This window comes from Musca domestica, unplaced genomic scaffold (genome assembly GCF_030504385.1).
Source record: "Musca domestica strain aabys unplaced genomic scaffold, Musca_domestica.polishedcontigs.V.1.1 21, whole genome shotgun sequence".
NCBI lineage: Eukaryota > Metazoa > Arthropoda > Insecta > Diptera > Muscidae > Musca > Musca domestica.
In genome coordinates this window covers 11,573,842-11,819,979 of record NW_026712258.1, presented here as the reverse complement: position 1 = coordinate 11,819,979, position 246,138 = coordinate 11,573,842, and the positions used below count along the sequence as shown (strand labels likewise).

The following is a 246,138-nucleotide window of genomic DNA, read 5'->3' as shown; positions in this document are numbered from 1 at the left end:
TTACAAATAAAAATATTTTTTTTTCAGTTAATGCTCCAGCCGACCACACAAAATGAATGAACCGGATAAGAATGATTGTTATTTTATGTGGAGAAAAAATGTTGCCAAGTTTATACTTCAAGGATTGCCATGTATCAAATCTTCCTAAATACCAATTATGAACTACAAATACTTCTTTTAGGCAATTCCGTAGAAGAATGTGACAAAAATAATCAAAATACCGAATATCGGGAGGTATCGTTGAACGGGAGCTATATTAAAGCACATACCTACATATATCGGGAAGTACCGTTATATGGGTCCCATACCAAAACGTGGCCTATATATATTATGTCCCACCACCGGAGCTAGAACCTATTATGACCTAAAACTACCAATTTTTTGATAAATCCGTGAACAAACGCGGCGAAAGTCTTCAAATTACCGATTATCCGGAGATACCGTTGTATGGCGTCTATTCCAAAACGTAGATATATCTTTTTAATTTGTTTCAAAAAACCGCTAAATCCGTTTTTTAAATGTTTGTCTCAAAGATAACGTAAAGTGTTAATTAAGTAGTCCTTGAAAAATGTAGCATATAAATAAGTGTACGTGGAATGCGGGCACTTATAATTAAAGAGGTTGGACGTTTAGTCAATAAATATGTTACATTTATTTTTATTCAAGCATTTGACCCTTTATAGAAGAGCTTCGAAAGGGTCGTTCAATATCTGTCCAAAAAGTCTGATATAAATATTACAAGGTCCTAGATTTGGCCTACATCGATTTTATGTACTTCATATGAGATATGTAATAATTTTTATAAAGTGTTCAAATGTGTGCAATGTACCGGACCCAGTGGATCAAGTATTCCACTTCATCTGATATCTGATGTTAGTCAAAAGTTTAACCAGATGGAGTGGACCGAGTTAGAAAAAAACCAAGTTAGAAAAAATCGCAGACTTGTTTCGCTTGTTATGAGAGGCATAATTATTCATATTCCATATACACCAGATATTGTGTTAGTGGAAATATCGGAATGTGTGAAGTTTAGAAAGAATCGGATGGATATTGCGCATTCTATTAGAGTTATTCTAAATTGTTATGTATATTACACTTTCACACCATATATTGTTTTAGTAGAAATATTGGTATATGAAAAATTTAAAAAGAATAGATTCTCGAATGATCCAAAGAGACCTCGAATCTAAAGCCGTATCATAAAACACAAAATTAACATCGGATTACATTCAAAATTTGCACATCTTAATATTTCTATCAACACCAGATCTGTTTTAAATTTATTTTATGTGTAAATATTTGTTGAAACCATGGTAAAATTAAGAAGGTAAAGTCATTTCAAATAAGATATCCATCTCTGCATTTTGTGTAATTTACTCTGTCAAATTTCCCTGCCTAGAAAGCAGATTCCCATCTCTGATTTATATGTACAATGGATTTATAAATATACATTTTGACAATAAGATGTTGTCAAATGCATAATTTTGAAAAAAAAAAACAAGTAAAAAAGCCGGGCCAAACTTTGAATGCCCTCCACCATTTAATACAAATTTGGCAATTTTCAAAAAATTAAAATCCATTAAAAATTCGGTTAAAATCTTAAAAATACCGAATGTAGCCGAATGTATGTGTAATGGGGGTTATGCGAAGACGTGGACCTGCACAGACAATTTTCTGTCATAGGCTGTAGTATTCATTACGAACTTCAAATACTAAATTTGAAATAGTTCCGGTAAATAATGTCGCTAAAATCATCAAAATACCGCTATCGGGAGGTACCGTTAAATTTTCCTTTGTCCTTGTTAACATTAATTTACTTTTTTTTTTAAATGAATTTATTTTATTTTCCTAAAAATCACAATGATTGTCAATTACAATAGGAGCACCCGCAGCTCCCAGCCGCCAAAGCAAGACATGACTTAAAATAAAACTCCGAAACTAGTGGGAAATTAATCGCTAAAGTCAACTATATTTAGTCATATAACGAACACTTTATTTTATTTTTTGACTTGGTTCGCTTTAGCTGTGAAACCTTGAAATTTTATTCAGAGTAATAATGAACCAAAGTAGATTTTTTTGTTTTTGAATATTTTTTTAGTAATATATTTAAATTATTTTTATTTTAACTTAATATCATTAGTTAATTTTGAATATAGACTTTTACATTTTCTTTTGGTAGACTACAATATTCCCTCCAGAAATTAATGGCAGTGCATTTACTTTACCTCTAAATATCTTCGAATTATGTTTTTATGACTTGGTTCGGTATAGCTGTGAGCCCTTCATATATATCTGTGAACACCTTCTTGACCTCACTCACAATTTTTATCTGTCATAACTTGCGAAACAAGTCAGCGATTCTTTACAACTTGCTATAACTAAATATATCTCTCTTTGCCAGAAACCTGAGATTAATATGGAATTTATGATTTTCCATAAATTGGATATAAATGTTCGATTTTCTTGTAATATTGCCCATACCAATATTTTTATACCCTCCACCTTGGAAAGGAGAGTATATTAACATTGTCATTCCGTTTGTAACATCCCTAAATATTCATCGTTGACCCCATAAAGTATACATATTCATAATCATTCATTATCTAAGTCGATTTAACGATGCCCGTCCGCCTGTCTCTGTCCACCTGTCGGTCTGTCTGTTGAAATCACGATACAGCCCACATTATTTGACATAGAGCGTCAAAATTTAGCAGAACAATTTGTATTGTGCCTAGTATTGAAAATGAGAAATATCGGTCTACGTTTTGGTATAGTCCCCATATAACGGTACCTCCCGATATTCGTTATTTTGCTGATTTTTTCCACATATTCCCACTAATTTGTCTAAAAATTAAAATTTGTTGGCCATGATGGGTTCTAGCTCCGGGGGCGAAACATTGAATATTTAGGTCCACGTTTTCCTATAGCGCACATAAACCGTCACATTTACCCATGAAATTGTTATAATTTTGGTATTTTAGAAGATTTGATAGATGTATAAAATTGTCTGTATAGGTCCCCGTTTTGGTATGGCCCCATATAATGGCCTCACTCACTTTATGGTTTTTTGAAAAGTTTAACTGCATTATGCGAAAGGTCTTACTGATATTTGTAGTTTAAAGTGGAGCACGCTTTAATTCAGATACTTTTATATAAAAATGTTTCCTTTACCCTAAGGTGGAGGGTATTAAAAGTTCGGCCCGGCCGAACTTAATGTTTTAACTTGTAATATATATTAGATGAAGCATGAAAATGGAATACTTCGGTCGACTATACTTGGCAACTCGTACACATGTTAACATTTTTTAAAATTTATCATATATGTCATGTAAAGTGAAGGAAGTTACCGAAATAATCCAAACCTGGCACGTCGCAATATTTATATAATATTTATTTAGGTTCGATACGAAATGGCCAATATTGGCCCATTCCTTCGGAACCTACTCCATAAGGGGTTAAACATTTGAATAATTATAATAGTATACAAAATAATTTTTAAATAATCGTACATTGGCTGATGGTAAACATTTGTCGGCAAAAAAACGACAGATATTTTTTAACTTGTTTTTATCGTCGTCGATACCATCTAGGGTCTGTAGTAGTAAGTCATATGAACAAGTGAACTTAATTGGGTGAAGAAGCTACATGAACCACCTAATTCCTAACACGATTTTTCTATCAACTTTTCATTAAATGCCTAGATTACTATTTAAAAAATTCCATCACAATATTAAATGCATCAAATGTGTCGAATTTATTCACAATTTCCTTTATGCACTCGGTAATATTTAGACAGGTATCCAGTGAATATTTGTGTCAAAACGGCGCCAACAATAATAACCTTAGGTGACGACGATACCTTTGACTGTCATCTGTTGTTGCATCGAATTAAGCCAAGAATCTCCGAGACATGCCAGTACTACATGCATATTTGAAATTACTTCCTTGAAAAGAAAAAGAGCTTACCTTGACAGCAGAATGTCTGGCATATTTGAATATTCACACTGCAACAACAACAACAATAACAATAATGAAAATAATTATGACATACGGAGTCAGACAATAACAATGCAAAAGTCATGCTGCGTTACGAAAACCTTGAAGCTTTAGAATTATTATTTTTTTTCATTGTGTCTGAGTCTTCAGACACTCACACACATATACACCTAATAACGGTAACTTTGCTTAATAATTAGGTCAAACTGGATGAGATTTTTTTGCTCTTTTCTTAAGTCTCTCTCCCTCGCTTTGCAGACATTTCAGAGTGCTTCGTTGAGTTTCGTTGATTAATTAGATCACAATAAAGTCAAATAACCAGGGAATTAGTTGATTACCGCATGCAAACATATTTGTGGACTCCCATTAATGAGATGGGATGGAATGGAGTGGTCTGGAGTTCAGTTGAGTGACCACCATCTCACTCGTGTAAATGATACACATTCGTATTTGCCGGAGGCAGCGCGGGGGCATCTGCTATTCAATGTTGACTGCTGAATGTCGACCGGTTGTTTGGAGATTTGGTCTTTCGCCTGGTGAATTCAATTAACCACATTTCAATCAAGTGTAAATGTCGGAAATGTCAACTATTCGTTGCGCCTTATACATGTGCTCACTCGTCTGCTCGCTCGCTCCCTCGTTCGTCATCATCCAGCATAAAGTGACCAAATGCCACAGATTGAAGATATGGGCAGAACGTTGATATCCATGCATGGATGGGTACGGGTAAAATCCTCTTTCCCCTTCATCCTTCATATTTTTCGGAGTGTGTGTGATTATTCTTGATGTTCTTGATCTTCGACTGCGGTTCTAGACGGCTTTGATGCGTTTCTGATTTAAATATTAAGCGGAGAAAAGCCGAAGGCAGCTTTGAGGCGCTTATGCGTTGCGCACACAAAAATAGCGGCAAATGTTATGCCATTACATGACGTAGCAAAAAGACTTGACAGATGTTTTGATTTGGCGCTTTTATTTCTTGGCACATGCGTTCTTATTCATTACGATCATGAAACGCACAGTCCGTCAGCCAGCCAGTCAGTCAGTCATTTGGTGGTAAGGTTATTTTTTGAATTGAAAAGAAAAAAATTCAAACAGAATTAAATTTCAAAGTGGCCAGTTAACCAGCAACAAATATTACAGAAATAATTGAATGTTTGATTGAAGTATGAAGTTTGCATTTAAGACACCAGCAGATTCGGTCAGAGGAATGACTGATATTTTCTCCACAAAACAGTTTAATCAGGGGGGAGGGGGTAAGTCGTAAGCTGGTGGTGTACACCAGACATGCTGTCTCCTTAAGCAAGTATGTTAAGGAAATGAAATGTTTTTGTACTCTTAGCTTTATGGTAAATGAGGGAATATTGAATTCGAGTTAAAAATAAAAGTAACAAGTAAGCAAAGACTACAGTCGAGCGGGGCCGACCGTTGAATACCCTACAACACTATAATAAACCATACTGTTTATATAGGCGAAATACTCGACAGAATTCCACAATATATTGTGACAAATAATAAAAGAAAACCATCAGGTTTCGTTCTCTAATTTTCGAATAATAGCAACTTAGACTAATTTGTTCATTTCCAATTTATTGGTAGATGTTGCACGTAAATGGTCTTCCTAGATCTGGAACCAATATTTCCCAAAGACCCATAATCTCTCAGAAGTGGCAAAAAGATTAACATTTATAATTGGTTTTTGACTAAAACGCATCTATATGAGATACAGACATTTGACTATATTCTTCAACGAAATCAGCGTTAACGAAATAGTCAGAAGTGCGTCTTTCCTGTATTTGTGAATTCTCCAAAAAGTCCCTGGAATGGACATTTTCGTATGTTGTCTACAAAAGTTGGAAAACTCCTTCCCACATTGAATATTTTTGGATGGCCATCCAAAACTGCTTGGCTTTTACAATGTCCGGTAACCCCCATTCAAATGTGCGTGAGGATCGGGCGATAATTACGACCTGCTGACAATTTTGCTGTTTTTGGTCCATTTCAACCCCTAAATATATGGCGATCATCTCCAAAAAGAGTAGGCTTCTATTCTGACCCTCATCTTATCTCCATGCAAAATTTCGTAAGGATCGGGCCATAAATGCGATCTGTATATGATATCCTGATATCCTAACTACTTAGTTTTGCTAGCTGTAGAAATATTACCAAATGTTTAATTCAAAATGAAAATATGCCAAAAATATGACAAAATGGAGAAAATATGAGAAAATATTACAAAATCAATATTTTCATCTTTAGAGAGATATTTTTATGCGATTTTTTAAACGTTGTTTCTTTCCTGTCAAGAGGCCATTCTGAATTAATGAGAACTGTCGAAATCAGTTCAGCCGTTCTCGACATATAAGAGATCTTTCAAGCATATCTTCTTTGATAGACATATATGTCGCACATATTTTGCTATATATCCGATTTGTTGGATATTAACATTAACGTAAAGGTCAGAAGTAACCTTATCATGGCTTCGTGATTTCGCCGGGACTTAAAATATTCGCGGTTTAATGAAAAATATTGAATTTTTTTAACACAAAAGATATTGTCTATTTTACCCGCTAAATATTATCCGATGATCACCCTAATTGGTAGGCTTCTTCCCCGTCCTAAACTCTAGCTACTGCAAAATCCGATATTTTTTCAGTATTTGGTCCATTTCAACCCCTAAACATTTGGCGATCATCTCCAAAAGAAATAGGGTTCTATTCTGACCCTAACCCCACCTCCATTTTAAATTTCGTGAAGATCGGACCATAATTGCGACCTGTAGAGTGATTACAAATTAACATGGACAGACGGACAGACGGACGGACATACATAGCTCGATCGACTCAGCTCGGCGAGCTAGGAAGATCCATATATACTTTCCTATATGGGAAACCAATATTTCGAGGTGTTACATAAATTCTGGTCCAATCAAACTTATAATACCCCCAACACATAGTGTTGTAGGGTATAAAAAGGCAAAATTTTAAAAACTACAACTTAAAAGAAAGCCGTTATGTGGGGATTATATGAAGACATTTACCTGCATACGAAATGTTTTGTCATAGGCTGTATTACATATTGCGTACTTAAAAAACGAAATTTGTTAAAATAACGTGAATAATGTCGCAAAAATCATGAAAATACAGAGTATCGGGAGGTAACGTTATATGGGGCCTATACGAAAACGTGGACCGGCATGGCCCATTTACGAACATAACCTGCCTACAGGTAAACTATGCATGTATGCAAAATGTTAGCCTTCTATTTCAATTCGGTCGAATAATAGCGTGATTACAAGACGGACAGGCAGACATAAGGACGTCGCTTGATCGTCTTAGAATTTTATGCCGATTCAGAATATATATACTATGTAGGGTCTATTATGAATATTTCGAGCAGTTACAAACGGAATGACTAATATGCCATAGCAATGAAGGGTATAACAAGTAAACAAGAAGCTAAGTTCGGCTGGGCTTTTTATACCCTCCACCATTTGGAAGAAAAATTTTCAAAAAAAAAATCCGTCGGAAAATATCGCTTATATGAGTAACTATTCCGAACTTTATATACGAAATGTGAAATAATTCTGGTTAATAATGTCGCAAAAAATCATGAAAATACGGAATACCTGGGGTACCGTTATATGGGAGCTATACTAAAACATGGAACTAATTAGATAATTCTCTTCTAGGGGGTAAAGTACTCAGAAGGAACCCCTTCTGTGAATTTTCAGACAATTCCGTTGAAAAAATACAAATACCGAAAAGTAAAGTACTCCAAATAGCTCCTTGTGTAGAATTCACATAATGCCATTAAAAAATGTGGCTAAAATCATCAAAATACCGAATATCGGAGGGTACCGTTATATAGGGGCTATACGAAATCGTGAACCGATATAACCCATCTTCGAACTTGACCTGCCTGCAGACTAAAGACAGATATGTGTAAAATTTTGTTCCCTATCTTAATTCGTTTTGACTGTAGCGATATTACAACAGACGGATCGTCTTAGACTAAATTGTCTTAGAATTTTCGCTGATAAAGAATTCATACACTTTGTTGGGTCTAAAATTATTATTTGATGAGTTACAAAGCTCGTCTATAGAGACTCCCTGGCCCACCAGCTCGTCTATAGAGACTCCCTGGCCCACCAGCCTCCAGATCGTCTATAAGACTCCCTGGCATCCAGCTCGTCTACAAAGACACCTTGGCCTCCAGCTCGTCTATAGAGACTCCCTGGCCTCCAGCTCGTCTATTAAGACTCCCTGGCTTCCACCTCGTCTATAAAGACTACTTAGATCTTTTATAAAGACACCCTTTGCCTTGTCAATAAAAGCTATCTCCTCCTCGACTGCAAAGACTCTCGTCTCCTCGTCTATGTCTCCCTTTAGCTGGTATATGAAGACTTTCTTCAGCTCGCCTACACCGAAAATTTTCATTTCACAATTTCATAGCCAACGAATTGACCTAACAGGTCTTCATATAAATTTTTTTAAAATTTTTCCAAAAAAATAAACAGTTCTTTGTAAAGTAAAAACAATAATTAGGTCCATAATTAAAAAACCCAAAATAAAGTTATTAAAGAAGTAAATATTTTTTAAATCTTGACATTCGTAAAAATTCAAATAAAATTTTTTCATTATTTTTAACACCATTTTAATATTAAATTTAATTTTTTTAATGACATAATTTTTAAATTCTTGATTTTCCCTCGTTTTTTTTTTAAACAATGTCACATCCAAGTTACTCCCATGGAGTTAAGTATACCAGAGATTGGAAAGAAAAATATCTTATCACGAAAAAAATATCATCTGCCAAAAAAAAAAAAAAAAAAAACCGAAATAAAAAAAAAACATATGTTTTTAGTTCCGATTTATTTATATATGTTATCAATATATAATTATTATGAAATTAGTTTATTATATTTGTATGTAACGTTTAGCATATCGTATCTAGTTAATAATTTATTACATGTTTTAACGCAAAACAAAAACAACAACCAAATAAAATCGGAAATGAAAATAAATAAATAAAAGTGAAATACCAAATATTAAAAAATTAGAAAAAAACCAGTAAAGAAAGTCTTAAAGTCGGGCGGGGCCGACTTTATGATACCCTACACCACTTTGCTAATTAAGTAGAGCTCCACATAACAATTAAAAGTTTTTATGGAAGAATTCAATCATACACGCTATGATTATAATTATAATTTAAAGTTCAAAGGACCAAATATGCCGAAGCATTTGTATGTTTTAAATTCGGACTTGTATTGCCCATTTGGTGCACAATTAAATTGAAATCGGATAAAGATATATATGGGAGCTATACCAAATCTGAACCGATCTCGATAAAATTTGGCAAAGATATTTCTGAGCAGTATTTGATATATTTCCCTGAATATCGTTGTTACGGAGTGCATATTACGGTTGTGGGTAACAAATATAACAAATCGGATGAATAATATATATGGAGGCTATAGCTATATCTGAACCGATCTTCACCAAATTTGACATACTAGCTTCTAGACTCAGTTCGGTCTTAAGTGCCAAATTCCATCCCATTTGAACAAATATTAGACGTTTGGTGCACAATAAAAGGTAAATCGGACGAAGTTATATATGGGAGCTATATCCAAATCTGAACCGATCTTGATAAAATTTAGCAAATGTATTTGTGAGCTGTATATGATATATTTCCCCAAATATTGTTGTTGCATAGTGCATATTACGGCGGCGGTGGACAAAAATAACAAATCGGATGAACAATATATATGGGAGCTATAGCTATATCTGAACCGATTTCGATCAAATTTTCAGGCCTAATTTGGGTGTATATGCAAAATTCCATACAATTCGGGCTGATATTACACGTTTGGTGCACAATAAAAAGCAAATCGGACAAAGATATATATGGGAGCTATATCTAAATTTTGACCGATTATCTCCAATTTCAATAGGGTTCGTCCTTGGGCCAAACAAACGATCTTTGCAAAATTTCATCTGGATAGGGCAATAAATGTGACCTGTACTTTGTTTACAAAAATACATGGACAGACGGACGGACGGACGGACGGACAGACGGACGGACGGACACGCATAAATCGACTCAGAATGTGATTCTATGCAGATCATCAAAAGGAACTATGGGTCTATCTCGTTTCCTTCTGCCTGTTACAAACAAATGCACAAAGACATAATACCCTGACCACCTTGTGGTGTAGGGTATAAAAAACGGAATATCGAACTTAATATACCCTTCTTACTATGTTTGGTGGAGGGTATACAAATTAACAAAGGGAGCTAGTGCTATTTGCAATCGTCAACTAACACAAAAAAGCAATCAGATATTGCAAAAAAATTAGACCTAACATCGAAATAGCTCACCACCAAAATAGCAGCACGACAGCTACTGCTTAGCAAGGTTTTTAGCCAAAAAAAAAAAAAAAAAAAAAAAAAAAAAAAAACAAATATAAGAGCTATTATCTGTTTTGTGTGCTGAATTTTTATACCCTCAGGCTATAGAGGGTATATATCGTTTGATACGGCCAAAATGTGCCTCATGAAAATAACGGTTTTGGACCCTAGGTCTCTTTCAACCAAATCTGTTTCAGGACATTTGAAGCCGGTCTAGTGATGTCTGTCCGTCTGTCTTTATTATATATATATTTCACTGCCAATAGAGGGAAGGATACTCTGATTTTGCTCCAACTGTGCAAATACTAAAATTTGCATCAGTGCTAGGTCCGGTGCAAAAATGGACAATATCAATCCACACCATCAAGTACCTCCCTCACAAAGGGTCAAAATTTTTAATATTCATGAAGCTCACACAGCGCGAGATTAACATTCGATTTCATTCCACAAGATCTGTTATAAAGATGATGAAGATCCGACAATTTTTTCTGGTACCTTCCTCACATAGAGTTCAAGATTTTGAAAAACCAAACGCTTAAAGAAAGCGATGTAAACATCAAACAAACCCAAATATTTTTTGTAATCGTCAAAATCGCGAACGAATGGAAAAATAACTTATCACTAATGTATACACCTCCGATGAATGTTATGTGTTGCAAATTTTATATTGAAAAACAAGTAAAAAACATAAATTTCGGCCGGGCCGAACTTTTAATACCGTCCACCTTAGGGTAAAGAAAACATTAGAACAAATTATGACCCACAAATATCAATTTTTAGAGATATACGTGGTAAAATGTGGCAAAAATCATCAAAATACCGAATACCGGGAGGTACCACTATATGGGAATATACAAAAACGTGGACCTATACATACAATGTTACGCCACAAGAACTAGGACCCATTATGACCAACAAATACCAATTCTCAGACAATCCGTGAAAAAATGGGGCAAAAATCATCATCATCAACCGAATATGGGGAGGTACCGTTATATGGGGGCTATTACAAAACGTGGACCTATACATGCAATGTTTCGCCACTGTGGATAGAACCCATTATGACCAACAAATTTTAGAAAAATCTATGAGAAAATGGGGCAAAATCATCAAATACCGAATATCGGGAGGTACCGTTGGGGACTATACCAAAAGTGGACAGATATATCTCATTTTCAAATTGTTCTGCCAAATTTTGACGCTCTACGTCAAATAATTTGCCCTGTATCGTGATTTCAATAGTCAGACGGTCAGCAACGGAGAAAGATGACAGTACATAGATTTGCATGTTCTTATATAATTTTTGGATTTGAACTACCTTATGATGGGCGTTAGGTCTGCCTGTTTATCCACACGGATCCTGTGATTTCAGTTCACAACAATTTAAATATTTTTTATTAATTAATAAAAAAGGAAATCAATTTCGATATCAGTATAGCAAAGGAGCTGGGGGTTTCACTTGAAAGTTTGGAGTTTCATGACCTGATCTAAAGTTATGTCCAAATGTAGTGAATTTAAATTGAAATCCAAAAATATTTGATTCAAATCGATATTAATGGAAGCATCTCATGTACATTAATATAATGCTAACACACATTAGCGCAGACGACAAACTGTTCATTTCTTCAATCTGTAGAGACCACCGCTTGCACTTAGAGCTTGCCACACACACTCATGAACTTCCACAAGAATCCAATCCATTCAGTGAATTGAAATTTTGGCATTCCATCGATGCCATCGTATGTTCATCTCAAATACTCTCTAACATCTTCAGATTACTTTTTTAACCGTTCATTTTAAAGTGATGTTCAGAGTCATTCTACTCGTCCCGGCACTGGTATGGCTTTTAAGATTTTGCAAATTGGACGAAATTACTTTCCTTACAAATGAAATGCCATAGATACTTATATTTATTTGTCAAAGTATTGAAAAAGATTTTATTATTTAAATGTTCAGAGATGTATTTGTCTATGCCACTTCAATGTTTCGGGGCCCTGTTCAATAATAATGAATAATATTGTAAAGACTCCACCAGACTAAAACTAACAGTACAACGTCCAAAATTGTTGATTTTTATATAAAACCATTATAAATAAAAGCTGTAAATAAACTGTAAGTTCGGCAGGGCCGAACTTTGAATACCCTTCACCATTTGGAACGAATTTGGCAATTTTCAAAAAAATAAAATCTGTTAAGAATTTTGCCAAATCTTAAAAATACCAAATGTAGCTGACGTGGACCTGCATAAGCAACTTTTTTCATAAGCCATTACAATATTCAAATGCGAAACTTGAAAAAAGTCGGTGAATAATGTAGCTAAAATCATCAATATAGGGAGGTACTATTATATGGGGGCTATACCAAAATATGGACCTGCACAAACAATTTTCTGCCTTAGGGTGCAATTTTGTGCCTTAATGTCGCTAAAATCATGATAATACCGAATATCGGGAGATGTCGTTATATGGGGGCTATACAAAGACGTGGACCTGCACAGACAATTTTCTGTCTTAGGCTGTAGTATCCATTTCGAACTTCACCGATTTCGTTCAGAAGCTAGAGTGATTTCCACAGACGGACGAACATCGCTAAATCGACATAGAATTTTATGCTGATCAAGAATATATATACTTTGTGGGACTAAAATGTATATTTCGAGCTGTTACAAAGGGAATGACAAAGTTAATATACCCTCCATACTATGTTGGAGGGTATAAAAATCATAAGTCACAGACAGACTGCAGCTAATATTCAGAATAGTCAAGATCGATCTTTGAAGTTAAGCGCAGATATTGAGAAAGTGAAAAGGCTGCGTTTTTGGAAATTCGTACTAAAAGGGTACGAAAAGTACTTGGAATGAGACCAACCGATGGAGTGCGGGATAGATGTACCAAAGCGTTTACGTAAATTTGAACTTAAGGTTACAAAAAGTTTTACAATGGTACTAAACTTCTAAAATTGTACCATTTGGTATTAGGTGAAGGGATAGAGCTAAAACGAATTGGAATTCGGTATTACCAAGTTTGACACATGAAGGTGGTTTTGGAAAGGTACATTAGGTGTGCGAACTATACTAAAAGGTACTAAATTTGTAACAGTAAGGCTTAGTGTGAACGGAATAAGCTGGAATTTCGAAGTTTGGATATTGGAGTCCCTGTTGATGGTAGGTTTGAGAATTATAGTTGTTTTTGGAAATGTGACGAAAATGACTACATGGTACTAATTTTGGTACAATTTGCTATTGGATGAACGGATAGTGCTAGACTGTATTAATTTTGATCTCGGTTGAAGGAATATAGCTGACACCATGAAATTTTATACTGTTATAACTGTTGATGCCTAAGATTGAGATATGGAACGCTTTTGTAAATGAGTACTAAAATTGTACGAAAAGTACTAAATGTTACTAAGTTTGGTATTAAGCGAATACATAGAGCTGGATTTCAGAAAATTGATATTGAGGTCTCTGTTAGTATCTGATGTTGAGATCTTGTGGTGGTTTTGCAAATGCGTATTATAATTGTTCAAAAAGTATTAAATGGTACAAATTTTTATTTGTATCATTTTTATTGTCTAGGATGGATAGATGTAAAATGTTTCGGATATAAGTTATAGAAGCTACTAAATTGGTTATTGGGTGAAGGGATAGAACTGAAATTCTGAAATTTGATATTGCTAACAGTGTAGGTTCCTAGGGGTGTTGGAATAATTTTGTACAGCCATTGAGCTTTTACTAATATCTTCCTTCAAAATGAACGATTTTGAAGACTTTTTGGTGTATAAAGTAAACAATTTCCTATTTTTCGTTCCGGAAATGAAAAAAAAGCTTTAATAAAATAATAAGCCTTGAAAATCTGAAAGTCTTAGTACGATGTATGAAATATTAATTTAAAAATGTTGCCAAACTTAACAAATTTTGCACGATAAGATAATCTTTAACGGTTAGTGGTATATCACTGGTTTCTAGTTATTTTTTATACCCTACATCACATAGTGGTATTATGTATTTGTGCATTTGTTTGTAACATGGAGAAGGAAACGAGATAGATCCATAGTTCCTTTTGGTGATCAGCATAGAATCACATTTTGAGTCGATTTATGCATGGCCGTCCGTCTGTCTGTCCATGTATTTTTATAAAAAATGCAGGTCGCATTTATTATTCGATTGAAATAAAATTTTGCACAAATCATTTGTTTGGCCCAAGGACGGACCCTATTGAAATTGGAGATAATCGGTCAAAAATTTATATATAGCCTCCATATATATGTATTCGTCCGATTTGCCTTTTATTGTGCACCAAACGTGTAATATCAGCCCGAATAGTATGGAATTTTGCATATACAACCAAATTAGGCCTGAAAATAACTATGCCTAATTTGATCAAAATCAGTTCAGATATAGATATAGCTCCCATATATATTGTTCATCCGATTTGTTATTTTTGTCCTCCGCAGCCGTAATATGCACTCTGTAACAACAATACTTGGGGAAATATATCAAATACAGTCCAGAAATAACTTTGCTAAATTTTGTCCAGATCGGGACAGATTTGGATATAGCTCCCATATATAACTTCGTCCGATTTGCCTTTTATTGTACACCAAACGTGTAACATTAGACCAAATTGTAGAAGCTAGTACGTCAAATTTCATGAAGATCGGTTCAGATATAGCTATAGCTCCCATATATATTTTTCATCCGATTTGTTGTATTTGTTCCCAACAGCCGTAATATGCACTCCGTAACAACGATATTCAGGGACATATATCAAATACAGCTCAGAAATATCTATGCCAAATTTTATCGAGATCGGATATAGCTCCCATATATATCATTTCCCGATTTCAAGTTAATTGTGCCCCAAATGGGCAATACAAACCCCAATTAAATAAGATATAAATTCTTCGGCATATTTAGTCCTTTGAACTTTAAATTATAATTATAATCATAGCATGTATGATTGAATTCTCCCATAACAACTTTTAGTTGTTATGTGGAGCTCAACTAAATTAGCAAAGTGGTGTAGGGTATCATAAAGTCGGCCCTGCCCGACTTTAAGACTTTCTTTACTGGTTTTTACACTCTCCAATTTGGGGGCGGATACCTTTGATTAATCGCCCACCCACCCCCTCTTTTAGTTTGATCCTATGCTGAAATAGGATTTTTTGCCTTTAAAAAGGCCCTATACCGCTACCGGAATACCGTTATTCAACTCCTACTCCACGCTGACTAAGAGGATTTAACTTCAAATGCAAGCTTATCCCTCAGACAGAGAGGGAAGGAAGGCATCCACAATTCCATAGCCAGCAATGATGGCATTTTCTAATAACTTTTTTCCTCGATTCTGGAAGAGTTTATGCGTTTTATGGCCACCATAAATATGTGTTGCAACAAGCCATATTATTAGCCAGCCAGTTGGTGTGATGCTACTAAGATCATGTGCTACACTTGCTGTTCCCCTCGAGAAACATGCTTAACATTCTCGCCATTCGCCGCTCTCAAATTGCGTTGCATTGCCATTTTAATACGCATTAGAATTGGCGAATTTCTTGTTTCGTGTTGCAATTCAATTTGTTGTAAATGTTTTACAACTACTGGTGTTGTTGTTGTCGTTGTTGCTGCTGTTGCATGAATCCTGAACCAGTGGCAAGTGTGAAAATTATTTTTGCAGCCCACAAACAGCCGCTGCATTCGCCATAAAACGTCATTTGAGAAGCAACAGAACAGCAACAATAACAACAAAATTGTGAGACATATAATTTACAAATGTTCTCATTATTTTTCTGTGTTCGAATCAGTTGTTGTTGTGTTCTTTTAATTCTCAGATGAATATTTATAATTTTGATGTTATTGGTTTTGTTATTAAACTGGAGCACATAAAGTTCCACGGATCGTTTGCAACATTTTTTTTATTATCGGTACCTAATTTCGAAGTAGCCTTATTAGGTTCTTAAAATCCTTCAGTTTTTACTACGAAACCGAAATAATGGAATTTTCCTTAAAAAGTGCAAAGCAAACAATCATATTTTCCTCATTACCAAGTAATGTGTAACGTTGGCACAGAGTGTAAATGTCCGGCTGTGAGTTCAAGACTCGACGTCGGCAAACGGAGAATAAAGAATTAAATACATTATGTTTTTGATGTAGATGTTAGACATTAAACCACCTTTTATGATCGGATAGGTGGCACTAATTTAATCAATTCGTTATTGGCTCCCCTATTCTAAAGGAGACCTTTCTTTTGACAAATTTGAAACCATATGTTTGGTTTTTGTTTTATTGGGCAAGGCGAAATCGCTGAGGCCAAACACAAAGAGAGAACCTTCTTTATGTCTCCCATTTAGAATACTTTCAATTTCTTGACATATATTCTGAAAGCCACATTTGGTCGCCATCTACAAAAAGGTAAGATACTTCTCAGAAGCCTCCTTGGGCATAGACTAATGTGTGTCCAAAACCACCCCCTCTTCTCCGCGCTATACACTAACAGTGACCTCGATACCGAATTTCATCTCTATCATAAAACAACCAACGCCACATTTTGTGACATTTTTCACATTCTGTATGTTCGTAGTACGAATTTTCAAAAAAACCTCCTTCCCTCAACTACAGACAACAACATCTATGTCAAATTTCGGAATTTCTCTTCACTTTTAACCAAAATAGTTCTTTTAGTACAATTAAAGTACGCATCTTCAAACCAATCTCTCCATATCCCAATTCCAGATACCAACACAGACCCACCCAATAATCAATTTAATACTATATATAGTAATTTTCGTACAAATATGGGACGCATTTCCAAACCATCGCTAAATCTCTAAGATACCATCAATAATCTACACTCAGGCTTTTACACTGAAAGAAAAAGCTTCATACCATAAATGAAATCCTACGTTCCGTCAACGAAATTTGTTATTGATTTTGAACCAACGTAGAGGTTCATTGAATAAATGAAAAAAGTTTCATAGAGTTTCATTAATGTAAAATTAACGAAATTATTCATTAATATAATGAAAATTCTTTCTTGATTCAGTGAAATTTGTCGTTGTGTATTTGTTTGTAACAAGTAGGAATACGCGAGATAAACCCTACTTTTTGGATGTTCTTTATAAAATCACGTTCTGAGTCGGTTTATGCAAGTTAGCCCATGTATTTTTATGAACAAAATGCAGATCGCCTTTATTTCCCAATTGATATAATTTTCCATGTATCATCTGTTTGGTCTAAGAACTAACTCCATAACGTAACGTTTCATCCATTTCATGAAACCGCTTCATAAAATTTGAGCACAAATTTAAATATAACAATTATCACAATTTTCCCACTAATTGTAAATACTTTGGTTGCGTATTTGTTTGTATAAGACAGCGCTGTTATGTAAAATTTCTATATTCACATTTTTTACTGAATTTTGTAAAAGTAAGTAGTTTTGTATATTTCGTTTCATATATTCAATGAAACCAAAAATCATTGAATTTAAACAACGTAAGTTTCATTGCATGAACAAAAAATTTATTATATTAATGTAGCTTTTAATTGCATCAATGAAAAAAAAATTAACTAAACCGGTTCATTGATACAACTAAGCTTTTTTCTTTCAGTGTATCTCTATCCCTTCACTCAATATTAAATATAGTACCATTTAGTACTTTTCATACAATTATAGTATAAATTTCCGAGATCACCTCGATATATCCAGCCCAAACATGACCCTTGGTGACCCTTGCGAGTAAGATAACAGAATGGGTTCACAGATATATATGATTATCAAAAATGTTTGTATGTGTGAAATTTGAAGAGTGTTGAATGCTTATTTCGCTTTCTTTGATCGTTTTGTTTTTCATAATCTTGAACCCTATGGGCAGATAATAAAAGAAATGGTCCGATCTCTACCATCTTTATAACAGATCTTGTGTTGATGGAAATATTGAGATATACCAAGTCATGAACGGAATCGGATGTTAATTTCGTTTTTTATGAGCTTCATGGATACTTATAATTTTTAGACTTTGTGAGGGAGGTACCAGAAGGAGTGGACCGACATATCCCATCTTCACAAAAGATCTTTTGTTAGTGGAAATGATGGGATGTGTGAAATATAAAGAGAATCTGATGCTTATTTTGGATTTTATAAATATTTTGGTTATTCATAACTTCGACCCTTTGTGGGGAAGGTATCAGAAGAAATGATCCGATCTCCACCGTTTACTGTGTTGATAGAATTATAAAGATGTGCCAAGTTTAAATGGAATCGGATATTAATTTCGCGTTTTAAGAGCTCAATGAATATTCAATATTTCGACCTTTTGTGGGGGAGGTACCAGAAGGAGTTGACCGATATATTATATTTTAACACCAGATCTTAGTGTTTTAAAAATATTCTGATGTTTGAAGTCTTAAGACAATCGGATTCTTACATTACACTTTTTAAGAGTTATAATTATTCAAAATGTTTACCCTTTGTGGGGGGAGGCACATGATGGAGTGGACCGATATTATTAATTTTTGCACCTGACCTCGAACTGATGCAGATATTAGTATTTGTAAAGTTGGAACAAAATCGGATTATTGATTTTTTTCTGTACAAAAAATGTTTTTCTTGAAAATTTCGAATTTTTGTGGGGTAGGTACCAGAAGGAGTGGACCGATTTATTCCATCTTGGCACAAGACTTTGGGTTAATAACATTATTGGGATGTGTGAATTTTGAAGACAATCGGACTCTTACATCACATTTTATAAGAGTTGTAATGTTGACCCTTTGTGGGGGAGGTACTTGATGGAGTGGACCGATATTGTCCATTTTTGCACCTGACCGAGCACTGATGAAAATATTAGGATTCGAAAGTTAGAGCAAAATCGGATTACCCTTTCTCTTTCTGCGCAATAAATTTTGACATTTTGTGTGGGAGGTAACAGAAGGAGTGGACCAATACTGCCCATCTCCGAACTCGATCTAAGTTTGACAATAATATCACTATGTACCATCTTTGGATCAAATCGGATACTCCCTTCGAGAGTTATCGTGCGCACCAGCCAGCACAGACAGACGGACGGACGGACATCGCTAGATCGACTCCAAATATCCTGAAGCGGTTTTGGTTCAGACCTAAGGTCTAAAACCGTTATTTCGACTAGGCACGTTTTGGTAGTAGTACAGTACCAAACACACCTCTGTATCATAAACAAATCACCAACAGTGACCCCAATACCAAAATTTTGAATATATAGCTGTTTCCGGTTATCCCAAGGTATTTGTACCAAATAGTACAATTTACTACAGTTCTTACACTTAGTACACATTTTCACATTTCCATATGGCTACGGAGGGTATATATCATTTTATACGGCCAAAACGTGCTTTATCGAAATAACGGTTCTATTCGTTCACATAATGCCAAATGGTACCATTTTAGAATTTTTGTACCATTTTTTAACTTTTCATAACCTTAAAATTCGAATTTTCGAAAACCTTTTGATTTTTTACACTCCATCTGTGACTCACGTTCCAAATTCTCAGGAAGATCTATTTTTGTTTGGAATTTTTTTTGAATAAATCCGGATTATGTTTTTGACCCTCATTATGAGAATTTCAAATATATTTACCATAGAAAAATAGATCTTCCCAAGTATTTTCGTGAAGATGTTGTTTACACTTTGCCTTCCAACTCCAACCAAAAATACAAAAGGAAAATTATTTATATGTTAAGCCTTATATTTTTTATTTAATATCTTCAACTTATTTAAATATGTTACTAGTTCTGTAGTGTAGGGCATGCAAATGTCACCTTTGCCAAATCAAAGTCTCAACTTCAATGCGTTTCTAAGAAATCGTTCGCCGGCCATTTCATCTCATCAATTCCTACTTCTTCTTCTTCTGCGGTGCATATAAACGCTAATAAAATCTTTGATTTTGTTACTAGAACAGTTTAGTTAAGCATCTCTCGAATCCATGTTGCTACCGTTGCCAGTTGCCACTTGCCATTGCGATTCGGTATCAAGTGTCCGGTTACAGCACCGACCACAATCAGTTCATAATTTATGCATCTGATATCGACAATTGAATCTTTTGAATTTCTGTCAGTGAGGTGTTGATTATATCATCGCAATGTAGTCGCATAAATTATTTGCCATTCTGTTTAAGAATTTATTAACAAAGTTCGGTCGAAGCGACTAGCAGGGAAAGTGTTAATCATAATACATTTTAATTGCTGATATACATATGTATGCTGATATGTGAATGGAGATTATGTGATTATAGTATAAGCAGGCGAAATGATATTGTTTTAGAGTACTATACACAATCTGCGCAAATATTTTGACGGAATGGGTTCATGAAAAGAGAGAAAAAATTTGGATATTTCGATTATTAACCTTGTACTTAATGTATATGTTATGACCACTGGATACATACACCCAACACACACATCCGTTTGGGATGGCGAAACACTATATTTGAATAATTCAAAGTGTAATAATAAGGTGTTACACTAGATCAGACGAAAAGTCAAAATTTTTTTAAGATTCAATTTATTTTGCATACCGAACAGTGTTGGCTTGTTTGTTCGGGATACCATAGTATTTTGTTGTTGCAAAGTGGTCAGGCTTAATCCCTTTATTTTCGTTTTTATAAAAACAACGTTTGTTTATTAGTGGAGAACGATGGTAATGTTAACCAGGGGTAAGGCAGGGAATACCTAGGTTTCGGAAAGGTCCACCTTTCCTCATTGTTCCCTTGAGAGGGAATGTATCATTTGATAGGTCAAAACGTGTCTCAACGCAAAAACGGTTTTATATCCTAGGTCTCTTTGAACAAAATCCCTTACAGAACATTTTGAGTCCATCCAGAGTTGTTCAATAACTCTCGGAGGGAGAATCCGCTTTGGACCAGACTTGATACTTTGTAATATTATTATCAAACTTCGAGTTCAGAGATAGCCAATATCAGTCAACTCCTACTGGTACCTCCCCCACAAACGGTAGAAAATTGTCAAGAATATATTGTACAGCACAGAAATAGAACATATAATCCGATTTTGTTGCAATTTTGCAAATCCTAATATTTGCATCAGTGCTAGGTTAGGTACGAAAATGGACAATATCGGTCCACTCCATCAAATACCTCCCCCACAAAGTGTAAAAATTTTGAATAATATTATCTCTTGTAAAATGTGATATAAGAGTCGACAGACTTCAAATTTCACACATCACAAAATCATGTGTAAAGATATATATCGGCCCACTCCTCGTGGAACCACCCCCCCATAAACGGTTCAAATTTTGAATATCCAAGAAAACCCATAAAACTCGAAATTAATATCCGATTCCATTCAAACTTGACATATTTCAATATTTCTATCACCACAGGGACTGTTATAAAGATGGGAGTGATCGGACCTTTCCTTTTCGTGCCGCCCCACCAAGGGACCAAATTTGGAATAACCAAAACGAGCATAAAGTCCGAAATAAGCATCCGGTTCTCTCCAAATTTCAGATAATCCATTATTTCTACTAACACAAGATCTGCTGTGAAAATATAATGTATGAGCGCACTCCTTCTGGTACCCCCCACAAAGTTTCAAAATTTTGAATGAAGCTCATAAAACACGAAATTAACATCCGATTCCATTCAGACTTGGTATATCTCAATATTCCCATTGACACAAAATCTGTTATAAAAATGGTAGAGATCGAATCATTTCTTCTGGTACATCCCCCACATAGCGTTCAAGATTTTGAAAAACAAAACGCTCAAAGAAAGAGAAATAAGCATCCAACCCTAACAAAAAGCTAACACAAGATCTGTTGTGAAGATGATATATATCTGCGAGTCCCCTTCTGGTACATCACCCACAAGGCTCAAAATTTTCAATACTTGTATCTGTCATAATTTTTCTCTCAACTAGAAACCTAATATGAATATGGAATTTATCGGAATTTATGATTTCGCATAAAATTGTATATAAAGGTTCATTGTTGTCATAAGCCATTAGCAATTTCAAATTCGAAACTTGAATAAACGGTGAATAATGTAGCTGAAATTATCAAAAAACCGTACATAGGGAGATACCGTTACATCGGAGATATACGAAGACCTGGACTTGCATAGACAATTTTCTGTTATAGCCTGTAGCATCCATTACGAACTTCAAATACGACATCTCCAACAATTTCGGTGAGTATTGTACCTAAAATCGTCAAAATACCGAACATAGGGAGGCAGTTATATGTGGGGCCCATACAAAGACCTGGACCTGTATAGACAACTTTCTGTCATAGGCTGAAGTATCCACTACGAACTTCAAATACCAAATTTGAAACAATTCCGGTGATTAATGTCGCTAAAATCATCAAAATACCGAATATCGGCACCGCTGTATGGGGGTTATATGAACAAGTGAACCTTCGGAATTTTAATGATTTTTGCCACATTTTTTCACGGATTTGTCTGAAATTTGGTATTTGTAGGTCATAGTGGGTCCTAGTTCGTGTGGCGAGACATTGCATGTATAGGTCCACGCTTTGGTATTTCCTCCACATAACGGTATCTCACGATATTCGGTATTTTGATGATTTTTGCCACATTTTTTCATGGATTTGTATAGCCCTATATAGCGGCACCTCCCGATATTCGGTATTTTGATGATTTTTGCCACATTGCTGATGCTCCAACATAAATTGAGCCAATACCTCTAACTGCTTTACATTGACTTTTGAAGCTGCTACTGAGCATTCAATTCTTTGATCCGTTTTTCTAAATGCAAGCAATATTATATTTTCTTAAATATATTTTGCCAAAAAAGAATACTTACACCTTCTTACTTTTACCAACTTATTTATCGTCTTTGTTTACCTCTTTTTGCTTGCTAAAATCACTACATACTTTGTTTTCGATAACATACTACCTATCGGGTACAACTTCGAGTAGAAACAATTCGATAACTACATTACGATGCCGTAGTACTCGATTTCGACTGCGGTAATTTGACCTATTTATTGTGCCTTGATACAAGTCATTAGCTTGGTTAAACCTGAAAAAATCGAAAGCGGCTCTTGGCTGTCTAACGTTTACTCTTTTGAGCACCATATACCTCTCCGCACTCATACAAATAAAAACATCAGTTTTTGTCTCGCCGAGCCACTGCGCATTTGAATTATTTTGAGAGTTAATGAAAATTATTTCTTAGCAACCACCCACAAAATATGCCAAACCTCCCGCACCTTTCACACTTTCGCACATTCTCCCGACAGCATTTCATCGCCAAACACAAAAATATGCTAGCGCAAAAAAGCACGGAAAGTTCAATGCCCCAGCACTATCAACAAATGCTTAATTTAGATAATTTGTTCCTGTTTATAAATAAATAAAATAAAATGAAATGCGAGATAAATCAGTTGGAATAACAGGAACGGGGAGGTGGATGACGAAATTCAAACAATGAATTTAAACTATTTCATGGCAAATAGAAAACACTGGATGTCTAGAAATCGGTGAGGAATCAAGGGAACTGGAGCGAGGCAATGTCGTAGACTATTCTCTCGAAATGTCAGCGATAAATTGGCCTCAAGTACCTACCTACCTATTGAGGCATTCTTTTGTCATTCATCGACAAATTAGTGACAGTCTGTCGGGGGCTGTTATTGGAATTGCAAAGATTACGTAGGGGTATTTTATAATTCTTAATTATTATTTCACCACTTTATATTGGCATTACTAAAGGCTATTTGAAGAATGGGCTACGTGCAAGCGTTCACCAACAAATTGCAAGCATTCAAGTGACGGTGTAACATCTCTGTTGGAAAGCAGGGTTTTTGTGTCGCATGTCAGCATTTTCTCTACTATTTATGAGACATTGTCAACAAGCTTTATTTTTCTCCCAATAAGAAGAAGCATAAACAACGGCAGCCGATATACTCTGCTTCTTCTTTTCCCCTCTTTTAGTTAATTTTTTATAAAGAATATAATTTTGGTGGCTGAAAATAGTGTTTAGTGAAAATGAAATAAACGAATAATTAATTAAAGCGAACAAAAGTTAGAATTGTTAAATAAAAGTTCGAGTAATCGAAATTATAAAAAACAGTCAATTTTATATTACAATAGAAATCGTGGGGCGGCAGAAAACATTTGTGGCGCAAGTCAAGATTTTAATTTTGTTGAGCACAAAAAACATATTGATGATCTTGGGTACAAATCTAAACTTATTTTAAAAGTTGATGCTATTTCCGATATTTTTTGTTTTCATTCAATAAAATTTAAAAAAATTATGGCGTTTGACTTTGTCGCCGTTTTTTATCTCACCTTGTATGTGATATTTTTTTGAAAATTTTTGAAATATGCGTAAGGTACCAGATATGTTGGACTAAAGCATTCATCTAATGCAGATAAAAATATATGGACATGTAAAATTTGAAGAAAATCAGACATCTATAACCAATACGTATTACCAACCGTGAAACTTTGTGGGAGAGGTACCAGAATGGGTTGGCCGATATCAATCATTTTTACACCGAAACTTGCTTTAATAAAAATAGTGGGATACATGAAATTTGAAGAGAGAGCGATGCTTATTTCGTATTTTATGAGGAATATAATATTTGAAAATTTTGGCCTGTTGTGGGGAGATACCAGAAGGATTGGTCCGATACATTCCATCTTCGCACCTGGTTTAGTGTTGATAGAAGTAATGGGATATAAGAAATTTGAGAAGAATCATTATATTGGGGTCTATACGACATGGACCTACATATGCATTGTTTGTCATAAGTCATTACCATATTGAAATTCGAAACTTGAAATAACTGGTGAATAATGTAGCTAAAATCATCAAAATATCGTATATAGGGAGCTACCGTTATTTCGGAGCTGTGCGAAGACCTGGACCAGCATAGACAATTTTCTGTCACAGGCTATGGCATCCATTACGAACGTCACATACGACATCTCAAAAAATTTCGGTGGGTACTGTGCTTACCGAATATAGGGAGATATGGGCCTGTACCTGCATAAGGACCTGTACCTGCATAAACAATTTTCTGTCACAGACTGTAGTTTCCATTACGAACTCTAAATACGTAATTTGAAACAATTCCGTTGAATAATGACCCTAAAATCATCAAAATATCGAATTTTGGGAGGTACCGTTATATGGGGCTATACGAAGACGTGATCCTGCACAGACAATTTTCTGTCTTGGCTGTAGTAACCATTTCGAACTTCAAATACCAAATTTGAAACAATTCCGATGAATAATGTCGCTAAAATCATCAAAATACCGAATATCGGGAGGTACCGTTATATGGGGGCTATACGAAGACGTGGACCTGAACCAACAAATTTTTGCCTTATGCTGTAGTATTCATTACGAACATCAAATACCAAATTTAAAAAAAAAATCCGGTGAATAATGTCGCTAAAATCATCACAATACCGAAATCGGGAGGTACCATTATATGGGGGCTATATGAAAACGTAGACCTACATGGGCCATTTACGAACTTAACTTGCCTACTGGAAAAATAAACACGTGTGCAAAATTTAAGCCTTCTATCTCAATTTGTTCGAAAGATAGCGTGATTACAACAGACAGACAGACGGACATGGCTAAATCGACTTAGAATTTTACGCTGATCAAGAATATATATACTTTGTTGGGTCTGACATGAGTACTTCGAGGAGTTACAAACGGAATGACAAAGTTAATATATAGTGGAGGGTATAAAAAGAAAAGAAGCATCCGAGCTTTCAAACTCAATAAACAACGAAACAAACTTACTAGTACGGGCAGCAGCACATCGGCTCGCAAACAATGAAACGTGGACATGGCTGCAGTTCTAAAAGAATGTTTATTAAGCCCAACCAGGCCCTCAAAAATAAGAAATATATGTGCTGAAACCAATACAAAATATACATCCATACACAAAACATTTTTTTCGTTTTGAAAAATTATAGTACTTTTCTCATTACTTACTCAAGATGGTGATTATGTGACTAACTTTAAGGTGGAGGGGGAGATGACTGCTGGTATTTTAAAATGTAGTTGTGGTAGAAAAAATCGGTTAATAACTTGTGTCAAAAATCAAACTGATTGTAAAATGTCTTTTAATACCACACGAGCAACTACATTTTTCACTATGACTATTTAAAATATTTGGCGGAAAAGTCTCGTTTATGAATGTTAAGTCATGTATTTTTTGTTAAATTTACTGATTTTACACTTTCTTTAATGCTTGCCTCCATTTTAGTTTGAAATAGTACAATATTTTAGTTGCAATTAATTTCGCACAGAAAAAGTGGTCGTTTGACCTAGTGTGCGATGGTACGAAACACAAAACATTTATTTATTTACATTTAAATGTCGGAGTGCTCTACCGATAGCCACTTATGGTTTTCCAGCCAAATATAAAGAAATCACACTATCACGCTTGAATTCCATCACGAATTACTTTTTGTTGTGGAAAATTCTCACCAAAATGTTTTTGTACGCTTGTAAACAATGTAATGAGCTTTCACTGGAATAATTTTAATAGCTGTCGGATGAGTGGCTTTAAAAATGACAGCATTCTGAAGTTGGTTGCAGTGTTTTCATCTCACCCTGCAGTTTTAATAATGGATGTGGACATGAACTTATTTATTTTTAAGAGATCTCCGAAATCCCATCGTCACAACTTATCCCAAGCATGTCCGGCGAAGCTATATTTAGCGTTAATTCAAATTCTAATGTCTTTATTTCGAATAAGAAGAGCATCTTACAAACCATAGTGTTTTTATGATATAATCTTTTTAGGATAATATGTGTGATTTTTTTTCTGAAAACGACGCTATGTTCCAAAATAGCCTTCGCATATCTATGCTGTTAGCTACTTTTCCGACGCTAACTAACTTTCTTATTCATCAATCATAAGCTTACAGAGTTACTTAAATAATTTGCAATATGTGTGCAATAAAATTCCCAAACTTAATCAACGGTATCTCATAACAATTTTCCAAACATTGGCATGACGGTGGTACCTGACACCTGGTCTAATGGCAAAATATTCTTTACGTTCAATACGCAGTAAATACTTTAAAAATAACGAAAATATTTCATAATTTTCCGCCGACGTGCCCTCAATTTCTACCATTCCCCCAAAGCACTCGTGATGTTTTTAAGCTTCGTCAATTTAACAGCGGCGAGCAAAAGTTATGACGAAATAAACATATAAAAATGTATGTACATATATGTATTGATATTGAACGTATACGTTCAATCTTATATGTGTGTACACACGTATGTGTGAGTGTACAATTGTCTTTTTTTGTGTTGTTTTCGCCAAAGATACGCACATAATATTTTGCGAATTCAAAAGGGGGCTGGGTTGTTTTTGCTGGCAAATTTATTAATAGATCGGTGGGAGAAGGGGACGAGGCGCCCGCCGAATACCAGCGATAACTTTTTCAAGTGACTTTGAACTTGAAATCACATGTTCGCTGTGATCTCCCCATGTTTATGTGTTGCCAGCCAACAGCCTGTGAGTCTATTGTCATGGAACCATAACAAATATTGAAATTGGGACAGTGCAATGATCTGATAAACGGAATGAATGGGGAAAGTATAATAATGGGCGCAAACTGTTATGCCCATGTAATTTGTCAAATGAAATGTAATGATTGAACGTCACTATTTTGTTCTAAGACGGCGTTTTAAATATTTGCCAGGAGTAAAAACTTTAAGGCTGCGTTCATACAGAATTCGGAATATTTTCATAACTGAGATAAAAAAACTGCAATAAAGTCAAACGCCTTAATTTTTAATTTTTTTTTTTTTAAATGTTATTGAATGAAAGCAAAAATTGTCGGAAGTAGCATCAAATTTTAGAATAAGTTTAGATTTGTTCGAATTGGACACCTTTGGCACGAATTATGGCCTTCAAACGGCCAATGAAACGATCACACGCTGCCCGAATGTTGCTCTGCGGTATTTTGGCCCATTCCCGGCGAAGCGCTTGCTTGAGGTGATCGACACTTTGGTATTTTTTGGTGCCAACCCTGCTTTTCAAAATACTCAGACACAATAGTCCAATGGATTGGTATCCGGAGATTTTGGTGGCAATTGTGCGCTGGAAATGAAGCAAAGAACCTCATTTTGTAACCATTCTTGGGTGGCGCGTGCTGAGTACGATGCTGCTAAGTCCTGTTGGAATGTCCAAGGTCTGCGGCCAAAATTTTTGCATGCCCAAGGCTTTAATACACCCTCCAGAATATTTTCGCAATAATATTCGGCATTTATTCTGAAACTGCGGTCGATTAATACAAGCGGAGACCGACCATCGGCTGTTATGGCGGCCCACACCATCACCATGTCCGGCGCTTGAGTTCTGGTGGCCAACCGAACGTGCACATTTTCAGCTGACATCTTTGGCAAGTAAACGCGATCATTTTATGTGTTTACAAACTGCTGAACAACGAATGTTTTCTCATCGGAGAAAACCAAATTCGGCAGTTCACCAATTTCAGCCAAGCGAAGCAACTCTTTAGCTCTTTTGAGTCTATTTTCTTGTTGTTGCTGTTTAAATTTTTTTCACTTTTTGGAATTTCAATGGCTTTACCCCTAGCTCATTTTTCAATATTTGCCGAATGGAATATTGCGATATGTTCAGCTCACGAGTCATTTTTCGGCCACTGCGAGGCGAGTTTCGATCAAGTCGCTTCTTTACTTTTCGAACCATTTCTGCTGATGTTGCTGTTTTATGCCATTCACCTCCTTCACGTCGGGCTACGCTACTAGCATCACGGTAACGAGCGATGGTACGAGTCACAAAAGATTTATTCACATTTAAATGCTGGAGTGCTCTAACGATAGCTACTTGTGGTTTTCCAGCCAAATATAAAGAAATCACACTATCACGCTTCAATTCCATCACGAATAACTGTTTTTCTGGAAAATTCTCACCAAAATGATTTGGTACGCTTGTAAACAATATAATGAATATAATGATCACTGGAATAATGTCAACAGCTGTCGGACGAGTGGCTTAGAAATGGCGACAGTCTGAAATTGGTTGCAGCTTTTTCATCTCACCCTGCACACCTGTCGGCAAAACCGACAAATTCGTCTATGTCATTACATGTTAATATGTAAATCAGAACTTCATAAGACTTTCCACCGACAACTCTAATTTGCCTTCCGCTTATCTCATAAAAATAACTACGAATTCGGTCCGACTTCGGTTTAAAAGTCCTCTAAAAATTTAGAACCGTTGGTCCGACAAAACGTCAACCACTTCATATAACTATCGGTCAGAAGTCGGAATATACAATATCTTTGGCAAGTATCGGCATCTAGAACGGGAATTGTAATGGTTCTCATTCGGATAGATTTCGGGTCGACTCCTTTCTCAAACGCTGTAAATTTCCATATGAAATTGGTCGGGCAAAAGCAGATGGTGCTCGATGTAACGACCGCAAGCGGCTTCACCGGTTCATATCCAACTTGATCTCCAATGGCTTTTGGCAACTCATTGTACTCGTTTCACTCTCGGTTCTTTCGAGCGTTTTTTCCAAACTCGCTCCCCTTTGTAGTAGATATACAGTTACCAACTTTGTCTACAGGGTTGAGGTTACTTCCTTGACTCTCGATCCCCTGGGCGGTCGTTGGTGACGTTTGCGATTCCTTTATTGACTTTGAATAACTCACATAGGAATTTTTTCCATAACAAAAATTGGCCATCAACAAGAGTAACCTCAATATCAAGTTCTGTCAGTTCCCTCAACAGCAAATTTAGTACAAATACAAGCAGATACAAACAGTAATCTTAATATCAGAATTTCATAATTTTATCTCTATCCCTTCAACCATGACCAAATATAGTACCATTTAGTACTTTTTGTACAATTATAATACACACTTCCAAAATTACCACCATATCTCAATCTCAGATACCAATAGAGATACCAAAATCACCTCTTTACCTGAAACCTACCACCAACGGGTACCCCAATACAAAGTTCAGCTTTATCTGTTCATCTAAAACCAAACTGTTCCAAATTTAGTGTCATTTTAGTGGTCACTGATGGCTGATGGATGGAATTCTAGCTCATTCCGTTTGTCCAATACATGGTATTCAATTGTACTACATTTTAGTACTTTTCAAACTCGGCCTATTGCAACTCCATCCCTAGAGGAAGTGCAAACATGACATTAACTGACAGTTGCACAACAAACGCTCCAAAAGACATCCCTGGGTCTCAATTCTTAGAACGGATCTCCAGAATCTGTCAGCTAGAAAAATTCCTTCTATCCTGCAAGCTTATTGGTTGAACCCAAATCGGTGCAGTTATTCAACAATCCCTAATTCCACACGGTTTAGAAGGATCAAGATTTTCAGACGAAATGTCTTCAATTAAACACGAATGGAAAAAAATATGAAACGACATTCTACAACTTATCAAATTACAAAGACTATATTGGACGATTCATGATATGAAGGCGGATGAGGTTGCTCTAAGTAAAAAGGTGTCTTTATATGCCCAATTGAAGAAGAAAGCTACGAAAGTCCCAAATTATTATACCACCCTCTAATATCACAAAAAAGCCATAAAGCAAACATTTTACTCTTCACAGATAAGAATGAAGTATTGCAAAACATTCGGATGTTGATGGAAAAATGTCTTCCGGCAAATCCAAAGAGAAAACATTCCATGATATTCTAATCTATTTATGTGTAATTATTCAAATGAACAAGTGACTAATTTTCAGCGGAAAAAAGCACATCTGCCATTTTCCCTATGCGCAACAAAAACATGTTCGTACATCTGTAGGGATGTACACACTTCAATATTCGATTCATTTTATCCATGAGGAAATGAATAATTCTATAATTTACCATTTAATAGTCGTGGGGAAGTTTGGTATAGCAAGAATTTGATGGTTCCTAGAAAATGAAAACTTTTCAAATATTTGTGTCAAGACATTCGATGATTTAATACGTGTTAAACGCATTTGTTGTCAGAAATGATCTCAGTTCCTGGCGGTTAATAACTTTCAATTTATTACTTGACATCATACAAGACAGTTGTATAATAAAGAAAAAACACCTGAAAACTGGCAGAGAAAATAGGGTTCTGAGCAAAATTTTAGTCGCCTAGGTCGAGTCCTTCAAAAGTTAGAGCGATTACCACAGATGGAAATGTTACGTTAACATAAAATATATATATTGTGGAGACTTACATCTTTATTTCGACGAGTTACACTAGCAATAATGAACTTAATATACCCTAAAAAAGATCTCATATATATATTTTCGTACGTGTAATATCAGCCCAAATAGTATAGAATGTTGCATATACGACCAAATTAGGCCTGAACAAGTTAAGAAGCAGTAAGTTCGGCCAGGCCTTCAAAAACGACATCTCAAACAATTTCGGTGAGTATTGTACCTAAAATCGTCAAAATACCGAATATAGGGAGGTACTGATATATGAGGCCTATACGAAGACCTGGACATGCATAGACAAATTTCTGTCACAGACTGTAGTTCCCATCACGAACTCCGGTGAATAATGACGCTAAGATAATCAAAATACCGAATATTGGAAGGTACCGTTATATGGGGGCTATATGAAGACCTGAACCTGCACTTACAATTTTCCGTCATAGGCTGTAGTATCCATTACGAACTTCAAATACCAAATTTCAAACAATTCCGGTAAAAAATACCAAATATCGGGAGGGCTATATGCTATCTTTGTCCTCCGCAGCCTTAATATGCACTCTGTAACAACGATATTCGGGGACATATATCAAATATAGCTCAGAAATACCTTTGGCAAATTTTATTGAGATCGGTTCAGATTTGGATATAGCTCCCACATACAGGATGAGATGAAAAAAACTGCAACCAAATTCAGACTGGTGTCATTTCTAAGCCACTCGTCCGACAGCTGTTAAAATTATTCCAGTGACAGCTCATTATATTGTTTATAAGCGTACAAAAGCATTTTAGTGAGAATTTTCCAAAAAAAAAGTTATTCGTGATGGAATTGAAGCGTGATAGTGTGATTTCTTTATATTTGGCTGGAAAACCACAAGTAGCTATCGTTAGAGCACTCCAGCATTTAAATGTGAATAAATCTTTTGTATCTCGTACCATCGCTCGTTACCGTGATACTGGTAGCGTAGCCTGACGTCAAGGAAGTGGACGGTTGGGAAGAAAACAGCAACATTAGCAACATCGAAAAGTAAAAAAGCTACTTGATCGAAACCCGCGTCAAAGTGACTGAAAAAAACGGCTCGTGAGCTGAACATATAGCAATATTCCATTCGGCAAATATTGAAAAATGAGCTCGGGGTAAAGCCATTGAAATACCAAAAAGTGCAAGAACTACCCCAACAGAAAGAAAATAGACCAAAAGTGGTGAAGTGCCGATTTTTTTTCTGATGAGAAACCATTCGTTGACCAGCACGGCGATGGTGTGGGCCGTCATAAGAGCCGGGTCGCTCTCCTCTCGACCGTGGCATCAGAATAATAATCGAGTTTTTAACTACAATGATAGCTGATTCGAACCCTATCCTGGCCAATTCGTCTGCAGTCTTGTTTTCTGGAAATTGTAATGACCAGGACCCCAACAGAGCTTGATGGACAACTCCGTGTTTTCTAAGGATCACCTGCATTCCAAAACAGCCCTAGACTTAATGGTGAAGGAGTTTAAAGCTCTCAGTGCCGCTTAGCTATCGACGCATGTTGTCACCGGACCGCTAAACTCGTTATTCCTCGTGACCAATAGGTCAATGGTTTTTTTGACCGTAAAGATTTCCGCCTGGAGCACGCTACAGCCGATTTTAAGTTTGTAGATTTCAAGAACACTAAGAGTGTCACAGAAGACTCCAGCTCCCGTTCCGCATTCCATCTTTAAACCGTTAGTATACACAGTGTATACACTTGTGTTGGATTCCATTCCCACATTCCTTACACACCCTAAGATCGCAAAATGTCCAAAGGATTCACTACGCCATTGGTTTAGTTCTCTGAGTCGAAAAGCACACTTAATTGCCCGTTTCTCTACGTGTATGCTTAGTGGGCTTAATCACAGTAGGGTGTCCAGCGCATCCTGAGGAGTGCTCTTGATGGCACCTGTTATTAGTAGTGATGTGGTTCTTTGAACTTTGTACAACAATACAGCGTAAATAGGATGACTTTTTCAAGGAATCTCACGAGACTAGAGCTCCATGGGGTGGGGCGAACAATTGAATCATACACCCATTTAATTATTCTTGCAAGAATAGAGTGCAATCGAGCCTCTCTTTGCTTGTTTCTCAGTGTTCCTCTTCCAACTTAGTTGGCGGTGGAGGTTAGTGCCGAGGTATTTGATTTCAGAGGAGAGGTTTAGCGTGACATTTACATTTCCTCGTAAAGAGAACAAGCTCTGTCTTTGATGGGTTCACGTCCAGTCCATTGCGACGTGCCCACCTTGATAAGGTGAAAAGAGCTCCCTGTATCAGATTTGAGATTGTTTGCAGGAATTTCCTAACAATCAATACGACAACATTATCAGCGTAAGCGACTACCTTTGTACAATTTTGCTACAGATCTATGAGTATGTTGTTGATAACCAGAAGCCAGAGCAATGGTGATAGAAAACCACCTTGTGCCGTGCCCCTGGTGACCAATTTTCTTAGGGATATTGGTATCAATCCAATGAGGCTTAATAGCAACTCATTTTTGTTTAGATACAAAGCTTATGCTTCAAAGTTTCAACATTTTTATACCCTCCACCTTGAAAAGGAGGTATATTAAGTTTGCCGTGGGTAATGGGTCCTAGTTCGTGTGGCGAAACATTGTATGTATTGGTTCATATAACGGTACCTTTCGATATTCGGTATCTTGATGATTTTTGCCACATTTTTTCTCGGATTTGTCTAAAAATTGGTATTTGTTTTACATAACGGGTTCTAGCTCAGCTGGCGAAACTTTGCATGTATAAAAAAAAAACATTTGAACATTTTGACAGATTAATGTTCCCAAGCGTTGATGCATCTACCTGTATTCTTCTACCACGGTTATATCATTGCACTTTAACCCTTTTTCAATTATTATAACCTAATTTATTAATACTTTCAGTTACCAGCGGTCAGTTTTAAAAAGTGAACAGCAAAAAAAACGATACGTCACCTTTGGCTTATCTTATACGGCGTGTGCTATTTTAATTGACTCAAGTCCATAACGCCAGATGTCGAGTCCCATTGTATCATACATTTGTTTTTGTTAAAATCCAGACATTCCAAGAGTCGAAACTCAAATATCAAAAGGGTTATCAAAAATTTATGAAATTTCCCCTATGATTCTCCCACATAAAGTCAAATAGTAGTACGAACATTTACGGCCGAAGAATATTCTCTGATAAGTAATGCCATAACGATCATTCAATTAAGCAATTGGATCGTTTCGACTACCGTTCTCACCTTGCTGGAGCAGAGAACAAACCAAGCTATTAGCCAACAACAATTATTGCCCCTGAACTTCAAAAGCGAAATTCATTGACATAATTTACCCAGTTTTCTTTTCTTTCTGACTTCCTTCACTCAAGATAAGCTATCAGTTTGAGATCACGCGGCCACACAGCAAGATCAACCTTAGCTTTATCAGTAGTAATGAGTCTATGTTTTTTTTTTTTTTTTTTTTTTTTTTTTTGATAATGGAAACAAATAGCCCTGTGGACAGCCAGACATGCTGCCAAAAATATGCTACATATGTATGTACACTTTACAATTATTCCAGATGGCGTATAGTATACGCCGTATACAATTATTCACAAAAGCGTCGCGTCTCTCTCTGTGTTGTTTGTTTAGCAAAAACAGAGCTGACAAATCTATTTTTATTTCGAGTAGAATTTATATTTTATATAATTTTTACATACATCTGATGTATGTGTCGCACGACTTTCCTTGAGAGATTAGGTGCTGGAACTGTGATATGATTAAAATGGTAATTGTACATATGTTTGAGACTTCATACTATGAGGTGCATTTTGAGATAGCGAAAGGGTCCATTGTAGTTAGAGCTTAAAACTTGTAAATTGGTGCGAAAATAACGCCACGTGTTAGAATACCGGATTTTGAAAATTTAAAGTAGGTTCACACACAAATCTTTATCCGGTTAACGGTGATAATCAATTATCAGTGTTAACCCGAATAAAGATATGTATGCGAATTTACTTTAATATCTTAACCGGCAGTTATAGCATGGACGAATGAACATATTGACGAACGAAAGCTCTCATCGCTTATCATCGAAAAAATTCGAATCCACAGATATCGTCTATATCGTTTCTGGGGTATGAGCGAAAATATTGAACTTGCCCAATTCTAAAATATTAAAAATATCAGGAGCTGTAGAATATTTGCCAGTTAAAAATTGTTTAAAAACGATTAAATGTGTTTTCGAGGTCAAGTTGGTCGATTGCGTAAATCAGCATGTTGACTATGCAAAAGCATGCTAAAAGCCACCTGCATAAAAAACAAGTAAAATACCCTCCGCCATTTGGAAGGGACTTGAAAATTTAATAAAAAAACTACCACTTAAATGAAAACCGTTATATGGAGACTATACGAAGACGTGGACGAAATTTGTTGTCATAGTCCGTAGTACACATTACAAACTTCAAATACCAATTTTGAAACAATTCCGGTGAATAACGTCGCTAAAATCATCAAAATACCGAATTTCGAGAGGTACCGTTATATGGGGGATATACGAAAACGTTGTCATAGGCTGTAGTAAAGATTACGAACTTTAATAACGAAATCTGTTACAATTCCGGTGAATAATGTCGCACAAATCATAAAAATACCAAGTATGGGGTAGTACCGTCCAATGGGGGCAATACTAAGACGTGGACCTGCATACAAATATTTTTTGTCATAGGCTGTAGCACCAATTACGAACTTCATATACGAAATTTGAAATAATTTCGGTAAATAATGTCGCTAAGATCATGAAAATACCGAATATTGGGAGGTACCATTATATAGGGGCTATTTAAAGTTCGTAATGGGTACTACAGCCCATGACAAAAATTTATGTATGCAGGTCCAGGTCTTCGTATAGCCCCCATATAACGGTACATCCCGATATTCGGCATTTTGATGATTTCAGCGTCATTATTTAACGGAATTATTTCGAATTACGTATTTAGAGTTCGTAATGGAAACTACAGTCTGTGACAGAAACCTGTCTATGCAGGTATAGGTCTTCGTATAGGCCCCATATATCAGTACCTCCCTATATTCGGTAGGTACAATACCCACCGAAATTTTTTCAGATGTCGTATTTGACGTTCGTAACAGATGCAATAACCTGTGACAGAAATTTGTCTCTGCTGGTCTAGGTCTTTGCACAGCTCCGATATAACGCTACCTCCCTATATACGATATTTTGATGATTTTAGCTACATTATTCACCGTTTATTTCAAGTTTCGAATTTGAATATGGTCCACGTCGTATAGACCCCAATATAACGGCTAAAGTCGGTGTTTTTAAAATTTTAACAGAATTTTTTAAGGCTTTTATTTTTTGAAAATTTTCAAATTCGTTCTGAATGGTGGAGGGTATTCAAAGTTCAGCCCGGCCGAAATTACTGCATTTTAACTTTTTTTTTTTTTTTTTTTTTTTTTTGAAAATTATTAAATGGTGGAGGGAATTCACAGTTCGGCCCGTCGAACTTAAAGCTTTTTTACTTGTTTCTATCAGACCCACCACTTTGCAACCAATCTAAAGACACGAAAAACCTTTTGTTGTATCGGTGATTTTATAGACCATCCATTTATGTTTTTAGGAGATTTTCCAAATTTAATGAATATACTTAAAATAGAACTGGAGCAGCCTAATTGGAGACTCTCAGGTCTTGACTGATTATTTTCATATTTTTACAAACCCTGAAACCTTAAAAAAACAAACGTCATAAGGTGGGAATATATAAAGCGCTTATCTGGCTGGCTTAAGTCATCGGCTGGCTTCTTCGGAAACTAATAAAGGAGCCTAGGGCCAAAATCGAACTAAGTCAACCTAACTCCCCCTTCTTCATCTATGAAGAAGCCAGCCGATGACTTAAGCCAGTCAGATAAACCAAATATGCGCTTTAGGTATTTCCACCCTTATGTCTTCCTCTTTTAACCCTTTTACAAAACAAATTTATATTCCAAATAAAAAATTATTTTGAAAAATATCGTTAAAAAATAGGTTAACAATCAATCAACCCTCACGCGATTATTATTCCAGCACAAGTTAGCACGTGGATGTGCGAAATTAATAACTGACCACTTAAAAGCGTCTATAATTTTTTGCAAATTCCGCTAAACATAGATACCGACATATATACGAGTATTTATTTACACTTTCATTGCTCGTTCGTACGTAAGTACGGTAGTGCAAAAAGGTTGTTGTTCCCAGATGTACCCACATACAAACATACATACCATTAATACAAACATGCATAATATCGTATCTATCAAGCAGACATTTTTTCCGAGTTCGTCAAACGAAACGAATAAAATACAACTACTGTTATAGTAGCTCGCAAAAATTTTGGGTGAATGGGGAGGGGGTGTGAGGGTGAATTGGGGTGTCGATTTACTAGGGGTGCCGAGATCTGTGTAGTTTGTGACTTCAGTCACGTATGCATAAAATTCGTACGAGAGCATAACGAAACTTTTACTCATTCATAGGTAATTGGATAGGGAAGTATATTAAGGTGGGTTATAGGAAAAGAGAAAAGAAAGCGAAATCTGCAAGTGATATAAAAATACTCTCTCCAGTAGTGCCTATTGTCATTATCATGCTTAAACTTGCTAGTTGACCAAATACAATAATTCTCTGTTTCAGAACTGACCCTTTTTCTGACCCGATTTTCCCTTTATGATATCTTAAAAAAAAATTGCAAAACTAATAGATTTTTGCAGGTTCTGGTTCTGCACAGACAAATTTTTGTTTTTGGCTGTAGTATCCTTTACAAACATAAAATACCAAATTTGAAGCCATTCAGGTGATTAATGTCACTAAAATCATCAATATACAGAATATCGGGAGGTACCGTTATATGGGGGATATACGAAGACGTTTTCTGTCATAGGCTGCAGTATCCATTAAGAACTTCAAGTACCAAATTTGACACAATTCCGGTGAATAATATCGCTAAAATCATCAAAATACCGAATATAGGGAGGTACCGTTATATGGGGGCTATACGAAGATTTGGACCTGCACAGACAATTTTCTGTCTCAGCCTGAAGTATCTACTAGGAACTTCAAATACCAAATTTAAAACAATTCCGGTGAATAATGTCGCTGAAATCATCAAAATGCCGAATATCGGGATATACCATTATTTGGGGGCTATACGAAGTCGTGGGCCTGCACCGACAATTTTCTGTCTTAGGCTGTAGTATCCACTACGTACTTTAAATGCCAAATTTGAAACAATTCAGGTGACTAATGTCGCTAAAATCACCAAAATACCGATTATCGGGAGGTACCGTTATATGGGGGCTATACGAAGACGTGGACCTGCACAGACAATTTTCTGTCAAAGGCTTTAATATCCACTACGAACTTCAAATGCCAAATTTGAAACAATTCCGGTGATTAATGTCGTGAAAGTCATAAAAATGACGAATATAGGGAGGTACCGTTATATGGGGGCTGTACGAAGACGTGAATCTACACAGACAATTTTCTGTCGTAGGCTGTGTTTAATGTCGCTAAAATTATAAAAATACCGAATATCGAGAGGTACCGGTATATGGGGGCTATACGAAGAAATGGACCTGCGTGGACCTACATGACCCTTTTTCAACACCAAAAGTCCTGCAGACATAATACACATTTGAGTAAAATATTATCAACCTACTTCATTTCGTTATATCGACATAAAATTTTATGCTGATCAAGAATATATATACTTTGTGTGTTCTAAAATGTATATTTCGAGCTGTTACAAACGGAATGAAAAACTTAATATACCCTTCATACTATGGTGGAGGGTATAAAAATTGTAAACGTGTGACTGTATGATATTACCTTGGTAATCGTACAATGTAAATGGCCGATGTGGATCTCTTTTTCTTAAAACCAAATAAAATATTTTAACAGACGTCAGAAGCACTGTCAGCAACTGTTCAGCCCGGGCACAAGCCTTTTTACACGAAGTTACATGCTTTGTATGAGTTATTTTGTATTATTTAAATAATCTCCCTGCTATTTCAATGAATATTCTTCCATGCATTTGTCCTCACCCACTCTAATGTTTCGACAAAACCCCTTTAGAATTTATGTTTAAAACAAATCTACACGATCGAAAATACAAAAAAAAAAAAACATAAGTAAAAAATACATCCATATCAAAATCGACAAAAACAATAGAAATGGCGCGTGAGTGTTTTCCGACTTTATCTGCTAATGACCTCTTTTTTTGGCACAAACAAAACTAACCTTTGGTTCGTCAGTGTTTTGATGTGTTATTACCTTTAAAGGTAGGAAATAATTTAATTATTTTCGAATGGAATGTCAATGGGTATACCCCCATGGATGTTAATTGAGTCATAAAAATATTTTTGGGCGATTCACTCTTTGCTTCACCAGAAAAACGTTGAGGGAATTTGGAGAATTTGGAATTTGGAGCATTTATGGATTTTTTGGCGCGAAGATTAAAGGGCAACTGGTGTTGTTCGATAGTCGGAGTCCAGAGATGGAAACTTCAAGTTATTAAAACCTCAGGAACACAATTCAATGTAAGCTTACGAGGAGTTACCTCCAAATGTTAGAATATGCTCCCGTATTTGTCACAGAAAATATATATTGAAATGAATGGGAAAGGGGAAGCTTATATTCACAAACTCAAAATTACAGAGAACAATTTAAAACAAGTAAAAAAGCAGCTAAACTCGGCCGGGCCGAACTTTTTTACCACCACCACTTGGAAGGTACATGAAAATTTTCAAAAAAAAAAAAAAAAAAAAAAAAACAGTCCTCAGCCCTCAATGAAAACCTTTAATGGGGCCTATACAAAGACGAGGTGCTGGATAAGTAATTTTTGTCATGGGCTGTAGTAATGATTCTGAACTTCAAATACGAAATTTGACGCAATTCAGGTGAATAATGTTGCGAAAATCCTGGAAATACCGAATATCTCAGGGTAGCGTTATATGGGTGCTATACTAAAAGGTAGACCTATACACGGTGAGATATAAACAAGTAAAAAGCATTAAGTTCGTCTAGGTCAAACATTCGAGCCCATTATGACCCACATATACCAATTTTTAGACATATTCATGGGAAAATGTGCCAAAAATCATCAAAATACCGAATATCGGGAAATACGGCTATATGGGGCTATACACAAACGTGGACCTATACATGCAGTGTTTCGCCAAAAGATCTAGAAGCCATTAACACCAACAGACAAATCCGCGAAGAAATGTGGCAAAAAAAACATTAAAATTGCGAATATCGGGTGGTACCGTTATATAATTACAATGATTCGCCACACGAACTGAAAGCCATTATGACCTACAACTACCAATTTTCAGAGAAATTCGTGAAAAAATGTGTCAAAAATCATCCGTGAAAAATTATGGCAAAAATCATCAAAATACCGAATACCGGGAGGTACCTTTATATAGGGAGGCTATACCAAAGCGTGGACCTATACATGCAATGTTTTGCAAGACAAACTGTGACCCATTATGAACTACAAATGCCAATTTTCAGACAAATCCGTGGAAAAATGTGGCATAAATCATCAAAATACCGAATATCAGAAGGTACCGTTATATGGGGACTATACCAAAACGTGGACCGATTTTCAATACCAACCATCCTAGATACAATACAAATTGCTCTGCTAAATTTTGGCGCTCTACGTAAATTATTTGGGGCTGTATCGTGATTTCAATAGACAGACATACGGACATCGTTAAATCGACTTAGAATTTTATGCTGATTATGAATATATATACGTTATGGGGTCTGCGACGAATATTTAAGGATGTTACAAACAACAACAAAGTCAAACGCCTTAATTTTTGCATTTTTTTTTAATTTTATTGAATGAAAGCAAAAAATGCCGGAAATAGCGTCAAAGTTTAGAATAAGTATAGATTTGTTCGAATTAGTCACCTTTGGTACGAATTAACGACCTTCAAACGCCAATGAAACCGTCACACGCTGCCCGAATGTTGCTCTGCGGTATTTTGGTCCATTCCCGGTGAAGCGCTTGCTTGAGGTGATCGACACTTTGGTATTTTTAGTGCCAACCTTGCTATCAAAATACTCCAGACACAATAGTCCAACAGATTGGTATCCGGAGATTTTGGTGGCCATTGTGCGCTGGAAATGAAGCGAGGAACCTTATTATGTAACCATTCATGGCTGGCAGGTGGTGAGTGCGATGGTGCTGAGTCCTATTGGAATGTCCAAGGTCTGCGGCCAAAATGTTTGCATGCCCAAGGCTTTAATATACCATCTAGAATATTATCCCGATAATATTCGGCATTTATTCTGATGCCCACACCCTCGCCATGGCCGGCGCTTGAGTTCTGGTGTCCAACGGAAGGTGCACATTTTCAGCTGACCTCTTTGTCAAGTAAACACGATAATTTTGTTTGTTTATAAATTGCAACAATTGTTTTCTCATCGGAGAAAACCAAAGTCGGCAGTTCACCACTTTCGGCTAAGCGAAGCAACTCATTAGCTCTTTCGAATCTATTTTCTTTCCGTTGTGGTGTAAGTTTTTGCACTTTTTGGATTTTCAGTGGCTTTACCCCGAGCTCATTTTCAATATTTGCCGAATTGAATATTGCGATATGTTCAGCTCACGAGCCATTTTCGCGGGTTTCGATCAAGTTGCTTCTTTACTTTTCGAACCATATCTGCTGATGTTGCTGTTTTCTTCCTTAACGTCGGGCTACGCTGCCTGTATCGCTGTAATGAGCGATGGTACGGGAAACAAAAGATTTATTCACATTTAAACGCTGAAGTGCTCTAACAGACAAATTTAAAGAAATCACACTATCACGCTTGAATTCCACCACGAATAACTTTTTTTCTGAAAAATTCTCACCATATTATTGAATTCTACATAGTCTATACTTATATTTTTAGACCCTTTTAATTAATTATATAATTTAGGATTTATCTAACTCTGTTTTCAATGGGAAACGCTGTTCTAAATGTGCGCTACACAGAATTGCTTTTTGGACAATATCTTCTTGATTTATATTGAGTACATGGGATTGACAAGTTGTTGGCTACACATAAAGTGATAGCTCTATATCGTTATTAGAGGTCCCTGATACACGTGCCGTCGATATTTGTTGCATTTCGTTGCTAACATGGTAGAAGAATAAAGGTAGTCGCATCGACACAGCTGCTGGGTAATGAATTGACAAATCAATTTTAAAACTAAAAATTTTGAATGAAAAACTATTAAAATCCGTTAAAATTGTTAAAAATGCATATCATAAGAACCTCCGATTGGCGTCGGTTAGGTAACATGTGTAAATCTATTTATTTTTGAAAAAAAAAATTAAATCGTTGATGCATCTGATGACAATTTACTATAAAAGTTTTTCTAAATCTATAAATGAGAGCAAATATAAAGCCGTTTTTGTAGGTCCCAAATATTGGTAAAAGCAAAAATTCAATCATGTCCATATCTACCTGAATTCAAGTTTTCATTATTACAAAAACTATATTTATTTTGCAAATTCCCCATCCCTGGCGCTAAAATTAATGACGTCGCTCGATCATTTGATAACTTCCAGCTGATAAGGGCGCACATGTAATACAGGTACGAAAAAATGAAAAACGTGCTTCGGGATCGTATACCCGGAGCAAGCATGCCATGCTGGCATACATTTCCTCAAATTCTCCAATGTTAAGCAGCACAACAGCACTGGCATTGCATTTCACAACCTGGATTTGCGTTTAGAATTAACGATACTGCGCTCACCCATTTCTCGTATTGTTTTTATTGTTATTGTTGTTGTTATTATTACTATTATTGTTGTGACGAGTAGTACTCGAGTTGGCAAAAACAAAAGCGCCATAAACAACGTGGTAAATTATTTGATTCACATTACAATCTAAATAAATTTGCCGCAAATGCATTTTCCCATTCGTCATTCGTTTGTTATTCAGAGAGAGGCCTACGTGATCCGAGTAATGCAGACGAATTGGGTGAACTATTTTCAGCTTTCGTCACAAGAGCTTAAAATACAAAGTAATATTATAGTTTCTATGGCAATAAGTAATTAATAATGAATGAGTGCTCTATATTAATTTAACAAATGTTGGATGGGATTGGGAGATCAAGCCATTGAAATATACCCTTGATACGTTTCAATTAGCTACTTTAAGTGGTGATTAATAGTGTGAGAAAAGCGTAGGTTATAATACTAAAACTTATAACATAGACAAATAAAGGTATAGACTAAAAAGTCTTAAAAACTTCCCTTCCGGCAGATGTCACTATTGTTGATCTTGAGCCAGTCAAGTCACTCAGGGCTAGTGAAGTCACTCGACTTCGAAAACAATTTAATAATTTCTCTTCTATTTTATTTTTATATTTCACGACATATTTGGATAATATAAAAGTAAGCAAAGTCGATGTTTCGTTTTTATTGATAAATAATAAAGAATCATAAAAATATTTAATATTTTGCATTTTGAGAGAATTGAGTGAGTCTACTGAACCTCTCTCACAGCATGAACGACATCTATTGAACCACTTTTTTCAGAGATAACAGATGGGACAACTTTTTAGTCTATACCTAATTTGTCTATGCTTATAATCGATAGTGTTAGGTACTGAGTTAACAACACTTTTAAACGAAAAGATTATATTTGCCCAAGAACAACTTTCGTATGCGTTCGACTTGTTTATAATCCATACGGAAGTTGTTCTTTTGATATAGTAACTTATCCCAATAACTTTTACACTAAATTGCTTATTCAATAATGAAACCTCAGCTAGGAAACTATTATTTGAAATTTGTGCAATTGTATCTTTGCAAGAATTTTAACTTAATTTGAAGTCACGTTAGGTTTCAAAACATGGAAAACAAATACTGGTTCGGGACTCTTGTTCTATGAAATGACTTAACTTATAACTTTCTTATATTTTCAGCTATATATACGGTTGGAGAGGGTATGTATCATTTGATACGGCCAAAACGTACCTCATCGAAATAATGGAGTAAGACCCCAGGTCTCTTCAGACCAAATCCGTTTCAGGACATTTGCACGTCCATCCGTCTGGCTGGCTGAAGTCGAAAAGGTCAAAGTTTGAATAATTGTAACACTTATTAAATGTGATGTAAGAGTCAGATTGTCTTCAAATTACACACATCACAATATTTTTACTAACCCATTTTCTGGTGCGAAAATGGAATAAATCATGAATCTCATAAAAGCGAAATTAATATCCGTTTTCCATTCAACCTTGCACATCTCAGTATTTCTATCAATACAAGATCTGTTATAAATATGGTGGAGATCGAACCATTCCTTCTGGCACCGCCCCCACAAAGGGTCAAAATTTTAAAAAGCCAAAACATGCATAAATCCGTAATAAGCATCCGGTTCTCTTCAAATTTCACACATCACAGAACACAAGATCTGCTGTGAAGATGGAATACATCGGACCATTCCTTCTTGCACCTCCACCACAAAGGGTCAAAATTTTGGATATCCATGAAGGTCATGAAACCCGAAATTAACATTCGATTCCATTCAGATTTTGTACATCCCAATATTTCCATCAACTCAATATATGTTATAAAGATGGTAGAGATCGGACAATTTTTTCTAGTACCACACCCACATAGGGTTCAAGATTCTGAAAACCACAACACTAAAAAACGAATTTACACATACAAATGTTTTTGCTAACACAAGATATGTTGTAAAGATGATATAAAGGGTGAGATGAAAAAACTGCAACCAATTTCAGACTGCTGTCATTTCTAAGCCACCCGTCCAACAGCTGTTAAAATTATTCCAGTGACAGCTCATTATATGGTTTACAAGCGTACAAAAGCATTTTGGTGAGAATTTTCCAGAAAAAAAGTTATTCGTGATGGAACTCAAGCGCGATAGTGTGATTTCTTTATATTTGGCTGGAAAACCACAAGTGGCTATCGTTAGAGAACTCCAGCATTTAAATGTGAATAAATCTTTTGTGTCTCGTATCATTGCTCGTTACCGTGATACTGGTAGCGTCAATGAAGTGGACTGAAGAAAACAGCAACATCAGCAGAAATGGTTCGAAATGTAAAGAAGCGACTTGATCGAAACCCGCGTTTCAGTGGCCGAAAAGCGGCTCCTGAGCTAAACATATCGCAATATTCCATTCCCCAAAATGGAAAATGAGATCGGGGTGAAGCCATTGATATTCCACAATGTGCAAAAACTTACACCGCAACAGAAAGAAAATAGACTTAAAAGAGCTAAAGAGAGCTAAGATTAAAGAGCCGAAAGTGGTGAACTGCCGAATTTGGTTTTCTCCGATGAGAAAACATTCGTTGTCCAGCAGTTTGTAAACAAACAAAACGACCGCGTTTATTTGCCAAAGAGGTCAGCTGAAAATGTGAACCTGCGGTTGGCCACCAGAACTCAAGCGCCAGCCATGGTGATGGTGTGGACCGCCATAACAGCCGATGGTCGCTCTTCGCTCGTATTAATCGACCGTGACATCAGAATAAATGCCGAATATTATCGCAAAAATATTCGGCACGCAAACATGTTGGCCGCGGACCTTAGACATGCCAACAGGACTCAGCACCATCGCACTCAGCACGCGCCACCCAAGAATGGTTACAAAATGAGGTTCCTCCCTTCCAGCACACAATAGCCACCAAAATCTCCGAATACCAATCCGTTGGACTATAGTGTCTGGAGTATTTTTGAAAGCAAAGTTGGCACTAAAAGATCCCAAAGTGTCTATCACCTCAAGCAAGCGCTTCGCCGGGAATGGACCAAAATACCGCAGACCAATTCGAGCAAATCTAAACTTATTCTAAAATTTGATGCTATTTCCCGCATTTTTTGCTTTCATTCAATAAACTATGTTGAAGTTTTTTTTATCTCACCCTCTAAATCTCTAAATGACTCGAATTTAAGACAAAGATTAGTGAGTTAAAAAAGACTCCTAAATGAATATATATATGAGTGATATATGACACTTAAAAGACTTATAAATTACTCACCAAGGACTCATAAATGATCAAAAAATGACTTAAAAAATTCCCGAAATAAATTCACAAATTAAGAGTATTAATGCCATATATGATTAGAAAATGATTCGAAACAGACTTGTAGAACGATCAGAATATGATTGAAAATATGACTCAAAAGACTCGAATATGATTAAAAATTTTGAAAAATGCTGACTGGATAGTCAAGATCTAAATGACAAGAATAATGACTATATCTCTATGCTACCTACCATGGTACAATAAGAAGGTAGAACCACTTCATAAAAATACAGAAATACAGCCCTGAGGCTATACCCACTTCCTGTCAAATTTACTTGCAACGAGTTGTTTTCAGTTAGTCGATTTTTTCCTCCTTTTTCAAATAAACCAAATAGCGCGTGAAATGAATAAAATGCCTGGATTTTGTTTCAAAATTAGGTTTAAACAATTTAAACTTTCAGTTCCAATGCAAAACTGGCTAATAGTTTTAAACCGCGTCTCGTAATGATTTTAAAAATATTTTGTTTTTGTTTTTCAAAACAATAAATACATACACAAAATTGGCAGAAGTCGGTCACACTTTGTATTGTAATCAGCTGGAAGCTTTGTCTTACCTTTTATACCCTCCACCATTCTATGGAGGGTATATTAACTTTGTCATTCCGTTTGTAACTCCTCGAAATACTCATGTCAGACCCAACAAAGTATATATATTCTTGATCAGCGTAAAATTCTAAGACGATTTAGCCATGTCCGTCTGTCTGTCTGTCTGTCCGTCTGTCTGTCCGTCTGTCTGTCTGTCTGTTGTAATCACGCTATCTTTCGAATGAATTGAGATAGATGGCTTAAATTTTGCACACATGTTTAGTTTTCCAGTAGGCAGGTTAAGTTCGTAAATGGGCCATGTAGTTCCACGTTTTCATATAGCCCCCATATAACGGTACCTCCCGATATTCGGTATTTTACTGATTTTAGCGACATTTTTCACCGGAATTGTTTTAAATTTGGTATTTAAAGTTCGAAATGGATACTACATCCTAAGACAGAAAATTGTCTGTGCAAGTCCACGTCTTCATATAGACTCCATATAACGGTACCTCCCGATATTCGGTATTTTAATGAATTTAGCGACATTATTCACCGGAATTGTTTCAAATTTGTTATTTGAAGTTTGTAATGGATACTAAATCCTAAGTCAAAAAATGAGCCATGTAGGTCCACGTCTTCGTATAGCCCCCATATAAGGGTACCCCCCGATTTTCGGTATTTTGATGATTTAAGCGACATTATTTATCGGGATTGTTTCAAAATTCGCATGTGAAGTTCGTAATGGATACTTCAGTCCATGCCAGAAAATTGTCTGTGCAGGTCCACGTTTTCGAATAGCCCCCATATAACGGTACCCCCCCCCCCCATTTTCGGTATTTTAATGATTTTAACTACATTATAAACAGATTTTTGTTCAAGTTTCACATTTAAATTATTGTAATAACTTATGACAAAATATGCCTATGGAAGCCCACGTCGTCGTATAAGCACTCGGTATTCTTAAGATTTTAACAGAATTTTTAACGGATTTTATTTTTTGGAAATTACCAAAATTTGTACCAAATGGTGGAGGGTATTAAAAGTTCGGCCCGGCCGAACTTACAGCTTTTTTACTTGTTTATTGTACCATGCTACCTACTTTCAATGAAGTCAAATTTGACATGGTAAATTGCAGAATATGCAGAGCTGGATATTATTATCATGATAAAAGTCCTTTTTATCAAACACTTACACTTTCTTGCACAAGCCACTATTCAAATCAAAGACAATGTAATTTATATTTTAATAATTTTTTTTATTTTAAATTCAGTCTTTAAATATAAGAACTAAAAAGCAATAATAATAACATAAAAAATAAATACATATATTAATGTAGTTCGTTATGTTTCTTGGCATTTTCCTAAATCTCTATACCATTGCAAAGTATATAGAGAGAGAAAATGTTAAGAAATATTTTAAATCGTTTGTACAGTATGTACAGTTCGGTTTTCTTCCTAGACGTTCTCGTAAAGTGATCGTATGTATGAGTACAAATATGTTGACTTTAAAATTTGTAATAATACTAGATATATACAAAATATAATAACATACATACAACATTTATAAGAATTTATAAAAAAAAAACACTAAAAGCAGGAACATTGCGTTACAATTTATAATAATAGTATGGCATTTCAATTATATATAGTAGCTATGAACTTAAGAATATGTGATTATAATACAATAATATTTTTTTTCTTTTTTAAAAACATTTCTCTTTAGAATATGCGATTATAAAACAATAATAATAAACATAATCATGAAAACCTAGGTACCCGTAGCACTTTAGCAGGACAAATTTACTATCAGCTGATTACTTGTAGACTCCAGACGAGTATCCATATGCCAGCTATCAATTCCCAAAGGCCAATGGGTAGGCTAAAAATATATCACACACAAGAGAGAGAGAGAAAAAAAGAGAGAGATAATGTTTAGACATACAATTTTGACAAAAGACAATAGACGAAGATAGCGAGAGGTAATTAAACAAAAAAAGCTCTATTTAAAATACAACTACTAAATCTTATAGGTGGTTCACACTTAGACAATAATATTCATGCAATTTACCAGGGCCTCAATTCTTGTTCTGTGAAAATTAAAAATGAAAACTTTTATAAAAGAAAGAAATGTCAAATGAAAATTTTGTTAAAGAAAATATTTTTCATTTCATATTTTCATAGAACGAGTATCCACTCCCAGGACAATACAAATTTACGAAGACAACAGAGAAAGCAACAGAAAATTAAATTAGGAAATATAAATAACATGCATTTCAGGTGAAAATAAAAATTAAATTTAAGTTCGAATCTGTCTATATTTTTTTAACGAAATATTAATTATGACAGAAACATTTGGACAATATTAAAATAAATCTAAAAGTTTGTGTGAGACATCTGCGGACAGCTAACAAATTAATAAATTAAGGACATTAATACATATTTGTAGGGCAGTAATAAATAAAACACAGTAATACATAATTAGGACATATTTGTAGGGTTTTATGTTTTATGCGGAGAATATCATGACACAACAATTTTTTTTATATATGTCAAATCAATACGTTACATTTGGTGTTGATAATTTCGTTTTATGTAAGCCGTGGACTAATTAATACAATGGCATATTCTTAATTTGCTGGAAGTTCTAATCGATCTGTTCGACTACGAAAGATATATTCTTCAATTCTCAAAAATTGCAATTATAATTTTTATTATTATGTTAGATATGTCAAAATAGAGCATTTTTATGTAAACCCATGGCAGAAGAATATAGGTAGATGCAACAACACTTGGGAATTCTAATATGTCAAAACTTTTAAAGTGTTTTGTCAAAAATAAGTGGATTTTTTGTAATGATATGTATTTTTCAAAAATGTTTCCAAATTTCAATAATTTTTTATTCAACATTTTCAATTCCAAAATTGGTTTGACAGTTCATTGTCCCAGCAGCTGTGTCGACGCGTCTACCTATATTCTTCTTCCATGCTCAAACCCTAAAAAGGCATACGCAGAGTTGTTTTTTCTGCATAACAAGGCTGTAAACATTTCGTATCATCTATCTTCATTAGTAAACCGTAAAAGCATATCAATTACTGGTAGATGTCGTTGCTAAAGTTAAAATTATAGAAAAATGCTGCCAAGTATCATTGAAGAATTAATTCAATCAGTGCGTTGTTGTTCGACATTAAATACGTTTACATGCAAAATCTCCACCCGTATTAACCCTGATAATTGACAAATCACAATAAATTTAACAATAAATAAATCACAATAATTTAAATGTATGTATTCTAAAGTAAAATTTATTGTGATTGACAAATTATCAATGTAAACTCGGGTAGAGATTTTGTGCTTTGAAGGTGCCAAGATAAAACACAGTAATATTGAGGATGAAGCACATAAAGACAAGCTAGTTAAATGTTTTTTTTTTTAGAGAAACAGTACAGGAGACAAAGGACAGGATCAATTTTATATTAACAATTAGACGACCAAAAAATGCGCAATATTTTATTGACAAAACTAAAAATCTACTTAATATGTAGTAGTTAATAATACATACAGACTATTTTATATAAACAGGAACGATTTCAAATTATTCTGTAAAAATGTAAGGAAGAAAAAATATTTATTTGGTCACACAATTTTCGTCTACGGATCAGAAAGTGACTATAAATTCAAAGTTCCGATTTCACACTGTTGGAGCGTAAACCCGTTGAACCCCCTCAAGAAGTAAAAATATATTCGATCACACATTTTTCGTCTATGGATCAGAAAGTGACTAAAATCCAATGCCCTGATTTCACTCTGTTGGAACGTAAACCTGTTGAATCAACTCAAATAAGTAATGGTCACTCTTAAAAGCTCTTTTTTACATTTGTAGTATCAAATTGTCCATATGTAGAAGTTATACACTCCGTGTGATACATGGACGACATTTCAGTTGTGAAATACATGAGTAAAGTACATACGTACTTTTTCGATGACAGTGAGCCCATTTTTCATCGGTAAAATATAATTTAATCAAAAGTGCGCTAAAAAATTATAGAAGAGAGCAGAGCTGGGAATGCTAATATGAAATGAGGTAACCTTTATTTCATTGTACCATGGAAAATACACTGTGATAACAAGAATTATAAGTCATATGTAAAATTACAATTTTGACATACATATGGAAATACACATGGATAAAAAATGACAGCACATATGTAAAACCCTTATCGCCTGATGATGTGAATTTAATTTTAGGCTACCGTTACATTACAGTATGTACGTATTACATTACGAATGTAAACATTGAATCACCTCAAATCAAATCCTGGTCACCGTAAATGGTTTATGTGGGAACGTGCTATTAGGGTCCGTTTACATTACAGTATTTAAGGATAATTTACAGACGCCTAAATTAAGCGGTTTTTATTAAAATTCGTCATTCATTTGAGGTAGTCCGATAATAAACTTTGTTTAGTGGTAGAATTAAGAAGGTTATCTTGCGCTATCATATGTTTACTTTTTTCAAAATTATAACCTTTGACAAAATCGTATTGTCAAAATGTATATTCAAAGGTCTCATGTTTATACACAGGTTAAATTTGACAAGTTAAACAGGTTAAATTTGACAAGTTAACAGGTTAAATTTGACAAGTTAAATTACAGAAAATGCAGAGCTGGATATTATAATTTTAAATGAGGACATTTTTGAAGTTAGTATATTTTATTCCTCATGTTTGCTTTGTATGCTTTATATTCCATTCCTTCATTTAAATCGCTTTTAAATAATAGAGTGGTCTCATTTAAAAAATCCATATTTTATATTTGAAATAAATTGAAAAATGCGTATTTTGAATAAAATGGCATATAACATTTGCCAAATCTTTGGCAAAATTGTATATGAATTTTTTTTTACACAAACATATACATGTCATCTCATATAAATAGCTATAGTTTAATCAGTATTTATGATCGATAAGCCCCCGAAATATGTTGACTATCACATCGAAATGTATTTTTGTTGTTCCTCTATATATTTATAGTTTATAGAGTTTAGCATTTTAAAAAAAATTATTAGGTATAAACGATTTTGTGCTTTTGGCACTGAAAACTTGTGCAAAAATATTTAAAAGAAGAAAACTTTTATTTGGAGTTTTAAAACTTGAGTATTTTATCAAAATTATAAAAAAAAGTGTTATCATATGTTTCAGTGAGATTACCTTTTATCATGGACATAAAAACAGAATGAGGAGTTGTTGCTTGACATCGAAACTGTCAAAATACAATTATGAAAATTAACCTTGGTAAAGATTTTTATAAACTAGCTATTATAGTTTAACAGTATGTTCACACGAAAGCTTTTAGCCTGGTTTAACCCTTTTATAATGATTTTTAATGCATATGCAATGGAATCCTCTAGGCTTACTAAATCCGATAAAATGTACATGTCATTCCCATGATAAAATAATACAGGTTGCCGCATCAAAAACAGCTGGTGCTACAATGAAGCGTCAAATCATTTTTGGACTTAATTTTTTTGAATGAAAAGAAATTAACAAAATCTGAACGTCATTGTATAAGAAAATCTACCTAATGGTAGAAGAATACAGGTAATTGCATCAGCGCTTGGGAACATTGATATTTCAACAATTTTAAAATGTTTATTAAAACAAAGTATATTTTATATACCACCAACCGGAGGTTGTTATGATATGCTTTTTTCAACAATTTTAACGAATTTGAATAATTTTTCATTCAAAATTTTCAATTTTAAAATTGATTTGACAGTTCATTGTCTCAACAGCTGTATCAATGGGGCTGTATTCTACTACCATGTTCACACCGTCACCTAAATTATCCATATTTCGAAAATAATAACTGAGTTATGTTTTCTCATGAAAAGCTGCATCTCATGTAGCTTTGAGCGTAAAAATACAAAAAGCCATTTGGAACATGTCAATATATAACTCATGACCTTAGAATCTACACCTAAACCTACCCTAATTCCATGTATCAATTAAAAAATGCTCTTCAGTTTATATTTTTTGTGAATATTTTTTTCAGCTTTTTATTACTTCATTCATTTTTTGTGTTGTTGTTGTTAATGATTTTCATAGTTATTCTTGCAAATTGACACAAAATATCAGAAAATCGTTCGTTTCATTTTTAAATATATATGGCTAAAGCATATATATAAATAAGTGTATGTATGTGTGGGTGTGTTTATGTGCATTGTGGCGAACTTAAATTAACATTTATAGGTAGTTCTTGAGCTGTCTACATTTCTAATATAAATTTACAAAATTTATATATAAAATAGGATTTTGTTTTTGTTTTGAGAAAACTTCATTACAAATGGATGTGAACTCATAACAAAATTTTATTTTTTTTTTTTCAAATCTTCTTTACGTTTAGATAATAAAAAAAATTATAATAACTAATATAACAGTTTACATTACATTATTGCATTGATGTTAGTAGAGTATAACTAAAAATATACAATTATTTCAGAAAATTGTTAAGTTTGTCTAAATGTTTGTCAATTTTTCGGTATTAGTTTTATGGATTTCTTGAATTACAAAAAAAAAAAAAAAATAATAGAAAAACTAAACAAAATAAAAAAACAAAGAAAAATAAAAGAGAAATAAAAATAATTTTAAAAGGCCTTCTTTTTATTGTAAAAATTTTATTTGTTTTATATAATTAATGGCGTGTTGTTGTTCAGGTTTATTCATTCATTATTTATTTTCGTATTAGAAATTACTGATATTCTTATTGAGAGGCAGCGAGGTTTCCATTTTGTTTTCGTTTATGTAGCTTTCTTTCGAAAAATAAATTGCATTGGACATCTTCTATTCGTTTTCTTTTAATTATTTGTTTATTTATTTGTTTTTATGATTTTTTTTAATGTTTAACATAATATTTACAAAATATGGCATTGAGTACATTTAATAATCTTAACTATTTTTTTTGATTTGTATTATTTGTTTCTAAGCAATTTTATAATTTTTCTTTGTTTATTTTGATTTTTTTAACAAATAAATACTTTGCAAGTTGTGTAGTAGGTGATGCTAAAACATGAACGTGTGTATTTTGTGCTAAGGAATATATTTACGTTTAAGGTTTGGACTTGGAAGGGAAAATTGTAGGTTAGGGAAAATCTGGAGGAGTTTATATAAGTATTATAAATTAATTTGCAAATTTCGAGCTCTAACAGATTCGAGTTTCAAAACAAATAACTTGAATTGTATATTTTTTTTAGGTTAGAAACAAAAGAAAAACCAATAATATTCCATATACATTTTTAGATGAGATATAGATTAAAGGCTGGATTTACATCAAATGAGTTTCGATAAAACTTTGCAATTTTATTGAATTTGTGTGAAAATGCTACGAGTTTTAGTAAAACCTATTTGATGTAAACGTGTCCTAATTTTTTTCTCTAAACTGCTGCCAATTCAATGAAAGTGTAGCATGTATTCTATTCAATTCCAATTTAGTTTTTTTTATTAAAAAACAACATTTATATACCAAAAAAGCTGCTATAACCTAAAATAATAAAATTCTTTATACGTTCCTATTGTTCTACCGATCGTTAGCTAAGCATTTCCTTGCATAACATCTCCAATTTTTTTTTCGGAAATTTGATAGCATAGACTTTGAACCTAAACCGGGTAAATAAATCCGCGTAATCTTAAACGAAAATTCGAATGTAAATGCGCTATGAAAACTACACATCAATAAAAGTGCTGCCAAATTCAAGATAAAAAAGATTATGCCAGTTTTTGTGTGTATCAATTTATTTATGAAAGTTTGCTGTATTTTATATTTATAATTTTGTTTTTTAAAAGTAAAGAAAGTATATTAAAAATAATACTTCTAATAACTGTATTTTTTGGAAATATTTATTTTAAAAATTATACATATATTTATTCTTGAATTGGCACCACTTTTATGTTGTAATCTCATGGTCATTGCCGTGGGGTTTCAAAAATCAAATTTAATCAAAATTCCAAGTGATTTAAGATAGATTTATAAGGTTTATTACTATGTTCACAAATCAAAATTGAACAAAATTTGGAGAGGATTAAATGTGAGACTACATAAGCAGCTTGAAGTCTTCGCCTGGCATATTTTGTGACACATTATAAAGGAATGCCAGAGCCGCATTTAAATTCTACCGTCGTTCTCCATTATAATTTGACATTAATATGCCTAGCCATGATGCCAAGCTGCTTATGTACTCTCACCCATGGTAGAAGAAAAAATCCACTTATTTTTCATAAAACATTTTAAAATTTTTGACATATCAATGTTCCCAAGCGTTGATGCTTCTACCTATATTCTTCTACCGTACCCTCAGCTTAAGATATAAATGTAAGATTTTATACTATGTTCACACGTTGAGTGATTTCCACTTTGTTTGTCAATTTTATGGAATCACTTTTATGTATCACTTGACACATACGCCAGGGAATTGAAAGTTGAAATCCTCTCGCTGTAATAAGTCTAAACGTACCTATAGTTTAGTTAAGCCACGCCTTAGCCTTATCCTGATTAATTTGACGTTTAAAAAATATATGTCAATTGGATCAAAATAGATCAAGTATAACCATAGACAAATAAAGGTATAGACTAAAAAGTTGTTTCATCTGTAATCTGTTGATGGTGTGAGAGAGCTCAAGTTATTTTTCTCAATTCTCTCAATGCATGAAATACCGACTATTTTTTTTAATCTCCAAATATTTATCAATTGAAAACAATTGACTTATAATACGTTTAGATTATCTAGATATGTCGTGACATCTGCTGAAAGGGGTTAATATTATAACTGTTTAATCTATAGCTTTATTTGTTTATGACATCTCCGTTGAGGGATCGGATGTAAACGTAGCGTCACACTAAAGGAAATATATGGTAGAAGAATAGAGATAGACGCATCGACGCATCTGCTGGGACAATGAACTGTCAAACTAATTTTGAAATTGGAAATTTTAAATAAAAAATTTATTAAATTTGTAAAAATTTTTGAAAAACGCGAATTATAATAACTTATATTATAGTTGAAAATACATTTATTAATATTTTATTTATTTATTTTTTTTTTTTTTGACACATCAATGCTCCCAAGCGTTGATGCATCAACCCGTATTCTTCTACCGTGGTCTATACCTTTATTTGTCTATGGCATCACCGTCGAGCGATTACATGTAAGTCGAGCGATTACACGTCACACTAGAGGAAATACATGGTAGAAGAATTGAGATAGTCGCACCGACACAAATGCTGGGACAATGAACTGTCAAAACAATATTTGAAATTGAAAGTTTTGAATGAAAAATTATTACATATCATTACAACCTCCGATTGTTGTCGTATAAGAAAACTTATAAAAATCTAATTTTTTAAAAAACAAAAACATTTTAAAACTTTTGACGTATAAATGTTCCCAAGTGTTGATGCATCTACCTCTATTATTGTACCATGAGGAAATACCATATTTTATACGTAACGTAAACGTAACCTTTTACTCCGGCATTCTTGGAAATTATGTTGGGGAGACTGCAGATTGCTATCGGCATCCAGGAAATTTCAGGTAAGTTTCCCATCCTCTCTCCAAGGTGAACAGCTTTCTGGACGTTTGGGGTCATAAAATCTTTTTTTACACACATAAAAACACATTGAGAGCACCTTGGATCAATTATTTCGCTAAGAGGGCTTACATGTAAACGTAGCAGATATTTTGAAAAACATGACAAAGGCAAGGCAATGCTATGAATATTGGCAAGCAGAATAGATGTAGATGTACACCTAGGTTATACCCGGTTGGCGGTGTTCTCATTGGACCGTGGACCATTAACCCGTTTAATTTGTGTGCTTTGGGATTCAGTTAGATGGGATAACGGATTGTGTGAATAGAGGAAACGAGCATGGATTATGATAATGGAGGGAAGGTGTAGTCGTTGTGTGCATGTGACATGGTATTAGTGTAGGTATGTATGTATGTATGTGAATGGAACATGTATGGCTTCTTCTTCTTGCAAAATGTACACAGATATATATGTTTTTTGTATATTTTGTTTCATTTGTTTTCGGTATATATATATTTTTTTTAAATGCCTTATTAACAATTATACACACAGTACAGAGAATATGTATTGCATCGTCTTAAACATACATACAATTCTTTTTTTGTTTTGATTCTTAAATTTCTATTTATATATTCAACTTTGTACACTCTCTTTTCTTATTTTTGAGAATATTTGATTGCATAAGATTAACAATTATTTACACAACAAATCAGTTTTGTTTTTTTTTCTCTTCCTTTCTCTTGCTTTTTGACAAATTCCTTAAAAACCTGGTTAAAAAAATCGAATTGAAAATGCAACTCTGATTTTGAAGAAAATAATAAATGGATTGGAAAATTAAAAACAAAAAATCTACAAAATAAACGAAAAATGCTAAAATTTTGACAAACCGTAAAAATGTTAACAATTAACGAAAAAAGAAAATTAGGAACGAACGATATTTTTTTAAAGCCAAATTCATACAAATTAAAAGTAGAAATGAAATCTAATTCAATTTTTTTGTGGTTGTTGTTTTTTTGTTTTAATTATAAAATAAATAAATTACTTTACGAATTAAGTATTAGATAAATATAAACAAAACGAAAAAATAAAATAAAAATAACTAAATAATATGAGGAAATTTTTATTATAAATTAATTGTGTATACATATGTATGTAGTAAGTAGGTGGTAATAATAATAAGGAGGAAGTTACACTCACACATCAAGGGTGTCGTAATACAGGAAATCATCAGCGCCCCCCGCTATGGGGGGATTTGCTATGTCTGCCTCAGCATGAGGCGTGAGACTGCTGCTGCTGCTCGAAACAAATGAATCATCTTCATAGCTGGCATCTTCCTCGCCATCACCAGTGTAGCCATCATCGTCGTCTTCGTTCTCATTGTCCTCAGCGGCCGCTGAGGTGTCTTCTGAGGACACTTCCATGGACTCCTCCATGGAATTGGAGTATCTTACGTTGCGTTGCTCACGATCGCCACGATCACTTGTACTCTCGGCATGTGGATCGTATGTGTCGAAGAGAGTCGATGACGGCATCAGGGATGAGGTTTCCCAAAAGCTTGACTCAAGCGTTGAGGTAGAGGGGCTTGTAGAGGTTCTTTCGGTTGTCGTTGTGGTAGTTTTTTGTTGCTTTTTATTTTTGCCATTGACACCGGTGCCGCCAGCCGTTCCTCCACCCCGTTTGGGATTCTTTTGTTTCTTCTTTTGGCCACCGGCGCCTGCACCACCAGCGCCATTGCCGCCATTACCACCATTTTGTTTGGCGGCCTGACGACCACCACCCGTTGCCGGCACAGCACCGCCACTGCCCAGGCCTCCACTTAGCTTTTTCCCTCTTCTGTTGTTGGGACCCAAGCCATCGGTGCCCAGGCCATTCTTGTTACGACCCTCGCCGGCAGGACGCTTGTTCTTGGCACCCTGTTTCTTGGGGCCCTTCTTTTTGCACATGGGCGGCAATACGATGTCTGTGATACCCTCCTGTTGTTGTTTCAGCATTAGTTCCCTGCACCGTTTCTGTTTGCCTTGCTTCTGCAATGCCTGTGGCCTACGCTGGCAATTGTGTTCCTCCTCATTTTCATGTGGACGACACTTGCGCAGCTTCTTCCCTCTGCCTTTCGAATTACTACCATTTGTTGTTGCTGTCGTCGTTGCTGTTGTTGTTTTGCTATTACTATTACTACTGCTATTGCTAATATGGCCATTATTTTGACTATTGCTAATACTACTGTGGCTATTGTTTTTACTACTGCTACTGCTATTACTACTACTGCTATTGCGCTGATTTGTTTCTGGTTTGTTGTTGCTGTTGTTGCTATTACTATTTCTACCACTTGAACTAGAGCTATTGCTTAATTTAGTTTTATCATTGGCAGCAGGAACGTTGTTCAATAATTGGCCACTATTGCTATTGCCTAGACTATGACTACTGCTATTTAAATTATGTTTACTATTTTTATTACTGCTAGCTGTGTTATGACTATTGTTATTGCTATTACTATTGCTATTGCTACTACTACTACTACTACTGTTTGGATTGCACTTCGGATGTGCTTTAAAGTTTTTACTATCGATCAGTTCGATCAATGGTTTGCCAGTATCACAGAGTTGACGTATGCCATGCTTGATGCGATTCGCCCCGAAATTCTTTGCAATCAGCTGTTCGACACGCTCTTGCGGCACCGCTTCGGTAATGGCATTCGTATAGGTCGCCAGTTTGCCCAGCGAACGGGTGGGTGGTATTTGCAGTTTTCTCGGTTCGCCATGGCGATTCAATGCCAAATAGTATTTTCGCCTTGAATTCGAGTTGTAGGTGGACGAATAGGTGTTGTAGTTGTGTTGTTCCATGTTTTCATTGAAGACACAGTCGTCGGTGAACTCTTTCTGTAACGAGAAACTATAGTAAGTTATTTGGTTATTTTTTAATTGTTTTTTTGTTTAGTGCTAAACAAAAAAATTAAAAAAAGAAAAGAAAATGGGACACAACAAAGGTTCTACTAAGCAAAAAATGAAGTGATGGGTGGATGGGTTAGTAATTTACTTAAAAATTAATATGAATATGTTTGAAAGTGACTAATAAAAAGGATCTAAAAGATATATTTGTAAATTACATGTTCAGTTTATATATATATATATATATATGCTTTCCCTTGAATTTTGACACCCGACACACCTCTATATTAATGGTTCTAATTGAGTGTTAAAATAACAGGGTGATTCACATGTTCTTTATATGATCTTATAGATCTGTTCCAAAACCTACAAGCATTTACTGGTTTTGCTAAATTTGAAAAATTTTGAGTTGGGTTCCAGAACCTGCAATGTAGCACTAAATTGAGCTATTTGAACCACTTTTTTATTAGGTCGCCGGCTCCATACATGAAGAACAACTAGTAAATCATGCTGACGAAATGAAGAGCAAGACATAAACATCTCGTTCTCTTTCATTAAATTTGGTCTTGTAAAATAGTAACAGGGTTGCCAACATGGCGTAATTAATAAGTACGGCATTTACCGCAGCTGATTATCTAGATTAGTTGTCAAAAACTTATTGTGAATGGAATCGCAATACGAATTATCATGGCCCAAATATAAGGTCCCCCTGCCAAATCTGCCGACTACCAAATGCTATGTCAAAATGTATTATTGTGATTGAAATCACAGAACAAAAAAAAAATAAACAAGAAGCCAAAAATTGTAAACCAAAAATTTGACATTTCATCTGGTTTTTTAAATTTACATGAACACCTTGTTATTGCGCCATGACGAAATATAAAGAAAATAAATGTTGATATTTAATCTGATTGGAGTAACACCTTAAGGGACTATAACACAATATGTTCTTCAAACATGGAAGTTGCATACATGGAAGACATTTAAGTTGTGAAATACATGAGTAAGGTATATACCATGGTAGAAGAATACAGGTAGATGCAACAACGCTTGGGAACACTGATATGTCACATTTTTTTTTTTTTCGAAAAATACCTATTTTGTTTCCAAGTTTTTTTATATGACACCAATCGGAGGTTGCTATGATATGCCTTTTTTTTCAAAAATGCTTTAAAAATTGAATAATTTATCGTTCAAAATTATAAATTTCCAAAATGTATCGATGTGGCTACCTGTATATTTCTACCATGGTACATACGTACTTTCTCGATCACAGCGAGCCCTATTTTCAGCGGAAAAATATAACTTAATCGAAGGTTTTGTTTGTGTGAATATATATATATAAAATTATATTTGTTTGAAAATGCAATATAATCGCAGTGTAAGCAAAAGAAATAAAAAGAACATATGTAAGTGTGTGATAGCAAAAATTATGAGTCATATGTAAAATGGAAATTTTGATATATACACGGAAATACAAATGGATACTAAAATTGATAGAACACATGTAAAACCCTTATCCACTGATAGCTGCTTTATTATGCCATTATAGTTGCCATCTGCTTATTGCCTTTTATATTGTCTTTGGATGGTTGCCACCTAGTTTTGACATATTGGCTACCCGTATTTCCGGAATAAAACAGTTCCCTTATAACAAATTGAACCACTATCTCTTTTTTCTGGAAGATTCATAGTAGAATTATAAAGGTAAAATCATATGTTTACATTTTTTTACCTTTACCATCTTAATTTTACCATCAGAACATTTAAGAGAAAACATAAAAAATATTTCCTCAAATGAGGATTTCTATACAAACTTATTTCTGAACAAATTCTGCCGAGTTCAAAATTTTAGCTGGCCTGCCAACTTGTTATTTGAAGATATGCTGCTTTTTAAGGATTGTCATATGGTTTTGACATTTTTACTAGTTTTCCATTCCCACACTTTCTAGGTTGTTGCATTTGTGTTTCTCTCAGAGAGTTTTACGTTTTTCTTTTTTACGTTTTTACCAACTGTAGAATTAAAAAAAGGTAAACTCATTTCAAGAACACATATAAAGCTCTGTATTTTCTATAATTCACTGTGTCAAATTTGTCTGCATAAAAACAGCGACGCTACTCGCAGGTTGTTATAATGGAATTTTTAAACAATTTTAAGAAATTTGAATAATTTTTCATTTAAAAATTTCAATTCCAAATGTGGTTTGAAAGTTGATTCGTAGTTCCAGCAGATGTGCCGATGCAACATCCTGTATTCTTCCAACATGGAATCTTTGAGGCAATCGAGATTAGCTTTCATTACAGGAAATGACAAGAATATTCTCTATACTCTGTATTCAATTAGGCGTGCGTCGCCGTTAAAGTCGGTTGTTGACAAAATCAAGGTTATAGCACGTTTACAGGCAAAATATTTACCCGGGTTAACCGTGATCATTGACCATTCACAATAAACATAGCATATGTTTTCCATGGACAAATTCATTGTGACTGGTCAATAATCAGGGTTAACCCAGACAAGGACTGGTATGTAAACGTGCTTTAACATTTTTCTAACTGTTTGACGGTAATTCTTCCTTCATTTAAAATGCAAACCAACTAAATCTTAAAAAAAATAATAAATTCACCTTAATTTCAAACTGAAGGAATGTTGAAATCGAAATATATTTTTAGAAACTCATTAGAGAGTATGTTGCGGTTGATGTCTTTTTTGCAATAACACCAAACACCAGCATAGACGACGACAAATAGGGGGAAGGAAGTAAATATAGATTGGTATTGTTTTGAATGAACCAATTCTGTCGTCGCATGTCACATCATTCGTTCACGAAAAAAATAAAAACAACAATCAAAGAGAATATATATATTTTGGCAAAATTTCACACTCCCTACCAAAACGCAGCAGGCGTCAAAGTAAACTAAACAAATAAATAAACAAAAAATCTATCGATTCTGTTAATTGACTAACCAATGCTGATGTGACAAAAATTTGAGTTAGATTATGCGAATGTTGCTTATATTGACAATATGACAGACTAAGAGATGAGAAATAATAAATTATTCTGGTTTATTTTAAAATTTGTCTGAAGAAATTGAAAATTTTTAATTTTCGAAACCAAAACACAAAAAGTAAAAGTTTACGCAGTTGGTAACTATTTGAGTGATTATCAGCTGATGTGTTGGCAACACTTTGCCCATGCGAACACCTGCTGTAAACATATTGTATTTTAATAGAACATCTTTCGTTTGATCTTAAAATAAATATCATACGACAAATCGATTAACCTTGCCAAATATTCCTGATGACATTGGCGAATATTGCGTACGTCGAAGACCACTCAATCGTGCAATGTTATTGGATTCGAATGTAAATTAAACCCTTAACAATGTAAATTTGGTTTATAAATGTTGTTGAACTATAAAATAGGCCTATCTAGTTACTTTTCCATAAGGCTAGACCATCCTTATGGAAAAGTAACCAGACTAGAACAATTCCATTTTGTAGATTAAGGTAGAGTATTTTCTTTTTTAAGAAAGCTGTAAAAAGTAAACAGACAGATCATCCCTGTAAAAATCTATAAGCATTTACCACATAACCTAAAACAGCTGATTAATTCTCACATTAAAAAAGAAGAAGAGTTGCCAATGATTTCACATAGAAATTTATCTGGATTTGAAAAGGATTGCCAAATGTTATTTCTTTATTGTCAAGCTTACTTTGTTTTTTCCAGATCCGGGATAACTCTAGAAAAATGTTAGTTTCCTTTTAAGCATATGCAGGAAATATCAACAAAACCCAATGGAATCTACTGGACAGCTTAAAGCCTCGCTTTTTTCTTCTTCCTCTTCAAGCAATCGTTGTCCAACTTCTTTTGAAAATTGACCCTTGGTCAGATAAAATAACATCTAAGTATGTCAATTGTTATATGCAAAACGGTTTTGTTTTCTTTTTCGAACAAATCATTTGAGCGATAGCATCTATTTTCGAATAATGTGATTTTGGCTTCTGGTTGTTGTGAGCGCAGCGAGGCAGCGAGTAAAAATCATACCACCATCATTCGAAAACAGCCAAACAAACTGCACTTCTCAATTGGCTAATTGCCCAATAATTTTGCTGCCTGCATTTTCCTAGTTTTAAGTACCAACTTTTGTTTTGTTGTTGCGCTTTTTTTCTATTCAATTTATTGTTTTTTTTTTCCTATTTGCATTTCAATGCAACAGATATTAAACATTAGCTAGATAATATTATCCGATAACTGTAATCGCCAGTTTTTGTTTTTGGCATAAACAAAATAAAGCTGTTTGTTTTGGTTTTTCCATTGAAAAAAAAAACAAATATTTGGTGTGGAGAAATATTACGATAAAATTTGACAAGAATCTCGTAAAATATGCCAAAAAGAGTCATATCTTAATGGGCTTACTCATTTATGTTTATGATAAAAAAAACAAAACAAAATAGTTTTTACGATCTGCTGAATGAAATGTGACACACATTTGTTATGTTGACCAAAACGGAAAAGAAAAACGGGAAGTCAGTGGAAAAATAAAATAATATTAAGTTGGTCTAAATTGCTAAAGCAAAGAAGTTTTTTTTTTTTTTGCAGCACAAGACACTGGAATACAGCCATGGACACATAAATGACTAAAATTTCGTTTTATTCATAGAATTCGTAGTTATTTCTCGAGGTCTCGAGCTCAATTTTATTAAACTCGTATTTGAAATAATTTTGAATAAAGATCGAATTAAATAACTAAAAATCAGAACATATCGTAATTATTTAGATTAATGACTTGTTTATTTCGATGGTGTACAAACTTTTTAATAATTCATTAATCGAAAGGGAAAAAATCTTCTTTTAAAGTTCTACACCCCCAAAAAGAACTGGCCACTTAAAAGGGCAAATTTAGAAATAGAACCGAAGTTCATGTTTTACATAGAAAATATATAGGTTTTGGAATGCAGACTTATTCTACCGTTAGTTTTTGGTGCCACGACCCTTATTTTTTATAACAGCTTTGCATCTGCGACTCATGCTTTCTACGAGTTTTTGCATATTACTATAGGTATGGCATACAAAATTTGCTGTGCTGCTGCCCAGAGGTCATTGACGTTTTTTTGACAATGTGCCACGGGTTCTCTATAAGATTTAAGTCGGATTTATTTTTTAATGGTTTGGAGTATTTTTTTTTTTTTCTGACAAGCCTGCTCGATATTTCCAAGTTGAAAGATTCATTGATTTGATGACATGAAAGGATCAGATTTTGCCATTTTGACGATAGCAACATCCGTACGCACATTGGTTTTTCGTAGTCGAAGCTTCCTTAGCATTCAAGTATTAATATATTGGGATCCCGATCACACGAAATAATTGCACTACAGGGTGAGATAAAAAACTGCAAACGCCACAATTTTTACATTTTTTTTAATTTTATTGAATGAAAGCAAAAACTGTCGGAAATATCATCAAATTTTAGAATAAGTTCAGATTTGTTCGAATTGATCACCTTTGGCACGAATTGTGGCCTTCAAACGGCCAATGAAACCGTCACACGCTGCCCGAATGTTGATCTGCGGTATTTTGGCCCATTCCCGGTGAAACGCTTGCTTGAGGTGATCGACACTTTGGTATTTTTTTAGTGCCAACCTTGCTTTCCAAAATACTTCAGACACAATAGTCCATCGGATTGGTATCCGGAGATTTTGGTGGCAATTGTGCGCTGAAAATGAAGCAAGGAACCTCATTTTAAAACCATTCTTGGATGGCGCGTGCTGTGTGCGATGGTGCTGAGTCCTGTTAGAATGTCCAAGATCTGGGGCCAAAATGTTTGCGTGCCCAAGGCCTTAATAATATTTTCGCGATAATATTCGGCATTTACGAGCGAAGAGCGATCATCGGCTGTTATGGCGGCCCACACCATCACCATGTCCGGCGCTCGAGTTCTGGTGGCCAACCGAAGGGGCACATTTTCAACTGACCTCTTTTTCAAGTAAACACGATCGTTTTTTTTTTGTTTACAAACTGCTTGACATTGGAGAAAACCAAATTCGGCAGTTCACCACTTTCGGCCAAGCGAAGCAACTCTTTAGCTCTTTTGAGTCTATTTTCTTTCTTTTGCGGTGTAAGTTCTTGCACTATTTGGAATTTCAATGGCTTTACCTCGAACTCATTTTTCAATATTTGCCGAATGGAATATTGCGATATGTTCAGTTCACGAGCCATTTTTTTCATCCACTAAGTCGCTTCTTTATTTTTGAACCATTTCTGCTGATGTTGCTGTTTTCTTCCGTCCACTTCCTTTATCGCGGTACCGAGCGATGGTACGAGACACAAAAGATTTATTCACATTTAAATGCAGGAGTGCCTTAACGATAGCCACTTGTGGTTTTCCAGCCAAATATAAAGAAATCGCACTATCACGCTTGAATTCCATCACGAATAACTTTTTTTCTGAAAAATTCTCACCAAAATAATGAGCTGTCACTGGAATAATTTTAACAGCTGTTGGGCAATTGGCTTAGAAATGACAGTAGTCTGAATTTGGTTGCAGTTTTTTTATGTTTCGTCCATGTACCACACTATATGTATGACTTCACAAATGTCCAATTTAATGTGAAAACGCCCCCCTTAAACAACTTTGACAATTTCACGAGGCAAACCATAACAAATTAAACAAATGTCAATAAAGAGGTTACGTTCCATATCTGTGCTAATTAAACATTTATCTGAAATTGCCAAAAAAAAACTTTCTCTCCGCCCCTCATTTCCCAGCTTTGCAGAGAATTCAAGTCAAATCTCTCCTCATCTGTCCGTCAACAACGTGCACACACATACTCACAAAATTCCGACAAATGACATCTGATGGAAATCATACTCCAGGGAACTATTTGAATTAAATTATCCTACGCATGGAAATACAAACTGAAGTTTTTATAGAGAAACCAATTTTTTAATTTAACGCTTGGCTGCCACAAAAATTAGTTGCAGTTTACAGCGCAAATTATGAAGGAATCCGAACAAGAACAACAAAAGTAATCAAGAACTTCTGCGTGGATGAAACGACCAAAACCACCAACACCACCCTGGAAAAACAAACTGGAAAATTATTTTCAATTTAAAAATAGACCGCGGAGACAAACTAGACTGGCATGACAGCCATGGTACTTAATGCGACACATTTAGGGTAAGATGTGACACTGTTACAAACCAAAAACACCGAAAAAAACAATGTAAGATTTGTTCTCCCTCTTTGCCATGGGTGGTACATATGGCAAGCAGCCTTCTGCATTCTTTGGGGAGTACAACGCCAAAGTTGAAGGCAATTCCAGTACGTGAAATATTTTGCTGACAGTTTTATATGTCAAATCAATGTTGACAACTTTATTGTTCATAAACTATGCAATGCGGCTGGAGAAAGAAACCAAAGCCAAATGCTAGGCAAATGGCCCAGAATCTCTAATCTAATCGCCCCGATGCTCTTCCCCAAACACTAAGCCAGCCTGCCAGCCAGCCAACAACTGACATTATATTTAGCAAAACTATTTTAATTTCCAAGAATGTAAATTTATGTGCAACTTTATTTTCTCTTCGTCGTTTCAGATTAGGTTGTTAATGTTCTCTACAAAATTGTTCTTCTGTCAGCCGTTCACTTCGAGTTTTTTTTTTTTTGGTTATGTTTAAAATGTGGCAAGGGACCATTATGACAGCTCGGCAAACTGAAATTTTTACACACATTTTAATGTGAAACCGAGCATTTCAAAATATGTTTGTGTTGTTGTATTGCAAGAATTACATGAATTTTTTTTTTTGAAATGAGTTTAATTAGATTTTCTGGTAATGTTGGAGCGCAATATTTCTTCCATAATACTTGAGTCATGACGCTGAAATTAGGAAAACCTATTTCTAGGTATAGCGCCCCTGCCTAAAAATGAGTTTTTATTTCTTTTTTTTGCAGGTTTGGTTTTTTATTGCTTTGAGGTGAAATAACTTTGTGGCAAATAGTGTCTGGCGACCGTTTGTTCTGCCGAGACGTAACAACAATTTTAATTGACTGTCAAAGAAATTGGTTCAATGTTGTTAATTGTTTGTGATTTTTTGAATTGCAATGAACTTGAAAGTTGGATCACAACAATAGAAACTGTAGACAGAGAAACAAAAAACAAAAATTGCATTTTGTGATGATTCAGGGTATTTCCGATGATACCCTTGAGGAAAAATACTCTGTGTGTTTAGTTCGGGAATATAAAATGGTCGAGGCGTGGAAGACGAAAAAAAAATGAATTCTGGGCTCTTTCGATTTAAACTTAAAACTGGATAAAAAGTTCAAAAACATCAGTAGGTATTGCCGCCAGATGTATACCCTCGGCCAATTTTCGATTATTTAAATATTTTTGGATTTTGGTATAATTATTCAAATTGTTACCCTCTATGGAATAGGTTTTGAAGAAATGGACCAATATAGTCCATTACGTATCGGACCTAAACAAATATGACATAGTTAGGACTTTATCGGCTACTTCCTACCTTTATAAGAGATATATGATTATTTTGAGAAAAAATTGAAATGTGAATAAGGTAATAGGTATAGTCGGCCGAGGTATTCCATTTTCACATTTCACAAGGTATAAATATTGGTGTGGGCAAAATTCCGCAAAAATCTAACATTTATATCCAATTTTATGCGAAATCGTAAATTCCATTTCGTCTCAGGTTTCTGGTTGAGAGAAATTTATGAAAGATAAAAGTATTGAAAATTGTCACCCTTTATGGGTGAGGTACCAGAAGGGGTTCACAGGTCTTCACTACATATCTTGTGTTGCCAAAAGTGTGTGTATGTGTGAAATTTGAAGAAAGTTTCTTTCTTTCTTTGAGACTTTTTTCAAAATCTGGAACCCTATGTGGGAGAGGTACCAGAAGAAATGGTCCAATCTCTACCATCTTTAGTAGAAGTAATGAGATGTGTGAAATTTGAAGAGAACCGGATCCTTTTTCCAGATTTTATAATCTCTTGGTTATTCAAAATTTTGATCCTTTGTGGTGGAGGTACCAGAAGGAATGGTTCGATCCATACCATCTACCTACAGATAAGATGTACCAAGTCGGAATGGGATCAGATGTTAATTTTGCGTTTTATGTGCTTCATGGATATTCCAAATTTTGACCCTTTTATGGGGGAGGTACCACAGGGAGTGGACCGATATATTCCATCTTCACAGCAGATCTTGTGCTAGAACAAATAATGAGATTTGTGAAATATGAAGAGAACCGGATGCTTATTTCGTATTTTATAATCGTTTTGGTTATTCAAAAATTTGACCCTTTGTAGGGGGAGATACCAGAAGCAATGGTCCGATCTCTATCATCTTTATAACAGATCTTGTGTTGATAGAAATATTTAGATATGTCAATTCTGAATGGAATCGGATATTAATTTCGCATTTTATGAGCTTCATGGATATTCAAAATTTTGACCCATTGTGAGAGAGGTACAAGAAGGAGTGGACCGATATATTCGATCTTAACACCAGGTCTTGGGTTAATAAAAATATTGTGATGTGTGTAATTTGGAAATAATCGGACGCTTATATGACATTTTAAAAGAGTTTATGGATATTAAAAACCTTTATCCTCTGTGGGGGAGGTACCACAAGGAGTGGAACCTATACTGTCCATTTTTGCACCTGACGTAGCACTGATGCAAATGTTAGGATTTGCAAAGTTGGAGCATAATCAGAATATCCTTCCTCATTCTGTGCAGTAAAATATTTTCTTTGAAAATGTCGAACCTTTTGTAGGGGAGGTACCAGAAGGAGTGAGCCGATATTGCCCATCTCCGAAGTCGATCTAAGTTTGATAATAATATTACGATGTACCAAGTTTGGACCAAATCGGATACTGCTTGCGCAACAGTAAGCCAGACAGACAGGCGGGCGAACATCGGTAGATCGACTCCAAATATCCTGAAACGGATTTAACCTAAAAGAGAAATAGGGTCTAAAACCGTTATTTAGATGAGACACGTTTTGGTCGTATCAAATGATATAAACCCTCTGTAGCCATATGGCCGAGGGTATAATTGCACATAATCGACGATTTCATTATTGTTTTTGCACTTTTCGGGACGCTTACGTCACATAGACAACTTTCAGGTATTTTGACAATTAAAACATGAACCCTACTATCCTGTCTTTTGTAAACCCCGCATAACATTATAAAAATCAGAAAAACACTTCACTCATTTTATTGTACCATGTCTATTGTGGAGCGGCGATTTGCTTTCATGTCTCTCAAGCTGACGGCATATTATCTTAACAGAAAATCTCTTTTAACACGACTGCTGCTTGTGCAACAATTGACATGGGCATTTCTTTCTACAATGGCAGTTTTGCCGCTCTCATTGTTTACGTCGATCTCTCACTGCCCTGTGTACACCTGTCACAAATGTCACATAAATAGTAGTTTATTGGCTGCTCACACCTATTTTGACATCATCGATGTTACCTCGATCATGCTGTTTTCGTTCGCTCAATTGTTTTGTTACACGATGGCGTCTTAGATATGAAAAGATTCTATGATAATGAGTCGGATTAGATTTTGTTTTTTTTTTATGAAGGATAAATGGCTACCATTTGAGAGGATCACACACATGCATAAAGGATATAGTGACAGAAATAGAGCAGAAGGAGGTAGAGATTCACGTAATGCTGTTAATAGATAATATCAGGAAAGAACATGGAAATACATGATAAAGGCCTCGTTAAAATCAGAGACTTCACCTCTGAAGAAGTCACCTACGAAGTAATGCTGCAAGCATTTTATAGACGAGAATTGTACAACAGCTTCTTTCTGATAGAGTAAGAAGTTTTTTTTCTTTTGTAAAAAAAACTCTAAAAAGTAAAAATGAGCTCGGAGTAAATTAATTGAAATTGCAAAAAGTGCAAGAATTTACACCGCAACAAAAAGAAAATAGACTAGAAATAGACCCCCGCTTCATTTCCTGAGCACAATGGCCACCAAAATCTTCGGATACCAATCCGTTGGACTATTGTGTCCGGAGTATTTTAGAGAGCAAAGTTGACACTAAAAAATACCAAAGTGTCGATCACCTCAAGTAAGCGCTCCGCCGGGAATAGGCCAAAATACCGCAGAGCAACATTCAGGCAGCGTGTGGCGGTTTCATTGGCCGTTTGAAGGCCATATTTCGTGCCAAAGGCGAACAATTCGAACAAAACTAAACTAATTCTAAAATTTGATGCTATTTCCGACATTTTTGCTTTCATTCAATAAAATTTACAAAGAAAAAAAAAAAATATGTAAAAATTATGGCGTTTGACTTTGTTGCAGTTTTTTTACTTCACCTTGTTTATGCAAAAAACCATATCGTCTGATAGAGCCTTTACTGAGTATTATTTTTGAATTGAAAAAGCTAACGCTAATTAATTTGAATTAACCACATATTTAACAACTCTACATCCCAAAGCAGCACAAGATTAGCCTGTGTAACCCTGATTCCACAATGAATAAAATATAGACCATTGTTATCCAAAAAAAAAAAAAATACTCGGCAGCTGCAATTTTCAATAAAAATGGTGTGAAAAAGACTCATTTGTTAAAAAAAACCGCAACATAAATAAGTGATCATATTTTACCGCCGCACTAAATCCTAAATAATATTAAATGGCTTATAAATAACATAATAAATATATAAAATATTCTTTTGTTCATAAACAGTGATTGAGGTTAACTTAGTATCTATTCCAAAAAAAGAAACAATTTTTTTAGGTAATCCAAAAAGTCATACCAAACGACATCCCAAAACAAAAGTGAAAGGCAATGGAACAAAAGACATTTTTGGGCAATAAATTGTCCATTTTCAAGTGAAAATATGATCATTTTACACGCGAGGTATAACCACCCTTAAGTGGTGTATTTGTTAAACAATAATTACACACACTAACTAAAGTATCCTTGAAACCCAAATGACCATTACAAAAATCAATGGTTTCGCTGTTTGCTACAAATGGTGTCCTTGTGAAAGATTTCCCTTTTGTTTTTGGAGTGGCTAGAAATTGCAGAGTGATGATAAGTAATGCCATTGATGTCGGCTTGGATTCAAAGGCCGTTTTACCCTTACCCATGTCAATTGCATGCCGAGCAAGGGGGGTTAGACGCCGCCGCCGCATTGTGTTTTAGGAAAAACAAATACTTTACATTGACAAAAATTGTCTCCTGTTGTGAGTGAGAGAGAGAGAGAAAGAGAGCAACCTAAGTGTTAAGTGTCCCTTGTGTTGCCGCTCTATAGAAAACCCCTTGTTACGATTACTTTACATTGACAAAAATTGTTTCACGTTATGAGCGAGAGAGAGAGAGTAACTTGAGAAACACTTGTTATGATTCCCCCCAAATATTGGCACACAACGAAATTGAAAAAATGCCAAAAAAGGCGCCAATTAATATTCTTCATCTTCAAGTGGGACTGTGTAAACCTTAATGTTTTCTGTTTTTAAACGATAAGGGTTTTATTGCTTTCCATTGATTTTGTTGTGTGTTGTTAATTAATATTGAACTAAAAGCCGCTGCAAGGTCTTCATAAATTTTCAACATGTGTCACAGCGCTATTATGAGGGATATTCTGAGAACCACATAAATGGCCACAATAGACCGCCCATGGTTTATCTTTACCCTTTCTCTTGTCGGGTGATGCCTTTCCAATACCTCACACAACGTTGCACAACCTACAACCATACATACATAAATATTTGGAACAATCTCAGCAATTACCATTGAAAATAAGAATACATAATTAATGTTATACCACCATGGCCGTCATTCACTCATTTAGTTCTGGTCGATAGGAACACAAACTAATTCAATAGTAGAACCCATGCCACCATCACTATCGCCATTATCCTGTCAAGGTGATAGGGCTTTTGCTTAAACGCTTAACCTTTGAATGGTGTGGTACATACATATTTTGAAAACAAAGACCAGACAGGCGTCAAAATTATTTCAAACCAATTGTGGTGTGACGTGTCTCTGTGGAGAGCCGGAGTCCCTAAATGCATTATGAAAATATTTGTCCATTTTGTGGTCATAGCTTTTAAAGGCCTGCCTGGTTATTCATAACCTTTCCCAAGCCCAAAATACACACACAATTGACGACGACAATCATATTCTGATTAAGACCTGTTCCTAAATTAATAAGAATTTTATTGTATTGTATCTGCCTGCCTGCCTGCCGATGGATGCAACAAAGTGGCCCAGTGGCGCCACACGGCGTTAGCCTTCATTTGTTCAGCGTGTTATCTAACGTGTTTCAATTTGTTTGCTCTCTTCCCAAAAAAATTCAAAACAAAACAATTTTTTGGTGGTCGCGATAAGATTTCGACCTCGTTTTCCTCATCCGGGCAATTGTTTTTTAATTAAGTTGTATGGTTAATCTCTAACAAATGTGTGTTGTTTTTCTTTTTTTAAAGAAATATTCAAAGATCTTAGCTTTAATAGGTTTTTGGATGCATTTGATTGACAATAGGAATTTTAAAAGGCTAATGAAGATGACAGTTTATTTCTGTTTCGAGATCTTTTTTTTCCAATATGCAATATGAGTGGGAATATTCGGTGCATCTGATGTGGCTTTTTAACATCAAAGGGAATTATGTGAACATTGTTTTTTTTTTTTGAGATATAAAACAAATTAAATCAAAATCTACAGTTATTTTTATTGGTTAAAATTAGTTTTGAACCAAATCAAATTAATTCTATCTAAATTATGGGATTTAATTTTATACATATTTATGTATATATATTTAAATAAAGACACTGTGTACTTACCGAGCCATACACAGCACCGCATGGATCCATGCATAAATACAGGCAAGTGGCAACGCCTTGAACTTTAATACGCCCCACATCCACAGTAGAACGTTGTAGTATTGCTGTAAGAAAAAGGGAGAAAAGTTGGGTTAGATTAAATTTCCAAAATACTAAATTAACAGTTCGAAAATGCAAAATTTAATGCGCTTTGGTCCTCAGCCGATGTAAAGAAGATATTCAATTCAGTGGTACTTCAAAATAGGGACTCTTCAGTGTGCTAAAACATATCAATCCAATAATGGCGCCCAATAGTTTAATATTTTATAATAGTTAATTGTCATTCGTTTTGCATTGAAAACTGGGACCTGAGAAATTTTTTAAGATTGAATGGCCAAAATACGAAGTTAACAGTTCGAAAATACAAAATAAGATGCGCTTTGGTCTCCAGTCGGTGGAACTTTAAAAAAGTTCTCTTCGGTGTGTTTAAAAATATCAATCAAATAATGCCGCCCAATAGTTAAATATTCGATTAAAGTTAAATGTCATTAGTTTTGCATTGAAAACTTGGACCTGAGAAATGTGGTTAGATTAAATTGCGAAAATACTAAATTGAAATATGAATATCTTCTTTATTAAAATTATAAAGAAGATATTCAGTTTAACCCATGGTAGAAATACCAGGTAGCAACATAGGCGAAAATTACAACAAAGCAACTTTTGTTCGAACTTGATATGTCAAAATTGTAAGCTAGGCGAATTTACTTGACATATAAAATTTGAGGCAAATTGTTCTGCACCAATCAGAACATTTAATTTTGAAACATTGAAAATTTTGGTTTATTTTTCAATTTCTATTAAATTTTGCAGGGAAATGTTATGTTGCTGTGACTCGTACAGTTTAGGCCGGCCCTCGATATAAGAGAACTCGATAAAAGCAAATGGTATATAAATATTGGGGTGAATACCGCGTGGAATGATAACCTCAGTTGGAACAAATTCAAAAAGAATTCGGAGAACTCAAAATAAGGCAAGAAATCATCAACCCATCAAAAATGTGGATTGTGGATTTGTATGAACTTTTTGTGCGATGTGAACAATAGCGGATATTTTCAAGACCCAACTCGAGAAATTTAAAAGAATCTAGAGTTCTTCACAATATCATAGCCTGGATTTTTAAATATTTGCAGTTCTTAAATTGTGGATTTTGAAATAGTTTCAGGGATTTAAAGAAAATGTCCGAGCCACATATCATGAATCTTAAAAAAAATCTTCCGGCGTTAAATCGTAGATTCTAAAGAATATTTCCGAGTCCGACATTGTTGAATTTTAAAGAACTATTTCATGAGAGTAATCATTAATTTCTCAAAATTATTGTTTTTCAAATGAATCGAATTGTTTATTTAATGTCTTTAAGAATTCAAGTCGGAAGAATTTTATGATATAAAAAATCTCTGACCGTCCATATGTCTTTAATTTAAGATTAGTTAAATAAACAATCTGAACATTGGCATCATAAAAATGCAGAATATTACACTCTTTGTTTCTATTTCAAATTGGATTTTATAAAAATGCTACGTTCGCCTTTGAAAATATGCAGAATCATTTGCGCTAAATTATTTCACGGGAATTTTCAAAATTATGCTTCCAGTTTTAAAGCAATTACCACATGAAAGCTCTGAAACTCCATCTTTTGTAACTTCTATATCTTCAAATGTGGCCTTAAATAATGAAAATACAAATAGACGGTCTGACGGACGTCGCCCAACCGACTCATCCAAAAGATCTAGAGTCAAAAACCTTTATTTCGATGAGGCACATTTTGACCGTATCAAAAGGTATATATCCGATGTAGTCATTTGGCTGAGAGTATTCTAAGTTTATTTATTGTTACTGTTTGAAGTGTGAATTTTGGTAATGTTTCTCTATGGCGAATTCAAATTACAACAATTTTTTTGACATATCAAATTGATACCAGCTGGCGTGAAAGGGTTACCTTGTAATTCTACCATGGTTTAACCCTTTTTCAAAAAGGAGCTTCAATTTGCAAAATGTGTATATCAAATAATGACGCCCAATATTCGATGGAAGTTAAATGTTATTGGTTTTAAATTGAAAACTGGGTCCTGAATGCTGATTCCACTAAAATATCAATTGCAACACATAAAACGAGGAATGCTACACTTTAACATCGCCGCGAAAATTAAAACAATCCTGGTCTGAGCTGATTGTGATTTGATTTAGATCGCCTATAGGGCATACTTCGGCCTATTTTCTAGATATACACTGAGCCTATATCAGCCACTTGCCCAACGTTTGTAAAAGACTGGGCCACAAGGTTGATGTATTAATTATTAAAATACCTAAATTTGTACCGAAAAATTTTAAAAGCAAATTCTGAGACCGACCTATGTTATTTTGGCAATAATTATCTTGAAATTTAAAATTGCTATAGAAGTCACAGAATTGACCGTGGTTTTGTGGAAAGTGGGATGAAATCTTGTATTTTTTATGTAAATAACCACCTTTGCTCTTGGGCTATACCTGTTATTTCCCTCCTGGATTTTTCCAATATTGGGTCTGTGTGATTATTTTTATACTCTTCACCATAGTATGGAGGGTATATATAAAATTCTATATCGATTTAGCGATGTCCGTCCGTCTATCCATATGTCCGTGTGTGGAAATTACTCTAGCTTCCGAACAAAATGAAGTAGACTGATAAAATTTTGCTCAAATACATATTATGTCTGCAGGACTTTTGATACTGAAATGGGCCATGTAAGTCCACGATTCGTAAAGCCCCCATATAACAGTACCTCCCGATATTCGGTATTTTGATGAGTTTAGCGACATTATTCATCGGAATTGTTTCAAATTTGGCATTTGAAGTTCGTAATAGATACCACAGCCAATGAAAGAAAATTGTTTTTGTAGGTCCTCGCCTTAGTATAGCCTCCAGATATTCGCTATTTTGATGATTTCAGCGACATTATTCACCGGAATTGTTTCAAATTTGGCATTTGAAGTTCGTAATAGATGCTACAGCGTAGTACCAATTGTTGCCTATGCAGCTCCCCGTCATCGTATAGACCCTAATATAACGACTTCATTGGGTATTTTTAATATTGTAATAGCATTGTTAACGGATTTTTTTTTTTTGAAAATTCTGAAATTCTTTTCAAATTGTGAAGCGTATTCAAAGTTCGACACGGCCGAACTTACAGCTTTTTTTCTTGTCCAAGAATTGTCCAGCAAGTATTTCTCAGAGAGTAAGGTAGTATTATTGTCTTTTGTTAGAGAACGTTAAAAAGGAAAAATGCATGATCACACAAGGCCTATTTAGTAATGTCACACAGAAGACGAATTCAGACCGTAGACTATTCTCGCTGTTAAAAGTATTTTAGCAATGAATTAATCTAAATAGAAGAAAGCTTTAACAACTGTTTAGCAAATTTTAAAATGTCACATTTGTCCAAACTTTATTTATTTATTCATTTATTATTATTATTATTATTATTATTATTATTATTATTATTATTATTATTATTATTATTGTTATTATTATTATTATTATTATTATTATTATTATTATTATTATTATTATTATTATTATTATTATTATTATTATTATTATTATTATTTACTATTACTATTATTATTACTATTACTATTATTATTATTATTATTATTATTATTATTATTATTATTATTATATTATTATTATTATTATTATTATTATTATTATTATTATTATTATTATTATTATTATTATTATTATTATTATTATTATTATTATTATTATTATTATTATTATTATTATTATTATTATTATTATTATTATTATTATTATTATTATTATATTATTATTATTATTATTATTATTATTATTATTATATTATTATTATTATTATTATTATTATTATTATTATTATTATTATTATTATTATTATTATTATTATTATTATTATTATTATTATTATTATTATTATTATTATTATTATTATTATTATTATTATTATTATTATTATTATTATTATTATTATTATTATTATTATTATTATTATTATTATTATTATTATTATTATTATTATTATTATTATTATTATTATTATTATTATTATTATCATTATTATTATTATTATTATTGTTATTATTATTATTATTATTATTATTATTATTATTATTATTATTATTATTATTATTATTATTATTATTATTATCATTATTATTATTATTATTATTATTATTATTATTATTATTATTATTATTATTATTATTATTATTATTATTATTATTATTATTATTATTATTATTATTTATCATTAATTTTCTTGTTAGCATTCAAAACAGGACATTTTATTCATTCCGTCCTTTCGTAATAAAGTTGATTGAGAATTTTCACATTAATCCCTTAATGTAAAATATTTCTAAACTTGAACTTGGCTGACCAATAACCAACCATTCTTTTTTGGAAACACCTGATATTAAATAACCAGATTTTCAGATTGAACAGCTGATGGAAAATCACCGTCACCACCACCACTTGCTCAATTTCAATACAACGAGACATATAAACCCATTTTAAAATATGCGGTCGTGCAGAAAAAAAATCAGCCATGTGAATATAAGTTTTATGATCTGCACTCAAATGACAAAGTCCAAAACAAACTATGAATATCGCGCAAAGTATGTGCGTGTGTGAATGTGTGCAACGCCGGCTGGTAGCGCGTTGTGTGTCGTGCGTCTTGTCTAACTGGAGACAGGGAGACAATAAACTCTGTTAACCGCATATTGCAGATTGTAATTGAACGTAACAATGATCGACATAACTACCGACCACCGATCGAGCGACCATTATTAAGAAATGGGCCTCAACTATATAAACGTATAAAACAAAAAAACACTAAAAACTAAGTTCAGACAAACCGGGCAACATTCACTGCCGAAATCATATCTTTTAAGAGTTGTATTTGCAATGTGTTTTATGTGTTGTATTCGGAGCGATTTTTTGTCGTTGAGGTTGGCCAAATGGCTGGCTACTAACCACGGCTGATGTTCAATTTAAATTGTGCACTACAAATGAAAAAATTTAAATTTTTTTCTCCTCAGGTTCGGTTGGTTGGTTGATGGCGGTGACCAATTTTTGGTTTGCATTTAACGTTTGTGGCTACAGTTGCATGGTGTCTAAACGGGTTTTCATGCCATGTTAACAACATGCTAAGGAAAACGATATGCGAAATATCCAAACCAAAAAAAATGGAGAAGAAAAAAATTAATATAAAAATATTTGAAAATCATGTCTGACATTATTAACAGTTATCAAAACATTGTTTTTTCTTTCTTTCTTGGGTTTTGTGAAGTGTTTTAAGCGCATTTTATGATATGAGTCTGGTTGGGAGTAACTTCAACAGATGTTGTTGATGCCAGAGCTTTATGGGTTTGGGGGTTTTGTTGTTGTCGGATGTCATTTGACTCCAGGTAAAATGCAATAGCCGCCGTATACCTAGTTGATCAAATGATGCCTGTAATCTGTAACGTTAACATCGTGTTTGCAAACACTCACTTCGATATGTTGTGATCATATTTTATTAACACAAAGCTGCAACAACAATAACAACAGCATGTATCCCAAAAAAACGCTAACCCCTCATCTGGAGCCTGATGCATTTTAACTTGTTTAGTGGCTGCACTTAGTAAAGCATTAACTTAGATTTCCAACGTTTGCTTGAAGACAAAAAATAAAAAAAAAACAAAACTTCCGCAGCACCAAATGCATTTCATTTTCAATATTTTTGTTTTTCGTTTTCTTTAAAAGCCGCTAGTTCAAAACAAACCGCCATGCTTAAATTAACATGTTAATCACTGTGTTAACCTTAAAATGCATTCATGCAACGTTCACACCTTGACCAACCAGCCAGCTAACCTACCAACATTAGGCGGGCAAAGTCTCTCATCATGTCATTCTTGGCAGACAGACGCAAATCTGCCATGGATTGGTATTTTGTTGGATTCTCACATTGTGTGTTTTGGCATAATTTGTGTTAAAGTGTGATTTGTAGTCTCTCAGAACCATGTTCTTCGTCTTCAGAGTCACAAAGATAATTCCTCATAAATGAAAGAAAAAAAACAGCAGCATCATTGCAAAACATGAGGCAGTTGTGTGCCATTCATTTTCTCTCACCTGACCCATTTACGTCAGATTTTCATATAATCATAATAAACCTATTGTGATGATATAATTAATGTGGTATTTTATGTTTTAGTGGTTATTGAATATGCGATCAATGTCAGGTATCAGTTTCATTGAAGACAAATAATTAATTGTTTTTTCTTTTTCTTCTTTTTAGCCGACAAACTTTGTTGATTGATTTTGGTGTGGTAGGAACAGAATGAGAATTTGTTGATTTGACTTCTTTGTGAAACATTAAATCTATAGGTTTGAGATTTCGGCTGGGCCGACAAATCGGTGAAAAAATGGAAAAAATCATCAAAATACTGAAACGGGGTTGTGCCGTATATGGGGGCTATACCAAAACGAGGACATATATATACAATGTTTCGCCACCGGAGCTATAACCAATTGTGACCAAAAAATACCAATTTTTAGACAAATCCATGGAAAATGAGACAAAAATATAGACAATATCCTTCCAGGGCGTAAAGTAAAGAAGGAACTCCTTGTGTGAAGTCCTTTTCCGAACTTGACCTGCCTGCAGACAAAAGACTGGTCTATATAAAATTTTAGCTTCCGATCTTCATTTCTTTTGACTATAGCGTGATTACAACAGACGGCCAGATCGTCTTAGGATTTTACGCTGATCAAGGATATATACACTTTGTTATGTCTAAAATTATTATTTCGATGAGCTAGAAACGGAATGACTAAATTAGTATACCCTACATACTATGTATGGTGAAGGGTATAAAAATGTAAATCGCCGGAAGGAGAAAAAGAAGAGTTGCCAGAAGAAATTTGCCCAGGAAGAATTTGCAAACTCTCAATAAAATAACTGTCAAATTGTCTCTCTCGAACTGTAGAACGTTTGTGTTGCCACACAATTTCCAGTAACAATTTGCAATACACCTAAGTCTGTTTTTACACGGTAGATTGGTTCCAGAAGAAGCCGTGTAAAAAAAAAAACCGTGTAAAAAAGACATTGATCTTATACAAAAATGGGTGATTTGTTCCTAATCTCTAAAACCTATTAAAATTAGTGAAAAAGAAGAATTTTTATTTTTTTTTCTTTACCAAACACGTCTTATTGCATTAACAGTTCACAAAATATTAACACGTTTCAATTGCTCTGACCAGTAAATTTTATTGTATGCACATAGTGCTATTCACATTTGCTTTGACCAGTAAAAATTGTTTGTACGCGCTAAAGGGGAATTCACTTAAATCTTTAAGCTAGTGTTCGCAAATTATCGATACTATCGATGGTTTAAGACTTTTTTCTTTCATAAATACTTGTTTGTGATATGAACATACTTCGCAAAAATTAAATTTGACAAAAAAAAATTTAAGTACATAAAATTTCAAATCGTGCTAAATGGAATAAAATCGTGTAAATAAATTAAAAATATTCAATTTTCAAACCGTGTTATATCAAAACCGTGTAGAAGAAGACCGTGTAAAAACAGACTTAGGTGTAATTGTTGCAAACTATAGGGTTACCAGACACACTTAATATTTACCCATGGCGAGTTGCATTTTTTTAAATATATAAAAAATTAAAATTACGGGATCACAATCTTCTACAAAACAAGGCACGATTGTCGATCTTCGCATTCCATAATCAAGTTTCAAATGACCTTATGACTTCACCCAATACCAAATTTAGTGTGATTTAGTAGCTTTCGTACAAATATAGGACCCATTTCCAATACACCTCTATATTTTAGCTGCTGACAACAGCAGGCACCTAAATAACAAATATCGGGATTCCAGCCCTTTCAAACCACTTCTATATTTTAACCACTAACAACATCAAAGGCCTAAATAACAAATTTCGGAATTCCAGCCTTATTCCTTCACCCAATACCAATTGTAGTGACATTTAGTAGTTTTTTTTACAAATATAGGACGCATCTCCAAAACCACCTCCATATCTTAACAACAGACACAAACAGAAATAAAGGTCAGGTAAAGGTAATTTTCGGAAATAAAAGTCATTTTCAAGTTATTTTAAGGAAGAACTACACAATATAAATTTTGTCGATGAAGGGAATTCAAATTAAAAATAAGACAAATTGAAACACTTAGTATTTTTCGTTCCCATAGCATTTTTCCACTTGAATTAAACAATTCTATCTTTTTCTAGTTTCTAGTAAAGTACGGAAACACAATAATACAAATATATTTACCTATAAATTTTCCAACCACAATAAAATTCTTACAATACTAATGTATTGTAATGTATCAATTATATCAGTTAAGTACTTTTATTCTGCTTATATTCCTAAGTTCATGGTAAAATTATTATTTAATAAAGAAAATATATTAAAAAAGTTTTTCAACTGTAGGCCCCGGCGAGATTCGAACTCACGATCTCCTGTTTACTAGACAGGCGCTTTAACCAACTAAGCCACGGCGCCCTTTGAATGGCGCAAACACAAAAAGTTATCTAAACGCAAGCACATGAAACGCACACAATACCAACTCATTGTGATAGGGGCCCTATACACTTTACTCATACTTCTAACCGTCTCACAACCTCAAACAACAACAACTACGTCGACGATGACGTTCTGTTTACACTCATGAAAAAATTAAAGTGATTCGTTTGCTTAAGAATGCCGATGTTATACGAATATTTCTTATTATTTATGCCATAACATATAACAAAAGATTTGATGCAAGAGATCTACGTCTTTCCACACATAGAGAGCAAATATGAACTCTTCCGCAATAACATGACAGACAGCCGCCATTCCATTGTTCTCTCTCGCTCTTCTTTCTCATCTTCCATAGGAAATAGGTATTTATTTATTTGTTTTTTTTTTTTAATTCACTTATTTTGAGTTCATATTTTTATTATTTTTTACAAGTAGATATGCGCTAGATTATAAACACCAATCTCTGCACCCAATGGAAATCTAAATAACAAATCACATTACATATTTCGATGATGACGCACAATAATGATGAATGATTAGCGGCATACGTATGTACGTACGCACATACATACCAATGCCAATACCAAAGAAGTACTTGAGAGAGCACACAACAATTAAATGTCGATATTAGGCAATGAATGACGGACGGGAATGGCAAGCGCCTATCCATTGATGTGTTGCACAGTCTTGTTTGCCACCCAGCAACCTATGAAGGTGTAACATTTTCAAAAAAAAAAGGGCATTTTATGATTATGACGAGTTATTCGAAATATGTACAGCAAATAAAGTGAAATTTAACACGAATAGAAAATGTGTTTTATTTCAATATTTGTTTTGAAATCTCAGCTAAGGAAGAAACCGCATCACAAACATGCATTCTTCGCACTGCTATCCCGAGTGTGGATGGAGTGAACCTGTGAAATGATATTGTCGGTTATTAACAACGTGTGAAATTGTTGACCTTTGACACTTGTTGTGTTATTGAAGAATTTGTGTTTTTTTTTTCGTTATTTCTATATTTACTTTATTTCCTTTGTTTTTTATTTGACTGTGAAGTGGATGTGGTTGTGTTATTTTGTGGAGCAAAATCGAAAAAGAAAGGTTAATGTCAACATAAATTCATACGTCAATAGTATTAATGGCCTATTTTGTAGGTATGCCTATAGAAAATATCATTTACACTGATTGCAACTATTTTCTAAAAAGTTTACCAAATTAAATAAAAAAACGCCCAGAAATAAGTTAACAAATGGAATATTTAAACATCGTATCAACGAAAAGATTTGGATTTTGAAGAAAATGTTGTGATTATTCGGGATGTGTCAAATGTTAATATTTACGATTTGTAGCAAACGAGTCGTTTATGACTACTCTTAATAATGCACCGATTTCCAATTCACATTTGTTATAGAATGTATTTATAATTTGTATATACATTTTCAGTAATCAGTAATTCATGTCAGAAAAAACGCCATCATTAATTTTGAGTTCCTACTGAAATAAGTTAAATGTAATCGTAGTAATAGTCATAAAAAACTGGACTTAAGTAGAGTATACAATATTATTTTTTTAATGACAGTGTTGCACATGTATCCATCGCTACGGTTTTGTTGTATTTTTTTAATTATTATTTTTATTAATTATTATTAATTATTATTTCGATAAATATGATCTCAGAGGATGAAAACTTCCTAATATTCACAGAATATCCTAATATTAAAAAAATATATATACAAAATTTCGCCAATTACCGACGTCGACCTTGTGTTGCTGTCATCTGATTTGTGACAAAACAGATGACAGCAACAGAAAGACCGCTTATGTATTTGAGAGAGCAGATACAGTCATATGGTAAAATAAGCGAATGACAGACTAAGTGCATATTTACGTTAATCTCCTTTATGAAGATTTTTTGAGGTATACACAATGGAGTTGACAATTTAAACTGACTGGTTTTCTAAATCATTTACAAACTAAACGTACTGTAAGAGCATATTTACATCTCAAAAAGGTCTCAGCAATGATAAATTTGAGGTAAAATATGTAAAACTGTCAAAGACACCACTACAGCCTCGGCAGAATGAACGCTCTTCGCGTTATCATGAAAGCTGAAATTATCCTCGCGGTTGCTGTTTTATCGACGACGCGTGACATAAAAATTCGGTGGCGGGTTTATTTTACTATGATCTTAATTATTTAATAAATACCATGGTAGAAGAATAATGAACTTTCAAACCAATTTTGAAATTGAAATTTTTGAAAGAAAATTTATTCAAATTTTTTAAGAAATAAATATTATAACAAACTCCGTTTGGAGTCGTGTAGGAAAACATATACAAATCTACTTATTTTTGAAGAAACATTTATACATTTTTGACATATCGATGTTCTCAAGGGTTGATGCACCTACCTGCATTCTTCTAACACGATAAATACTATAAATACATTAAAGATGAAAGTGAAGGTTCAAACGAACCGCATTCAATTGAAACTATTTGGAGAGAAGGGACTATGTTTAGGAACTAGTTCCTAATTTAGGAACTAGTTCCTTTTGAGAAAAGGGTTCATGAACTAAATACCCAACTCAACGCCTCACAGGAAAAAACGAGTAATGCGTTTATTCTAATTTCCATATTTTTGCTGTAGTTCTCTCAGATAAATGGACCAAAAAATGCAATTATTAGACACCTGGCATTAGATTTTATATCGAAACAGAATTTTGTTACTGATATCGTCCAAAATATATAAAATACCTCAAAAGAATTACGTTAACAGCTTTAATGTTGTAAGAACTGCCTAAAACATGTTTTTGTACCCTGCGAATATAGAATTAATGTTAATTAATAATAAAAACAGTGCCATCGTCACAAATGTAAATGACTTGTTGTGATGTTTTTAACACTTCGTGTTTATTAGAACCATAATTTGGTATTAAACGGAAAACAAATTAATTTTCACACTTTCTTCACAGACACAGTGAACACGTAGCAGTCATTCAAAATGCGATGGCAAATAAAACTTTGAAAAGTTCAAAATATTATTTTGATTTGATTTGTTTGTTTGTTTCGTGTCTGGATAGAGTTACTTTACAGTTCATTGAACACATTTTATTAGCCATAAAAACTGGATTGAATGGGAATTAGTGGTGTTACATTACATTTTTTTTTTGGTTCGATAATAATTTCCTCTTCGACTTGCTAAAAGCATTTCCATTTAAGCAATTATGAATCAAAATATTAAAACACACACAGATAACAAAAAAAAAAATAAACTTGTAAATTGGAAAACGTGTTAGATATGTAATCACATTGATTGGAATGTTTGTCCAAATATTTTCGGTGATATGTCGTTCAATTCCACGCCGCTTCTATGTACGTTTACATTTGTTTTTGCGCCATATTTTAATGTATTTTAAATTTGATTAATTTTGACATGTAAATTGAGCATTAAAGTGATTTATATTTTATGCTGTTTTGATTAGAAATGTCAACGATGAAGGAAATGATCAATGTATGTCAAAATAAAAAAATATTTGTGATTAGATTGCAACAGCATCGAAATGTGATCAAATTGTAAACATCATTAGCGGAGTAGTCAGTTATTGAAATATCCTTTTATTTCAGGCGGCAATTTCAATCTGCCAGTATAAGCTGCAATGTTGCATTTATTGTGATTCAGGAAAATCTAGTTAAATTGATGTTACGTAAAATACTTAAAATGTTTGGGACCATGGTAAGAATGGTAGTTTAGGTTACATATGCATTATGGTAGAAGAATACAGGTAGATGCATCAACGCTTGGGAATATTGATGTGTCAAAATATTTGTTTCTCCAAAAATAGGTATATTTCTATAAGTTTTCCTATACGATCCCAGTTGGAGGTTGTTATGATATGCATGTCTTTTTTTTAACAATTTTTACAATTTTGATCAATTTTTCATTAAAAAATTTAAATTTCAAAATTGGTATTATGCATTCTTCTACCATAATATGCGTTAACTATCATTGTCTAGAAATACTTTTATATAATGTTTTTCTTTTTTTTTTGTAAGCTTGTAGTTCTAGCAGTGTACGACAATGTTTGTAACAAGTCAGTTGTTCAATAAGCTGTCAAAGCCAGTCACCACTTGTAAGTCTTGAATCTGTCTTTAAAGATACTATCAGACGATAGGGGTTTTACATATGTGCTGTCACATTTATTATAAACGTATATTTTCATGTATTGGCAAAATAGCCAGTTTACATATGACTCAAAATTGTTGACATCACACACTTGCATATGTTTTTTATTTTATTTGGTTAAATTGTGATAATATTGTAGTTTCTAAAAAATTATAATAATTAATGGATGACTTTTTGTCGCAAATTTTATTTTATATATTTTCACTCAACAAAAATCACTTTTGATTAAATTCTATTTTTCCGATGAAAATAGGGCTCGCTGTGATCGAAAAAGCACATATGTACAATTGATGAATACAGATAGATGCATCAACGCTTGCGAACAATGATATGTCAAAAATATTTTAAATTATTCTTCAAAAATCAGTAGATTTTTATAAGTTCTCTTATGCGACTCCAATCGGTGGTTGTACTGAGGTACTCTTTACACGCTGATGCCCATAAAACGTCACCATAATATTATTACACTTTTTAGGTGAATACAAACTAATATTGCCCTCTCACCCACTGTTCTAACGACATTCTTATGCAAATGTAATAGAGTATCATAATTTCTAAACACATATAAATATTGATTTTCATAACTACGATACCCAGACAAAACTTTGATACCAAAATTGTAATTCATGCTGCTGGGTCACCTAATTTTGTCATTGTTTCGAATTTGGAAATGCAGTCAATGTCCCATAACTTAACAAAAAAAAAAAAAACACATGCTGTTAACATCCATAAATATTTATGGATGGGTGGTGTTCATTCACATGTGGAATTTTTCTAATTTTTTAAATAAATTTTCACCATCATACCGAGTTCAAACAAAGCTCGTGTCAATGGCTTTACATGACATCTTAATTTAGAGAAGAAGAAACACAAGTGTGGGAGTTCTAGTCTTGTGCGTTCTGTTATACTTGCTATGTAAGCTTTCAACACCTGTCTAGATAATTAGAAAAGAAAAGAATGGAGAAATGCTTGGGCTATGCGGAGGTCATCGCCGCAGCAAGGTGACCACGATAATTATGTTGAACATAATTTGTGGCCAAACAAAGAATAAACAATGGCTATAGGTCTTAATATTCTTTGTAATTATGAAGAATCGGTTGGGCAAAGAATCTTTCACCAGTTAATTTGACAGAATGCTGCTGCACCTTTTTATGCTGATTATTCGTTTTTCTTGAGATGGTGTGATGGGAATTTGTGTATTTTCTTTTTTGTGGGAGGGCGAAGTTTATCGTCAATGCTTTAGTTGCAGTGGGTGTTGTTGGTATTTATGCATCATCCAGTCATTTATCCAACTTCTAGCTATCCATCACTGCATCTCTTAGAACATTTCTTGGGAATTTTAACTTCATCGTGGGCAATACCGAAAATTTCTATGTTTGCTCTTTTCATTGTTAGGCTGAAGCTTGTATTGGTCGTAATGTTTGCATACGGAGATTACAAAGTCTATTCTCTTGAAGTTATTTGAAAAAATACTTTTTTTTTGGTAGGGGGAGTGGGTGGAGAATTGAATTCCGTTAGAATTTTTTGGTTCTTCATAGGAGCTCCAGAATTATTTCGTCACGTCTTTTCTGTGTATTCCGTCTGGTACTTGGAGTAGTTGACAAACATGAAATAAATTTCACATTTGTTTGCTGAAATAAAGTTACGAAACTTGTATTTATGTGTTCTGACCTAAAAAAGTGGAAAAGAATGAATTCAAACGGGTAAGAAACCATCAAAATTCTGAAAATCTGAGGTACTATCTTATGGTGTATGTACCCTGAAGTCTTTTATTATATCAAATTGCTCCATTTTGATTGGTTTGATGAAACTGCATCTAAGTTTAAACCTATATCAGACGATATGTTTATCACAGATGCAATGTCAAATTTCCCATATGTAAAAGTTTTACATATCGTTTGATACATGAACGACATTTCAGTTGTGAAATACATTAGCAAAGTACATATCATGGTAGAAGATACGGGTAATCGCATCGACACAGCTGCTGTGACAATGAAGTGTCAAACCAATTTTGAAATTGAGAATTTTGAATAAAAAATTATCCAAATTTGTAAAAATTGTTGAAAAATGCATATCATAACAACCTCCGATTGGCGTTGCTTTAGACAACATATAAAATCTACTTAATTTTGAAAACCATTTTAAAAATTTGGACATATCAGTGTTAACAAGCGTTGATGCATATACCTGCATTCGTTTACAGTACATGGCATCTGTCAACAAAAAACAGCTGTTCTACAAAATTATTTGTAGATTAAATTACCAACCCTGTGGTAAATTAAAATTATTTATTCCTTGTCGTTGCCAGATTAAAAATTATCCCTCAAGAAATTGGAAAGTCCCAACGAAATGTCGGGTAAATAAAAAATGAAATAAGTAATTTGTATTTATTCTTTATGATCATTAAAGCCCAATAAGAATCAGCCTTAAAAACACAAATAAAAGACATCCAAAGATCGAAAAAATTCCATAAAATAACATTTAAGGTATTTGGCTGGTGTAGTAAACAGTTGAAATGCGCGTTTACACTATAGAAGGTTAATCCTCTGGGGTAAATATATAAATGACGCTCAGCTGATGTTTGTTTACGTATACATACACAACCAAGAAAGTATACCGAAAATAGCAAAAATTATGTAGTGAAAAAGCTAATATTGAGAAAAAAATTAAAAATATGTATTCATTCACTTTGGTTGGTGCTATTAATAGATTTTTACGAATAATTTCCAATATATATATTTTTTTAAAAATTTAAAAATTTCGGGTCAACTACTTATTAGGTTTGCCAATTGAACTACTTTATATATCTTCCTATACCTCTGAAGAAAAGTGACTTAAAATTGCAAGTGTTACCCATTTTACGGCAATGCTACCACCCACTGGGTTTTAAGTTAATGCATCTCGTCTAAACACTGTATGAATATTATCACATAACGGTTATGCATTCATTGTTGCAATCTTTGAGCGTGGGGGTCGTCTTACTTGTTTTTTGACAACTTCAACCAAATGATCCATATTATAGCGATGGAATAAAATACAAGTGGCTGGTAACCAGGCTTTGTGAAAAAAAACCGTTTTGGGATTGCCAGGAAAAGAAAGTCGGGAGTGTGTGTGTGTGTGACATCTAATATGTCAAATTACATTGGTTTGACAGTTGAGTGCATTTCTAACACATCTAATCATTTATCACCCTTGGCGTACATGCACACTTCATATATGGACAAAAATAAAACCCATGGACAACAACAACAAGAAAAAAGAAGTTTGTGTAATACAGGAAAATGTAGGTTTGCCTGAACATCATTTCTCTTTTTTTAAGTGCATTTTATTTTCAATTTTTTTTTTTGTTTCTTTCTTTTCGAAAAGAAAATGAAAGTTGTTTTGGTAAATGTTAATGAAACGCATCCCATTCTAAATGCCCAAAAGAGGGGCAAATTTTAAATGTGTTGTTGCCATAGAATTTACATTTCATTTAAAAAGCAATTTGTTTCATTTAAGATACCGCAGCGTAACAGAGGCGGTAGGCCGAATGAAGCCCACCTTCTTAGTCCACAGCCGAAGATAAAGAATATTTAAATTAGATAATCCCGGGACATAGTTGAAATTGAAACAAATTGATTATGTTTTCATGGATTAACAAGAAGATGGAAAAACGACAACAAGTGGAAGAGACATTTGTCCATAATCCCCCTCTGACAACTTTTTAAGTGTCGCCAACAAATTTTAATGTTTGATGCATTCTTTTGTATAGAATATTAGAAAGTGCATCAATTTAGAAATTTCTCCCACTTCCAAATTTTGAAGAGTATAATTATGATGGATTAGCTAAGTCCATGGAAATTCATCACCCAGTGTCATATGCTGGGTTTTGGAAAATAATTGTCAATTTTTTTCCATATGGGGGAGATTTTTATGGACACAGAGGAAGTGAAAATACTTGTTAAATATTGATGGTAATACCTCAAACTTGTCTCATGTCTTGTAGATGTCATGGGTACAAAATTTAGAAAATGTATTAAAATAAAAGTTTCCTCAAAAGTTTTGTGTTCTTTACAAAAATGCAATTAATCGTAGCTTTTCATATTGTGTTGCCTTAATGCGGATTCCATGTTTATTTGTTTTTCTTTTTTTAATGGTAACACTAGATCGAGCTGTCAAGATCTGTACGAGGGAACTAGTTCATAAAGAATTGATATGAAAGATAAATAAAATTGCTAAACTATTTTCCAAATAAACACAGAAGTTGAAAAAATGGCGGAAATCCTGCTACTTTGTTTTATTTTCTTAGTGGCAGAATTTAGATTAAGGCTACGTTCACACTGAAGTCAGTTTCTTCATTTCATGTCAAAAATCTACACTTCTGTAAGATGCGTACTTTGAACTTTTAATGATATGAAAAATCTGCCTGTTTGTCAAACGGTGAATCGTAAGCTCAATAGAAGAGGAACCAAAGAATTACAATAAATTAAAATTCTTTTAGAATTTTTCAAAATAGAAAATTAGGTCTCCCTGGTTACTTTTCTTTCAATAATTGCCCAGCAATTTCTTTTTTTACTCTATTTCCTAAGAGAATTGAAAAAAATTGACAAACATTAACCCTGTATAAGCCTATAAGCAATCAGCTGATTTGTCAAAACAATGTATCCATCATAAGAAGAAGCAGAGTTCGCAAAAATGTGGAAGTTTTACTAAAATCGGAAGAATTTCCCATCTTAAGATTTTGTTTTCCAAGAAAACAGAATAATTAGTCTGCCGTTTTGAAACTGATCACAGAAAACTGATTGCATAAAAATAAATCGCTGGATAATCAAAAACAACTGATTACCTCAGGAAGAAGAGATTGCACGAAGCAATTTTTCTACCAAGTGTTCTCTCTCGAATCGTTCTCTCTGAAGAACTTTTGTGTTAACAGTCCAAATCTGGTAACAATTATTTAACCAGAGGGACCTATTGCATAGAAACCAAGCGACCTAGTTCAATCGAACTATTCACTATCAAGAGCAGGTGAACCACATTAAGCTATATTTATATTTTTAGTTAATTAAAGAGCATTCATATTAACTGAAATAAATAATAAAAAGACAATATTCAATGAAAGAGTGTCTCAGAGCGAAATGGGAGAATGTATTAAGAAATAAAAAACTCTGGGATTAATTGAATTAAAATTAGCAACATAAAGATTATTAACATTTACTGAGATTAAGTTTACCGAGCATTTCTGAAGAGTCAAATATGGGTAAGGTATTATTAGACGGAATCGGTTGTACATATGCGCTGACACCTTTATTATCCATCTGTATTTTCATAATTTTTGCATATGTTTTTTTTATTTCCTTTTCGATTATATTGCATTCATAAAAATTATAACACTTCATGGATGATTTTTCCCCAAATTTTAATTTTAGATATTTTCATGCAACAACACAAACATAATTTTTTATTAAATTATATTTTTCCGATAAAAATAGACCCTGCTGTGATCGAAAAAGCAGGTATGTACTTTACTCATCACTGGATCACACGATAGTGCAACTTCTACGTATGGAAATTTTGACATTACATATGTAAAAAGCATTTCATCTGATAGAGCCTTTAGTTCTCCAATCAGAAATTGCAATATTATTTAAAAGTTTTCTTCCTAATGTCTTTTCGGAGAACTGGTAGATTAAAGCCAAGTCCAATTTTATAAGTTTACACAGGAAGCCAGTTCCATGGTAGAATAATATAGGTAGACGCATCGACACAGCTGCTGGGACAATGAACTGCAAAACCAATTTAACAATTGAAAATGTTGAATGAAAGAATATTTAAATTTGTAAGAATTATTAAAAAAAGCGTATTATAATAACCCTCGAATGACGTCGTATAAGAAAACATATAAAAATCTACTTATATTTAAAAAGAAATTTAATTTTTTTGACATATCAATGTTCTCAAGCCTTGATGCATCTTAAACTTGAAGTACGTTTACATACATTATTTTTATCACTTTTAACTTTGAAAATTGATAAATCACACCTAATTTGCCTATAGAAAACATACATAATTATTATTGTGATTGGTCAATTATCAGGGGTAACCCGCGCAGATATTTTGCATGTAAACGTGTTATTAGCCTTCTTTTGATGTCACTTTTATTTGAGAGAGAGAGAGAAATAAGAATGCAATGAGAAATGTTATATAAATTCTCCATTTAAAACTTGTAAACGTAATTTTGTTAATAAACTTTTTCCAGTTATTGAAAATAACCGCGATTTATGTATGATTATTTTTTATTTTTTTGGTTAGTGCATTTTATTATATTTATCAATTCTATTTCCTAAAGAGTCACTTATATAACATGACTTTTTTATGTAAAGTATGGACCAACTTTAATATTGACGGAAGAAGCTGGCCACTGGCAAATATTATTCATTTGAAGGAAAAAAGCCTTTGAAAAATCATTACATTTTCTACGGAAATTCAATTCAAAATTAATTTTTCGCTAAATAAAATAAACGCTTTCTGATTGTTTTAGCCACGTGGCGCTTTCATGGAAATTACAACATTTTGTTGGTTTTTTTTTTTTATTGGAAATTTGTCATGGATTATTACACGGATATCCTGTTGCCAATCAAAAGGCGAGTGTTTGGCATTTCAGCATTACCCATAATAAATTAAAAGTGGTGTGAACACACACACACACGCGCGTATCAAGAGGAAAGGATAGGCAATCACTGAAATGTCAATTGTTGAAAATATGACAGTTTGCCTGCGAGTGTTTGTGTCGGAAGGATATGTGCACTTTAGATGAGTGTTGTGATAATTCAATGTTGTCGTTATGCGCTTTGTTCGTATGCCGATTATGATCATGGTGTAAACATGTCAACACCGTGCTATGTTTACAGCTCGCTGAGAACGAAAGGGAAACTTTGGTTGTTTACTTTCTGATTAAACGGGGCGGTATTGTATATAAATAACGATTTTCTATCCCTTTTCGGTAAATATTCTGTGTAATTTTTCTCTATTGTTTTTTGGATGATTTATTGGCTATGGGTGGACCATTTTTTGTCATTTGTGGAGGGGCGGCTTAGGAAAAGCCAATGCATTTAATTAACACTTAACAACATATTTTTTTCTTGGACTATAAATCTTTTGTGGAAAAGCACGAACTGTGCAACATCTAAACACAGATATCAAATCACAATAACATGGATCGTAAAACTTTCATTGAAATGGGTTTGGAGAAAGAAAACAATCGAAAAGATTGCTATAAATTCTTTCCAGCTGATACGGCAAAAACCCATGAGAGAAATGTTATTAACATTATTACAAGATAATAATTTGCATAATTATTCTCCTGCCTTATTAATTTGTATGGCGTACAAGTGTTTAACGAATTTTACATGTTTTATGTAAATCACCAAAATGTAGTCATAAATACATCATCTGCCCATGGTGGGGCCAGCACACCCCAGGCCTCCAGAGATGAGGCATTGCAAGAGAGCTTTGAAGAAATATCGTGTTCTATAAATTTACCATATGTTAATGAAATTTTTGACAAAAAAAAAACAAAAAGTTATGTTCTCTTTGGCCTTTTTGATACCAGAGTTGCCATATTTAATAGATGCACTGTGAAATTTCGCATCGATTGAGGTTAAAAATAAAATATTATTAATAAATTTCATTACGCATATGAATCAATGAACATTTTCGACTGTGGCCTCACACAAATCTGGAGGCACTTAAATTTCAATTCGACTTGGATGATGACTACAATTACATGGACTAATGCTGCCTCTTGACCCCCTGTTGTTGCAATGTGGAAATTGATTTATAGTTGTTTTCACACAAAAAGCAGAAAAACTCACTGAACAACAAAACACCAGCTAAAATCTTAGCAAAGTAATGCTGAGGAGATGACATAGCTAGTCATTCGACAAGGCAATCCACCATTACCATTTAAATGCTGAGCGAGTTCAATTTAGGCAACTTCATTTCCTATGCCGTTCATTGCTGCCGTTTTTCTTCTTCTGCTTCTTTTGACTAAAAATAAAACTAAGACAAATTGTTTGGATAATTTGTCTACAATTTGCCGAGACGGAGCCATGAAACTGAACCTGAACAACAACAGAAGAAGCAAAAAAGTCAAAAAAAAAAATGTTATGTGGTGTTGGAAGAAAATTCTTCGAATGATTTCAAAAGACAACATTTTAATTACTTAATAAAAACGAAAAAAAAAATTGCCGTAATGTTGCGTGTTTGTCTGCTGCTATTGCCTAAGTGTGGAAATTAGTCTACCGGCTAAATATCTGGGAAATTTGTGTGTGCGTGCGTGTCAGCAAAAAAAAATAGTTTCCCACTTAATATCTGTACCAAATTCGGTGATATATATTTATTAAAGTGTACAAAGTAAATCATGTTTGACATTTGTATGTCAACACCAATTACAGGTTTCTTAAGAGTACAACTTTTCAAGTCAAGGGAACATTTAATGAAGCCAAAAGTTTTCATGCCGTGACAAAAGAGAAAATTATGCTGAAATTTGAAAATAAATCATGCGGTGATTGAATGTTTTCATTTTCATGTGAGAAGAGAGAGAGATATTTTGTTATTGTCACATCACATATTAAATTTGAGAAAATTCGATGTATGACACGGACATTTATTAAATTTAGAGCAGATTCAGATTTTACCAATTTAACAAAAAAGACGACTTAATATTTTAGTAGATAAACAATGAGATTTAAATCTGGATTGCATTCTTAATGTTTCTGCAAAAAAAAATCAAAAAAATCGACCAAAAACAGGGTATGTGTTAGTTTGGAAATATGGTGCCCAACGTTTTAATCCTTGACATTTACTTCACTTAAACTTTTTTTTGAAAATCCACACATTTAACTGTTTTAACTCCGAAAATAGAACATTTACAGAGCGTTTTTTCAAATATCTCATTATTTTTATAAAAATCCCACTCTTGATATTTCCATGGCATTTTTACTTTTTAGATGTTTTGGAATGCCTGTAACGCCCGAGTATATGCATAGAACACGCTTGAAGCTGACTTCCCATGTTATGAACAAAGGCCGAACGACAAGTGATCATTGCGCCAAAATTTCCACACACACACACACACCACGAAAAACAAAATCAGTTCCCATAACATGCTAATTTGAAAGCATGGGAACTTTTATCGTTAAAATCCCGAACAAATACCCAGTAATTTACACCCCTGTTCATAGCTTTTGCTAATTGACTTTAATAATCGAAAACATGTTGTGAATACTAAAGTAACAAGAAGAAGCTTCTTCTTCACATACACACACACCTATCAACTGTTATAGTTGATTTATAAGTTTGGCTGGACATAGCCAACTAAGAATACCCCCATTGGCATTATCTGGCTGACAATTTTTTAACATTCCTGTCATATCTCCGCTTCATATATTATTTCGGGCACTGCCTTGTCAACACTTTGTAAATCAAGCCGTATCGTGTGTATTGATTTTTTAATTGTTCTCCCATAAATCGAAAAAAAATAAAGAAATCAAATTCAAACCCCATTTCAACATTCCACCACAAATTGCAGGCACATTAGCCATAATCATAAATTATTATTAATATTTTTCCTTATATTTTGTTCGTTTCGAATAATAGCTTTGGCATGATTTCTGTGATTTTGTCATTTTCGCTTCATGGCTTCATGCTAAAATCATAAATGTCTCAATAATTTCAATTGTTGATGATAATTGGGAAAAGGGACTTCTTGAAGAGTGATGTTTGAATTTTTTTTTCGAGTTTCACGAAAACCACATAAATTATGGCCGGGGTAAGGCAAGTTATTGTTACCATTGGCCGGCCTGTTAAATCGTATCCAATGGAAAATTTACATACGTACACACATACAGATTTAAGTTATTGTAAAAAAAACACATATCTGTCTGACCTCCAATCGTTTGTCTGGGCTGTTGTTGTTTTTGGTTTTCATTTTTTCTTGTGTGTCTGTCAATCATAATTCACGCATTGGCTCACGATTTCAAGACCACTGGCTGAGTGTAACTCCATCCATATACCTAACGTTTTCAGGTGGTACTTACCTAAAAAAAGAGCAAAAGAAGAAGGAGAAAAAGAAAAAGAGAAAGAAAACAATTAATAGAACACAATGTTTTTTTTTTTTTTTGTTGGTGGTTCAAAATAGTAGTTAATTCTATAGATAAGCTGCTGATAATACAGAAGTTGAGTTACAAACTTTTCCCAAAGTCGGTCAGTCATTTCTCAAATTTCAATCAAACTGAAATCTAAAGGCCCAAAACTTCGTGTGACCGTCTCATTAAAAAATCCAAAATACAAACGCATTCAAATGGTGAAAGTCCATATCACAACGCTAATGATGCAATTAATTTAAATAAATCTTTAACAAATTAATAAGCCTATAAAGGTGTATTCAACGGAATAATCGAAACATGCAAGCATCGGCCAGAGAGCAGGAAAATCAAGCGCAACTGTCAAAAAATTTAAACATTTCATTTTACCACTAAAATTTTAAAACACCAATTTTTTCTTTTATTAATTTTCAACACGCAAACAAATGTTTTTTTTTATTTAATTATTTAAACATTTCTTGGTTAACACCTTGCCGGAGGGGCAAAACAAAGACATACGCTCGTTCAGTTATGGCTATTAGAAATCACTTAGAGTTTTGCTGTCGGCCAAGCTTTTTCCCACCAAAAAACGGCACTGAGATCATCACCAGATTTAAAGGCGTTTCTGGATAATTTGAAAGCTGCAAGTGGCAAAAGTCCAGGTTTGCTCCAAACAATTTCATGGCAAAGGAAGTCAGTCTTTGGGGCACAAACATGTTTTTTTTTTTTTCTTCACTGAGCAGTGCCACTAAGTTTTCCTGATATGCAAATGAATATTCAATTAATTTTCCTGGTGATCAATGAAAAAGTTTGTCTATACCCAATACCTGTTTTCTACTGACAATGTCTCAAAACCTCATCATATGCCGTGGACATCGTTAAAAATGGCCATCATAAAAGAGGCGTTGATTCACTTAAAACACAATTTCTAAGCGAATATGAATTATGATCTCAAGAATTTAAGACTCCCAGTCATTTAAAGGAGGAAATTGTGTCTCTGCTGTCAATTCGTTCACTTTTCGTTTGGATATCTTAATTGTCCAATGCAGTCAGTCTATTGGTAATGGCAAAAGAATCGGTAATTTTGAAATCGTTAAATCGAAATTGAATTTTAATTAGAAATCTTTTTTGATTATTGAAATCCAATAAATCTGGTTTGTTGCCATTAGAAGGCAATTAATGAACGTGATATCGTATGGGATTTGAGATGATTATTGGGAGAATAAGACTTTAATTGATAGCGGAGATGGGATTTGGTGGTGTTTAATTCCAAGTTATAGCTCATAATGTGAGAGAACGAAGCTCAAAATGCAATACCTATGGCGCCCAATTTTTCTTTTAATTAAAAAGGTTTGTTTTGATTCCTTTTTCTATCGGCATATTTTCTCTATTTATTTATTTTTCTTTTTTTTTAATTTCTGTACTCCTCTAGTTTTCCGTTTTATATTAGGTCCTTTGAAACTGAAAAAATAAGTTACAAATTTAAAGCCTAAAACAGAATAAAATATTAGTCTTTTTGACACTGAAATCCAGGGCTGCTTAATTTGCGAGCGAAATAGTTCATTTAATAGGTTCACCGAAACCAGCTCATGAACTAGTTCACTATGTCATTGAGTATGTGGTTGGTAAAAGTTAACATTCCAACACACTGCAAAGGGTCACCATAAGGTCCATTGACCGAAATGTAATAATGTGATGCCGAAATCAATCTTAATGGCCAGAATGTACAAAGTTGGCGCCCAACATTAAATCCTGCTTTGGATTTAGAAAACAGAGTTTGGTTTTGGGTTAAATTTGTGCATTTAAATATTTAAGTTCACAGAAATTGAACTGGCTCGTGAACTAAGAGCTAGGTAAAGTTAATGGCTTAAGTGTGTATTTACGCCGGGTTAATCCTAATAATGGACTACTTACAATAAATTTGACTATAGAAAACATATGGCAACTTTGTTGTAAAAGGTGTAAATCACAGTTAATCGCTTCAAAAAAATTGAATGTAAACAGTATATTGGTTTGTTCCAGAACTGCCCTCCCTATGATAATATCGAAAAAAATTGCAATACTAGTAGATTTTTGCTGTCTCTGGAACAGAGCATATGATTTGCTTTGATAAGCAGCGCATAAGTTATATTGAAAGCAATTTAAACCATGTTCATATTGCAATTTCACATTGTTCGCTCTCAAAATTGTGTTCACGACTTAGATTATTTCTCCGAAAATTTTGGTATTTTTAATACAGCTTTTTTATATTAAAATTCAAATGGAGCAAATCACATGCCATGTGAACTGAGTATAAGTTCATAAAGACAATTTCCGTTTTTTTCCGAAAATTTTGGTTTTTTTAATACAGTTTTTCTATATTCAAATCACACTGTAGCGTTTGCATGCCATGTGTACTTAGTATAAGTTCATAAATACAATTTCTTATTCGCATTTATTTAATAATATCTAATATACATTAATTCGCCGTTGGTTCTTCACCATATATGCATGGTAGAAGAATACAGGTAGAAGCATCAATGCTTGGGAACATTGATATGTTAACATTTTTTTAACGATTTTTCAAATATAAGTAGATTTTATACGACGTTAATCGGAGGTCATTATAATACAATTTTATAAATTTGAATATTTTTTCAATTCCAAAAATGGTTTGAAAGTTCACTGTCCCAGCAGCTGTGTCTGCCGGTATTCTTCTAACATTGATATATGGCAACGCCAAAGCAACGTTGCATAAAATAGTATGATGTCATTGTGCGCCATTTAAAATAAACATGCTAGAAGAATACAGGTAGATGCATCAAAGCTTGGGAACATTGATATGTCAAAAAATTTTAAATGTCTTTTCAAATATAAGAAGATTTTTATAGGTTTTCTTATACGACATCATTTGAAGGTTATTACAATACGCGTTTTTCACCAATTTGTGCAAATTTAATTAATTTTTCAACATTTTCAATTCTAAAATTGGTTTAATATTTTATTGTCCCAACAGCTGTCTCGATGCATTTACCTATATTCTTTTACCATAAAAATAAATGAAGCTAATAGCGTGTTTATACAAAATGATCTTCAACGGAGCCTGAAAATGTCTGGAGCGATTTTCAATGAAAGCTTTCGCATGACTCATGAAAAGTTTAAATTTTTAATACCAACACCTTATTATACTTTTCCTTTGAAAATAGAAAAATAAATAAATTATTTAATTTAAAAAATAGTCAATCAGTTCCCGTCCATATTTTCTTTCTCCATTTTCCTGTAATTTTTATTTCATTTTGTTCTGCCCTTCGTTGTAAACAAACGCTTTGCTAAAACAGTTGATATTTTTAGTAGTACTTAACATGTGGTACTTTTTCAAGTTAAAAACACAGTTGCATATCATTAGTATGTGAATTTCGCTCCGGATTTAAAATAAATCCGGTGGAGAAAAGATCTTTTTTATATGGCAAATCTGATTGAATAAATCCTGATTATGTGGAATAATCCGAATAAATCCTGATTATGTGGAATAATCCGAATAAAATGGTTTATCTAAACACGATATTATTTTAGAAATGAAGCAGAAGTTTTATAGCGTGTTTACAGTATAAAAGGTTAATCAACTGTGTTTAAAAGATCTAGTATGTCAATCTTGTATGTTTATATTCCGCAGATTTAGTTACAGTTGAGGCCGGGAGCAAGCCTTATATACTTCATTAATTGTTTACATTTTGTGTAATGATTTCACAATTCGCATGTAGCATATTATACACTTTCATTGTACGTTAGAATAAGACAACAATAGTTCTAACAGTCTCAATTCATGTTAATCGTTCACTTTGTATTTAAATGTACCATCGAAAAGAAGAAGACTCAATAAAGTAACTTACTTACTTACTATATTCCGCAGATCTATTATTGTATGATAAATATAGTTGAATAAATCCTGATTAAGGAATGCATCCTAATAATATTTTTAATCCTGATAAAATGTTATATCTAAACTAGCTATTAGCAAATAAGTGACGCTACATCCCTAAATCCTGGCTGGTGTTAATTTACTTTATTGAAACGAGATTAGAAAAAAAATGAAAAGTCCAATGTTTTATAAAACTCCGTTCTTTTTAATAGCTCTATATTTATGGTAAACATTAATTAATAGTCGAATGTTTTATAAAACTCCGACTTGAGTTACCAATATGAAACTGCCTATAGCCTTGGCTGGCTGTTCTATTTAATAGCTCTATATTCATAGCTCATATAAAACGACAAATTTGATCAAACCAAAATTAATGCTATTTAGTAAACAACTAACCTCAACTAAATCGTTTTGACAATTAATTGATCTGCAAACAAACTAACCTCTTCAAATACAACAATTCAAAAGCCAGTTTGTTAGACATGACCAATAGAGTCAAGCCAAGGCAAAGAACACAAAGTAGAGTCAGCAATTAATGTAAACACAAGCTTTTCAATTTGTTACGCATTTGCTGACAACATTTTCCCGACATTTTTCATTTTGCATGCAACATTTTAAACAAACATACGTGCGTACGTACGTATCTACAATTTTTAGCATTTGCATAGATTTACAATTTGTTCGCTTGTCAAGGCGGTAGAGTAGATATTCAATTTTCTTTCTTTGTTGTGTTTACGTACGTACACTTGACGCTCAGCAAAATGACAGTTTTGACAAACGAAGGCCGGAATTACCCCCGTAGCTCAGATAAAAACAAGACAAGATCCCAAGGAAAGTCAACACCATATACCGTTATTATATACAAAGAGAGAGATAGAGAGAGAGAACGAGAGAGAATGACAACAAAAAGGCTAGACACTGGAAATCAGGTGAATTAGAAAGAAGAAAAAAAAAAACAACACAACCACGATGCGTTAATTAAAATCTGTGTCAGCCATGTTGTATTTGTTTTGCATATCTTTCGCCACTCTGGCTTTAGTGTGAAAATTCATACTTGTGTCATTTATGCTCCTCGTCATATCAGCAAACGGCATAAAAGTAATTTATTAGTGTCTGCCTCAGACATTAAATCATTTTTCCTATTCTTGTGGTCTATGGCCAATAATATTGATGGTTGATTTCTTTTTTTCTGCTTTCAGCTTTTTCTACAATAAATCATAAAATAATTTACTTTGTATCGGAAAAACTGTCAGTAGTGTTTTGAGGCTCAAACTCAATTGACACTGTGACGTATAGTTGTGGTACGCTATAGAACGGGTTTTGTTGGAATTTTTTGTTTCTTGATCGCTAAAAACATGGCTAGGATAAAATTGAAATTTAATTTGAAAATTTGTGACAGACGTTAATAAATATTACAGAAACCATTAATTATGCTTGTATTTTGTTCGAAATGATTAAAAGACGGTAAATTTTCAAAGAAAATAGTCAGATTAGTACATTACATACATGGTAGAATGAAATCAAGGTTTATTTTTTTTAAATTCTTTAAATTCAAATTGATATTTGAATTGAAAAGTTGTTTACCAAAAAAAAAAAAAAAAATAAATATATTGATGGGACAATGAACTGTCAAAACAATTTTGGAATTGAAAATTTCGAATGAAAAATTATTCAAATTTGTAAAAATTGTTAAAAAAACTCATATTATGATAACCTCCGATTGACGTCGTATAAGAAAACATAAAAATCGACTTATATTTGAAAAAAAAACATTTTTAATTTTTTGACATATCAATGATCTTAAGGGTTGATCCATCGTTAGTTAGTTTATCATTATGAAGGGTTAAATGTAAACATGATATGAGTTTTATAGCTCAAATTTCTAATAGCACGTTTAAACTATAAGAGCGTCAGATACTGGGTTTAATAAATCTAGTGAGTTAACCTTGTGCTTAAGTAGCTAAAAAGTATTTATTTAAATTGGTGACAGTCGCTCTACAAATCAAGTTGAAACAATCTGGATTCATATAATGTGGGTTATTTTGGATAATTTGCATTTTGTATCTAAACGTGCTATTAATGGAGGTGCCACTCTTTACGGATGACAACTGTCTACCGACGCCTTAAACTATGTTCACACAGTTTCATATCAATGTGATTAACTGTCAAAAATTTTGAATGTTTTATTCATGGCAGAAGAATACAGGTAGATGCATCAACGCTTGGGAACATTGATATGTCAAAAAATTTTAAATGTTTTTTCAAATATGAGTAGATTTTTAAATGTTTTCTTATACGACGTCATTCGGAGGTTATTATAATTCGAGATTTTTGACAATTTTTACAAATTTAAATAATTTTTCATTCAACATTTTCAATGCGATGCGTCTACCTATATTCTTCTACCATGGTTTTATTATGGGTACCATGCGTGATAGAAGAATACAAGTAGTCGCAGTCGTGATAGAAGAATACAAGTAGTCGACACAGCTGCTGGGACAATGAAATGTCAAACCAATTTAAAACTGAAAATTTTGAATGAAAAACTATTGAAATTTGTAAAAATTTTTGGAAAGTGCATTTCATAAGAACATCTGAACTTATTTTTGAAAAAAAAAAAACTCTTAATAAGTTTGACATATCTATGTTCTCAGACGTTGATGTATCTTCCTGTATTCTTCTACCATGGTAATACGTTATTGCCAAATCTAGACTAGTTTAATATGATGTAAAATGTCAGTCAGCTGGTATATATTTGGGCACATTTTTGTTAACTTAAGAATTTGCAAAAATAATTGTTTGAAAATTAAAAATGGAAAAATTGATGTTTTAAGTCTGAACGACATATAGAGAAGGTCAGAAGGATTGTCATAAACCATGGTAGAAGAGTACAGGTAGTCGCACCAACACCACTGCTGGGACAATGAACCGTCAAACCCATTTTGGAATTGAAATTTTTAAATGAAAAATTATTCAAATTTGAAAATTTTATTAACAACATCCGATTGGCGTCGTATGGGAAAACATTTACAAATCTACTTATATTTGAAGAAATATTTAACAAATTTTGACATATCAATGTTCCAAAGCGTTGATGCATCTACCTGTACTCTTCTACCATGTCAAAAACTACAATAAAACGTTGACACCTAGGTGGCAGCTCACAACATTTAAGCAAATTTTCAAAGAAGGTAACATTTTGAATACTCTCACGAGAATACTATCTGCAATTATTTCTCACAAAAAGCTCACATTACTCATTTTATTTATGAAATGACATATTTGCTAATGTCAGCTAGGAAACGCATACAGCTGATTAATTGTGACACGGTTTCAATGACAAAATAGGGCATTCATTCACTTCTCCATTGTTCCAATTTCGATGGGACTTTGTTCGATGAAGGACGCCCATACACAACCTATGTATACACCATTTAAAACATTTGCAACTTTATCCAGAATTCTTGAACTTTCACCCGAATGAAAATATTTTCTGTGTAAACATTATACGACGTATGAAAAATATACCTACTCCATTAATGGGTGGTCGACAACACTTGTACAGTGAACAGTGTTTGTTTTATGACAACACTAAAAGTGTCACATTTTCTTTTGCTAAAGGCAAATTTAATGCAACGCCAAGATAATAGACCATAAGTCCCATGATATTAATGGCAAGACGAACAGTGTCCGTTGGGGAATATTTGTTCAGGGGGATTGGATGGAATCCAAAGTGTGAAAAAAGGTTGTACAATTAACAAAAGTCTATTCAATTCACTTTTGCATTTCACGCTTGTCACAAATGAATTAATTTATGAATATCTAGATATGGATATTTCATTTATGGTTCGTGTTCTGTTTTTAGGTTTTTTTCTGAAGAAAGATCCCTTTCAAAAAGCAATTATTCCACAAACCACATAAATAATTATTTACATCCTGATTTTGCTTGCTATTTTTAGTTTCAATTTGAATATAAATAAAAAAGGAATTAAAAATAAATCCCCAAAAAATCAGCGGCATTACATAAAAGAAACAATTTAGCCTTGCCGCCATTCTGGGTTGTGGTGAAGGGCACAATGTAGGAATCTCCATAACATATGGCTGCCGTCGATGCATGGCTGGCTGTTCAAAGAGTCAATGAACAAATAGTATTGTGGAGCAACAGTTGTCAACACTGCAATATTTTCACTGGCTTATTGTTGTTGTTGTCGTTGTCATGTAATAACAAAACAAAAAGGCAAGCACAGACACAAGTCTATTAAACCACACAAAACGAAGTTAATGCGCTTGGCGCTTGTTTAGCACATTTTGAAGCGAGGCGTATGCAAGACGTTTTTTCGTCGTTTCGTGGCATTGCAGCGAATAAGGAAAAAATATTGTGAGCTGCCACCTAGGTGTCATGTCTAGTTTTGACATTAAACATTGTTAAATTGTTCATACGAAGGTAATTTTAACAAGTTTGACAAAAAGATGATAGAAAAAGTGTTCCTTGAGGAGAATTTTACAAGATTTGGCAAATTTCGAAATTTAAAGTATCAGACATTAGGGCTATAACTCTCTCTCTCTTCTTCTATACACAGAGTGCAAACATGACATTTCAACATTCCCCCACATTGACACAGCACACAATGCAACGTTCACATATCTTAAAGTTGATAATTAATGAGATGGTTTGGCAGGAGAAAGGGTGACGCCCGAATGGTGTCAAAAGATCACACATTAAAACGGAAAACGTTTGGTAAACTAAAAAAAAACATTTAAAGGGATTTTGGAGGGGATTTATTTTTAAAACATCACAATTAAAAAAAAGAAATGGGGAAGCCACATAAATGAAAGGGTACATTTCCAATATATTATTGACATTAAATGGGGGGAGGGAGTTCCATTTGTTCTCCCCACCACCAAACATTTTATATTAATTGCTGTGAGACAATACGTGAAGACACACCATAAATGGTAATGGCTTTCTGTTGCTGCTGCTGTTGCCGCGGCCGACGCAGCATGTCGGGCTCCTGCTATCTGTCTTTCTAGCGTTATTTACAGTGGCACGTGGATTTATTATTTAATCCCTTGATGCATGCCAGTCAACAATTCAACAACTATACCATCATCATTACCACCTACGTCTGGGGTGTATGCGTGTGTGTGCAACACTTTTGTGTGGCTCTTCCTCCTACAGGCAGAATTATTCAGTGTCGGTTCAAGTTCTTGTCTGTCAAATGAATCAGTATTTTGTCGTTGTCTTTTTTTCCTTGTGACGAGTTAGATGCCTTTATGACATTTGACCAGTCAAGAGAGTGTCATTTGAGCAGAGCTATGCATTTTGTGTTTGTCACTCATTACTTGGTTATGTAACAAAATTTAATTTGGGTGTGGAAATCACATTTAAGAATGTTGAGTACATATTTGAGAAAATTCATGGTAGAAGATTACAGGTAGATGCATCAACGCTTAGGAACATTAATAGGTATGAAATTGTAAGATGTTTTGTAAAAAATAAATCGATTTTTATATGGTTTCTTATACGCCATAAATCGGAGGTTTTTTTCCATAATTTTTAAAAATTTCAATAATTTTTCATTCAAAAATTTCAATTCCAAAATTGTTTTTGACAGTAGTTCATTGTCCCAGCAGATTATAAATCTCTAAAGAGAAAACTATGTTTATATCAACAAAAATAAAAAAAAAATAATTTGATTTGCCTAATGAAACACAACGCATAAATATTTTCCCTATCGCGCGATTCTAATTAGTTTAATGTGTTTCTATTTTTGGTGATGATCAGAGACTTTCTTAAGACTTGTTTGTATTTCCTAATCGCTGGTCAAATGTCATCTGCTTGGCTTTATATACGACCGGAAGTAGTATTTGCTAAACAATGTGTTGGGGTTGCCATATTGATAGGAAAAATAGTTTCTATGATTACATTAATCGTAGATTTAAAAAAAAATAATTAATTCTTATAAAACGAACTAAAACTTCAATATTTAGAGAAATGAATTTGAAACTTTTGTTAAAAGATTTTTTTGCTACAATTTTTCGAAAACTCAATTATTGTTTTAATACAAATTTTGAAAGACATAAACACATATATGCATCTGTGTATGACCATAATTAAGAAGCTATAAACAATAATAACAGTTCATACCACAATATTTCTGGGAAATCCACAAATGCAAGGGCGTTAATCTGCAAATGAATTGCAAAATCAAATGATACGGTAATAATTCCAATTTTCTCGTTCTCCCTCTCTGCGTGTCTCTGCCAACGTAATCACTACTCGTAAGCGGCACAATGAACGGCATATTGTCTTAGGTCAGTGGCTCATTGATCGTCACACATGCAAAAGTCAGACGGAACCGAACACATTTTCGTTTGCACATTTTGCTCAGACGGCTGACCAACAAGCCAGCCAGCCAGCCGGCTAGCAGTTGTGGTGTTTATTTAAACAAATGAATTTTTATTTAAACAAACTTTTTATGATTATTTTAAAGTAAAACTGGAGCAGAGATCGAGAGAGAATATGAATGTGAGGCATGACATGGGAAATTGACATGGCAAAGAGTGGAGTAGTCATCTTTATTTGAGTCTTCTTCTTTTCTCGGACAATGTCGGCATTCAATGTGAATGATTAACATATAATCTTAGAACTTTTATTTCCTTGTTCTAACTAAGAATAATTGTGTATAAATAAGCTATGTGCGAATGTGGGGTTAATATAAAACAAAATAGAGCAATGTAAAAGAGAATAAGACTTGCTAGCGGAGGTAGGCAATAGTTTTGTCGTTCCTGAATGATCAAATTTAAAGAATTGTTCTTAGGAAAGACAAACTAATAATATTTCCTCCTTTTCTATACACCCTCATTTTGGGATTGATTTCATGTCATAAACTTACAATATTAAACACAAGAGTTTGGTTACATTATAAAATTCTATTCAATGGACAAAGAATTTAAAAATATTAAAAAAAATCATAAACTTACAACTTAACCTCTAAAATGAGACCAAACAACAACAAGTGTCAATGTAAACCTTCGAGTTGATAGCATTATGGGAAAATGTATTAAGTGTTTTCTTCAAAAGCTATTAAACAGTGTTGTCAGCGTTTTATTTAATGTTTAATGCTACGCCATTTAATTTGAAACTTTTCAAACACTTTATAATCTCTGTGGGATATCTTTATTAGTTAATAACTGCTATTCACAACAAACACCGGTATGAGGCCCAACATTAATGAGGGGTGATAAAATATGCAATGCATTTATGAGTTGTATGAGTTTATGTGTTGTAAACAATATCGTACAACTAACTACTGGCCATCATTTGATTTCGGTTAATATGTTTTGTTTTTCTTGAAAATCATTTGTGTGAAACAAAAATTCCATTGGTTATTAATTAGTTGTGACTTTCACTGCAACGTTTTAATAAAATATTTAAAATAATTCTGTGTCACCTTTCGTTATGCCGTTTTTTTTCGAATGCAACGATGAATCGGATTTAATAAATAGCTGTCTATTTAATGAAAAAAAAAAAAAAAAAACAAAACTGGATTATTACTATTTTACCGGCAATGAACATAAATATCCATTAAGCGGAGCTTTGTCTTAAACTGCAGAGATGTCAATCTTTTTGTTCGAGTTCCGAAAACAAAATGCCAATCGACTTCATTTTTAAACAAAATCAAACAAGTTTACCGCATCTGCTTTTTCGGACCATCCAGTAATTCTGGTTATGGTTTAGGGAATTTTTTGTTGTTTTTTTTTTTTTTTTTTTTGTAAATATATTAATGCTTTTTTTAAACAGCATAACTTTGAAATAGGTATATTAGTCGGTATATTTTACATGATATGTGACATTCATTCATTGATTTTCAGTTTACCCGACATTTTGGGGAAGCTTTTTTTGATGAGATAGGGTCGCTGTTTTATCTCTATTTATTTTGTGTGACCTTACACGAAAAAGTTAACTTTATTTGTTTGTTTTTCGTATCGTGTTGATTTAAGAAAATACTATGACAGAGAAACAATAGCCCTTTTAGCATTTGTTTGGTGACACTGCCCAGTGGGTTGTCCGCAGTAAGCTAAACTATGTTTCAACACATAACTAAAATTCTCTAGATGTGTGTAAATAATATACATATGTGTAATAGTTTTACAATTTACATATATTTTACAGTTTGAATATTATATAATGAATATTCCGGAAGTCGCAATAATAAGGCGAAAAAATGTCAAATGAAATGTTTATTGTTTTCTTTACTATTTGTTTATCTTTTGCGATATGAATTCATTCACAATAATGTATTTTGACAGATAACTTGATAACAGCAATAAATCGAGTATAGTACACCTTTCCTATGTTACATCCTTATTTATATCGGTTTATTTAGATTGTCAATTTAAAAAAAAAATACCGTAAAAATCTGGTAATTTGACAGCTAACCTTACTATGAAAAGTGATAAATTGAGTATTTTAAACAATCGAATTCTACAGCTCAGCTGATTTCCAAACGATCTGTCAAATAAATTTGAATTCGCCGAATCCAATCAAACGTCAAAACATGATTTTTACTGTTATGCGAAGATATCTGTTTGGTCGTTTTAAATTTGTTGTAAAGAGAAAAAGAGAAACACTCAAACCTAAAGCATGCATTTTTACATTTCATCTCTTCTTCTCACATCCAAAAACTTGTTGAAACACTTGAAGTATTGTCGGCTCTTCGACTAGATGTTCAACGGCTTCACAACAATAAATCTTATGAAAAAAATATGCTAATTGCGGCATTGACTTTCAGCGTAGAGAAGAAGAAGAAAAAGAACATCTCACTTCCGAAAAGACTTGTGACACAATGAAGCTATTTTTCCACAAATTTCTTTAGAAAAATTCAAAATTACAATGCAACGATTGATCTTAGGTTTACATAACATGTTATGATTATGCAAAAATGTCAAGAAAACTGATAAATCTGTCACTTTGACATTTCTTGTCTATTTTTATGTGTTTCTATGGAATTGTCGCAAGAATTGATGAAGACATGATGTTTTGAGAAAACAAAAGACATTTCATTGCCCTTAAAGGCAAATGGGAAAGGGATGTAGCCCAGAGGAAAGTAAGTTGCTACAGTGAAGCTTGCAAACTTACAAAGGTGTTTTCTTTGAGTCAGAAACGAAAAAAACGCAATTTTGGGGAAGGAAGGTCGAATGGCGGTGAATAATGGTGCGTTTATATTCATTGTCTTAATCGGGTTTAACCGTGATAATTGACCAATGTTTTTCATAGAAAAACTTATCAACTTATTAGGGTTAACCAGATAAAGATTTGAATGTAAACGTGCCTTTACATTTACGTAGTTCAACTTTCTTCTTTCCATGGTAGAATTAAGAAAGTAAAGTCATGCAATCATATCTTAACATTTTTTCAAAACTTTTAATTTGACAACATCTCATTGTCAAAATGTTTATTTATAAATCCATTGTACATACACATATCAGAGATGGGAACATGTTTTCTATGCAGTGAAATTTGACAAGGTAAATTACAGAAAATGCATAGATGGGAATGCTTATTTGAAATGACTTTACCTTCTTAATTTTACCATACTTCTTTCTATAAACTCAACTTTCGATGCGATAATGTTTGTAAGTGTGTTGCAGAGTTGCTTTAAATATCAAACATTTAAAAATATTGCAAAAATAAATAGATTTTTGCGATGCAATTAATTTTTTTACAATTTTTACTTATTTAATTCTTTTTCATTAAAAAATGAAAATCTTTTGACAGTTCATTGTACCATCAGCTGTTTTGATGCGACTACCTGTAGTATTTATTTTCGTACTGGTAATTTCAATCACAATAATTCATTTTGACAGTTTTTCTGATGATCTGCTGACATAAATCACATACCTATTTAAAAAAAACTTTAAGAAGTCTATACGAAATAATATCACGTTTACATGCAAAATCATATATTAATTAACCAATCCCAAAAAATTATGTTTGGTGTAGTAATATTTATTGTGCGGGATCTGTAAACGTAATATGTCAACTTTGAGGCTATCAATTATTCCTTTGTCCAATATATATAATTTTTTAATCAGCCATGTAAATAAATGTCATTCTAAAATCGTTATTTTAACTTTATATCAAATCCCCCATGTTTTTATTTTTATTTTTATAAAAAAGCATTAAGTTTTAAATTTAATGATTCCCTCTCTTTCCCCTTTCCAAAAAGTCCCATATTTCCCTTTTCCCCCCGTTGCACAGCTGTCTGCTAGCAAAGGTCACTTCCACGTTGTGTAAACACGAAATCTCCACAAAAATAATGAACTCAACACTTCTGAAATGTCAATATTTAGACACTTCTCCAGAAAACACAACACACGCACACATACATGACAAAGTGCTTGATGTCAGTTCTTCTTTAGGTCAACTTAGACTAAAATAACTTACAAAATAAATAGAAGCTCCCCTTTTTTTAGTGGATCGTAAAAACATAAATATGCATTTAGCAAGCCAAACTATCTAGCTGTCAAAAATATGATGCCGAGGTATAAAAGAAGAGCAGTCAGGCTATGATGCACACAGCTTTTAAATGCATGTGCCACTACCAGATTAATAGACACTTCAGCACAGCCTAACAAAAATAAACAGAGTATGTGTATGTGTGTAAGCGAGAGAGTTCTATTCTTTGACAGCTTGTGTGGGAGTATACCTATTTTTTTCGAGTAACACCCAAATGACCCTCACGCTTAACACATTAGCAAATTTGAATGGCCACAACAAAATAAAAAGTTATTGCTGTTCTTTAATTTCAGCATCATTAAAATTTGAATAAACAAATCACCGCTCAGACAATAAGACAGCAACACAAAAATTATGTAATTTTCAACATGTTACAACTATAAAATTAAAACAAGTAAGCAAAGGCTACAGTCGAGCGGGGCCGACCGTTGAATACCCTACAACACTATAATAAACGATACAGTTTATATAGGCGAGATACTCGAAAGAATTCCACAAGATATTGTGACAAATAATAAAAGAAAACCATCAGGTTTCGTTCTCTAATTTTCGAATAATAATTTGCTCATTTCCAATTTATTGGTAGATGTTGCACGTAAATGGTCTTCCTAGATCTGGAACCAATATTTCCCAAAGACCTATAATCTCTCAGAAGTGGCAAAAGATTAACATTTATTATTGGTTTTTGACTGAAACGCATCTATATGAGATACAGACATTTGACTATATTCTTCAAAGAAATCAGCGTTAACGAAATAGTCAGAAGTGCGTCTTTCCTGTATTTGTGAATTCTCCAAAAAGACACTGGAATGGATATTTTCGTATTGTGTCTACAAAAGTTGGCAAACTATTTCACATATTGAATATTTTTGGATGGCCATCCAAAACTATTTGGCTTTTGCAATGTCCGGTAACCTCCATTCAAATGCGCGTGAGGATCGGGCGATAATTACGACTTGCTGACAATTTTGCAGTTTTTTTGTCCATTTCAACCTCTAAATATATGGCGATTATCTCCAAAAAGAGTAGGCTTCTATTCTGACCCTCATCTTATCCCCATGCAAAATTTCATAAGGATCGGGCCATAAATGCGATCTGTATATGATATCCTGATATCCTAACTACTTAGTTTTGTTAGCTGTAGAAATATTACAAAATGTTTAATTCAAAATGAAAATATGCCAAAAATATGACAAAATTGAAAAAATATGAGAAAATTTTACAAAATCAATATTTTCATCTTTAGAGAGATATTTTTATGCGATTTTTTTAGACGTTTTTACTTTCCTGCCAAGAGGCCATTCTGAATTAATGAGAACTGTGGAAATCAGTTCAGCCGTTCTCGACATATAACAGATTTTTCAAGCATATCTTCTTTGATAAACGTATATATCGCACATATTTTGCTATATATCCGTTTTGTTGGATGTTAACATCAATGTAAAGATCAGAAGTAACCTTTTCATGGCTTTGTGATTTCGCCGGGATTTAAAATGTTCGCGGTTTAATGAAAAATTTTGAATTTTTTCAACACAAAAAAATATGGTCTATTTTACCCGCTAAATATTATCCGATGACCACCCAAATTGGTAGGCTTCTTCCCCGCCCTAAACTCTAGCTACATGCGAAATTCCGCGTCGATTGGTCTATAATTGCGACCTGTATAGCTTCTGCAAAATCCGACATTTTTTCAGTATTTGGTCCATTTCAACCCCTAAACATTTGGCGATCATCTCCAAAAGAAATAGGGTTCTATTCTGACCCCAGACCCACCTCCATTCTAAATTTCGTGAAGATCGGGCCATAATTGCGACCTGTAGAGTGATTACAAATTAACATGGACAGACGGACAGACGGACAGACGGACAGACGGACGGACGGACATACATAGCTAGATCGACTCAGCTCGGCGAGCTAGGAAGATCCATATATACTTTCCTATGTGGGAAACCAATATTTCGAGGTGTTACATAATTTTTGGCCCAATCAAACTTATAATACCCCCAACACATAGTGTTGTAGGGTATAAAAAGGTAGACAATAACAACACATACAAATGCAGTAGTTCAACAAGACTTGGTAACATCAACATTTTTCAAATGGCCAACTCACGATTTATTTTCGGTGTTTGTTGTAACGTCATGTAAACCTGGTATAGTATGGTATATTACAGTCACCCACTAAACTAAAGTAGGGTCTAACGAATTAACTACACACACACACTATGCGAGTATGACATATCACATGTTTGCTGACTGACATTCAAATGTTGCAATGTTTAGGTCGAGAATAAAATCTGTTTTTCTTGTTTTTGGCCAGATAGGCCATCACGTCGTTGTTATTTTCAAATTTGCATTTCATTTCAATTGTTTAAGATTACATTATGTCAAAATGTCTAAATTAAAGTGAGTGAGTCTAATGAAAACACCAAACACCATAAAATTAACAACAACAACAAAACATGCTTTAATGCCATTATAATAACAACACAAAGAAGAAAAAAACACAACAACAAACATAGCAGCGAATTGGATTTCATTTTCAACACAAGACAGTAGTCAAAACAGTAGATAGGCGTGGCAGTGCAGCTGAAGCATTCAAAGCAAAAAAGAGAAACAAATTGGACAAAAAATGAACTACCATTCCACCGGCTATTAAACAACTGAAACATGAGCTCATGCATGAATCGCTTCATTCAGTTATACCGGCTTTTTTTCAGATTGCGTGCGTTTTTCAATTTCAAATTTAAGTGGCAACAGACAACCTTGTTGTTGGTAGGGAGACATAAATACATACAGACATATTCAATCTTTAGCGGCAAACTCGAAAATTTTTACCATGATTATCAGGAGATTATGCGTTTTGCATTTTGTCCATTTGTTTTAGTTGGCAAACATAAATCCAAAATCATCGAATTTGTCAAAATATGGCCGTTAAATTTCAAATTTATAGCACATTTTTCATATTGACGCAGCATGCAATTGAATTGGAGTTGCGGGATAATGTCAGCCAAATATTGTACTATTTGCCACAAAAATAAAATTTGCATTAAATGCAAATAAACCGAAAATTTTCAAAATAGTTAATTACTAAGTAGGGGGTATTCACTTGGCATTTGAAATGTTATTAATTTTCGTCCAGATGCCACATTGTCCAACAAGATAGGGAAAAAAAAGGAAAAGTTAAACGTCAAAAAATTTGCAACATGCCATTTATCACACCAAGGTGAATAATGTATCACAGATGCAAAACGATTTTTACATATGGAGGCATGAATTTTCCTCTAGAGGAAATCTTTGGCCGAAAGGTTTGCTTTCCATTATTTAAAAAAAAAGAAGGAAAGAAAAGAGGAATAAATTACACCCACACAATGGTCAAGGAAAGGGAAAGTGTATCCCGAGTTGGTAGTCATTTTGATTGAATACAAATACATGTGGGTTTATAATTTAAATATTTAGTAAAATAAATAATATCACGTTTACATATACATCTTTACGGGGGTTAACATTGATAATTGAAAAATCACAACATATGTTACTATGGGAAACATATGTTACATTTTATCGCGACTGGTCAATTATCACGGTTAACCCTGGTAAAACATTTATATGTTAACGTACAATAAGAGAATTTTTGAGTACTTAAACTGCTATCAGACGATAAGGATTTTACATATGTGCTGTTACTTTTATTATCCATGTGTATTTCCGTGTGTATGTCAAAATTGCCAGTTTACATATGACTCATAATTTTTGCTATCACACACTTGCATATGGTTGCATTTGCTAAAAAAATATAATATTTTATTAATGACTTTTCACACAACAAAAAAAAATCACTTTCGATAAAATTATCTTTTTTCAATGAAAATAGGGCTCGCTGTGATCGAAAAAGTACATATGTACTTTACACATGTATTTCACAACTGGAATGTCGTCCATGTACATATGGAAAATTTGACCCAACATATGTAAAACATATCGTGTGATAGAGCCTTTAACTGATTGCCACAAATGCTAGTAGCAATCGAGCATAAGCCCACATGAAATTAAAAAAATCGGCTTGATCTTTTGCACACCTGAGTTGAATTTGTTGCTTTAATTAAAGTTTTATTATTTTTTACCGATGGAGGCTTTGAACCTGCTTTATTCTATTTTGTCTTGCAATGCAAAAGGTATAACCATGGTAGAAGAATACAGGTAGATACATCAATACTTGGGAACATTGATATGTCAAAATATTTTATATGTCTTTTCAAATATAAGTAGATTTCTATATGTTTTCCTATACGACGTCATTCGGAGGGTATTGTAATACGCGTTTTTCAACAATTTTTACAAATTTAAATAATTTTTCATTCGACATTTTCAATTCCAAAATTAGTTTGACAGTTCATTGTCCCAGCAGCTGTGTCAATGCATCTACCTATATTCTTCTATTATGGCACAAACCTTGAAGTGGAACAATCCTGTAAACATTTCTTACTTTAAAAATGTATACAGAAATACCAAAGCCATTGTAGAATTCTAACGCCGTTACTCTTCTGTTCCTACAAATAAGACAAGTTGCTGCATCGACACAGCCGCTGGTACAATGAACTGTCAAACCAATTTGAAATTCAAAATTGTGAATGCAAATGTATTCGAATTTTTAAAAATCTTTAAACAAACATTTGAAAATTGTTGACTTGTCAATGTTCCCAAGCGTTGATGTATCTACCTGCATTCTTCAACCATGAATTATTCTGTCATATGTTTTGTTTACGTTTTCATGCGGTTAATTCACAATAAGGATATGTTTCGGCTATTAGGAGGAAATCTAACAATAACCTAACAAATAGACCGTGGGCCAGCTGATTTCCTTTGAGTTGCCACAAGGCACTGCAATTGTTAATTATGATGCGTTCACATATCTATTTTCAAACGATTAACCGTTATAATAAATTGCACATCATCATAGCTTTAACATTCATTGTAATCCCTTCATTCACTTATCATAGTTAATGTGTATGTAAACGTACTTGGAGATGTATCCCAAACCCATTAAGTATTTTGACAGTCAATGTAGCGATCAGCTGTGATAAGGTGTTACAGAATATGTTCGTAATGGTACATGGTACAGAGGTAGAACAGCTTCGTAAAACTACAGAAATACAGCCCTGAGGCTATGCCTGCTTTCTGTCATAATTATTCAAAATTAAATGTAAAATTTTAATTTCATTTAAGTGATATTTTTCATTGTTTTTTGATATGAGATAAATTGCGCGAGAGGTTAATGAGTTACCTTAATTTTCTTTCAGAATGTGAACCCAACTGTTTAATCTTTCAACTTAATGGTTAAACTAGTTAATATCTTTAATGCCCTCTCAGCAATGAACGCTTCTTCTAACAATTGATGTTGAAAATATTTTGTTTTTATTTTTCAAAACAATAAATACATACACCAAATTGGCAAAAGTCGGACACACTCAGAAAATATTGTAACCAGCTGATAGCATTACCTAACCTTTTTATTGTACCATGTGATGGCCCAATTATAAATTGCCCCTACCAAGCCAGCTGACTACCAAATGAAATGTCAAAATGTATTATTGTGATTTAAATGACAGAACATGCAATAAACAAATGACCAACAATATGTAAAATTAATGTCTGATTGTTTTTTTAAATTTTGCAGTAACATTGTTGCGCCATGATTGGCCATGATCAGATGGAATGTTAAACTTTGCTTACGTTTTCTCACAATTCTGTTTTACTTTCGTATTGAGATATCAATCACAATGACAGTTTTGACAACTCATCTATTGATGATGATTGAATGTGCCATAGAAGCGCCAATTAATTGTATCATAAATTTAAGTGTACTCCAATGAAAATGGTAATTTCCTTCTGTTTTTAAATTAGCTGATTCAAATATTAGATGTCAAAATGAAACTTTTTCATTGAAAATGTATTTTCTTTAGAAAAATGTTCATTTCCGTGCTGTCACTGACAATGTATTGCAATTGTGAATTAAATGTGGAAGTTTACATTTATTGCAAAAGAAGATATGAATAATTGTCTATAGGCATGTGGAACGAAAAAAAGTCGATTCCCGAGAAAGGAAAGGAATTCCAGGAAATGTATAAATTTATTGAAAGAAATATATGTATTATTATACGATAGGCGTGTGAAAAAAGACCATTCCAGGGCCTCAATTCTTGTTCTATGAAAATGTGAAATGAAAACTTTTATGAAGAAAAGAAATGTCAAATGAAAAATTTTATAAAGGAAATATTTTTCATTTCATATTTTCATAGAACAAGAATCCAGCCCCAGAATAAGAAAACTGCAGGATAATGGCTATTTGATATCATTGCTAACATTGCAGACTCTTGAAGTTTCCAAAAGTCATACTTTTAATGATCATGGCGGAATTAGAACATTCTCACACCGAGCAAGTTTTTCCCACAAACTAACTTTATGACCTAAAATTTAGTAGGCAATTTTACAAATTAGTTTTGGGAAATAAATGCAATTCGAAATGTCTTCAAATTACACCACCCGCAATAGGAAGCTATATTTAAAACGAAATTAACAATGGAATGTCATCATAGAACGACAAAAACTCTCTCTTTCACACAACAAACATTTGTACACATTTTATTAGGCATCATTTTATGCCATCCAATTCCAGCATTTTGTTTTAGCATTTAATGATTCGAATTATGACAATTGTCATATTTGGTGGCCTGGTTCCCACATTTACAGTTATTTTACTCCGAAGTTTAATGGTTTGATCTCTTAGAATTACATCAAAAGTTTGGGAGATAAAAACATCAAACATTTGATGAACAGCGATGTAAACACATGCACATAATAAACGACAATGTGGAACGCCATTCAGTATGTTTGCACATTAGTTAGTAGTTAACAAATCTATTTTATGATCGATACGATAACAGTGTAATGTGAGCTCAGCTCTGACTGACAGTTCCTTTGACTATGTAAAATAAAACGTTGACATGGTTGTTAACAGCCACCATGGGCAATAAGAAAATTAATTATTTTTAATTGTTATTAACATTTATGGGTTTTATGACAGCTGATGAATTAATGTCTGTCATAAATGGCAACTATACCAAGAACCGGAACTTATTTTGCTGCAACACAAACAATAGTGTTTTTATATTCTGAAAAAATCATGGTAGAAGAATATAAGTAGATGCATTAACGCTTGGGAACATTGATATGTTAAAATTTTTAAAAAAATTTTGTCAAAAATAAGTAGATTATTAGATGTTTTTTTATACGACGCAAATCGGAGGATGTACTGGTATGTATTTTTCAACACTTTTTACAAATTTCTATAATTTTTTATTCAAGATTTTCAATTCCAAAATCTTTTTGACGTTTCATTGCTCCAGCAGCTGTGCCGATCCGACTACCTATATTCTTCTGCCATGGAAAAAATAAAGTTCCAAATTATTTTCCATAAATTCAGAAAAATTTTCAATAAAAAAAATTTCGATAGTTGTGTAAATCTGTTTGATTTTCATAGCATCGCATGCAATTATCAGAAGTTTTATTAAATCCTTGAAACCACACGATTAACATCATAACAATATTTTTTAGCTTAGATTTAATTAGCGATACATTTTACTTAGCCTCAAATCCAAAATCAAATTGTCAAAATGCCACACAATTGTTATTACATCATAAAGTGCCCAAAGCAATTAAATTGTTATTAATATTCGGACGAGGATGACTGCAACATTGTACATGCATACGTATATGATGCACAGAGATAGCTTCGTCATCACACTCTGGCACTCCACATTCGTTCAGCTGTACATTTAGAGCGTGTCAAGCAGAAAAAAATATGCATGCATACATATGCAAATTATAAATGCATGCATTGACAATTGCATCAATTATAAGTGACAACGATTCGAATGGGTTCTTCGGAACTCCAAGCAAACAAACAAACAGACAAAGCGATAAATGGCCCCAAACTGACAGCGCACCACAACAACTGACGCCTACAACATGGCGTTAGGCCCCGCCACAAGCGTCAAGCATATTTAATCTATGTGGTGCTCTTGCTGTCCGGTGGTCTATCAAACACTTGGTTTAGATACGCTCCGCTTGATGTAGTGGCCAGTGTTCGGCTCAAAGCAGAAGCTTATCAGATCTTGCGGCGTGAAATTGAACACTTTGAAATTGGTAGTTACATCCCATTATCATAAATAACTATTGCCTGTCAATAATACATAATTGTTCATATTAAGCGTTAAAGTTGTTAGCAACAGCAAAAAAATGTTTAAGGCAAACGCCAGAAATTTGTTAATATATACCGCTTAGAGTGCCTAGGAAAAGAATATAATACTACTTGATGATATTTTAACCATTTAAAGGCTGGGTAAAATTTGAAAACACATTTGAGGCTTCCACCAAAAAATGTATTTCGACGAGATTATAATATTTTAATATAAATTACAATAAATCTAATTATTGGTATCCTATGATAAATTTATTGTGATTGGTCAAGGATAAGAATTCCATATGTAAAAGCTCTATTGGATGATATGTAAAAGTTATACACATGGTATGATACATGAACGATCGACACAGGTGATGGGACCATGAACTGTCAGACCAATTTTGGAATTGAAAATTTTGAATGAAAAAATAGTCAAATTTGTGAAAATTGTTGAAAAAACCCACAATATAATAAACTCCATTGACGTCGTATAGGAAATCTTATAAAAATCTACTTATATTTGAAAAAATATATATTTTAAATCTTTTTACATTTTTACCGTTGTGAAATTAATGTGTAAAATACAAAAGTACTTTTTCGATCGCAGCGAGCCCTATTTTCACCGGAAAAATATAATTTAATCAAAAGTGTTGTTTGTTTGTGGTATAAAAATATTTAAAATTAAATTTCGGTAAAAAGTCATCCATAAAATATTACAATTTTACTATCAAAGAAAATATATTATATATATGCAAGAGTGTGATAGCAAAAATGTTGAGTCATATGTAAAATGGCCATTTTGACATATATACGTAAATTCGCATGAATAAAAAGGTGACAGCACATATGTAAAGCCCTTATCGTATGATAACAGCTTAAACACCCTGTGATCAACCCATTTGTGGAACGTTTTTATTATGGTATGAAAATATCACAAATAAGGTTTCAATGCAAAAATTAAATAGCGTTTACATGCAAAATCTCCATCAGAGTTAACCTTGAGAATTGACACAAATTAACATTATTGTGATTTATCAATTATCAGGGTTAAGATTTTTATCAGGGTAGAGATTTTGAATGTAAACGTGTTATAACAGCTTTTAAAGACGTGTCGCCAATAGTTTTTCAAATATACAATTTTGTAATTTTTCTTGAAGAAATTATATTTTTTCCTGGAACGAAAGTGTAAAAAGACAGGGGTGTTTTTCAATATCTGCATAAGATTTGAAACACAAGTAAGAAAAAGTATTTTCCAAAAGAAGTGTGAAATTGTTTCTCATGACTCATTCCATATTTCTAATGGCACACAATGGGTTAAACATTACCATATACGTGGAGGTGTCAATAATTGGTATTATTCATGCAACATTTAACAAGACTATTAAGTAGCGTTAAAATAACAGCAGCAGACAAGGTAAAAAAAACTGCTCACTTGAATGTTTGACTTGGAGAATTTTCCATGGTGAAAAGTTTGCACACAATGCGGACATTGCAAATGACTGCTGAATAATAGAAAGCATAGTTGTTATGATACCGCCTTATATGGATGGCTCTATGGTAGGGATCCAAATAACTCAGGGCTAAAAATTTATTTAATTTTCCTCTTTCATATCTTCTTGTGATTATTAGGAGGATTCTTGGTAGGAAGAAGTTCCTTTCAGTCAAGTCATTTTTTTTGTGGACTCTGGACTCCTAGGCACTGAAATGTCTTCCTTAACAACACAACACTGACCTACTCTTTGGAGTGCAGCTGAGGAGACCAGACAATCTTGATGAATGCTTTTCACGCTGGTTAGCGTACAAATTTTTTAAACACTCACATATACGAATAAAAAACAACATTCACGTCATTTAATTGCTTAATTAAGGCAGTTTTAAAATTTTCATAAATAGCGGTTTTGATTTTCCATTATTTTGACATTTTTTCCTTTTTTATTGTAATTTGTTTTCATTGTGTCTGGCAAACCCTATCACTAGCCCATGGTTGAATTTGATTTTTAGTTCCCTAAACTTAAGTGGTGAACATTGGCAACACTTTTTTCTCCACATAATTTGACAATCACTCGTATGCGGTTCATTTATTTATTATTTAATCGCCAGGAGCCTAAACTATGACAAAAGAAAAACGCTCAGCCCATAAAAAATAAATTGTAATCCAAGAAGCATGCAACATAGTTTGAACCGCAATTAGGTTTATTGCAATGGGAAGTCATAGTATGTTTTCATTAGAGCTTTTTACATACCTTAACCTTCCTTATGAGGATTTTTTAACCTTTAACCTTCATTATGCGGATTTATTTGACATATACATATGTCAACGAATTGACAATTCAAATATACTGGGTTTATTAAATTCGGAAAACTCGTGGTAGAAGAATACAGGTAGACGCATCGACACAGATGCAGGGATAATAAACCGATTTTGGAATTGAAAATGTTGAATGAAAAATTATTGACATTTGAAAAATTTGTTGAAAAATATATATTATAACAACCTCCGATTTTCGTCGTATTAGAAAACATACGAAAATTATTGACAAAACATTTTAAAATCCTTCTAACTGTAAACTTAAAGTACGTTTAGACTTGCTAAACCGAGTGAATTTCAACTGTAAATTCAATTGTGTATATGTCACATGAAATCGACCCGATGGATTTCATTTGACATATATGCCATGCAATTAGTAATTCGAATCCTCTCTTCTGTAATCTGGAAAACTGTAAACGTAGTATAACCCTACTTCTGGAGTTTTATGTTTATTTAATTTCGCACAACATTTATACTTTAAAGATTTGTTTATTTGCATAAAAAAGTAATTTATAAAAATGTATTTCCAATTCTTAATCAACTCTTTTTAAGCCTGATTTTTACGCCATGAGCTGGAAAAATGAACAAGAATTCTTCCACCAAAGTAATTAACAAATTATTCGCATCATTATTACAACTCATGTTTACCTTTGGTAAAGATCTATCGCTCTCACAAAAAAAAATAAAAACGTTCAAAGGGAATGTTAATGAGCACCTCCAAAAATAGAATCCACAAACAATTCTCAACACTACCTACCGTTAGTCTACCGTGTTTAATCACATAAAATACAACAAAGTATTGAAATCCTAATGTTTGGCCTCCACTTATGAGATCATGAAATGGGGGAACATATACACTACCAGACTACATTATTCGCTACTACTACCAATGCTGATTGTCTGGCTGGGAAATGAATTATGAGTTAAAACGCCCCAGGGCTTACCAACAACAATATAAAAAATGAAGTATATTTTTTAGTTTTATTTTTGTGTGCTTTTGTTTGCCGCTTTACTTTAGATTCCCATTACTTCCCTTTTTTTGCCCAATGGCCATAATTATTAGATCGGCGTTGTTTTTTCGCTGTATCTCTACAAAAGCGTCATATTACGCTGCTGTGTTTTGCTAGCCGCTTAGAATGACATATTTTGAAATATCTCGAAATTTTTAAGAATTGACAATTTTTGTATACAATTGCTGTTCAGTATATATTAAAATGTTTTTTTTTTACATTTTAGGATAACTCACACTGATTTAATGGGTCATTCTGTGAAACTGGAGGCAATTTAGAGTCTGAGATAGTGCCATTAAAATATATGGACAAGACATGTGTTATTTCATACACTCAAAGAAAAAACAAAGGTATTTTTTGGTTAGAAGGAAAAATTATCAAAAGTGTTCCATTCATGGTAGAAGAATACATGTAGATGCAACAACTCTTGGAACCATTGGTATGTCAAAAATTTTAAAATGTTTTGTCAAAAAGAAGTAGATTTTTATATGTTTTCTTATACGACAGAAATCGCGGGTTGTTATGATATGCATTTTTCAACAAATTTTAATAATTTTTCATTAAACATTTTCAATTCCATAATAGGTTTGACAGTTCATTGTCCCAGCAGTTGTGTTGATGCAACTACCTGCGTTTTTCTACCATTATTTGGTCAAGGTACGTTTACTTGCAACTCCTAATCCTAGTTAGCCTTGATATTTGACCAATCACAATAGATGTGCCTAGGGACATTTCTTATGCAAACGCCCGTAATAGCGCGTTTACATACCAAATTTTTACCCGCATTAATTGTTAAAAGTGTTAGAGCGCAACAACTTAAGTGTATGTTTTTCACATTCAAATTAATTTCGAATTAACCCGGAAAAAGATTTATATGTAAACATACTTTAAGCGACCGCAAAGACAATAATAAATAATAATGTTCGGAGTAAAAATGTGAAAACTCTTGCGACTTGGGACTGTTTCGAAATAAAAAGATGGTTACATTAGTATCAAGATTTTGTACAAGTCATGAAGAAATATTTTTCATGGTAATAGCGCGTTTAAATTCAACAATTTATCGAAATTAACCTATATTATCAGGATTTAAGAGTGAAACAGAATAAAATTTCCTTCTTCGTTGAAGCCAAATTATAAAGCACAACGGCGTCAGAATTCCCGAGCGGCGCTGATATTCCATTATAATTTGACATAAGCAAAGCCAGAAAATGAAGCGCAGCACTGACTGTGTTTTGGCCTTTATTGCTTAAACCGGATTTATTTAACTAGATTTTCCTTACATAAATGCAACGGAACATACATTATTTTCCTTGCAGACCCTGCTCACCATTGTGAATGAATTGTTACCTCTTACCATATTAACCTTTTTGCTATATAATTTTTGGCAATTTTCTGCGTTCACTTTTGGTTGTGTATATATACGTAAACAAACATCAGCTGATCGGCGTTTATATCCTTCTAAAAGTACGTTCACATACAAAAATCTTTACCCGGGTTAACTCTGATAGTCGCCCCTTCACAATAAATTTAATGTATATTTTATAAAGTCAATATTTATGTGATTGGTTAATTATCAGGGTTAATCTGGGTATAGACTTTGTGTGTAAACCGACTTTAAGGATGTATGTGGACACATGAGGTTAACCAAGTGATCCAGGGTCTTAAACATCAATAGTATAAACACGCTTTAAATCAGGTTATATAAATTCGGATTCTTATAATGAGGGCTAATAACGGTAAGAACTTATTTCTTATAGCCGCTATCAGACGATATGGGGTTTACATATGTGCTGTCACTTTTATTATCCATGTGTATTTCCATGTGTATTTCCGTGTGTATGTCAAATTTGACATTTTGCATATGACTCATAACTCTTGGTATCACACGCGTGCATATGGTTTTTTTTTTTTTTTTTGATTTCCTTTGTTTGTGATTATATTGTACTTATAAAAAATTATAATACTTTATGGATGACATTTTTACCGCAAATTTAATGTTATAAATTTCTCACAACAAATACATTTTATTAAATTATATTTTTCCGCTGAAAATAGGGCTCGCTGTGATCGAAAAAGTACACATGTACTTTTTCTTATGTATTTCACACACTTGCATATGTTTTTCTAATTTTCTTTGTTTACATTGTGATTTTATTGTATTTTTTACAAAGTTATACTTTATGGATGACTTTTTGGCGCAAATTTAATTTTATATATTTCTCACATCAAATACTTTTTATTAAGTTATATTTTTCCGCTGAAAATAGGGCTCGCTGTGATCGAAAAAGTACACATGTACTTTTCTCATATATTTCACAACTGAAATGCTGTCCATGTTTCACACGATGTGTGCAACTTCTACATATGGAAAATTTGACACTACATATGTAAAACCCTTATCTTCTGAAAGCAGCATAAAGCTTTATTATCTGTGAAAACGTTTTTAAAGAAATGTATACTAAAACTGGCCCTTAAATAAAAACCCGTTCGTTTTGGGCTTTCATTCAATAAATTTTACCCAGTGTATGGACTTGCACGTTTATAACTGTCAAATTTAAAACCAGTTTAATTGAATGATTTATAATTTTGTGCAATTACCTGACATTCATTTCGGTGTGCTCCAAAACCGGGGATGTAGAAACTAGATTAAATCCACCATTAAAATTCTAAGCCGTTACAGTTTTGAGATATCCATGCGGTGGTTTCCAAACGCAAAGCACAGCCAGCCGGTCGCATGGATTTCGTCTCTGGCAAATATTGTGTTAATTTATTGCTTAACCTCACTTAAATGTGAGATTAGTTTTGTGTTATTCTATTTTGAGTGCAGCCAAAAGAAACAAAAAGGAGAAAAAACAAAACTACGTCTGCGGTAAAGAAAAAACATAACATAATTGTAAGGCCTTCTGTGTTGCTAAAGTCGATGAGCAAAAAAAAACTCTGCATTTGACCATTGCCATTGCAACCAGCAGCCGGCCGGCCGGCTTTTTGTTTGGGGATTTGCTTTCCGAGTTTGGAATATTTTATTTTGGGTAGATTCAACACCAGCTTGCCGTTTTTCACATGTGGGCGTTGTTTTCAACATTTGTTAACTGAAATTTTTGAAAATCTTGTGTTTTGCAGAGCTCAAAGTTTAAGTGTTGACACCAGACAGAAGGAAAAACGGTTGGCTGTTCAGCAGTTTGTTTGTTTGTTTTTTTTTGGGTTTGGGGTTCCGCAAATGTATGTCACTTTAATTAAGTTGAACATCAACTTCAACAATTTGGCAAGATCACGGCTAAATGCTGTGTTGCGCTGCCATTTTCCGCTTCGCTTTGGCTTTTTGTTTTTGGTGAATGAATGCATGAATGCATGAATGGAACGAAATGATGGAGGCCATCGATGGTGGTGGTGGCAGAATTAAGAGAAACAAGTTAAACTCAGATTTGTTATTTTTGGCGAAACGTCATTGTAGCTGGCTTTTGTTTTTGTTGTTGCTATAATCATTTTTTTTTTTGTCATTTCCCAGACATACAAGAGCCAAGTTCAGTGACAAGGTTTTCATTAAAAAATTTGTGTTTTACTTAATTACAGAAATTGTAAACAAGAGTCATTATTATGAGCGAAACAACAGTCACTGCCTGCCATGATATTTGAAATCCTCAGTGTTGTTTTTTTTTTTTTTTTTTTTTTTTTTGGAATACCTTAAAGTATTTTAAATGACACATGATTGTATGCCTCTTCCCAGACACAAACATTGTCTCAAAAAAGTGAAACCGATATTTTCATTTAAAACAAAAATACTAAATAAATAAATAAATACCCACAACAATGTTGGCTTACAGTGATTACTGTCACCTCGCGTGATTTAATGTATTTTCAACACTTGAGAATTTTAAAATTTTAGTACGCATAACCTTTGAGTTGGACAATTCAAAATTGTCATTTGAAAAATTAAAAATTCAATTAACATCAATTGACAGTTTCGATTTTAGATTTATGTTTATGGCAATTGTTTAACTAGGTGTCGAACATTATTGATTGAAAAGAATTGAGGTTAAGTATTGAAAGTATAGGAAACGTGTGGAATTTTTCGGGAAAGTCTGGCCTATTTGCATACGCATATATGTACACGACTACGCACATACATTAATATGCTTGTTAGAATGTGTAGAACCTTCTCAATAATAAAGAGTGCTAGTTAAACTTATTCTAAAGAAAGGGTCTTTAAAAACATCTCTCGAAAAATTTATTCGATGACAATTGAATGACAATTTTCGGTAGAAAAAGACCATTCAGCAAACTTTTTCTCTACAGAAATGGGGTGTTCCATGATGTTTTTCCACCGGAAAAATTTATTCAATTAGAGTTTAGTCTGTAAAAAAGTCCGAATCAAAGACCTAAAATTGTAAAGACAAAATGCATTTTGAGCAAATGGTTTGTGTCTACAACACAGCACATGACAGAAGCATGTTAATATAATAACCACAATTACAGAAACGAATAACAAAATAAAAAATTTAAAAAAAATCAAAATTTTGGTTTCAAGATTCTATTCCATAGATCTTCCCAATCAATTGCATATCGCCTTAACGGTTTAAGTCACTTTAAATTGGTATCTATGTTGTTACGATATCATAGAAACAGAATTTTGACACAGAATTCAGGTAGATGCATCAACGCTCAGGGAACATTGATATGTCAAAAAATTTTAAATGTCTTTTCAAATATAAGTAGATTTTTATATGTTTTCCTATACGACGTCAGTCGGAGGTTATTATTACATGCGTTTTTCAACAATTTTTACAAATTTCAATAGTTTTTCATTCAACATTTTTAATTCCAAAATTTGTTTGACAGTTCATTATCCCAACAGATGTGACTATGCGTCTACCTGTATTCTTCTACCATGTTTACACTTCTATGTCTTTGTCAGAATTTTTGTTCGGGTTCTATAGATCAAATAAATTAAGGGAATTTTAATTTTAGCAAATTTTTGTGTACCAAAATAGTTCAACGAAATTTTCCTATAGAGTTAGAAAATTATCCTACAGAAATAATATGTAAGCGGACTGTTTGTATAAAAATGTCAAATTCGCAGAAAAGCTATTCAGCGAACTGTACCATGGTAGAAGAATTTAACATGTTGAAGTAAAAAATTATTGAAATTTGTAAAAATTGTTGAAAAATGCATATTTTAATAAAATCCGATCTTTATCGAATAAAAATCTACTTATTTTCGATAAAACATTTTAAAAATTTTGACATATGTTCCCAATCGTTGAGGCAACTACCTTTATTCTTCTATCATACAAAGACGTTCGTGTATATAAGGCTAGAGTTGTGTTGCTACGAAATGAACTAGTTCAATGGGACTACTCCATAAAAGGACAAATCGGATCCACAACGAATGTTTTCTCATCGGAGAAAACCAAATTCGGCAGTTCACCACTTTTGGCCAAGCGAAGCAAATCTTTAGCTCATTTGAGTCTATTTTCTTTCTGTTGCGGTGTAAGTTCTTGCACTTTTTGGGAATTCAATGGCTTTACCCCGAGCTCATATTTCAGCATTTGCCGAATGGAATATTGCGATATGTTTAGCTCACGAGCCATTTATCGGCCACTGCGGGGCGGATTTCGATCAAGTCGCTTTTTTACTTTTCGAACCATTTCTGCTGCTGTTGCCGTCTTCCGTCCACTTCCCTGACGTCGGGCTACGCTACCAGTATCACGGTAACAAGCGATGGTACGAGACACAAAAGATTTATTCATATTTAAATGTTGGAGTGCTCTAACGATAGCCACTTGTGGTTTTCCAGCCAAATATAAAGAAATCAGACTATCACGCTTGAATTACATAACGAATCACATTTTTTTTTTCTGGAAAATTCTCACCAAAATGCTTTTGTACGCTTGTAAACAATATAATGAGCTGTCACTGGAATAATTTTAACAGCTTTCGGGCGAATGGCTTAGAAATGACAGCAGTCTGAAGTTGCTTGCAGTTTTGTCATCTCACCAGGTATGTAGTGTCAAATTTTCCATATGTATAAATTGCACATATCGTTTGATACATTGACGACATTTCAATTGTGGAAAACATGATTATGTATTTTTTTGATCACAGAATGCCATATTTTCATCGAAAAAAATATAATTTAATATAATTTGTTGTGTGAAAATATATAAAATGAAATTTGTGGTAAAAAGTCATCCAAAATTTTTTTAAATTTTATTATTTTTAGAAAATAAAATATAATCACTATGTAACAAAAAAAACCAAAATAATTATGTAAGTGTGTGATGGTGAGAATTATGAATCGTATGTAAAATGGCATCTTTGATATGCACCCGTAAATACACATGTATAATAAAACTGGCAACACATATGTAAAACCCTTATCGTCTGATAGCAGTCGTAGTCTGTAGGGAATACCTCTCTTCTCTAAAAAATCTCAATATTTCTGTACGCCTTATTCGGTGAGTACTCGAAAAAATCCTCCACATGGTGCGTTCGAAATTGACTGAAATCTTTAGCAGCCAGTAACTCAAAATTGGGATATTTATGTTTACACAAAATGTTAATAGTGCCATTTTGGCCCCCTGCTACTATTTACACAAAGTGTTTAGCAGTTCTACGCTATTTATTTAAACATTTAGGAAATTTGAATTGTTGTTTGGAAGTTTCGTTACTTTTTTGCCAGCATTCAATTGCAAAGCACTTAAAAACGCATTTATTTTAGACATTCCCGTTTCAATGAACCGTTTAGGCAGTTTTAGAAAATCGTAAAAAAATTCAAGCGTTTGTAAATAGCAACAGAAACTAGAACAAATGCGAAAGTATACAAATATTCTGAGTAACAAAAAAAAAACTGAACTAAACAAAACATGATCTGACCATCGGTTATTCATGTTTGTATATTTTACATTACAATTTAAATGTGGCCAGGTAGATATGTATGGAGTTCGTGCGGGCAGACAGACGTGCTTTTTTTGTGGAAAAAATAGCTATTATATGCCAAGTTGTTTGTTGAGCTTTGGAAAACAAATTGCAACATTGTTGCACTAAAATGATGCCAATGCAATGCAAATGGGATGAAATCCATTACAAAGGGGATATAGGGTGGAAGGGGTCTTTGACCATATTCCTTTTGTAAATATTTTGTGGGTAATGTAATATTATTGTTATTACTACCAATACCACCATCGCCATCATCAAGTTTCGCAAAAAAAAAACCGTTCATATTGCAATGGGCATCATCATTCAGCGGTTTCAAATTGTGCATGTTTCACAAAGATTTGAACAAATTTGATGAAAACATTGGCATCGCATGTGCATCCGAAACATCATCATTTGGGGTAAATTTCTCAATTGTTGTCTTGCATTGTATTTCATTCAGCGCATTCATATTTGTTTTCACTCAAAATTATGACGAAATGTTCTCGTTGTTAAATATTATTATTATTATTATGTTGGTGTTTTGAAATTAAATGTAAGTATGTAATGGCATAGTTTTTTCTAAACAAACAAGAAATGTCTGTAAATTTTGAACATGTTAATTTGGGATATGAATTATGAATGTGATTGCTTAAGAAAATGGGATTAATTAGAACAAATTTTAAAAATTGCTATACTTGTAAAAATATAACCAGAGGTGTTTATGAGTTGACAACCTTTACTGCGTGGCGCCCAAATTATAATTTTCACATTATTTCTATAAAAGTGCAATCCGTTTCGGTTGATCAGAAGACAACAGCAGAACTAACTACTTAATCTTTTAAAAAATCCATAAAAAATATAACTTGATGTGTGACCAGATCGCTTTGGGAATTTGTTACTATTGATACATAAACTACTTACTGCGCATACGGATAAAAAATAGTTTCAATATAAAAATCAGGAAACTTACCTAAAAAGAGAAAACAAAAAATTATTTATTAATAATTTTTCCATTCAAAATTATTTAAAAAAAAAACTTGAATGTAAATTTAAATATTCTGTTTGTCTGTAATACTTCTTCAGAACTTAATATACATCATCTGTACAATTCTGCATAAATTCCGACCAGATCATTTGTAAATTTCATCATTTATCATTGTAATTGATGACAGTGCAAATAGAGAATTAAAATCAACAAAATGTTTATCAGTTTCCAACATCTAACAATAATTATTCATGGGGTGCCAAAGTGCTGAAGGAATCGCAAAGAAAAAGTACACGGTTTTTCTTGAACTGTGTATGGTAATCATCCGCAAAGTGAAGAAAGACAAAAAAAAAAAAAAAAACAGCGGATATCTACTGAGAAGAATTAATTTAATTATGAAGTAACACTATTGGAACAGTGGTTAGTTTTTTAAAAGTTGGGATTAAGATATATTTACTCCTAGGCGTTCCAAATCCACAAAGTTGTTTAGAAGATAAACCATTATGTTTGAATATTTTAAATATATTAGATGAAACGACACTAATGAGATAGGTTTAAAAAAACTTCAATTTTAAGACGTGGATAATTTGGTGATAATTTATAAATTTGGCTGATTTTGGTTCGGCTTCCAACTTTATAAACATTTTAGTTAATTTCGATTAATTCTAGCTTTTATGTCTGACATATAAACAGCTCTGGATCAATTTCTACAGTAATATCGTCATTGTTCATTGAAATCCAGTTCAAAAACAGCTTTGATGACTCAACTGGTTCACGCGTTCCTTCAGTGAATAGTTCAATTGAACTAGAAAGTCGTATGACGTGCAAAGTCTTCGTGAGAAATTTTAGAGTTTTTGGAAGTGAGGGACTTTAATGGAATCATGATAAAACGATACAGGCATGAGCTGTCAAAAATTTTGCTTGGAATTCAAAATCTTGGATTAAAAATTATTTAAATTAGTGAAATTTTTTGAAAATCACGTATCTTACCAACCTTTGAGTATTTTTAAATCAATGTGTTTTTGCACATATTTTTAGATATTTTTGACATTTAGTGACAGCTAGTGTTGATGAATCTGTCTGCATTCCTCTACCATGAATGAAATCTTTCATATCGACCTGTGAGCTCAAAAATTTCCTATAAAATATTTTAATGTCAATGTCAAACAGACATTGAAAATTCAATGCGAGTGTAAACCTTGTTTATATTAAAGCCTTTTGACACTGCCTTCTTAGAAGTATTTTTTTTACCTGAATAGACCTATGCTCTGTTCTACAACCTGCAAGAATCTGCTATTTTTGCAATTCTTTTCGATATCATAAATGGAAATTCGTCTACCGAAGTTAAAATTTTTACATTCCTGCAGTTCTGAAACAGACCACTAATTTCATTTTGGAATCCACTTTTTGTGGTTATGTCGAAAAATATTATAAAGTAGTATTATTCTCATTCTAATTCTCTTTCTATTATATCCTCCACATCACCCAGTGTGCTTTAGAAACGAAAAACTCATCACATAATTTATCTTAAGCCTATGAAAAAGATTAGGAATTACTCGAACAACATAAGAAGTCTATTAATTTATAAGTCATTTCGGGAGAGACAGAGGAAAATATATATCTACGTATGGACAACGACCGCCAGATGCATATATAAATCATAATTTACCAAAAGGAAGAAAATTCGCATATTGTGAATTTTCAATTATGTGAGTAAACATTAGGGGTGCTCATTTGCAGTGTAGTGATTTAGCTGAAGAAGAAGAGCGAAGTGTCAAGTGAGCGAGAACAAATTTTCTTTAAAATAGGACTATGGAAAACTAATAGAAATTACTGTGGTATAATGTAGAAAAATAGACGCTAATAATTGCTTGGCCTCTCTTGACTTGGGAAATATATTTCTTGTTCATTTCAGTGAACGAAGCTAGTTCAATTTGTTCAATTTTACTCACTTCTACATATATCATTATGGGTGCCTAGTTTTTTTTTTTTATTGTTCAATCGGTCCATTCAGTGAATTTTACAGTTTTTTGCAATTAACCTCTCATTTCTCCTTCTCACAATAAAATTAAAAAAAAAATTAAAATTAATATTTTTGAGGACCAAAAATCTTGTATTTTGTCTTCAAATAAAATAAATTTAAGAATTTTTGACTCAGCAAAAGAAGCCTGAAAAGTCTTGCAGCAACCATATAAGTTTCAATACGAAAGGTGAAAAATGGGACAAGACAATTGAACAAATTGAATTGAACTACATAAGCTAAAGAAAATAAATGAACAAATAAGTTGGAACTAGTTCCAACCATTTCCTTTTCCATGAAGTAATCCCTTTGAACTAGTTTGTTCTAGAACTATTCATTCAGGAATAGTTCAATTGAACTAGTTAATTTCAGATTAGTTTCCTCTGAACTAGTTCCTTCGAGTTATATCAAATATTTTCATGACTACCCTTATTCTCTGCTAGTTTAAATTTATTTAAATGATTTATTGAAATGAACAAAAACTTGGATTTTTTTTCGTTGGTCCAGCAGCCACTTTGTTAGTTTGTTAGAAAATGTTGACCATTGATCTATGCAATTAACTTATATTTGTTGAAATTCTAGCAGAACTCTTTACGCCAGACAGACAGATAGAGGCAGCAATGTCGCGGAAATTGTAAACAAATTTTTCAGTTAGTTATGAAATTATTTTAAACTTGGATGTTAGACTTAGTTAATGACCTTCTATGTTGGCCATAGTTAAGGCAGTTCATTGGTATTCGGTCTATTGTGTCCAGAAATGCAAATGATGTGAGTTTTTGTAGTGGCTGTAATGCAAAAGGGGTTATTTTTTTATTTTTTTACAAATATTGCGATGGTTCCCACGCCTAGGTGGTTGGAGGTAAGCCGGTGTAGCTGATGTTAGCGTTTTACATCAGGAATCAGAGTAAACTTGGTATGAAAATATGTTTAGGTGATCTTTTGAATAAGAATTCTTTAAACTTTATGGGGTCTAAAATAAAAAGGTTTAACTTTTTTTTTTTTTTTTTTTTTGAAATACGTGAAATTTGGAGAAGAGATTTTAGTGTTTGGGCGCCAAAGCTTTGATTCTGTTTTGGTAATTAGAGTGAAATAAGTCTTTAGTGAAAAAGTTTTTAGACGATTACTGGTGAAGTTCAGGCGAGCATATCTCAAGATACAGATTAGAGTAAATTTGGCGTAAAAAGCTTATCAGACTTTTCAGATAATAATGTGTTACCCTTTTTTCGTTGTACAGCCAAAGGTTGAATTAATTTTTTCTATTCAAGTGGGAGTGAATTGTGACGTCAAACCTTGAGGCTTTGATTCTGTTTTGACATTTAGAGTGACATAAATAAACAGTTAAATGAAAACCTAAAGCTTGGTAGTGGTTAGAAATATGCTATTGATGCTGAGGCAATCATACTTCACAATACAAATCAGTGTGAACATGGTATGAAAAGATCATTCAGATAAGAATATTTTACTCTTTCCTGGGTAAATAGAACGATTGAATTTGTTTCTGAATTCAAGTGGAAGTCGATTTTGATATTTGGGCACCGAAAACGTGACGCTTTGATTCTGTTTTGACAATAAGAATGAAATAAATCAGTGAAATAAAAATTTAAGGCTTGGTGGTGGTTAAAAATATGCTTTTGATGCTATGGCAAATATATTTCACAAAACGGATCAGTGTGAACGTGGTATGAAAGGATCGTTCGGATAAGAATATTTTACTCTTATATTCTGTGTGTAGAATGGTTGAATTTGTTTAAAGTGCTAGTCGATTTTGGTGTTTGCGCGTCAAAACGCGAGGCTTTGATTCTGTATTTGGCATTTATTTCACAAAACGAATCAGTGTGAACATGGCATGAAGGGATCATTTGGATAAAAATAATTGACTATTTTTTTTTTAAATAAAACGGTGGATTTTTTTGGGAGTCAATTTCCGTGTTTGGCGCCATAAACGTGACGCTTTGATTCTGTTTTGATATTTATCTCACAATACGGATCAGTGCGAACATTGTATGAAAAGATCGTTTGGATAAGAACGGTGGAACTTGTTTTGGGAGTCAATTGATTCGGTTTTGACAATAAGAGTGAAATTATTATTCATTTAAAAAAAAACCTAGTGCTTAGCTTCATTTTAAATGACTAAGATCTCATCAATTTTGATATTTGGTTTCAATATCCCTCTTTAGATTACTCCAGTTTTGTTAGTTATCCTCATTTGCCATTTCTCCGATCATTTCAGTTCATTGTCGTAATCTTCTAATGCCATTTGAAAGTGTTTCTATTTGGTGTGTGTACGTTTGTGGTGATCTCTCTGTGTCCCGTCTAGTTCGACAACAACAAGTAACTAATTTACATTTTAGATAGAAATTTATTATGACATGCCAAACAAATAATAAAAGAACACCAAAACGAATCAACGCATTTCGCAAAAAAAGCCATAGAACTTGGAAATAGAAATTACAATTGCTGTTAGATAGATGCTTCTTGTTAAGATTGTGGGTTGTTGTTGTAAAATACTACTACTATGTCGATGATATTACTGATGAGCTTGGCTGAGGTGATGATGATGATGAAGAGGATGATAATGATGGAAACATGTTGATCGCCTGGCTAGCTGGTGTTGTTGCCGCTGTTGGTCAATGGTCGTGGACTTGTGCTGGTTTATTGTTGATGGTGTTGCCGGAGATGTCGATAAACAAACAAGGAAGTTTTAGCAAATAAATATCTATGTATCTATCTTGCAATCTTCATCATCTTGGTCATCGTCGTCGTCCTCGTCATCACCGCCAGCACCACCACCGTCCAATATCATCCATGCTATTGGCTTCGACATTGCCATCAACAACGGTATTAACATTGCCAGCAATGTTATCAACGCCATCATCTTTGTCCGCTCGTCGCAGGCACAGCATTGGCGCTGCCATGTAGCAAATATTGTTTACACCATGTGGTAGCATGCCATACTACATATTGCAGGAACTTAAAGAATTTCTATCTACATATATACATGTTAAATATAGACAAGTTCGCTTGACTGGCTAGCTGCTGCCACATTGTACAGCAACGTCGTCTAATGTCTAACACATGCCACCAAACAGTCACCATCATCACTGCCAGCGGCCAAAGGCAGCAGCAGCCACAGCCGCGACATCAGACGTCAGTCTTCTCTCATATCTAATCACACTCTTAGATCTAAACATAAAAATTCGTTCAAATCAATTTCAGTTATTAGCATTGCTTCAAAATCTCTTTATGAACGAAAAAAAGACACAAAAACAAAAAACTGAAAGAAGGAACCTATCAAATATGAACACCACCAATACGAGTATTAATCAAAAGAAAGAAATGCTTGGAACTGTGCAGAACTCAGCAATTGCCAGCCATGGCATTTGAAGTTCATATTTTCCATTGAGTATTTGGTATTTATTGTCGAATGCTTGAAAATCTTGTCTACTTCTTTGGGTGGTGGTGATGACAGAAAGCATTGGAGTCGATCTTCAACAAATCAAATAAAAATGATCAATTGTTGGTTGGACTGACTGCATTCGGTTTTTTTTCTTGGACGACCATTATTATTGATTTAAATTGACAACTGACACAGTGAATTTCAATTCCATTACACTGAACTTGATGAGAGAAAGGTCATTTGGACAATTATTAGAAAGCAACAATAACAACATTTGATGGAAAGGAATTTTAAATTGAAGTTTTAGATTTTTTTTGTAAAAAAAACTGATTTGCGTTTATTCAAAATTTACAAAAGATTTCCAGAAGACTGGAGATATTTGAAAGCCAAAAGGTTTGGGTGTCTTATTTTAAAGGAATTTGAATTACGTTTACAGTATTGAAGGTTTATTCACTGGGTTTCATAAATTTAGTAGATAAAACTAGGGTGTTTACATACACCAATTTGAGGATACGATGTCGATCAGCTGATTTTTGTTTATATATTCATTCAACCAAAATAGGTTTAAGTTTGGTTTAAATATATTTTACATTCGTTAGAGAATACTGGATACTTTAAGAGCTTTCATTTTATCAAAATCGTCACATCAAACAAGCTGATGCAGTAAAGTGACCGTTCCCATCCCTGTGATAAAATCATGATATTTGACGGAGCTGTCAGTTTAGTTTCAAAAGCATAGGGCGTTTACGTACTTGTTTACCAGGGTTAACGGTGATAAATCCCCAATCACAATAAACTTAACGGATGTTTTCCATAGCCAAATTTATTGTGATTGGTCAACTATCAGGATTAAACCAGATAAAGATTTGTATGTAAACATACTTTTCTTCAAAAATAAGTAGATTTATGTTTTCCTATACGACGCCAATTGGAGGTTATTATGACATGCATTTTTAATAATTTTTAAAAATTTAAATTAATTTTCATTCAAAAATTTCAATTCCAAAATTGGTTTGACAGTTCATTGTCCCAGCAGCTGTGTTGATGCGACTAAAAACATGTTCTGTTGTTTGTTCGCCGCAATTGTTGAACTTATGTGCCAAAATAATTCACAACATGTTTGGTTTGTTATAAATCTTTCGACCCAAATACGAATTGTTTGCCAAAACATTTATTAACACTCTATTCCACATCTCGTGGTTCGATGAAAGATTTCATAAAAAATTAAAATCAAATAAAAAGTGGTAATTCAATTGGCTGTAAACAATAGTTGATATCAGCATTCAGACCATGGCCATGGATGGATATTCATCCATGTGAGTGAATTTTCTATTTTTGGAGTAGTGTGTAATAATAGAATTTGGTGGTATTTTATGAGACGCCCGAAGTGGGATTGACGATTAGACAAAAAGTTCATGGGTAATTTGAAAAACTGTTGGAATTTCATTCGCACCTTTTTCAGAGGAACAAGTAGTTTGACCTTTGAGGAGGCTTTGAAAGAAATGCATGAGAACCGAAGGGGTTGCCATTGAGAATGGCATGTAAAGTAAATTTTAGGTGGCATTCGTACTTCAACAGCAGTAAATGATAATGAACATTGTTACCTTACGTGACAATTTTGGTAGGTGTCCACCTCACTCAGTGAGCTTAATAGTCCGTTTAGAGACAAAATTGTAACCGGATTTAGCCACATTTTCAGGATTTATTGCTTATTTCGAATTAGATTTATCATTCAAAACTAAATCTTCTAACAGAAGTGTATTTTGTTGACCAATGTTGAGATTATTCAATATGGGTTTATTGGGCTTTTATGGTCAAGTTAATTAAATGAAAATAAACGAATTTATTTCATATTCTGCTCAACGTTTCGTTGGCTTGTTTCCAAATTTTTCAAGAGCGTTTTTTATTGAATTATCAATAATTATGCATTATTTATTTCTTATTAATATTAATAAAACGGGACTCCACAACATTTAATTAATATAAAGTAAAAATAAATAATCAATAAAATAAGAATCACAGTTAAACTTAAGCTAAATCACAGAACCGTTTCTAAATAATCGCAATAGAATACTCTTCTAACGATTGGATTTTTTTTAAATCTGCGTTGCATTTACTCAGTCAATACATTGACACATGAAGAAGAAGCCAGCCGATGACTCAAGCCAATAAAAAAATCTTCTCTGCATCTTCACCTTAAAAACACTGAGAGAGCGAAAGAGTGTGTATAGTTCCTATTGTTCCTTTGGTGAATTAGTTCCTATGAACTAATTAGTTCTGAACCAAAAAATGTGGCAATGAAACAAGCCTATTACCCAATTCAATGTCGAATGATAAAGAAGTAGTAAACAAATTTTGACTGCAGTCTGATTCTCAAATACTCTCGGAACATCTTATTACTGCATTTTGATAAAGGCAGACGAAATGTTTTTTACATATGTATGTCAAATTTTCCATATGTACAAGTTGCACATATCGTTTGATACGTGAACGACATTTCAGTTGTTAAATACATGAGTTATATGTTTTCTTATACGACGCCAATCAGAGGCTGCTACGATAAGCATTTTCAATCATTTTTAACAGTTTTGAATAACGTTTTATCCAAAATTTTCAATTCAAATTAAAAAATATAGTTTGACAGTTCATTGTCCCACCAGCTGTTTCGATGCGACTATCAGTATTCTTCTAGCATGGTACATACGTACTTTTTCGATCACAGCGAGCCCTATTTGTTTCGGAAAAAATATGATTTAATCAGGAGTTTTATTTGTTATTCGGAAATATATAAAATTAAATTTGCGGTAAAATGTCATTTTTAAAGTGTTATAATTTTTAATAAAATAGAATATAATCAAAGGAACTAAGAAAACATATGTAAGTGTGTGATGGCAAGAATTGTGAGTCATATGTAAAATGCCAATTTTGACATACACACGGAAATACACATGGAAAATAAAAAACAAACGTTTTTTTTTATAGAAACAACAATAATGGGATAAAGCCTGACTATTTTGCAACAACAGTGACTGCACATATGTAAAACCTATCCCGCCTAGTAATGCCTTAAGGCTCAATTATAGGCGCCTCAAACAGCTGTTTTCAACCAGACTTTGTTTACTTCTTTGCATTTTTATATCAATGAACTTCAAGAGCCAATTTTGACTGTTCACTTAGCAATCAGCTGATCTTGATTAGGGACGGTTTAATTGGGCCATGCGAAATTTTTCACTAGTTTAATTAAGCTTTAATTGCAAATAACTGAAATTTCCAAACATATCAGTTTTACATTGTCGAAAATTTAGAAAAAAATCATTTTCCCATTTAAATTGACATATATCCCTAAGCGTTTAGATTCCAGATTTGATTGCGATTATTTAGTGAATGGCATAGACTTGCAGAAAATCCTCTTCAACGCATACCAAATGGCCGAAAGCAAATTTAATTTAAATAAACAATTTCATATTCAGCATCAAAACACCTACTTTCGTATACGCTTGACTTAAGTGTGGGATGTTTACACCACCTGACAACCTGGAAGAATTGTTAAAAATTCATTTCCTTCGGCTTTGATGTCTGCAAACAATTGCAGTCACGGAGGCATGGCAATCATTTTTTGGTAACATTTTAATTAAACTTGGTAACAGTTTACATTTTTGTTTTCTTCACAACCATCCACTCAATGACCTCAAATGTCAAATATGTCAAAGTTATGTCTTGCCTGCAACCTTCTACTTCTTTTCTTCACTGATGTTTATTTACTTATCTGCTTATCTGCTTAAAGCCTATAGCTTGGGATGTGCATTCATTAATTAATAATAATTTTTGTTTATATTTGTTTTTCATGCTTTGCTGTCGTTTCTACACTCTCTTCTTATTGATTTATATAATTCACTAATACATTGTAATAATCGTTAATGATTAACTTATTTGAGTTATTTACAATGACAACCAAATGCCTGCGCCTCGGTGTCTAAGGTCCGCCAAAGTAAAAAAAGCAGACGCTGAAGAAGCCTAAGTCTTTAAGTAAATAAAAGCAAAGAGCAACAAAAACTTTTGATTTGTTTGTCCACACTTTAAAAGTACAACATCACGATTGACATGATCGCCCGGCATGGTAATCATTATCCCAAAGTCAGTAAGCTCATGGTGTGTTTACACGGAGAGGGAGAGAGAGGGAGGCAGACAGACAGACAATGGAGGGCCTGTGGAATGTAATTAATTTGTCATCGACACCTTTTTTTGGGCTTTTTTTCGTGGTATCATTGATTAAGGCATAAGCGGATTTTGATTTCTTTGTTTTTCCTCCATGAATTTTTACCATTCTTCAAGCTGTCACCACATTGTTGTGGTAAGAGATAAAACAGTAGCATTTCAACAGCAACAACAACAACTTCTTTGTTTCCCCGCCATGAAATCTGTATTTTTTGGGGGGAAAACTGTTACACTTTTTGAAAAAAAATCTTATCGTTATGTCAACAGCCGAAAGAATTTTTTATGTAATGTCATTGTAGCGATAAGCCTTAGGAGATTACGACTTTGGACCTTCCACATAAGCCATTACATAGGTGAATTTGAAGAGCTTTATGAGAAGAACTGATACTTTGTTCTTTGGTTTATTTGAGTAAGGTCATGATCCAGGTAAGATAGGAAAATAAACTTTGTGGATAAAAAAATAGGTTAAGTTACCAAATATGTTGTCTTAAGTCATAACAAGTCATTGGGATAAATAACTTTGGGTTTAAATCATTTTCCTCCGCTAATGCAAAGAGGTGAGTAAGTATTTAGAAAACAAATGTATTTTTTATTGAAAATAATAAATTTAAGAAAAGGAAAGTGTCTGAAAAGGCGAACTATGTCATACATGTGTATCATAATCCCCTTCCGTATTAAGCTGCTATCAGACGATAAGTGTTTTACATATATACTGTCATATAAGATTCCCGGCAGCAAGGAATTTTACAACTCCCTATTATTGTTGCTCTCTCCAAAGGTCTTTTTTTTTAAAAAAGCTCAATAAAATAAACCTATGCCTACATATAAGAGTATCCAATTAATCGGGTTTAGGTTTTTTTCGATTAAAAATTAGTTGATTTTAGGGCTTTTTAATTTGATCGATTAATCGATTAAGAGTCTTAAATTGCTCGAATAATTCGATTATCGAATAAGTCAAACAACTCGAATAATTTCTGTATACATTACGTAAAAAAACAAGTTTAATGTTGGCGTAAAAAAAATTTACAAAAAACATCAAAATTACATTGAAAAATAAAAACAAACATAAAATAATAATTCATGTGAATTCAGCAACGTTTAATAAAAATAATTAGTTACCTCAAAAATGAAATATAAATTATTTAATATAAATTAGATCGATTAATCGGTTTAAGTTGATCGATTATTCATTATTCGAAATTTACTAATTTTTCTTAATCGAAAAATTATTCGGAAAAAAATCTTCGATTAATTGAACAACGATTAATCGATCGGATACTCTACTACATATACTATCAATTTTATAATCCATGTGTATTTCAGAGTGTATGTCAAAGTTGCCATTTTACATATGACAAATAATTTTTACTATTACACACTTGCATATGTTTTCTTTTATTTCTTTTGATTACATTGTGATTATATTTATTTTCTAAAAAATTATAATACTTTATGGATGACTTTTTACCGAAAAATTAATTTTATACAATTTCACACAACAAATAAACAACACTTTTGATTAAATTATATTTTTCAGAAGGCCGACAAAATACATATATACTTTACACATGCAAATATGTACCACACGATATGTGCAACTACTACATATGGAAAAATTGATATTATATATACAAAAAACATTTCGTCTAATAGAGCCTTAAGCTTCATTTATATTTGCATAGGAGTATTTGTTCAAAAGAACTATTCTCTGAAAGGAACGGTAGGAACTATATTGAGCTCTTTCGCGTATCTAGTTCTTTTACTTCACTCCTTCTATCGCCTGATCTCGTTCTTTTTTTTCTTTACAGCGTGTATTACAGCTTAATATTTTTGCAACCTCTGCGATTTAAAAAATGTAAAATAACAAAGAAAATATATTTGTCACTTGTCGAAATCTAACAAATGTCCTCCTCCTCCACAACTCAATTCTAAATAAAAAATAAAAGTCCCCCCTCCCCCCTTAATCAATGTAAATCAGATGGCTGCATTAAAGGTTTTTGATATTTTGCCGCACTACAAAACTGAAAGGAAAAAACATTGACAGTTTGATAACTTTATTAACTTTACTCAATCAATTATCAAAAGCTTCAACGATACGCATAGTTAACGAAATACCGCCTGAGCGCAGCAAAAAAAAAAAACAAAAAATGCAAGGAATAGAGGAAAATAGTACCAGAACACCGAGTTTTTTCTCTTTTTTATATGTAATGGGTATTAAATGTAAAACAGAGCACCTGCTGTTTATCAAATCTTTAAATTCGAATTTTTTACATTAACGCCACATTTAAATGCAGACACTGTAATTGAACGTGCTGTGATTATGCTATGTGCATGAAACGTTGGGCCGGCCGGCCAGCCAGCCAACTCTTGGAGGGTTGGCTAAGCCCGACACAGTAAGCTAGCGAAAAAAAAACAATCAACAAAAGATTAACAATTATGGTATCGCAGGGAATAGAATCTAAGCCCTTTTTATTTTGTGCTTGAAAACTTTTGATTTCTAGGAACAAAGTGATGGATTTGAGGATCAGTCATCAAGAGGCCTTAAATTTCAAGGAAGCCAAATAGATGGTTGATGTAATCACAACGGATCATGTATTCTCCAGGAAAAATACAATTGTGATTGAAGTACTGTCAAACCGTCAAAATTATTGTTTACATTCTTATACGCATATATTTTGACAGTTGGTCCCATGGTAGAAGAATATGGGTAGACGCATCAACACAGCTGCTGGGACAACGAACTGTCAAACCAATTTTGGAATTATGTTGAATGAAAAATTATTTAAATTTGTAAAAATTGTTGAAAAACGCGAATTATAATAACCTCCGAATGACGTCGTATAAGAAAACATATAAAAATCTACTTATTTTTAAAAAAACATTTAAATTTTTTTGACATATAAATGCCTCTGCCATGGTTGGTCATTTTTGGATATAAAACACTTGCATATGTTTTTTTCTTTTTCTCAATAAAATATAGTTTTTCAATGAAAATAGGGCTCGCTGTGATCGAAAAACAACTTATGTACTTTACTCATGTATTTCACAACTGAAATGCCGTTCATGTATCACAGTATACAGGGTGAGATAACAAAGTCCAAAGCCATAATTTTTACATTTTTTTTTTAATTTTATTGAATAAAAGCAAAAAAATGTCGGAAATGGCATCAAATTTTAGAATAAGTTTAGATTTGTTCGAATTGGTCGCACGAATCATGGCCTTCAAACTGCCAATGAAACCGTCACACGCTGCCCGAATGTTGTTCTGCGGTATTTTGGCACATTCCCGGCGCTTGCGCTTGCTTGAGGTGATCGACACTTTGATATTTTTTAGTGCCAACCTTGCCTTCCAAAATACTCCAGACACAATAGTCCAACGGATTGGTATCCGGAGATTTTGGTGGCCATTGTGCACTGGAAATTAAGCGAGGAATCTCATATTGTAACCATTCTTGGGCGCTGTGTACTGAGTGCAATGGTACTGAGTCCTGTTGGAAAGTCCGAGGTCTGCGGCCAAAATATTTGTGTGCCCAGGGCTTTAATACACTCTCCAGAACATATTCGGCATGCCACGGTCGATTAATATGAGCGGAGAGAGACCATCGGCTGTTAAGGCATCGGCTGTTAAGGCACGATATTTTGTTTGTTTACAAACTGCTGGACAACGAATGTTATCTCATCGGAGAAAACCAAATTCGGCAGTTCACCACTTTCGGCCAAGCAAAGCAACTCTTTATGTCTTTTGAGTCTATTTTCTTTCTGTTGCGGTGTAAGTTCTTGCACTTTTTGAAATTTCAATGGCTTTACCCCGAGCTCATTTTTCAATATTTTCCCAATGGAATATTGCGATATGTTCAGCTCACAAGCCATTTTTCGGCAACTCCGACGCGGGTTTCGATTAAGTCGCTTCTTTACTTTTCGAACTATTTTTGCTGATGCTGCTGTTTTCTTCCGTCCACTTCCTTGACGTCGGGCTACGCTCGCAGTATCACGGTAACCCAAAAGATTTATTCACATTTAAATGCTGGAGTGCTCTAACGATAGCCACTTGTGGTTTTCCAGCCAAATGTAAAGAACGCTTGAATTCCGTCACGAATAACTCTTTTTCTGGAAAATTCTCACCAAAATGCTTTTGTACGCTTGTAAACAATAAAATGAGCTGTCACATATGTAAAACCCTTATCGTCTGATAGCAGCTTAAAGGAGGCGCAAAGGCTAGAGCAGATCAATCATGGTAGAAGTATATAGGTAGAGGTGTCGACACAGCTGCTGGGACAATGAACTGTCAAACCAATTTTGGAATTGGAAATGTTGAATGAAAAATGATTTAAATTTGTACAAATTCTTGAAAATGCATATCATAACAACCTCCGATTGACGTCTTATAAGAAAACTTATAAAAATCTATTTATTTTTGAAAGAAAAATTAAAAATGTTTTGACATATCAATGTTCCCAAGCGTTGATGCATCTCATCTTCTACCAATAGATCAATGCTTAAATAGTGACTTGGAAGTGAAAATACAACACTGTTGCCACTTGTACCTGTTGAGAATACAAGACCGCCAAAAATGGCAACACTGTTGTATTTTCACACCAAAGTTTTGATCTATTTTATCCTTAAGGCCTTGCTAACTCAGTCTCTGTCGCTTCCCTAGTTCCTGCATACGAAAGTTTGTTTTTCACGGTGTGCGTTGGTTGTTTTTTTTATTTTTCACTTAACCCAAACTTCAGACCATTAGCACGTTACCGGATTTCTCATCACGATTAGGCATTTAAACCTTGCCGCCAACATCCGCAGCGACCGAAAGGCAACACAAACTGTTTTCTTTTCTGTTGTTTTTTTTTTTTTTTTTTTTTGGCGGCTGCTTCTGCTGTTGCCATTTATTTTGTACTATTTTTCATCAAGATACTTGAAATGTATGTACACTCGGTGTATGTACCCATACTTTTTTCAGGTTGTGTCTGGTGCTGTTGTTGTTTTTCGTTGCATCTATCTAAGACGTGCCTCAACATGTTGGAAACATCATTAATTTATAACCACCAACTAATAACAAGATTTATCACTTCATTGCCTCGCGTTTCGCACAGCGTACATTCTGCTCTGTGGCGGCACAGTGTAGCGCGCAATAATTACGGCCGCCAAGAACTTTATCAATGTAGTCCGTAATGCATTCCAGCAATCAGCGGCCAAGCTGTATGTGCGGACCCTTTTTTTGCGATGTCTAGAGATTAAGTGGCATTGAAAAATAAGCTAGGCCATCAATTGCACTGCGAGCTTAGCTGAGTTAGAGTTAACCAGCCAATGATGAGATAATAAAGATCATAAATCAATGATCACACAATGGACACAATGTTGCATTATGGTCTAATGTTGTTCGTGCATATAATTAGATTTGCAAAGTGTATGAAGAGGTATATGTAGGTGGGTTCACATAGTTCTTGAATTTGGGTTAACATTCGCGATGTGGGAACAAATATGTTCAACATTCCAATCGTTACTCCAACATTCCAATCCCAAAAACCTGTGATTTTGGTTAAGAGGAAGGGGAAGAGTTTTTGGTGCATTCTGCATATCCCCATGTTTTGTTTCTCAGCATGGCTATCACCCCGTATTGCATTCTGGGCCATGACATCAATTAATACCATTAAAAACTAGTATATTGATAATCAAAATCATACCTGATCCTGCCACACACAAATCGTATCTTTACCTTACTTCAATGGGTATGGGTTATACGAGGTGCGTGTGTTTGTGTGTAAATCTGTCCCTAGCTCCGTTTGCTGGCCAACAGCAAGGGCCATAAGTAATTTTAGTCGCTGCATTGAAAATGATTTCCTTTGACATCGAATGCTTATACCCCGATTTAATCTGATTTATAATTATTTATATGGAAACTAAAAGCTCATAAGCGTTTAAGAGTATCGATGGGCAACGACCATCGCTGCTAATGGCAGTTGGCGAGAATGTAAATGTTAAAAATAAAAATTAATACCTAAATGATGGGCCATAATATGGTGGCGATAATAATGGCTAAAGACAATTTTTAGGCTTGTAAAACGTGGTCATCGCTTGTTGAGGACGATGATGATGATGATCGTTGTCGTTGCGATGTTGTAGGGAGTAAAACATTTATGACCTATGCGTGTTTTCTGTTTAACAGACATGTTGCAATCGATTCGCTGAGGGGTGGGGGAGGTCGAAATCAGGCTTAATTTTCTAGAAGGGCATTGAATTACAAGGGAGATGCCACAAAGTGAGAGGGGTTAACTGGGGGGGGAAACATGTAAGAATTGTAGTAACAAGAGTTGAGAGTAAATGTATTTAAATATGGTTTACACTGATAGACATTAGTGGCTTTAACAGGGTTTTAGAAGAAAGTTTTACTGATGTTGTATCAAAGTACTTTACATACAGGTATTTTTATTTTCTAATTTATTTTTTTTATAAACTGATGACTTGGTCTGTTTTTTTCTCTGAGTATAAAAACATAAACAGAGAGTAAGATCAGCTGACTTCCTTGGGGTTGCCAAATGTTTTGTAATTGTGAATTTAACGTATGAAAACATCATGGTAGAAGAATATAGGTAGACGCATCGACACAGCTGCTGAGACAATGAAGTGTCAAACCAATTTTGGAATTGCAAATGTTGAATGAAAATTTATTTAAATTTGTAAAAATTTTTGAAAAATACGAATTATAAGAACCTTCAAATGACATATCAATGCTCCCAAGCGTTGATGCATCTACCTGAATTCTTCTGCCATGGAAAACATAAGCAATAATTTCATGGCGCAATATTTGGACGTTGCACCATATTTTAAAAATCAGCCGAAATGTCAAAATTTGTTTATGTTTTGCTCGATCTTATTTATATTTCGTACTGAGATTCCATTCACAATAAATGTTTTGACAACTCATGTAAATGGTCAGATGCGGTAAATGGAGTACCATTTAGTGATTGTGCCAGTTGTAATTTTAAAAATTCGATAGCATTTCAATCTCGATATTGAGCTTTGCTATTGCTTACCCGATCTGTTTAATGGACGCTCTTTTTATAAAATCTTTACTCTACTACAAAATATTTTATTGTTTCTGTTAACTTTTCTTGGAGGATTTTTGTTACCGCGAAATGTCAAATTACAGCCGTCAAATTGTTTGGAAACCCTTCAAAATACTGAAAATCAGAAGATACCATTATATGGGGGCTATACCTAAGTGTAAACCGATATCTTCAATTTTAAATACCAAATATCCTAGGAATAATGTCGTAATTTCGTGGTGTTCCATATGGAAAATTAACTAGCATTTCTCGCCGAATATCGCGGCAACCATTGGTATATGTAAAACAAGGGAAAAAAACCGCCAATATCGAAGAGATTATCATCATTTGAAACAAGAGGTCTCCTGTCTTATTTCATACGACGTCGCACTAAATATAATTAATTTTAACTCATTTGGAAAATATTCATTGGGCGCCAAAGGCAGAAATCAGATACTGGCCTATGTTCCACAACGTGTAAGAATGTCAAATCTCTTAATATTAATATACGAAATGTCAGGCCCTAATGAGCACTTACCCTGTGTAATTGGGTTTGTTTTTTGGTATATTAAAGGAGAATATAACAATGCTAGAGAGAGAGAGAGAGTGCGACTAAGAGATTATATCATGGAGGTTTTCAGCTTTACGCCAGCAACAGTTGGGCAATATATCGTCGTATTTTTCGTTCCTGATTGTTTACCTCAAATGTGCATTGGGCGCCAAGTTCAGTTTGCAAATATTTGCATTTTAAATAATTAAAATTAAAAATTATGGCATAATTCTAGAAAGGAAAAGAGAATATCATGGAGGCTTTTGGCTTTACTTCAGCAAAAGTCGTCGTATTTTTCGTTCTTGAATACATACCTCTACATGCTATGGGCGCCAAGTTCATTCTGCAAACATTTGCATTTCTTTAATAGTTAAAAATTATGTCATAATTCTAAATAGGTAAATCTGAAGAGAAATGACTCTCCTAAGCCATGTTCCCACTACCCTCAATAAACAAACTAATCAGTTATATGTTAATATATTATCGTACATTTACATTTCACCAGAATTAGTACACACAGTGCAATTAAATTGCCACTTCCATAGGTGGTTGCCACATTGCATTACAAATTGGTAATTTAATTTGTAACAGCTGATCATGAGACTAGCTGTCAAACTGCATTATTGTGATTGGACTTACAATGCGAAAAATAAAGTTATTATAAACAAATTTTGAATTCATGATATGATTTCATGCCCTTAAAAAGGTCTGGTAAATCACAAAAAAACCAAAATTGAGTTCGAAAACCCCTCATAATGTCAACGTGTTTGTTTACCTTCTCAGACGTTTGGCATTTATTCTCACAATCCGGGTGAAATCAGCTGTTCTTATTGGATGATCTAATGGATAGGTCATGATATGATATATTAACATTTCCGTCAAGTGAAAGCAACTTGAGAGTGTAATTTCGACAACGAACTGCCTTAATGATTTTTGTTAAACATTTTAAAATCAGCTGTTTAATTAATAATATAAAACAATAATTTGATTATTGAAATTGGCGTCATTGAACTTTATCATTTTAAAATAAATAGCAATTCAATTTAAATACCTTTCACCCTGCTTCTTCTTAAATCTAAATCGAGAGGGCTTTGGAAAATATCATATCTCACCAAAGACCACCAAGAGATGAAATAAGAGAACAAAAATTTGTGCAAAAAAACGAAACTATTTCCCTTAGATTAGCTTCGAACTAAGAAATCTGGAAAAAATGTTTAGCTGCTACTGCCATACCACAGACGTTTGAGGCCCTCATTTCGCACCACTGAAAAACGGCAGACAAAGGCAAAAAAATAAATAACCCACAACAGCGGTGTTGATGGCGGCGCTTACATGCCTTTGACATGTCTGCAAGATTTTTTAAATGTTTTTTATTTTTTGTTTTTCCCATTCTTTTCTCTGGAGATTGTTCGTGCCGTTGCCGTTTTTTTTTTGTTTATTTCCCTTGCGAACTGTTGTTGTTTCTTGCTTTTTTTAACACATTGTTGGCAACTAATTTAAATGGATCGCATGTCACTTGTCTACAGTGTTACGACAACTTTAAACATTTTATGCTCGTAAACCCTTCATGGATTTTAGTGGCGTTTCCATGATGCCATAAACGGAAATCTCGGGTTGTCGACAAATGGCGACAAATACATTAACTATTTACTGAGGACTGAGGAAGTATTCCATTTGCGTTTGGGAGCATTCAGACAATCACTGCTGCTGTTGCTGCTGATTCTGCTTCCATCCAAGCCAATCGAAATTGTATGTGGTGTTCATGTTTTGCCACTTCAATTGTCAGATGAACATTTTTTCCCAAAAGGATATCCAACGGTGTTGGGGTTAACGAAACACTAGCTCATTAGCTAGGCATCCACATTGACTAGGTTGGTTTGGTGGTTAAGCAATGCCATAGTCGCGTTGGAAGCCATAGTCATCCCATCATCTTCGATGGCTGTGGAAGCGAGCGCGCGCCCGTTAACTGATGATTTTAAATTGCCAGCAATTACTGCCTGTTGTGTGGCGAAATGATTAAAGGATTCCAGGCATCCATAAACGATCGACTACTGTGATTCAAGTATTGTTTATGTTTATTTGGCGTCTCGCTATTGTTTTCCATTAAATAATAAAAAGGATGTTTATTTTCAGAGAAAATATACAAAAACCGAAAACATATACACAGATCATCATTACGATTTATTGACATGTGATTAAGCAAATGATTAGCGAGGGGGGGAGGGGAGAAGCTAAACAAGAACATGAAATATTTTTATATATTTGAACACCTGAATTATATAATCTCCATCAATCTAATTGTTTAATTTATGTGAATTTTCAAAACCCCATTCATCATTTTATGGAAATTATTTAAGACTTCGACAATCGGGGTATTACGTCCAAGTGGAAATTATAATACGATATGCAAATATCGTAAGACGTAAATTATCACGTAAAATGAGTAGTGTGATTTTTATTTTAGATAACAAATCAACTCTACAAATCCAATTTAATGTTGACAGCAAAAAAAAAAAAATGAAAGTCAATTAAATCCACTATACAAAGCCTGGGGAAAGCACAGGATTTTTTTTATAAATAGTAAGAGGCTGATATAAAGGAAAACGAGTGGCATATTCGGGACTTTTTTGAAAAAAAAAAATTGTTACAGCTGATCATCAGACAAACTGTCAATTGTCATGCCAAAATACTGTAATGTAAACAATGCTTTATTTTGAATTGCTGTAAAGGTGAGAGCATTTATGTTGAATTGCTGTAAAGGTAAGGGCATGGTAAAAGAATAGAGGTAGCTGCATCGACACAGCTGCTGGGACAATGAACTGTCAAACCAATTTTGTGATTGAAAATGTCGAATGAAATTTTTTTTTAAATCTTTAGAAATTCTTGAAAATGCCAACCATAACAAACTCGGATTAGCGTCGAAAAAAATTGACATATCAATGAAAAATTCTTTGACATGTCAATGTTTCCAAGCGTTGATACATCCACTTGTATTCTTCTACCATAAGGTAGACGCATCGACACAGCTGCTGGGACAGAGAACTGTCAAACCAATTTTAAATGAAAAATTATTTAAATTTGTAAAAATTGTTGAAAAATGTATATCGTAGCAACCTCCGATTGGTATCATATTAGAAAAATTACAAATATCTACTTCCTTTTGAAAAAAAAAAAACATTTTAAAAATGTTGACATACCAATGTTCCCAAGCGCATCTACCTTAACTCTTCTACCATGATAGCTGTAAAGGTGAGAGTACATAAAACGCTTTTTTGACTGGCCTAAAGATGAGAATACATAAAACACTTTTTTTTTTTTTTTGACTGGCTTAAGTCTTGCTTCTTTGGAAAACAACAATGAAGCGTAAGGCCAAAATCGAACTAAATCAACCTAAAACTCCTTTGTTTGTCTACGAAGAAGCCAGCCGATGACATAGGATGTAAGTACATAAAGGGCTAAGTACATAAGAAGCTTGAACTCATGGCTAGGCATATTTTGTGACATTTCACAAAGGGATTACAGAGCCGCACTAAAATCCAGCCGTCGTTTTCCATTATAATTTGACATTAATATGTCTAGCCATGACTTCAAGCGTTTTATGTGCTTGCACCTTAAGCCACTCAAAAAGCGTTTTATGTATTCTCGTATTAAGTCATCGGCTGGCTACTTCGTAAATAAACAACGGAGCTTTAGGTTGACTTAGTTCAAATTCGGCCCATTATTTACACTAGGGTAGGGTTAACTACCCTTCTTTGTTTTTTATGAAAAAACCATAGTAGAAGAATACAGGTAGATGCATCGACACAGCTGATGGGACAATAAAATGTCAAACTGATTTTGGAATTGAAAATGTGGAATGCAAAATTATTTAAATTTATAAAAATGGTTGAAAAATGCATATTATAACAACCTCCGATTTGCGTCGTATAAGGAAACAGTTAAAAATCTCCTTTTTTATAAAACATTTTAACATTTTTGACATATTAATGTTTCCAAGCGCTGATGCATCTACCTATATTCTTCTACTATGGAAAAAGCCAGCCGATGACATAAGTTACTCAAGAAAACGTTTTATGTATTCACGCCCTAAGGCCATCCTTATTTTCTAATTTTAATTATTTTAACTAGATGGCACTAACGAACTATAGACTAATATGTGAAACGAGTTAAACAGCTTAGGGGTCTATCAGACGAAATGTTTTTTACATATGTAATGTCAGATTTTCCATATGTAACAGTTGCACATATCATGCATGGACGACATTTCAGTTGTGAAATACATGTGTAAAGTACATACGTACTTTTTCGGTCACAGTGAGCCCTTTTTTCATTAAAAAAAAAATATAATTTTATCAAAAGTTTTTTTTTTATACAAAATTAAATTTGCTGTAAAAATTCATCCATAAAGTATCGCAATTTTTTAGAAAATACAATAAAATCACATTGTAACCAAAGGAAATAAAAAAACATATGCAAGTGTCTGATGTGAATCATATGTAAAATGGCAATTTTGACATACACACAGAAATACATATGGATAATAAAAGTGACAGCACATATGTAAAACCCATTCCATCTGACTGTGCCTTAAATTACCAGAGGCTGTGAAGAAGAAAAATTAGAACCCTAAAGTTCCAAAAGTAAACAGAAAGAACTTTTATTACAAAACTCTAAAATAGTAAATTGTAATTTCAATTAAAGGAAGCAAAAAGTAAAAATACATATGTCAAATTATTGCAGTTTGCCAATTATGAGTTTCATGTAAACATAGCCTTTAAACAGCTGTTAGACAATCTTCATCGTTTAGTTTTAATTAATTTAACTAGATGGCTCTATCTGTAGTGGAATTCTGTAACTCATTTTCTGAGATACCGAAAAAAATCGGTAAAATTTAAATGCTTATAATTTCGGTAATTAACGAAAATTTTCGGTAAGTTAGCGATGAAATGAAAGTAGTCGCTAAGACCTACCGATAGATACCAATGTTGTCAACTTTTATTTACTTTTTTATATCAAAATTTTGAGTTTGAAATTAACGATTTTAGTCGGTAACTAAAAATGAGTTAGAGAATCCCACTAATGGTTTCAAACAAATATCTAAAAAGAATTAAACCGTTTATATGGTCTCTAGGTCCCCTAAAGTTAGATTGCCCTTCCTATGTTTTCCATAAGGCACTTCCCCAAAAACCTTTTCCCTTACATACTACCACTACCAATACATTGCCTCCGTCTCAATAGATTATCGATTTGCAACTTTTGTTTACCCATTTTCCAGCCACATTTATTCACTCATTGCAATACTCAATTAACAATTAATGATCTCGGCTAATAAAGTCATAACCGTAAAGCAGACCAACGCCATTCAGCGCAGCCAACCATCACCGTCCGACCGACCGACCGAACGACTTCATCATCATCCGCATAGGCAAACTGAAGTTTATTTACTTTTTGCCAAGTACTCAGACGAGTTAAGTTGCAGCGAACTTTAGTTTACAACTCAAACCACGAAATGTGTGGGTGTTCGGTGTTATAGTTTGTGTTCCAAGTTTCTCTAACAAAACACTTCAAATTACAGGCCCGCTTGCCAGCAGACGAGGAAGAAGAAGAAGAAGTACGAGGAGTAACAACAGCTATGCCACTATCTAAACATCTTGTCAAGAAGAAGAAGAGAGACGTGCATAATGGCCTGCCCAGAAGTTTCGATTTTTTGCAATGCTAGTCAGGCATGCAACTGTCTAGATCTGGAGATGCCTCATGATGATCAGCATCAGCTTCATCATGATGCTGATCATCGTCTGCAATGCAATGCAATGAGATGTTTATCTGCTCCAAGAATCTGATATAGTCCGTATTGCAGCAAGTGGGAGTATTGTTTAAAGTTAAGACATCATATCTGAGATGAGCGGTTTTGCTTGTGCCGGCTGTTGGCAGAGATTATTAACTGGAACTGGAATTACAAAACTGCTAATAGATGTACCATTTGTATGTAAATAGAGAGCCACAATGGCGGAGGAAGTACTTTGGCAGACGATTAGTGAGAACTCTAGCAGCCAATCATAGATGGTGTACTGCATCATTATTTTGCTGAACATCGAGTGCGAAATTGACATGCGTATCTATCTAAGAGTGTAATTACAAGTCAAATATTGACATTAAATAACCGCACTCGTTGCTGCATCTGGTCCATGGTTTTGTGATGAAAGTGATAAATACAAGGAAACGAAAGTCAGTTGTTAAGGTTGAGGAAGAGAATGAGGGGGTGGGGGGATGAGCATGTCAATAAAGTGGGTGTATAATGCATGCTTTTCTTCATAAGTTGTTTTTATTAGCTGTTAAAAGTTGATGTTGGCTTTGTGACAAGCACTGGCAGAAAAGGTATTAAAAATAATGAATTGTGTCCTTTAAATGCATTATGAGTTTTACATATTTTTATTGAATTTTCATACTTATATTCAGCTGATGTGTCATTATAGAGGGTGAGATGAAAAAACTGCAACCAACATCAGACTGCTGGAATTTCTAAGCCACTGGTCCGGCGGCTGTTAAAATTATTCCAGTGACAGCTCAATATATTGTTACAAGCGCACAAAAGCATTTTGATGAGAATTTTCCAGAAATAAAAGTTATTCGTGATGGAATTCAAGCGTGATAGTGTGATTTCTTTATATTTGGCTGGAAAACCACAAGTGGCTATCGTTAGAGCACTCCAGCATTTAAATATGAATACATTTTTTATGAATCGTACCATCGCTCGTTACCGTGATATTGGTAGCGTAGCCGGACGTCAAGGAAGTTGACGGCGAAAAATGCAACATTAGCAGAAATGGTACGAAACGTAAAGAAGCGACTTGATCGAAACTCGCGTCGCAGTGGCCAAAAAATGGCTCGTGAGCTGAACATATCACAATATTCCATTCGGCATTGAAATTCCAAAAAGTGCAAGAACTTACACCGCAACAGAAAGAAAATAGACTCAAAAGAGCTAAAGAGTTGCTTCGCTTGGCCGAAAGTGGTGAACTGCCGAATTTGGGTTTCTCCGATGAGAAAACATTCGTTGTCCAGCAGTTTGTAAACAAACAAAATGATCGGATTTACTTGCCAAAGAGGTCAGCTTACCTTCGGTTGGCCACCAGAACTCAAGCGCCAGCCATGGTGATGATGTGGGCCGTCATAACAGCCGATGGTCGCTCTCCGCTCGTATTAATCGGCCGTGTCATCAGAATAAATGCCGAATATTCTCGCGAAAATATTCTGAAGGGTGTATTAAAGCCTTGGACACGCAAACATTTTGGCCGCACACCTTGGACATTCCAACAGAACTCAGCACTATCAAATTCAGCAGCCCAATAATGGTTTCAAAATGAAGCTCCTATTGTTTCTGGAGTATTTTGGAAAGCAAGGTTGGCACTTAAAAATACCAAAGTGTCGATCACGTCAAGCAAGCGCTTCAGCGAATGGGCCAAAATACCGCAAAGCTACATTTGGGCAGAGTGTGACGGTTTCATTGGCCGTTTGAAGGCCATAATTCGTGCCAAAGGTGATCAATTCGAACAAATCTAAACTTATTCTAAAATTTGATGCCATTTCCGACATTTTTGGCTTTCATTCAATAAAATTTGAAAAACAAAATGTAAAAATTATGGCGCTTCGCCGGAAGTGATCCTTTTTTGGGCATTTTTTTGCTTTCATTCAATAAAATTTAAAAAAATGTAAAAATTATGGCGTTTGTCTTTGTTTCAGTTTTTTTATCTTTTTTCTTCTTTAAAGTGTCATTTTGATAAAACGGAGGAAAATCAATTTCAAATAAAGGCTTTCTTCCTAAGCGCCTCCTAAGACTACCGAATTTAATGTCAAATGTACTTTTGTGATTGAAATCTCAGAGCAAAATATAAACTAATCGGCAACAAAGTGTAAACAAATTTTGACATTAAATCAAAGACCTCGAGCTCAATTTTTTTAAATTACAACTAAAATAAATTAAATCTGTTTTTTTCTTGTTATTGCCCCATGATTTAACCCTTTTCTATTGCATTTTTTTTTTTTTTTGCAAGTGTATCCTTTTCTTCCGCTTCACTTCCACACAACATTGTTATGGACTACTTAACATGAGACGAGGATAAGATTTTGTTGTTGTGGCAAGTAGCCATTATTTATTTAGAAAATATTGATAACAATCTAGTGGTTGGTGGTTAAAGAGGGTAAGTGGGTGCTGAGGTTTTCAATTAATCACATATGAGAAATCTTGGCCTAGGCAATGTGGGTGGTGGGGCTTCTTTCGAAAATTACACATGTCGAATCCAAAAGATGAACCCAAAAAAAAAACTGAAAGAGGTTATCTCCTGCCGGTGAACCACAAAAAACAATGAAACATGCAATATTAAATTTACACAAACAACCATTACTAAATGCCTTAAACTCAATTAAACGCTCTTTACATGCTAAGATTTTTTGTTTTTTTTGATGATACAGGGTCATTACTTAAATGACAGACAGCGACACACACAGTGAAGCTGAATGCTAATCGCCAACATTCCCTATTAAAAATTGGGGAAGTTGTATAGCCAGATGTATGAACATGTGTGTATTCCGCTGAGACCCTTCAACACATTGAGTGCCTGTTTTTTTTTATTGCCCTCCAGCTTGTGTTGTAAAGCTTGCTTGGGTGTCTGCTTGTCTGTCTGTCTGTCTGTCCCTTGTCCAATTGCTTGTTTTTATTGGGTTAATCTCATGTTATTGCCTCTCTGTGGCAATTACAAACGTCATCATTGAAATAACAGCTGGGTAACAGCGCTGCATTGGATTCACAGATGAAACAAAACAAAAAAAAACATACAGACATTGAAATGAAATTGTACTTGTTATTGTATGTAAGTTTAGGTTTCTTAACTTTCACTGATTTCGATTTCGTTTTATAGCCCCCAAAATGATTTCTTTCATTTTGGATTGAGAAAATCGTTCTTTTCTCATTTAAATTTGTGGTTTTTGAGGTTAGATGGACAAATGTCTGTTGGGGGAATAATTTAAGCTCCATGGAGATTTAGATTTTTACCTGAAATTTTCATGGACCCTGGAGAGGAAATAAAAAATGAAAGACATTCTATGGGAAATGGGGAGAAGGAATGGGGCATATTCACTGGAAATATTGGGAGTGGAGTGTGGAGAATTTTTGAAAAAACTACTGAGGGGAAAATTTTGTCTTAAAAATAAATGTCCTCCAATTCCGACATTTCGATTTGTACTACATATTGCAATGCCAAATCGAATATGGTCTAAAAGACAAATGCCAATTAAGTCTAAATCTTCGAAAAGCCACTGAAAGCTTTATCCTGTCAAAGGCAGGCAATAGCTGTGAGAGAGTGCATCTTTCTCTCTCGGCTTTTGTTTTAGGCCTTTCGCTTGTCGTTTTAGCATGGAGAAGTGTAATCTCGTTTCTCTTAGTAAAGACCCAATTTCGAATGTCCATCCCTAATCAAATTGTTTTCATACCCTCCACCATACATAGTAATCATTCCCTTTGTAACAATTCTAAGACGATCTAGCCCAGTTCGACCGAATGTCTGTCCATTTATTGTAATCACGCTAGAATCACAACGAATGAAGATAGGAAGGAAATTTTGCACAGATTAGGAAATTTTGCACAGATCAGGAAATTTTGCACAAATCAGACTTTTGTCTGTAGGCACGTCAAGTTCGAAGATAGGCTAAATCGGTCCACGATATCGTATAGCCCTCATATAATCGTACCCCATGATATTCGGTATTTATATGATTGTAGCCAAATTTTTTATAGAAATTGTTTGAAAATCCACAAATGGAGCTCCTTCCGAGTACTTTACCCCTGGAAGAGAAATGTCTATATAGGACCACGACCACGATATCGTATTTAGGGAATTTAATCACCGGTGTTGTTTCAAATATCGTATTTAAGATTGGTACTGGGTTCTACAGCCTACGATAAAAAATTGCCTATGCAGGCCCACGTCTTCGTATAGCCTCCATATAACGGTACATCCCAATATTCGGTATTTTGATGATTTTAGCGACATTATTCACCGGAGTTGTTTCAAATTTCGTAATTGAAGTTCTTAATAGCCTTGTCTATGCAGGTGCAGGTTTTCGTATATAGTACCTCCTTACAGTCGGTATTTTGACGATTTTAAGTACATTGTTCACCGGAATTGTTTGATGTTTTGTATTTGAAGTTCCTAATAAGCAATACAGCCTGTGACAGAAAACTGTCTATAGAGGTCTTCATAAACCCCAGATATAACGGTATCTCCCTAAATTCGGTATTTTGATGATTTTAGCTACATAATTCACCGGATTTTTTTAAGGTTCGTATTAGAATATTGAATAATGGCTTATGACGAAAATTGTCTATGCAGGTCCACGTCTTCGTATAGACCCCAATATAATGGCTATGTTCGGTATTTTTAAGATTTTATCAGAATTTTTAACGGATTTTATTTTTCTGAAAATTTCCAAATTCGTTTCCAAATAGTCAAAGATCGGCATGGCCCAGTTGACTGCCTTTTTTGCTAGTTCAATCTAATCACTATGAATATGTCGGTGCACGCGGCTATATGTAAACTAATTTAAGCAATTCCGATGATACTTCATTTTCCCCCGGAACTTTATGGCATTTTCAAATTAATTCTAGCTATTGCAATTTATTCGAAAATAAAATCTACACATTTCTTTGTATTTGCTGAAGACATAAATTCATGTTGCCATTTAATATCGAATGAATTAAAATATTTTACCGAGTCATGTGCTCCTGTTTTATTCCCACCTACGGAACACTGGTGCTAACCATAAAATCAAGCAAATATTTGGCCGTTTTTTACTCAGTTCCAGACGGGAAACTAAGGAAAAATACTGAAGAAACAATTTTAGAGTAATGTAAAGTAAAGAAAAAAACTAAAAACTTAAAGCCTCGCAATTGTATGTGCGTTGCTCTCGGTTGCTCTTTGCAATTGTTTGTTTGTTTAAGTTAAACATTATTTTTTTTTCAACGTGGTCATTCAATTAGCATATGTACATAATTTGCGTTGGATACAACACTTAAACTTATACTATATATATTTTTAGAAAAAAAAAAAAAATATAAAACAAAACAAAAATAACAACTAAACAATTTTACTATCTGTTTCTGGTTCAATTGAAACCAGACACAGATCTTCCACATAGTTGGTGTGTGAACTAGTAACTACAAAAAAAAAAAAAAAAACAACTTAAAAATTGTTTAACAAACATGTTTTTACTCAGGTTTACGAAAACGGAACAGTAGAACACATTCATCTTCCCCAACAAAAACAAAAAACCAGAGGACATTGTTGAAATATTTTTCAAATATTTTGTTATTGTTCAAACATTTTGTTTTTTGGCTGCAATTGAACGCTGTTGGGTTATTTATTGTTCCAAGGCTAAATGTTATTTAGATTGTAATGTGACCACCTGTGGCCAAAACGACGATGTATTATTGTGTTCGAAATAGGCCTAGGTTAAATATGTTGTAAAGAATTTAGGGGGCATTGTATTGCATTAAACTAATTACATTATCATCTAGAAATTAGTTCAATGAATTGATGTTGCCATGTTTGTTGAAAAAAATGTGCTAAACAAGTAAAAAACATGAAGTTCGACCGGGGCGAACTTTAATTACCCTCCACCATTGGGCGAAAAAAAAAACTATTTTATATAAAAGTATTTGAATTCAAACGTGTTCCACTTTAAACTATAAATACCAGTAAGACCTTTGGATAATGCGGTTAAACTTTTCAAAAAACCATAAAGTGGGTGAGCCCGTTATATGGGGGCCATACCAAAACGGTAACCTCTATAGACAAATTTATACTTTAAGGGTTGTCATCAACCAAATTTTCTTAAATAACAAATTCGAAAGAGTTTCGTGGGCAAATGGCAAATTATCAAAATACCGTGCTATAGGAAAACCTGGACCTAAATATTAAATGTTCTGCTACCGAGACTAGAAATACCAATATTTAGACAAATCCGTGGAAAAATGTAGCAAAATTCTTCAAAATACGTAATATCGGAAGCTACCGTTATATGGAAGCCGACTTGAAGGAAAAGGACGGAAGAAAACAGCAACATCAGCAGAAATGGTTCGAAAATTAAAGAAGCGACCCGCGTCGCAGAGGCCGAAACCTGCGTCGCAGTGGCCGAAAAATGGCTCGTGAGCTGAACATATCGCAATATTCCATTCGGCAAATATTGAAAAATGAGCTCGGGGTAAAGCCATTGAAATACCAAAAAGTGCAAGAACGTACACCGCAACAGAAAGAAAATAGACTCAAAAGAGCTAAAGAGTTGCTTCGCTTGGCCGAAAATGGTGAACTGCCGATGACAAAACATTCGTTGTCCAGCTGTTTGTAAACAAACAAAATGATGGTGTTTATTTGCCAAAGAGGTCATCTGAAATTGTGCACCTTCGGTTGGCCACCAGAACTCAAGCGCCGGCCATGGTGATGGTATGGGCCGCCATAACAGTCGATGGTCGCTCTCCGCTCGTATTAATCGACCATGACATCAGAATAAATGCCGAATCTCATAGCGAAAATATTCTGGAGGGTGTATTAAAGCCTTGGGCACGCAAACATTTTGGTCGTAGGCGTTGGACATTCCAACAGGACTAACCACAGTCGGACTCAGCACCCACGACTAGTTACAAAATGAGGTTCCTCGCTTCATTTGCAGGGCAAAATGGCCACCAAAATCTTCGGATACCAATCCGTTGGACTGGAGTATTTTGTAAAATAAGGTTGGCACTAAAAATACCAAAGTATCGATCACCTCAAGCAAGTGCTTCGCCGGGAATGGACCAAAATGCCGCAGAGCAACATTCGAGCAGCATATGGCGGTTTCATTGGCCGTTAGAAAGCCATAATTCGTATCAAAGGTGACCAATACGCACAAATCTAGACTTATTCTAAAATTTGATGCTATTTCCGATATTTTTAGCTTTCATTCAATAAAATCTAAAAATTGTAAAAATTATGGCGTTTGACTCTGTTGCAGTTTTTTTTATCTCTCCCTGTTGTAACCCAATGTTGAATACTTATCTAAAAAATAATGCAAATAATTAAACTGAATTTTAACATTATCCTATCGGCCACAAAACAGCTGATTTTCAATCAGCTGGTGATAGTAGAGAAAATTCTCCCAGAGAAAATTTGGCAAACTCTCAGTAACTCTAGTGTAAAAATTTGCTCTCTTTACTCACTCTCATTTAATATTAATTTCGCAATAATTTCTACAAATTACTAGGCCATCGTCCACACCTAATGTCCAGCAGAAACGCATTGATCGAAGATTGATAAATTCCAAACACAAAGTGCAAAATGCCTATCTACCTTCGCGGTAGGCAACGCATTACTCGTATTGTGTAGACAAAATGCAAAGTCCAAAATACTAAACTTTAATCCCGCAAGGGGGTGTTTCTTCTTTTGTGGCCTTAGCACTTGAAAGTGATAAGAATTTCAAAATTGTGGACATGGTAAGTTTCCGTTATTCTGTTTTCAACGATTAACTATAAAATTTTGAATGGCTGATGATGAATCGCTAAATATTTTTAAATTTCTGACAAATATTGCCGGCCATCGAACAAACGAAACTAGTGGCATTTGGTCACTTCTAAGTGAAAAATCGCCAGCATTATGACAAGAGACTCACTCTTTCATCCGTTGACCGCCAAAAACGTTTGGCTTTTGTCGGCTTTATTTAAAAGCTCTTTGGTGTTACGCGGGGTTATTTGTTTAAGTCACTTAAATGCCTCTTGAAATTATTTTTTTTATTTGTATAGATTCTATGGAGGGGGGGGGGGGGGGGCAACCCCCCTCCTCTCCCCTCTCCGCCCTTCCCACTCCAAATTCAATTGATTAATGAAATAGTGTTTTAACAATACAATTTCAATAGCAAAATATCAATTAACACGCTTAAGTGTATTGTTGCTGTGCTAGACAACGTGGACTAGACCTTCAATTTTTGATTCCTGCAGCTTTATGTTTATATCTTGTGGATATTGTTAAATGATGTAAATGTTGGCCCCCTTTGGGCTAATTTACAACATTCTTCGTTTAATTTAGGAGGCTTTTTGAAGAAAAAAAAAACGCACAATGATGCTAAATCATAGGAGGCGGATTTACAAATTCCATTGAATTTCGGGCCGACCCATAATTAACAGTTAATTTGTATTTAAACATACATATTGCGAAAATATGTAGGGCCTTCTTGCTTTTATGGCAATTAATAATTTATTGATTTTCAATTTAAAGAAGAAGAAGAATCAATTCTATTTTGGTTTTACTGACTGCCTGCCTCTCCTAGGAAGTTCAGACGGCTATGGCATTTCAAGGCAAGACAGAATTTCACTTTTTAACTAAGAATAAGAAAGTTCTTGAGCACCCCAACAAGGAATGTCGCCGCAGCATACGCTACATTCAATTATGTCAATTTCAATTATGCCAAAATGGAGGAAGAACAAGACAACTCAACCCAACCCAATCCAACCAACAGCCAAGTCCAGCATGCTTGTCGTTTTATTGAAAATAATTACCAATTCATTGCAACAACATGTTGTACAACAACCAGAGAATAAAAAAACACAAACAAACAAACCATCAAATATGGGTCTGTGTGTGGCAGGCTTTTTGGTTCCTCCCCCACCAACCCTTCCCTTATTAGTGCATTGCAATACAGGAAATATTGTGATGAACTCTCTTCAGAAGCCCATGATGATGATGTTGTGCCCTGATGATGACGTTGCAAATTCTGTGGTTCTTTTGATTGGCTGTGGTGGCTGTCTCGTTCACTCGTCGAATGTGCCACATCAAGAACTTTCAATCACTGTCATTAGGGTTTCGTAATTCTAGGTCAGTATTACTGCTGGTTATTGATTTGTAATTCATTGTTTGTTATACGTCATTGATTGGAGAAGGGCAGTTGGATGTTAAGGGCATTGATCCGGTTTTTCGGCAAGAATGTTCTTTTTTCCATGTTTCTTTATGAGAAAAACCCACTTACATAAAATTATATAAGTAAAAAAAAACTCAGATATACATATTTTTGGCATTGTTAAAATTTTTCCAACAACAAATGAATGCGACCGACCAAGGCGAAATATAGATATAATTCATATTTCTTTTGAAAACAAAAAATACACAAAAAAATAATTTTTATTATCACCCAACATCAACTATACTTGAAGTGACCACTGCGTGTTATAATTCTCCATGACATTTCAAATAATTGAAAAAAATGCATACGCCAACGAAATGTTTTAAATTTCTTTTATGTCAAAATTTTGCCGTAATTTCGAATAGCACCACAATCGTACATACTCTGACTTTAATCTAATATTGTAGTGCAATTTTTATTTTGCTCCTGAGCACACAGTTGGTCCAAGTCACTTGAATGGTGTACCGTTCACACACAATGTTTGCCTACATTTTGGCATACATATATAACAACAGCATGTCACATGTCAACAATATGTCAAAATAAATGCAACCGTTTATACGAAATTTACAATTTATTTATAACAAAGAAAAAAATTAAATTGCAAACCAATGCTGTTGGCAACAAACATGCCAAGATGTGGGCAAGAGAATATAATGAGAAAATAAAAAAATAGGTATTAAGAAAAAATCAGCTGGACAGCTGATATCTGACTATTATAGCAATATTTGACTTTTTTGGTGTAAACTGATATCATCAGATTTGTGTCAATAAGATACATTGTGTATATGGGAAGCTGTTAGCAACAAATATGCTGAGAAACAAAAAAATAGATAAATCAGCAGAAACTTGTTCAAGTTTCCTTTACCATTTGTTTACTTTTCGCGCTGCGATTTCAATCACAATAACTACATTGACAGCCGATCAGCTGATGAGCTGTGATAAAGGGAGTAGTAACTAGTTGTGCCATGAGCTGATGTTTGTTAAGTACAAAAATAAAATCCAGGACATTTTGGCATTTAAAATGGTTTATATGGAACAAAAATTAATTACGTCATGGTACATTTATTAAAGATTTTCCTGTAAGATCAGCTGATCACTTAAATAACACAAAGACAGTGTTATGATATTATTTACAGCACTGTTTTTAAGGGTTACATTTGTTTACATTTTTGTTTTGTTTTCCTGTCAGATCAGCTGATCACTGAAGTAACACAATGACAGTTTTTTGATATTGTTTACAACACTCTGTTTTTAAGGGTTAAATATTGTTTACGTATTTGTTTTGTTGATAATTCACAACAAATAATGTCATTCATAGCATAAAAGTACGTTTACCTAGATAATCTCTACCCGGATCATAATAATTTAATGTTTATTTTCTATAGTCCAATTCATTGTGAACTGTCAATTATTAGGATCAAGCCAGATAAAAATCTGTATGTAAACGTACCTTTATGGCATATATAATATTATTTATTGCATATTATTAAGAAAAAAATGTAAACAAATATAACCCTCAAACATAAATAATAATAGCAAAATAAATTGACATTGCATTATTTCAATGATCAGCTGATTTTTCAGAGATCAGCTGATTGGCCATTAACAATGAAATCGACTATAGAAAATATACGTCAACTTTATTGTGATTGTACACTCATCGCGATAAATCTGTGTTAATATTTGGTATGTAAACGCCCTATAAATGTCAGATATCACAGTTATGTCAAATAAACAGTTAGTAAACAAATTTTAAAATTGTATCTGATTTTGTACAGCTGGTGGAACGGAAAATCTTATGTTGGCATCAGCAGCTGATCCTACTGGCTGGTCCTATACATAGACAATGTGTGGTATAAATATAAAGACATTGTGCAATAATACCGTACTTTACCAGATTTCCCAAATCAGACGAAATCTCAAAATTTGTTTATGTCTTTTATCTTCAGTACTGTGATCATAATTACAATACGTATTTTGGCAGGACAACTGCTGATCACCTGTGATGATGGTCTATTTATTAGACCATGGTAGACATTGATATTTTTTAAAATGACTTTTCGAAAATTAGTACATTTTTATATATTTTTTATACGACGAGGTTGTTAAGATATACATTTTTAACAATTTTTATAAATTTGAAAATATTTTCATTCAAATTTTTCAATTCCAAAACTAGTTTGACAGTTCATTCTTCTACCGTCGGTCATTCGATAGGAACAGCTGATTGCACCCGCATTGTCAAAATTAATGCCAATTGTGAATTAAACGTATGAAAACGTAAACAAATGAGGGCTTTTCGATCTCAATTTTTAGGCGTTGGTCAAAATGGATGCAATTCCAATTTTTACGATGTCAAAAAATAACAAGTAAAAGTTATACTCATTTTGACGTCGTCAGTCCCACGTGAGTGCGGTTTCAGTTACTGGACACGTATAGTGATAGTTTTACCGTTTCGCTTTTGCTGCTCTATATCAAACTTGTGTTTTGACATTCTAATATTCAAAAATATTTATTGAAAAAAAAATATTTTTCATCAAATTTATGAAAAACACAATGGTTTTTGACAAGTGCAAAATAAGAGAGTTGCCAAACTGCTGATTATGTATGACAGGTATACATGTCCATTATACAACATTACATTATAACGCAGAACTCATTTACTTTTTCCACCAAATTCCAACTGGTTTTTTTTTCAGCCACTAATTAAGTTATGTTCACACCTCTTTGCACAATCACATGGCGGTTTTTGTTACCATGGCCGGCGGAGAAGACATTCAGTAAATTTCCATTTAATAAAGATACACGCCTCTCAAATTTCCTCAATTTTTGCCACTGAGCATCAGCATCTCAGCGGCAGTGCGAACACGTCGTGATCATAAAGTAATTTTGTCAGTTATCAATTTTTGACAAGATCAATCACAAAATTCTGTAATAAAGATGGGAGCAAGGTAACAATTTCATTGTTAAACGTTTAATAAATGCCGTTGTCATATATCAATTTTAAATTACTTTCACTAAAGTTTAAACATAAAAATCGCCGAAGAAGACGAGAAAAAACGACGAACGACAAGTGTTGGATGCTTTATTACATCCTCTCTGTACACACACACACACACACAGAAAAAGGCAAATTTTTAACTTTATCATGCATATGGCATTCTTTTAGGAAATTTATTGTAATTTCTTTTAATTGGTCTGGCCTAAAACCTGTAATTAAGTAGGCAGAATTCTTGACTAAATGCCAGAAAATCCAATGTGAAATAAAAGGCAACAACACCGATGTTGGTGCGCGGTATTTGCAACAAAAGAAGATGAAGAAGAAAAAGGAAAAACTCCCAACTTGACGTTTAAATGATTGGCTGACTGGTAAGTCGACTTGATTTGGTATCACTAGCGCATTAAAATGTCCAAAAGACTTAAATCATGGCTAACACTTGTGGTAATGAAGAGCTTTTTTGTTTGCTAAAACAATGTCTACAATAACTCTCCGGTTTTAAGGTGTAACATCTTAAATCCAATTAAACGTTAACACAGAAACACATGTTAAACGGTGAAATTATACGTATCTTGGAAATTTCAAATTTTTGCCACCCAGAAAAGTGTTGCCAAGTTTCATAGCTTTTGGTGAAGAAGGTTAGTAGAATTAGAGATGCAATTGATTTTTGAGATCACGTTGCCAATTTTATATTTGTAAATGTCCTCTTTAAGCTGCTATCAGACGATAAAGGTTTTACATGTGTGGGGTTGAATTTCCATACATAAAAGTTGTACAGATCTTGTGATACATGGACGAAATTTAAGTTTTGAAATACATGACTAAAGTACACATGTACTTTTTCGACAACGGCGAGCCCTATTTTCATTGGACAAAAATAGTTTTATCAAAAGTATTGTTTGTTTGTTGCGTGGAAATGCATAAAATTAAATTTGTGGTAAAAAGTCCTCCATAAAGTATTTTTTAGAATACCATGATAGACACAATGTTTCTAATAGATTATTACTTAAACATATGTAAAGTTTGAGAATCGTCAATAAATTAAAATTCGATAAATTAATAATGTGACAAACATATTTAAAATTAACGGAATGAGAGTGAAAGATGAAATACAATAATATATTTCTCTGTAAACGGCAAAACTTGAAGCAAATAGAAAATAACTCCTTATGTATTGCTAAATTGTTAAATATAAGACCTCGAAATTATACGATAATGTGATAACAAAACATTACCCAGTTTCCCGAAGGGTTTCTCCATGGGTAATCATGTTTAATAATTTAAATGAACCAATCCGAAAATTGTTTGCACAAAGACTTATTGGATCGTATTTTCCAATTAATTAACACTACATAGAAATTTCCGACAATTCATATTCCTTTTTTAAATAAATATTCAATGATTAGGCGTTTTCTGCAACATAGGGGTATGTTCTCAAACATAGAAGAGACGCTCTCTTGAGCTATCTAAAGAAATTCAAATTAGTAACACAAAAGCCATAAATTTATTGGGAGGCAAATACGAGTGGGGTCAAACCACAAATTTTGGACTTACCTCCTTCGCGATAATATTGATAATCGTTTTCATTATAAGGTCCAAGATCTGCAAAAGGGGAAAAGAAATTATACTCACCCCGTCTATAGCAGATTCATGTCCGTATGACGCACGTAATCGTGTTCCTATGCCGGAAGTAGTGGAATTGCCGGGAATACGAAGAATTTCTCATATTCCCTATTTTTGACCGATCGAGGACGCTCGGTTTAAAGAGGGGAGGAGTTAACGTTAACTTCTTTATTTCTGTTTCTGTTGCGCGTGCAAGTTCGATGGCACTTAAATATGCTTGCAAAATGCTTACAATGCATTCATGTCATTCATTCGTATAAACAACAGATAAATGCTTACATTTTAAGAAACCTAACTCTAAGAAATAATAAAATCAAAAGTGCTAACGTTGCACTAAATACATTGTCCAACAAAACTTAATTTTAAGAATAAAGGAAAAATAAAGTCAGTCCCATTTTGTCACTCGAAAAAGAACGTTATGTTTAATTTATATGTTTGATAAAGAAAACAACAACAACAGCAACATAATGCAGGCGAATATGAATGAATTCAACTACAACGAAGTGGCAGCAATTGACGGCGATGGACCAAAACGGCAAATATGCGGCGCATTCACATTAGCATACGTTGTGTCAACGGCCCAGACACTGTCTCGCCAGCATGAAATTGTTGTTGTTCTCAATTTCATGCATACGCATCTCTACCTCCCACCTTCTCTCCCTCCTTCTCTCCAAAAAAAAAAACATAACTTTGTATATAGATTGTGTGTCAACATGACCATTTGATTAGATGAGAGAGAGAGAGAGAGCGAGAGAAGAGCACCTATATGCATATTTCTACATAGAAAAATATAATTTCTACTCTATTTACAAGTGTTCCAATACACTCACGCACTGTAAAATAAATATGTAAACAGCTGACGAAATAAAAAACAACAGCAACAAAAACTATGACGTTACAAATTTCGCGATAATGACTAAATTATGAAATGTTTTCAGCATTGCTGTTGTGGTTATTGCTGCCGCTGCTTTCATTGGAAAAGCCAGCACGCACGTTTCCTTAATGATGGTCTGGGATTTAGATGCCCAATGAATGGTCTGGGCGATCTTGCCCGCTTGGTATGTAGGCTGGTCGCAACAGTGCCAATGACGCTGATGGCGTTGATGATCCACCGGCAGCATTGGACGCCCAAACATACAGACAAACAAACAAATTCTCATTAATTTAAACGCACACACTTGCCCATTTAAATATATATCTCGCCACGATCAGATTATCATGGACATTGTTATAAATACATAATACTTATGCGTCGGCTACTGCTGCTTCCAGCTTGTCATCACCACTCAATTGGGTTCACTTCCTACTTGGTTGCGCTATAACAAAATATTCCAAAATTTTCGTAGCGTTTTTTCTGTTGTTGTCTGTCTGTAACCGAAAACATAATGGTGGGTGATATGCGAGCATGTTTGAATATACGACGACAAGTTAGAGGACGTTGGATAATTGAGTTACTTCTTATCAGTGATGTCACATGGAGGTGGTATATTAATTATGGGAATTTTTCTTTGTTAATCGTTTGGTGGTTGACCTTAAAACTACGCCAAGGTTTTGTGCGTTTATGTGAATTGTTGCCGTTTCTTCCAAAATATCCACAGTATTTCGGAGAATATACCGAATTAAATTTAACTGAATTAAATTAAATGGTGTTGCCATAAATTGAATAGCGCTGCCAAGTCCAGAAATTCCAAAAAGTGCAAGAACTTACACCGCAACAGAAAGAAAATAGTCTCAAAAGTGCTAAAGAGTTGCTTCGCTTGGCCGAAAGTGAAAGGTGAACTGCCGAATTTGGGTTTCTCCGATGTGAAAACATTCGTTGTCCAGCAGTTTGTAAACAAACAAAATGATCGTCAGCTGAAAATGTTCACCTTCGGTTGGCCACCAGAACTCAATCGCTGGCCATGGTGATGGTGTGGGCCACCATAACAGCCGTATTCGGCCGTGACATTTTTTATCTCACCCTGTATATTAAAATAAATAAGAGGCACAGAAAAGAAGTTGAAAGTATTTATCTAAATATCATATGAACACAACCAGACAGAAGTACTTATCCCAGTGTCCTGCCTCAACCAGGTTATGAAGAATACGAGTCTTGTCGGTTAGATTTGCCAGATCAATTCTATATTTAGTGAAGCGTCCTATATTGATTTTTTTTTTTTTTTTTGAAATTATTTCCATTCATTGTCAATTATGACTCGCATTCATACCTGTACCTCCTTCCCTTCAAACGCAAAGACAACGACATCGAACCACTTCTCTCAACCTTAAGATTTCTGTTAAGTCAAAATCTCCAGCACATCATCTCAGCGGTGATCGTCGTTGCTATCTCCCAAGATCAACGGAAGCGTTGTTTGTTTATTCAGCTCAGCTCTGCATTCATTGTCTCTAAGTGGTGGCTACTTTGGAATTCTGCTCCCATTAAATTATACAAAAAATACCTTAGTTTTCTTATCTTCTTATCGCTATCAGCGAATAAAATGTATGTCTGGTGATTCAACTCCAGCTTGTCACAACTCTGCATTGATATTTGACAGCAAGAAAGAGAGAGAAAAAACACAAACACACTTTTGCACAAGAGCCATCAAGCGCCAAATGAGACAGAACACTTTCCATGTTCCATATGCTCCCGTATGTAACCTGTCATCATTATTTGTTCATAAATATTTTTCTTGTATTAAAATATTGCCTTCAGGTGGTGGGTGGGGTGTTTGCTGCAAAAAAAAAAAAAAAAATCCCGTCCACAAAACTTTTGCTGTTCTGTGAAATTTCAAATCATAAAAACAATGTTAAATTTTAGCCGGTGTGTTTAAATGCTTGGAGGCTTGCAACACGGCCACGGACGGATATGGGCAGCATCAATATATTGGCAGCATCCTACGCAAGAGATTACCGTTTACAAGGCGCTCTATCCACACTTGTTGTCTACTCGCTTTAATAAACTAAGGCAACATATTGTCATGTGGACTTGCATGAACATCTGAACGGCTACTTAAGTTGCGAATGAAGCGCTTCGAGCCGAGAAAACGACAAAACCAGAAACACCATGACGACCTGACTCCACATATTAGCACTTAATTTTGCGTTACATTTCTGGGTAATTTGTAGTCTCCGCCGTTGTAATGATGCGATCGCTGACAGCGTGTGTGGTGACTTTGGATGCGAAGTTGAACACCATTTAGGCCGTTGCTTGTTTTTTGTGGCTGTCAATATTGTATTGGTGTATTCATCACATGTGCTCTGTGTTAAATAGATTTTGATGAATTTTGAACTAGTTTTTCCGTTTACAGGTCGTTAATTTGTTGCTTACATTGTGAGCTTTCCGTTGGGTTTCTACACAAATTAAGTTTTAGGCGATTGATGGGCTTGAAAATGGTTAAACGTTGTTTTTTTTTTTTTTGTGGAGTTTGTATTTCGAAATTTCTAATTTGAAATATTGTAAAAACTGGATACACTTTTTAATGGATTTCGGGTTTTTTTTTTTTGTAAGAGAGGAAATTGACATTTACATTTGTAAATGTCTTGGTTTTTATTTAAATAAACTATTTCATTTAAAACTAAAATACAAAATCGATAGCCATATTAACACTTAAGCCATTAATGATACAATTTTGCAATATCAAAATGCATAGCAAATATTTAAAGACAAATTGCTTAAAATGCAACATTGTAAAGAGTCGGGCTTTAAAATGTCAATATTTAAGGACTGTCCAGGTTTTTGAAAGGGTTTCATTTTAAAATTGAAAATTTGAATATGTCAAAGTGAAAGATGAACAGTGTGACTTTTTCTCGTTGGAGCCATCAGCAGATGCTTTTTAACGGAGATGTATCAAAAATATTAAAAATATTAAATAAAAAGCTGCAAAAATTAATAGATTTTTAAATATTTTTTAAAGCGACCCCTTCAGAGGTTATCATGAAGAACTTTAACTTATATAAAGAACTTTTCATTTAAATTTTTTGAGAAAGATTTTGACAGTTCAGTGTACCGCCGATGCGGCTACCTGTATTACTGTATAATAATCGTAGCCCTATATCATGATTCTTTAAGTCAGAATTGCATATTGCCAAATGATACAGAAAGCCTACTTTCGCTTAGTACGGACCGTAGAGAGATATATTCTTGGACTAAAGGATTGCCTGCAACTCCCCTTGGAGCCTAGGTTCGCTTGGCACGGACCATCTAGAAAAAGCCTTCCTAGTCTGGAGATTTTCCTTACAACTCTTTTGGGGGCGAGTAGACTTTTTTCCATATCATTTCTCTATAACTCTCTCTCTCTCTCTTTCTCTGAGTATTATCTCTGCCCGTGTTGCTGTTAGGGATTTCCTGGAAGCATCGGTACATTGCGACTTTGTTTGCATGTTGTGGGACTCTTTTGCTAGCTACGGACATCTCAATAAACGGCCATTTTATCATAATATTTAAACTAATTCTTCTTGCGTTTTGTTTTCCTTTATAGTTATTGACGGTCACGGTTTGAAGACCTGGGAGAACATTAACTTCTCATACGGAGAGAAATATTTGCCGCAATTGGGCCGAACTCTTGCTGTGCTCAAACAATGATCCACATTTTATGGCAAATTAGTCAAGATTGAGTACTTTTCAATGGAAAACCCCGCTAGCAACGTGGACTAGTTCGGTACCTGAAACTCGTCGATTCTTAGGGTTACAGTAACTAGTTACACTTAATACCACTCATAGTGCAAACAACTGTAAACTTTAACGTGGGGATGTCATACGAGGTAGCCAATTGGCACCCTTTGCATTACCTGTAGATGGTACAATACTATTTCCGGACGTACAGTCATATACCAGAGATCAGAGACTTAACCCTTTCCTAGTCCCAAGTATATTTGTTGGTTGGTTTTTTATTTAGTCGGAACTGTCACCTTTTCGTTTACTTGGGGACAATCAAGTGTCAATGGGTTCCCTTTGCATTACTTAGGGACACATTTTGTATTGGTACGGCTTATAACTAGTACCGGACTGACAAAATTGAGTTAATTAGATTTTTCATTGCTAGCGGCAAGTGTGAAAACGAAAAACAGCATTTACCATCTGACAACATCATAATATTATCTATTAATTTCGAAGCCATTTGTCTTTTGAGAGAATAACATATCCTCCTCCTAAGAGAATTGCCAACAACATTTTTCTCCAAAAATTTTTCTCGCAAAAATCTAAAAGCTCTTTGGCTGCACTAAATAAATGTCATCATCAACAGAACTGCCCTCCAATACTCATTATTTTTTCTCGTCATTATGATTAGTACTCATAATGAGAGCACGAGAGAGAAAAAGCCCGCTGTCATTAATCCGAAACAGCTGATTGATTTATTAATGTGATTTTCAGTGTCAGACTTTTTATAGTCGCTCATAAATAGTTTTAATTGCATTTTTTTCTCAAAGAACATTTTGGCATTCGTTTTTTTTTTAATTTTTATTATTTTCTGTTTTCTTTTTGGGTGGTGCTTTGTTCGTTTTGAAAGCAATCAAACTCAAGAGCACCCACATACTTTTCTAAATTTAATAAGAGTGTATATAAATTTTAAAGCATACATATGTTTAAATAAACTTATATCTAAAAGCAGCCACTAATTGAGAGAACAAAAAGAGAACATACTTTTGAAAATTGTGACATTTATTGCATTGGATATGCCTTTGTGTCTACGGATGCTGTATGGTTTTTTTTGGCAGAGAGCTTTGATGAGGATTTTTCTAACGCTGCATCTTGTCGTGCATATTGAAAGTTTATGTGGTCATTTAATTTCAAATGTTTCCAGACTTGTTAACTAGACAGGGTGAGATGAAAAAAATGTTACCAGCGTCCGACAGCTGTTAAAATTATCCCAATGACTGCTCAATATATAGTTTATGAGCGTGCAAAACTTTTTGGTAAAAATTTTCCAGAAAAAAGTTGTTCGTGATGGAATTCAAGCGTGATAGTGTGTTTTCTTTATAATTGGCTGGAAAACCACAAGTGGCTATCGTTAGACACGCCTACAATTAAATGTGAATAAATATATTGTGTCTCATACCTTTGCTCGTTACCGTGATCCTGGTAGCGTAGCCGACATCAAGGAAGTGGACGTAAGAAAACAGCAATATCAGCAGAAATGGTTCGGAAAGTAAAGAAGCGACTTGATCGAAATCCTGGTTACAGGACAGAAAATGGCTCGTGAGCTGAACATATCGCAATATTCCATTAGTCAAATATTGAAAAATGAGCTCGGGGTAAAGCCAAAAAGTTCAAGAACTTACACCGCAACAGAAAGAAAATAGACTCAAAAGAGTTAAAGAGTTGCTTCGCTTGGCCGAAAGTGGTGAACTGCCGAATTTGGTTTTCTCCGATGCGAAAACATTCGTTGGCCAGCAGTTTGTAAACAAATCAAATGATCGTGTTTACTTGTCAAAGAGGTCTGCTGAAAATATGTACCTCCAGTTGGCCATGAGAACTCAAGAGCTGGCCATGGTGATGGTGTGGGCCGCCATAACATCCGATGATCGCTTTCCCCTCGTATTAGTCAACTGTGGCATTAGAATAAATTCCAAGTATTATCGCGAAAATATTCTGGAGGGTATATTAAAATCTTGGGCACGCAAACATTTTGGCCGCAGACCTTGGACATTCCAACAGGACTTAGCACGCTCCACCCAAGAATGGTTACAAAATGGGGTTCCTCACTTCATTTCCAGCGCGCAATGGCCACAAATATCTCCGGATACCAATCCGTTGGACTATTGTGTTTGGAGTATTTGGGAAAGCAAGGTTGGCAAAAAAAAAATAACAAAGTGTCGATCACCTCAAGCAAGCCCTTCGCGGGTAATGGACCAAAATACCGTAGAGCAACATTCGAGCAGCGTGTGACAGTTTCATTGGCCGTTTGAAGGCCATAATTCGTGCCAAAGGTAACCAATTCGAAAAAATCTGAACTTATTCTAAAATTTGATGCCATTTACCAAATATTTTGCTTTCATTCAATAAAATTAAAAAAAAGTAAAAATTATTGCTTTTGACTTTGTTGCAGTATTTTTATCTCACCCTGTAGATATGTCATTTTTTTAAATATTGAAAAAAAAAAACATCTTTGGTGTAAAAACGCTTTAATAGTTATGCAATGCGATATCTATTTAGAATTCAATTCCAATGGAATAAGTATTTTTTTCTGATTCGCATGAACCCAAAATATTATTGGATTGAAAAAACCCGTTATTTTTAAAAACATTTTTGAAAACATGACAAATACAACATTAAAATTTCTAAAACACCTAGAACAGATGTTAAGTTGTTGTGTATTGCTTTTACCAATGCCCGTTATACGATAATGACGAACGTAATCATAAAAGTAGCCACAAAAAACCTAGTTATTGCCTGGCGATAACGATTAATACCAACGATAACATGTTGTTTATTTTGATAATCAAAAGATCTTTGATACCTAACCCAATATTGCTAATCACATAAATAAAATCAAATTTAATGACTATGATTAAAAAACAGTTATGGACCAGATTTAAAATAAAATATATATGGATAAACAAATTGTATTCGAATCGAATTCAAAATCTAAATTTGGGCAATGCCAGTTTTATTTGTAACAACATAATTTTAGACCAATAAAAATTATTTCCCCCAAAACACAATAAATTTGTAAGCGAACATGTTAAACATCACCAAGGGCCCTTTTATTAAAATACACAAGAGAAACATATTTTCTTCTTCTCTTATTTTATAGATGTCACCGCTGTTAGCCTGGTGACCCAGTTTTCAGAGTTTCTGTGATTTGATTGTGTTCTGTGCCGTCGTCGGCAGTTTTCGGAAATCTTTACCTCGCAAGCTTTTTATATGATTTTGTTTTCATTTTCAATCGTTAAATGCTTCGATTAAATTTATTTTTATTACTTCGCTTCGTTGCTTCAGTTGATGTTTTACAAATTTAGTTGTATGTTTTGCCAGCCCACTCGGCCGCTCTCTCATTGGGTTCCTTTTCTTTTTCTTCGAATGAATGACCGGGGTCTGATGTTGTTGGCCTCATCCAGCCAACGAAACATACACTCTCCACTCTTGGTTCAACATCTTCATTAGTTTCCGTCATAAATTATGGCATTGTTGTATGGTAAGAATGGATGTTTGTAGTATGCCTGGAAATGTGTGTGTGTGTGTTTTTCCTGTGCTACAACATAAGCCGTTTTATTGTTATTATTTATATAGTGTATGGGCCTCCGCCGTCCATCGGTGTCCACTCACTCTCTTTGGAGAGACAAGCGCTCTTTCACTGTATAGTTTGTTTTTCTTCAAATGTCATACTCATTTGCGTGGGTTAGTTAATGTCAGCAGTCCTGTCAACAATTTTCGGCCAACACAGACGCTAAGTTTTGTTATGAGCTCTGCTGCTGCCGATGCTGCTGGTCGAACAATTTGTTTGCTATTCAAGGGGATTATTGTTATATTGTGTTATTTCTTTTTTTTTCATCTCTCATTTTTGCCTGATCTCTCCCTCTCTGTCTTGGCCTTGGTGAAATTTTCTTTAATATCTCATCTTTATCGCCTCTTTCATTTGTAGGCTGTCATAATTTAATGTGATTGTAGTTTATGTTTATGACAATTATAATAATGTTCCCATGTTGTCGTCAGGTCATGGGACTTAACGAAAGCTTGTGGTGAGGAAATTATTTGGTTTTTTATTTTCAGAAATTTGAAATTTATTTCTCGTTAACGACTTAATAACTGTCTATTTGGGTAACCAACATTTGACAGCTCAAAAATAAAAGTATTGGCTTGGTAGAAGAATGAAGGTAGTCGCATCGACGCAGCTACTGGGATAATGATCTGTCAAACCAATATTAAAATTTAAAAAATTTGAAAGAAAAATTTGTCAAATTTGTAAATTTTGTTAAATGCATTGGATAAAAATCTATTTTTTTTTAAAAAAGATATTTTGAAAATCTTGACATATCAATGTTCCCAAGAGTTGATGCATCTACCTGTATTCTTCTACGATTTTTAGAATGATCCAATGAAAATTGATACAATTTCCAAGAATAATATTTATGACCCAAAAAACGAAAGTTATGGGTTAAATAACCAATAAAAAGGTTTAACTTCGGTTTTCAATCAATAAATCTTGGGGTTTTGTTTTATAGGCCTACATATTGTGTTCCAATTTTAACAACTTTTTTAAGAAACTCACCCACAACTCTATAATCCCTTAAAGAAAATCTTGGTAATTTCCCAGAAAATGAAAAATTCTTTAAAATACCGTTTTTTTTTTATTTTAATGCTTTCAATATCTGGACATGGCCATGTCAGCTAACGGAAAAGTCTATAAAAAAGGAATCTTATCAAAGCTCATGTTTTATGAGGTGCGACAATTTTTATGATTTTATGTCATTAATCTTGTATTGACTTAATCTAATTAAAGACAATGTAAACGCCGTATAACACATTCCACATCATTCCTGCACACACACAAACTCCCATTTGAATGAGTTGGATTCTTGAGTTGCATGCCTTAACTCAACGGATTAAAGCTGCAATCAAACTAACCCAGTAGCCCAATGCCCGAGTTATGCCATGTTCGTGTGTTACTTTGTGTCCGGCGAAAAGATTTACTTTTTAACAGTTGTTACCAGTATTTGCTTCTTGGTATTTTTTCTCTCTCTTTTTTATTTTGATCATTTTATAAAGCCATGACACCCTTGTGTTATAAAATTCAATAAATCGTCTTTTATTGCCAACTTTCAAATATGGTGGCAAATAAAAGAATTATGAATTATAACGTCTAAATAAATTACAAAGAAGTAGAAGAAGAAGAACTACAAAAGATGAAAATGAATGTAAAGGTAGGTAGGTAGGCAGGTCCAGACAGTGCGTGGACAACATCACGTTTTTTTTTTTGTTTTTGCTTTGTTTGTTTCTTTTCTTTCAATCTCGAAGTGGCTGTGGCTGTGATGAAGATAATAACAAAAAAGCTTAAACTATGTCAATGTGTGCTTACGGCCTTTACATTATATTCCATTTCCAAATTTTGCGCGTTTTTTTTTTTTTTTGTAAAGAAATCTCCATAGGCCGTAAATAGCAGCAGCCTCCATTAAATAAAGCCATAATTTTGAACACGAGCCGTTTGTTTCGTTTGCTCATTACCGTTTAACATTCATCATGCCCCAGTCACCGATACGAGAAAAATATCTCTTTTTCTCTTTGGGGATTTTTCTGTTGTTATTTCAAAAAAATTGCGGCTAAATTATGGCCTAACCAGAAAATATCATTAATCATATCAAACAGCTTTTATAACACCTCATATTTTACAATGAATTTAATTTATGTACATTTACCAAAAATGAAAAAAAATAAAGAAACAAAATAATTTTGCCTCATATATGGAAAGAATTTTACAGGCGATGATTTGCATATCCCCGAAGAAAATATTCAGAAATTTTAATAACCATGAATAATAAACTTTAAAGGGCTGAACAGAATACGCGCGTCAAATCATGCCACGCGTTATATGTAATCGATATTACAATGAGCACATGTAGACGTTCAATATCGATAAACACATATCCTTGTGCTTATTGTATTATCGATAACATTGAATGCGTAACATAACTAAACGTTCAGATTAGCTCTTAAAAGCCATAGCAGAATAAACGCATAGAGCCGTTTTGGGCGATAAAACAACAACCAGAAGAAGATAGGCTTAGCGATTCTGATCGTCTTCCTGTTGTTCTTTTATAGGAAAAATCAAAAGCGTAAACTGACTTTAGTCTGTTTTAGCCTTTAACGCGTGATTTATGTTTCAAAGCAGAATGAACGCGTCATGAAAAAAATATAGATTGCTTCACATTGCACTATAGAACAATGTTCAGAATCGGTGTTCACCACTCCCTTAGGGAAAAATAGTCGAACACAAAAATCTCTTTCTTTTAGATTTTCTAATTTTCGGCTTGTCCAATCAGTTGAGATGTTACATTTTCAAAACAAAAATGATTTCGGTTCTAGATATTTTGCTGTGTAGTTCTGCCAAACAGGTGATAAGCAGAATTTTATGACTTATATTAACTCAAAATGGAAAATCGATTACAAAAAAAACAACTGTCCGACTTGTGTCGACTTCTATATTAAGAGTTTTCACACTGAAAGTCGATTAATTGCTTATACCAAAGTCGGCTTACGTATCCCTACTCTTTTTCTCTCTCTCTCTCTCTCTCTACGGTTGTTAGTGCCGTAATAACAAACATAAAGATGAGAATACATAAAACGCTTTTCTGACTGGCTTAAGTCATCGGCTGGCTTCTTTGGAAAATAACAAAGGAGCCTAGGGCCGAAATCGAACCTCAACCTAAATCTCTTTTGTTCCTCTACGAGCCAAACAAAAGCCTTTTATGTACTTTCACCTTAACTTTTTCTCTCTTTGATTTTTTAAACAAAATTTATTTTTTTAAACAAATTGTCAAAATTTGTATTTATTAGTCCATTATGGATACACAAATCAGAGATGGGAACCTGTTTTTATAAAGTGAAATGTGACAAGGTAAATTACAGAAAATGCAGAGATGGGTATGCTTGTTTAAAATGACTTTACCTCCTCAATATTGCCATGACTACTTCATTTAAAAATTTGAGTTCCAAAAATGTTTTGATAATTCAATGTACCAGCAGCTGCGTTGATGTAGCTGCCTGTATTATTCCATCGTATTTCCTGTGACAATTAATCAGCCGGTGATTCAATCAGCTGATTGCTTGTAGGTTTTTATAGGGTCGCTTTCTGTTTAATTTTAACGGTATTCTTACGAAAGAGAATAAAAATACCTCAAATCACGTTCGAAGTACGTTTAGATTTACGAAATCCACTCGACCTCAAATGTCAATCCTACAGTCTAAACGTGCTCTAACATGCTAAATCTTTACCCGGATTAAACGTCATAATGTAACAATCACAATAAATTGAACGAATGTTTTTCATTTATTGTGATTGGTCATTTATCAGGGTTAACCAGGACAAAGATTTGCATGTAAATGTACCATCACCCTCTCAAGAAACAGTGGTAGAAGAATACAGGTAGACACATGTGCTGAGACAATTAACTGTCAAACCAATTTTGGAATTGAAAATTTTAAATTGAAATTTCTTCAAATTTGTAATAATTGTTGAAGACCGAAAATTATAATAATTTCCGATTGACATATGAAAATCTACTTATATTTAAAAAAGAAAACATTTTAAAATTTTTGACACATCAATGTTCCCATGCGTTGATGCATCTACCTGCATTATTCTGCCACAGAAGAAAGGGTGCTGGGCAATTCTGCTGAGAAAGTAAAAGTACGTTTGCATAAAAATCTCTATCTGGATTAATACTGGAAATTTGATAATGGAAAATCACATTGGGTTAACAACAAAATTATATAAATGAGAAAAAATAGTTAAAAAAGGTCAAATTAGATCAAAGATCAACATTCCTGACTTTTATGCCTCAATTCCAACCAAATAAGCAATTTAACATTTTTGATGGATAGATCAACACTCCCAAAAATGTCAATATAGATCCACTTTTTGTTATAGTCACCCATATTACGATACCTCCTGATTTTCGGTATTTTCAATCAATCAATTCCAAATATAACTGATCAACTCTAGCGCTTCTTTTGAAAATAAAATTTATTTAAATTTCAATACGCACTTACTTCCTTATGTGCATTGCAAAACCCAAGTTAACCTCCTCCATGATTCACCAAGTCGTCTGTAACATTTGCCATCACCTCACAAAAAAAAACCGTCTTACAACATCGAACGTTTGCCACTTATCATTATCGCTCTGTATCGATCTCGGAATAATAATTCAATCAAATTAACAGAAGTCAATTTGGTGGCTCTCATGTTACACGGTGTTCGCCAGCCGCCAAAAATACACGAAGAAACAGTAATGCACAGCGACAACATGATCAATGTTAAAAGATAGCCACAATAACGTTAAAGGATGCGACGAGCCAAGGAGAATATTTAAAGAAAATTTATGGCAAACATAAACGCCTTTGTTTCTTCGCAAGAAATTTGCCAGGCAGACAGAATCTGGCGAGTATTTATTTGGTGGGAGGTAAACATCATCCATATGTATGGGAGGAAGTTAAACGGAATACTACGAAATGGGTTACCGTTATTAGTGAAAAAAATGAAAAAAAAAATTGAGATTGCAAGTCATTGATGCAGCAGTATGCAGGATCAATATCCCCGAAATGTAACTGCCCACACCTATAAGTTTTAAATGAACATATGTATTCATGAATTTCATAATTTCAAAAAAATCGCATGTGAGATATGATACAAAACACACTTCAGCGTAAATGTTACTCAATGAAATGTTTTGTGTCTTTCTTTATTTCAGATATCTGAGAGAAAAAAATATTTCGCCCCGCCAAGAAAATATGAAGAAGCTTTGTCTGTCGGCAAGGCCCATCATCAAGATCATCATCATTGTTATAATAACAAATGCGATCTCCGTCACTATCGGCGTTGTCGCACATCATTAAGCTTTTGTGCTTTTGAATGATTGACAACTTGGAGAGAGAGAGAGAAAAAAGAAATCAATGGAGGGAAAAACTGAATGCTTAGACATTAATAATTCTGTAACCTCAAAGGCAGGGCTATCAAAATGAAAACCACCCTGGTTTTAGGGAATAAAAAATAACTAATGATTGAAATTAAAAATAACCAAAACCCAGTCAAGAAAGTCTAAAAGTTGGGCGGGGCCGACGTTTTGATACCCTGCACACCTTTACATATTTAGTAGAGCTTGATATAACAAATCGGATGAAAAATATATATGTGAGCTATATCTGAACCGATTTTCACCAACTTTAGCATACATGTTTCTATGCTCAATTTGGTCGTAAGTGCCAAATTTCATTCCATTTGGGCTGATATTAAACGTTTGGGGCACAATAAAATGCAAATCGGACGAAGATATATATGGGAGCTATATCCAAATCTGATCCGATCTCGATAAAATGTGGGAAAGGTATTGCTGTGCTGCATTTGTTAGATTTCCCCAAATATCGTTGTTACAGAGTCCACATTACGTCTGCGGAGGACAAAAAATATCAAATCCGAAGAAAATTATATATATGAGAGCTATAGCTATATCTGAACCGATTTCGATCAAATTTGGCATACTTATTTGCAGGCCTAATTTGGTTGTATGTGCAAAATTCCATACCATTTGGGCTGATATTAAACGTTTGGTGCACAATAAAAGGCAAATCGGACGAAGATATATATGGGAGCTATATCTAAATTTTAACCGATTATCTCCAATTTCAATAGAGTTCGTCCTTGGGCCAAACAAATGATTTGTGCAAAATTTCATCTGGATCGGGTAGTATATGCGACCTGTACTTTGTCTACAAAAATAAATGGACGGTAGGTGGGACGGACATGCATAAATCGACTCAGAATGTGATTCTATGCAGATTATCAAAAAGAACAAATGAACAAAGACATGATAGCCTGACCACCTTGTGGTGTAGGGTATAAAAAGGTCTGATACATTATCTTTGAGGCAATGGAAATTGCATATTAAATAAAGAATATTACACTAGAGCCCCGACTTGCGTCGTTATTGGGGACCGGAGAAACGCAAAGCAAATCGTATCAACTTTCTCTGTATCAAGAGTGCGCTAGAACTTAATTTATTGGGAAAAAAATAAACAAAACAGTAGTGTGACGCAAGTCGGAATGACGTCAATCGGGGCTCGAGTGTATATAAGAAAATCTTCGGTTCAAATGTATTTAAACGGGAGATAAAGAAAATCGTTTAAATAAAATTAAGCCGGACGCTTGAAGAGGGAAGTTTCCTAATTAAAAATCTTCCATCTGTCAAAATTGTTGTTTTGTATTTTGACACTTCCGAAGTATTTTGACAGCTGGGCTGAGATCATATGTTCCTTCTGACATATATTTTAATAATACGCCTTGATTTATATCGCTGCCCATCTGATAAATTCCGGAAGTACTGATTCCAATTACCCCAAATTCGTCAATCCACAACTAGTTGTAAGCCGTACTAGTACAAAATGTGTACCTAAGTAATGCGAAGAGAACCAATTGACACTTTTTTGTCCTCAAGAAAAAGAAAAGGCGACATAAAAATCCGCCACCTAAAAACCAACCAACAAACAAGGTACAAGAACTGTATGCTTGGGACTAGGGAGGGGTTAGTCTTCTGGTAGTCTGGTATATGTCTGAAAATCTGGTACTAGTATAGCACCATCTAAAGGTAATGCCAAGGTAGTCAATTGGTTTCCTCGTATGACTTCAACATCTTAAAGTTTACAGTTGTTTACACTGTGAGGGTTCTTAAGTGGAACTAGTTACTGTAACCCTGAGAATCGACGAGTTTCCGGTACGGTACTAGTCAACGTTACTAGCGGGGATTTATGTTAAATATTTACTCTCTGCTCAATATTCTCTCTCTCCCTCTCTCTCACTAAACATTTCCATTGATAAAAATCCATTACTAAACTATAAATATCTCCGGAAATTTTCCTGTCGATCGTTTAACGAAAAGAACAAACGAACTTAAAGTGATATATGTCCGTACACCTATAGGTACATATATACAAATTTCAATCGCGATGTCGCCATAGGATTGTCGAACTATAACTCATGTTTATCACACACAAACAACCAGAAGAAAAACCAAAAATAAAGTGTCCCATAGCGACTAACAACCTCAAATTTCCACTGGCTGGCCTGCCTGCCAACCTATCCATGCCAAAAAAAAATCTATCTCGTCAGAAGATTCCATTTTAGCAAAATATGTACATATTTTCCAAAGTGACATTAAGTATGATCAGCATCTTTATGCGAAATTGTTGTTGGACAAACATTCCGAAAAAATGTGACAAAACTTTCAAAAAGATTATTTATACAGAGATTTGTCGCTAGAGAACATTAAAATGACGGAGGCTATTTTTTCGCATTTACTAAATTTAAAATAACGAAATGAACACCCACGTGAAAAATGACATTTGAAATTAAGTTTTCGTCGTTCGCTTGGCTCATTTCGTTTTGGGTTTCGTGCGAAAAATGAATTCTTCACTCAACGCAGAGAGGCAGACAGATATCTCTTCAAATGTTTGAAATGAAATGTTTGCTCGAATGTTTTCCCTTTGTTATGGTAACACCAACAAAAAAACCTGTCAAATATGATAATTATGATCTCGGAGATATGTGACAGATACCAAAATTTCAGATTTCAATATTAGGAGTTTAGTTTTTTGTTAATTATAATCCAATTTAAAAATTAATTTTTGCCTGGTTTTCGGAACCACTAATTTCATTAACTTATTTTTGAGATGGAAACTGTTTTAAAATCAGCCACGTTTGGGTTCAAAAGGTGTGTCACTAAACTCATAATTTAATTAATTTCTTAATCATATTCAAAATCAAAGAAAAAAGTAGGTCTTATTTTGCTGGAATTTCTTGTTCTGTCAGTCCAGTTGGTTACATGTGTCTGGCAAAAGTTGGGTCTCTTTTATTAATATAAACATGATTATGATTAATAAATAATTTAATGCCAATTAATGAAACAAATTTGATTTTGAATTTTGTGGAACAAACTGAGTTTTGAAGAAATGTTCCAAAAATACTCGGAATTTTATTTAATCAGCTGTTTTTGGTTGGCAATGACGTTTCCCACCGAAAGTTCATGCTAGGCAATAAAAAAAACAGTGTTTTTTTGTTTGACTAGACATTATGTCAGAAGATAAGTGAGTAAGGCCGTTTAGGTGGAACTACGTAATAGTGTAGAGACTTGCTCTTATATTTAAAGGCATCAAACGAGCTTCCATAAAAAACGTGTCATCTACGTTGTAAATTTTATTGAATATATGTCAAATATATGTATGAACAGTTTTTATATTTTAGTTCTTTTTGTTTTGATAAACATGTTTGAATTCTGTGTATAGTTCCCTTAAATTTTTTTTAGCATTCGGAGCAACTCGATGAATTTATTTTCACAAAATTAATAATTCCAATTCCACAAGCAACTTTATCCAACCCTATAGAAAGCTCTACCAACCATGGTATACCAATATAGGTAGACTCATCGACACAGCTGCTGGGACAATAAACTGTCAAAACAATTTTGCAATTGAAAATGTTGAATGAAAAATTATTTAAATTTGTAAAAATTTTTGAAAAATGCGAATTATAATAACCTCCGAGTGACGTCGTATAAAAAACATATAAAAATCTACTTATGTTTGAAAGAACAATAAAATTTTTTGACATATCAATGTTCCCTATGCCAAATAAATTACAAATAGTTGTATAACACATACTTTAGATGTAGTTGTAAACATGGTAAAAGAATACAGGTAGGTGTATCAATATCAAAATTGTAAAATGTTTTGAGAAAAATAAGTAAATTTTTATATATTATCGTATACGACTTCAATCGTATACGATAATTTAAAAAAAATTTAAAAATTTGAATAATTTTTCGTTAAAAATTTTCAATTCTACAATTGGTTTGACAGTTCATCGTTCCATCAGCTGTGTCGATGCGACTAAATGCATTCTTCTACCGTTGATAATTCCTTTGATTATGTATCAAATAAATCACAAATAGTCGTATAATACATACTTTAGGTGCCCAGGTAAAGCAGACTTAAAGTGCGTTTACATACAAAATATTTACAGGGCTTAAGCTTGGTATTTACAATAAATTTAACTATAGAAAATGTATATGAAATTTATTGTGATTGGTCAATTATAAAGACCCCGGGTAAAGATTTTGTATGTAAACGCACTAAGTACGAAAGAAAGACATTATTCCAAGCCAGCTGTCTACGAAAGTTAATGTCAAAATAAATTTTGTAGTCAGCTGGCTTGGAATAATGTCTTTCTTCGTACAGTTGACTTGGATTGTGATTGATATCGCAGAAGAAAAAGTAAACAAATAGTCAACAGAGTGTAAACAACTTTTGACATTTCATTTGATTTTTAAAATTTGCAGGAAAACCTTGTTCATGGTAGAAGAATACTGATAGATGCATTAACGCTTTGGAACATTGATATGTCAAAAAAATTTAAATGTCTTTTTAAATAAAAGTAGATTTTCATATGTTTTCTATACGACGTCATTGACAGGTTATTATAATATGCATTTGCAAATTTAAATAATTTTTCATTCAACATTTTCAATTCAAAAATTGGTTTGACAGTTCATGTTCCAGCAGCTGTGTCGATGCGTCTACCTATATTCTTCTACCATGACCTTGTTATTCAGCGGGTCGTGTATAGGGATACGTAGATCGACTTTTTGTGTTTAAAAGTCGAAATCAGCCTTTAAAATCATGTTTTCCAATTTAAGTTTATAACGATTTGATCGATCAACATCTTTATAGTCCTTATATTGGAACTTATATTTTATGTATTGGAACTACACCTTTTTCAGTTGCAATTCGAAACATTTTATCTAAAATTCGAGAATTCTTTTTGTAATTCGTAATATTTGAATTGTAATTTGAGAATTCCATTTGGCATTCGTAACAATTCATTTTGTTTCCGAATTTTTATTTTATTTGAAATTTAAAATTTGAAACAACGAAAAAATTGCAAACATTTTTTTTGCATAGGATTCATATTTGCTTTTTCGATTTGCAAATAAAATGTTTGGAATTATAAATGGGATTCTCCAATTTCAATTGAAATTTTACGAATTACAAATAAAATGTTACGACTTACAATAAAAATGTTTCGAATTACTATTTGAAAAAGGTGTAGTCAATAAAATGATCGACATTGGTCTGAAGAGTCTAAATCGAAAATCGATTTTAAACTGATTAGACAAAAACGAAAGATCGAAATGTTCAATCTTATGTTGAAGGTAAAAATAGCATGGCGACTTTTTTCAATGACTTCGTATTCCTTAAGGGCTAATTAGAATACGAGTGTTTAGTCATTTTATACATTAAATTATTATCGATTAATGATTAATCGATTCTCTATATGCCAGTTTATTTTGTCGATTATATTTTAAGCGTAAAATGGCTCAGCACGCGTATCCTTTTTGACTGGCTTAAGCTATCGTAAAAAATCAAAGGAGTTTCAGGTTAACTTAGTTTTTGTTCATAATTTATACTTGTCAACCCTACGCTCCTTTAATCTCTTATGAAGCCGATGACTTAATCCAGTTAAAAAAGGCGTTTTATGTATTCCCACTTTTATTGTCAGTAAAAGTGCAGAACGAAAAAATATAAAATTATAGTCCTTGAATAATGTTATCCATTCGCTAAGACCAGCTGATTTCAGCTGCAGTTATGAATTATACGTCTGAAAATGTGAACAAAAAATTTTGTCAATGTGAGGATTTTTCAATCACAAAAGTGTTTTTCGTGTTACCTACACTACCCTCGATTTCACCTAGTTTTGAACAGATGTGAATAAAATCACAATGAATTGGTGAACCAGTAGCAAACATAACATAAACAAATTTTGACATATTGTCTGATTTTGAAAACTTTCTAGAAGATATTATTATTGCGCTATGATACGATGGATAACAAATAGTGGACAGATTTGAATCTTTTTTTCTAGTTTTAAGTACCTGGTATGACATTTTATTATTGTATGTAGATGTCAAATATGACATTTGTTGACATTTCATTTGTCACATATTTAGCTTTCCTACTATGTTTCCAACCGCATTTTTTGTAGCTAATTTAATAATTAGATGGTCCTGCTTAACAAAAATAGGTAGAGAAATCCACTCGATTTTAAATGTCAATTCCATAGCGTATACGTCAAGTATACATACATCTAGTAAAAATGATTTGACGTATACGCTATAGAATTGACATTTGAGTTTGAGTGGATTTCGCAAATCTAAACATTCTTTAACACTCATAACAAATCCAGTCGATTTCAGTCAATTCCATTCCGTATACGTCAAATGAAATGCCCTGGGTTTGATTGTCATTTTCATTTGACGTCATGGAATTGACAATTGAAATCCACTTATTTTAGTGAGTGTAAACGTACTTTTTCCTTGGAATTTAAAAAATTACACTGAACTAAATCAAGTTAACTGTAAACGAACTATAAAACCCTTATCAAAAATAAAAGTAACTCATAATACTCACTGTATTCACTTTGATCATCTGGCGTTCCATTGACCGTACCATCCGGCATCAGTTGTAAGAAGCGATTTTTTATATACAATTGTATTTTACGCGATGGACCCGACAGATGGGACACCGTTGAACGTTCATTGCGATCCAAATTATTTTTAGTATGTAAATGTCTAGAATTATTCAGTCTTTTGGTTTTCATGCCACCCATATCGGATGAACGTCGCACCAGACCAGACCCGCCAGAGCCAATGCCACGACCACTGACCGCGCCGCCGCCAATGCCCATTGATGAATGTGATGTCGTGGGACCACTTGTATTTTTGGCATTCACTGAAGATGATGATGAGGAACGTATGCTACGCTCTGTTCTGGACAATATGGCCAGATGATGTGACGAAGAGAACTGAAATATGGAACGTACATCTGAGCTCTGGGCCTTTGTTTTGTTTTCTTTGGTAAGGCTGGCATTATCGTTATCGATAACGGTGCTGGGCATTAATGTCGATTGTATTTGGGCTGATGATTCGGTGGTCGTCGTTGATGGGAATGGCGGAATTGTGGTTGGTGGCTGGGTGCTGGTTGTCCATGAGTCCATGATATGAGTATTTGTTGATGACACTGCTGCTTCTTCCTCTTCTTTACTGACTTCTGGTGGACTCTGTAAATCGCTTACATTATCCACTGATGCTTCTTGCGTGGTGGTTGTGATGGTTGTTGTTCTACGATCAATATCGTTTTGACTAATACTATTTAGATTCTCGTTTGCCTCCTCCTTCTCTTCCTTCTCATTCATCATCATCATCTGCTGCTGCTGCTGCTGGTGATGATGTCGTCGTTCCGTTTGCATTTCCAGCGTTTCCATTGTGGAAACGGAAATATCCTCTTCAGCTATCCTCCCTTCTGGGGTTGTCGTTCGTTGTGTTTCTTGTAAATCACTAAATGGCCGATTTGTTGTTGTTAACAACAACTCGTAGACGTTAAATTCGTCCTTTACACTAGGCTGAACATGCATCGCGGTGTCATGTTCGTAAGGATTCAAGACATTTAAGATTTTATCGTTTTTAATCACATTTAAGGTGTCTGTTGCTGGTGCAGCCAGTGCCAAGGGTGGCAAAATTGTTGGCATGGCATACATTAAGCCCGGCCAATCGATAATAATCGAGAGGAGGGCACCCAACAGTGCCAGGGCCCTCCAGTCTAAACGCAGGTTTCTTCGCATTTGTATAGGCTAATGGTGGTGGTTGTTGGTGGTGAATGGATAATGACAACGTCGTTGAGCCGTGCCGCTGAACTGATTGCCGATTGTCGTGGTGGTTGTTGTTGAACGCTGCACGCCCAAAAAACAACAAGAAATGTTGTTGCTGCTGTTGTTAATTGTTCGTTAACAATGATCGGAGAAGTAAACAACAATGCAACACTGTAGGCCAAGCCACGCTGCTACCTGTTGCCGTTGTTGTTGCTGCTGTTGTCTTGGTTGTCGATTGCGTACCACGTAACTCCCCTTGTTAATTGTGCGAAATCGAAATTGTTAAATAATTTAATTTAAAACTTGTTTTCTTTTTTTTTTTGCTTTAATTATTTTTTTCCAATATTTTTTTGTTTTGCTTGACTTGAATTATGACTTTATTGATTTGTTGCTCTTTGACACTATTTCTTTATTATTAATTATTTTTCGTTGTATTTATTATTAACTTCTTTAATGTATTTATCGTTTCGTTTTCTTTTTTTTTTTTTGCTCACTTGACTTTTTTCTCCTGACTTAGGTTGGAACTTAGGTTACCATATTTTGGGCATATCTTTTGTACATCACCAAAGTTTCACAGTTGAGTTTGAAAAATCGTTTATGATTTTCATCTTCGTCTTCCGCGTTGATAATGCATTTTTCAAATTCAACTGTCGTTTTCATTTTACGGTACATTTGAATGACACGAGCGTGACCGATAAACGGCAACTAAGGCGGGCCGACGCTACCGCTTTTCTGTCGTTTAAATATTCACTTTATCTTCGATTGCTGTCGTTTTAGAAAGTGATGCCGATAATAAGTATTTTTTTTGCACAGAAATATTTCCTTTAAGCCGTGATGTTATTTCATAGTCCTCTTCCACCCGGTGAAGGTCGTTGTAGCTGCAATGAAAAAGAGAAGAAGATGTGATTTATTGAAAACCGGTCAAAATTAATCAAAAGTTTTATTATTCCACTTAAAAGGATTAAAAGAGATAAACTGCAAGCTGCAAGATAGCCAGAAAAAGATTGGCGGATCCTTTTTTTTTTGTAAAAAATTACATGATATGTCACCTTAATTACATGCCAAATACCATGTTAAGACTTCACTTAAAATAATGTCGCAAATTTATCGATAAATTACAGCCGGCAATGTCATGGGTTCACCATGAAACATGTTCCCATTGACAGACGAAATTTTTAATTCATTTAGTCAGTGATAAATTGTTCGACCATTTCCGCTACGCCTTTTTGAGACTGTGTTAAAATAAAATCCAGTTTTAAAACCCTTTTTCCCAAATAGTTTTCGTTAAAAAAGTAGTGGTTATTGATAATTAACTGGGCAATTAAAACGAGGTTTAGCTGAAAGATATAGTTTTGACTTAAAGGTGAGATCTGTTTTTAAATCTTTTTTTTTTGGATTTTTGGTGGTGCCTAATAGCGCCATTTATTGGTGGCGAAATATATTCAATTTAGTGTTAATAATTACCAATACACATAAATATTATTTTAACCCACGTTCGTCCCACACAACTGCCAATGCGAGGGATGCCTAATCGTTTGGCTAATTGACATTTATTATCAATAAATGATAAATTTGTCAATTATAGTACGTTTAAATGGCTCCCTGAATTGGTAAACAAATAAAGATTTAATAAATAACTACTTGGAAATTTTATGGTAAAACTTATTTATAAAGACGAGGATTTTAAAAACAAAATTTAGGCTTAGCAGACTCCGTAGACTTTCAGCAGAAATACTAGACCATTGTAGAATTATAAATGTAACCTGATTCGAGTAGGCTGCTAGAGAGGGTATACAGGATGAAATAAAAAACTGCAACAAAGTCAAACGCCATAATTTTTAAATTTTACTGAATGAAAGCAAAAAATGTCGCAAATAGCATCAAATTTTAGAATAAGTTTAGATTTGTTCCAATCGGTCAACTTTGGCACGAATTACGGCCATTAAACAGCCAATGAAACCGTCACAAGCTACCCGAATGTTGCTCTATTATATTTTGGCCCATTCTCACTTTGGTATTTTTTAATGCCAACCTTGCTTTCCAAAATACTCGAGACACAATAGTCCAACAGATTGGTATCCGGAGATTTTGGTGGCCATTGTGCGCTGGAAATGAAGCGAGGAATCTCATTTTGTAACCATTCTTGGGTGGCGTGTGCTGAGTGGGACCGTGCTGAGTCCTGTTGGAATGTCCAAGGTCAGCGGCTAAAATGTTTGCGAGCCCAAGGCTTTAATACACCCTCCAGAATATTTTCGCGATAATATTCGGCATTTATTCTAATACCACGATCGATTAATACGAGCGGATTGTGACCATCGGCTGTTATGGCGGCCCACACCATGACCATGGCCGGCGCTTGATTTCTGGTGGCCAACCGAAGGTGCACATTTTCAGCTGACCTCTTTGGCAAGTAAACACGATCATTTTGTTTGTTTACAAACTGCTGGACAACAAATGTTTTCTCATCGCAGCAGAGAAAACCAAATTCGGCAGTTTACCACTTTCGGCCAAGCGAAGCAACTCTTTTGAGTCTTTTTTCTTTCCGTTGCGGTGTAAGTTCTTGTACTTTTTGGAATTTCAATGGCTTTACCCCGAGCTCATTTTGCAATTTTTGCCGAAGAATATTGCGATATGTTCAGATCACGAGCCATTTTTGGCCACTGTGGCGCAGGTTTCGGTCAAGTCGCTTCTTAACTTTTCGAACCATTTCTTCTGATGTTGCTGTTTTCTTCCGTTCACTTCCTTGACGTCGGGCTACGCTACCAATTTCACGGTAACGAGCGATGGTACGAGCCACAAAAGATTTATTCACATTTAAATGCTGGAGTGCTCTAACGATAGGCATTTGTGGTTTTCCAGCCAAATATAAAGAAATCAAGCTATCACACTTGAATTCCATCACGAATAACTTTTTTTCTGGAAAGTTCTCACCAAAATGCTTTTGTACCGTTGTAAACAATAACATGATCTGTCACCGGAATAATTTTAACAGCTGTCGGACGAGAGGCTTGGAAATGACAGCAGTCACAAAATACTTTACACAAATCACATTTTTCATTTATTTTATTTTTTCAGAAATTCGTCAGAAAATAAAAATTACAGCCATTGTAGATCTACTATTAAATTAATGAAGACTTTCTGATATAACCATTTTTTAATTCAACATATATTTGCGACTAATTAAACAACAAACTTTTGGTGAGGACAAACATATGTTTCGTTTTTTTTTAATTAGACGCCCTTTCAAAATTACCAAAATTTCGCAACAGCTCAAATTGTTTTTCGAAACTATCAAAATTACTATTCAATTTAATTTAGACATCGACAAACAAAGGCATTTGTTTTTTTTTTTAATTATTTGCTAAAACCTTAATTGTTTAAATGAAAACACTTGCCAATTAAGAACGCCATACAAGTTTTAAGAACTGTCCCCAACGACAATCATAGATTGTTCACGATGACAGTGAAATAATAAAAAATTAAAAAAAAATCAAATATCTTGGCTTAATTGAAATGGATTCCAACGTTTGTGTTTTTTTTTCTAATTTAAATTCCCAAGAATTATATTTATAGGCACATCAATTTATTTCCGTTCTTTCAAGATTTTTTATTTACTAATTTATGTAAATTCACCCATCATCACCGTTGTCCGATGGTACATAGCCATGCGGAACACACACTCACAATTAACAGTCATGGGAACTTAATTAAGGAAATATGCAGCAACAACATAAAAAAATTGCAATCAGAAAAAAAGAGCAATTTTAATTTAAGAATAAAAAAACAACCACAATATCTAAAAATAATTGAAATTACGAGAGAAAGAAACAAACACACACACACACTTGCTACACATGCGTTTATTATGCAACGATGCGGCACAAAAGACAAAACAAGTTTGCCCCAAAAAAAAGTTAGCACGCAAACCTTTACATAAATTATTTGTTTCTATAGACGAGGGCTGTTTAAAGAGGCTTTGCAATGGGCTTAAGGCTCTATCAGACGATATGTTTTTTTACATATGTAGTGTCAAATATTCCATATGTAGAAATTGCACACTTCGTGTGATACATGGACGAAATTTCAGTTGTGAAATACATAAGTAGAAGAAGAATATAAGTAGATGCATCGACATAGCGGCTGGGACAAGGAACTGTCAAACTAATTTTAAAATTGAAATTTTTGAATGAAAAATTTTTCAAATTTGTAAAAATTTTAAAAAATATGAAAACATATACAAATCTATTTATTTTTAAAGAAACATTTAAACATTTTTGTCATATCAATGTTCTCAACTGTTGATGCATCTACCTGTGTTCTTCTACCATGATGAGTACTTTTTCGATCAAAGCGAGCCCTATTTTCATTGGAAACATATAATTTAATCAAAAGTGTTGTTTGTCTGCGAAGTGAAAATATATAAAAATAAATTTGTGACAAAAATTCATCCATAAAGTATAAACATTTTTTGGATAATACAATATTATTATATAATAAGAAAATAGAAAAAAACATATGCTAGTGTGTGTTAGCAAAAATTATGAGTCATATGTAAAATGGCAATTTTTACATACACACGGAAATACACATGGATAATAAAAGTGACAGCACATACGGGAAACACATTCCGTCTGATAATTCCTTTACAAATATCCTTCTACGGCAGTTTGATTCCATGTATGAACCATGGCAGATAAATACAGGTAGATGCATCAACGCTTGGGAGCATTGATATCTCCAAAAAATTTTAATGTTTTTTCAAAAATAAGTAGATTTTTATATGTTTTTTTATACTACGTCATTCGGAGGCTATTATAATTCGCGTTTTTCAACGATTTTTACAAATTTAAATAATTTTTCATTCAACATTTTCAATTCCAAAATTGGTTTGACAGTTCATTGTTCCAGCAGCTGTGTCGACGCGTCTACCTATATTCTTCTACCATGGTATGAACATAAAATAACTTAGCGTTCACACAACACAACATTGACATGTCAAAATTTTGAAATGTTTGTCAAAAATCAGTAGATCCTTACATGTTTTCTTATACGGCTCAAATCGGTGGTTGCTTTGATATGTATTTTTAAACAATTTTCCAAACTTGAATAATTTTTCATTCAAAATTTTTAATTTCAAACTTAGTTTGACAGTACATGCGACTACCTGTTTTCTTCTACCTTGATATGTACTTTACTTCTGTATTTCACAACTGAAATGTCGTCCATGTATCAAACGATATGTAAAACTTGTACATATGGAAAATTTGACATTGCAACTGTGAAAAACATATCGTCTATTTTGTATGTCAAATCTGATCGAATAAATCCCGATTATGACAATATGGATTAATCCGGATAAAATTTTGTATCTAAAAATGTTCTATAAAATACATTATTGTACTCACTGCATGGTAGAAGAATACAGGTAGATGCATCAACGCGTGGAAACATTGATATGTCAAAATCCTTGTCAAAAAGAGGTAGATTCTTATCTTTTTTATACGACGCAAATCGGAGGTTGCTACGATATGCATTTTCAACAATTTTTAAAATTTTCAATAATTTTTCATTCAACGTTTTCAATTTCAAACTAAGTTTGACAGTTCATTGTCTCAACCGCTGTGCAGATCCGACTACCTGAATTCTTCTGCAATGGTGTGTACTCCACTTTAGTTTTGTTCCGTCATCATTTATGAATGAATATCCACTCCATTAGTGCATGAGCTTTAAAGTAACAAAAATTACTACTGGCCGCACGTTCCTCCGATATGTGAGCACTATATCCGCAAGAGAACTAAATGTCAAAATATAGACTCAATTAAAAAATTTGTCATGTACAACAAGTGGCAGATGACAAGCGAATATCTAGTCTATTTTTTGTTTTTGCTTGGCCACAAATCACATGGCCAAGTAGAGGATATTCCCTTGACCACACCACCACCATTAGCTCCTGAGTGGGAAATTCTCTAGCAAATCGTCATAAAAAATATTATCATTGATGAAAAACATTACCCCATTACTGCGGTACAACGGCAAATGAGACGGCACATGGTCGCCGGCAACATCTTTTTTAGTTTTTGGCTTCTTCTTATTTTTATTATCGTTTGTTACACTTTTTCGATTTAATTTGGTTTTGTTGAGATATTGCCAAAAAACGTTTTTTCCCCAAAAAATAAAAACAGACAACAAAAATTTACACAATTAGATAAACCCAAAAAATATGTAGAACAACAACTTCCCAAGACGAAAGAAACAACATAAAGGGACACCTTTAGGTGGCATGTATTTGGACAAGAGCATGCTGGCTTGTGGTGGCAAGGTATATCGATTCCGCATAATTCCGATACATACTAAGATCTCTGTGTGTGTGTGTCGCCGCCGTTGCATGTTAACATTAAAATAAATGAGAAAAATTTCACTTTTCCTTGTCTTTGACTCGAAATTCATTTCACTTTCTTCAATTGCGTAAAAAATGTGTGATTATTCTCAATTGCCGAATTTCGTTTTCGTCTCGTTTTTTTTTCCTTGTGTAGACACATCTTATTATCCCATCCTATTCGTGCGTTCGTTCTGTGGGATGTTTGGTATCTGTCATTATCTACTTGTCACCCGCCTTCTTCATGATGTGGTGGCTGGCTAAACCATTCAGACACTTGACTGCATTCATTCTATTCGGGGTGTAATTAAAACGCACTAAATTTTCCTAACCTATCCAATGGTGAGGCTGTGGAGTAGTTTTTTTTTGATTTATCAACAGAAAAAAAATGTCTCAAGTTTTGTTTTGTTCTACACTTTATTTTAGAGTTGCCGAAAAAAATGTAGCCGTCGATAGCTTTTAATTGATTTCGTTTGCTGTTCTGCTGCTTGCCTGCTCGCTTACATGCAATTTAACCTACAAAACTATATATAAAACACGACGAATGTCTTTGCAATGACTTGCACGAGTAGAGCATTAATCAAAAACTAAAAGTAGAAAAAAATTGGCGTTAGTCAAATGGGAAACAAGAAAAACCACAATAGAAATAGAGACAAAAAAAAAACTGCACCCGATTATGCAAAAGTTTTATTACAAAGTCATTGACCCTTTGGAGGCGTATAAACGTGAAGGGTTTACGGAGTTTGGTTTTGTTTGACACATTTTTAATTAATTAATGGCAATGCTAAAACATGGTGTCAAATATATTCTAATAAAGAAGGTCAAACTTCAATGTAAACATACTTGAAAGTTTTTTCTAATTTAAACTGTCTTATAATTTCCATGGTAGAATTAGGAAGGTAACCTCGTGGATTGCAACTTTGGTACATTTTACCTTTGACACTCATTGTCAAAATGAATATTTATAAATCCTTTGTATTTACACAATCACAGAAACTTAAGAGCTGGATATGCTTTTTTAAATTATGTTAAGGTAAGAATACATAAAACGCTTTTTTAACTTGCTAAAGTCATCGGCTGGGTTCTTCGGAAAATAAAAAAGGAGTGAAGGACCAAAATCGATCGAAGTCACCCTAAAACTCCTTTATTTTTCTACGAAGAAGCTAGGCAATGATTTAAGCGAGTCAGAAGAGCCTTTTATGTACCCTCACCTTTACCGTTCACCTTTTTTTTAAGGGAAGTAAATATTATTTAAAATTAAAAAAAATGTATTAAACATTTTTAATGGAAAATTTATTTTTTAGGGTTTTGAACGGATTTTCGCAGAAAAAGTTGAAGACGGTGCTATTTTATGGCGAGTAAATACAAGAACTAATTTTATTTGACATTTCATTTTCTAACTCTACTTTTCTTTTTACGGCCAACTTCATTAAGATCTACATACTATTTTAATACTTTTAATAACATCTATGCAATTCATTGTATACTTATCAACAGCCGATTAACATTGATAACGAATTTAATTAATGAACGAAGGAAAAATGAAAACAAAAACAATTTAATTTGAAAATATAGAATTATGGGAACGCAGCTCCAGCAACAGTTACCTTCTTAATTCTACCGTGATCAGTTCATTTTCTAATTCTATTTTTCTTTTTTACAGCCAACTTCATTATGATCTACATACTATTTTAGTACTTATAATAACATCTATGTAATTCATTGTCTACTTATATTAAGTTTAAACATATTTAACTTATTTTAAAGCGATAATTCAGTGAGAAATTAACATTGATAAAGAACTGAAATAAATCAGCGAAGGAAGAGTACAAACAATTTAATTTCAAAATAATAGAATTATGGGAACGTTACCTTCTTAATTCTACCGTGATCATTTCTTTTGGGTAGAATATCATTCGATCCATTGAATTTTGTAAACCAATCGAATGTGTTATCGAACAAAGGTGAAGATACATAAACAACTTGGCGTTGGGATATTTTGTGACGTATCATAAATAGATGTCAAAGCCGCACTCGAATCCTGACGACAAATTTTACCAATTTTTCAGAATTTGTTTCAAGGAACAATTATTGCTCCCCGACTGGATTAACTAAACTTTTTTGACTGCCTTAAGACAACGGAAATATTCATTTTTTAATTTTTTTAAAAACACAAATAAATTGAACGCAATCTTTGGGAAACTCGGAATGTTATTTTGTTTTTTTATTTACAATTTGCTTGTTTACAACTGAACTGTCAGTTCTGACAGAGCCAGCTTACGTATGAATGTATTTATTACAGCTTTTTCGCGTTTAAGTCATTTTGGCGCTTTTTTGTTTAATTTCGCGATTGATTTTTTCAAAGGTATATTTAGCAACACTGAGTCACGTAAGGCTATGAGAAAGAACGAACGAATGTTACTGTAACGTATTCCGATACGAATGTGAGTGACTAGCTTTCGTTCGCACAAATTTTCTTTCGATATCGTAGAACAGGCGATGACAGAAGAATTCAGGTAGATGCATCAACACTTGAGAACATTGATATGTCAATTTTTTTAAATGTTTTTTTTTTTTTTTTTAATATAAGTAGATTTTTATATGTTTTCTTATACGACGTCATCGGAGGTTATTATAATTCGCGTTTTTTTTTTTTTTCAACAATTTTTACAAATTTAAATAATTTTTCATATAACTTTTCAATTCCAAAATTGGTTTGACAGTTCATTGTCCCAGCAGCGGTGTCGATGCATCTACCTATATTCTTCTACCATGGAACAGACTGTTAACCTATTTTTGTCGGTAAATCTAAAAGTGAGTTGGAGAATTCCATGTTTGATTATGGGTGATAATCCGGAGTTTGACAATTCATTGTCCCAGCAGCTGTGTCGGTGCGACTACCTGTATTCTTCTACCATGATAGAATTTATAACTGTTCACACGAAGTGAGGCAACAAACTGAACTTGTGATCCCTATTTAAAATAACGTTTATACAGCACAATTTAGTTTTATCACCTTTTTCATATTGTATTGCCATATTATTGATTTAAATCTTTTTTAAACCATAATAAGACTATTAAGGAAAAGTCAAATTTAGTAGATTAAACCGCAACAGAGTAGCCGATAGGTTTAACACAATTGTAATATTTTCCGACTTCACTTGTACGTCTCGGTGTCAAGCAAACTTGTGTTCTGTGCATAGCCAAAAAACTAAACTTTTGGGAGAAATTGTGAAAACTTTGTGCTGCCCAAAAACATAAAACAGAACCACCAATTTAGATGGCATTAATTTAGCAAATTTTTAATTTGATTATTAGGAATAAATTGCATTTAATCAATTTTCTACCTAACATGTCGTTAAATAATTCTAAAACAGTTTTCTTAAATTAACCGAATATAAAATACAAATTGAATTGATATGGGGTCAATGGACCGGATACCGTAAAATCCATTTATTTTCTTGTCCATGTTCATATGAAATTTGACAAATTTAAAATTTGACTTCTTAATTTATTTAATTTAAAACAAAAATTACCAAAATCATTATCACAACGATTGTAACCTAGAAAAAAGGTCAATTGGTTGGATGAGTGTTTCTAGATTTGACAAAAAAAAATCGAAAACAAACAAATTACTATGAAATTTAAAAATAGTTTCAGTGGAATTGAATCCGTTTTTTTGTTTTTGTATTTTCTCCCCCCCAATGTCACCAAATTCTAACAAACATACAGCACATACATTCTGCCAATGATGGCAATGACCTTTCGTTATGTGCGAAAAATTATTTTCGATGAAATGAAAAGCGATACTACTCGGTGTCCACACTGGTGTTGTTGTTTTCTTATGGCTACCGAAATAACATTCGTTCCATTTTGAGCGGAGCAAGCGAAAAACGCACTTGTTGTTATTTTATACCATCATCCGATGTCACATTACTGGAGCTTCTGGAAGAGAAGGGACCAAACCGAAGCCACAACCAACCGGCAAAAAGTCGTAAAACGTTTGAAATCAATTGAAATTGTAACACACGTACAACGCCATCCAACAGCAACAATAATGACACACTCACTTTACGCTCAAGCACGCACCAAAGCGGCAGCAACAGCAGCACACGCTCGCCTCCTTCATTCCACAACGTAACATGTGGACGTAGGTATGTATGTATGTATCCATGTACATGCGTATGAAGTCATTGGTGACAAAAGAAGGTGAAACATAAAGAGCTGTTTTATGTTTTTTTTTTTTTGAATCCAACACCCAGAGTACAAATATTGTTTGGTTTTTTTTTTATGGGCGGCATGTGTACGTTTTTGTTGTTGGCTGTCCGTCCGGCCATTCCTCCACATGAAAGTACTCTGATTTGCAATACATAAGCTAGCATTCACTAGTTCATACTGTCCGTATCAAATGGTGCTGAGCTGTCATTACTTGTGCTGCTGCTGCCGCTGTTGTTGCTGTTACTGTCACCTGGTGCTGTAGAGCATATTTTTTTTTAAAGAAGAACTTTTTTCTATTTATAAAAGAAAAGAGGTGACGACAACATTTAACTTAGCATAAAAAAAGAAAATATTTTGCATGTTTATACTTCGGGGCTACCAAGAAAATACAATGGGTTTGACAGGATGGCAGAATATGTTTTATGCAATAGAGGTTAGAAAGTCATCAATGAGAAATGATTTCAAAGAAGTTGGGTTAATTTCAGATGTTAACAAATTAAATATGTTATTTTCGCCAAAGTCAAATAATGAAGTTTGGAATGACTGAAACTATAATTATAACCTGAAATTGGCAAAGCAATTAACCCAGTAGGAAGGCTGGTTTTTTAGGCCTCCATGTCATTATTTTTGCCTACAAATTATGAGACATTGTCAACACTTTGTCTACAAGTTTTATTTTTCTTCGAATAAAAAGAAGCCTAAGCTATGATAGCTGAAAAGCTCTGCTCCTTCTTTTAATTGCTATGCAGTGTACAATTTTAATGGTAATGAAAAGAGTTCAGTTAGAAGAAGTAAAGTAATTTGTAAACTAAATAAGTATAATAATGTGAAATAGTGATGCAATTGTAAAATAAAAGCATGAGAAAACCAAATTATAAAGAATTTGTAAAACAAAAACTTGACCTACACGAAAAAAAAAAATAGTCCAGTAGGCCGCAGAAAACAAGTGTGACGGAAGTCGTGATTCTTATTTTGTGGAGTACATTTTGTGAAGACTAGTAATGATTTTGAAAGTCTTTTCGATACCGAAATTTCCTGTGAGGGAAAAAAAAATTATATTAGTATATTGGAACAGTATATTTTCTAAAAAATTTGGAGTTTGGAGAAGCTGCTAGCGATACAACATGAGGAAGACTTGGAGATGCCGTCATAACATGTAAGCAAAAGATGAAGTTTTTCCTAAATTTTGAATAAATCTTTTTATATCCAGATGTTACATCAACTTTTGGTAAAATATTAAGATTGAAACCCGCAAAATCAATGAAAATTTTCAACCAGATAAGTTCTACTTGTCATATATAGTCATGAAGAAAAAAACTATAGTGACAATTCCGAAATGACATAATACACACATTTAACCTTTTTAATTTTTATAAAATAGGTTAAGATTTTCTTTGTTAAATATACAATTGAAGTAAATTTACAAGTCTTTTCTTGAAGTAACTTTACAATACAGTTCAAGTAGTTATGCAATTTACTTAATAGTTCCTCGAATGCGGAATAAAGAGTAAAAAAATAAATAAACAATAACGTTAACATATCTGTGATACTATATTTTAAGTCGTTTTTTATTGTCTTTTTATGTTATTTTAATGAAAAATCTAAGCATGTCTTGAATAATAGTACGAAATCCCCTGAAGAAGTCACCAAAAAAGTGACAAAACGTTGGGAAAATACAATAAAACAAACCTTTTATTTGCAAAAAATTACAGAGGTCAGTGAACTAACTAAATTTAAAATCTGACCAAAAAAATCTAAATATTGACCCACTTATACCAATGTCTCGTTATGGCCAGGTCAGAACTACTGACTTACTATTGACAATGTCACTAATGTCGAATGACAAGCTCATACAAAATGTCTATAGGAAAACAGCATTACTTGTCTATACTTAGTCAGTAGTACTGGTGACAAAGTCAATACTAAGTCAGTAATTACTCACCATTGATGTTTCCTACAGGGAAATAATACCGCTAACTGTTATTGGACCTATGAACATTCTTAGCGTCATTTACTTTTGATGAAAGTATTACAAGAGCCATTGAATGGTAATAGATTGACCGATGGCGCCCAACAGGTTCATATATGATGCGATATGTTTAATAATGTATTTCATTTAATAACGAAAAAGTAGATCGGATGCCAATGGGAACATGGTATAATTAGAACCTGCCAAGGCCTATTAAATAAGTTGTCCCATTAGTCCAGCTGATTTCAACCATTCTGTCAAAATACATTTGTTTATACTTGGAATCATGGTAGAAGAATACAAGACACAGCTGTTGGGACAATGATCTGTCAAACCAATTTTGGAATTGAAAATTTTAAATGAAAAATTATTCAAATTCGTTAAAATTTTTGAAAAATGCATATTATAACAACTTCCGATTGGTGTCGTATAAGAAAACTTATAAACATTTACTTTGTTTTGAAAAAAAAAAAAAATAAAAATTATTGACATGTCAATGTTCCCTGTATACTTCTACCATGCTTAGAATCCGCCGTAAAAAATGACAGTTTTATCCTAAGACAGTTTTATTCTTTTTCCAAGAAAATTGTAAAATGAAGCAAACTGAATCTCTGCATAAACTTGCAAGCAATCAACTGATTTGTAAAAAACGAAGCAATTTTTTCGCCAACATAAGAAATGAAGAGGACACACATTAAAAATGAACCGAAAAACGAAACAATTATGCTTTCGATTTCCAAACTAGAGACGTTTTAAAATTGCTTACCCAAATATAAATCCCCAGAAGGAGAAGAAGTAGAGTTGCAAGTGATTCCAGCAAGAATTTGCAAACTCTCAGTGAGAGAACTGTCAACATGTCTCTCGAGTCGCTCTCTTTTCCAAAACTTTTGCGATAACTAATTCGACTTACAATTTTTTCAATGATTTCAATGCATTTTGACATTAAATTTGTTAGTCAGCTGGCTTGAAAGAGAGACCTAATAAGTCGAATTGAATATCCCTAATTCCACACGTTCCATGTGAACGTACTATCCTCTCCTGTTGTTAACATAATTATTCCTACGACCCATTATTTTGTGTTTGCAAAACGAAATGACAAAACAAAAAACACCAATGCTATATATTTACATTGTAGTTGTTGGTGTTGTTTTTGTAGCATACTTGTTGTACCCTAAGTATGCAAATACAACATTGGCGAACATATTATTGGTACCGTGACCAATTGTTTTGCGGGGTCCCAAGCGAAACCAAAAAAAAAAAAGAAACATGTTGAGAGTAATGAATGACACAACACGCGATATCAAGATGAGATTTAGCTTTTTAATCTATTTCATTTCATTTGTGGTTTTTTGTTGTTGGACCAAACATTGTAGGTATTTGAAAAAAAAAAGAATGCTTTAATTTTAGATCATGGGATTTCAATAAAGAAAAAAATAAACTTTTGTGTATGTCTGCCCAAACGTGTGTACGTTTTTTTTTCTCATTCTGCAGTTAATGACAGGTGCGTTAAATGTGGCATTTGCGTAAAATTTTTCCTAGGGCAATAGCTGCTTTTGTGTTCTGTGACAATGACGTTTGAAACGATGACAACTTAGTAAAATCTAGGAAATTAAAGAAATTCTTTCGAATCGGAAATTTTTTGTTATTAAATTTATGAGGATTGTCCTTAATACCAGTAATGCTGACGAATAGTCTCCATAATCTCCCGAGAGTTGTTTACGACCTGTATTGCGCTATACCTGTTTTGTCGGGGAAAATCTGTCAAAATGGGCAATAATGTTGCGATTTTATTTCGGCCCGATAAAAAATGAGAATATTTACATTCAATTAGCCGAGAAATTAATGAATTCTTTCTTTGGTGGCATATGTCCGCCTTTGCCAACAATGTATTTTGACGAATTCCTCAATTCTTGTGCGGCACACTGCACGTCACACTTGGCGTTGAAATGGGTTAATGAGTGTACTTTTAAATAGACATTTTTTAAAATATGCATGGTGTTGGTAGTTGCTTTGTCTAAAATATAATCATCAACATACGGTACATAGGCACATATTTCATGGTGAAATTAAATTCTAAAATTACCGACAAAGAACGAAAAAACAAAAAAAGCTATAACTTTTTTTTATTTTGTTTATTCTCTCCTCGGACACACAATCAGTAGCCCAGCCAACATAATAATTATAAAGATATAAAATCTATAATATTTACCCTTTATCAAATTCAATTTTAATAAAATTTTTAGAAAACAAACATAATAATAATGGCTGACATAAAATTAACACCGCTCGGCAAAAAGGCTCTGAAGTGGGCGATTCTTTTATGGCCTACCATAAAAAAATACTCAACTTCTTTGCATATTATATGAGTCAACAAATACTAGTGCTTAATTGAAAGGTGCAACCGGTAGATTTACCAAATAAAAATTAATTAAATATTTAGAAATTTAATGACTGTAATTTGTAAAGCAGGTTCGAAATGAATAAAAATAAAAAATAAATAATTTTAGGCATTTTTGGCAATAAAACAGCTTTTGAATATAACCAAAATCAGAGATACTGGAGTCAAGTGTAAACAGGGTTTTATGATATTAGGTGTTAATAAATACATTTTTATTTTTACATCGAAAGTTTAGAATACTTTGGGTGTAAGTATATAAAGAGCTTTTTGTGCTGGCTTCTTCGTAAAAAAAAGATTCGTGGGGTGAGGAAGTATTATTACGCCAATAAATCGAACTATGTCACCCTAAAACTTCTTTGTTCTTTTACGAAGAAGACAGCTGATGACCATAGTAGAATTAAGAAGGTAAAGTCATGCAATCATATGGTTACACTTTTTTTTAAAATTATTAATTTGACAACATCTCATTATCAAAATATATATTTATAAATTCATCGAAACTGCACAAATCAGAGATGGGAACCTGTTTTCTATGCAGTGAAATTTGACAATCTAAATTACAGAAAATGCAGACATGGGTATGCTTTATTGAAATGACTTTATCTTCTCTTGTTTACCATTCCGATGACTTAAGCCAGCAAAAAAGCTCTTCATAAACTTGAACTTTTTGAAGACGTTTTTTTTTTTCCGACATGAGTCATAGAAAAATAACAAAAGAGAGTAGGGTGAGCAAGTATAAATTATGGACCGAAATAGAACTAAGTAAACCTACACTCTTTTCTCTTTTATGAAAAAAAAAAACCAATGACTTATGCCATGGCCCAAGACATGGTAGAAAAATACAGGTAGATGCATCAACGCTTGGGAGCATTGATATGTCAAAAAATTTTAAATTTCTTTTCAAATATAAGTAGATTTTTATATGTTTTCTTATACGACACAAATCGTGGGTTGTAAAGATATGAAATTTTCAACAGTTTTTACAATTTTAAATAATTTTTCATTCAACATTTTCAATTCCAAAATTGGCTTGACAGTTCATTGTCCCAGCAGCTGCGTCGATGCGTCTACCTATATTCTTCTACTATGGTCCATGCCCCAAGTACAGAGTCCCGCTGTGAAGCCAGCTAACTACCAAATGTAATGTCAAAATGCATTATTGTGATTAAAATCCCAGAACAATATAAACAAGTAGCAACACTTTTCATCTGGTTTCTAAAATTTGGAGGAAGAGGTTTTTTGCCAGCCAAGACACAAAGAAAGTGGGAAATGCAATTTTTGGTACTTTCTTAGGAAGTGTTTGGAAAAGTGAAACAGAGTTGTATTGCAGAAAAATCGTCCTGATTTAATTGTATACGAAGATGAGGGCAGGATACAAAAATAAAAACATGTTACTACATTCCGCTAAAATCGAAAACTAACATAAACTTAAAATAAATAAAATCTAAGTTTGAAATATATAAATATATATTTGCTCTGTTCCAAAAACTGCAAGAATCTGTTATTTTTGATTGTATGATCGCACTGCATCCGAATACAAAAAATGCATCGAGCTGATTATGATCTGGTTTAAAACACTTTCTCATGCAGCTCTTCATGCGGGTTGATAAATTTGATAATTGAAACACAGTTAATCCGGGTAAAATTATCCTATGTAAACGCACTATAAGCTAATATCTTTTGACTGAACTAGTTCAACCAATCTTAGAAGTGAACCATTCAATTGAACCAAGGTCCAGCTGATTTCATCCGCATTGCCAAAACGAATGTCATTGTGATTTAACATATGAAAATGTAAACAGACATTTTGACAGTCAGCTGTTAAATTGGTTTTCAATCTCAACGATATTTTTGTTTACGAGAATGGTGTCAGGTTATAGTATGTTTACATTATTCTATTGCTAGGTTACCTGTTTTAGGATTTATTGACACATGGAATGGAATTGCCAATGGACACACTAAATCCGGTGAAATGTAAACGTTCTATTAGATATATACAATGAATTTGACAACTTAAACAGTTAAACACTTCTATTGTTTGGGGGTTTGTTTTGAATTAGAGTTGGGCAATCTTGTTTACGAAGCGGATCAATCTTTATCGTTCCTTTTCTCAAAAGGAACTCGTTCCTAAATATAGTTCATAATTCATTCCAAACAGTAGCGATTTAATATAGTTCATCAGAAATTTCTTCTTTCATCGTTCTTTTTCTCTTCATTGTAGTTTTTCTTTTTATTTGTAATAAAACTTTATTTTTCATTTACAATAATTAAAAAAAACACTTTTGTTTTACAATGCCGCATCTGAAACCACACGAAACGAACGGAAATAAAATAAAATTCAAGGAACGAACTGAAAAATAGGAACTAGGTAGTCAAAGGAACAAGATAGACAAACGAAAAGAGATAGACAAAAGGAACTAGCCGTTAGATCTAGTTCCGATTGTTCCTTTCGCGGTTTAGTTCATTTGAACTAGTTCCTTCCGGAACTACACAAGTCTACTTTGAATTACAGAGTGAAAATGATACAACGCGAAATCAGAAAACTTTTGCAACAGAATCAACGTTTGGGCTGCTGTCATATAGCTTTGCGTTGTTGCTGAACATTTAAATTGTTTCTGTCATTTTTGTGACCATTTATTTTTTGTCAACGCATGAGACCCAAAAATATCAGACGTTTATTATGTTTTTTTTTTCTTTTTCTGACTTCAGTATCTCTAACGACGTGCTGCCGCTAGTTTTTTGTCAATGCGTAACGCGCTGACTGTGTTTCACACTTTATAGCAGCCAACCAGCCAGCACAAAATCAAAAAAACCGATCGGACACAAATTTGTTAATGATACAATAATCTTAAATAAATCATTATTATTATTAATTACTTTGGAATATTGATAGCTCTATTAATTTGCGAAACATATCTGGTTTCTATCGACAAAATAATATCGGGTTTTTTAATTTTCTTTCACAAATTGTAATTTGTTATTGTTTTTTTTAGTATTTCTCGAAATTCCGACATTTGGTTTCTTTCAAACAGAGAAATTTAAATTTTGCGCTCATTTAACTGTCATCATAATTAATCTCAATGCAAATTAAATAGCGTGTGCCCGGATAAACAAACAGTTTTCAAAAAATAAATGATTTAAATTAAAAAAGAAGAGGAGAGAAGAGAAGAAAAAAAAAACAAAACAAGAAATACCACCCAAAATCGGTCTACACACAGAGAGAACATAACAATGATCAATGGAGGTCTGATATCAAAATATTCCGAAATGAATATCGAATAACTGAAATTTCATATTAACAAAAAACCCTAACACTATTCCGAACTACCTTTGGCTAATGGATATAAATCAGCAGATTTATCGCCATTTACCTATCATTGGCCTGGGTCATTCGGTGGTCCATTAACTTTGACATTCTTGTAGATAATTTGTTACAAAAATTTTGTAGTAGTTTCATCGCTTTCTGGTTTTCGGTTACAATATTTGTAAGCAAAATTCCTATTAAATTTCCAGACTCTGTTGTGTGTGTGTGTGTGCGTGCGTGTTTGCCAAACCAAATGGCTCCGAAATACATTGACTGGTCTACCAAAGTTGACCAAATTACAAAACAAAAAAATCTTTAATTTGCATTTTAGTTTTGTGGTTTTTTTATTGGAATTTGGTTTTGTTTTCTTTCGTATTCTGTCCGACAGCAGCTGATTTTTATTTGTACTCTTGACTGGCAGCAAACTTAGTTTTTAGGTTTTTTAGGTGATTTTGTAAAAAGAATTTGGGTTAAACCGGTTTTGAAATTGAAATCAATTCACCTGCTGACGAAATAAAACACTTGTTACATTATTGTTTTTGTTAATGTACGAGAAAAAGAGACAGAGAGAGAGAGAGAGAAAAATCATGCATGAAAATTTAATGAATTTAATTCTTTTGTGTAAGCTGTTGCTAGCACAAAAATAGGAATAGGCAAATGAAGGTCTCGAGAGTAATTTTGGGGGTAAGGTCAAAGATAAAAAAATAAAAGCAAATGCGAATTAAAGAATTGTTCCATTTCGAAAGGTAATTGGCAACACTTTCTGAAATGAAACAATGAATATTTTGTGATGGCAACTCTGTTCGTATATGTCAAAGAGAAATTTATAGCACATTTACACCAAACTGTTTTATATATTCTCAAATTGCAAAATCTTGAAATGAATACAGAGTCTGTTAGGTGCCACCGGTTTCACCACCAACCAAGTTCATGACGGTTCCATCCCATACAAAAATAGTCCTAGGAGACGAACAATTTTAATTTGTATACATTTTAATCGATGAACACAAACACTACCTACGCCGGAAACAAAGGAGTTTGATGGTTTTGCTCCCACACTAGCCGACCTAAATCCTTGACCCTTAGATCCTAAATAAAGGTTAATTTTATGAGGGACCCAAATTCCATTCACAACTCGCTTTATCCCAAATTTCAAATTATTAAAGAAGCCAATTGTAGTAAAATACAATTCTAAATCAAGGCAATTTGTCTTGTGTAAAAGCTATATAAGTCTTTGTGAATGTCATGACAGAAGAATACATGTAGATGCCTCGACGCTTGGGAACATAGATATGTCAAAAGTTTTTAGATGTTTTTTTTTTTCAAAAATAACTAGATTTATATGGGTTTTCTTATACGACGCCAATCGGAGGTAGTCCAGATCTGCATTTTTAAAATTTTTTGCAAATTTGAATAATTTTTCATTGAAAAATTTAAATTCCTAAATTGGTTTGACAGTTCATTGTCCCAGCAGCTATGCCAATGGGACTACCTGTATTCTTCTAACAAGGTCTAGTGCTGTCGTTATTTTTCTCAACCAAAACATTTAAGAAAAATATTTTAATGTTAGCATATGGTTTAAATATATTTAGGAAATATTCTAGCTGTATATACCTTTAAGAGACTAGAAAAATAAATACCAATCAGCTGACATTTGTTTAGGTATTTGTATAGAACTATGGCTGATCATAAGTTTATTTCTTATGAAATAAGTTAGTTACAAAATAATTTTATTTAAAATCTTTTCAAAGAGAATGCCCCAATGCCAAAAACTTTTTGGCTGTCAAAAAAACAGCTGTTAAATGGCTTTTAGAGACCCTTTCGAGCCCTATCTTTGTTGGTTTTTGGCAACACCAAAAAAGAAAGTAAATATCATTGCCAACCTACATATTGAAAACCTCTACTTTATATTCCACCATTTGTTAACCAAAGGCAACTCATTCTTATAGGCATGTCATACTTTTATTTTCTCATTACTTGGCAGCAGTTTCATCTTCTCTCTAATTATAGGCTAACATCAGCAGAAAAAAACCAAACATCAGTCAATCACATTAACTTACAAATATTCGTAACTTGTTTGTGGATAAAAAGACCAAGACCAAAACCTGCTTCTCATGATTTCCTTGCTTTTTGGGGGGTCAGAAATGAAATGGTTGCAACATGTGCTCATGTGCTTCTTCTACACGTATACGTACATATGTGTATATTTAAGTTATTCATTAAACTTCAGCTAATTTGATAATTTACGGTTATCAAAGTCAATGTTAACATTATGCACTTTTTGTTTTATTTTTTTGTCGTGATCTGTAAGGCCAGTTTTTCGAGGTCTATACACAAGGGAGCAAATTCAGGCAAATTATTGAGTTGATAAATTGAAATTGTGGTAGGTTTTGATGGTGGTGTAATGTGGTGGCACAGGGATATTGGTTGGAATTTAAATACAGGTTGTAATTGTTGGGATTTTTGGTTTGGCGGGAAAGTTCTTTTCGTTTTGGACTTTCTTTAGGAGGGGAGCAATGATGATTTTCTGACGTAGATTGCGGGGAAATATATTTTAAACATCAAAATATAGCCAAGGCAATGTTTATACCGGCTACTAATACTAGTTGGGCGTCATTCATGGACATTATGTTGCATGTTTTTGTTTACATGACAATCAGCTGATGTGTGTTTACGTTTGGATTTTTGGATTTTTATTTAAAAGCAATCAACCTGTAAGGAGATTTAAGTTTGGATTTATCAAATAAATTAATTCTATTTAAATGACATATTAGGCTCTTTTAAAAAGCCACGTTTATATGGCAGAGTTTAAGGATTTTTTGCGTTTGAAATAGTTTATGACAAACGTCATTTTGGCTATCGATTCTATTAATTTCCTATGTAAGTCGGTTTCAGTTTGCTCTGTTCCAGAACCTGCAAGAATCTACTAGTTTTTCAATTATTTTTCGATATTATAGAGGAAAAGTCGATTATCTTAGTAGACAATTTTACATACTTGCCATGGCTCAACTGTAAGGTTACTCTTCTAAGCCAGCTGACTACCAAATTTAATGTCAAAATGCAATCAAATCGCAGAGCTCAAGTGAGTGTAGAAAGAATTCCGTGTGAACTTTGTATTATAGTCATGGGTGGCCATGGTAGAAGAATACAAGTAGTCACATTGACACACGGCTGATGGGACAATGAACTGTCAAACCAATTTTAGAATTGACAATTTTGAATGAAAATTTATTTAATATTTGTAAAAACAGTTGAAAAACACGAATTATAATAATAACCGAATGACGTCATATAAGAGAATATATAAAAATCTACTTATATTGGATAGAACATTAAACATTTTTTGGCATATCAATGTTCCCGAGCGTTGAAGCATCTACGTATATTCTTCTACGATGTGGGTGGCTTAATTTTTGTCAAGGCATGCTGACCTAATTAAATAAAACATAATTGTGCCAAACATGTGGTTTTTTTCAAGGGATTCATATGAACTGTCAAAATACTGTCCTTATTTTTTTGTTTTTTGAATCTCTCTTCAAGATCTTGGTTTACTGCGTGGTCGTCGTTTGAATGACAAATGAGACCAATTTTAGGGCTTTTCTTCGAAGCTAGCTTAAAATAATGTTACAATTTGTCTTCGCTTGGCTACTGTCACATGATGAGAGCTTATTCAATTTAAGTTATTTAATTTTTGACATTTTTTGTTTTTGTCTTATACCTCTTGACAAATTTCGTCTTTTATGTCTCTGTCTTTTGTGGAAAAAAATACTCCTATTGTCTTATTAATTGTTGTTTTCATGCTTGTCATTGTCACATTGTTTGTTGACATTACTATTGACACTTGTGCCGCCGTGCTACCGCATATAAATAATAGAGGATCGTGTCGGCTGTGTGTGTGTGGGCAAAGATGCAGCAATGTTTGTTTTAAAAGAAAACGTAAAAAAACGCATAAAAAGCGTATGACAAAAGAAAAGAAAATTGTAATTGAGCTCTGATTTAGACATGACATGAGATGACAACAAGACTTGTCATTCTCTCGTGCTCTCTCATCTCTCTGTGTGTGGATGTGCCACAGTCGTCACTACAATTGAACTAAATATTTAAAATTTCCAACTTCCGGCTATGAAAATTGTGGAAAATAACAACAATGCACCAAAACTGGAGTGCCATTAGTTGAGGCGTACGCTTTGTTCAATGTGAAATTTAATTCATTTATGATTTGTCGCTCAGTTTTGTAGATCATTTAACCAAAGATCGAGGGTTTTGCTTGGTTGTCTGCTCTAATGAATGGGAAAAACCTCGTTACACATTAACCGCTGTGGTTTTTCTTTTCATGCCGTTGTTGTGCGTAAATCTTTGGTCTAGGCTGAGTGAGCGATCGATCAATGTTTGAAAGACTAAATGATTGGTTCATTGATCATTTGGAAGTAAAATAAAGCAGATTCCATAGATAGAGGAAACATCAACCCACTAACCAAGTGATGGCTGCTTTGCCAACCTCAATCGGTGGCAGTATCATGGCAAATATAGCCAACACTTGGATATGGATATAAGATCTGTGGTTTGAGGTATATGTGGTGTGGTGAGTACCCACAACATAACCCAAACAAATGACGCAAATAGAGGTTTTCTCTCTCTTTCTTTTTCTCTGAGTCTATGCTTCTCTGTGTGGCCTCATGTAAATGTTTTAATCACATTAATTTGGAGGTTTTATGTGAATCTTCCGCTCTAGACATTTCTCTCTGCTTCCCTTTTTGTTGAGGGATTTTCATAGCAAATTTATTGGGGGTGTTACAGCAATTGTTTATGTGTGTCTGCGCCCAGTGTAATAATTATTCCTTAATTATATCAACAAAAAAAGATGAGGTGAAGAGAAGATTTCGTAATAGTTTTGTTTTGGTTTTCTTCTTCTAGAAATTTTGAATAAAAGTCTGTAAACAATTTTCGTTTTCATTTACCTTTGTAACAAACAATTTATTGTTAGGAGGTTAATAATTTTCGTATTAAGACCTCAAGAACAAAAAAAAAACAAAACGAATGTTTTCATTATTGCCAAGTGATTTATGGTTAACGGAAAATGCATTTATTTATGTTTTGAATAAAAAACAAATAGTTTCTCCATGGAGAACGTCCACTTTAGAGAATTTTTCTTTATTGAGGATGCTGCAGACTGACCAATTTCTCACACACACGTGGATATTTACATTTGGAAAATAAATTTGTATTAAAATTTATTGATTTAAATGTGGGTCATTTATTTGTGCGAGGCCTAATATACTTTATTTTATAAATTAAACACTCAATTTTTTGAGAGTTAATGTAGTTCAGTGATGTTGTTTTTTTCATTTGGAGGTGGAGATTATATACACACACGCACTCCAATACTCAGCCCATTTGACATGTTTATGTGTGAACGTATGTTTTTTGTAGATAAGTTCCAAATGCTTTACTTTAACCAAATTTTTTGTGTGCGTTGTTGGAATTCTACATTTGAGTTAATACTGAAAATAAGCAGTAATGACCCAGATAAACGAGGCAAATAAGTCTGACGTCTAGGTGTGAAAATCTGTGAGCAGATCTCAAGATAAATTTCATGTTTGTTGTTGTTGTCTAAGAATATAATGTGTGTGTGTGTTTTTTTCGTCTTAAAATTGTGCAAAAAGTCACATTGAAAAAAATTATGATTTTACGCGTGATGTTGTGACTAATAGCCAAAGATGGGGAATTTCTTATGAAATCATAAGCCTACTTTAGGATTTATATCGGGATAAGTTAATTAATTAGATGTGGATTGTCTAATGTAAACGTTATGTAAATCTAAACAGGGTTGCAACCATGGCACAAAAAATTAATACTCTATTTTTGACAGTTAATAATTGGATCAGCTGTCAAAATACTCATTTGCGTTTTTGTACTGAGCATGGTAGAAGAATACAGGTAGATGCATTAAAACTTGGGAACATTGACATGTCAAAAAATTTGAAAATATTTTTTCAAATAAAAGTAAATTCTTTTATGTTTTCTAATAAGACTCCAATCGGAGGTTACTTTAATATGCGGTTTTCGACAATTTTTACAATGTGAAGAATTTTTAATTAAAAAATTTCAATTTCAAAATTGGTACGACAGTTCATTGTCCCAGCAGCTGTGTCGATGCGACTATCTATACAGGGTGAGATAAAAAACTGCAATAAAGTCAAACGCCATAATTTTTACATTTTTTTGAATGAAAGCAAAAAATGTCGGAAATAGCATCAAATTTTAGAATATGTTTACATTTGTTCGAATTGGTCAGCTTTGGCACGAATTAAGGCTTTCAAACGGCCAATGAAACCGTCACACGCTGCCCGAATGTTGCTCTGCGGAATTTTGGCCTATTCCCGGCGAAGCGCTTGCTTGAGGTGATCAACACTTTGGTATTTTAGTGCTTTCCAAAATACTCAAGACAATAGTCCTACGGATTGGTATCCGGAGATTTTGGTGGCCATTGTGCGCTTGAAATGAAGCGAGGAACCTCATTTTGTAACCATTTGGTCTGCGTCCAAAATGTTTGCTTGTCCAAGGCTTTAATACACCCTTCAGAATATTTTCGCAATAATATTCGGAATTTATTCTAATACCACAGTCGATTAATACGAGCGGAGAGCGACCATCGGCTGTTATGGCGGCCCACACCATCACCATGGCCGGCGCCTGAGTTCTGGTGCCAGCCGAAGGTGCACATTTTCAGCCGACCTCTTGGGCAAGTAAACACGATCATTTTGCTTGTTTACAAACTGCTGGGCAACGAATGTTTTCTCTTCAGAAAAAAACCCAAATTCGGCAGCTCACCACTTTCGGCCAAGCGAAGTAACTCTTTAGCTCTTTTGAGTCTATTTTCTTTCTGTTGCGGTGTATGTTCTTGCACTTTTTGGAATTTCAATGTCTCCCGAGCTCATTTTTCAGTATTTACCGAATGAAATATTGTGCGATATGTTCAGCTCGTGAGCCATTTTTCGGCCACTGCGACGCGGCTTTCGATCAAGTCGCTTCATTACTTTTCGAACCATTTCTGCTGATGTTGCTATTTTCTTTCGCCCACGTCCTTGACGTCGGGCTACGCTACCAGTATCATGGTAACGAGCGATGGTACGAGACACAATTGATTTATTTACATTTAAATGCTGGAGTGCTCCAACGCTAGCCACTTGGGGTTTTCCAGCCAAATATAAGGAAATCATACTATCACGCTTGAATTCCATCACAAATAACTTTTTTTCTGGAAAATTCTCACCAAAATGCTTTTAAACAATATAAAGAGTTGTCACTGGAATGATTTTAACAGCTGTCGGACGGGTGGCTTAGAAATGACAGCAGTCTGAAGATGGTTGCAGTTTTTTTAACTCGGATGAAATTTATGTTCCATTGTTGAAGTTAATAATGAGATCAGCTCATGGTAGAGGAATATAGGTAGACGCGTCGACACAGCTGCTGGGACAATGAACTGTCAAACCAATTTTAGAATTTAAAATGTTGAATGATAAATTATTTAAATTTGTAAAAATTGTTGAAAAACCCGAATTATAATAGCCTCCGAATGACGTAGTATAAGGAAACATATAAAAATCTACTAATATTTGAAAAAAACATTTAAATTTTTTGACATATTAATGCTCTCAAGCGTTGATGCATCTACCTGTATTCTTCTGCCATGGATCAGCTGTAAAAGTACCCCTTTGCTCTCTTTGTAACGTTTTCGTACTGAGCATTCATTCACAAAGTCATTTTTGACAACATTTGTGGTGATCAGCTGTTCTTTTCATTCTGGTTTTAGGGTGGTTCACATGCATAAATATTATAAAAACTGTTTAATTTGATATCTTCTTGGGCTCAAGTGACATGTTTCAATATTTTACACATAAAATTAAAAATAAATTCCTTACAAACATAGAATTTTGCAACTAGAAAATATTAAAATTTTTCTTAATTTAAAACTATATTTCTAAATTAAAAAAAAATCCCAAGTCAAGGTACACAAGTGACAATTTCACATAAAACATTTTGTTTTGTTTCCCATTTTCAACGGTCTCTGACCTTTCGAATATTTCAATCAGACAAATTATCTGCTATGTTAGAAAGAAAAAAAACACACACACACAAGACTAGACATGTGATTTAAATATAACGACATGACGAAATGGAATTTTCTTGGAAATTATCCATAAGAACTTAAAGCTAAATATTAACAATAACAAACGCAATATCGAAAGAACTTAGAAGAACTCTTCACAAAAAAAAAATAAAACTAAAGCAAGGAATTAGTGGAGAAGATTTACGAAATTTCCCACAAAAGCAACAACAGCATAGCTAAATCTATTCTATATGTATGTGTGGAAATATACTTTAAAAGAAACGAAGAGGGAAAAGGCGAAACGAGTGAAATAAAAATACAAATATCGCACACACCATGCCTCCCCGCCCTCTCAACGTCCCCAAAAATGTCTTCTCTGGGGGGAAATCTAAATCTCAGACGCACACAAATGTCGCCAACATTTAAAGCACATTAAATCGGTTGCCAAAAAAAATCACTATTACTCTTCGCTAAAACTAAAACAACATCGCTGAAAAAAGGAGAGCAAGAAAAACAAAACAAACAAAAAATAGAAAAGAAAAACTCGAACGCACAACGAACTTTAAACAGACACCCAGAAGTAAGGAAAAGTCGCCGCAGCAAAAAAAAAAAAAAAAAAAAAACAAAAGCAAGAAGTGAAATTGAAAATGAGGGGAAATAAATAGTGAAAACCCATAGACATAATAGCTATAAAATTAACAACAAAATGTTTAGAATAGTAACGACATCTAATAACAACAACAGCATAATCGATACACTCGACAAAAAACGTTCCAATTGGAGAAGTTTTAAACTAATCATAGTTGTACTTTCTACTAACATGACCTTTACACAAAACAAGTTTTCTCAAATCAGTGTGATTTTAATATTGCAAATAAATTATTAAGAAAAACAATTGAAATGATAAGAAAAGGTTTAAGAAATACATAAGTGAGGGGTAAACTATTAGACATTTTATAATTTAATTTATTATTTTAAATTTGTTTTTGTAACTTGTCATGGTAGAATTAAGAAGGTAAAGACATGAAATCATAAGTTTACAATTTTGTTTTCTAATTTATAATTATGACAAAATGTCATTGCCAAAATGTATATTTATAAATCCATTGTATATACACAAATCAGAGATGGGAACCTGTTTTCTATGCAGTAAAATTTGACAATGTAAATTACAGTAAATTCAGAGATAGGCACACTTATTTGAGATAACTTAACCTTCTTAATTTTACCATGTAACTTGTTTTATTTTATTTTGGCAATTAATGTATGTCTTTTCTGTTGAAGGCAAAGTGCAATATCGTGGTAGAATTAAAAAGGTAACCTTTTAATTATGTGTACAATTCATTATTAAAATATTCATATATAAATCCCTTGTATATCCACAAACCAGAGATGGGAAACTATTTTCAAAGCAGTTAAATTTGAAAAGAAATATTACAGAAATACAGAGCTGGATATTATTATTTAAAATGTGGTAACCTTCAATTAATTGTAATAAGGACAACATCATTCAATTGCTGTTAATTATTTCCAAGTAAATAAAAGAACGCTCCAAAAATTACTCATGACATTACCGTGAGATTTTAGTCGAAATACACCAAAAAAAATTAAATTTCTTTAATTTGAAAAGGCAGACTAAAATATTTCCTCTAAACCAAAAATGCACTTCTATTGACGCTGGACTATGATTACTTTCCCATCTAACTAAGTAGGATGCCTGTTGGAAACCCCTATTAGGTATTTGAAAGCTTTACTAGAAAATATAAAGCAAAAATAATTATTGTTATTATGAGAATTAATGAATTCATATGCCGAACTAGTTCTATAAGCAGCCGTATTTGTCAGAGAATACAAACAAATAACGAACTTTACTCTTAACTAAAAAATTCTCGTCTCATTTCAAACAATGACAACAAACTCTAAAACTGGTATTTTTCATAACAAACACTCATTTTATGAAAATATGGCATCTATCCAAATTATATTCAATAGATTTTAGAACTTTAACGCAACATTTTGAATGTAAACCTAGCATAACACAATGCTGTGAAAAACAGCTAATTCTGTACTTAAGCATTGTTCACACAACGCGATTTTCAGTTATCAGTTGTATGGTAGAAGAATAAAGGTAGTCGCATCGAAACAGCTGCTGGGACAATGAACTGTCAAACCAATTTTGGTATTGAAAATGTTGAATAAAAATTATTTTAATTTGTAAATATTGTTGAAAAACGCGTATTATAATAACCTCCGAATGTCGTCGTATGAGAAAACATATAAAAATCTACTCTTTTAATTTTTTATTTATTTTTTTAAGCAATTCTGCCATTTTATTTATACCGAACATGTTTTAATAAAATTGATTGAGTGTCAAATAAATGACGTATCCTCGTAAAATGAGTATCCTCGCCCCTGTAAATTTGCTTAGAATTCGGAATAAAGATTTAAAAATTGAAAAAAAGATGCTTGGCCATAAAGGCTGTAGCAGATGAAAACCTAAATCGTGTCTTCGGTGTGAAAAGTCAACAGTGTTGCCATTTGTAGCTGACAACAGTGTTGTATTTTCTCGTTTCTTTCAGCCTATAATGACAACAGTGTTGTATTTTCACGCCGAAGTCACGATTTAAACTTTAAACGATCTGTTTCAACCTTAAAGGTTCTATCACACGAAATATTTTTTAATATATGTAATATCAAATTTTCCATATGTAGAAGTTGCAAATATCGTGTGATACCTAGACGACATTTCATTTGTAAAATACGTGAGTAGATTACATACGTACTTTTTCGTTAACAGCGAGCCCTATTCTTAGCGGAAAAATGTAATTTAATAAAAAAAGTGTTCTGTTGTGTAAAAATATACAAAATTAAATTTGCGATAAAAGATACATCAATTTAATATAATGTATTTTTTATGTAATAAAAAATACATTATATTAAATTGGAAGTAAAAAAGTCATATGGAAGTGTGTGATAGCAAAACTTATATGTCATATGTAAAATGGCAAATTTTGACATAAACATGGATAATAAAAGTGACAGTACATGTGTAAACCCTATTTCGCCTGATAATGCCTCAGGAAATGCTTATTTTTTTCTAGTAGAACACATCTCTGATTCTTCCACACAATTTGTCTAGTGTAAACCTTGGGTTATATTTAAAAACGAGTTGTTTCAGTCGCACCTTTTTTCTTGAGAGTAACCCAAATAGATATTTTTATTTTTGTGTGCAAAAGAACACAATTCTAATGTGATTTCCTCCTAAGTACATTTATAATTGTTATGCATGCATTTTGGTTGTCTGTTTTTTTTTCTTCTCTTATTTCCAATTTGAATTTCAATTTATGTAAGCACTAATGTTTGGATTTTGCAGTTTGTTCTATTGTTGACCATTCTTGATTCGTTTCGATAAATTAGAATATACTTAACATTTCGGTATCAATCATTTGTTCACACACACACATTCAATCATTCATTCATCATATGAACTTTTAAATCTGTGATATGTTTATATGGTGTAGCTATTGTTTCTTTGAATATCAATTGCGAAAATTGGTGCGTAATTTTCTAAAAAAAACGCGGCTGGTGATGGGCGGACATTTCAATGCGGTGGCGATGAAAATGTTTTATGTAATTGCACATTGTTGTGGTAAACAATTTAAGTTCTACAAACAATTGCATGATTTATATTTTGTTTTGTGTAAACATGCATATATTTTTCTGAGAAACTGATTCATGTTTCCAAAGCAAAAATATTTTTTTTAAAGCTATGATTTTGCACTAATGTGTGGAGGATTACTCATTGTTTTCATAATTTAAAGCTTTTACCTAGAGTCATATCGGGGCATATTTCAACCTTTCTTTAAAAATCCGTAAAAGGAAATACCAACAAAACATTTGTTTTGTTTCTCTTTTTTATGTGGTTAATTACATATTATAAGCAATAACCCCTAAAACCTAAGTGTGTAATTAGTTAATTTGTAGAAATCATATGGAAGTAATTTTTGATGGACGTTATTGATTGGTGTTAATGGGAGAAACATAGTAAAGTACTTTATGTACCTAAATTTAGGAATGGTAATTTTGTTTCGTTGTTAAATTATAAATATTATTTGAATAATTTTGAATTGGCACAGGCTTCATTTGAAAAATTTATTTTGAGTATTGTTTATAAACAGGTTTTTTTAAAATTGCATAATGTAAACTATATATAACTCTGATATGAACTGCATGGTAGAAGATTTCAGGTAAATGCATCAACGCTTGGGAACAGTAATATGTCAAAATATTTAAAATGTTGTTTGTTTTTCAAAAATAAGTAGATTTTTATATGTTTTCTTATACGAGGCCAATCGGAAGTTGCTATGATATTCATTTTTCAAAAATGTTTACAAATGTCAGTAATTTTTCATTAAAAAAACTGCAACCAATTTTCGACTGCTGTCATTTCTAAGTCACTCTTCCGACAGCCATTAAAATTATTCCGGTGACAGCTCATTATATTGTTTACAACCGTACAAAAGCATTTTGGTGAGAATTTTCCGGAAAAAATAGTTATTCGCGATGGAATTCAAGCGTGATTTCTTCATATTTGGGTGAGATGAACAAACTGCAACCAACTTCAGACTGCTGTCATTTCAAAGCCACTCGTCCGACAGCTGTTAAAATTATTCCAGTGACAGTTCATTATATTGTTTACAACCGTACAAAAGCAAAATCTCCGGATACCAATCCGTTGGACTATTGTGTCTGGAGTATTTTGGAAAGCAAGGTTAACACTTAAAAATACCAAAGTGTCGATCACCTCAAGCAAGCGCTTCGCCAGGAATGGGCCAAAATACCGCAGAGCAATATTCGGACAGCGTGTGGCGGTTTCATTGGCCGTTTGAAGGCTATAATTCGTGCCATAAGGTGACCAATTCGAGCAAATCTAAACTTATTCCAAACTTAGATGCTATTTCCGACATTTTTCAGCAACTTTTACAAATTTGAATAGTTTTTCATTGAACATTTTCAATTTCAAAATATGTTTGACAGTTCATTGTTCCAGCAGCTGTGTCGATGCGACTACCTGTATTCTTCTACCATGACTGGAACAGAGCACATGTATAGTGCACGAGTAATTATTATATACGCCACTAGATGGCACTTAACTAACAAGGTGCCAGATTGTCAAGTAAATACAGGGGCAGAAGGTCATCATAATCGAAACGGCCTAGACAATTTAATGGACATTCTACTTCGAAATTAAATTCCATTTCATTAAATTTTTGCTCCAATTTTGTATTTCAGACTCAGACAATTGTGTCCGCGGTCAGAAAAAAAACCACAATGAACAATTCTGAAAAAAATCGTGCCTTATTGTAAGAGATAAGACAAAATAATTTTGAATGTATATTCCATTTACAAAATAAACAATAAACAAACACCAAACTATGGACACTTTTGTGATATTGCTCTTTGTTAAAACCGAAATAAATTTTAACAATTTTGATAGTTTTAGGTTGTATGTTTTATTTATTTTCCTTTTTATTTTTTGTGTATAAAATTTTGATTGTAAATGATCTATTTTTATGCCTTTTCTAATAAATAAACAATTTATTTTATTTATAAATTTTAATCATTTTCTATGTGGGAATGGAATTTTTTTTATGTTTTCCACTTGCTCTATTATCTTATTGTGAATATTTTGTTGGTATCGCCGTTACGTTTATTGAACTCCAATTATGCGATTAAAAGTTGACAATTTGCTACTCGGTCGGTCAGCTGATTCATTCTCTTTTCCTCTCCAGCCGTCTATTGTTTGTCTGCGACTTAATCAAGTGACGTATGACATGAATTTTTTTTCCGTGTTGAAATATTCGATAACTTCCAGTCAAGTGACGACAACTTTGGCTTATGATAGAGAAAATGACAAGAGAGCGCGCACACAAACACACACACTCACTCACATTGGAGATAACAGCATATTAGTTTTTGTTTTGCTTTAAATTCTGTTTTTTTTGTCAATGTGGTGTATTCGCATTTATATTAAGCACTCCACTTCATCTTTTGGCCTATTGTGAGGTTTGTTGTTGTTATTATTGTTTTTTTCCGGCATAATGAACATAACAAATGTGCCTGGCTGTTGTTTTTTTTTTCTTCTTCTCTTTTTTTTGCAAATCCACATGAATAAATAGAAAACGCCACTAGCAACGGCATAAAACTCAGTCACTCGGTTACTGTGCAAATTCTGTCATGTTTTTGCTTTTTTTATTTTGTCATTGTGCGTTTTTATTCAACTTTTTGCTCTAATCTAGGTTTTGTCGTTGTGTGCATTTTTTTTTTGGGGGGGGGGGGGGGGGGGGGGGGGGGGGAATTCATGCACCATGCACCCAGCTGTATATGACGTGAATATGTTTTATGATGTTTTATTTGCTTCTTTTTGTTTTTATTTTTTGCTGTTTTGTTAAAAGCGAAAGTTGTGACTTTTGCCGGCATGCATGCATGTGTATTTGCATTAAAATCGCACATGAAATTGGTTGATGTTTTTGAAAAATTGAGAGAATTTTTCAATTATGCTCTCGGTAGGTTGGTTTGATAAAAAAAGAAATATTACATAAGAATATTTTAGATATGTTCACTTTGAATTAGGGTTAAAAAGTAAGGGGTTAAATAGATCCATGGTAGAAGAATACAGGTAGATGCATTAACGCTTGGTGACATTGATATGTCAAAATGTTTAAAATGTTTTATAAAAAATAATTGGATTTTTAAATGTTTTTTATACAAGGCAAATCAGAGGTTGTTGTAATATTAATTTTTCAATAATTTTTACAAATTTCAATAATTTTTCATCAATTTTTTTTTAATTTAAAAATTGGTTTGGCAGTTCATTGTCCCAACAGCTGTGTTGATGCGACTACCTGTATTCTTCTACCATGATCTCTTTTAGCCTCAATGCCACGTTTGCAGTTTCCTTATTAATCTGAAGTTCTAGTTAATATGTGTGAATTCGACAAAAAATATGTGCTCTGTTCCCGACCCTGCACGAATCTACTATTATTGCATTTTTTCGATATCATAAAGGGAAATCGGTTTTCGTAGTATATATTTCCTTATACGACATCAATCGGACGTTATTATAATAAGCTTTTTTTAATTTTTTAGAAATTTGAATAATTTTTCATTCAAAAATTTCAATTCCAAAATTGGTTTGACAGTTCATTGTCCCAGCAGCTGTGTCGATGCGATTACCTATATTCTTCTGCCATGGTAAATAATTAGGGATTACCCCGGTAAATATTTTGTGTGTAAACGCAATTGTTTGATTTCTAATGTCAAAATGTTTGATTTCAACCCTAATATTGAGTTTTGACATTTGAACTACGTTTAGATACGAATTGTTACATCAATTACTTTGTAGTTTATGATTGGTCAATTGTCAGGCTTAAAAGCGTCAAAGAATTCGTATCTAAACGCAGTATGGTAATCAGCTGGTCGTGATCATATGCTATAATTTATAACTATTTCTATTTGTTTCGAAAAATGTCAAATGTCAATGAGTTTTTACAGATTTCGCCTGTGGCTGTTAAAATACAAGATTGTGATTGAAATCACAGTACCAAGCGTAAATTGTTTTAAAAAGTAAGCTAATGTGGATATGTAGTCTAATTTTGAATGTCTGGTAGAACATCTAAGATCCCATTGAGACTATACCCTTTTACTATGATTAAGGGCATTATCTTAATCATCCCAAAATTAAATGAATTTAAGATAATAATAAATAAATCCAATAATAAAACAAAGTATTCTGGAATTCAAAACTGCTTTTTGCTCCTAACAATACAACGCTTTACCAAAATTGGCAAATGTGTTTGTGTATCGTTTACTTACATTTCAAAATGGCTTTAAATAGAGATACACAAAAATGTGGATGCAGGATGTAAACTATATGAACTTTGGGAAAAGTATATGAATAAGAAAAACCCGAAAAGAGCCCTTGTATATGTAAATATTGTTGCTGAAATGACGTCTCAGGAATATATTGTATACATGCGTATATAATTCCCTCAAAAATTTCCAAATTCTGTCAGACATTCGCAGACTCCGAGAGATTATATTGTTTTTTTTGTTATAATATAAATAAATAGGCGCGTTTGTATACGTAAACAAAGATCAGCTGATTGATATTTATATAATTTTAAACTAGTCTAAACAAGTAGGATTTAGAAATCGAGTCGGTCTAAATGGGCTATTATTATGGCTTCATGTTTATTAAAACATATTCGGTGTGAATAAGGTTTAAAAATATTTTGTCAAATTAGTGCGTTTATAAACAATTTTTTTGAAAGAAATAGCCCTGATATTGAGCCATTCACAATAAATGTAATAATTTTAATAAATTGGTAAATTATCACGGTTAAGCCGAAACAAATGTGCATGTAAACGTACTTTAAGAGTATTTCAAATACAAAAGAGGATTTCATTGCGATATATTTGATCTGCTTTATTTTCCTTGATTCCACATATAATTTGAAGTAGGAGTCAAAAAAGCACCAAGTATTTAATTTCTTTATACATTTAATTTTTATTCGAACCCAAAGCTTCCATGATTAAAAATACAAATCTCACTAAAACCTCAATCGTATGTTTATCAGTCAAAAGAAATTTGTTAAACTTGTTAACAAACCTAATCCCATTTCATTGCTCTGATATTGATATAAGATAACTGAAATTGTCAAAAACGCAAATTCTTTGTGCCTACATTTTTAAGTCATTAAAATCTCCTTATACGGCCATAAAAACCAATCGTATAGATAAGATTCGTGATTTAGTTGTTGATTTTTTTGGCAATTTGAGTGGAAATAAACATATATGCTATGGAATCTCCTTGTTTTATTTACATAACTACTATTTTTCAGGTTAATCATTCGTTAGATTGCAAAATATGTTATAAGTTCATTAACCCTATTTGATGTTAACCCAATAATGTGCACCTAATAAATTGCCAAAAGAAAGTAAAACTTAATAAAAAAATAAAATTTGAATAATTGGAACGCTTTTTAATTGCTTGCGAATCGTTATTGGTCAGGGCAATTTGTTATGCTTCTTTTTTTTTTTCTTGGAGTAAACCTGTTTTGTTGCTAATCTAAATAGATCATAAAATTTATCAGAGAGAATAGATTATCATAAATTTATTATGATTTGCAAATGCATGAATAACATGGCATATGTTAATTCCAAATGCCGTTAAAATGAGTTTAAAGACATATGTATAAACGAGTTGGTGAATAGATGTTCTCAACACATCAATTTCTAATAAATGGCAAGACACCACAAATATGACTGTGGAAAACGTGCGTTAAACTTATAACACTAATCCGTGAATATAGTTCGTATGTAAACACGCTATAAGTTTATCCGGGTTAATCCTAATCACTATAAATTTAATTGTCAAAACATATGTTAAATTTATTGCGATTGATCAATTAATATGATAAACTCGGTAAAAAATGTGCATGTAAACGTACTATTAGATGATAACGGATTTTACAACTTTATTTTAATCGAAAATACTTAACACAGCTGATTCCAGCCAGACAGCTGTTCAATGTAAACATTTCACAATGTTGTAGAGTTTGCATGGTAGAAGAATACAGGTATTCGCATCGACACAGTTGCTACGACAATGAACTGTCAAACTAATTTTGGAAATTAAAATATTGAATGAAAAAATATTTAAATTTGTAAAAATTGTTGAAAAATGTATTACGATAACCTCCGAATGACGTCGTAAAAGAAAACAAATAAAAATCTACTTATATTTGAAAATACATTTAATTTTTTGACACATAAATGTTCCCAGGCTTTGTTGCATCTACCTGTATTCTTCTACCATCTGAAAATGTTTAATGAAAAAATATTGAAATTCGTAAAAATTGTTGAAAAACATTAATTATAATAATGGTTCAATAAAAAGGTAAGGTAAAACTATCAGCTGTTTAAATTTTTTTTCTAAATGTGCCCGACTTCTGTCAATTTTGTATAACTAATATTTTCAAAACCAATGATTGGAAGAAACGTAAATTGCGGCTAGCGCATTAAAGCTATTAACCAGTTTAGCCATGAAATTGAATGATTGGATCATATTTTTAATTTTATAATTTTGAATTAGTCTGACAGGAAGTGGGCATAGCCTCATGGCTGTATTTCTGTAGTTTTACGAAAATGTTCTACCTCCTTATTGTACCATGATAATAACCTCCAATAATTGACGTCGTATAAGAAAACATATAAAAATCTTGTTATTTTTGAGAAAATATTTTTTAAAAATTGTAGCATATCAATATTCCCAAATATTGATGCATCTACCTGTATTCTTCTACCATGAAAGATTGCCCATTTTGACATTTGAAAAAGTGTCGAAAATGTATTTTGTTGAAGGAATGAAGATATTGATATTTTTATCTCTCAATATAAATATTATTATTTTTGAATATAATTTTTATATATAAATCTAAATATTCATGTGTGTGAGTTTTCTCTTTCAAAGAAAAAAATAATCGCAATACCAGACACATTTGTCATATTATTCTTAAACTTGACATTTCTACAATAGAAAAAATCGTTTTTTTCCACCTTTTTTTCAAAAGTAAACAAAACTAACAGAAAATGTGATATGTGGGTGTATATAATAAAAATCTTGAATATTTTAAAAATATTCGAAATGGTGCAAAATGAGCCTAGCAATTAAAAATAATATAAAATGAAAAAATCATTAAAAAGTCATAAAAGTATAGAACATAAGCGATTTAGCGTGATTCTTTAATCATCTACACCGTAGCCAACGAAGGTGATGCATAAATTTGAAAATATTTTTCTTGTGAGTGAAATAAAAATTATAAATAATATTTGCTAGTATTTATGCCATAATTTTTAGAAAAAAAAATGAATTGTAAAAATATTGAAAAAAGCTTTAATGACAGCTCAGGTATATATAGTATATATGCCTATATAATTTCCTGATCATAAGGGATCTTACTTATTTCTAAATTCTGTCAGATATTGGCAGAATGCCGATAATTATTTGTTTTTTTTTATTTTAATTAAAAAACACGTTTGTTTACATAAACAAATGACAGCTGACTGACATTTTATATCATTTTAAACTAGTCTAAACCAGTAGAATTTGAAAGTTGGATTTAGAAATCGAGTAGATTTAAAATGACTAGTCTAAAAGTGGTCTAAAACGCCCAACGCATTATAATCTAAATTACGCGTTTTACGAGGGTTTGCCATTTATTTGATGTATAATCAAAGGAATTGTCCAGGTAAGTGCATCAAAGCTTGGAAACATTGATATGTCAAAAAAAAAAAAAACAAATTTCAATAATCTTTAAAATTTTCAATTCCAAAATTGGTTTAAATGTTCCTTGTCCCAGCAGCTGTGTCGATGGGACTACCTGTTTTCTTCTACCATGGAATTGTCAATCTAAAAAAAAGAGTTTTACAAAAACATGTTCGATGTCAAAAAAAAAAAAAAAAAACAATCTCAATGAATATCAATTTTAACTTGTCTTAATTAAAAATTTCGATAGAAACGTTAAATATAGAAAGGTAAAGTTCAACACCAGTTGTTTTCACCAAAAGTTTCATTTTTATCAGACTTAAATTGGTAGACACAAATTCAAATTCATTTCGATCAAAATTTGTTTTCGCTCCAAAAATACGAATACAAAAAGAGAGAGCAAATAAATGGAGCTATAAAATTTTAAATCTCTTAAAAAAAATCAGATTTTATAAAAATGAACGATATTTCAAAAAAAAAAAAAAAAATAATATTTGTTTTCTAAATAAATGATTTTTTCCAGAACCTGCAAGATCCGACTATTTTTTTCAATTTTTCCAATTATAAAGGTCTTGTAAACATTAAAAAAAAAATGAGTAATCGACAAATATCGGTAAATTTAAAACACAAAATGATGATATAAACAAGTAAACAAGATGTAAGTTCGGCCGGGCCGATTTTTTAAAATCCTCCAACATTTGGAACAAATTTTAAAAATTTTCAAAAAAAAAAAAAATTAATTAAATAAAATCCCTTAAAAATTCTGTTAAAATCTTAAAAATACCGAATGTTGCCGTTACGTTAGGGTCTATATGACGACGTGGACCTGCATAGGCAACTTTTGTTACAAGCCATTACAATATTCAAATGCGAAACTTGAACAAAAAATTCGGTGAATAATGTCGCTAAAATCATGAAAATACCGAATATAGGGAGGTATCGTTATATTGGGGTTAAACAAAGACGTGGAGCTGCACAAACAAGTTTCTGTCTTAGGCTGTAGTATTCATTACGAACTTCAAATACCAAATTTGAACAAAATTCCAATGTCGTTAAAATCATCAAAATACCGAAAATAGTGAGGTACTATTATATGGGGGCTATACCAAAACGTGGACCTACATCACCCATTTTCAATACCAAAAGTCCTGCAGACATAACATACATTTGAGTAAAATGTTATCAACCTACTTCATTTCGTTCGGAAGCTAGACTGATTTCCATAGACGGGCGGAAATGTACGGGCGTTACAAACGGAATGACAAAAAAAAAAAGATTTTTCGACTCCGAAATTTACTTTGTGGGAAAATTTAAAAAATATATATATTATATTGAAACAGAATCTTCTCGAAAATGTTTGGAGAAGCGGTATTACATGAGGAAGCCTTAGCGATGCCGCCACAATATTTAAGAATTATGAAGTTTTTCTTCATTTTAAAATATATCTTCCTTTTTTATATCCCGATGTTACATCAAATTTTAATGAAGCTGTCGATAACACTTTGAGAACCGATTTTCAACGACAAAAGAAATATTTTTTTTTAAGCAGGCTCACATTGACTGCTGACTCCCTAATTCCAATGTCTCAATATGTCGTCTCATGTCCTGACTCCCTAATTCCAAAGTCTCTCATGGACTACATACTTACTCTTGACAATGTCACTAAAGTGACTTCTGAATGTCAAACTCAGGCAAAATGTCTGTAGCAAAAAAGCATTGCTTGTCTACACTAGGTCAGAAGTACTGGGGACAAAGTCAATGGCAAGTCAGTAGTTAATAACCTGTATCATTTTTTGCAGAATATTTTTTTTTTCATTTTTCAACTCAACGTTTCACTGGTCTTTTTTCCAACTTCTTCAGAAGCTTATTATTTATTATTTTTATTTTTTTTAAATCAATTAATTTTTTACATTGCCATTAGAAACTGAAAAAAAAACTGCGCACCACAACAGGGAATTTTGTATAGTCTAACCGAATACTTAATAATAAATTAAAAATATTATTATATATAATAAAATATTGCAGCAATTATTAAAAACAATATCACACAACTGTTTGCTTTTAAATGATTGCAACTAAATTTTTATGTTTTTTTTTTTTTGGTAAATTAATTCACACGCGAAAAAAGGCTATTTTTCAAAAAAATAAATAAAATAAAATAAATAAATTATTTCACATGCGAAGAAGAGGCTATTTAAAATAAATAAATAAATAAATAAATAAAATAAAAAATAAAAGTAGTAAAAATAATAATAGTAATAATAAATAAATATTTCTTTCCTAAAACCAGTCTGATATTTTTAACTATCCTACTAAAACTTATTTTTTTAGCTTCTCTTTGATTTCATAAAAATACAATCCTACAATTTTTAATATAATTTTTGACTTGAAAAAAAAATAGTAACAAATATTATCTTTACCTTTTTGTAAATATTAATTTTTCCTCCGATTTATTGGCAAAATGTTGAAGAATATATTTCTTTCATTAAAGTTGAGGCTTCGATGTTTTTCTTTTATTTATTTATTTTTTTTTTCCAAATCAATCAAACACTTTTTTTGTACTCTTCAATATTTTTTTTTTCACTTATTTCTCTTGATAATAATAATTTTTTTCTTCCTTTTGGTTATTTCAAAATTTTCAAAATCGATTTCATTTAACTGCTTTGTTTCAAACATTGCCACAGATGAAAATCGATGATTTTCTTTTGACTTTTCGAACAAGAAAAAAATAATTGAATTAAAATTGTAACGATTTCACTTTTTTGTTGTTGTTGTCGATGTTGTTTTGGAGTTGTATTTTGGGGTATTAATTAATGGCTCTGTGATTATCTTGTTTTCATTGGCTTTGGACACATTTCAAATTCGTATCGTATCGATTGGTTGGGTGGCGGGGGGGCTTGTATTTGCGTAAAAGATTTTTTTCTGATAATTCAAACTTTTTTTGGCAAATTTTTATTTTTTATTTCTTTTTTTTTTTATTAATTGACACAAAAACCGGAAAATTGTTTTGCTCTGCTTATCGTTGCGTTATTTTTTTTTTTTTGTATTTTGCGGTTTGTCAAAGCGCACGTAGTCCATTAGAAGGTGTTTGACTTTGTTCGGTTCGACACAATAATGACTCGCGGTTTTCTCGGGGAAAATTGTAATTTTTCACTTGTTTATTTTTCAACAACTGCAGCCGGGCCTGAGAGCCAGCCAGGATATTCCTCCACTGCACTTGCGATAAATTTTTCTTTTTTCATTCATTCATGAAATCACTTGTTACGAGAAACACTTCTTGTGAAGATTTTCACATGGCAGATAGCGCGGTATTCGTTTGCGACAGATTAGCGCTTTTTTTTTGATTCTTTGCTGGCGTTGTTGTTGTTGTTGTTGTTTTTTCGTACCACTCACTATCAGCAAACAATTAGCGTTTCGTAATTCGTAAAAGTTTGCGGCCGCACCATAAGACACACATTCGCTCACTGAAATCGAAATTGCGACCGATAATAATTTGACAGCAGCGAGAGCCGCTGCTGCTGCTGGCGGTGCTGGTGTTTGGTGAGTGAAGCGCCCATGTTTGGGGTCTCTTGGCAGGAAAAAAAAAACGAAATATATGTTTTACTACTCGAGATTTGCTCTTTTCTTTACTGGGTTAAGTTAGATTTGTTTTTGGGATTTATTCGGTGGGGTTTTGCGGCGGCTGGCCCAACATGTTTCCGCCGTGAATTTGTTGCTATTTTTCACGTAACTCACGGCGAGAGAAAGAGTTGCGGTGTTTGGCGGTTTTTGGCAATGTTGAGGATCAGCAGCATAATTTTCACCGATCATTCACAAAAGCACTCTTCACTAAACTTTGCTAATGGCACGCACGCACGCAGGAACGAACGAACGCACGCACTTTTTCCGCTCTAAGTAAGATTTGCCGTTAACATAATCGCCCACGTTGTTTTATAATTTTTCCCCAAAGAAAAAATTAAAATACTTATTTTTTTAATTCACAATTTTCGTTAATTTTTTTTTTTCAATTTTTTTGTCAAAAAAAAATATTTGAGTTTATTTTCCAAGTTTCGTCTTTACGAAATTAAAATTCAAAATTTCTTCGTAGTAACGTATTTTTCCAACTTCCAGCCGTTTCACTTAGAATTGTTGGTTGATTTTGTAATGCTTGGCTTTAATGTTGTAATAGATTTGTGTGTGTGTTTTATTGTTGTTGTATATTTTCATCAACCGCGTATCTTCGAGATACTCCCAAATGCTTTCGTATCTAAATTCAAACTGAAAATGCTCGCATTACGTTCGGCACATTCGGTTCGGTTATGGTCGTCGCTGCTATCGTTTACCCATTCCACAAGGCAGGCACACAGGCACACACAACCAACCGTTTGTTCATTCATTCACCCAACACGAACAAGTAGCATCGTATAGCCAGCCAGTCAGCCAGCCAGCCAGCCAGCCAGCCAACAGAACCTAACAGTCAGAATGCCGCATAACATAATCAAGAACGGCCTGTTGTTGTAGCGCAGGCAAACAGACGGGAACGACAACCACGACGACGGTTTCAGTGTTAGCCTACTGACTTAAGCGAGCTGGCCGGTGTTGTATACCAACCTACTCCAATCAGAGGCTAAAAATCTCCTATGTTAAAACAGAAGACCCAACCACGACGACGACCAAGCAGCACGATAACATACTACCGGCGAAAAATGTATCTTCCTTTTGGTTGACAAACATCTGCCAACCACCACAGAGCAGCACGCAGATCCATTGGCTGTTGTCTTTACAATGTAAAAATGTTGGGTTCGTTGGGAATTACAACATACACGGGGTATAACAGTGAGGTTAGAACTCAGCTGCTTGGTCGTGTGGTTCGAAACGGCGCCATCTGTATGTCAAGGTGACAAGGAAGCAATTTACACAACAAACGTTGGCAAGTAAACATTTCATTCATTCATGCCGCACAGCTTGTGCAATGGGACCCAGCATCGAACACAGTGGTGCGATGTTGGCTCATTGTCGGTATGATGGCATGCAATGTATGAAGGCAGCATCACAGCCGTGGAATAAAATGTTTGCTGTTGCATGTTTTGTCGGCTGTTGTTGGGATCAGACTGGCGTTGCTGTTAAATGCCGTCGAAATGAAAATGCGAATGCATTTTAACATTGCCGAACCAGCGGGGAAACACTGTTGCTTGCAGCGATGCTATGATTTCTGCAATGGTGTGTGTTGGTATGGATTATTATTTCCGCTTCCGTCAATGTTATTTAACAGGAAATGCTGAGTGTGTGTGGGGTTCGGTAAAAAATAATGTGAACCGGCATTTAAATGGAAATGTTTTGAGAATGGTTTGCTGCTATTAATAGCCGATGTTATTGTCACCAGATGTAATTGTTTTTAACTCTTCTTTAATTAAATGTTACAACAGATAGGTACATTGTATGTTGACGTTTGTGTTCGTGCCATGTAACACAATACCGGCAGGCTGTGAAAACATTTTCAAACGAAGTATTTCTTTAAATATATTTCAGTTTGTTTAGAAACTAATTTATTGGCTGTGAGATTAGGTTACACAAAAATTGTCTCACTTATGTCAAAGCAAATTAATTAGTAATAAATTTAGTATTTCTTAAATACAAATCATTTAAAGTAAATGGGTTAATGGAAATGGAAAAATTCTATAAATAAAATGACAACAATATGTGAGGATTACAAAAAAATTTTCGAATGCAGAATGTGTAACGAAAGAAAAATTGTGGGTTTGATAACACTTTAAAGGTAGGTATTTGGTTACTTTCTACCAAGAAATGTCCAGCAACTTATTTCTCAGAGAGTAGAGTGGTTTTATTCTCCTGGGCAAATTTTATATATTATTGAAAAAATAAAGAAGTAAAAAACAGCTAAGTTCGGCCGCGCGGAAATTTTAATACCCTCCACCATTTGGAACGGTTTTGGGAATTTTTAAAAAAATTAAATCCGTAAAAAAATCTTTTAAACTCTTAAAAATACAGAATGTAACCGTTATATTAGGGTCTATACGACGACGTAGGCAACTTTTGTCATAAACCATTATAAATATTTAAATGCTAAACTTGAATAAAAACAAGTAAAAAAGCTGTAAGTTCGGCCAGGCCGAACTTTGAATACTGTCCACCATAAGGTACAAATTTGGCAATTTTCATAAAAATTAAAATCCGTTTAAAATCTTAAAAATACCGAATGTAGCCGTATATTAGGGTCTATACGACGACGTGGACCTGCATAGGCAAGTTATTACAATATTCAAATGCAAAACTTGAAAAAAATCTGTTTGTTATGTAGCTAAAATCGTCAAAATACTGAATATTGGGAGGTACCATGGGGATTATAAAACGTGGACCTGCACAGACAATTTTCTGGCATAGGCTGTAGTATCTATTACGAACTTCAAATACAAAATATGAAATAATTCCAGTAAATAATGTCGCTAAAATCATCAAAATACCGAATATCGGGGGTTCCGTTATATGCGGGCCATACGAAGACGTGGGCATGCCCAGACAATTTTCTGGCATAGGCTGTAGTGTTAATTACAAAATTCAAATACTAAATTTGAAATAGTTCCGGTTAATAATGTCGCTAAAATCGTCAAAATACCAAATATCGGGGGTTCTGTTATATGGGGGCTATACGAAGACGTGGACCTGCTCAGACAATTTACTGTTTTATGCTGTAGCATACATTTCGAACTTCAAATACTAAATTTGAAATTGTTCCGGTAAATAATATCTCTAAAATCATCAAAATACCCCATATCGGGAGGTACCGTTATATGGGGGCTATAAGAAGACGTGAACCTACATTGCTCATTTTTATCTTAGTATATAGTATCCACTATGAACTTCAAATACCAAATTTGAAACAATTCCGGTGAATAATGTTGCTGAAATAATCTAAATACCGAATATCGGAAGGTACCGTTATATGGGGGCTATACGAAGACGTGGACCTGCATACAAAAATTTTTGTCATAGGCTGTGGTACCCATTACGAATTTTAAATATGAAATTTCAAATAATTCCGGTAAATAATGTCGCTAAAATCGTGAAAATACCGAATATCGTCAGGTACCGTTATATGGGTGCTATACGAAGACGTGAACCTACATGGCCCATTTTGAATACCTAAAGTCCTGCAGACATAATACAGATTTGAGTAAAATTTTGTCAATCTACTTCATTTCGTTCGGAAGCTATAGGGATTTCCACAGATGGACGGTCATCGCTAAATCGACATAGAATTTTATGCTGATCAAGAACATATATATATACTTTGTGGAGTCTAAAATGTGTATTTCGAGGTGTTACAAACGGAATGACAAACTTAATATACTCTCCAAACTATGGTGGAGGATATAAAAAATATGTACCAAATCTTAAGCAACTTTGAATATGTTATAGCCGTTGAATACTAAAGGTGGTCCCACCTCAGCGAAGAAGGTGAAATTTGTTTCGATTGTTTCTTCTTCCACGTAATTCAGTTTTGTGGGAATTTTTGCGAAAATGTTTTCTATTTTTTTTTGATTTTTTTATTAAATAAAAAATTGAAAATTATATTTGGTATGGAATTTTTTGTTCGTATTCACTTTCGTGTCCTCATACAGAGACAGGTTCTTAGTTTCATCTCCACTACATTTGGGCGTCTAGATCTGTAATGATGCTGAAGAAGTAAAAGATATACAATTGAAATGACCAAGATTTAAACCAATATAAACGTGATTGAACATTGTATTATATTCTTGGTAATATTATAGAAATACATCCCTGAAGCTATGCCAGCTTCCTGTTAAAAAGATAGTAGAGATCGGACCATTCCTTCTGGTACGGCCCCCACAAAGGGTCCAAATTTTGAGTCACCAAAACGAGCATAAAATCCGAAATAAGCATCCGGTTCTCTTCAAATTTCACACATTCCATAATTTCTACTAACACAAGATCTGCGGTGAAGATGGGTGGAAAAATAAAACCTTCATAAAATGTGAAATAGGCATCCAACTCTCTTCAAATTTCGCACTTCCAAATATTTTTGCTAGAGCAATATCCGTAGTGAAGACAAATATTTCTCCCAAACAGAAACCTGATATGAATATGGAATTCTTCAGAATTTACGATTTTTCATAAAATTGGTTATAAGTATTTGATTTTCTTGTAATTTTGCACACATCAGGATTTTTATCCGTGTTAGATGAAATGTGAAAATATGTACTACTTTGGTCAGTCGGCCAGTTATATCCTCTACCAAAGTATGGACGGTTTGTAACACCTCGAAATATACATTTTAGACCCCATTAGGTATATATACTCGTGATCGGCAAAAAAAATCTATTTCGATTTAGCGACTTCTGTCCGTCTGACCGTCTGTGGAAATCACTCTAGCTTCCGAACGAAATTAAGTAGGTTGATAAAATTTTACTCAAATGTATATTATGTCTGCCGGACTTTGGTATTGAAAATGGGTCGTGTAGGTCCATGGTTTGGTATAGCCCCATGTAATGGTACCTCCCTATTTTTGTATTTTAGTGATTAGCGACATTATTCACCGGAATTCTTTCAAATTTGGTATTTGAAGTTTGAAATGGATACTACAGCCTAAGACAGACAATTGTCTATGCAGGTCCACATTTAGGTATAGCCCTCATATAACGGTACCTTCCGACATTCGTTATTTTGATGATTTTAGCGACAGTATTCTCCGGAATTATTTCAAATTTGGTATTTGAAGTTCGTAATGGATAGTACATCCTATAACAGAAAATTGTTTGTGCGGGTCCACGTCTTTGTATAACCACCATATAACGGTACCTCCCTATATTCGGTATTTTGATTATTTTAGCGACATTATTAACCGGCCTAAGACAGAAAATTGTATGTGCAGGTCCACGTTTTGGTATAGCCCTCATATAACCGTACTTCCCGATATTCGGTGGTTTGATGATTTTAGCTACATTATACACCGGAATTGTTTCAAATTTGGTATTTGAAGTTCGTAATGGATTGTACAGCCTAAGACAGAAAAGTTTCTGTGCAGGTGCACTTTTTGGTATAGCCCTCATATAAAAGTACCTCCCTATATTCGGTATTTTGATGATGCAGGTCCACGTCGTCGTATAGACCCCAACATAACGGCTTCATTCGGTATTTTTAAGATTTAAACAGTTTTTTTAACGCACTTTTTTTTTGAAAATTGCCAAATTCGTTCCAAATAGTGGTGGGTATTCAAAGATCGGCCCGCCGAACTTACAGCTTTTTTAAGAATTTTTCTTGCAAATTGTTTTTTATTTTTTTTTAACTTGGAAGTAGGGCTCAGATATTTGGCATGATTTATGTAAACAATTTTTTTGGTCAGACTGTCAGCCAGTTGATTTGAAACTGTGTTCTATTTCGTTAAAACTTTAACATACTACATTGGTTCTAAATAGTGGTCTTTACGAGCCATAACGAATTTTTGTTTTTAAAAGTTGTTATTACATAAAAATCCTAAAAGCCTGCATCGACACCCATAATAAAAATTGCACAAAAATCATACCTATATTAAATTATGAAAAGTCTTTAGAAGAACCCTCAAACAATGCCATGTTTGCTATGCAATTCTTATCAAATGCTTTGGAGTTGACGTCGTCGTCACACTTCTTCATGTCGAAGTAATTAAAACAAATTAAAAATAAATGTGTCCAACATTAACACCATGTCTCCGCTGCTACTACTGCGGTATTTAGTTTTTCTTTTTGTTTTTTTGCCACACTATCAATTCCTTGAATGATTTTCATTGTATTTTGTGGTTGTTGGTGTTATTGCTTTGCCAAGTAAAAAAATGAAACAAAAAATATGGCGCTTAAATCCACAATTCACGCAATTGCAGGCAAATATTTTCTATGTCAATCAAACATCATAAAATGACAATCGCAACGCCACTGCCATCAACGGAGCGAGCGACCAACCGACCGCTAGCACCATCACAAATCATACAAACACTCACTTTTCTCGTCAGGCATTAGACCTCTTAGTTATCTGCCATACGCTCACAAACACACACACACACACCATCCTCCCGCACTTCCGCGCACATGAAATTTATGACAGACAATAAAAAGAATACCAATCGAATACAATGTTGCAAAGTCGAAACACTTACCGAATTCTCTGTACATTAGACTGCTGTGGCACTCGTCACAGCAACTACACATACATGCACATACACGTGTATGTATGTCTTTTATATTTTTGTTCGAGAGTGGAAGTGGACATTGAAGTGACATGAAATGCCCCCTAAATCCATAACTTAAACTGCTCGCAATAATTGTCAACTACCTTTTTGAAAAAGGTGCTATGGAAACAGTTTGGGAACAGAATTTTCGAAAACAAGAAACGGGATCATGACTTGAGGTTATGACACCATATTCCAACGGCGATTTAGTGAATTGTTCCACACTATTAACATATTTAGTTATGGTGAGGCAACACTCCCTTCCACTCTGAAGTAATTGATATTTTCAATTAAATGTTTCTCTTTTTGGGGGTTCTCCCCAAAAATATTTGCAAAGTTCAATATCGTTTTGTATGGGCTTAAATCATTGACATTTGGTTTCAATATTAGAAAAATACAAGTAAGAAAGCTGTAAGTTCGGTCGGGCCCTCCACCATTGGAACTTCTGTTAAAATCTTAGCTATTATATTAAGGTCTATACGACGACATGAACCTGCGTCGGTAACATTTGTCATAAGCCATTACAATATTCAAATGCGAAACTTTAAAAAATGTCGATAAAATCAAAATACCGAATATCGGGAGGTACCGTTATATGGGGCTATACGAAGACGTGGACCTGCACAGACAATTTTCTGTCTTAGGCTGTAGTATCCATTACAAACTTCAAATATCAAATTTTAAACAATTCTGGTGAAAAATGCCCCTAAAATCATCAAAGTACCGAATATCGGGAGGTACCGTTATATGGGGGCTCTTCGAGGTCCTGCACAGACAATTTTCCGTCTTAGGCTGTAGTACCCATTATGAAATTCAAATACCAAATTTGAACAATTCTGGGGAAGAAATTCGCTAAAATCATAAAAATACCGAATATCGGGAGGTAAAGTTATATGGGGGCTATACCAAAACATAAACCTACATGGCTCATTTTCAATACCAAAAGTCCTGCAGGAATAACATACATTTGAGCAAAATTTTATTAACCTGCTTCAATTCGTTCGGAAGCTAGAGTGATTTCCACAGACGGATAGACGGACGGACATCGCTAAATCGACATAGAATTTTATGCTGATCAAGAATATATATACTTTGTGGGGTCTAAAATGTGTATTTCGAGGTGTTACAAACGGAATGACAAACTTGATATACCCTCCATACTATGGTGGAGGGTATAAAAAGTATTAAAAATTCAGCTTTCTGGCACTGCATTGGAACATATGTAAACTCCAACAAAACGTGTCCTACAGTCACAGTCATTCTATTGTCAAAACACTCGAATTCAATTAGTGTTTCAGTTCACCACACTTCGTTTTATGTGTTCTCACCTTAGTCAGTAAAAGCAGGACCGGAGTATATGCCATTTTCAGAATTACTACTCATTTTTATACTCTCAGCCATATGGCTAGAGAGGGTAATATATCATTTGAAACGGCCAAAACGTGCCTAGTCGAAATAACGGTTTTAGATCCTAGGTTTCTTTGGACCAAATCTGTTTCAGAACATTTGGAGTCGATTTAGCGATATATGTCTGGTTGGTGCGCACGATAACTCTCGAATATCCGATTTGGTCCAAACTTGGTACATCGTAATATTCTTTTCAAATTTAGATCGAGTTCGGAGATGGGCAATATCGGTTTACACCTTCTGGTACCTCCCCCACCAAAGGTCGAAATTTTCAAAGAAATATTTTTTCTGGACAGAAAGAAAAATGATAATCCAATTGTGCTCCAACTTTGCAAATCCTAATAGTTGCGTCAGTGCTAGGTCAGGCGCGAAAATCGACAATATCGGTTCACTCCATCACGAACCTGCCCTACAAAGGGTTAAAATTTTCAATAATTACAACTCTTATGAAATGTGATGTAAGAGTCCGATTGTCTTAAAATTTCACACATCGCAATATTTTTATTAACCCAAGCTCTGGCATGAAGATATCGGTTCACTCCTTCTGGTACCTTCCTCACAAAGGGTTAAATTTTTCTATATTCATGAAGCTCATAAAACACGATATTAACATCCGATTCCATTCAGACTTGGTACATCTCAATATTTCTATCAACACGTGATCTGTTATAAAGATGGCAGAGACCGAACCATACCTCCCCCACAAAAGGTCAAAGTTTTGAATAACCAAAACGATAATAAAATCCGCAATAAGCATCCGGTTCTCTTCAAAGTACACACATCACAAGGTCTGGTGTGAAAGTGGGATTTATCGGTGTACTCCTTCTGGTAACTCCCTCACAAAAGGTCAAAATTTTCATAAAAAAAATAATTTACCGCATAGCAAGAGAATGGATAATATGATTTTGTTCAATCTTTGGAAATCGTCATATTTGCATCACCGCAAGATCGGGACGACTCCTTCTAGTACCTCCCCCACAAAGGCTCCAAATTAGGGTTATCTAAAACGCTCATAAAATGCGAAATATGCATCGCATTTTCTTTAAATTTCGCATATCCCAATATTTTAACCATTACAAGATAGGGTGTGAAACGGCTCACACCTTCTGGTACCTCTTCCACAGAGGTCAGAATAAGATGGGATCGACACACTCCTTGTAATACCTCCCCCACAATGGGTCAGCATTTTGCGGAATAATAAATATTGCAAAATGTGAAATAAGTGACCTATTGTCTTCAAATTTCGCACATCCCAATATTTCTACCAACAGAAGATCAGGTATGAGGAACGGATGGAAAATACTTCCCCCAAAACGGATCAATATTTGGAATAAAGAGCATTTTCAAAAATTATATACACATTATCCAAGGCTGTCACCTTCAATGATTATCTCATACCAAGGCGAAATGGACAATATTGTTTTACTCCATCTGTAGCTCTCCTATGGAATAATTCTGAATAATAATAAAAATTGAATAAACGGATAACTGACCGCAAAACCAACGGATACTCTTTAACTTGTTTAGATATCATTCGAAACATTTAAATTGTTCTATTTGTAATTCGATTCATTCGAATTGTAATTCGAATTTTTCATTCAGAAGGAACTAATATATGGGAGGTATATCCAATTTGGAATCAATTTTCACCAAATTTGAATGATTTCACCTCGAGAAGGATATTTCAGAGATAAGTTCCAACAAATGGAAACGTACGCCCTGAAATTCACTCCATTTAGGCTGATATTAGCCATTATTTGCACAAAAAATCTGAAATCGGATTAAGGATCCAAACCTAAGCCGATCTCGATAAAATTTGGCAAGGGTATTTTCGAGCTCTATAACATATCGGATATCAAATATCATTGTGTTTGTTGTTGGTCTGTATCTGCATTATTTATGAAATGGCATCCGTCCGAGAAGGGCCTAGAAATTATTGCCACAAAGATATAAAATCTATCTATTTGGATGTGACGAAATGCCAAACCAGTCAAGGAAAATGTAGACGACGATATGTCTAATAACCTGCCGATAGAACAAGAATTTAACACCATGAGAAACCTCACTCCTCATACTAAAGATGCCATTGGATCCGAAATACAGACGATTGGCCCTGGACAGGACGTAGTCTATACGACAGAAATAGTCAATTATCTCGTGATATACTACCTCCAAGTACTTAAACTTATCCGAGACATCTTCTAAAATTAGGGTAGAGTATTCCAGGACGGCTAGGGAAGTCCGTTGTACTTATTAAGAATTTCATGTATATCATCGAACATGCATAAATCAAGTAAGGTGCCGTAAACTCACATTTTTTTCTCTACGACCTAGTGTCCGTGATTTATGATTTATATTGTATTATTTGTATTGGAATAATTTCGCATTACAATTGTAGAATTCTTCCTAATTATGAGAATACAGTTCGATACAATATTTCAACAACTAGTACCTCCGTACAAGTTTTATGAGCAATCGGATTGAGAGAGGGTTCAGCCACTATCTACAAATAAAACATAAAAATATATATTCTTGGCTAAAGAGAAAAAAACTGATCCGGCAGTGGCTGTTACGTCACACACATTACGCATTACATTGACCACTGATAAGAGAAGAAGAAGAAGAAAAAACTGAAAAGCACTTTAGCAAATACCAACGACGTATTCCCCCGACGCTTTCAATTTGATAGACAATATCTAAATCATATTGAATACATAGGCATTAGGCATTGCAAGAGATCTTGACGTTAGGTTCGAAGCCTCAGAGCACCCCGAGAGAAGTGGGAGAGAACTACGCACAAATACACTAACGAAATGACAGTGCGTATTTTGCGAATATCATTCGGGTCTCGTGATAAGACAACAGCAACAATCGTATCTTGGGTAGCCGGCAAATAGATATGGTACGAACAACCGAACGTTTCTAGTTCGCGCAAGATTGTAGCCAACCGACCAACCAGGTCCAACATGGATCTGTCTACTACTACTGCCGTTATTATCACTTGCGTATCGCAGTTTCTTTTATTGTTGTTTAGATCTGTTTTTTTTTTTTTTTTTTGCTTTGCTTTGGTTTGTTATTATTGTTTTTCCGCACCAGCTTGTGTGTGTGTGTTTTCTTCTTCTGCCTTCTATTTCGTATTTGTGCCATGTGTTGTTTTCCCATAGATTAGAGGCTTCGGCAGAACCAAACAGAACACTCACTGAGAGCGATGACTGCTCGATCTGTGGCGTGTATTCGGTGTGGCGTTGAGTGATGGTGTTTGTTTTGGGTTTTCTCCTTTTTTTTCGTCGTTTCATTTGTTTTATCAGTTATCAGTTAATGAATTGTAAATTTTATGTTATTGCCGTTATTTTGGCATAAACTTCAAAATGTAACTCATACTCAATCAGACGCAGTTGGCAGATACAGATAAATATAATTTCTGTCATTTCACATATGGATCGATGCTGAAGTGGCTGGCCCATTATTATGCGGGAAAAACACAACATCTATCAAGAAATCAGTTAAGTGAAGGAGTCGGACCTACTTGCTTAATGACAAAAATTCTTGTAAACAAGTAAAAAAACATTAAGTTCAACTGGACCGAACTTCAAATACCCTCCACCATTGGGTAAAGAAAACATTTTTATATAACAGTATCTGAATTCAAACGTGTTCCATTTTAAACTACAAATACTAATGCCGTTAAACTTTCCAAAAAACCATGAAGTGGGTGAGACCGTTACATGGGGGCCAAAACGGAAACCTCTATAATTTTATAGATAACAAGTTAAAAAGCAGTAAGTTCGGCCGGGCCGAATTTTTAATACCCTCCACAATTTGCAACGAATTTGGAAATTTTCAAAAAATAAAATCCTTAAAAAATTCTGTTAAAATTTAAAAAATACCGTATATAGCCGTTATTTTGGGGTCTATACGACGTGGACATACATAGGCATTGTTTGTCATAAGCCATTACCATATTCAAATTCGAAACTTGAAATAAACGGTGAATAATGTAGCTAAAATCATCAAAATACCGAATATAGGGAGGTACCGTTATATGGGGGCTATATGAAGACGTGGACCTGCACAGACAATTTTCTGTCTTAGGGTGTAGTATCCATTTTGAACTTCAAATACCAAATTTGAAACAATTCCCGTGAATAATGTCGCTAAAATCATCAAAATACCGAATATCGGGAGGTACCGTTATATGGGGGCTATATGAAAACGTGGACCTACATGGCCCATTTACGAACTTAACCTGCCTACTGGAAAAATAAACATGTGTGCAAAATTTTAGCCACCTATCTCAATTCATTCGAAAAATAGCGTGATTACAACAGACAGACAGACGGACATCGCTAAATCGACTTAGAATTTTACGCTGATCAAGAATATATATACTTTGTTGGATCTGATATGAGTATTTCGAGGAGTTACAAACGGAATGACAAAGTTAATATACCCTCCATAGTATGGTGGAGGGTATAAAAATATAGATAATTTTATACTTCAAGGATTGTTATCTACCAAATCTTCTTAAATACCAATTTTGAAACAACATTATGTGGGTCAATGTAACTAGGATTATCAAAATACCGAATATGTGCGCAACACGAGCTACAACCCATTATGAACTACAAATACCAATTTCTGACAAATCTGTTAAAAAATGTGCAAAAATCATCAAAATACCGAATATCGGGAGGTATTATTATGTGTGGGCTATACCGAAACGTGGACCTATACATACAATGTTTTGGCACACGAGCTGGAACCCATTCTACAAATACCAATTTTTAGACAAATCTGTGAAAAATGTGGCAAAAATCATCAAGATACCGAATATCGGAAGGTACGTTATATGGGGACTATACGAAAACATGGACCGATATATCATTTACAATACCAACCATCCTAGGCACAATACAAATTGTTCTGCCAAATTTTGAAGCTCTACATCAAATAATGTGGGCTGTATCGTGATTTCAACAGACAGACAGACGGACATCGTAAAACCGACTTAGAATTTTATGCTGATTATGAATATATATATTTTATGGGGTATGCGATGAATATTTAGGGTGGTTACAAACGGAATGGCAAAGTTAATTTACCCTCCTTTCCAAGGTGGATGATATAAAAAGCAAAGAGAAAATTTTCAGCCAATGTACCAAAATTGTAAAAAGGAGTTAAGTTAAGTGAAGTTGGTCAGATAGGTTGAATGGAGAAAACAACAAGTAAAAAAGCAGCTAAGTTCGAAAGTGCCGAACTTTTAATACCCTCCACAATTTCGAAGGAAATTGAAAAATTTCCAAAAAGAAAAATCCCGAAAACTACCACTTAAATGAAAACAATTATATGGGGACTATACGAAGACGTGGACCTACACAGACAATTATTTGTCATAGGCAGTAGTGCCCATTAGGAACTTCAAATATGAAATTTTGTAACAATTACGGTGAGTATCGGGAGGTACTGTCATATGAAAGCTATACGAAAATGTGGATCTGCATACGCATTTTTTTGCCATAAGTTGTAGTACCCATTAAAATCCTTCAATACAAAATTTGAAACTATTCCGGTGAATAATGTTGCTGAAATCGTCAAAATACCGTCTATCGGGAGGTTCCGTTATATGGGGGCTATACGAAGACGTGCACCTGCATATCAACATTGTTGTAAAAGGCTGTAGTACCCGTTACGAACTTTAAATACGAAATTCTAAACAATTCCGGTAAATAATGACGCTAAAATAATGAAAATACCGAATATCGGGAGGTACCGTTATATGGGCGCTATACAAAAACGTGGACCGACATGGCCCATTTACGAACTACAACACAACAGACTACAACAGACAGACGGACATCCCTAGATCGTCTTAGAATTTTACGCTGATCCAGAATATATACTTTGTAGGGTCTATTATGAATATTTCGAGGTGTTACGAACGGAATGACAATGTTAATATACCCTTCATAGAATGGTGGAGGGTATAACAAACAGTACGAATTATTACAACATTTTTGGATAATCTAGTAAATGTAGGAAAGGGATGGAGACAAAAATGGAAAAAGATATAATAAAGTGGATGGAAAAATGTCCGTTTAACGAAATTTGTGATTTAGAAAATTGTGTCATTGGTTAACTGACTGTCTAACAATCTCGTCAGCTAATAATAAATTTCTAATAACCTAATTCCAGAAAGAGCTTACTCCGAAAAATCGGCGGTTCAAAGCAAATTTGTTGTTGGTTAACAAGCGAGTAACTCTGGCGATGAGTTTATTGATCGATAGTGAGAGTAGTACTCAAAACTATGATTTCAAGATTTCACTTTATCTGTACCAAACCTCTTTTAAAATATGACCCCAATTGTTTTGTTATATCCGAGACATGAACCTTACTTGAACCTATCTTCAGAATCAGCTACAAAAGATACCTGAGAAAACTATAAATTATTTCGGGAGGAGTTTTGAACTGATCATACTGCTTTCAGCTTATTTCTATTACCCCGTCCATTCAATTTTGATTAGGGGATTCGATTCTGTTGCGGTATTTCGTTTTCCTTTCAGCCAAAACTTTTTCAATGCACATTGAGTACTGCGACCATTTATCTTTACTTTTCAACCTGTTTTTAACCACATCCTCAACGGACAACTTATTCGATATGTTATAGGGAGTGTTCCACATTGTCTTTGCTTTCTTGACATATTTCATGCTTTGTTTCCCCTTTTAAATGAACGCGATACAGGTAACTACCGAAGTTTCCACTACTGTCATCAATATAAAATTCCATCATGCCAAACAGAGTCCGCCTTTATGTACGATTCTTTTCATTTTCTTCAGAATAAAGGATTCGAATATATTCTTAAACGGCGGCAGAATGAAATAGGCATGTAGCTACCTCATTGAGAGAATATTTCCAATCCTTTCCTTCATGTCGAAACTTTAACTGGGTCTGCTATGCCAACACTTGAACTCTACGTTCATCAGAACTGACCCTAGTACTAGTGGCGTCCACGAGGGTACTGACAGATTCTCGAGAGCCTAGATCGCCATAAGTCGTCGAAGTGAAACAACCGATGTTTATTAAAAAAATATGGATAAGTTTCGTCTTCGAAAGGCGTTGCCGGTATGGTGGCGTTTAGCGGAAATGACTCGGATGAGGGGTGGATATTCCTGAATATTTCGGTTGATGGAAAACAAAATCTAAAATTCATAACAGTCTAAAACATCAAAGTTGGGGTTTTATTAAAAGGACTTGAAACATGTCGAATGAAAAAAATTGAAAGTAAAATATACATTCGCTAGCTTTTCTCCTAGCGGCTGTCCAGCTAGGGAAACTCCCACCCGTTGAGAATTTCTCTGATGTCCCAGATTTAAACCTTTGTCTACCACATCCCTACCATAATTTTATTTAAAGTACTTTCAATATTCAAAGTTATTTCAAACAATTGCTGTTGTTTTTGCCTTTTTTGGGATGACTGGAGCCACGCATCCAATCTTCTTCAGCGATGAAATCATACAGGAAAGTTTTTCATTCCGACTTTTGCCAGGAAATACTGGTGGCCATTTTGTTCATTTAATTTTCCAATCTTTTTGACATTTAGAAACTTTAAGCGTCAACTGTATTTTTTCCTTTACGAATATTTTGCAACATTATTCTTCTTCTTATTATTATTTTTATACCCTCCACCATACTATGGAGGGAATATTAATTTTGTCATTCCGTTTGTAACTCCTCGAAATACTCATATCAGACCCAACAAAGTATATATATTCTTGATCAGCGTAAAATTTCTAAGTCGATTTAGCGATGTTGATCTGACCGTCTGTCTATATGTCCGTCCGTCTGTTTGTCTATTGTAATCACGCTATCTTTCGAACGAATTGAGATAGAAGGCTCACATTTTGCTCACATGTTTATTTTGCCAGTAGGCAAAATGTAGGTCCACGTTTTCATATAGTTCCATATAACGGTACCTCCCGATATTCGGTATTTTTATGATTTTAGCGACATTATTCACCGGAATAGTTTCAAATTACGTATTTAGAGTTCGTAATGAGAACTACTGTCTATGACATAAAATTGTTTATGCAGGTCCAGGTCTTTGTATAGGCTCCAGTACCTCCCCATATTCGGTATTTTGACGATTTTAAGTGCAATACTCACCGAAATTGTTTGAGATGTCGTACTTGAAGTTCGTAATGGATGATACACCCTGTGACAGAAAATTGTGTATGCAGGCCAGGTTATCGTATAGCTCCGATATAACGGTACATCCCTATATACGATATTTTGATAATTTTAGCTACA

The 246,138-nt window shown here is 33.7% G+C and overlaps 1 protein-coding gene and 1 non-coding gene across 2 annotated transcripts; both read right to left on the bottom strand.

Moving 5' to 3' along the window:
• Nucleotides 1–48,506: 48,506 nt before the first annotated feature.
• Nucleotides 48,507–230,531, bottom strand: LOC101891896 (uncharacterized protein DDB_G0284459-like). Its single transcript, XM_059122734.1, has 5 exons — nucleotides 228,628–230,531; nucleotides 187,267–189,381; nucleotides 73,510–73,613; nucleotides 57,996–59,674; nucleotides 48,507–49,099 (listed from the first exon to the last, which is right to left on the bottom strand). Exons 2-5 carry the CDS (start codon nucleotides 188,474–188,476, stop codon nucleotides 49,027–49,029), a joined length of 3,066 nt encoding a protein of 1,021 aa, XP_058978717.1. The 5' UTR covers nucleotides 188,477–189,381; nucleotides 228,628–230,531; the 3' UTR covers nucleotides 48,507–49,026.
• On the bottom strand, nucleotides 82,013–82,086 carry TRNAT-AGU (transfer RNA threonine (anticodon AGU)). The gene has a single exon. It is a non-coding gene; the product is annotated as a tRNA-Thr (tRNA).
• Nucleotides 230,532–246,138: the final 15,607 nt, after the last annotated feature.

Excerpts from the sequence above, each read along its gene's own strand:
- LOC101891896 (XM_059122734.1), bottom strand. The coding sequence starts at position 188,476 with ATGCGAAGAAACCTGCGTTTAGACTGGAGGGCCCTGGCACTGTTGGGT. Across the intron at positions 73,614-187,266 it reads AGATGATCAAAGTGAATACA|CAATACTACAACGTTCTACT; the intron begins GTGAGTATTATG and ends TTTTTCTTACAG. Across the intron at positions 59,675-73,509 it reads GCGGTGCTGTGTATGGCTCG|AAAGAGTTCACCGACGACTG; the intron begins GTAAGTACACAG and ends TTCTCGTTACAG.